A 288358-nucleotide genomic window follows, 5' to 3' on the forward strand; every position below is an offset into this window, starting at 1 on the left:
CACACCCTGATCAGAGTTAAACAGCATTTAGGATCTGGATGTAGGGCTAACTCTTCTGAACCATATCTCTCTGAGTTGCAACTGTTGGCAACTAGTTACAGACACAAAATTACTATAAAATATGCATTTTTTCTGCTGGAATCACACAAAGTGGTTAGGTATAACGCCTTTGTGACACAACGTGAGGCAAGAGATGTATTTCCAATGAACATCTTTCATGCCAGTAGAAGAGCACGCCACACATTATCCAGAGGGACATCGGGTGCTCAGACAGCCCATGGAACATCAAATAAGAAGAGGGTTGGAAGACATAACCTGTCGAAACGTTAGTTCTGTTTGTTTGCACCAGTTAAAGTACTCAGGAACAGGTTGCTCATGCCAATTTTCATGTCACAGTTTAGTGTTTTAATCATTTATTAGTAAGTTTACAATTTACACTTGTCTTATTTACAATTTGGTTCGTAATCTGACACATGGTGACTTAAACAAAGAAAAAGGTAAAGACAAGTTCCAGGCTGGAGTGACGACTTTGCAAGGAAACTTGTAACGTTTTTTAAACATGTTAAAATTTTCAAGGACACAAACATGAAGCCTTGTGACTCATTCAAAGAAGGTGGGAACCCTTGCAAAAATGTTGAGGTCCTATGGAAACACCCTCACACACAAACACTATTATAAACCTGTTGATTTAAGTTACTGGCTTAACTCAGAACAGATTTCAAATTAAATGCAAAAGTACAATTTCTTGCACAAGCAGCATAATGTAAAACAAAAAGCTAAAGAGAGCACACAGAATGAGGAGAAAAGTGTGCAAAGCCGTGTTGGTCAGAGTGTACGTGTGCAGTGTTTGTAGTCTGCTCAGACATTTCAACCATCTGCTTGTCTTCTGTTTCTCACATTATCATCCATTACTCCATCACTCCTCTCCTCCTCCTTATCTACCTCCTTTTCTTTTCAGATAAACCTTTTCACTTTGTGCCACATTATATCTCTGATGTGCAACACTGTTCTGTCACATATTAACCTATACATATAGCTACTTCCCTTTGTCCCTCCAAACTAGGAAACAAGACACAGGAATGGGTGTGAAGGGCGTGGAGTGGTGTAACGTTGCATTCGAGAGATGTCAGGAACTTCCTGTTACACACACACACACACACACACACACACACACACACACACACACACACACACACACACACACACACACACACACACACACACACACAAACACAAACACACACACACACACACACACAGAGATATAGAGGATGTTAGCTGGACAATGGATACGTCTCAGGAGTGTTAGTATGGAAAAAGGGCCCTTCCTTACCTTCCCCTAAACCTCCCTACACCCTGCTCTGTGCATGAAGCATATCTTTTTTTCCAAACTGAAAAAACTGTACAAATATTAATAAAACATCTGGGGTCATTCTATCATCTGATTTCACTTGGTTGCATTTTAAGATCCCTAAATGTCCGTCTTGGTCTCCCCTACGGCAGCAGAGACGCAGACCTCTTCTGGTCAATCCTATTAAAGAGTGAGCGACTGAATACGAAGGCAGGTGTAGGAGTGTGTCAATGAGTCATTGTGTGATTTGCGTGGGGGAGCCAAGCAGAGTTAGAGTCAAAAGTGCAACTATGAGGTGAACAGTTCAAAGTAAAAGAGGAAGAAAAAAAGAGAGTGAGGGGGATAAAAGCAGGATCTTAGGATCTTAACAAAATGCTGCTGTGTTTTGCTGGCTGGTGTCAAATTACAAATGCCGGTGCTGCAGCGCTGAGTCGACTCGGTGCAAACTTGGCAACCATGCAGGCTCAGAGATTGTAAACAGTAACTATGTCCCTCTTTGGCCTTTTTGAAAGGAGAAAATCTGACAACACCCCAGCCAGCTGAGAGGGAAATCTGTTTCAATGTAACCATCTTTCCAACACCATTCAGACATTTGACTTGTTTTGTGATGATTTCATTGAAAAAAATTCTTACAACTACATAAAAATCTGTTTTATTTTATTATGTAAATATATCACAATCCAGTTGTCATGAAAAAATAAAATTGGCACTTGCCCTCTGTAGATTATCCAGCAGTGGACATAAGACATAAACAGATTTTTGATGAAACCACTAAAACTAGGACTTCAACTCACTGCAGAAGTGGTTTGAAGCAGTAACGTCACGAAATGGCCTGATTTCGAGACCCACAGGTCAAATCCACAGCCAGGTCAACTTACCCAGCTACAATATTTTCCATCACAGGAGACTGAAAGCCTCCAGATCAGAGCCTGAGGGTGTGTTTCTGAGTTGTCTTGGTTAAACGTCTCCAAACTTGTCAGCCTCTGATTGGCTGTGCAAAGCATAACATTGAATCTTTAAAACTAAACCACTTTGAGTGATTTGCCAGTTCGAGAGCAAGCTTCAGACTGGCCATCTGTAGCAAAAACCTCTTTAACCATCAAAGATTTTGACACATCGTCAAAACCTTTTTGCACCTTCAAAGCTGATGAGCAAACAGTTCCTGCAGAATAAGCTGATATTGTTTAGACTCCTTAAGAGTCCCAGACGCTCGGTTCCATCCGTCTGTCGTGACCCGAGACATCTCTGGACTGAAGAGTCGGTGCCACGGTGTTCTACAGCCCTCCGGTGCCAGAGGTCATCCGACCTCTCTGACTTTTGGATCCACCAAGAGGGTCTCTGAATACGGGTAATGTAGACGCACAGATAGCGTCTGATGTGGGTTTTTGATAACAATCAACCTCATAGTTTAACACAGACCAAATTCTTTTACATCCAGAACTCAGCTCTCTGAGATACGGAGATTCTGACTATATAATATTCACACATAGGTTCCAGACATCACCTTTTAGTCCCATCCACTCACAGTAAACAATAAATGAACCAATTTGTCAAGTTTTAATTGTTTGTAAAATAAATTCTTACTTTTATAAACCTGACTGTTTCTTGAATCAAAACAAAGTGTGTACAATGCCCTAATGAATAAAGAATACTAGAATCTTCTGACTAAAACAAATAAAGGCCAGGCAAGGGATATTCTATATTTAAATAGAGTATCACAGCTTATTGGTCTCAAGTGGTGTTAATAATATACTGTAAATAGCTCTTAAAGCAATTTACATAACCCAACATACTATTTATTAACATTACAAAGCAAATTTGCAAAATGCATCAAAAATATTCCAAGAAGTTCACGGTGGAGACCTAAGATGTGGCAAACTCTTTTAAAATATTCTCCCTTGTCTTTGGCTCAATCCCAATACTCACACTTCCACCCATGTGCCCTTCAATTGTGTGTTCCAGTTCAGAGGTGCAAGTGCATAGGGTGTCCCATCCTTAAGTGCGGAAGTTGACCACGCTCCTTTTGCACCCTTGATCCGCACTTTGTCCAAGTCTGCATCAATGCGGACGTAGGCGAAGTGTATTACCCACAATCCATTGCCGTGTGGAAATTTTGAGAAGAAGGTGGAACAATTACTGAAGTGCCTTTTTGGAAAGTATGTATTTTCAAATGAAAGAAATTCATTTAAAGATGATTAATGATATTTATTCATGTTTTAGACTAAGATTAAATGTGGACAGCAATGAATGTAAATGTTGTCAATTGTTTGTTTGAAAGTTCTTTATAAACTCTTTTTTTTTTTGTAGCACAAACAGCAACCGGCATCCCGGCATGCGTTGTGGTCGATGACACTTGTGTACTATACACTCGAAGCCTTACTGCACACTTCCTCCAAGTGCACTTCACAGAAGACCGTAGGGCACAGTGCGAGTATTGGGATTGGGCCTTAGTCTTCATTAGTGAAGTGTCGGTCGCGAACGGACTGGCTCTAAGAGCCGGCTCTTTGAAGTGAACGACGGGAGCCGGCTCGTCATTGGGAGCCATCCCCTCCCCCTCCCCTCTTGCTTTGGTGAAAGCTACAGGCGATTGGTCAACATGTGTAACTGCGTGTCCAGACTGTCCACACACAGAGCAGTAGGGGCAGGGAAGAGGGAGGATCAGACTCAGACACACAGCAGAGCACATGCAGGTGGAGGGAGACGAGAGGGAATGAGGAGGAGGAAAAAGGCGAGCGAGAGACAGGAGAGTGCGACGAAGGCGGTGAGAAAATGAGCGCCAGCAGTCAGAAAGTGGAGATTTCTTAAAGTGTTCAGTTATTAAATCCATAGAAATTGTAAATATTTAATATATTTCATTTGTTTACATTAGTAAATCATTTTACATATAGTTTAGCATTATTTTGGTTATAAATGTACTCTACGCAACAGAAAATCTGAGGAGCCACTCGGGAGCCGAAAGAAAGCTTTTTGGTGAGCTGAGCCAAAAGAACCGACTCTCTAAAAAGAGCTGGAATTCCCATCACTAGTCTTCATGCCAACTCTTGACTCCCATCAAGTTAATCAAGGCCAATCACCTTTTAGAAGGTGCATTCACTGCCACAGGACATCCCAGATGCATTATAATATATTTTCACCAATGACTGTTTCATAGTAAAAGCACTTAGAAAAAGAGAAGAACACAAAGAGCTGGGGCCTCATTTATCAAGCTTGCTTACGCACAAAACAGGGTCGGAAAACTGCGTAAGCAACTTTCCACGCAAACTTTATGAAAGAAAACGTAGCAGAAAAATGTGCGCAACTTTAAGTTGACTAAGGACCTGGCTTACGCACATTTTGGACATGGAGAGCACCTGTAGTGCTGCTGCTGAGAAGGATAAAATTATGAAATCCTGCAGCATTATCACTTGTACTGCTTTGTTTTCCCACAGAACAAGACCCCCCACATGTGCACACGTACACACACAAACACATGCACATGCGCGCGCGCACGCACACACACACACACACACACACACACACGAACACACACACACAGAGCCTGAAGCGCAGAATACGGAATGCAGAATATCAGCAGGGGGACAGATTGAGACAGAATGCCATGCGTCTGTGACAGTGTGTGTGTGTGTCCTGTCACTGTGACCCGATTGATCAAGCACCCTGGCTACTTGTACAGGGGAGATCTCCGTTTGGCTGACTGGTCATTGTGTGTGACTTTTACCTGGGAGTCTGGGGATTGAATTCTGAATGGACCCTTTTTTTATATCCGCCACAGATCTCTCTGAAGAATTCACAACATTGACGGCTTCAGCAACGCTGTGCAACTCCGTGGATTTTCTCTTATTGGTTTTGCAAAAGCACTTCCTTTCATTTCTCCTCCTCACCCACAGGTACCTCAATTTCTGCTTCTGTGAAATAGCACTTCCTTGATCTGCCTTGATCTACGGTCGCCATGTCATTGGCGGAGCGTTGCAACAGTCGGCTTATGTGTATGCATGAGATCCAAAAGGCACTTTGCATTGACTATTTATGGCAGTAAGTGGGCGTGGTGAGGGCGGGATGTGACTAAAATGCAGCTGAGAAACATTCTCGTTAGTCTCCGATTCATGCAGCTGTGCGTACTCCATGTTTGATACATCACAAACCTACACGGCGTAAGTACATTTTTTTGCTGAGCTTAAGTACGGTTTTAGTAAGGATTCTGCGCGATGTCTGATAAATGAGACCCCTGTAGTGACACCTGTTGTACATTATACATTCTCAGTTATTCGGGGTCTTTGCTCATGCCTGTTCTGCATCTGTAATCAGCACATCTGTTTTCATTCAGTAATCATCCTCCACAGTTCTGATACTTCTGTGTTTTTTCTGTTTAATTTCTGATGCTTACCTTATGCTTCCTTCTGGTTACTCATCTATGTGCCTTGAGTTCATTGATGTCCTTTTTTTGGATCTGTTCTACCAAAACTTTAGATCAACTGTGATTTTTGTATAAACAGCGGTCAGTGTAAATTTTTCACACGTTTTCATTTGAAGTGCCATGACATTTTTGAAGTGTTTGTAAATCTGAAATCAAAAATGAGATAAAATTGGCTCTAGTGTGATGAGCCTTATTAGCTTTATGTCCCTGAAATAATTCCTGCCTGATTCTCCAAACTGATATCAACCTGGCTACTGATAATAAAAATAAAAAAAAAATCACAGAATCAAACTACAAAAGCCCAATTTTTTCTAATTCAAAACTTGTTACTTGCAGTGCTACTTTCTTGTATTTGGAGATGCAATGCACAAACCAGTTTCAATTTAAAAACATTCACATCATATAGAGAAACCTTCGGTTTGCCTTCCCTAAGTAGATTATTTCTTTATGTCTCATCGCTTCAAAGACCTTTTTTCAGTCCTATGGCTCTTCTTTTTCCTGAAGCACCAAGATAAGAGTGGCAGGAACTTGGGGTGAGAGTCCTCCAAACACATTCTTGTGAGGTTTGGTTGCATTTAATTAAAACTCCCTACGTATAGGACAGTACATCACAGAGATGAATGGAGCCGCGGAGAGAGAGAGAGAAGCGGAGAATGTGGTTTTGTGAGGGGAGGAGCGATACACAGAGAGAGAAGGAGCAGTGCCCGGTGCTATTGTGCCGTCTGTCAGTCGCTGGAGGAGGAGAACAAAGGAAGCTGGTGGGCTGTGGAGTATCACATGTCAGTCTCACTCTTTCTGACTCTCTGCACTCTTATTCACTTACACACTCAGCACATTCAGTCCAAGAGATGCATCAGTCTTGTCTCCCCCACCCCCCACCTTCAGTCCTCCTAGTCTCTTTTCTCACTACCCCCTGTCTTGGAGCCTCCCTTATTTACTCTCTCCAGATCTAAACTCTTCTCTGAGACAGGTGGAGCTTGTAGCAGGTGGAAGGCAAGCCTACAGGTAAGTGCTGGAACAAAGAAATGAGACCCCTCGAAAGGAAAGGAGGTCACCGTAAGGCCAGTATATCTCACACCTGTCCCCTGGCGCCAGGGAGGGGTGGGTAGAGGAAGCAGTGGAAGGACACACCTGTCCCCAGGGGAAGCCACTGTTGGATAAATGAGAGTGCAGCAGAAAAAGAAGGATGGATTGTAAACAAATAAACTTGTCCCCTGACCTAATGGGCTTGTGTGATTTAACTGAATGTAAAGAAATAAAGATCAAAGGAATCATGCAACAAAAAAACTTAAACTGTGATATTATTGGCGTGCTGTTTACCTGCAGCGTCAGATTCCAAGATGGCCAACCAAGCAGCACTTCTTCATGGAAAACTTTACACGATGAAATGTTTACCTGAATGAGCTCATGGTTATGGTAACAAACCAGAAACACAGCTCTGCTGCTCATTTCCATGACATGATTAGGGAACATCCAGTGGAAGCTTTTTGAAATGACACTCACACATGCATGCATGGACAAGCACACACACACACACACACACACACACACACACGCACACGCACACGCGCACGCGCACGCACACGCACGCACACACACACACACACACACACACACACACACGAAAGGGTTTATAATAAATTGTAATGGAAACCCTCATTATTTTAAGCCTTTTGCCTACTTGTTCAGGGCCTTGCTTTGCTTATTCTGGGCTACAGACTAAAAGATCTGTGTGGGAGAGTTGTTTTTCCTTCCCTGTAAATGTGAGCGAACATTCAGTGCTTCCAGTCACAGTCCAATAAAAACAGGTCCGTGCATTACTCTCAGTCATCGCCTACTTTTGCTTCACCCTTTCCTTTTTATGACCATATATAGCATTAAAAAAAGAACTTTCCAGTATTTTCTATGACATATTTCTAATTCAGCACTACCCAAAGATCTAGACTGACAGCTGGCCTCTAGAAAGATGGTTCAGGCAAACTAAAATCTGTCTCCTCACTGATTTGATTTTAATGTGATACAAAAGAAAGAAGCCAAAATAACAAATCTTAATTATTTTTAAACATCTTTTGCATTATTATGATAAAATAATCATAAACATGCAATGCCATAGAATAACTGCTCGTGTGTCATTGTGTTTCTAATCTGCTTTTCAATCAAGTTTCCCGATAAGTACATTTAGAATATGATTCACAAAAAATTGGCAAAATCAATATAAATTCTCTTTAAAATTAATCAATTTAATTTTCCCTTCTTTGTTTATTCTTTGCTTGGTTGTCCTACACTTAAAACATATAATCTTGCATGTATTTTATGTATAAAGACAAAATTTTATGCTTAAAGAGCAAGTCACCCCCAAATAAACTTTTTTTTTGCTGATAAACTAAATAAACGAGTGTCTAATCGTGCTGCAGACACATGTCGTCAATAATTTGGCACTTCAGTGCATCTTAGTTAAAATTTAAATATTCTGCCTAAAACTGACAATGTTGTGCCGTTGTCAGGTAAAAACTTTGCACTGTATTTTAATTTAAATCTGCCACCGCTATTGGCTAAGAGGTATGCTATGATGTAAACTGGTACATTATGATGTCACAATGCTGTTGTGAGCCTGTGTGTGTGTATTTGTTAGCAGCTCCGCCTTCTCGGTCTGCCAGGCAACAGCATCTGTTGCATTTTTCAAACATGAAGTGGGAGTGGAGTTAGACTCTGGTAGGGGTTGTTTACTTGCTCTTTAAATTCAAATGACAATTTTGCAGCGATGGTGACGATGCGAAGCATCCTAGTGTTTAATGCATTTCCACAACTGATGAACGTGTGAACGCTCAGATATCAGCACTTAACCCTGAATGGTTGCAGGTGCATTAGTCACAGAAACTTGACAGCTTTTCTAAGAAATCTCAGCAGGTTGCATGGAGTCACTGACTTGTGTCAGAGACTTAACAGCAATCCTCATACTAAGCAAGCATGTAGCGACAGTGGAGAGGAAATTTCCCTTTTAACAGGAAAAAACTAAATCAGAACCTGGATCAGAACCTGGATCAGTGCACGCAGTGACCGACCTGGGGTTTGACAACAGTGAAACCTTTGAGTGGTTGTAATTTTTATTCATAGAAAACAATGGATATATTTATTCATCCAACACATCCTCCTTATGTTTCACATTTCATTGGAATAGTGAATCTGAAGACCTACGTCTTCACCTGATCTAATGTTCTGCCAGTTCTGTCATCCATCCATCCATCCATCCATCCATCCATCTGCCCATGCATGCATGTGTAGCGTACCAAATGGCCATGTTTTTCATCAAAAATGACCAGAAGTTGACTTTTAACTCACAGGCCAAACTTCTTCTTACAGGTCAATCTGACACCATGGTGCCGATATGAAGAAATGAACTTGAGCCAATATTATTAACTAATCCTGTGTACGTCACAAGTCCTCAGGGCTGCAAGACGCAGGACTTCTTATCTATCCTCTTTGAATAAAGTTGAATAAAGCTTTTCTTCCCTGGCTCATAAATTACTTTATTTTTATTCATTTTTATAAACTATATCCTTGACTCTGTCTGAATTGATAGGAAGTGTGTGTTTCCCTGAACAGGCCAAAGAACCTAAGGTAATAATACATCAAATATTCAAAGACCAATCGGATTGATAAAGCATATTGATATGAAATATCACATATTTTTGATAATTTAATAATATGTAACAACAATCCAAAATGTTACACATGCATGCATCCAACCATCCGTGTATCCATCCACCCATGCATCAATCCATCCATCCACCCATGCACCCATGCACCCATGCATCCATCCATCCATCCATCCATCCATCCATGCATGCATCCGTCCATCCGTCCATGCATCCATCCATCCATCCATCCACCCATGCACCCATGCATCCATCCATCCATCCATCCATCCGTCCATCCGTCCATGCATGCATCCACCCATGAATTCATCTGCCCAAGCATGCATACATGCATCCATCCATTCATCCACCCATGCGTCCATCTGCGTCCAGTCTTTCAGCTCCCAAGGCATTTCAATACCAAAACAGATCTATAGTCCCTCCAAAAAGTGTACTGTACCCCGGGGTCTCAGTAGCACATACCAGCAAAACCATCTATGAAAAGCATCCTGAATCAGTCCTAATAATTTGTTCAAACCATTTGAGTGGACACATTTGGTATGAGCAATGGCTGTTTCACAAACTTTCCTGTTGGTCTTGGTCCATATCCTTTAACTAATGAGAGCTCCATATCTACACAGATCAAAGAAGCAGGGTCAAATTGATAGTGATTAATGAAAACTGCACCTTGCATCAGTTATGAAGAAAATACGTCCTTGTAGCGAGAAAAATGTGGACACATGGGAGACCAGCTACCTTTACCTCATACGCAGCACCTCCAGATACAGCCTCTGTAGGGATGGAGGTTTTTTTCCTTTTTTTTATTGTTGTCACCCGTCTGTACACTGTATTTTTTTTTTTTTTTTAAGAAACATGAGCTGCTTCAGGATCACTACTGTCCTATCAGGGCTTTCTTTGGGGATCTCAGCAGGTCTTTATCTTGTTAATCCAGTAAGGCTTGCCACTCTTTTTAACAGAGCTGGATCAGAGCACGCACACAGAAGGAGACCTGCCTCGGTGCTCGTTTGACTGGTTTTTGCAGCTGACAGGTCTAATAACTGACGAGGAAATATTTATATAATGAAATTCAAACATTCTGCTACAATTCAAAACAAAGATCACATTATTTTAGAAATGAACACTAAGTTGACATTTTACATTATTTGTATTCATATTTACAGTTTTATAAGGCTTGCAACCACATTTAATTTTCCTCTTCATATTTTCATCTGTTGTACCAGTTATTTATCAGGAATAACGATAAACTTGAACCACCCTGTTTGTCAGAAACTATAATGTTGTCATTATCCTGCTGCAATGTAATTGTTTAGATTTGATTCTTTGCTTATTTTGTTGCATTTTTAAAACAGGTTGAAATGACAACAAGACATATTGTTTGTCCTTCTTTTCCTCCACTGTAAACCTCAAGTTCCCTCAGCTTTATGTGCACACCCACACACCCACACACACACACACACACACACACACACACACACACCCACCCACACACACACACACACACACACACACACACACACACACACACACACACACACACACACACACACACACACACACACACACACACACACACACACATGCACACGTGCACTCACTTAATGCAGACCCCTTTCCTCATTTGTCCTGCTGTTAATCAGATTCTCTTGCTGGTTTGTAGTGTCAGCTCCTTGTCCCATGGTGGTTCAGTTGTAGGAGATTAATAGCTGTTTGACACACAAATCTTGTAATGGTGTCAACAACCATAAAACACTGGGAAGTTTCTGTAAATAAAGTGTGACCTCCACATGTGCAGATGTTCCTGCAGCACAAATGAATTCGTTTTCTATTCTTCATGGTTCTCTGCGTCGACCTCATCGCTCTTTCTTGTCTCATTCGAAGGAGAACATAAGATGTTTGATTCCATCTTTTAGTTCTTTTTAAAACACCGAAAGGTTTTATTTACCTGCAACATTTCGTTCGCGGCTGCAAACTTTGTCATGCTGACGCTGATGGTGGCGTCACTTCCTTCTCCGTTTATCCGCGGGCAGCAGAGGACCCTCTCCCCTCTCCGACGATACACTCCCATGCGCGATCCAACGAGTAAAGACCCAACAGAAAGCATTAAGAAAAATATGAAAAAATTACTGAAGCCACTACAAGAAAATGACAAAATAACAGAAAAAATGTACAAACGCTGGATTCCTACAGTGAGCATAACACCAAGAACCTGTGAAACGCCAAAAATACAAAAACAAAACACCCCACTTAGACCAATAGTTGACAGCATAGGTACACCAACATACAACATGGCAAGAGATATCAGCAGAATCATCAGCCCGTTATTAGGTAACACAGATCAACACTGCAAAAATAGCATAGAACTGGCAAAAGAACTAAAGGAAATTACAATAGAAGACAACGACATACTCATCTCACATGACGTCACATCTCTGTTCACAAAAACACCAACCCAAAAAACCATAGACATAGTAGTTAACAGAATCAGACAAGACAAGACTTTACACAAAAGAGCAAACCTCACAGCAGATGACATAGCACAACTAATAGGACTGGTAGCTAACTCCACTTACTTCACATACGACAACACAATATACAAACAACTGGAAGGCTTTGCCATGGGTAACCCGTTATCAGCCACCCTGTGCGAGTTTTTCATGGAAGACCTGGAACAAAAAGCCATAGCCACTGACCCCCCGCCCCCCAAACTGCAAAATACAATTATGGAAACACTACGTAGATGACATACCAAAAGGACAAACAGAAACACTAACACAACACTTTAATAACATTGACGACACGGGCAACATAAAATTCACTTATGAGTCAGAAACAGAAGGCAGCATAGCTTTTATGGACATGAAAATCACCAGGCAGACCGACGGGACCCTAAACATAAACACATACAGGAAACCAACACACAGACCAATATCTGTTATGGACATCAGAACACCTCACCTTACACAAAATGTCAGTAATCAGAACATTATATCACCGAGCAAACATAATAACAGAAGAGAGAGACCGTAAACAAGAGGACAAACACATACAACACGCTTTAAACACCTGCGGATACCCGACATGGGCAATAAGCAAAGGAAAACAACAAACAAAAACAGAAAGAAAAGAACAACCTAAGCAAAGAACCAGAAACCCAGAAAGACAAGAACCAAAACCAGTGATAACCCTACCATACATCAGAGGCATAACAGAAAAAATAAGAGCAACAATGAAAAAACACAACATAAACACACCATCAAAACCATACACAACAGTTAGAAACAGACTAGGACACCCAAAAGACAAAATATCAGCTGGACAAAAATGTGGAGTCATCTACGAAATCCCATGCATACTCTCCAATAAAACATACATGGGAGAAACCGGACGCCGAGTCAACACACAAACAATAGAACATAGAAAGGAGTGCGAGAAAGAGGCATGTCGAAAACACACAAGAGCAGCAAAAGAAGAAGCAGAAAGCACAATAAAGAAGTCAGCCGTAACAGATCACTTTATACGAGAAAACCATGTAATGGACTGGGACAACACAAGGATCATAAACACCAAACAACAGAAATACAAAAGAGGGATAAAAGAAGCAATAGAGATAAGGAGACGTGGATGTGGGACCATGAACAGAGACGATGGAGTTTACTCGTTGGATTGCGCATGGGACTGCATCGTCGGAGAGGGGAGAGCGGGCAGCAGAGGGCGACAACGTCCTCTGCTGCCCGCGGATTAACGGAGAAGGAAGTGACACCACCATCGGCGTCAGCCTGAGGAAGTTTGCAGCCGCAAACGAAACGTTGCAGGTAAATAAAACCTTTCTGTGTTTTAAAAAGAACTAAAAGATGGAATTAGAATTTCAACACAGCAAGAACACACCAAAGATATAAGATGTTTGAATTTACCACAACATGAAATTTCCACAGCATTTATTTTGGATTGTGAGAAAAAAATGATGGAAAACCCACCTGTTCCTCCCAAGTGTGCAGAATTAGTCTGTCCTTATTTTTACAGCACATGTGTGCATGCATGTAAACCACAGGAGGAATCTGATGCATGAAAGTGGGAGTCGAAGCTCCCATGAAAAGCAGTAATGTATATCGTGGAGCTGAAACAGCTCACTTGGGAATAATGTGTCCACATGTTTTCATGCAGGGGTGCATTAGCGTTCCAATTGTTTCTGCTGGGAGTGATTAGGCTGCTAGTTAGGCTGCAGGAATCCAGGGGTCATATAAGTCACCACTCCGTACTCCCTCACATGCAAACACACACACATGCTTATACAAACATTCCTTTCTCCAACAACTCCTGAGTTTTTTTTATTACAAAGTTGGACTCTTTAGATTTAGGAAAAACAAAAGCACAAAGACAAAGCTAGCTACTGTTACCTTAGTAACTAATCCCCCGTCGTTGCTGCAAGGTGTGTTTGTGTAGGGGTGGAGGGAGGGGGGGGGGGGGGGGGTAGGTCAGCAGGTCCTGGTTCTGTTTGGAGTGGGAGAAGATGATTGAAGCTTCAACATGAGATAGTGGAAGGTCTCTTTGTTTCTAACGAGGAGAAAGAAAGCCTTGTAAAAGCCTTTCACAACGACCTGGAAACAAATAAAAGAAAAACTGTAGGTCACCCAACCTTTCTATACACACAATGTCCGGTGTGTTTTTCCCGCTTTTAGAAGATGGTCTCTTTGGACTTTGGCTCCATTCTTGTTTCCATTTGTTGTCTCTGACCATGAGAACATCTTAGCAAATGTGTGTTTAAAAGCTGATGAGATGGAAAAAATAAAATAGAACAAAAACGTTGTTTCAGCTTTAAAAATTGTCTCCAGCAGACAAACAGTACCTCAAAATCACACACACACACACACACACACACATATATATATAAATATATATATATATATATATATATATATATATATATATATATATATATATATATATATATATATATATCGTGGACGGAAAAGATGTGAAACGTGAGTTTAGAGGTGCCGATTGCATAGAGGTGGAGGGGAATAAGAAACAAATTTGTCCGTGTTAAAACATTTCTGAAATACATTGAAACAATATAAACCTGATAGTAAATACACTATCGTGGACCAGGTACGGGATTGTGACGGTGGCAGGATACCATAGAAAAGCACTACGCCCTCTGTTGTCCTGGCTGGGATTTGTTTTGCAACACTTCCCAGCAGACGGAAAAGTCTAAGAGCAAAACGTCTGTGCTGACATCTGAGCTGACAAAGATGTAGAGGGCCTGAAGGGTGTAGAATCCTTTAGGTACATTTTAAACTAAAAGCTCTTTGACTCATTCTGTGTGTTTCATCCAACTGCATTACGGTTCATTTTTTAACACAGCTAAATTGTTATTATTACCTGGTTTCTGCTGATGTTTCGATGACCACTGTGTTTAAAAAAGTCTAACCGTATTACAGTTCTTAGACTGTTTTGGGAACAAACACACTGTTTTATGTGAAACTGTTTTTTTTTTATTCAACTTTTTTTAATCTTTGTGACAGCCTAAAAACCAGATATAAAATCAGTTATTTGTTAACCTACTTGTTTAATGTTTACAGAACAGTTGTTGACTTCAGTAGCCTTTTCAAGCCTCAGTGATTCAAAGATCACACGGAAATAGTAGGACCAAAAAAAGTCTTGGCGTGTGATCTGTGCTACGTTGCTATGTCAAATATTTAGCATCTTATTACTCTGTTTAACTTTTGGAGTTTCCAGCATGAAGTCATGATGATGATGATGGTAAATGGCCTGTGTTTGTGTAGCACCTTCTTAGGGTTCTACAACCCCCCAAGGCGCTTTACATCACAATCAGTTATCCACACATTTACACGCTGGTGGTGATAAGCTACTTTGTAGCCACAGCTGCCCTGGGGCGCAATAATGGAAGCAAGACAAACAAACACTGGTGCCACGGTCCCTCCGATCACCACCATCAGGCAAGGTGGTTTAAGTGTCTTGCCCTAGGACAGAACATCAGCATCCTCTGACAAAATTCAGAATTGAACCTTCAACCTTTTGATTACTGGAAAACCCACTCTACTTCCTGAGCTGCTGCCTATGATGATGATGATGATGATGATGATGATGATGATAGTATTTGGAAGTAGACGTGTTAACATGTTTAGCCTCACATCAGTGGTCAGATTCAAAGGCAGAAGGCTGGAAAACAACCTGGCTTGTTTGGTACACTTGCTAGGATCAACATGCATATGAACACACACACACACACACACACACACACACATACATTTTTAGTCAAAGCTGTATACCATCAGAACCAAAAGAATTAAAAAAACTAAAATTGAATCACTTAAATTAAAATTTCTGGAATCAAAACATGAATTTTGGAATGAAAATGATTTCCTGTAGATGTAAATCTTCCCCCAGAGGCTTTAAAGCTTATTTAATCCTTCAGAAATAAACAGCTTCACTCCAACGCGGTGCTGCAGTCGGGGTTTAGTGCCATATTAAGTCAAAAAGAGTGCTTTTGGAACACACTGAGAATACAGATGCATAACACAGACAACGATACATCATCTGCAAAGAAACGGCTTCCATCCCAGAGATGTTCACAGCGATTTCTGGAAAAGTTTCAGCACATTTTCTGCTGGAAAATAGCCTAGTGAACTAGACCAAATTCTTGCTTTGCAAAGTTTGCAAAGTAAATAATACATTTATTTAGTCTGGCTTGCCAGGCTACTGTGAAAAGGGATCAAGCTTAAAATCTATCAAAACCACAAAAACAGCTCCTCATTTTGTCTAATTCCTAGTAAACAACCTCCGTTTCAGAGGTACTTCAGGCCTGCAATGATTTCTGGTTATTTTCCAGAAATCAGCTTGAATAATTAGAGTTTGTTTCTTAATCTTGAGAAGGAATGCAGTTAAATTGTTAAATATTTAGAGCTTTATTAACAGTTGATGCAAGGTAAATGGCTTTACTGGCTGATTAATGCTGCATAGGATCCGTTGGGAATTAGCAGCTTTTAAAAGGTTCACATACCTCCAGAGGAATGTCAGAAATTATTTACACCACCAGAGATAAACAGAACATAATAAAAGTTGTGCACACCCACTCAAAGTGCTTCCTTGAAGCCTGAGAGAGAAACATAGAGGAAGAAAAGACAAGAGTCCTACAGGTAAACCCCACCCTCTATTTCTGCCTCGTGGCTGAGAGCTGCTGTCACTCCTGTCACATTAGAAAGGAAAAGAGGCTGGACAAGTAATCCAATACATGAAAGTTAATACAGGTTTAGGTCATGGTGGTTTATTATGAGTCTGTCATGCTGAACACAGGCTGCAAAAGAAAGAGAACTTGTTCTCATACCTAATAAAAACTTCTCAAAACTCACTGAGTTTCTTTTTGAACTGGTGTCTTTTATGGGATAGAAATGCATATAATAGAATCATAGAAAATGAATGCATCTGATTTGTTAAAATTCAGAAACCAGATGTTTCCAGGCTGATTCTTATTCCAATTACAGAACTTTGACCTGCTCGTTCCAATTTTAGCTTTTAGTTAGAATTTGTGCAAATAGAACTTATTTTAAACATTCTTATCTTCTTTCAAACTCTTCATAAGGGGGAGCTGGGCTCCCCTGAGAGGGTGATAGGCTCCCTCGGAATTATTCGCATTCATGGATTTACCCATCTTGGTTTGTGACAGGGAAGGATGCTGTTGGTTTAGCCTCTAGGAGAGAGTAGAGCGCATCTCAAATAGCAGAAGCTAGCTGTTTGCATTAGCAACTCCACCACACAGCAGAACTTCTTCGGGCTTGTTTTATGTGATGAGATAAAGCATCAACATTGTAGAGCGAATTAAGGCAGGAAGTCTCATCACTGTTAGCCAATTAGAGGTGAGATGTCCAACTATTAGGGATAATAATCAGTATTAATCCAAATTCTGCTGTTTTTCAAGTTTTTAGAGTTCGCGAGGTATTCTTCAAGCTGCTCCGTGTCTGCCGCTAGTTATCCTCGGCTCTCTTTATGTTTTTGAAGGCGCAATGGCGGCGGTGTAGACGACGACGGTGCCCTGACCAATCACAAGCTTGCGTTCTCCGTCTCGACCGACGGATGTTTAGAAAAGAGAGCTCGACTCCGTTCGTACTTGCGGGGCTCTCCAGCAGGCCCGCAAGGACGGATAATGGCATTGCGTGTCTCCGCATTGCCGCAGACGCAGAAGCATGGATCAGGCTTAACTTCTACTTTCTGAAACAGGAGCTCCAGAGCTTTTCCCCCATAGAGCACAACTCACAAGGCATTCTTTTATACTAGAGACCACAGCAAATGTACTGAAAAGATGAGTGAAAAAGCGCTTGTCTCAAAATGCAATAATCAACTGTTGAAGTCAATCAACTTATTTCTAAGTTAATTTGTTGTCATTTAGACACGTTGAAGAAAGGTTAAAATACTCTGAGAGCTGCTTCAGGCCCTCAGGTTGGTGTACGAGTAAAGTGTGATATTAAATTCCTCCTTATCTCCATCTTCACCTCCAAATAAGTACAATTTGAAATTTACCAGAAAATGTGAGTCTATTGTACCCATTCTATTTGATCAGGTATAAGTTTTAAATCAAAGTGCTGTGATTTAAGTGTTTAAACCTCCTGAACTGCCATTCCAAAATGTCAATCACCCCAATATAATTGTAACCATGTCAGCAAAGCCCCCTCTGCCTGAAACCTAATATCTACTTAATTATGGCATCGATTTCTAAATAGACCACCAACAAACTCAAGATCTTTGCTAATTCTGGTAAAAAGAAACATTTTTAACAATCTTCCTGAGGAGGTCGATTTCTTCTGACAACTATAATTTTAGGTTAAACTTTGCATATACCAGAAGGTCGGATTGTCTGACTGCTTGTATTTCTTGGCCCATCTTACCTTCTCCTAGTTTAATGCTGAATTGCCAAATCTAAGCAAATGGTCTAAGAATTATTACCATTTATTTGTTTTGTGTTAAAAAATGATCTAATAAGGTCCAATCTGGAATCCGACATCTGGATTTAATCTCAAAAGAGGCTGAAAAAAGTGACAAGCAGAAATGGGGAGAAGAAGCTTCTGTAGTTAGCCACTTGTTTGATCACACAAGGGAACAGAAATGAGAAAGATAGAAAGGGCAAAAGAGAAATCGAGGAGGGAAACGAAATAAACTGTTGCAGAAAGAGGAGAGGAGCGAGAGATTTCCCATAGTGTGGAGAATGAGCTGCTTGTCCACACATGGTTTCACGAGTGTGTGTGAGTGAGTGAGTGAGTGAGTGAGTGTGTGTGTGTGTGTGTGTGTGTGTGTGTGTGTGTGTGTGTGTGTGTGTGTGTGTGTGTGTGTGTGTGTGTGTGTGTGTGTGTGTGTGTGTGTGTGTGTGTGTCATTAGAGACCTCCAGAGCGCTGAGACCAAAGGGGTCTCACTGTGACACCTATTATCCCCAGAAACATGACACACCACCAGGGAGAGATGCAGAGAAAGAGAGCGAGAGACCTGCTGACTACATTTACCGGGTGTCTGTATGAGCCTAAGCATGTGTGCATGCATGAGTGTGTGTGTGCATTTGTGTGTTTCTGCATTAACCACCTTCCGCTGTGTGTGTGTGTGTGTGTGTGTGTGTGTGTGTGTGTGTGTGTGTGTGTGTGTGTGTGTGTGTGTGTGTGTGTGTGTGTGTGTGTGTGTGTGTGTGTGTGTGTGTGTGTGTGTTAATGTGCGTACACTGGCTGAAACTGAGACTTCAGTGTATTATGAGGGTTGTGTTGGTGCATATGAACTCCCTGTGTGCACATTTCAGTGCTTGAAGGTGAAATGTAGCAAATCAATGTGCTCTGCCAGGTGTTTGCTTTGGCCTTACTTCTGAAGCCATGACACAGATTTTACAACATCCGCGGGGAAACGGCGTTGGGTTTTGGGGGCCTTATGAGGAGTAAGAGCAGTTTAACAGCAGAGCAGGGGTAATTTCTCCCTTGCATGCATTACACTCACGCCATTCTTCTAGAGTCATCAAAGTATTGTGAGTATGCCAGGTCCCAGCTTTGTCTGTGATTCACAGCCATTAAGTGTAATTTTGAAAAAAATATATATATATCAAATGCAGTACAATTTGACTCTGCATCACAGACGCATTCACACCAATGCTTTACTTCTATCAGCACATAAAGTAATACGTCAAATTGTACTACAGAAACTTAGTGTAGCTGTGATCACATTCCATCCCATAATAACATTTAACTGTATCAGTTCTTTATACATCAACATCCACTAATATGTGTTCTACTTTATTTAAAACACATTTGTAGGAAATGGTGAAACAACAAAAAAGCCCTTCATCACCTTCAGTTGGTCCAGAACTGTGCAGCAAGGCTCCTAACTGGAGATAATCGAAGAGCTCACATCACTCCTATTCTAAAGCCGGGGGCACACCGGACGCGAATGCGCAGCGCAGCAGAAGCCATTATAGTTACTGAGAGTGGGCACACGGGGAGCGCCGCACTGCGTTCCAGAAGCTCTGCGCTTAGGCGCTGAAGATAGACACCAGTTCTGTCTCAAGTGGCTGTTTACGATGTTGTAGAGCACTTTACAACAGACATTATGACACGGAATGGCTTTATGGCACAAACCCAGCCGCAGTTTTGATAACTTTAAAGTACTATTGAACTTTCAAATGAATAGCATACACACCCATTTTTATTGAATTTAAGTCTCACAAAAATGATGGCAAGTCTGATCACGGATAGACAATAGAGTCACTTTCCGCTTTCTCTTCCCAAGTACCGTTTGATGTTGTGACTATCACCCAACTTTCCAAGACGCGCTCAGCGGTGCAACGTGGTGCGTCTTGTGTGACCAATTGACTTCTCAAACTCTAGGGCTTATTATTTATTTATTTATTTATTTATTTATTTATTTATTTATTTATTTATTTATTTATTTATCTATCGATGTGCGGCTCGTCTACCTCCAGTGTGCCCCAGACCTAATGAATACCCATTAACTTCAGTTCATTTTAGAATCCTGACTATAACTTTCATGGCTCAGTCCTGGTCAAGCTCCTCCCTGTATTAATGAACTGTTAAAGCCTTATGCTCCAACCCGAGCCCTCAGGTCCACACACCAGAACCTTCTAGAAATTCCAAACACCAGATATTAAAGTCGAGGTGATTGCTCCTTCCAGACTTAGGAATGGTCTACCTTTATCCCGACTTAGTATTGACAGTTTGGATACTTTAAAGACCCTTTTATTTAAAGCTGCTTTTACGTAAATATTTTGTTTTCTTGTTTTTAATTCAAATTTGTAATAATCTTTCATTAGTTTTACGATATTATACGTAGCTTTTCTGGTTTTAATTTATTTCTGTTTTAAGATCATCATGATTTTATGACTTTATGATTTGTTTTTGATCTATGTGAAGCACTTTGTGATTCTCGATGATGAGTGTTTTATGAATAAAATGTACTTCCTCCATCTGGGGTTGTTCCACGTTTGGCTAAATCCAACCCTCTGTGAATCTTCCTTCCATGATTTTGAGCAGCGGTTCTCTTCAGATGAGCTCATCAGCCAGCTTCATATTTGCCCATCCATCCACTCAGTCATCCTCAGTAATAAACCTGTTGAACTCATGTTTCTGTGGCCTGGCCCCTAAAATATGATGGATCGGTGAACCGAGCATCACTTCTACATGTAAAATCTTGAAATATGAACTGTGTGTGTGTGTGTATTTAGGTGGGGTCGATGTCTAAACAGAGGCTGTTCAGAGCGGGTGAGAGTTGGGGGCGTGGGCGACTTGAGATGTTTTAAGCGCTGGCTTCTTTCTTTCTCTGGGCCTTATCGGATTTCCAAAAAGGCTGCCAGCAACAAAGCAACAGAGAGTCAAAAAGAGATGGTGCACCAGTTGGGTGTATGTGTGGGTGGGGGTGGAGAGTGGCTGCAGGGGAAAGAGTAAAGGGGGTCGAAGAAGGGAGACGAAGAAAAAGACATGTTGGAGTCTGGAGGAGGAGGGAACAGAGGTGGTGTGGAGGAATAGGTGTAGACAATAGAGCTCTAATTGGGAGTAGACTGAACAATCAATGGTTAAAAATGTAAGAAACAAATAAAATGGACAGACTTAAAAAATGATGGTAGTGAGCATAAATCTGAAAGTCAGACTATTTTTCCTGTCTCACTCTTTCCCTGGGAGCCGTCAAAATAATTGATTGTCACACTAAATGGCCGGATACAAGAGGGCAAAGGGGTGGCAGGGTGGGAGGGAGGTAATTGTAGGAGGCAAGGAGGAGGGAAGTTTGGATAGACATGGAGGGAGGGCAGACAGACTGACGAGACGGGTATGTTTCCAAACCCATTTATTCCCCATTAGGGAGTAGAGCCAAAATCATCATAGATGACCCATATTAATTATGATTCAGAGATTCTTTAGGGATTATTAAATACATGAGAAAAACACGGTGGTAGTCCTCAGAAACCACACGCTACATCTGTGAGTTTAGAAAAACCTGCTTTGTTTTTGTTTCATCCTCTGATTGATGATTGCTTTGAATATTTGTAGTTGACTCAGATCTACATGCAGGAATGCTATGAGTGGGTCAGACGCCTGAGGTGTGCAAGCTTTTGTTTCACCCTCTCAGGCTCAAAATAAGTTTTGATCAAACTAAGTCCTTCAGGGGTACTTAAAAAATGCTCATGATATACGTATGTGGAGTAACCAGGTAGGTAGGTTTTTCATCCATCCATCGATTTTCATCCGCTTATCCGGAGTCGGGTCGCGGGGGCCTGGCTCCTCTCGATGTGGAGGAGCAGCGGGTCTTCTCCGAGCCCCTCCCAAATGACCAAGCTTCTCACCCTATCTCTAAGGGAGAGCCCAGCCAGTGGCGGTTCTACATCGAATTACTCCCCGGGCGAGGCCCCCTTTGAGCGCCCCCCCCCCCAACCGCCCCCCCCCACCACCACCACCACCACCACACCACCCCACCTGCATGAACACACGCATGTTTTCTACAAACAGGCATGTTTTATTAGAACGACTATTGAACATTCATTTTTCTAAGTTGCACATATTTACATTAATTACTATGAAGTTGTCAGAATATAAAGCAATATACATTATTTACAGTATCAAAATATATAGAATCAAATATACAAAAACAAACAATAACTAAATATTAAGAATATATGAACATAATAGATAATAAATATTGTAAATAGCAAAAATATTTCACACATAACAAACTAAAGATAATCACTACAGCATTGCACTTAGAAAACACAAACTAAAATTAAAACCTAACCTTGATGCAATGTCATCAATAATGTCATCACATGAAATCTGCTCCCCTACTGAGTGATTGATACTAATCAGAGCCAGGTTAGTGAGCCGCCCCTGAAACATAGGTGACCTCAGGTATGACTTGATCAAGTTTTGAAAAGCTCCTCTCAGCTTGAGCCACAGTGACTGGCAGAGCAGTCCAAAAGTTGGGGTAGATCTCCAATAGATCTTTATCATGATCCATAATATTTTAGAATTGCCTCTGAAATTGTAATTTAAACTGACATAAAAAATTGTAGACTACCAAAAATGCCAAACTTTTACAGAACAAATCATGTAAAAATAATCAGTGCAGCCATCTGCAATAAATAAACAGTTAGTGGTGACTAGGGAGTTTCCTTCTGCTTGTAGAATTGTTTTATTTATTATTATGTGAACATGATCAACATGTGTTTGTTGTTGTTCAGGCAGGCCACAGGCTGCAGTGAGCATTTAACAAATCCTAGTTTGAATCAGTAAAAAACGATTCAAGGACTTTTTTCGAACCATTTGAATATTCGTTTCAATATTTCAGCCCTATTAGCTCTGTTAGCAATTAGTTGACCGCATTTAACCGTTAAAATCCCAGTTAACTGGTTCAAAAAATTGAAAACATGCATCATGAGAGCTACATACCTTTATCTTTTTTTTCCCCCTGAATCGAACACCTGGTGGTTTTAGCCTTTTTATGTTCATCTCTTCTGTTTGGCTCTTAACTCAGTAAGTTTCCTTTAGTCAGGACTAAACAATTTGACCTTGATGGGGGGGTGACCACAAAATCGTTTTGTTTTTCCTTTTTTTATTCGACCATTTCACACAATTCAGAGAAACCTGAAAGAATGATAGGCCTGTGTTTATGATATTATGAATGAAATATGGAAGAAAGTTAAGATGTGATTGACTTTAGCCATGTTAATACAGTTGATTCAGCCCCTGCACGCTCATTTCATTTGGGAAAGACGCAGAGGTGAATTCCCCCGCCGCACCCCTCCCCTTCCTGTTCTTCATAGACACACGGTGCACGTGAACGTTCTCAGTCAGCATGAGCGCCTGCAGCTGCAGGGGGCGCCAACTTGCTGTTTCCAATCCAGACACTGTCATATGACAGATAATAGAAAACCTCGGTGCGGCGCAGATTTCCTTTTTTTTTTTTTTTTACTCAGCGCTTGTGCGCCCCTTTTGTGTCATGAAAAAATGCCGCCCCGGGCAACTGCCCTGTCTGCCCGTGCCTAAAACCGCTACTGAGCCCAGCCACTCTTCAGAGAAAACTCATTTTAGCCTCTTGTGTGGATCTCGTTCTTTTGGTCACTACCCAAAGTTCATGACCATAGGTGAGGGTAGGAACGTAGCTTGACCAGTAAATCGAGAGCTTCGCCTTCTGACTCAGCTCTCGCTTCGCCACGACAGACTGGTACAACGCCCACATCACTGCAGATGCAGCATCAACCCGCCTATTGATCTCACACTCCAGTTTTCCCTCACTCGTGAACAAGAGCCCGAGATACTTAAACTCCTTCACTTGGGGCAGGACCTCATCCCTGACCTGGAGAAGGCATTCTACCCTTTTCCAAATCAAGACCATGGTCTCAGATTTTGAGGAGCTGATTCTCATCCCAGCTGCTTTACACTCGGCTGTGAACCACTCTAGCGAAAGCTGAAGATCACGTTCTGATGAAGCCAACAGGACCACATCATCTGCAAAAAGCAGAGACCTGATCCTCAGGCCACCAAAACGGATGCCCTCCACACCTCGGCTGCACCTAGAAATCCTGTCCATAAAGGTTATGAACAGAATCGGTGACAAAGGGCAGCCTTGGCGGGTCCAACTCTTACTGGGAACGAACGAGCCCGACTTACTGCCGGCAATGCGGACCAAGCTCTGACACCGGTCATACAGGGACCTAACAGCCCGTATCAGAGGGCCTGGTACCCCATACTCCCGGAGTACCCTCCACAGGGCCCCCCAAGGGACGCGGTCAAACGCCTTCTCCAAATCCACAAACACATATTGACTGGTTGGGCAAATTTCCACGCACCCTCCAGGATCCCCCTAAGGGTATAGAGCTGGTCCAGTGTTCCACGGCCAGGACGAAAACCACATTGCTCCTCCTAAATCTGAGGTTCAACAATCCGATGGACCCTCCTCTCCAGAACCCCTGAATAGACCTTACCAGGAAGGCTCAGGAGTGTGATCCCCCTGTAGTTGGAACACACCCTGCGGTCCCCCTTTTTAAATAAGAGTACCACCACCCCCGTCTGCCAGTCCAGTGGGACTGCCCCCGATGTCCACGCGATATTGCAGAGCCGCGTCAGCCAACACAGCCCCACAACATCCAGAGCCTTAAGGAACTCCGGGCAGATCTCATTCACCCCCGGAGCCTTGCCACAGAGGAGCTTTTTAACCACCTCAGTGGCCTCAGCACGAGAGATTTGAGAGACCAACCCAAAGTCCCCAGACTCTGCTTCCTCACTGGAAGATGATTCGGTGGGATTGAGGAGGTCTTCGAAGTATTCTGCCCACCGATCCACAACGTCCTGAGTAGAGGTCAGCAGCACACCGTCCCCACTATAGATAGTGTTGGTAGTGCACTGCTTTCCCCCCCTGAGGTGCCGGATGGTGGAACAGAATCTCCTCAAAGCCGTACAGAAGTCTTGCTCCATGGTCTCACCGAGCTCCTCCCATGCCCGGGTTTTTGCCTTGGCGACCACCCAAGCCGCATTCCGCTTGGACTGCCAGTACCCATCAACTGCCTCTAGAGTCCCACAGGCCAAAAAGACCTGATAGGACTCTTTCTTCAGCTTGACAACATCCCTAACCGCCGGTGTCCACCAGCGGGTTCGGAGGTTGCAACCACGACAGGCACCGACGATCCTGCGACCACAGCTCTGTTCGGCCGCCTCAACAATGGAGGCACGGAACAGGGTCTATTCAGACTCAATGTCCCCCACCTCTCCTGGAAAATTTTGGAAGTTCTGTCTGAGGTGGGAATTGAAGCTCCTTCAGACAGGAGACTCTGCCAGACGTTCCCAGCAGACCCTCACGATACGTTTGGGCCTGCCTGGTCTGACCGGCATCCTCCACCACCATCTGAGCCAACTCACCACCAGGTAGTGGTCAGTTGACAGCTCAGCCCCTCTCTTCACCCGAGTGTCCAAGACATGCGGCCGCAGGTCAGATGAAACAACAACAAAGTCGATCATCGAGCTGCGGCCTAAGGTATCCTGGTGCCAAGAGCACATATGGACACCTTTATGTCTGAACATGGTGTTCATTGTGGACAATCCATGACTGGCACAGAAGTCCAATAACAAAACACCACTCAAATTCAGATCAGGGGTCCGTTCCTCCCAACCACACCTCTCCAGGTCTCACTGTCTTTGCCCACGTGAGCGTTAAAGTCTCCCAGCAGAACGAGGGAGTCACCGGAAGGAGTGCTTTCCAGCGCCCCTCCAAGGTCTCCAAAAATGGTGGGTAGTCTGAACTGTAGTTTGGTGCATAAGCACAGACCACAGTCAGAACCTGACCCCCACACGTAGGCGGAGGGAGGCTACCCTCTTATTCACTGGGGTAAAACCCAATGTACAGGCACCAAGATGGGGGCAACTAGTATGCCCACCCCTGCTCAGCGCCTCTCAGTGGGAGCAACTCCAGCGTGGTAAAAAGTACAACCCCTCTCAAGGAAACTGGTTTCAGAGCCAGAGCCATGCATTGAGGTGAGTCCGACTACATCTAGTCGGAACCTCTCAACCTCACACACCAACTCAGGCTCCTTCCCCACCAGAGAGGTGACATTCCATGTGCCAAGAGCCAGCTTCTGTAGCCAAGGATCAGACCGCCAAGGTTTCTGCCCTCGACTACCACCCGTCACACACAGCACCTGACCCCTTTGGCCCCTCCCACAAGTGGTGAGCCCATGGGAAGGGGGACCCACGTTTCCTCTTCAGGCTGTGCCCCGCCGGGCTCCATGGGTGAAAGCCCGGCCATCAGGTGCTGGCCAACGTGCCCCACCTCCAGGCCTGGCTACAGAGGGGGGCCCCGGTGACCCACGTGCGGGCAAGGGAGCACGGTTTCCATTTATATAATTCATCATAAGAGGTCTTCGGGCTGCTTTTTGTCTGATCCCTCGCCTAGGACCTGTTTGCCATGGGTGACCCTACCAGAGGCAGAAAGCCTCAGACAACTTAGCTCCTAGGATCATTGAGACACTCAAACCCCTCCACCACGGTAAGGTGGCAGCCCAGGGTTTACTGTAGGTAGGTTTTAACTGTTGCAAATCTGCAATGCCTGCCTCCAGAGGGTTAACCATCTAAACAGCTGCTGCATTCTTAGAAGTATTATTTTCAACAATTGTCTAATATTTTTGAACACGTGAAGTCGTGCTGCGGCTGGGATAGATACATCTGTATGTCTCTGGTATTATGCTGTTTATATTCGTTCGTCTTTATGGTTGTTTAATGCTTGTCACTTTGGATTGCCTTTGCAGGAATGGAAGGCACTTTATAAATAAACTTGATGTTCATGTTTTAAGATTTAAGAAAAAAGAACAAAACAACTTTTCAAATGCATTCCATCTTCATGAGAAAAGAGTATTATTCTAATAATGGGCTTACACGTATTAATATTATCAAATATTTATGAATGTGTGAGTTGACGACCAAGTCTTGCAACAATAAGGTTTGTTTTGATAGAAGATATTTATTTTTCATGTGATTCACCCTGAAGAATTATTCTTTTTTTATTCCATCTCTTTCTCAAAACTTCCAATCAATGTGCAGCTTTGATAAATATTTAATGCATGTCCACATACTGTGCATGTGTGTGTGTGTGTGTGTGTGTGTGTGTGTGTGTGTGTGTGTGTGTGTGTGTGTGTGTGTGTGTGTGTATGTGTGTGTGTGTGTGTGTGTGTGTGTGTGCGTGTGTATGTGTGTGTGTGTGTGTGTGTGTGTGTGTGTGTGTGTGTGTGTGTGTGCGTGCGTACATGTGTGTATGTGTGTGTGTATATGTGTGTGTGTGTGTGTGTGTGTGTATTTGTTAGCGGCTCCACCCTCTCGGTCTGCCAGGCAATGGCATTTGTTGCATTTTTCAAACATGAAGTGGGAGTGGAGTTAGACTTTGGTAGGGGGCGACTTGCTCTTTAATGATGAATGTCAAAAATTAGAATATGGTGCAAAATTTCATTTACATATTTCAGTAAAAATTAACCAAACTGTAATCATTTTAGGTATTTTGGATTCATTATCTGATTAGTGTAGCACTTTGAGCCTAGATCATTGAACCTTTTCCACAACCCTTTTCACCTCCCCAGGGCAGCTGTGGCTTCATCATGGCTCATCACCATCAGTGTATGAATGTGTGTGTGAATGGGTAACGAGTAATGTTCCTGGCTCCTGTCTCCCAGCTGGTCAGGGAACACCTTGGCATTCCCCTGGAGAAGCTGGCCCAGCTGGGGGGATAGAAGTCTGGGATCTCTGCTTAGGCTGGTGCCCCTCTGACCCAGCCCCGGATAAGTGGCCAAAAATGGATGGATGGATGGGTTTTCATAAGCTGTAAGCTATCACCATACCAGTTATAACAAATTAAATTTTGACATTTCTGGCTGTGCATGTAATTAGTCGCATATTAGTTTAACCTTTTAGGTTCAATTACAGAAATAAATAATTTTTTGCACCATATTCTATTTTTCAACTGTATTTGGTACTTAGTGTATTTGCTTGTTAACACTTCTTGTTTTAGATTTTCATCTATAAGGATCGGTAACTGGATTAAAGCACATAAACTTTAATTATTTAATTTCCTGATATTAGTGAAAAGCTTGGAACGGAGCCGCTGCTCCTCCCCAGCAAAAACAGTAAACCGAGGTGGTCCAGTGCTGGTTGACTCCCTCTCGAGGTTTCTCTGGAAACCCCGAGGGCGAACTAGAACTCACTGGAAGACTTTTATATCCATTTGGCCTGAGAACAGTCAGGAACAGCTGAAGAGTTGCTCAGCAGAGGGATGATCTGATGCTGCACAGATCCGACTTTGGATAAATGGAGGAAAGTTGTTTCAAAGGTTTATGATGGTCGCCAAAAAAAACACAAAAAAAAACCAAGATGTTCCTCAAACAATTTGATAATCTGCTTTGTAATGGAAGTTCTGTTTTATTGCACCTTAGTGAGCAGTTTTACACACCTTTCCTCCAAAGCTTCATGTTTCATGTGATTGAGGCAGTTGTGGAAATTAAAAACTGGGAGCTGAATACTTTTCCACCAAATCAGAGGTTCTGGGGCCTGGGCTATAATTCTGGAAAAGCAAAAGGATTTTTAAAATTATGTACATTCTTATATGAAGTCAGAGATTATTTTTCTTGGCAAAAAAAAACCTTTTTTCATTTGTTCGGTGTCTCTTTGTAGCGCATTGCCACTTCTTGAATTCCTCTTTCGCCATTTCTTACTTCCACTAGCATTCTGACACACACACACACACACACACACACACACACACACACACACACACACACACACACACACACACACACACACACACACACACACACACACACACACAGAGACCCACAACAGCATTGTGACATCATAATGTACCAGTTTGCATCATAGCATACCTCTTAGCCAGAAGCGGTGCAGATTTAAATTCAAATACAGTGCAGAGTTTTTACCTGACAACGCCACAACACGGACAGTTTTAGGCAGAATATTTAAATTTTAACTAAGATGAACTGAAGTGCCAAATTATTGATGAAACGTGTCTGCAGCACGATAAGACACTCGTTTATTTAGTTTATCAGCAAAAAAAAGTTCATTTGGCGGTGACTTGCTCTTTAAGTGTGGGTTTTCCATATTGTGGTGTGGGGTTTGTACCAACAGTAAGATCCCAGGTTCAAAGTACTGGATAATTTGACATTTACTGGTTAATGTTATTCATGAAATCTGCATGTTTGCTTTATATAAAAAACAAACAAACAAACAAACAAACAAATTTTAAACTAACTCAGCACATCTTTTCATATTTTTTAATAGCGGAACACACGTTCGACTCTAATAGACCTCTCAGGTTGCCATATTGAACTGAATGCCTACAGTGTTATCAACAAGCTTTCATCAGTTATTTATATATTTATGTATCATTAATAGCTGTCTGTTGTAACTAGGTGTTTGTGTACCTGCACCATGAGTTTGGTTTTGTAGTTCACCCCATTGACCCCTGTTCCCAGGCGCTGTGGGAATGTCTTGCAGGAACAATGAAAATTTCACTTTTTCAGTAAAGACGGATTATCAATATTCCCCGCTCTCTCATTATAAATTCTCTCACAATCTTCCTCCTCATCCTTGGGGCTTCTGATTTCCCGGGGTCTGTTTGCATGCAACATGCTTTTGATTTACACCCAGTCCCCCGTGGACGTGAGCGAGTGTTCAGTGTTTGTTTTTCCTCCGGCCTCGGAGTCAAAGCCTTCATGTCTGGGTGTGTGTTTTTCTCTCTGTGAATGTCCATTTCTCATGTATTTTTCTGGATTGTGAAACAGGAAGGTGAGTCTGACAACATCTCATTGTGACATGCTTTAACAATGTCTGCTCTGCTTCCAGACGTTCACCTCACTGGAACTGCGGGGAGAGTTGGCCAAACAAGCTGTGCATCCTGTCCCGATGGGCCGTCCTGCTCTGCTCTCAGAAGGATGAGATGCTGCGTTACCATCACAGCTGACTGATGTGGCCCGTGGGCCTTTATGCAGTTTTAAATGCAAACCAAACGGGATCCATGTGCAGAGGTTTACAACGAAGACAGTTATTTATTTCTAGACTTTTATTCAAACTTTTCTATAGAAGGCTCCAAAGCAGACCGAACTCCAAAGATAGTGCTGAAACTCTGCTCAGCTCCAATCAAAGAAGACTCATTCCAATAAAGTCTTAGCAGAGGAGTCTTTCACCTTGCCTTGAAGCTCTTTTCTAATTTAACACCTGCTCTGTGTTTGCTTTACAGAATTTACTGCTGTTGCTCAGTGCAGACGAGGAACCTGCTGGGCTTTATTTTAGAAGGGAGATTTTTATGTCTGCGATGGACTGGCTGTCTGTTTAGGGTGAACCCCGCCTGATTGCCCATTGACCGCTGGAGATAGGCACCAGCCCCCCAGCCCCCCCCCCCCCCCCCCCCCCCCCCCCCAATGGCAAGCGGGTTCATAAAATGGATGGATGGATGGATTTTTATGTATGCACTTAAACACATTTTGTTGCTTTAAAGGTCCATGTATGCATGCCAGTGACAACATGGAGGTAACTGGAGCTGTGTGTTGCATTTGGTTTGAACTTTATTTGTAATTCATTCTGATATTTATGTCATGAGAGATGAGTTTAGATGTTTTTACGACAAGCATAATGATTGCAGATGAACCAAACAAACAACGTTAATAACATAGGCCCCCAAAAATGTGAAAATGGTCCAGTTTGACTTACTTTTTTCTGTCATTTGCACTTTATCTGCATTATTTTTGCTTCAACAATGAACAGCTTTAGCATATTTTAAAGGTGCATTATGTAGAAATGAAGTAAACAATCACATCCTGTGGTAAAATTAGGTTACTGCAACCACTTTAAAAATCTGGAGCTTTTTGCCGGCCATTGTGTAATAGCAATTGTCGGCACTGCGGTATTAGCTCGCAGGAGACATGGCAACCCCACACTCACTGATGGTAAACCGACAATCCCCGCAGCCAGCTGGATGTGAATTATGTTTCAGTATAACCTTCCTTCCAAAATGACTGAAACATTACTCTTTTGAGATTGTCTCACTGTAAAATGCTCACTATATTCTTACATACTACACCTTTAATAGATTTTGTAAAAAAAAAAAAAAGTCTTAGTTTGGAAAAATACTGAAAAGGTTCTGAGTGGGTATGTGACCTCAGCAGGCCTAATCAAAAAACTGATTTATTTCATTTTAATAACATATGAAATGTAAGAAAGTAAGAGAAAAATGATGCGAATGCTGAACTTTTACACTTCCACTGCGTTTGCATTGCAGAAATCTCTGTTAGTTGAAGCCAAAAATGTTATAGACAGCTAGTTTCAAGACACTGCAAATTTTAACTATAAACAAAACCCTGAGAACTCTATTTTAATAACCATGTACACTCAAAGGTACTGTAGTATAAAGGCATATGAAATAATATTTACATTAATTTCTTTTATAAATATTTTAAATAAGAAAAATCTTTGATATTTGTAAACTGTAGTTTGGTTTTGACTTTGCTGTTGCTAGCTGTTAGCTCATCAATCCTGTTACAACAAATCTGTTTCCACAAACTGAGGTCGTTCTAAGACCAGAGATTATTACTGCACTAACCCTATTCTATTGATCTGAACCATTACTTTAATCCACCTACGACTGAAAGTGCTGTCAGCTAAAGGTAGCATTATTTTGTGTATTTTTTTTAAATAATACATTTGTATTTCTAAAGTGAGAGGTAAATTCAGTGATGCACTGAGTATTTTTAAAGAAATTCAGGAATTTTTCACAAAAATTATCTTTCAAGCGGTGAGTCATGTATTTTGCTTAGATGGTGCAACTTGACTCTAAACAACAGAGCATTTTGTCTGTCTGTGACATCTACTGCTTCTTCTTGTAAAATTGTTGTCCATACAGCTGTGGTAAAGTGAAGATCACACCTTCCATAAACAGCCATGGGCAAACAGAATAAAAACCCGATAAAGACCTTTGACACAAATGATTTCAAACTTGTTAGAATCAGTGACAAGTGGTATGTTTTTGGTCATTTAGGAAGATTATTGTGTCTTGCAACTCACATTATTATGTTAAAATCTTGCAAAAATGTATAATTTTAACAACATAAATGGTTTTAATTAAAACATGAGATTAAATGCATACACAGACACACATGTACATTCTCTGGCATCTAACATTTGCAGTAGCTGTATGAACAAGTGAACAAAAGCATGTGTGCAAATGCATTAGTGCAGTCATGCAAACAGGCTTGTGCATTGCAAACAAGTAAAGATTCCCCACTGGTCTGTTGGGATGGCACTCTCCCTTAATCTATCTACAGGACACACACACACCTACACACACATGTGTGCAGGGAGAGTGTTTGTGCAGAAATCTGTCCTCCTTGGTCTATTTCTGAGGCGACGAGAAAATGATCAAAGCTGTGCGACCAGACTGTAGGATTGACTTTCTAACTGTCTCAGGTGTCTCCTGTTACACACAAGCAAACACACACACACACACACACACACACACACACACACACACACACACACACACACACACACAACTGTATATATATATATATATATATATATATATATATAAACATGCAACTCTCATGGGAACAAAATACAGATCATTGATCTCTGATAAACACACCTAAAATACAAAAAGGAAATCTCTTGTGTGTCTGCATTTCGTCCACATCAGCATCTGTACACCGTGTCCTTCCATATCCCTCACTGTGTCTGTGAAGGAGAGAGAAATTCAAGTGGAGATCACCGTAGGGACCTGTCAGTGTCAAGTATCCCCTGCTTGCGCAACATGTCAGTGTTTTTTCACATTTTCTCCAACTGTCAGCTGCTAACTGTGCCTCCTTCAGCCGGAGGGCTACTACTGAAGAAAACACACTCTCAAACTTAGCATTATAGACAAAAAAATGCACATTTGTAACCGTGATTATGTGAAATTAGAAATGAAAACATCTGAGTTTGCAAAAATATGTGTGATGAATACTGTACGCTAATATTAGACGGTTCAAATTTTAGAGCCACTTTACTTGTTCCTTATTTTAATGTCTATGATTGTTGTATTTGTATGATGATAACATAAAAACAACAAATATTCACCAAAAACAGTACACTGTTAAATTAAAGGGTTGTTTAGTCTATAGTGAAGCGTGCAAAAGTTATAAATGATCACCATCTGCTGTCTTTGTTTGAGAAAATTGTGTTTAAATACAAATCCATCTGCAGCCAGAAGCAACTTCTTGAACAGCTGCAATCGTCACATTTTCACTGCAGTTCATGTGAAGTTTTGTAAACCTTTATACTGCCATCAAAATTTGCAGTGCATGGCAATTTACAACTATAAATACCACCAGCAGCAAACGTAGAGCACTTCCTATGCAGTCAAGGTCAAGTCCAACAGGAATATTTTTTCCTAAATACTTTCTGTGAAGCTGCTGATGGTATAAGAGGTTATGAATGCATTGCAATTGCATGAGCTGCTGTGAAATGTTGAGGGTTTTGTTTTAGGACAGCTACAAGCCACTCTAACCCCGGGTTTCCACAGGAGCCGTCAGCAGCACGTTACTGCAGCAGCACGTCTTGCTCGCGTATGCTGCTGCTTGGCCCTTCCCACGAGACGCGAAGCAGCAGGGGAGCAGCTGTCACCGACCGAGCACGAAGTCACACGAGTGACTTCGTCAGTAAACACAACAACAAGCAGGAGAAAACTACAACATGGTTTGTGTTTTATGTTCTGTCCGTTTTATAATCGCCAATACGGACCTGAAATCAAAGGAGACCGCTAGCTAGGTGATAACTTCTCACGGGGACGCACAGTTAGTAACCTTTTTTAAAAGTAAAGCAACCGGAAGGCAGTACGTTCTTTATTCTGAAAATCTCGGGAGCTTCTCTCCATTTCCGCGTCCGATTTCCTGTCTTTCCTTCCCCAAAAATGTCAAACTTGACCCGTTTCAGAGGCGTCGCGCGTAGAAAATAGAACCGGCGCGTAAAGGCCGCGACATGCTGCTCCTGAGACGCGGCCGACTCGCGCTGCTGACGGCTGCTGACGGCTCTAGTGGAAAAGGTTCTGTTGACCACAGCGGTTCCTATCAGCAGCTATGACGTGCTGCTGCAGTAACGTTCTGCTGACGGCTCCCGTGGAAAGCCGGGGTAATGGGCTCGACACACGGGAGGCGACAAACGACCGCGATCAGCGAAATTTGTCGCTTTTATTACCTGTCACACGGGAGGCGATCCGCGGCAGCGGCCAGCGGCAAAGCCGTCTATGCGTTCTGTTCCATGGCGAAATCGAAACTTCCGTTGTTTTGCTTGGCTGTGTCAGGTTGGAGGGAATTAAGGTTATTTAGGTGGTTCAGAGTTAAAAAAAAGCGGTAGATATGATGTTTCACAAGTTGCTGCTAGAGTTATGCGAAGTCTTACTTCTGATTTTACTATATGAAACATAATAATAATCAACTTCTTCTTCATGTTTGCTCGGAGATGTGCAGAGCATCCTGTCCGCTCATTGGTCAGTGAATGAAACCTCCGTTGATTGGTCCTCGCCCGAGCGACAGCGATGAAAAGTTGAAAATGTTTCAACTTTCTGGGATCGCGTCGCTGGGTTGTACGTGCATGACACGTGCATGAGTGCAAACTTTCACACGCACGTTTTTCGCGTTTCGCTTAGTAGGAGGGAGACCCGCGATTATCGCTTTGTCGCGCATGTCTCATTGAAAATGAATGGAGGAGAGGCGATGTCGCCTCCCATGTGTCGAGCCCATAATGATCTCAAATTCACAACAATTACTGTAAACAGTATTTTTAGTATTTTTAAAGCCTTGTCTTGGTGTTTATTTTGCATTGCATTGGCTCTGTCCTTCCGAAAGCTATGGGTAAAATGATGATTAGTTGCAACTTTTAAAGTCTCATTAGTTATTTTCACACACTGGTGAAATTACATCTCCGCATTTGACACATCCCTGTGGAGAGGGGTGAGCTGCAGTAGTGGCTGTGCTCGAGAACCATTTGGTGGTTTAAGCTCCCAATCCAAACCCTTAATGCTGAGTGTTGAGCAGGGAGGCATTGGGTTCCATTTTTGAAGTCTTTGGTATGAACCGAGCGTGGATTTGAGCCCTGATCTCCCAGTCCCGGGGCAGAAACTGGTACCACTAAGAGAAGGAGAAAAATGCAGTAACGCACAATAAAATGGCTAATGTGTTTTTATATCAAACAATAGCCCCTAAAGTAAAAAGTGAAAGAACACCATCTATTGGTTTTTATTCTTTAAATTTGTTGAATGGAACAAAATCATAAGGGGCATAACTTTGAGTTTTGTTCATAAAGTTTGCTCTCACTTCTGCTGCCTTAGATATCTGTTGTAAGGACATAGTAGAAATATTTTGTCATTCGTGTTAGAGCTTATACTCCTAAACACACCTTTACCCCTACATTTACTCTGATTACTCTGCTGTGCAGAGGAGTTTAGTCTCCGAAGGCTGCAGGTTCAAGCCCTGTCTGTTGTAGTTGTTGTGTCCTTGGGAAAGACACTTAACCCCTCTTGGTGATGGTCGGAGGGACCGGTGGCACCAGCGTTCCGCAGCCTCTGTCAGTGCACCCCAGGGCAGCCAAGGCTCATCCCCACAGAGGTGTGTGTGTGTGTGTGTGTGTGTGTGTGTGTGTGTGTGTGTGTGTGTGTGTGTGTGTGTGTGTGTGTGTGTGTGTGTGTGTGTGTGTGTGTGTGTGTGTGTGTGTGTGTGTGTGTGTGTGTGTGTGTGTGTGTGTGTGTGTGTGTGTGTGTTGGAAAGAACCTTGGGGGGTTGGAGAACTCTAGAAAGTGCTATATAAAATACAATCCATTTACCATTTGCTATAATCTGACTTCTTTGTGAAGGGTCAGCAGAAGAACCAATGTGTCTGATTATCTAGAGATCTGGTGAAATTGTGGACCAAAGTACTCCACATCCTTATTGTGCTTTTTGTACCAGATATTAAATATTGTTCTGACCACGTCTACACTACATGAAAAATTGGATAATTCATCTGAAAACACTTGCTCATCCAAGGTTAACAGTGCTGAGATTCTGAACTGCTGCACATTCCCATACAAACATCACAGAACCGCCTTCAAGCTTCACGGCTGATGTCAGGCAATCAGGATGAAAAGTTTCTTAGGCTCTTCTCCGTGTACAAATTAGTCCTAAGTAAAGGAAAAAAGGATTATAAAAGACTTAAAGTCTTCTTTTGGTTTATGGTTCACTTTTTGGGAAACATGTCCAACATGAATAGAAAATAGAGAAAGTTTGACAATTGCAGGCCTTGCAGTTTTCCCAGAACTGACTATTTAGAGTGGGTTGGTGAGATGTTGGTCTGTAGTGAGTTTGGTACAATAATGTTCTAACATCACTGTTGCAGAATTTTACCTGCTATTCTTAGTCGCTGTACACATGTAGCCGTGTATCCCACCAACGGTTTTAACGATATGACCCATCATCTGCACGAAAGGGAAGATAAACAGCACCAATGAATTCTTTCAAAACTGATTAAGGTGGTCATTTGCAAATTCTCAGTTGTTAGCAGCTGCTTGTGGGCATAAATGTTTTAGGTGTTAGGTGTCACGTCACTGCCAGAGACAAAAATGCTCTGATGTCACATGTGCAACTTGTGTTTTCACCCTACATCTTCTAAAAGCTCCATTGCTGCTTTATAGAAAATCACAGGCAAAGGACGACTTTAAAGACAGTTATTGTCCACCTAGTTATTCCACGTCTATGGAATTTTTTCAGCATAGATGCATAGATGTAAACTATTTGGGGAACTACTGCCACCTACAGGCTTGCTTTGTCTATGAATGTGCTTCAGGTCGTGTGGACCCAAGTTAGATGGGTGGGAGAGGGTATTCGGTTTTACAAATCCCCGGCTACATATGTACACGGCCTCAGATACACTTTGATTATTTTTGTTTGTTTGTTTTTGACATCCATCACCATTACATTAGTTTATTACCACCTCATAATTCAATAGTTTTTGTTTCAATTGAGGATCGGCAGTAGACATTTTTGCTGCAGCAATTTTCTTCTTTATGAAATCAGAAACTTACTGATGCATGAGTGATATAATCAAATGGATGTCTGAAAAACAGACAAACTATTGACAAGAACTGTATTTATTTTATTTTCATTTTTATGTCTAATTTACATAAATACTTGCATGATGGTTCAACACTAATATTTTTGTCATTTGTTGTACATTAGTTTTGTTCCTACAATCTGTTTCAGTGTTCTTTTCTCATTTTTATACTTTTACTTTTGTTTCTGAGATCATCGTTTATTATTTTAGTTATTAAAGAGCAAGTCACCCCCTACAAAAAACTTACCCCACTCCCACTTCTTGTTTGTGTGGCAAGGTGGATAAACGAGGGCCCGGGCAGGATTCGATCCCCAGACTCCCGGGTGAGAGTCATACGCTCTAACCCAGGGGTGTCAAACTCATTTCAGCTCAGGGGCCACATTGAGGGAAATCTAGTCCCAAGTGGGCCAGACCGGTAAATAAAAAACAACTTCAGATTGTTTTCTTTGTTTTAATTCAATCAATATAAAACAAGGCTGGAGCCTGAGGACAGTGTATCCAAAATAGTACAAGTACAACACCTGAAGTGTACTTGAAAATTTGAAAAAAATAAAAAAATCAATAAATAAAAAAACATTCCTTAGTGATTCAAAGAGCTTACAGATCACATGGCAAGATCAGTTTCATGCAGCACTTAAAGTATATTTGACTCATTTTACTTTACATCTTTCAGCTTTCACCAGCACATCAATATCAGAAGTCACATCCTGAGTGGCAGCCAACTTCAGGATGTGATTCAAGTTCATGTGTGAGCCTTGAGCGCAGCTTTGTTTTATTTATACTCATTACAGAGAAAACTTGCTCACAAAGATAAGTTTATTTTCACTCTACATTGTAAAGTATGAAAATAAAGTTTACACAACCATCTCGTGGGCCGGATTAAACCCGCTTGCGGGCCGGATCCGGCCCGCGGGCCGCATCTTTGACACCCCTGCTCTAACCAGTCAGCCAAAGGGACATCCCCTTGGCCAAGTTGCCAGGGCGCATGATCAATCGGGACATTGTGACAGGACACTCACACTGTCACATTTGCAACAAATGCTGTTGCCTAGCAGACCGAGAGGGCGGAGCCGTTAACAAATACACACACACATGCTCTCAATAACAGTGATATCATAATGTACCAGCTAACGTCATAGTGTACCTCGTAGCTAATAGCGGTGGCAGATTTAAATTCAAATGCAGTGCAGAGTTTTTACCTGGCGACGGCGTAACACTGACAGTTTTAGGCAGATTATTTAAATTTTAACTAAAATGCACTAAAGTGCCAAATTATTGACTACACATGTCTACAGCACAGTTAGAAACTCAGTTGTATAGTTTATCAGCAAAAAAAACTTGGTTTGGAGGTGAATTGCTTTTTAATAGGTATAACTTGTTTTGTCTTCCTCAACACTTTTCAAATTCATCTGAAGGTGTTTGATGTCCAGCTTTTGCAGAATCATGAAGCTGCTAAGTATCTGCAGCCAGCTGGGAATCCTGCCCTCCAGTCTTTTTTTCTGATCTTGGTTTCTCTCACCGGTTCCCATCATTCAATCCTCCCCTGGGACAGTCCGCTGTGATCACCTGTTTGAGTGTTTCAGGCAGCAAAGTGACGGTGACACTCCGGGTCCAATGTGTGCAAATGTAAAGGTCAAATCTTAAGCAGTTCTAAAAATATTCAAAGGAGATGAGGGTCTTGTTGGTGTCTGCTCAGGTTTCGCTCATCTTCACATGCATGCACATCTTTCCATACTGGGCCACTCAAGGGCCTGACTGCTGGCATCTGTGGTGGATCTCCATGACAGGGAGGTGTTAATAGTTTAAATGGGCTCAGAGCCAACTAACGGCTCTGTCTCTCTCACTCATGAAATGGTTCAAGGTTTTTCAACTGTCTGCTAATAGCTAATAGGCTGGTTAATCCAAGACCACACATTTGCACCAGCAGTCTTTTTATTGTCTGACCAAAGTCTGGACATACGCTCACAATCCAGCAGCTGCTGAAATCTTTTAGGGAATTTTTCTCTTACATTTGCAGAAAGTTGTCTAATTTTAGACCATTTGGCCAAGAATTAACTGCTTATAGGTTGTACTTGTTAGACTCAACTGCTAAGAGAATGAAGTTGTCATTGTGAAAAAAATCTGCATCAGTCAGATTAAGTATTGTGTTTACAGAGACTTGGGGAGCTCTTTAGACAAGTATTAAGACAACAGTGTCCACTCCATTATGTGGGTTAGGATTAAGGTTAGGGTCGGTGAAAGAGTGTGAAAGCTCATCAGCTATGTTGAGCATACATACAACTTCTACAGCAAGTTAACAATGTCTTAGGGACCTTAGTTGAAGTGAAATAGCATGGAGGCAACGACATGGGGTCCATGCCACACTGGTCTCATGCTTTGGCTGCAACTCCATCACTCCATCAGACACAAAATTGTGGTCCTCTGACAATATCATTGCCACAAGTCTCTGCGTGCATCTGACATGTAACACCATCAAACAGTACAGTGCGCACCCAAAACATAGTGGTACAATGTTATTGTCATCCATTCCTTTGGCCACTGTGCATATCCTGCTTTTTCTCCATCTACTTCATTCCCGCTAGCATATTTTTACTAGCCAACGCTGTTGGCCAACAGGAAGAATACTGATAAGAAAGGGTAGCCTAGTGAACTAGACCAAATTCTTGCTTTGCAAAGTTTGTAAATAATACATTTATTTAGTCTGGCTTGCCAGGCTAAAGAAAGGGCTCACATCTGCAGCTACCACCATGGGGTCAAATGCACCTCATGCAATAATTTGATTTTTAACGAACATGTAAACTGTGAAGGCTCTCATTCTGGTTAAGATGCTAGCTCGATTATTGCGGCTGCTCAATTTAGATGCACATGTACAGCACTGAGTGTCATGTTAGCATGGCATGTTCTTCTAGCAGGTCACATTCTTCAAGCGTATAGCTGCATCTTGTCATAGCTTATCGAATAAAGAGCGCTCACACATATCTGTATTCCAGTCGGTCAACTGTATTCCTGAAGATAGTTTATCAAAAAGGTTAGAGTAGGGGAAGTCCATCCTGGTTCTCAACTATCCAGCATGTTTTAGTTGTTTCCTTGTTCCAACACACCTGACTTTAATCAGTTGGTGATTAACAGGCTTTTGCAGAGCTTGAACATCTGGTGAACTCTGATTCAGATGTGTTGGAGAAAGGAAGCAACTAAAACTAGTTGGACAGCGGCACTCAAGGACCAGGATTGCCAATCACTGGGTTAGAGCATCAGTTTCAGGAATAAAAACAAACCTTGTGATCGGTGTTGATAACCTCTCCCTATGCTGTGATCATCTACAGGAACTCAGAATACAATAGAATGATGATCAACTATTAATTGGAAGCAACATTTCAAGTGATGTAATTGGAGTCAGAGTTAGCTGGATAGCCAAACCAGTTCATGGCTATTTTTGGAGAACCAGTTAAAAACCAACTATGACTGCTCTAGCACTGTCACTTCTAAACTTCTATCAAAGTTGTTGTTTTCGTTGAATAAACCAGAATTTACTGCAATCCACCTACAGGTCATGTAAGTTGAAGAGAATGTTACAGGGTCTTAATCTGGTGTGAAGCCAGCCTATATTTCTGTCTTTATCTCCCACCTTCACCCCTTTTCCCCTCTGACATATTTGTACTAACTTTCCTATCTTGGGTAAGGGGTCAGGGGTCAGAAGACAGGAGGTGATAAATGCTTCCAGGTCACCTCTCCTGTCTCTGGAGGTCAGGCAGAGGGGTTTCTGCAGTGACAGCAACAACGTAATCATTCAGCTGCAGCAACACCAGAGCTCAACCTCCTGACCTGATTGGTTCATCACTGTCTTCCCTCCACTGGCCTGATTTTGTTTCTCCATAAAGCTCTAATTACAAATCACATCTGCAAGTATCTGAACTAATCGGCTGCAGGCTGCATTTTTTTAAACAAGATTAATCTTATATAGTTGTAAGATGTTTGCCTGTATCAGGGGCGTGGCAATGGGTGGGCCCAGGTCCACCCACTTTTTACCCGGACCCACCCAATTAAATGGCTTTCTTAAAAATGTATGTGTACATTTATTTTATTTTGAAGGGGTGTCTTTTCAAGCCATCATACAATCAAGTGAAACAGAACAAAATGTAAATAAAAAATATTTTAGATACTTATTAGCTAGTATATATATATATATATATATATATATATATATATATATATATATATATATATATATATATATATATATATATATATATATATATTCATCTACTGCATTGGCTCTGGAACCCGAGACCTGGAGAGGGGTTGGACACTCTACTTTGCTGGAGTTGCTCCGGGTGAGAGGCGGAGGGCTGGGGTTGGCTTTTTGTTAGCCCCGAGACTCTCTGCCTGTGTGTTGGGGTTTACCCCGGGGGACAAGAGGGTAGCTTCCTTGCGCCTTCGGGTCGGGGAACGGGTCCTGACTGTTGTTTGTGCTTATGGGCCAAATATCAGTTCAGAGTACCCACCCTTTTTGGAGTCCCTGGGACGAGTGCTAGATAGTGCTCCATCAGGTGACTCCATTGTCCTGCTGGGGGACTTCAATGCTCACGTGGGCAATGACAGCTTGACCTGGAGGGGTGTGATTGGGAGGAACGGCCCACCTAATCTGAACTCGAGCGGTGTTTTGTTATTGGACTTCTGTGCAAGCCGCAGTTTGGCCATAACGAACACCATGTTCGAACATAAGGATGCCCACCGGTACACTTGGTACCAGGGCAGCCTAGGTCACAGGTCGATGATAGATTTTGTAGTCGTATCATCTGACCTGCGGCCGTATGTTTTGGACACCCGAGTGAAGAGAGGGGCGGAGCTGTCAACTGATCACCACCTGGTGGTGAGTTGGATCAGACGGCAAGGGAACATGCCGCGTAGACCTGGCAGACCCAAACGCATAGTGAGGGTCTGCTGGGAACGCCTGGCAGAAGAACCTGTCATGACGGTCTTCAACTCCCACCTCCGGCAGAGCTTTGACCACGTCCCGAGAGCAGTGGGGGACATTGAGTCCGAGTGGGCCTTGTTCCACTCTGCGATTGTCGATGCGGCTGTTGCTAGCTGTGGTCGTAAGGTGGCCGGTGCCAGTCGTGGTGGCAACCCCCGTACCCGCTGGTGGACACCAGAGGTTCGGGGAGCCGTCAGGCTGAAGAAGGAGGCCTACAGAGAGTGGCTGGTCTGTGGGTCTCCGGAGGCAGCAGACAAGTACCGGATAGCCAAGCGGAGTGCAGCAGTGGCAGTTGCCAAGGCAAAATCTCGGGCGTGGGAGGAGTTTGGTGAGGCCATGGAGAAAGACTATCGATCGGCTCCAAAGAGGTTCTGGCAAACTGTCCGGCGCCTCAGGAGAGGAAGGCAGCAACTCGCTCACACTGTTTAAAGTGGGGATGGGGAGCTGCTGACGTCAACTGAGGCTATAGTCGGACGGTGGAAGGAATACTTTGAGGAGCTCCTCAATCCCACCAATGCGCATTCCGAGGAGGAACCAGAGCTGGGAGGCCTGGAGATGGACTGTCCGATCTCGGGGGCAGAAGTTGCTGAGGTAGTCAAACAACTACACAGCGGCGGAGCCCCGGGGGCGGATGAGGTTCGTCCTGGGTATCTCAAGGCTATGGATGTTGTAGGGCTGTCATGGTTGACACGTCTCTACAACATTGCGTGGTCATCGGGGGCAGTTCCTAGGGAGTGGCAGACCGGGGTGGTGGTCCCCATCTTTAAGAAGGGTGACCTGAGGGTGTGTTCCAACTATAGGGGGATCACACTCCTCAGCCTCCCTGGAAAGGTCTACTCCAAGGTACTGGAGAGGAGGGTCCGATCGATAGTTGAATCTCAGATAGAGGAGGAGCAATGTGGTTTTCATCCTGGCCGTGGAACTGTGGACCAGCTCTATACCCTTGCAAGGGTGATGGAGGGGGCATGGGAGTTTGCCCAACCAATCCACATGTGCTTTGTGGATTTGGAGAAGGCTTATGACCGTGTCCCCAGGGGCACCCTGTGGGGGACGCTCCAGGAGTATGGGGTGGGTGGCTTTCTGTTAAGGGCCATTCAGTCCCTTTACCAGAGGAGCGTGAGTTTGGTCCGCATAGCCGGTAGTAAGTCGGACCTGTTCCCAGTGAGGGTTGGACTCCGCCAGGGCTGCCCTTTGTCACCGGTTCTGTTCATAACCTTTATGGACAGAATTTCTAGACGCAGCCGTGGTGTGGAGTGTGTCGAGTTTGGTGGCAGGAGAATCTCGTCTCTGCTTTTTGCGGATGATGTGGTCCTCCTAGCTTCATCCAGCTCTGACCTTCAGCTCTTGCTGGGTAGGTTCGCGGCCGAATGTGAAGCGGCTGGGATGAGGATCAGCACCTCCAAATCTGAGACCATGGTTCTCGACCGGAAAAGGGTGGCTTGCCACCTCCGGGTCGGGGGAGAGGTCCTACCTCAAGTGGAGGAGTTTAAGTATCTCAGGGTCTTGTTCACGAGTGAGGGTAGGAGGGATCGGGAGATCGACAGGCGGATTGGTTCGGCGTCTGCAGTGATGCGGACGCTGAGCCGATCTGTCGTGGGGAAGAGGGAGCTGAGCCAGAAAGCCAGGCTCTCGATCTACCGGTCGATCTACGTCCCAATCCTCACCTATGGTCATGAGCTTTGGGTAATGACCGAAAGAACGAGATCGCGGATACAAGCGGCCGAAATGAGTTTCCTCCGTAGGGTGGCCGGGTTCAGCCTTAGAGATAGGGTGAGGAGCTCGGACATTCGGGAGGGACTCGGAGTAGAACCGCTGCTCCTCCGGATCGAAAGGAGCCAGTTGAGGTGGTTTGGGCATCTGGTCAGGATGCCTCCTGGACGCCTCCCCGGGGAGGTGTTTCGGGCATGTCCTGCCGGCAGAAGGCCCCCGGGTCGACCCAGGACACGGTGGAGAGGTTACATCTCCAATCTGGTCCGGGAACGCCTTGGGGTCCTGCCAGAGGAGCTGGTGGACAAGGCCGGGGAGAGGACGGCCTGGAGCTCCCTAGTTGGGATGCTGCCCCCGCGACCCGGACCCGGATAAGCGGAGGAAGACGAAGACGAATACTTTATTGGGTCCACCCATTTTTTATTAGGCCATGTTATGGTCCTAGTGGGAAAAAAACTATAATAAAAATAAATTCCTTTAAGTTTCACGCATTGTTTCATCTTATTGTTTTTCACAGTACTGGGGACAGCAGCTGCTCAGGAGGCCGAGCGGGTTGTCCAGTAATCGGAAGGTTGCAGGTTCAATCATGGCTCTGACCAGAAAATTCTGCCATTGTGTCCTTGGGCAAGACACTTAATCCTCCTTGCCAGCTGGTGGTGGTGAGAGGGACCGGTGGCACCAGCGTCTGGCAGGCCTTGCCCCCATCAGTGCACCCCAGGGCAGCTGTGGCCACATCGTAGCTCATCTCCACCAGCGTGTGAATGTGTGAATACCTGGTTGTGTTGTAACGCACCTTGGGGGGTTGTAGAACCCTAAGAAGGAACTACACAAATACAGACCATTTACTATTGATGCATCTTATTGTTTCTCACTGTCCATGATTACAGGGCGGCTTGCAAATGTCCCCGTTCCAGTCTTTGTGAAACAGATCAGCTCCTATTGTGAATCGGTTCTTTGTGCTGAACTTGTCTGCACTAAAACTAATCTAGCTGACTTTCATAACTAGTTTAATCTGATTATAAATCCCGCACAGATTAGCGTGGCAGAGATCAGAAACCTCTTGCTGAGAAATACCACTGTTCTGACTGGAAACATTCTCCCAGTAAGGAGGAGATTATACACTCTGCTGCGCCAACGGAAAACACAACAGTCTGTGAGGATTATTGCTAATTACCAAGCCCCCTTTTCCTCTGCTTTACACTTTATTCATTATTTCTCATCTAAATCTTTTCTCCAGTATGTTTGAGTGTAAAGGTTTCCTCACAATAGCCTCATTTTACATTAAACCTTAAGTGCCTCATATCCTAGTTTGAGTCTCTTAAATTGACTAATGTTTATGTTTCAGCCAATTCTGGCATGTGGTGTGTTTCTCCTGTAGCCACTGCAGAGGAAGGTCCTCGCTGGTTTGTTTGGGTTACACAGCACAGGAATGAGAGGCGGGAGGACACCGGGAGGTGAGTGCATGATGACAGAGGAAAGGGGGGTGTGAGGGTGCTTGGACAATGCTCTTTGAATTTTAAAAGGGGAATAGAAAAAGAGCAAAGGGGGGAGGGGGAGGTGAGCAGGGAGCTGGAGGAGAGAAAGCAGAAAAGAGAAAAAGACTTGGACAGGAGGAGGAAGGGGGGTGATGGATAATTAGAGCAGAGATGGAGAATGACCGCAGAGGAGGGTAAGGAGAAGGGAATGAGAAGGACATATAGAGAGGTGCAAAGAGGAGGAGGATGGCAGGGACCCCGGGGTTAAATTCCTGAAGTGCAACCAGCCTGGTGCTGCTTTGCTGCACAAACGTAAACACCAAGCAGAGACGTGGAGTGACAGGCTGTCACAGAGATTCGCGGGACAAAGACAAACATGGAGCTGGGTTTCATAACAATAACAGGGCTGAGGAAAGATCTCTGGAACCAGAAAGATTACTGAGAGAAACATTACAGCTGAGCAACATATGAATCCAAACACTGTGCTGTGATTTATCCTGTTAATGTTGCTTTATGGTTACTTTTCTGCACCTATTAGTATTTTGTTGGCAGGAAACAACAAGTCCTTTTTATTCGATATACTGTATACAACATGTTCTCTTAGTATTCTTCAGACCCCAAGGACACTTTCACAAATATCATCTCATCTCTGGAAACAGAAACTCCTGAGAGCCACCAGGGTTCTGCAGCCCGTCCAGCAATGGGAGGCATCTTCATAACTGAGGCACAAAAGTTACGGTTAGCTTTAAGTCTGTGACCTTATGGAGCTTTTCTCATTCATGTCTGAGAGTTAAACGAATAGACAACAAATAAAGGAAAAACTATGAACGATTGTATGAAGAAAACATTTTCTTGTTCAACGCCTGGGTTGTTTCTACTTCCTTTGTTTTCTAGAGCCACCTCTGCTGTCATTTCCTGATGCCTTAAGATTTTGTGAATTTCAAGAATTCTAGATTTTGTTGGTTTTCTGGTGGATTTATGCAGCAAATGCAAGTTGATGTACTACAAGTTCTGGTTCTGAAATTATGGGAAACAACCTAATTGTGGTGGAAAAACTGCTGAAAATACTCTTTACTATAGAGACATTGCTTAAGGTTCAGGTCATTTCTGCGCAAAGTCTCATTTCAAAGGCAAGAGCCAATGACTGCGGGCCTTTGGTCTATACTTTGTGGTGCTTGTCCACCATCTAGTGGAAGTTAACAATCATTACACCTGAAAAGATCACAGGTATGCAACACTACTGAGAAAAGTGTGTGTGTGTGTGTGTGTGTGTGTGTGTGTGTGTGTGTGTGTGTGTTGGGGCGGGGGGGGGGGGTTGACGCCATTTTACAGTTTTGAACTAAATCATGAAGAGAGAAAAAGCTAAAACAAATGACTTATTAGCTACTGAAATACATTTGTAAAACTATAAAGCCTCACCGTGAAAAACAATAACAAGATTTATTTACATACGGATACATATACAATTGTTTATGTTTCGTTTCAGTGAAATGGTACAGATCAGAAGTTTTCAACATGAAAAAACAAACTTTTACTCTGAAAACAGTTCAGTTCAGTGTGTATTTTTCAGGTTTTAGTGCAGCATTAAAAATACAAACAGGATTGAAAATGTCAAATCAATAAGAGCAATAAACAACAAGGGAAAACTGTTTCATAGGGTTTCAGGAAATGAAACTCAGTTGGGGAGGCTACATCTGAGGAGAAATATCAAAATGTTCCCCCAAAATAGTGTAAACAGTTGAACTTCTTTCTTTATTAGAAAGTCACAAACTTTATTTCACACATTTAATAATGAAACCAACACTGTTTTCATCTTAAACAGACGTTTCTGTTGTACTTTATATAATAAAAATCTTGTGCATAGTTAAAGCAAACATAACCAAAATTTAAAAATGAGACTAAGATCCACATTTTCTTTATTCACATTGCAAACATGTTGTAACTAATTATTTAAAAACTTTAACTTAAACAAAGACATGATAGATAAATAAATAATATTAATAATAACAAGCTCTCACTTTACCGCCCTCAGTGCCCTGTCATGGTGGCTATGATATGTAGAAATGTTCCATGCTAAATAACGCCATGACAGAATGTTTACATGTTGCACTGGACGAGCAGTGATAAATATAAAACTATAAAGTTTCACAGACAGCTTTAACTTCTTTTTCTCGAAACTAGCGTCCGTCAGCTGATCAGAGGAGTTCCCCTTGGAGGCATTTTCCGTTATACATCCACCTTCTCAACACAAACCACCAGGAAAGTCCTTTCCATGGAAGATTTAACCACCCTGAGTTCAGTGACGTGTTGAACTTCACCAACAAAATACTTTCTTAAACACTCAGAAGTGTAGCAGGCATGTCGTCCACAACTCTGCTGATCAACCCTGACCAGTACGTCACTCATGTAATATACATCTAAGTGACAAATGTTAGATATCCTGGATTCAAGGATGTCTGTTCAAGTAGCAATTTTTATAAGTGTTTGGTATTCATAGTGTCGACACAGTCTCCTTGCTTTCAGTGAGACGAATTTCCTCCCTTAAAGAAAGAAAAGTGAAGTATGGAGTAACGTTGAACAACGAAGGTTTACCTTGCCATTTTTTGTTCAGCAGAAACACTCACATAAGATCTTCCTGTGCCCCCTTGTTTTTCACCGCTGCTCCTAGAAGTAAACAAACTTACAATGGGGTTTTCTTTTTCCACATTATCGTACACGTTTATTTTTTACTTTAACGAATAAATGTTAAGCTGTTGTGTCTTTAGTGCATCACATTTGTCCTTACCTTGCTTTTGTCTCTTGCAGCCCCAGCACCTTTTTGTCGCAATTACAGTCACTAATATACCTGTTGCTGCTGAAATAGTAATGATAATAATAATCATAATATTACTGAGAGGGCCAGCCTGGGAACCACCTTCAAATAAAAACAAAAACAAAACAGAATCAGAAACAGGTTAAGGGAAGAGATGAGCTCAAATCAAACAGTCATAAAAACCAAAAATGAAAGTTCTCAATACCATTCGATTTTCTAAAGTTTTCCGTTCTCTCTCAGTGGTTTAGAAATAAACCGCAACTGTGGACAATATACAAAAATATCTCCAAATTTGACAAGGACTAATAAAGATGAAAAAGGTCATTGGGTGAATGTGTATCCTTATTTTTAGAGCAATAGATTAGGCAGCAAGCAGCACAAAATAAAACGCAATACGTTTGTGTTTTCAGCGACAGGTCTGCATGTTCCTAAAAAAAAAGAGGAACAAACTTAGACTTTAAAAGGGATGCAATGTTTTAAATTTTTTTAAGAGATGTTTTCTTTTCTTTTTTTAGAACTGATTCTTAGGAAAGCATAAATGTTGAGATGATTGTTTTTGTGTTTTTCATGACATTCTATCAAAATCTATTTGTGGTTCAGGGGTTAGGCGTTGGCACTGTAATTGTTGGGTTGCCAGTACGATCTTAGGCTCTGTCCATGTAAGTTGTGTCCTTGAGCAAGACACTTTCCTTGCCTGCTGGTGATGGTCAGAGGAACATTGGCGCCTGTGTATGGTAGCCTTCTTGGTCTGAGCAGCTGTGGTTACAATGTAGATAGACACATTTGTAGTCCAAAGTGAATTAATCTAATGAACTTTGGTCATCTTCACAATTCCCCACTTGATTTGTGATCAGTAAAAAATAATAATAATAATAATACATTTAGCTCAGAGACAACTACCTGTAAGGTTTGATTAGGTCTGTAGGTGGCAGTAGCTCCCCAAATTGTCTGCATCATAGAGGATGCAAAGTTTGTAAAATCTCCTACCCTGGCTTATTCTGTAAAATTCAGAAAAATGTTCTAATCTGTTATGTATAAATGATAAAAAATAAGGTGTAAATATCATGGTCAGAGAGACGATCAGCCGGATCCAACAACAGCCAAACACAGAGAAAGTTTTAAAGAGTTTAAGGACTTGTTAAAGCGATCGGGACCAGCTGGAGTCAGTTCCAGGTGGCGTGGCCTTCTGAAAACAGCAGCGGTGAGGGATGTCGATGAAGGTGAGTACTCAGATTCAGGCTGGAACTGAGGCAAAAGACGAGTTCCGTGGTCAGACAGACTGAGGTCGGGTAACAGGCAGGCAGACAGGCTCCGTGGTCAGGCAGGCAGAGGTCAGTAACAAACAGGCAGGCAGACAGGTTCAAACGCTCGAAGGACTGTGACAGGGCAGCAGACGATCTCGCACTGAGCAGCAGGAGCCAGGTGCTTAAATAGGGAGCAGCACAGGTGGAATTAATCAGCGAGATTACTGCTGCTGCAGGGAGACAGGAAAACACAGAGATCAGGGCATGATCATGACATGCCAAAAAACAGAGCCCACCGAGCTTGTCGAGGGTTTAGTCTCTTAGCCCCCTTAAGGTACTCCAGGTTCTTGTGGTCAGTCCATACCACAAATGGTTGAGGTGACCCCTCCAACCAATGTCTCCACTGCTCCAGTGCTGATTTAATAGTGAGCAGTTCTCTGTCTCCCACATCATAATTCTTTTCAGACACTGAGAGTCATCGAGAGAAGAAGGCGCAGGGATGCAAGAGATCATCCTCGAACCTTTGCGACAGGATGGCCCCCCACTCCGGTGTTGGAAGCGTCCACCTCCACTAAAAAGGCATTGTTGGGGTTAGGGATGTGAAGAATGGGGCAGATGTAAACAGTGCTTTAAGCTTGCAAAAGGCCTCTTTGGCCTCAGTTGTCCAAATAAATTGATTTTTGCCTGAGGTCAACCGGTGGAGGGGAACTGCAACAGAGCTATAGTTCCTGATAAAACGACGGTAAAAGTTGGCGAACCCCAGGAACCGTTGGAGGTCCTTGAAATTGGTTGGGTCGGTCCAATTCGACAGCACTGACCTTAGCGGGGTCCATTCCGATCTTTCCAGGGGAAATGACTGGCCCCAGGAAGGTCACTGTAGTCTGGTGGAATACACATTTCTCTGCCTTGACACAGTTGATTCTGGAGTAGACAGATGAGTACCTCTCTGACAAGCTTGACATGGCTCGACAGATCCTTAGAAAAAAAATCAAAATGTCATCCAGGTAGACGAAGACCGACCTGTTGAGGAAGTCCCGAAGGACCTCGTTGACCAAGGCTTGAAAAACCGCTGGAGCGTTGCAGAGCCCAAATGGCATGACGAGGTACTCATAATGGCCAGATGGGGTGTTAAAAGCCATCTTCCACTCGTCCCCCTCCTTCATCCGAACGAGGTGATAGGCATTACGAAGGTCTAGTTTAGTGAACACAGAAGTCCCCTGTAGAAGGTTTTGACACAGTACTCATGAGGTAAGGGATAACGGTTCTTAATCATGATGTCATTTAAACTTTGGTAGTCAATACAAGGTCTCACTGATCCATCTTTCTTCCCCACGAAAAAAAACCCTGCCCCTGCTGGAAATGATGACTCACAAATGAGGCCTGCATCTAGAGCAGCTGCCAGGTATTTGTCCATCGCCTCCCGCTCCGGTTTGGAGAGGGCAAACAGGCCCCCCTGCGAGGGGGAGGTGCCCGGACGAAGTTCGATGGAATGATCAAAACTGCGCTGGGGGGCAGAGAGGTGGCCTTGGCCTTGCTGAACACCTCAGCCAGGTCGTGATATACCTCTGGCACTCGGGACAGATCAGGATACATAGTCTCATTCATGGGGCTCCCCTGGGTCTCCGATGGCTCAGCTAAACAAGTCCTCAGACACGCTGTCCCCCAGGGCAGGACTTCTCCAGTGGTCTACTTGATGATAGGCTGGTGCTTGATGAGCCACGGCCGACCCAGAATGAGTGGAACCTCTGAGGATCGAACCACCAGAAACTGGTTCTGTTCTCTATGAATGTCTGCGGTGAGAACAGATGTAGACTCTGTCTGGTGAGTAATAGTCTCTTTGACATGGCCATTGATGGCCAAGATCTTACGTGGTTTAGGAAGGGTCTCAACCTCAAGTTTAACTTCTTGGCTAGACAGATGCCAGTGAAGATCATATCAGAACATGATATAGGACTCAGTAAAGCCCCTACCTCCCTTACTGAGTCTGGCCTTTTAACGGGCACCCAGCTGCATGATGACCAACCTCCCCACAATAAAAACACAGGCCGTTACTGAGACGACGTTGTCTCTCCTGAACCAACAGTCTGGTCCGCCCAATCTGCATGGGCTCCTCCCTCAGTGTGAGTGGTTTGGTTCCTACCAGGGGACCCGTGGTCTTGGGGGTGGTTTCACAGAGGAGAACATAACAGTCTCGCTCTCCTCCGTTCCCTGAGTCGTAGGTCAATGCGAGTAGCCAGTTGTTCGAGGCTTGGAGCGACCTAGGCGAATCTCTGGCCGCCTACTCATCCTTGATTCGTTCAGACAGTCATTGATAAAATGCATCAAATAAAGCATCGTCATACCAGCGACTACTGGACATTAGAGCATGAATATCTATAATATATTCCGTTACTGGTCTCACCCCCTGTTTGAGGGAGAACAAACCCCGAGCTGCCTCTCGTTCAGGGTGAACTGGATCAAGGACTCTTTTCAATTCTTTTAAGAATTCTTGAAATGACCCGCAGATGGCAGCATCGCTCTCCTAGACAGCTGTTCCCCACTGCCTGACTCGACCTGACAGGAGAGAGATATGGGCCATTCCTATCTGTACCTGATCGGTCCTGCCCGGATAGCTCCAGTCGACCCCAGCCTGGCCCAGTTGATTCCACACATCCTTGCTTAGGTATGCAAGGAATGCAGTCAGAAAAATTTTCAGCTTCTAGGTAATCAGCATGATAATGAATGATAATGAATTGAGCATGTCTCAAGCCCATGTGGGCTGATTCTACCCACCAGAGGCTTGCTCTAATGGAAGGTGTGAATTTGCTGACTGATAAGCCGGTTTATTAGTCAGCAGTGGGTGTGTTGGCCCTGGTCAGCCTGAAGCAGACCGCCTCAGAAAAAGGGCTGAAAAACAGTCTCGTTGCACCCTGAAAAAAGGCAGGCCACTAAGATATGTAAGCAAGCTATGCTATCTGGGCCAGGCCAACCAGCTCAGTGGCCTAGTGGTAGAGTGTCCACCCTGAAACTGGGAGATCAGGGTTCAATTCCTGGTCGGGTCATACCAAAGACTTTGAAAAAATGGGACCCAATGCCTCCCTGCTTGACACTCAGCATTAAGGGGTTGGATTGGGAGGTTAAACCACCAAATGGTTCCCGAGCGCAGCTGTGTCTGCAGCTCACCGCTCCCCCAGGGGATGGGTTAAATGCGGAGAACAAATTTCGCACACACACACCTGTGTGTGTGACAACTGATGGGACTTTAACTTTAACTTTAACCAGGTACAAATGGAAATGGCCCAATAGTGTAGGCTACTTTGGCCCGCTCGAAATATATGGTAGGTAGCACTGAGTCAAAAAGGGGCATTGTTCCAGTTCTCAGGCAAACTGCTCAGGAGGAGGCAACTTGGGCTCCCAGATAGGGTCAACCGGAAGTCTTCTGGGAGAAGAAGTGGTGGCGCTGCTGGTGGAGTGAGTAGATTTAAGGTTAGCCATTCCCTGAACAATTTCATGAATGCTGCCCTCCAGATAGAACCCTCTACCTTAGTACACCATTCGGTGCTTGGCTGCAGATCCATGTTAAATGGCGAGATCGTACTGTCACGGTCAGACCTAATGACGATCAGTCGTATCCAATAACAGCCCAACACAGAGAAAGTTTTAAAGAGTTTAAGGACTTGTTAAAGCGATCGGGACCAGCTGGAGTCAGTTCCGGGTGGCGTGGCCTTCTGAAAACAGCAGCGGTGTTCAGCGGTGAGGGATGCAGATGAAGGTGAGAACTCAGATTCAGGCTGGAACTGAGGCAATAGACGGGTTCCGTGGTCAGACAGACTGAGGTTGGGCAACAGGCAGGCAGACAGGCTCCGTGGTCAGGCAGACAGAGGTCAGTAACAAACAGACAGGCAGACAGGTTCCGTGGTCAGGCAGGCAGAGGTCAGTAACGAACAGGCAGGCAGACAGGTTCCATGGTCAGGCAGGCAGAGATCAGTAATAAACAGGCAGGCAGAAAGACAGGTTCAAACGCTCAAAGGACTGTGACAGGGCACCAGGAGACAGGTGCTTAAATAGAGGGCAGCACAGGTAAAATTAATCAGCTAGATTACTGCTGCTGCAGGGAGACAGGAAAACACAGAGATCAGGGCATGATCATGACAGTAAAAATGTCGAGCAATAAAATTATTTAGCGGGCAGTGACTGTTTTTAAAGTCGTACTTCGTCTCTACTCAAAGAAGTAACCTAAAACCCCGGTTATTTACAACCACAAACAAATGCTGACAAAGGAGAATTCACCAATCTACACTTTGTTCAGAGTTTCTGAAAGAATAATTTTTTGTTGTCGTTTATCTTCATTTTTGTGTGGATGACAGGCCAAACCATAGAAACTTATCTTTATTTTGTGGGGTACTTGGCTACGTGTGTACAGAATCATAAAAATTTATTTGGAAAAACCAAGAAGATGTAAATTAGTGCAAAATTTCACCACACTCCATGAAAATGTATTGAATATGCTGAGGAATTTCCGTTAGTTATCACGCTTCCTTAAACCCAATCAGTGTCTGAAAACAAAAAGCAGAAACCAGGAAAGAAACCGTTATCTTTTCTGGGTTTAAAACTCACACAGGGTGATGGTATCCGAGATGTTGTTGCCCACAGAGCAGCTGACATTCACTTCTCCACCAGAACAGTTGGTGTAAAAAGTGCTGGAGATGTTAAACATCTTTGTAGTTGGACACTGTTTCTCATTGTCCACATGATTCCACACATTACTGCTAGTCTGCCATGTTATGGTTTGGCGTGGGTACCCATTATGCGATGCACATGTGATGTTGCAGTCGACGTCCTTCTTTCCACATGTTTTTGTCACTGAAGGCTTACTGAAGGGAGCTGCAAGCAGGAAAGACAAAAGGTAATCAAAATGATGTTTACCATAGACATGAATATATAGACGCCCCATTGGGTGCTGGAGAGCGTGACAACATCTGTGCCATATTGGGTGGGCCTCCTCATTCTCCAAACACAACTGGAGTCAACGCAGAGTGAGCAACTATGCTTGCTTTTTTGTGCAGCCTATGGTTGCAACAGTCAGTGCACTGTTGGAAACAGATCATTTAGAACTTTTCTGGACATTTCTTGCTTACATATTGGGATTTAATATTTTAATTTATTTATTTTATGTAATTATATTTATATTTTAATGTGCCAAAAAAAGTGTTTTGTTTTTTTAATGTTGGGTAAGCAGTCTCAATAGAAATAAATGCACTGAGGGCAAAAGGAGACCCATCCAAGATGGCGACCGGCCACTATGGCAGCTCCAATAGGCAGTGCCAGTGACATCTACATCTACGTGTATGATTGTAATGTTTACAACATTATCAAGGAAAAATGAATAATCCTGTAACTTGTATTTGTTTAGAATATCCCAAATCCCTCAATCAAATAAAAAGCTGATCAATTATTTAGAAACAGTGACAAATCTGAAGGAACTAGTTTTGAAACTGTCATAGGTTATCTTGGGCCCATGGTTCTGTAAAAGCAGAAAAATCCACAATAGCAAAGAACAGAAACGTTACAGGTTTCTTTGCACAGAAGTCACAAGAAAACTGTCTCCGCCACAAGAAGTATGAATTAGATTGATGATTCAGTGACAGATCATGTGACCACTGCCTATCGAAATTTCTAAGATCATTTGTTTGCAATTTCAGCATTTAGCAGGCATTTTCAGTGGTTAGCCAACATAAACATCCTCCTGCTGTTAACTTGGCTTTGGCTAGAAACTACAGTGGGTACAGAAAGTATTCATACCCCCGTCAATTGTTCACTCTTTGTTATATTGCAGCCGTTTGCTAAAATCAATCAAATTCATTTTTGGAATAATCCAATTATTCATTGGACATTAATGTACACACAGTACCCCATATTGACAGAAAACTACAGAATTTTAGACTTCTGCAGAATTGTTAAAAAGAAAAACTGAAATATCACATGGCCCTAGTATTCAGTGCCTTTGCTCAGACTATTTAGTAGAATCACCCTTTTGAGCTAATGCAGCCACAAGTCTTCTTGGTAAAGATGAAATAAGTTTCTTACACCTGGATTTGGGTATCTTCTGCCATTCCCTCTTGCAGATCCTCACCAGCTCTGTCAGGTTAGATGGTGAACGTTGGTGGACAGACATTTTTAGGTCCTTCCAGAGATACTCAAATGGGTTTAAGTCAAGGCTCTGGCTGGGCCATTCAAGAACAGCCACAGAGTTGCTGTGAAGCCACTCCTTTGTTATTTCAGATGTGTGCTTAGGGCCGTTGTCATGCTGGAAGGTAAACCTTTGGCCCAGTCTGAGGTCCTGAGCACTCTGGAGAAGGTTCTTGTCCAGGATATCCCTGTACTTGTCCATGTTCATCAATCCCTTGATTGCAACCAGTCGTCCTGTCCCTGCAGCTGAAAGACACCCCCACAGCATGATGCTGCCACCGCCATGCTTCACTGTGGCTACTGCATTGGAAAAGCAATGAGCAGTACCTGGTGTTGTCCACACACACTGCTTAGAATGAAGTTCTATTTTGGTGTCATCGGACCAGAGAATCTAATTTATCACCATCTCAGGGTCTTCCAGGTGTCTTTTAGCAAACTTCATGCAGGCTTTCGTGTGTCTTGCACTGAGGACAGGCTTCCAACGGGCCAATCTGCCAATCTGCCAATCTGTAGGCTGCAGTGCTACAACTTTCTCCCATCTCCTGACTGCATCTCTGGAGCTCAGCCACATTGATCTTTGGGTTCTTCTTTACCTCTCACCAAGGCTCTTCTCCCCTGGTAGCTAAGTTTGGCTGGACAGCCTGCTCTAGGAAGGGTTCTTGTCGTCCCAAATGTCTTCCATTTAAGGAATATGGAGGCCACTGTGCTCTTAGGAACTTTAAATACAGCAAAGATTTTTTGTAACCTTTTCCAGATCTGTGCTTTGCCACAATTCTGTTTCTGAGCTCTTCAGGTAGTTCCTTTGACCTCATGATTCTCATTTGCTCTGACGTGCATTGTGAGCTGTAAGGTCTTATATAGACAGGTGTGTGGCTTTCCTAATCAAGTCCAGTCAGTATAATCAAACACAGCTGGACTCCAATGAAGGTGTAGGACCATCTCAATGATGATGAGAAGTAGGGATGAGCGAGTACACCACTATCTGTATCTGTATCTGTATCTGTTCAACCATCTAAATTATCTGTATCTGTATCTGTACTCGGAGTGGGCGTGGCCTAACCATGAAGTGGGTGCGATTGACGTCAATACATTATTTTAAGTATAAAATTGATATGGATTGATCAGAAGTTGCTATGTGTATTGTTTATTTGAAAACTATTTACAGAGCAGCCTCAAAGTTGAGATTAAATATTTTTGATCACAATAGTAAAGGAACTATTACAGAACAAGTTTTTCAATAAAATCAGAACATTAATATTTAGGTGCATGAATTAATATAGCTGAACTCATGCAGTAGGAACTAGTAAATCTGAAATACTAGAACCAGACACAACTTTTTTTCTTTTAATTTGATTATTTAGAGAGAGAGACACAGCACGAGCCGTTTTACCTAAGTTAAAGATGAGTTACACAGCAAAGAGTCTGAATACTTAGGACCATGTGATATTTCAGTTTGTCCTTTTTCACAAACATGCAGAAGTTTTTAAAATTCTGTGTTTTTCTGTAAGTGTGGGGTGCTGTGCGTACATTAGTGAGGAAAAAAATAAATTTAATTGATTTTAGCAAATTGCTGCAATATAATAAAGAGTGAAAAATGCACTTTCCACACCCACTGTATAACACTAAAATACATCCAAACATGGGCTGCATCTACGAGGGGGAATGATGCTCTTCTGGGTAGAGATAAAGCATAACAGTCTGCCCTGGAAACCTAGACAGACCGTAGTTGAAGTAAAATGATTTTGCTTTGCAGATCAGTCTAGCCACGCTCCATTTGAACCTTGGCAGGCCTGAACAGTCTTGTGCATTGCCAATCACAGCGCTCTATCCATTTGGTGGGCAAGATGTTACCACTACTGAGTGAAAAAACAACGATAGCAACAGCTTGAAGGAAATGACTTTGGCATCAACTTTTGAACATTTACACTTGGGCTTTTCTTTGAATCAATGGCAGATAGACGTACTCAAGTCCTTATTTTGAAAATGTATGTATTTGTGTCTTCTTTGACAGCGTATAGTGGACTGCCCCATTGACTGACATCTGTTGCAGTGAGTACATCACATTGTTTGCTGTGCAATAGCATGAAGAGACAGTTTTAAAGACAACCGCAGATTTTGCCCCATGACTGAGCTCTATGGCTAATATACAGCCAGACTGTATATTTGCATATTTGGCTAATAACAGTTAGCATGATATGGTCAAGTCAAACTTACCACACCAGGGGAAATATCTTTTATGCTAATATGTTCTGTATTCTAAGTAAATGCAAATTGGGTAATTGAGGGTCAGCAAATTTCAAGAGTTTGCCATTTCTCCATTTGTCCAAAACTTTAGTGTTCTACTGACTAGTAATCAAGTAAAGGAAATAATAAAAAAATACTGTTATTAAAGGGAGGACAAAAGCAATAAAAGCATAGCAAAAGTTAAAAACTAAAATTGGTCAACTGCATAATTGTAACAAACTGAAATGTGTAAATGCAATGTGCAAAATATAACACTTAAATAAAAATGAATAAATGGGTTTTTGGTGCATATTACATACCTGTGATTGTAAGTTGTAGCTGAAAAGACATCTGGTCTGTAGTATCGTTGTATCTATAATAGCAATAATACTCCCCTTCATGTGAGACGTTCAGCCCAGACATGATGATTTCTTTGTTTGTTGTCGTTTTTGTGTTTGGCCATGTTGATGTCACAGATTTTGAAGCATGAAATCCATTGACAAACGTTTCTGTACCATGTAATGTCCTTTGTAGATATAGAAACTCAATTTTTGGCCAATAAACTTTGAAACAAAAGGTTACATTTCCACCAACAACACCTTCAAATTCTGTAGGACATCTTTCTGGAGAACGAAAACAGAAAGCACCAGTAAGAGGACAATTCACAAACATTTGAAAACCAAAACTTCAGTAGACAACAAAAAGTAAGAAGGTAAGCTCGTCTCACTTGTATTTGGCTCTTGGCACATGGAATGTCACCTCTCTGGTGGGGAAGGAGCCTGAGTTGGTGTGTGAGGTTGAGAGGTTCCGAATAGATATACAGGTGCTGGCCAGTAAATTAGAATATCATCAAAAGGTTGAAAATATTTCAGTAATTCCATTCAAAACGTGAAACTTGTACATTATATTCATGCAATGCACACAGACCAATGTATTTCCGATGTTTATTACGTTTAAATTTGATATTCATAAGTGACAACTAATGAAAACTCCAAATTTGGTATCTCAAAAAATTAGAATATTCTGAAAAGGCTGAATATAGAAGACACCTGCTGCCACTCTAATCAGCTGATTTACTCAAAACACCTGCAAAGGCCTTTAAAAGGTCCCTCAGTCTTGTTTTGAAGGCACCACAATCATGGGGAAGACTTCTGACTTAACAGCTGTCCAAAAGACAATCATTGACACCTTGCACAAGGAGGGCAAGACACAAAAGGTGATTGCTAAAGAAGCTGGCTGTTCGCAGAGCTCTGTGTCCAAGCACATTAACAGACAGGCGAAGGGACGGAAAAAATGTGGTAGAAAAAAGTGTACAAGCTCTAGGGATAACCGCACCCTGCAGAGAATTGTGACGACAAACCCATTCAAAAATGTGGGGGAGATCCACAAAGAGTGGACTGCAGCTGGAGTCAGCGCTTCAAGAACCACCACGAGGAGACTCATGAAAGACATGGGATTCAGGTGTCGCATTCCGTGTGTCAAGCCACTCTTGAACATGAAACAGCGCAAGAAGCGTCTCGCCTGGGCCAAGGACAAAAAGGACTGGACTGATGCTGAGTGGTCCAAAGTTATGTTTTCTGATGAAAGCAAGTTCTGCATTTCCTTTGGAAATCAAGGACCCAGAGTCTGGAGGAAGAGCGGAGAAGCACAGAATCCACGTTGCATGAGGTCCAGTGTAAAGTTTCCACCGTCAGTGATGGTGTGGGGTGCCATGTCATCTGCCGGTGTTGGCCCACTCTGTTTCCTGAGGTCCAGGGTCAATGCAGCCGTCTACCAGGAAGTTTTAGAGCACTTCATGCTTCCTGCTGCTGACCAACTTTATGGGGATGCAGACTTCACCTTTCAACAGGACTTGGCACCTGCACACAGTGCCAAAACCACCAGCACCTGGTTCAAGGACCATGGTATCCCTGTCCTTGATTGGCCAGCAAACTCGCCTGACCTTAACCCCATAGAAAATCTATGGGGTATTGTGAAGCGGAGGATGCAATACGCTAGACCCAACAATGCAGAGGAGCTGAAGACGACTATCAGAGCAACCTGGGCTCTCATAACACCTGAGCAGTGCCACAGACTGATCGAGTCCATGCCACGCCGCATTACTGCAGTTATTGAGGCAAAAGGAGCCCCGACTAAGTATTGAGTGCTATACATGCACATTCTTTTCATGTTCATTCTTTTCAGTTGGCCAACATTAGAGAAACAAACATTTTTTCATTGGCCTTTAGAATATTCTAATTTTCTGAGATACCAGATTTGATGTTTTCATTGGTTGTCACCTATAAATATCAAAATTAAACGTAATAAACATCGGAAATACATTGGTCTGTGTGCATTGCATGAATATAATGTACAAGTTTCACGTTTTGAATGGAATTACTGAAATATTTTCAACCTTTTGATGATATTCTAATTTACTGGCCAGCACCTGTAGTCGGACTCACAACGCATGGCTCTGGCTCTGGAACCAGTTTCCTTGAGAGGGGTTGAACTTTCTACTACACTGGAGTTGTTCCCAGTGATAGGCGCAGAGCAGGGGTGGGCATACTAGTTGCCCCCCATCTTGGTGTCTGTACGTTGGGGTTTACCCCAGTGAATGAGAGGGTAGCCTCCCTCTGCCTACGTGTGGGGGGACAGGTTCTGACTGTGGTCTGTGCTTATGCACCAAACTACCATTCAGACTACCCACCCTTTTTGGAGACCTTGGAGGGGGGGCTGGAAAGCGCTCCTTCTAGTGACTCCCTCGTTCTGCTGGGGGACTTTAACGCTCACGTGGGCAAAGACAGTGAGACCTGGAGAGGTGTGGTTGGGAAGAACGGACCCCTGATCTGAATTCGAGTGGTGTTTTGTTATTGGACTCCTGTGCTAGTCATGGATTGTCCATAATGAACACCATTTTCAGACATAAAGGTGTCCGTATGTGCTCTTGGCACCAGGATACCTTAGGCCGTAGCTCGATGATTGACTTTGTTGTTTCATCTGACCTGCGGCCGCATGTCTTGCACACTCGGGTGAAGAGAGGGGCGGAGCTGTAAATTGACCACTACCTGGTGGTGAGTTGGCTCAGATGGTGGGGGAGTATGCCGGTCAGACCAGGCAGGCCCAAACATATCGCGAGGGTCTGCTGGGAACATCTGGCAGTCTCCTGTCAGAAGGAGCTTCAATTCCCACCTCCGACAGAACTTCCAAAATGTTCCGGGGGAGGCGGGGGACACTGAGTCTAAATGGACCCTGTTCCGTGCCTCCATTGTTGAGGCGGCCGACCGGAGCTGTGGTGGCAGGATCGTCAACTCAGTGGGAGTTGAGTAAGAATCTGGTAGGGAGTGACTTGCTCTTTAAACTGATTGACTTCCATTACATCACTTGTTTTTTTCACTGTCTGTGACAAAGGTGTGCCCCATACTTCCTGGTGGCATCACTCACCTTCAGCTGTAATGACGTTGATGAGAATCAAAATAAGAATTGGATGTGTTGGTTTTCTGAACACACAGAAGAAAAAAAAACATTACAAAGAGGTGTAGCAAAAATAAAGAGACCAAAAAAGCTACAAAAGATCAACGAGCACCATGGTACAGGAGAATGTATGAACTTTTTTATCACTGATCCTATTGCTAAACACACACATACACACATACACACACACACACACACACACACACACACACACACACACACGTCTTTAAAAGGACCAGAAACAGAAGTTCACGCTCAGCAGTGTAGCCTGATAGTCTACTACAGTAGTGGTACCATTGACATGTGTGTGTGTGTGTGTGTGTGTGTGTGTGTGTGTGTGTGTGTGTGTGTGTGTGTGTGTGTGTGTGTGTGTGTGTGTGTGTGTGTGTGTGTGTGTGTGTGTGTGTGTGTGTGTGTGTGTTTGCAGAAGTGCTTGCAAGCATGAAGGATAAATTAAACCTCTTGTTTTAATACAAAGGTGCCTTTACTCAAAGCAAAAATTCCCAGATAACCCTTCAGATCTGTCAGGAAGTTTAGATTGTACTTGAACATCCACTTTTCTAGCTTTCAAGGTATTTTTACAAACATTGATTTTATTTCTTGAAGCATTTAAGTTAATATTCACAATCTGAGAGTAGAATATTGTTGACCAGTGGTGTGTGCTAGTATGTAAACCTTTCATTTTGAGTTCTTTTGACCCAATTTGAGAACATCTATTTATGATGCTTCAAAAATCAGCAGAGTTTTCTCAGGTTATGAGTAATATGATAACCTTTGATCTAAGGGGTGTTTAACATAGTTATGTAATAAGTTGGATGTGCAATGTTCCATTAGGAATTTATTTAATGACCTTTGGCTGATGTTTGAATTTACTACTTTGATGGTTGTTATGTGCAGACTTTTTCTAGCTAGCCCTGTCTGCTACTAGAGCAGCTCAGCAGATGACTTTAGCAAAACTAAGAGTCAAACTTCTATGAAGGAAGTGGTTCCTTTTGACATAATAAAAACCATTTCTCTCATGTTTCATATTCAACTCAATCACGGCTTTAGAGAAATACTTATTTCCTCAGCTTGGAGGGAAAAGTATTTCTGTTTTATTTCCTGGTTATCACTGCGGGCTGATTTACCGTAAACCCACACTGTTAGATAGTTTTAGTATATTGTTTAGGTGTGTTTGCTTGAATGTGTTACTATGGAAACATCCTTGAGAAGCGTTTTAGTATATTGTTTAGGTGTGTTTGCTTGAATGTGTTACTATGGAAACATCCTTGAGAAGCGTTTTAATATATTGTTTAGGTGTGTTTGCTTGAATATGTTACTATGGAAACATCCTTGAGAAGCACTGAGTGTTTATGACTGCTGAGCTGTCTGCTGCTAACATTTTAAATTCTCACTGACATAATGGAGGGTAACTTACAGAAGACGAAGACTTGATGCCTGTTGAAAAAACAAAAGCAGAATTATTATTTCCTGATTTCACTGAACAACAGGCTAAGTCAAGCATGAGTGATTACATTTAGAGTAACTTTTCAAAAAGAAAACTTCAGAATTATCAGGAAAATGACAATTAAAATATTGTATTAATGATAAGAAGGATGAAAAATGAGTTTTAGTGAAGCTGCATTTGAAATCTAGATCATTCGTTATTCCCTCCTGATCATACAAGAATAATTAACCAGTCCTCTTTGTAACGCTTCTTTTACCTGAGTTAGATCTTGAAAGATCACATGAAGGCATAAGAAATTACTTATTTGAAATGTCTGACGTCTTTCTCAGTATCATCCTGAAAGATGAAGAAGGATTTCTCATCTGAAAATGACACACCCAAAGTTTTCCCAGAAACCACAACACTAAAGCAAATTCCCATCAGATTGAACAGACTCTCTTTATCTTCGGGTTGTGTTGTTGACGAACCTCTACAGGTGAATGCTGACGAACCTGTACAGGCGAATGCTGACATTTAGTTCTCCTTTTTTCATTTTGGAAGCAAAATAATGCCAAATACTGACATTTAGTTAAGTATATGTTTACTTTTAGTTTCTGTGCTGTGTATTATTCTCCAAACAGCTGTTTACTTCAGGTGTAATCATTTAAAACAACAACATTCCCTTTCTGTCTGTCTTTTCTTCTCTTCCATCACATCTCAGGAAATTCCCACACAGATTAAAAACATCCCCTCTTTTCTCTAAAGCGTTTACTTTATGTACAACACTCAGGAATGAGGAGAGAGATAATCAACATTTTTTTATTATGTTGGTTATAAGATTTTTTTTAAATCAGAGGAAATGTTTAAAACAATATTTGCAGCTTGAAATGTGTCGGATGCCTACAGAGATGTAGGCTATTTGAAGCCTACATGATAATTCTTTATCATTCAGGTTTTATTCTAGACATCATAAAGTAACAACACTCAGGAAGAAGCAGCAACACAATGATACATATATGGATGTTTCTTTGACATATGACAACGATGTGTCAAAAGAGAAACATAGACAGGCGATTCCCAGGGGGCTGCACTACGGTCGAAGGGCAGCACAAATTAGTTTTAGTGTCAGGTGAGATGCCACTAGAAATATGAAACAGATAAAAAGTAGGTAATAAAATGTTTAGGCCTGAATTTGAAGAGCAGGTAAGATTTTATGTGAAACCAAAGAATCGTTGTTCTGACTCATAACACCTGAGGCTTCTGATTACCATCAAACTCATGCATGAACACACACCCAAGTCGGCTGTGTGTAGTTTTTTGTGCTCGTGGACTGATTTATTACTAAATTCGACAGATTTTTACATCACATAAATTACAAGGTTTCCTTGAAAACAGTCCATGTTAAATACAGCCTTTTGAATTTTTGGACGATTTACTGTTAAAAACTGAGTAATAACCATTTTGATGAAATTCTTAAGTGCAACATCTTTTGCAAGTTAGAACTCAATATTTGCACTCTAAGAAATGCAATGCTGAATTATCTCAAAGAAGGAGGATGGAACACGAACACCAAAGCGACATCTAGTGTGTGGAGGTTGTAGCTGCAACAATAGAATGAGGTTTCCAACCGTCAGGATACCAGGTTCGCTGCCGACATGTAAACATTTTTGTTTGGGATCATCTATTGTAGGCTTCACCTAAACTCACTCTGGCTCTAGATCTTTTATGGTCGCTCCTCTTCTGAGAAGGATAACAACATCTTCTGGGCTCAGAAGTAGCTGCTTGACTTGCTGAGTCCGCCATTTTCCAGCCTCGCTGTTTCGAGCAGACTGTTTGGTAACCTGCAATGGTGCCCTCTAGTGGCTTGTAGATGTAAACATAAACTTAGTGGTGTGCCCGTTAAAATAAATATTTGATCATTTTTAAACTAAAACATCGATTTGAAAGGAAATACTGTACCTTCATTCTGCACACTTCTAAACACCCTGTGGAGGTGTTATTTGAAAAAAAAAGCTTTTTATTAAATTGTTCCACATTCAACATTTAATGACCCGCACCCGCACTTGTGTAGCACCTCTCAGAGTAAGGACTCCAAAGCGCTTTACACTACAGACTATCATTCATCCATTCACACACACATTCACACGCTGGTGGTGATGAGCTACGTTGTAGCCACAGCTGCTCTGGGGCGCACTGACAGAAACCAAGTTATGTCAACTGATTCCAATAAACATTTGCTTAAATGTAAAGAGTAATATACATTTACTTTTAACAAACCAACATACAAATGAATATTATTCTTTATATTTAAGCAAATAGCTTTAGTGGAACCAGTTGACACGACTTGGTCAAGTAAATTCAACATTTTGTTTCTTACAGTGTATCTGACCATTACCAACAGCCTGTTTCTACCAGTCAATTTATAAATAACAACAATGACCTCTAAATTAAGGTGACAGTGGCTGAGAGTCATCACCCAACAGGCCAGGTCAGTGAACAAGACCAGACTAATCCTGTCAGATTCAGCTCAAACTCTTGCATGGTCAGTTCAGGTTGCTGCCATCCACTTTTTTTTGGGGGGGGGGGGCTGTAACCACAACTGGGAAATCCTTATGGGACAAGGTTATCTAAGGTCAGCTGTCTGTAATTGGGATAGTCCCTACAAACAGTCAGCATCACATGGCTGTGCAGATCATGTCTGTATCGAGTCTGTCAGTCCAGACAACGTCTGTAGGATGTCTTTGCACAGTGGGGTCGGTTGTAGGTGTGCGCAGCAATTAAAAATACATTTCACTGCTGATTAAGAACAAGTAAAACGGAAGCCACAGCCTGCAATTGGCCTCATATAATTAGTAATTGTGTGCATTTTGTTGGAAAAGTACACATTTGTATAATTTTTATGTATATAAGTATCCAATGATTTTCTTTACTAGAGGATAAAACAGCTGTGTTAACTATCAATTCATACTCATATTTATTAATAGTGTGTTATGTTAGAATAATCACATAATCGCATCATAACTATATTAACTATATTAATAATATTTTTTGTATATACACATTGTTTTGGTTTACTTGCTAAGTATATAGAGCTATTTTTGTGTCTTCTTTATCTATAGTCCTTTTGTTATAAGGGCTGTGTAACACTTCAATTTCTCATTCATGGAATAATAAAGGCTTATTCTAATCTAGTATGATGATGTTAGATAGTAAACATATCCCAGTAGAACAAAGACCACGTGTCTGATCAGATAGTGTTTTATGAGTGAATCTGTTAGAAAAACAGAGGAAACTCAAAAACTTGGAATATGATTTCATGTAATATTTTAAGGTTTCTGAGATTTTAAATGGTCTGTATTTGTACACCGCCTTCTTAGGGTTCTACAACCCCCCGAGGTGCTTCCCAACACCCATTCAAACACATTCACTCTCTGGTGGGGGATGAGTTACAGTGTAGCCACAGCTGTCCTGGGGTTCACTGACAGAGCTGAGGCCTGCCAAACACTGGCACCGCTAGTCCCTACAACCAGAGGTGGAAAGACTACTAAAATTTCCTACTTAAGTACAAGTACCAATACTTTGATAATTTTTTACTCAATTACAAGAAAAAGTACTTGCCTAAATTTTTACTTAAGTAAAAGTAAAAAGTATCGTAAACAAAATGTACTCAAAGTGAAAGTTACTTAGTTACATTTTTGTCAGCGTAAGGATGGCTACATCTAAGTAGTGCTAAATCACAACGCCAGTTCACAATTCGCTCGTGTGTGTGTGCACACACATACACACACACTCAGCTTGAAGGAGGGATTTCTATCCAATTAGTGAGAACAGGACGTGCACATTGCTTGGACTAGGTTTTTCTAGGATGGTAAGTTTCAATTGTGGTTAAAATTATTCTTTATTTTGAGAAAAAATAATTTTTTAAGATGCCATCAGTGTGTGAGGTATCTCAATGTTTTCATGACAAAACTCTAACATGAGACTGTGCTCTAACCTGTCACATAATATAACAAGCCAAATGAAGTCAAACATTTCAGATGGACCGTATGACAGCTGCTAACGTTGGCCCTGCCCTACTTTACCTCTACATTACAGTTCCTTTATTCATGTCCATCCTAGAGCTCCTCTCTGACCTTCATGCTTATTTAGAGCAGCTGATTTTTAAAGTTAGCAGAGTTCATCCTTGATGGTGGGTTCACTCACTCATTTAACCCTTCGCCACTGAAATCAGTTTGTTCATTCCCATCCTCCTAAATAATCCTCCAATCGTCCAACTGGAATCCTTAAGGGTCCAGTAACATCCATCCTGTCAGAACAGGCCTTGGGAGCCCAGGTGTTACTAGAACTAATGGTGTCTCCTCACCAGCGTGAGCTTCCAAACAGTGAAGGTTGGTCTCCAAACATGAACTTCAAATTCATGCATTTAGCTCCTCTTGTAACACTTTAACATGTTTTAAAAGGCTTGTATCATGATAAGTTACACCTCCCAGACCAAAGATAAAATATTATCATAAACACTGCAGAGACGTCATTATGTATGAAATATGTTATTTTCCTGAGCCGTTACTTCAGCCAAGATATAGGACTGCATGGATTTGATGAAACCACGCTGTCTCATGCAGTCCTATATGTGTAACACACACACACACACACACACACACACACACACACACACACACACACACACACACACACACACACACACACACACACACGCACACACACATACACACACACACACACACACACACACACACACACACACACACACGCACGCACGCACACACGCACGCACACACACACACACACGCACACACACACACACACACACGCACACACACACACGCACACACACGCGCGCACACACACACACACACACTGCAGCATGTTAGAATCATTTGAATGACTAGCTATATTGAACTGCTTTAGTAATAATTTAATCTCTTATTCTGGAGTAAAATAAAGAAACAAGATAAATGATCACAAATCTGTGGCATCAAGAAGCAACTTCTGAGTTCAAACACAGGGATGGAGCACAATGTTTACACCTGAAACAGTATCAGGATGTTTTAACTCACGGAGGCCTGCAGGTCTTCTGTTTTATGAGCAGAGCGCTGAGAATCCACTTGTTATGAGCGCTAAACGTTATTTTGCCGCTGCCGTGCGGAGCAGTAGAGAAACACAATTCAAACACGGAACCGAGTCCGGCTACCGAACCAAGCAGATTTCTGATGACGTCACACCGGTGCACGAAGGTGCGGGATCCAACCCACAGGAGAGGAGGGAGAGAGGAGGTAAACAGCGAGTTGAGGAACTGAACTGACGTCTTTGAGCTAAAGTGTACACCCACACCCCCCACGATTTAGACGCGGCGCTCATGCAGGTGTCTCTTTCCGTTCCAACGCTGCTACACGTAATATTTTTTATTTATTAAGCCTATAATTTATTTTTACTCAGTAACGAATATGATTTAAAATGTAGCGAATTACAATTCTTTTTTAAAAACTTTCTCAAGTAAAAGTAAAAGTACAGCTTTTGAAAACGACTTAAAAAGTATAAATTTACAAAAAAGCTACTCAATTACAGTAACATGAGTAAATGTAATTTGTTACTTTCCATCTCTGCCTACAACCAGCACCTGTAGGCGGGTTAAGTGTCTTGCCCACAGACACAACAGCAGCATTCTCTGGTCAGAGCCGGGATCAAACCTGCAACCTTCAGATTACCGGACAACCTGAGCTACTGCTGTCTCACAATGTGGGGTTTTCATAAGCTGTAAGCCATAACCATTACAATGATAGCAAATAAAAGGCTTTAAACGTCTCAGTTGGCATGGAACAAGTCTATCTCATATGTTACGGCTGGAGCCTTTTGGTGTTGTGTTTTCATTTTCTGTGCATTTTTGTGTTCTCATTAATGCTGCATCTGAGGAGCATGCCTGCAGACTACGGCCTGGTTGCTCACCCTTGCTCCTCCCTGCACCAGCTGAGCCGGGTTTCATCAGCCACGGATTGCTTAAAGGACCTGCTGGAGCTCCTCACCAATGGGGACGATTGTGCAGAGCTGCCTTTCCTCTGGTCTGTTGTCTCCCACTTAGGGCTTTGATGTTGATTAGCAAAAAGAAATGAGCTTTAGGGGTAATCTGTTACCTTTTTGAGATTTGTTATGTTACATTTTAGTGCTTGAGCCTGTTTTGGTTAAATGGGTTGTTTCACTGTGGTTTCTTTTCTAGAGTAAGACAAAAAAAGCAGAAAAGTAAATAAAATCTTTGTTAATTTTCCTTTGTGTCATGTGTCCTCCATGTTACCCCAGGCCCCCTAGACACCTGGGTTGTAACACATATATTAGTTTCACCTTTTAGGTTTAATTACTAAAAAAAAGAAAAAACCTCTGCACCATATTTATAATTTTCAGTTTTCACCTGTAGTTATTATGGTGTCATAACAAAATGTCAGAAATGGGAAGTCGCGCAGTAGTTATTAAAACTTAAACATGCTTTCAGATATGAAACACCACCTCCAGTCTATTATTTTCTATCGTTTAAACACTCAAAAGTAACTTCACGCCTGAGTGAGACTACAGCCAGAAGAACGTAAGCAGGTTTAGTTGATACTGGCTGCATATGCCAGATGATTAGGCAGAAGAGGTTTGTTTATTTATCCTCTCTATGGCTACACAGCACAAGATGGAATGTCATTTTTTTTATCAAAAGGAGACACTGAAGGAATTTTCTTTAGATTTTCTCTCTTATTCATCAATCCAAACTGAGATTCAGTTGAATGAATGACTAGATCTAATAAGTTCAGTTAGTTTGTTAAACAGGCAGTGTAAAGCCTCAAACACTCACACAGACATGCAGTTATAGATTACAGGTTTATACTTGGCATCCGTGAGAAATCAGTACACCCACATGTTCTGTTTGTTCAGCAACAAAAGCTGTCACAGATTAAAACACATTTCATATCTCACATCAAACTTATAAGAAGGATTAGTCCTTGTCATGAGCCATAATAATAGCAAAAGCTGTTTTAGTTCAGACAGAAGAGTGATCTTACCTCCATTGTGACTGGCCAGAGATTGAAAATACAAGGAAGTTGTTGGTTTGTTATAGACACTCTGGAGGGAGGAGTCATGAGTCACGCTAGGAAGATCATTTAAACGCTCCGCTCAGGAGCTGGCTCTTGTAAAAGGAGCACATTAGACTTAATCCTTTTTCATTTGGTGAACGAGAAGTCAAAACATTGTGTGTGTGTGTGTGTGAGTGTGTGTGTGTGTGTGCGCGTGCGCGCGCATTCCTCTAATGATGTGTCATCAGCATCAACAGCTTGATTGTGCAATGGCGCTACAACTGTTGTGTTGGTGCTCTAGTCTCAGTTTTGAAACACCACAGTACTTGAAGAGACTCAAGACACAAACAATGTAAATAAAAGTTTAAAATGAAACTAGAGATCAGAGTAAATCCCTGCTCAATGACTCATTTAACCACCAAACATTCGGTTCTATTTGAGCATGACTTAAATTTTCATTGAAACATGCAAGAAAATACTACTTATATGCGTTCAGTAGATTGTGTTTATTGTGCAAAATAAACCTTTACTTGGAGCAGTTATTAGCAAAAGAAAACTGCCTTTGAACACACACAAGCAAAAGTTTATAGTCTTTGATGACAATAATCTTTACATTTTATTTAAGATGCTGACATAACCTCTTGAACTTGTCACAGCACTCATGGATCTGCTCTTCTCAGACCCCCTCAGCAGCAGGTGGCGCTCCTCAGAATTTCACTTCAAAGCCATTTCCTAATACCGGAGAGGAATCATCTGTTAACAGTAAATCCTAAAACGTTACGGTGTTTTTCTACTACGTGGGTGTGACTGAAACTTTTTATCAAAGTGGTTAACCTTTGACATTTTGCTCCCACTGAGAGAACAGGTCCTCCATTTTTGTTCTTGGTCATTGCTTCATATTTTCACTTCTCTGTTTCTGTATGTTTTTCAATCTGTCCAGACTGATTTATTTAACCACTTTCATTGTGGTTAAGATTACAGGAGTTTGACACAAAATTATGTTTAGAACATGCAGTTCTAGCACAAATAGAACCTCTTTGCTTTTTGTCTGAATTTTGTTTGTAACTCCAGTCAATGGCTGAATTGATAGTCTGGGGAATGCCTCTGATAGGTCAACACTTTCTCGCAGAACCCGTCTGTGACACTTTCACCGACACTTTCCTCTTGACCAGGGATTCCCAAAGTGTTGTGCGCTGCCGCTAGGGGGTGCGCAAGGTGAAAAGTGTAATGGCTGCGGAGCTCAGAGAAGTCTGTCATATGTCACCATTAGCGTAGCCAGAAACTCATTTGTGGGTGGGCCTAAGAAAAAGTAAGTGGGCACAATAAATGTAATTGAAAACAAGTATATTTTTGCGCGCGTGTCCTCCACATGTGCCCTAGCTTCATAATAACAATGCGCCGAGCTTCAGCACTCTGGCCTGCGCACGCCGATATGTTCCGTATTTGATCATTTTTAACGGTGTTGGAGGAATCTGAAGGTGGTGAGTCATTCTGGCAGATTGTAATTAACACCTGTCTCATGCAGGTGTTCTGACGTTGTAAACCTCACACACAGAACATTGTGATGTAACAAAATAAATCAAGAAATGATTCCCATTCAGACTATTAACAGCGCGCTGAAGATCTGAAGTTCAGAGTGTGTCTGTCAGAGGTCAGACGCGTTCCAGCAGAACCACGGCTCCCGGGTGCACAAGTGAGCACATCGGTGCTGGGCAGAAGTAATTTTACAACACTGGTTTAAATAGCGCCAATAACGAGACGCTGTGACTTAAACGCTGCAAGTTGTAAAGCGCGTTCCACGAGCCGCATCACCAAACGGAAAGTGAATGCGTCAAGCATAAACCAAGCTTCATGGAGCTGTGCCGCGCGCGTGCACACACGCACACACACACACACACACACAGATTCAATAAGCGCGCACGCTGCGCAAACTCCGGCGCGCCGTCAGACTGAAGGCAGAAATGAGCGCTGCCTCCTCTGTGATAAAAACTTTTAAGAGGTTTTATAACAACATTTTTAATTCAAGGTCAAATTAAGATATTAGCTTCTATTTTGGGATGACGTATTAAAGTCGGGTCCGCTCCAGTCAGTGACTCCGAACCTGACAACTCAGGTTACTGCATCATTTGTTATTCCAGTCTGCGTGGCAGCGGATCGCAGATTCAGCCACACCATAAAACAGCAATAAGTCGGTCAGAGGCAAAAGTGAACCTCATGGCTATATCGTTTCCATCTTTTCCCCTATAGACATTTGATTACGCACAAGTAGGTGACCAGCTCAGGTTTACGCAGAGCAGAAGGAAGGAGAGCGCTCTGGCCGCACAGGTTAAACGTTCCTACTTTAAGAAAACCGTAAAATTGCATTTTTTATGTGCTACCTGGGCACTCTAGATATTTATTTAAAATTAAATCAAATGAAATTGTAATGGCATCGAATGTTTATTAATTACTATTTAAAAAATGAAAGTGATGGGGAAAAGTTCGATAATATTTTTTTTAACCCTGTCTGTTTAGCTTGACGTCTGATATATATATATATATATATATATATATATATATATATATATATAAATATATATATATATATATATATATATATATATATATATATATACATATATACATATATATATATATGTATATATATATATGTATAGCCATGCCCTGATGTGGGGGCTGAGGGGTGCGTCGACATGGTCGGGACATAGAAGGGGGTGCGTGGCTAAATAAGTTTGGGAACCACTCCTCTAGACTCTGGCTGAGTATAAGTCTGGAAAATTAGGGAACACCTCAGATGAACCAACACTGCTTCCCAGAACTGACAAGATTCAGGTAAAATTTGTCACCTGGCCAGTTTATCTTAACTTTGTAACAATAACAAAAGAGAAAAGAAAAAAAAACTGAGCAGCCTAACAAGGATTTTTGGGGGATTTCCCATGTGTAGAAATGGTAAAATACCAGCACTTATTAATAAAGTCCACAAATCTTTAAGTATCTTTGGTGCTACACTGTAAATCTCTGTGTATTTAGTTTAAGCATTATTGACCTGGTGTTTGAGAATAAGAGCTGATAGACCTCAAATACAGTGAGGGAAAAAATATCACTTACACGTTTCCTAAAAACAAGTTTGACAGTAAGTATGCAAGTAATTGCCTTTCTTGTTATCACCTTAGAGATCTGTTTAATTTGATTACACCTATTTTTGCAGCCGTTTCTACAGTTTCTGTTTCTGGTTCTCCTAAAAATACGAATAAGAGGCTAATGTAAGTTAATGCTAAACACGATCAGGTTGCAGCTTTCTGTTTCCACCCTAAAACTCTCCAAAGGAGTTTTTAGTGCAGGGAACATTTGCATTCCTTAGTTATTTTTAAGTTGATCTGTTTCCTTTCAAAGTGGCACACTAAATGTTATTGATTACTTAATAAAAAGCTTTATCTCCTGGATAGTTTAGGGAATTTCAGCAGTTTGAACTTAGAAAAGTGTTTGACCCAATTTCATCTCACTAACAACAGTTTAGTGACAGAATTATAACTGTAAACTTTACAACAGCAAACTCATAAAAAAGCATTTGATCTAATATTGATATAAGGATGACTCATGTCATAATGGAGCCCGTATCTGAAATTTGACACAATAAATTTCATAATTTGTGGTTGTTTATATTCTTGTGCAATACTGGAAATTGTTTTCAGAGTCCAACTTAAAACTTAAAACAACAATTTCATTTAAATAATGGTCAGTTTAATTTTATGCAAGATTACAAAGCTAATGAGGTGGTGGTAATGGTGCTCTTTTGGTGCCTTGTGTATAGCAGATAGGGGAAAACCATTGGGATTTCAGAACGTGTCGCAACTTGATGGCAGCTAAAACAATGAACTTTTATTAGCTCTTGTTTTTCTTGCAACTTTTTCTTCAACCTTACTCGACAAAACAACTAAAATCAATAAGATCCATGTGTAAATTATAAAAATGCAACATACAATTGTATATTACAGACTTAAAATGAATTCATGTTCAAAACAAGGTGCTTCTGTAAAGTGATTGGTTCAAACTTATTTGTATAATGTCTACAGGCTTTGCACCTTGTGGTTTAAATTCTACCAAAACAAGCTACAACTTAACACCACTTTCCCTATATGGCTTTCACATTCATTCACATTCACAGTTTCATTTCACATTTAAGATAATGCAAGAACAAGACTAACATAATGTGTGTATTCATTTAGAAAAGAAACTGAAAATAATAGCTTAGATGTCTTTTGAGTCATGATTTAAATAGATCTTCATTTCTTTCTTTAAATATTAAAGGTGTGAGGATTTGGCTTCTTCTGACATACATTTGTAGTGATGCTAATGCAACTTAAACCATTTCACAGAGAGGGAGTAAAATGATACTCTACCCAAACAAACAGAGAATTTAGATTTTAATTTTAAGCTTTTTTGTTTTAGTTTTTATTGTGTTTGTGAAGCTCTTTGTGGTTTTATCTTAAAAGGCGATTAAAAAAAACTCTTTTTGACGAGGACCCTTTAAACTGCGCACCTGGTTACGTAAACGCACCTCCTTTACGTATTGTGCGTTTCACGGTAAAACTACGCTAATGACGTTCCGTAGTTGCTGCTTAGTAACCACGTTAGAAAAGGGAAGCTAAATGCACGCTTGGTTTCTTCAAACCGTGGATCAACCTGTGACAAACTTCACGAATTCCACATTTGATCTCAAAAAGGTCTGTAAACCGTTAGCGCTTGTAGCGTGCTTGCGTAAAGCATGCTCGCCTCTACCCCCAAACAGCGATTCGCTAGAGGAGCTAACGTTAGCTAAACATGCTAATGTGGTCATTGTTTTCGATGGCAAAGCTAGCTCCGCTAAGGCGATGTGAAAATAGATGCAGCAGCGTAAATAACAACTCGTGGTTGAATTAAACTTCATGAAATAAAATGGTAAAGTTTGGTTGCATACTCGTTGCAAGCGTGTATGTAGCATTATAATATTTTACTGTCGGCTAGAAAATGTAAGACAAAACACACTTATTAGAGGATTTAAACTGGGGATATAAAAACATACTTTTCTGATTATTTTTTTATAATATTCAGTGTTAGCACAGATTTATATAAAAAAACAGTAAATTTTTATATTACTGTTATGCTTTCCTCACTGTCAGCACTTTACGCCAAGCTGAAAGATGGCTCACAGCTTAGAAGATGCTCGCAAGAAGTTTATTCTGGCCACAGCTGGAAACTTCTACGGCTCCGTACCTCCATCATCTCTGGCTGACAGATCAGAGATGAATAACTTCTTGGATGACGGAAATGAATTTATCTTGTCATTCTCCAGACATGATGGTGACCTTCAGTTGTCAAACAAGGTAAAAACATCATTACAAAGGAAAACTTAGAATAGAATAAGAAATAATTTACCTGCTTGTTTTATCTCTTTTTAAATTGTCTTTTAAATCTTGCCAATCAATAGGTTGAATCTTGGAGAGATGGTAAAGAGAAGGTGCTAGTCTTCTTCAAACTGTATCCCACAGTCATCACAAATGAAAACCTTCACCAAAGCCTCCTGGTGTCATCAATGCTTGAGTCGCCCATCAACACCCTCTATCAGGCTGTCAAACAGGTTTTTGCCCCTGTACTGCTGCAGGTGAGACTGACTGCATGTTGCTGTTAACAGGCAAACAGCATTAACATATCTTTTTATTCTCCAAGGATGAGCACTGGCGCTCAGCATTTGACCCTAAGTTGGCAAACCTGCTGACTGAATTGGAAGTAGGCCTGGGATCTGTGGTTCGCCATTCTGGAGCAAAGTCCTTCAAGAAAGGCTTTGTGGAAGGCGATGTCCTGGGTAAGTCCTTATGTTGGCCGTGGGTTATAGGCAGTGCTTCGGTCAGTATTTTATACTGAAGCAGTATTTTGGTTGTTTTAGGGGTAATTTTTCCACAAATGCAAACTTTCTATCTTATTTTTTTTATTATCATTGCTATTTAAAAATATCATGGCTCAAAGCACTTTGGAGGTTGAATATAGTGATGCCATTATATTAACAAAAAGCTATTTAATGACATGAGGAAATACGTCTTTTTAGAGAGCATCATAACACAAGAAGAATAAATATATTAGATGAATTGTTAATGATAGGTGGTTTGTATTAAGATGTTCTTCTAGTATATATGTTTGGACACCTGCTGCAGGTATCTTGACCCCCAGTGATGAGTTCCAGTTCTGGGCGGATCTGTCTGAGCGTGCAGAGAGGAGCAGCATGAGAGAAAGGGCATTGTTTTTCACAGAGCAATTCAAACCCCTACAAAAGGTATGAAAATGTTACATTTGTAATAAACATTGATTTCACTGATAAGATGACCAATCCAAACCATTTACTGTTTGTTAAATTCAGCTATTAAAAAATGTGGTTTTTACTTATTAAATACACTGGGAGCTATTATAATACATATTTTTGTGAGCAGTAAGAATACTAAAGCAGAACTTAATTAAGACAGCAACGTGTGTGTGTGTGTGTGTGTGTGTGTGTGTGTGTGTGTGTGTGTGTGTGTGTGTGTGTGTGTGTGTGTCCTATAGGAGTTTGCTGGTCTGGATGGCTTGTCCATGTCAGATGTTGTTGATCTGGTGGAACAAAGCAAAGACACTCTGGATGATGTCTGGAGACAGACAGATTTTGAGCCTTATCCAGAAACCAGAATGGTCCGACTTATGGATGTAATCGGTGGGCATCTCTCAGATTTACATCAACCAAAATAAATATATGCTGATGATGCTTGAAATACACATTTAAACGTCTAGTTTGCCACTATCACAGATAAAAAGAACATATTTTGAGAAGTGAAACTGAGTTTATTTCTCTGAAACTGCTTAGTGTACATTATTGAGGTTACATGCTTATCATAGGTTTTTTTAATATTTGAAAATGTCAGTGATTAAAATGTTTAGACATAGAGTTATGCATAATAATAATAATGAACATGCATATAAAACTTATCTTTTTTTGTACTTTTGTGAAAGGTGGGGCCTTGGGACGTTATGTTCAGAAGAAACTGAGTGGTCTTCAGATCTTTGTGGAGCCTTTTGGGTTGGTGAGAGAAAACCTGAGAACAGGAATCTCCATCTGTGAGCAGTGGGTGGATGCCTGCAAGCTTTTGACTGGACAGGTAAGGAGAAGGCAAACTGGATCAAATGTACTGTATGCACCAATCAGTTGCATCTAAGGGGCATGGCTATGGCCCACCCAGGTACACCCACTTACCAGGGCCCACCCACTCAAAAGGCATCCCTAAAATAAGTGTATGTAAAAAAAAATTTATTTTAGTAATTTAAATTAATAGTATTTCTTTATATATATATATATATATATATATATATATATATATATATATATATATATATATATATATATATCAGTGCCTGGTGTTCCACACACACACACACACACACACACACACACACACACACACACACACACACACACACACACACACACACACACACACACACACACACACACACGCGCACACACACACACTTATACATACTTCTTTTCAATGACATTTATTGGACCCTCCCACTAATTAGTTTCTGGATACGCCTCTGTTACATCTTAGCAAAAAAGGTTTCATTTAAAAACAAACTTGACTAAAAATGAGTGTTCAAGTTAAAAAAAACTAAACAAAATAATGACATTATCTGTGTTTTCTTCAGCTATGGAAAAGAAACGCTCCACATGCCTGGAAGGGAGGTGAACACTGTCCAGAGATTCTTCACAGTCTCACAAAACGGCTGAATGAGGTAGCATGAGGTTCTGATTTGGTTCTAATTTAGGAGCAGGAACTTTATTTGAGAAGAATTCTGACATTTATGTTAAAAGTCACGTCTTCTTATAAAACAATCAAAGACATTGGTTAAAACGATAGTTTTTAGTTGTTCATTAGTGAAAAAGTGTTGATGTCTGACCTGTTTCTTTAAAGGGCCTGGATCATGCTATTTTACACCTTCCAGGCACAATATACAGTGGGTACAAAAAGTATTCAGACCCTCTTTTTCACTCTTTGCTATACTGCAGCCATTTGGAAAAATCTATTAAAATAATTTTTCCTCATTAATGTACACACAGCACCCCATATTGACAGGGAAACAGAATTTTAGAAGATTCTGCAGAATTATTAGAAAAGAACTACTGAACTATCACATGGTCTTAAGTATTTAGGCCCCTTGCTCAGTCTTTAGTAGAATCATCTTTCTAACACAGCCACGAGGCTTCTTGGTAAAGTCGCAACAAGTTTCTCACTCCTGGATTTGGGGATCTTCTGCCATTCGTTCTTGCAGATCCTCTCCCGTTCTGTCAGGATGGTGAATGTTGGTGGACAGACATTTTTAGGTATTTCCAGAGATGCTCGATTGGGTTTAAGTCAGGGCTCTGGCTGGGCCACTCCTTCATCGTTTTAGCTGTGTGCTTAGGGCCGTTGTCATGTTGGAAGTCATCCTTTGGCCCAGTCTGAGGTCCTGAGCACTCTGGAGAAGGTTCTTGTCCAGGATATCCCTGTACTTGTCCATATTCATCGACCCCTTTATTGCAACCAGTCATCCTGTCCCTGCAGCTGAAAAACACCCCCACAGCATGATGCTGCCACCGCCTTGCTTCAATGTGGGGGCTGTATTGGACAAGTGATGAGCAGTGCCTGGCTTTCTCCACACATACCGCTTAGAATGAGGCCAAAAAGTTGTATCTTGGTCTCATCGGACCAGAGAGTCTTATTTATCACCATCTCAGGGGCCTTCAGTTGTTTTTAAGCAAACTCCATGCAGGCTTTTGTGTGTCTGGCACTGAGGAGAGACTTCCGACGGGCCACTCTGCCATAAAGCCCTGACTGGTGGAGGGCTGCAGTGCTACAACTTTCTCCCATCTTCTGACTGCATCTCTGGAGCTCAGCCACATTGATCTTTGGGTTCTTCTTTACCTCTCACCAAGGCTCTTCTCCCCTGGTAGCTCAGTTTGGCTGGACGGCCTGCTCTAGGAAGGGTTCTGGTCGTCCCAAACATCTTCCGTTTAAGGAATATGGACGCCACTGAGCTCTTAGGAACTTTAAGTACAGCAGAGATTTTTTTCTGTAACCTTTTCCAGATCTGTGTCTTGCCACAATTCTGTCTCTGAGCTCTTCAGCCAGTTCCTTTGACCCCACGATTCACATTTGCTCTGACGTGCATTGTGAGCTGTAAGGTCTTATATAGACAGGTCAGGTGTGTGGCTTTCCTAATCAAGTCCAGTCAGTAGATTCAAACACAGCTGGACTCCAGTGAAGGTGTAGGACCATCTCAAGGAGGATCAGAAGAAATGGAAAGCACCTGAGTTAAATATGAGTGTCACAGCAAACGGTCTGAATACTTAGGACCGTGTGATGTTTCAGTTTGTCCTTTTTAATAAATCTGCAGACGTTTCTAAAATTCTGTGTTTTTCTGTAATTATGGGGTGCTGTGTGTACATTAATGAGGAAAAAAAGAATTTAATTGATTTTAGCAAATGACTGAAGTATAACAAAGAGTGAAAAACTGACAGGGGTTTGAATACTTTCCATACCACTGTAATATAAAATATTGTCGTTGGCACTGTTGAAAACATAATTTTTCATGAAATCGTAAGACTTTCCTTCAACCTGGAAATAAGATGCCTGGGTTAGATGAAACCCTGCCCCGCTGTATGAATTTGACATAGTACATAGCTGCAGACTCAGAGATTGCTGATTCAAACTGACATTTACCACTGAGTGCAGCCCCCCCCCACCCCCCACCCACACACACACACACCACGAACAACGAAAAGGCAGCTGAGACGGTAACAGATTCTCTGCCTGAATCTGTCCCAGTCTGTCCCATTGCTAGTGGTTAGCATTTTGGTAGTTCTGTCTCTGAGTGGTTGTACGGTTGAAATGAGGCCGGTTTGAAGAACCCGTCTGAAAACCCACTCTGGTGCTGGTGGAGGTTTAACAAGTTGTCTGTGAAATCACAGTCACATTTTTGCTCAGTTTTGAGAGCTCCTAAAGATAAAATCCAGACATTTCTTTACATTCTTTAGGAAGACTGGACAGGGATCCCATTCCCTGTGCATGTGTAAAGCCCAAAAGAGCTCTGGGGGTGTTTTTTCATCAGGACAAAGCTCATCATCATGGTCAAAAGCTCCAAAAGCGGATTTAGCATGATATATGACCTTTAAAGAAGTGCCACAGTTATAGTTTGATCAGCAGATTTGTGATTTATTATTTTACCTTCTTCAGAATATTGTTTTTAACTGAAATTTAAATGTTAAACTTCTTCACATTTTATTAAATAAGTGCTTTTGTGGTGATGGATTGAATGACCTCACAACATTACATTTATAAATCTTTTTCTGTCTACATTCAGCTCAGATTTTTGTTTATGTTTTACACTTTGAGTTTTCACAAAACAAGAACTAATCAACCTTCTCTGACATATGTAGTTGTCAGTTTTTAATCAAGAAGGCATTGGGACCTCGTCAGTCTTGTTATCTGTACTAATGCCCTCAAAATGCTTTTGCACCACATATGTTTAATGCTACATATATTTGACACTAATAAATGGTCTTTTCTAATAGGCTGTTTTGATTTAAATATGTCTAGCATGACTATTCTGATGGCTTGTGCCTCATTTTTAATGGATTGTATCATTTCCTTTTTTTAGAGAAAATAATTGCCTTGTTGACACTTTCCAATGAATTTCGAAAGTCCTTGTGAAAGTGCATTGTCTTCGTAAACGCCGCTGTTTTGCACAGTTCAATGTTTTTTGCTGTCATGGAAAATGAATACTTTAAGAACGGATTACCTGTTCATGTTTCACTAGGTGGTGACGCTCCGTACGGTTCACGAAAAACTGCTGAGGTTACGATCAGGAGGGAAGCAGCAGGCTCTGACTTCAGAACGTGTGTTCGAGCCTTTTTCTGGACTCAACCCTGTGCACTACAACCCTTACACTGAGGTTTGTTATAGATGACCGTTAGTATGAAACATGATATCAAGTGAACTCTGCTTCAGACGCCCTCTTTGTTGTTCATGAGAAAGTGAGCATGGCGGTCTGTGGCATATGCTACTCAGGGCTGATTGGGTTGGTTAGAATTCTCAGGGGGTGTTTTTTTTAATGGGATCATTCCCATAAGGAAGCATTGGCATGGCTGGCCATGCTATAAAAACCCATACTAGTAATTACTATATTACATTTCAATGTCAACATCTGCCAATACTAATGTTAGGCTGATAATATCAGGTATCCCTAGTTATGTATGAACAGTGTGTTCTGGTAAAAAGGTAGTGTAGGCCAGTCTAAATTCATTTAGGAATCTATTGAAATTTAACATAAATGAAACTCTAAAACATTTTATCTTGACCACAAACTCCAGCTAGCAGGACAGTTCCTTTTATTAATGACATTCAAAAGTTCTAGGGAGTCGGTGACATTGCATTAATGACGCAAATGAAGTAGGACACACATCCTCCTCTCTATAATGAAATTCAGAGATTGGTGAAAGCACACTACATAAATTAGTTAAGCATAATTCATACTGTGGGTGATGCATAATCAAGCTGATAAGGTGTAGCTGTGACCAATAAAAGGATGTGTAAACATAATGGGAACGAGTTAATAAGTTACAGAGAAAGAGGGTGCTCTCATTTTTTGGACTAGCTGATGATTTTGGTCAGATTGTCTTTGTTTTTCATCTTGCTTTATTCATTGACTGTGTGTGTGTGTGTGTGCGTGCGCGTGTGTGTGTGTGTGTGTGTGCGTGACACTAAAATGCGACTGCTTTCTCGTAGTTTGGTCTCATTTCCTCTCTGAATGCAAATAAACAAAACATACGTCACACTTTCACTGTTTGTTATTGAAACTTCTCAAACTATGGGTCAGTTGTCAGTACGTAAATCAGGGCTTGTGGTGTGAAAAGCAGCAGGAAAGTTCCTCAAAGTTTGTTTCAGAGGAATGATCACAGTCTAAAACAGAAAGTTACCAAAGGGGGATGAAACATGCATCATAAGCATCTTCATTATATGTCATCACTCACATTGAAACTCCATCTGCCATAAACCATATTTTGTTGCTAAGGGATCTCAAAATGATCACCGTTTATAGGAATGTAACAAAATGTTGATACACTGAAATATTGCAATATTTTGTGTTATGATACTGAACTGGTATTGATTTTCAATTGAGAATTTACATGCAAATGTTTACTGTATGTCTTTCATCTGGTGCAACTCAAACTCCGACTGCTAGGTGGCAGCAGTTTTTACCGCCTGCATTCTGACGGAACCACAAGATCTTGTGCTAACAATGAATGTGTCTTGGAAGCGTCTGACCTGAGTTTCCCAATAAAATTCAGCCTCAAAAATTGTAAATATCATTGTATGTTTTATATTGTGATACATTGTGTCATCATATCTTTTAGTATTGCAATACATCTTGTCGTCATATATATTTTAGTATCGCGATACGTCGTATCATCATATCTTTTAGTATCGCGATACATCATGTCGTCATATCTTTTAGTATCGCGATACATCATGTCGTCATATCTTTTAGTATCGCGATACATCATGTCGTCATATCTTTTAGTATTGCGATACATCGTATGGTCATATCTTTTAGTATCGCGATACATCATGTCGTCATATCTTTTAGTATCGCGATACATCATGTCGTCATATCTTTTAGTATTGCGATACATCGTATGGTCATATCTTTTAGTATCGCGATACATCATGTCGTCATATCTTTTAGTATCGAGATACGCCGTATCGTCTTATCCTTTAGTATTGTGATACATCATATTATCATATCTTTTAGTATCGCGATACATCATGTTGTCATATTTTTTAGTATCGCGATACATCGTATCGTCATATCTTTTAGTATCAACATACATCATATCATCATATCTTTTAGTGTCGCAACCCATCGTATCATCATATCTTTTAGTATCGTGTTACATCGCATAGTATATATTGTATCGCCAGATTATTGCTGATACATACCCTACTGTTTAAAAACTTTATTAGTAAAAAAAGAGGTTACAAATATATAAACCCAACATTTAACCACTTCAGATGTGATGTTTTGATTTCGGAGTTGACAGCTGTTAATTCTATACCAACTTCTACTTGAAATGATTCTAAAATACTAAAAGGTTTCATCACTTTTATTTGAGTCCTTTATGCTGCTTGTGCAGCTGGATAAGTTATAACGTCAGGAAAAAACTTATATGTCTTTCAGCCTCTTTGGGGAGCAGCTGTGGCTCAGTTTGAGCGTTTAATCTCTCCATCAGAGAAGGAGGCTGCTGGTATACTGAGGAGCTACATTTCTGATGTGCAGGACAACCCACCACAGGTAGGAAAACGCACCTTGTCAACTCTTGTTGAAATATTGAGGGGTAGAGGAACACAGTATATGACACACCTGTGTGTGTTTGTTGTGTAGCTTCTGCAGGTGTTCCAGAAACATAAGGAGCTGATCAAACGCCCCAAAATCAGCAAGGAGCTGCAGTCAGAGAGAGAGACACTACTAGCCAAACTCCTAGACTACAACAAGGGTATACAGCTCTGCCACTAAGGCATTATGTTGGTTTTTGTGTTTGTATCATATTTATCAATAGGACTGTTGTAATAATGTGCTAACTGAAATGTGGTATTTGAGTTAGATTAGATTTAACATTTCTTTGTTGGTGTATTTTATTTAATGTTTTTTCATTTAGGCTTGAAAAATGACTTTGAGAATCGTTGCCATGGACGCCCCGGTGATGAATCTGGACCACTTGTTGGCAGGAACCTCCCTGAGGTGGTCAACAAAATAGTTTGGTTGCGTCACCTTTTACACAAGGTCAGTTAGTGTTTTCTATGTGTGGCCTCTGATACTGACTTAAGAGTTTTCCTTTGTTAGATACGTTGTGATGACCTGAATTTACAGTATTTCAAAGCAAAATGATTGAAAACATTTTCTGATTTTTGTTTTTTTGCGTTGTTGTACTAGGTGGAGGACTCTGTACGTATAGCTGAGGCTTTGCTTCCAGATCTTTCAGGGTTCAAAGGCTTCCTGAGTTTCTCTGATGACCTGCTGGAAGTTCTGAGAGCGTACGAACAGGAGCAGTTTGACAACTGGTCGAGGGACATTCTGTCTGGACTGGCTGACCCAAAATCAGGGATCAGGTTAGATTAAACACAACCTCCGTGCTATTATTTAGTCGTTTGGAGTAATTAAGCATGATTTTGAACACTTTAGGGTTTGGGAAATTGAGTGCTTTAAGAGCTCAATATATATTATCTCTACTTATGACCAATAAGCTGTGATACTCTATCTAAATATAGAATATCAACCCTGCTTGGGCTTTGTGTGTTTATCAGAAGATTCTAGGATTCTTTATTTATTAAGGGATTGTACACACTTCGTTTTGATTCAGAAAGGAGTCAGGTTTATAAAAGTAAGAATTTATTTTACCAACACTTAGAACATGACAAGTTAACTAACATTTTACTGTGATGGATGGAACTAGATATGATGTATGAAACCTATGTGTGAATGCGGTGTTATCAGAACTTCCAGATCTAGGAGAGCTGAGTTCTGGATGTAAAAGAATTTGGGTTGCTTTAAGCTATGAAGTTGATTATTATCAAAAGCACATCAGACGCTATCTGTGTGTCTACTTCACCCATTCTGGAAACCCTCTTAGTGGATCCGTAGGTCGGAGAGGTCGGATGACCTCTGGCACCGAAGGTCCAGTAGATTGACCACAGCACCGACTTCTCCAGTCCAGAGATGTCTCGGGTCAGCACAGATGGATGGAACTGCGCGTCTGGGGCTCTTAAGGAGTCTAAACAATATCAGCTTGTTCTGCAGGAACTGTATGCTGTATCAGCTTCGCAGGTGCAAAAAGATTTTTAAGACGTGTCAAAAGCTTTGATGGGTTAGAGAGGGTTTTGCTTCAGATGGCCGGTCTGAAACTTTCTCTAGAACTGATGAATCACCAGAGTAATCTGGTTTTAATGTTCTCATGTTATGATTTGTGTAGCCAACCAGAGGTTGACAATTTTGAGGAATATTACCAAGAGTCTCAGAAACACGCCTTCTTTGATACCGGATGCTCTGACTGGGGTAAAGGACTATTTATGTGTCATGAGTTTAACTTAACCTTACTTTGTCCTTGTGTGAGTGCAAATGGTGATGACCTTGTCATATAAACATGCTGAAACATTTATCAATCACTGTAATCATAACATAACATTCATTTCCAACTTCACTCATTGAGCACAGATTATTGAAACATTTCATTATATTATAATTATTATAAGTAGCAGTAAACAAGCGTTTATTTAATGATTATCTAGCTTATAAGTTGTAGAAGTTCATATTTAATTTAGAAAATCATTCTTTGATTTAGCAACTGATCCGAGCTGCGAGTGTTAAGCATGAAGAATCCTGTAGGGCGATAAGGATGGACCTTGAGGAGAGAACATTATTGTTGACAATCTGTTATCTGTGTTCAGAGCTGCTGAGGCTCTGAGCTCTAGCTGATGGGATGAAGGCAGGCCGATTTAAAGGGAACACATGCAGTCTCGTGTCTGTTTTTGACCAGATGTTGAATGATCAAACTGTATCTAAAAACTGACCATTGCTGGACGTTACAACAAATTATTTTGTATTTTTTCATGCATAATTCTAATTAATAAAAATAGATCAAATATAAATGATAAAATACACTTTATCTTGAACTAAACTCTTTATTAGTAATTATGTAAAACTGTTACTACCCAGAGTGCATTGCAGTGTAAGACTCCGTTCTGAAGAGGTTCACTCTCTTCCAAGTCTGGTTCTGATTCTTTCTGTAGCCTTCAGACAAGTAACCGCGTCATGGAACTGGACCATGTGGACGGCAGGCTGAAGATCCAGTACTCAGACAGGCTGGTCAGTCTGCTCAGGGAGGTCCGGCAGCTCTCAGCTCTGGGTTTTCCCATCCCAGCGAAGATCCAGCAGGCGGCAAACACAGCAGACAAATTCTACAGGCAAGCTGTGGTCCTGAAACAGGTGGGACACAATCAGTTCTTTGTGTCTCGGTTTATTAATGTTGTTTATTTGCCAGATTGTATTGTACCAAAGTCTTCTTGTGTTTCAGGTGGCCCATTTTTACAACACTATCGACCAGCAGATGATTCCCTCTCAGAGGCCCATGATGCTCAGTCTTGCACTAGACTTTGAGCAGGTTATCAAGGTATTGCTTCCAGAAATGTCTGGATACACCTGCTATACCAGCTATTGATTTAGCTGCTCTAAATAAAAGCAAATAACATTTTCTACCTATTCATTCATTTTAAAATGTATTCTCAATTTAAATGCTTAAAAACAAAAGCTTGTGACGTTCTCAAACGCTGTTAAGAAGAGGGAGTTTGCTTGTCACCTTTAAATTGAACCTGATGAGGATTTTCTGTCATAGACAATAAATGATTTATCTGTATTTTGTACATTTTTATTGTTAGAATCCTCGTTCCCAGTCCAAGGAATCTGGAGGTAAACTGCAGATCACCTGGGATAATCCCAGCGATTTAGAGGTTTATATCACCAAGCTGCAGTCTGCTGCGGAGAAGCTCTCCGTTGAGAACAGAAAGTTCCGAAAATGGCACACAGACTTCATAGAAAAGGTTGAAGTTGTTGTTCAGAGCCACTTAGAGCTACATGATTTCCCTCTTCAATAAAACTTTATTAACTTGAGTGTTGTGTGTACTTGTGCCCAAACCTCTGGGTGCATTTCTCAGGTGGTTACGCTCATGAACGTAGACCTACTGAGACATCAGCAGCGATGGAAGGAAGGCCTTCAGGAGCTCCGTACTGGCTTTGCTACTCTGGAGGCTCAGGTGTGTCTTTTCTGCTGGCCTTTATAAAATCCTTTTTTAACACGTTTTTACTGAAACAGATTGTGTTTAAAGTATCTGAGTGAACTTGAACTTAAAGTAGAATATTACCTATCAGTTTTTCTCAAGAATTTTGGTAGCCTGGCAACTCATCCTGTATATGATCTGGCCACGACCCGTAGACGGAACTCAGTCATGGGGCGGAATCTACAGTTATCTTTAAAACGGTCTCCGCACGCAACTGGACAGCGCTAGGACCAATCAGAGCAACAAACAATGTGACATATTCATTGCTACGGAAATCCGTCAATGGTGTAGTCTGCCCCACATGATCGAAGAAGAAGCAAATATTTCAAATTTTCTAAGTAAAGGACTAAAGTACGTCGATCTGCTCATGTCATACGAAAAGCCTTTTTTAGAAAACAATGCTGCCAATTGGCTGCAACGCCGAGCCAGCATCAGGGAGCTTTAGGTCATTTATAAGTGGTCCGACCGCCCCCGTTTATCTTGGATATAACTTGCTTTTTATTGCGATCCAAGCCTCACTCATTATGTTTTTTTTTAACTAGCAGCCCCTTAAGGTGTGTGCCCTCCACCATCCCTGTGCAGTCTCTGGTGATCTGACCTCCGGCTCTAACGGGGAGAAGCTCCTGGAGTTCACTCTAGTTTATCATCTCAGCTGATTCTGTTTCCAAAACGTAAACCTACGGCCCACTTTACTTTCATTTTTAATGCCGGAGCTCAGCAGTATCTTCCCACATGATTGTGACACCACCCTCTGTGGTGCCAAGGTGTAAAATGCATTCGCAAGTCAGATGTTGTGATAATATTACTACCAAGTGTGACAGCACAAATCCTGCAAAATACCTGCAGCGTCATGCCACCACGGCGCGTTGGTAAGGCACACCGTGCAGCAGTATTACGCTGCATGGTGTGCCTTTTAAAAGGGCTAAAGAAAAGCCCGAGTCTAAATCGTCCAAAGCTGATGCCAAAGCCGATTCAAACGAGTGACGTCCCTTGGCCGACGCCATCTCTGCAGGTTTTTGTCATCATAGGGCACTGTGATTGGCTGGACCTGAAACTGTTCAGGCCAATGGTAGATCTGCTGATCGTGGCTATACTGACCTGCAGAGCAAAACCTTTCACTACTGCTACGGTTTGACTAGATTTCTAGTCTAGAATTTTGGTACTTTTGAGAAAATAATTATGTTGGCAATTCCCACAAATCCACTGATATAGTTCAGTGCTTACAGCAAAGCCCTAATAACTGCACATTAGCCCTCCTTAGGAAGCAGTCAACTGGTAGAACCTCGGGTCAGAACCAAACAGGGTGAAGCTGCATTTAGCTACTATGCTGCTCACGGATGGATTCAGCTTCCTCATGACCTCAAATGGTTCCCATCTCTAGTAACTTTTAAATCAAAATTGAAAACCTTTTTGTATTTATTAGCCTTTGAATGAATGTTTATATGTTGAACCGCTAACCCTTTAACTTAGTTTCTTTTAAATTAGTAACTTGTTTTTTCTGTCATGTTGATTTTAATGTTCTTGTTATTCTTGCTAATGGAATTGAACTGCCTCTGTGTATGAAATGTGCTAAATAAATAAAGCTGCCTCGCCTTTATGGGGTCCTTATATACTTTTACATGGACCATTTTACAAAAATGTAAAAAATTTTTGGGGATAGCTAATACACGTGTGTGTGTGTGTGTGTGTGTGTGTGTGTGTGTGTGTGTGTGTGTGCGTGTGTGTGTGTGTGTGTGTGTGTGTGTGTGTGTGTGTGTGTGTGTGTGCGTGCGTGCGTGCGTGTGTGCGTGCTTGTGTGTGTGTTTAGGGCCTGAGGAGTGATGACATGAGGGCGTGGCGTCAGCATTGGAACCACCAGCTTTACAAAGCCCTAGAACACCAGTACCAGACTGGACTGGAGGCCCTAAATAAGAACTTGCCTGAAATAAATATTGACCTCATTTTCAGGTCAGTGCACAACTTTCAGTTTCTGTAACGTATATATATATATATATATATATATATATATATATATATATATATATATATATATATATATTTAGTTTAGTCTTTCTTCACATTCATTTCCCAGGTATCACAAAGCACTTAAATGGACTTTTTATTATCTTGGGTCTCCATTTCCGCTTTCCTCTTTGCCAGTCGGGCGTTTACATTTCTGTTTAAACTTTTTTTATTTGCTCTGATGAAAAGGTCTGATGTGATTTGTATTTGTTTAACATGTCTTTACCTCAACAGGCAGGGCCGTTTACAGTTCCGTCCACCATTTGAGGAGGTGCGAGCGAGATATTTCCGTGAGATGAAGCGTTTTATCTCAATCCCAAACCAGTTCAAGGGGGTCAGCGTCCAGGGGGAGGAGCTTATCTTCAACACCATGATTGATAGGAACGCCTTAGGGTTCCTTACCATTTTCAGCAAGGCTGAGGAGCTCTTCAGCGGCCTGCAGGCTGTACAACACAAGTTCAAGGTGCTTCAGCAGTGAATAATTCTAAAATTATTGATGGCTGTGGCAGAAATGAACATTAGAAATGATGCTGGTTCTTCTGCAGAACAACAGGCGTCTTCAGCAGTGGGACACATCTTGACTGAAACTGTCATTCTTTTTTTTGAAGTTCTGACATTTTTTTATTTATAACTATGAAAAGTAAAAGTTGTCGCCTTCTGCTTTGTGAACCTTCGCTTTGACACGTAGCTGATTTGGTATTTTGGAAAGAATGACACTTTGATCAGTCATGGTTTGTTCTTAGCTTTCCCCTTTTTAGTACCCTGGGTGAACAGTGAGACACACTCTTTATCTTTTCACTTTTGTCTCTGTCCATGCATATCTAAAACACCCGGGGAAGCCCGCAGCTAAATTCATAATTCCTGTTTTTCCTGCTTTAGTTCTGTTTTTGTGACATCATCGTGCATTTTGTTGAGACATGCAGTTTCTGTCACCTTTCATCACATTTAAAAATAGGAAACTGTAATGTTCTCTCTCTCTCTCTCTGTGTGTGTGTGTGTGTGTGTGTGTGTGTGTGTGTGTGTGTGTGTGTGTGTGTGTGTGTGTGTGTGTGTGTGTGTGTGTGTGTGTGTGTGTGTGTGTGTGTGTAGGAGTGGGTGGTTCTAGGTCAGGTGGATTTGGAGAAGTTGGTGGAGAAACATCTCAGTTCCGTGCAGGATTGGGAGAGAAACTTTAAGGCACTAAAGGTCAAAGGGAAGGAATCTGAACGTCTACCCAGGTACGCATCACACACTAGGAATGAATTCAAATTAAAGTCCAATTGAAAAGTTACCACAATAAAAGCATTGATATATTTAATGTCGGAGGACAAGGTTTTACTTGTTTGGTACAATTTTCAGTTAACAATAATAATGTTCACCAGGGCCGTTCAATTCCGAGCCTGTAGGGCCGGTATCCAGCCCGTTTTAGTTTTAACCCTGCTTCAACACACCTGATTTCAGTCAGCAGGTGTTTAACAGACTTCTGCAGAGCCTGATGAGCTGCTGCACAGGTGATTCATCCAGTGAATTTAGTGTGTTGGAGCAGAGAAACCACTAAAACGTGCTGGACACTGACCCTCTGTGCTCGGAATTGATTAGCCCCGATGTACACCAGCAGAGTTTCTGGAAATCCTTTTATTTTTCTGTCAGTCAGGAGAAAGTTGACTGTATTACAGTCAACTGTGAGCCTGTTAAAGCCACCATTGATGAAATGATCCAGAGGCTGTTTGACATCCTGTTATTATCCCTCAGGAAGTCTATACAAGGTGAACACACACACACGCACGCATGCACGCACGCACGCACGCACACACACACACACACACACAGCTAACTTGTTTTAGTTTGATTCCATTGGCATTTAGAACGTATCATATAACAAACCCAATGTATTTCCCTGGTTATTTTGTTGTATTTTCTTTTTCAATCTGTTCTTTTGGTACTAATTTCAATTTCTCTTTCATTTTCCCTTTTCTTTGTTGTAACTCTGTTTTTCTCTCCTGCTTTTAGGCCACACACAAACCATAGACAGTTTTGTGTCTGAGTCAGTGGAGGCTCTGGCCATGAGACCAGAAAGCATGGAGGAGATTGGTGCAGCTAATGGCAAATATAACCAGATAAAAGCCTGCAAGGCAGACGTAAGACACATACAGTCCCAAATCTGGACTAATTACGTCCCTCAAAAACAACAATTATAATATAGAAAATGTAAATCTGTCAAAACGATGTTTACCTTATGCATGCATGTCAAATGGAGTTGCACATAAATGACCCCAGTTGTATATGCATAGATCTTGCCTCAGTTCCAGTTTGCTGAGGAGAAGAACCGCCTGCTGCGAGCTGTGGCCGGGGCAGGAGTGGACTCTCTGTCTTCACTGAGAGCCAAGTGGGACAAACTGGAACTTGTCATGGAGAGCCACCAGCTCATGATCAAAGAACAGGTGATGCGAGCACAACCACATTCAGCTTTCACTCTGAAGGTTTAGTCATTTCAATTCATGCATTTTCAGGTGGAGGTGATGCGAAGTCATGCAGCAGACCGCGCAAGTGCCTACAAGGCTGATCTGGAGCGCTTTAAGGCTCGCTGGGATCAGCTGAAACCTAAAGATGAGATGCTGGAGACTGATGATCATGCTGCCCTGCTTGCATGTCTTCAGACCATCAAGGACAAGCAGCAGGAGTTTGAGGAGATGGAGCTTGTACGAACTAAGCTGCTGTAAGTCTGAAGATGTTTTTAGAATTTAAAGTCATTCACTTTGTGTTATTCAGGATAGCTAATGTACCAAGCTAAGGTTGAAGAAATTACAAAGCACCAACATGTGTGTCGTGGTGACAGTGCTGTTCATTAACAGGATTAAAACTCCCCTCTCCCCTCTGCAGTGAAGATAGTGCTTACTTTGGTGTGGAGCCTCCAGATTTGTCTCTGGCACAAGAAATAAAAGCAGACATGGAGGAGACCAGTCAGATGTGGGGTCTGTATGAGGAGTGGCAGCAAGGCTTCTCTGAGAAGGCCCAGCAGGACTGGATCACCTTCAGGTCTGAGTGCCAAGACACATGAGAGATCTCTAAAGTCCTCTGGAGTTGTTTAATTCATTTTTGTGCTATTTGTTTTCCACTGACAAGTCATTTTTTCTGTTTTTGTTGTAAATCGTAGAAGCAAGACGTATGTTTTTGAGGAGTTTCTGTTCACGTGGCAAGAAAATTTAAGGAAATTACAGCCACCGACCGCCATGTCTGTTAAACTCCAGGGAGAGGTGGACAAATACAAGGTCTTTATTTTATACACGTGTTTTTGGTTCTTCCTGTTTTATAAAACACTATTTTTTGTACTTCTCGCTCACAACAAAGTCAACTATCTCTAGACACTTTATCTTTTGATATAAATTTAGTATTTTTTCATTCATATTTTCTCTCCTACATATCTAGAACATGGCACCTGTGCTGAAGTACGTACGAGGGGAGCACCTCTCACAGGACCACTGGCTGGACATGTTCCGCCTGCTGGGTCTTCCACGAGGGACAACGTTGGAGAGACTTACCTTTAATGACCTCCTCAGTGTGGCAAATACTATCATAGAGAAGGCCAAGGAGCTTAAGGTCAGTACAGATACAAAGCAGCAAGTTGATTCACTTTATACGGCCACTTTCAGTAGGTGATCAGTGTTTAAAGTGAAGAGGCTCAGTTTTCTGTTCCAGGATTCATCGAACGATTCTGATAGAATACTTAGGTCTGGACAGGGTGTCTGAACATTTTGAGATGAGGGACAAAATAATCAAGTTTAAAGGTGTGAAACACTGCAAAACATCTTTTTCAAATCTTATTGATGATTATAATCAGAGTTTTTCGTGTAGGCTGAACATGAAAACAGTCTCCTACATTTATCTCCTGCATTAGCTTCTGATAAAAAACATAAATAAACGGTGAAACTAGGATTTGAAGAGCCTTACAGATCTACGTCACCCTGTCACTTAACATTCACCCATCTTGACTCGCGACGGGGAAGGCGTTGGTTTAGCTTCCAAGAATCATATTACATACTACTAATTCAACTAGTAGAAGCTAATCTTTACCATTAGCAACTTTATACTTTGTGGAGACAAAACATCCATGTTGCAAGTCAGTGGCAGAGTCACGTTGCTGCTATCCAATCCACAGCGAAATTTCCAAATATCAGGAAAAAAGACTCCAAAAGCAGCCATCAGAAGCTCAGCTGTGATGCGGGTCACTTCTAGGTCCTAGAAATGGTGCACCGGTGTTTTTTCCCCCTGAGAACAACTTAAAGGCATTATTTCTAACCAGAGACCACTGCAAATGTATTGATTAAATGGGACTACCAATCCTTTAATTTAAAAGATGAAAACATTATTTTGTGGTAATTTTATTCATTTGTACTTCTCAAAACAGGTCAGATATAGGCATATAAGTAAAAATCTGCACATAAAAATAAAAATGTCGATTAATGTCATCAGCCTACTTGGGAGACAAAATTCATCATTTTAGAAATTCAAGTCGGGACCGCACAAAATCACTCAGAGGGACGCAGATGGCCCCCGGGCCACACTTTGCCTGTCTGGTGCAGAAATAACCGATTGTGATGGTGTTTTTGAAACAGTGCTTGTTTACACCTGGTGTAGAGCTAAGAGTATTCACACGTTAGCCAAAAGAAGGGATGCAGGTGTGAATGTTTATGTTCCTGCTAGGATCTAAACAGTCGTGCTCAGGCGGAGGTGACCATCAGAGAGGCTCTGAGGGAGCTGGATTTATGGGGAGCCGCTACTACATTCACCCTCACGGAGTACACAGACAGCAGCGGGCGCACGCTAACCCTCATCAAGGACTGGAAGGACGTAGTCAACCAGGTGAAAATGACTCAAACGTTACCGTTGTGATCAATTTATTACAAATGCTTAACGGTTTTTGATAACTCTGCACCAGAAGTGTAAACCACTATGTTTCTGGGATGCTTCTGGGACATGAATCTGCATTGACCTTTATGTAAAACTATATGAAAGGCACCAACATTTCTTAAGGGAAATGTTGGAAATCATCTTTCTTTGCACGTACAGGTGGGAGATAACCGCTGTCTGCTGCAGTCTCTGAAAGACTCTCCCTACTATCGCAGCTTCCAGGACAAGGTCAGATCAACGGCTTCGAATTAACGAAGAAAAATGTCATTTTGTTTGTATTTACGGCGATGCAAGATGTATCCTCTATTGTGATGAAATGACAGTTTCAAGGATTTAGCTTCATTGAAACGGCCCAAACCTTTTCCTCTATATGTATTCAGGTTGGTCTGTGGGAGGTCCGCCTATCAGACCTGGACGAGCACCTGCTCAATCTGAATGCCATCCAGAGGCGCTGGGTTTATCTGGAGCCTATTTTTGGTCGAGGAGCGCTACCTCGAGAGGAGACCCGTTTCAAACGTGTAGATGAAGATTTTAGGTGATAGTCACTGTTTATATTTATTCAACAGCTTTAGGAAATGTGCTGCGTTTTAGGCACATTGACAAAACACTTGTCTATATGCATGATAGGTCGATAATGTCAGACATCCAGAGGGACAACAGGGTTGTTTCTCTGAGTTCACGAGCTGGCATCAGAACCTCCCTGGTCACCATTCTGGATCAGATGCAGCGCTGCCAAAAATCACTCAATGAGTTTCTGGAGGTACACACACCCATTTTTTGTGCTAAAAAATCCTGTTTCAACAATTTAGACCTGTTGCCATTGAATTTGTGTGCTGTTACTGCAGGAAAAGCGTTCTGCCTTCCCACGGTTCTATTTCATAGGAGATGATGATCTTTTAGAAATTCTGGGACAAGCGACCAACCCGAGTGTCATCCAGTCACACCTCAAGAAACTCTTTGCAGGCTAGCACCCTTTATTTTTGTTCTTTTCATGCTTATATATGTAGCTTTTTGCTTCATTGTGCTGTTTTTCAACGAAAAAAAAGATGAATAATCTTTCGGATGTTGACATAACTCTAAGTGTTGTGTGAGCAGGCGTAACTCTGCATGTGTGTGGTGTGTGTGTGCAGGCATCCACAGCGTTATGTTCGATGAGCAGTGCCAGAACATTGTGGCTATGTGTTCTTTGGAAGGAGAAGTAGTTCAACTCAGAAATGTTGTTCACACCTCCAGCCTTGTTGAGGTAACAACTTAATATTCTCACCAAATTTGTTTTCCTTATAGATGTTAATATTTTACCATTATTTCAGCGTTTTAATATGGCAGCACGTTCATTTTTCTCCTGTTTCTAGGCTTGGCTTAGTGAGCTGTCCGAGGAAATGGTGGCAACTCTGAAGAATCTGCTGAATGAATGTCTGTCTGCTGGGAGGAAAGGAGAGGTGGATCCCTCTCGCTATCCATCGCAGGTACACAAACATTTAAAGTTACATTTAAGTAAAGTTTTTCTTCTACGTGTCCTGAAAATGACTTTTTTTCAGGCCGAACGACTTCTCTCCTTATAAACTTTTTAAGAAGTGATGTTCTGATGTTTTCCAAAATCACACGGCCCAGGATCTTGAGTTCTTTCATGTTTGATGCAGATTCTGTGTCTGGCTGAGCAAATCCAATTTACAGAAGATGTGGAAAAAGCTATAAAAGAGCAAAATCTGCAGCAGCTGGAGGTGGAGCTTAATAGCAAGTTAGAGCACTACACCGCTGTGGACACAAGTTCAGATGACCATTCTAACACAGGTAGGGTGTGTGTGGCTACTTAAATATGTGTGTAACGTCTCTTAGGCCTACAACGGTCTCATTTGCAGCTGCAGAACTCAGGTTCCAATCATATTATAATGATAAACAGATTTGAAAAACTACAAGAAACTAATAAATCTATGTTTTTTGTTGTTGTTGAAACATGTTTAATACGTGTGACACTGATAAACTCAACCAGAGATTGAAGAAATGAACTGAATCATATATTTCTAATGATTTTATTGTAGCATGCAGTTTATGTCAACAACCGCCGGGAACAAATGCAAACAAACATGTACTAGATGGAGACGATGATACTAGAAACCAGAGGTGAGGGATTGTGGCATCAACAAGTCGTCTCCATACCAGGTTTTTCTTCAGCTCAGCAACTAAAACAGGAGATTTCAATCAGCACAGTGAATGAATTAGGTTCAGTTGCTGAACAGAACAAAAACACGGCATGGAGATGACTTGTTGATGCCACAATTCCCATCTCTGCTAGAAACTCTGACGTTCCTTTGACCACCAGTCACTAGAAATGAGCATCCATCCATCCATCCATCCATCCATCCATCCATCCATCCATCCATCAATTTTTGGCCGCTTATTCAGGGTCGGGCCATGGGGGAGGCCCAGACTTCCCTCTCCCCAGCCGCTTGGTCCAGTTCCACCGGGGGAATCCCAAGGCGTTCCCTGGCCAGCCAAGAGACCTATAGTCTCTCCAGCTTGTCCTGGGTCTTCCGTTAGGTCTCCTCCTGGTTGGACGTGCCCAGAAAACCTCGCCAGGGAGGCGTCCTAACCAGATGCCCAAGCCACCTCAACTGGCTCCTCTCTCAGTGTGGAGGAGCAACAGGTTTACTTTGAGCCTCTCCTGGATAACCGAGCTTCTCACTCTCTTTAGCTTTAATTATGTTCTTCACCTTACCGAATTTCATTTTCTGTTCTCTGTTCTAATTCCTGGAGTTCATCCTTCTGCTTTATTTTGCTAAACTCATAATTAAACTCATAAACTCATCTGGGATTCCCCCCAATATTCAAAATGAATACATTGCCTGATATTTGATCTGCACAGACAGAGGAGACTGACTTATATGGTCTCTGTGAAAGGTTTGTTTCTTTTAAAAAGGTTTAAACATATTCATGTTGCTTCACTTTGTGCTGCTAGTGCTGCACTCTGAGGGATTTTTACAGAGAACCTGGAGAACCGTTCCAGCTAACTGATCTTCTCTTAGGGGCATTACCTTTTAAAGTTGTGCAGAATGTAGCTGAACCAGCGCAGTTTATTTTAATTTATGCATGAGATGGAAATCTGAACACTGGTAGGGACACTGTTTAATGGGACAAACATGCATGTTTGTTTCTTCTTTTGTAAAACAAAAAGACTTAAGAGTAAATTATTTTTTCAGCTATATCTGAACAGGACTTTAACATGTCCAGAGAAACACGGTCCGTTTTGTGTCCATATGCCATTTAAATCTCAGCGTTTTCTATCTAAAACAACAGCAGATACCGTCTCATTACATTATTGGCTCCCTTAAGTATAAAGCAGTACCTGATGAGGCTGAGGAGTATTCACACTAATTAAAACAACTGAAGTAATGCCACAGGGGGTAATCTAATTTCCTAATTTACATAAAAGAGCCATAAACTAAGATGGAAGAAGAGGACCCCCCTCCCCTCCCCTTGGCACACAGATGAGACAGCTTGACATGCATTTATATAGCTTCAAGATATGCTTTCCTTCAAAGCAAATATTAAAGGGATACTTAGAAACTTTTTCATATTTTTAAATCATCTTCTTGAGCCATTAAGTGAGCCACCGCTCTCTGTGGCCAGAATATCCCACTTGCTGAGTGATTTTTCATAAAGGGTCATTTTAGCACTTACTGGCTCAAGAAAATGATTTAAAAAACTTGAAAAATGTGCACAGAATGCCTTTAAACCACCTAAAGTGATGTTTATATTTAATATATTGTCAAAAAGATTGCATGAACATCCCAAAGTACACCTTCCTCTGTGTTTGACAGATTGTGTGGTCCTGATATCCATGCATGTCTTCATCAGAGTCCAGCGTGCTGCAGCTGAAGCTGAAAGCTTTGATTCTGGATATCATCCACAACATCAGTGTGGTGAAGCAGCTGAACCAGGCAGGCGTTACCCGCCCTGATGACTGGGCCTGGAAGAAACAGCTCCGCTTTTACATGGGAACTGACAAATGCTGCCACATCCAGATGGTGGATGCACAGTTCCACTATACTTATGAGTACCAGGTGGGTTCGTTTTCATTACAAGTTCAGCATGCTCAAACTATTATTTCCTTCAAAATAATAATAATCCTTCAAAATGACAGTAGAACTGGCACAAATATGATCTAGGACTTAAATGTACTAACTTTTAACACCAGAGCAGGCATGGCATATTCTGAGAATGATCAGGAACACTAACTGGTTCCAGTTGGATCACTGGAGGATGATGGGATGATAAAAGATCATGGCGAGGAAATAATGATCTGACGAACTGGTGAGCGGACCTTCCTTACATGGGAAGTCCTGATGTCACGTTAATAAGGCGATGCTGCAGACCCGCAGATTCACGCCTGCAGCAGCGAATCTGGTGTGATCTCCAGCCTGATCACAACTTCCTCGTTCCTCGCTGCCCCTGATACATTTGAGCATCCGCCCCTTAGCTGATGACAGCTTCATCACACCTCGCTGCTGCATGTGATGTTTAGACAGAGACTCGTCTCAGAAACATATAATTCCCCCACAGAATTGTTTAGAACATCATCAGAAAAGTTTCAGAGTGTTTCTGTTTTAACTTAAACTTCTGTTTTCAACTTTAACACACGTTGTTTGTGATTGAGTAGTGAGAACACGGAGCGTTCTCCCAGCGGCATCCAGGTGCCTCTCGTTTGTCTGACAACTTTCATAAACTACTGTTAGGGCACAGAATTATTCTGTCTGGTGCTTTCAGCGCTGCACAGATGTTACGTAAATGTTAAAAATATAGCTTACCGCTACTTTTGTAAAGTTCCCGTTGCCACTGGGCAGCCGCAGCAGAGACGATCTCTGAAAACTGTCCGCGACACGGACTCCGTTGTTGTCTGGAAGTTTTTTTTTCCAAGTTAAGAAAAGAGGCGGACGTGTTTCCTAAATCCTGCATCAGTCCAAACAAGGCAGCTTCTTTCTGTTTTTATTCCGTTTTAGTAGCCATTAGCACTGTGCATTGTTGTGTGCGTCAGTGATATTCAGTCTACGAGGAAATCGTGCAATGACAAAGGTTCCGCCGTGCTTGAAATGCAAGCTGCGATTAAATGCGTTAATTTTTTTAACGCGTTATTTTTTTCGAATTAATTAATCGTAATTAACGCGTTAAAGTCCCGGCCCTAGTTTTTACTACATTATGAGTAGAAATGCTAATAAAAACTCCCAATTATACAAAAAAGTGAAACTGGAAAAATGAATCTGGTGCAAAGTCAAATTTATTTGTCATTCAACTTGACAGAGAGACTATTTAAAGGCTCAGGAACCCTTTGCAGGTGTTTTCTATTTGTAATTATAAATTTTAGTTGATTTGGGTTTTGTTTCATATCACACAGTGACATTTGAATAATTAAAATGCATTTTTTATTAAAAGCTTTAGTTTACAGTAATAACCATGTCTAATGTTTGATTCTCTATCTCATAATTTTAATTAAAAGTTTTACTTTGAGAGCACATTTTCCTGAACGATTAAAATGCGATTAATTGAGATTAATTAATTAATTATTATATATAATAAATCTTTCAGAATACATTCTGCTTCTCTTCCTCCACAGGCTCAGCACAGGGTATACACAGATCACTTGTGTCACCGAGTGTCTCTAATGATGTCATGTGTCTTGTATCTTTTTAAACACATGTATCATTCCATCTAAATGTAAATAGCCTTTTAAAAGTTGTGTTTATTTATTCAGACTTTCACATCCACATTTTTTACAGCTGCAGGATTATGAATTTCTCTTTTTACCTTTTGGGGGCGCTGTTTATGCAGAGATAAGAAGCATCCCTGTCTGCATTTTCATCCTGCTGTTCTCTTCAAATGCATTCTCGACTCACTTTTACCCTTTTTTCCATTTTCCTTGCCTGTCCTTGATGATTTTTATTCATTCTTTAGCCATTGTCTTTTCTGTTTGCCAGTTTCTGACTCCAGTACCCTACTACTAATAGCCCTCCTTCTATTCAATCTTCACTTTACCTTTCCTGTTTTTATCGCTGACTTTTTTCTTTATCTCACCCCTCCTTTGTCCCAGGGGAATGCGGCTAAGCTGGTGCACACTCCTCTGACTGATAAGTGCTACCTGACTCTGACCCAGGCCATGAAGATGGGACTTGGTGGTAACCCCTACGGACCTGCTGGTACAGGCAAGACAGAATCTGTCAAAGCCTTAGGGGGGCTTTTTGGGCGCCAGGTGTTGGTGTTCAACTGTGACGAGGTACCAGGAAACTTCTCATGAGGACAGATTTTGTATTTTATCCAAGGCTAACAATTTCTCTAAGGTTGTACACTATTTTTTGCAGCGAAGACATACAATATGAAGGCAATAGATTAATATTCTAGGTGGATTTTTACTCTTAATTTGAAGCAGATGAGTCTTTTAGATCACTACCTAGAAGTAGTCACATCCATGTAACACACATAGTGTGTGTACAACAGTAGAAAGTCATCAGTTGTATTCTAGATTTATAAACACAACTGCTCCTGTTTCCTATATTTCTAGGGTATCGATGTGAAGTCAATGGGACGCATATTTGTTGGTCTGGTGAAGTGTGGGGCTTGGGGCTGCTTCGATGAGTTCAACCGTTTGGAGGAAGCGGTGCTATCAGCTGTTTCCATGCAGATTCAGGCCATACAGGATTCCCTCAAACATCACAAAAACACGTGCGAACTGCTGGGGAAGGAGGTCAGAAAGTACAAACATAAGTTACAAACAAATGCATCATTCATTTTAGTTGAACTTTAAACGTGTATAAAATCCATTCTCTTAACGAGTTCAGCTGTTTTCCTCATGTTTTCACCCTTCAGGTGCAGCTCGATCCAAACTCTGGCGTGTTCATCACGTTGAACCCCGCAGGAAAAGGCTATGGAGGCAGACAGAAGCTCCCTGACAACCTAAAGCAGCTGTTCAGGCCTGTGGCCATGAGCCGGCCCGACAACGAGCTCATCGCTGAAGTCATCCTCTACTCTGAGGGCTTCAAAGATGGAGAAATACTGGGACGCAAATTGGTCGCGATCTTTAACCTGGCCAGGTAGACTTTATGACACCAATGCGTTGTCTACAAACTCACCACCAGAACAATAAACAGTTCCTGTATCACAGTTATGTGGTATTTTCATGGTGATGATCACTAAAAATTAAAACCACTTCATCCATTGAGCTTCATAAACTTTCTGAATACATTTCCCTCTGCTGCCTAACCCTGAGTGCTACAGCCTGTGAGACAGTTGTGTGGCTATATGAAAATGAGCTGGTATTTGTCTGTGCAGGGAGCTGTTGACACCCCAGCAGCACTATGACTGGGGTCTACGCGCTCTGAAGACCGTGCTGAAGGCCTGTGGCAGTCTCCTGCAGCAGCAGAGGAGAAGTCATGAGATGGACAAGAGTAAGGCTCCCTCTGGCATTTTTTTAAAATGTTATTTTTTTTTTTTTTCAATTATTGAGTGTGACAAGAAAGTTATAAGGAAGCAAATGAAGCCATACTCTCAAAGTGTAAACACACCTTTGGTGCAAACGTTTACATTTACACTAGAAAAATGTTGCACATAAATATTTATTCATCCGGAGTCGGGTCGCGGGGGCAGTAGCCTGAGGCGAGAGGCCCAGACTTCCCTTTCCCCAGTCACTTGGGCCAGCTCCTCCGGGGGAATCCCAAGGCGTTCCCTGGCCAGGTGAGAGACATATGGGCCATTCCCATCTGTACCGGGTCGGCCCAGGCCGGGTAGCGTAGGTTGTTTACATATCTGGGTGGCCTGGTATTTTTCCGGGCCAACCAAGGCTCATTCTCAGCCCTCTTCTCGAGGGGGTCTGCTTCAGGTCGACCAGGGCCAACACACCCACTGCTGACAGCAAATTCACACCTTCCATTAGAGCAAGCCTCTGATTGGTGGGTAGAATCAGCCCACATGGGCTTAAGACAAGGATGTGTGGAATCAACCGGGCCAGGCTGGGGCTGACTGGGGCTACCCGGCCCGGGCCGACCCGGTACAGATGGGAATGGCCCAATAGACCCTCCACCGTGTCCTGGGTCTACCTTTAGGTCTCCTCCCAGTTGGACGTGCCCGGAAAACCTCACCAGGTAGGCGTCCAGGAGGCATCCTGACCAGATGCCCGAGCCACCTCAACTGGCTCCTCTTGATGTGGAGGAGCAGCGGGTCTACTCCGAGCCCCTCCCAAATGACCGAGCTTCTCACCCTATCTCTAAGGGAGAGCCCAGCCACTCTTCAGAGAAAACTCATTTTGGCCGCTTGTATCCGGAATTTTGTTCTTTCGGTCACTACCCAAAGCTCATGACCATAGGTGAGGGTAGGAACGTAGATCAACCGGTAAACCGAGAGCTTCGCCTTCTGACTCAACTCTCTCTTCACCACGACAGACCGGTACAACGCATGCATCACTGCAGATGCAGCATCAACCCGCCTATCAATCTCACGCTCCAGTTTTCCCTCACTCGTGAACAAGACCCCGAGATACTTAAACTCCTCCACTTGGGGCAGGACCTCATCCCTGACCCGGAGAAGACATTCTACTCTTTTCCGAATCAAGACCATGGTCTCAGATTTAGAGGAGCTGATTCTCATCCCAGCTGCTTCACACTCGGCTGCGAACCGCTCCAGCGAGAGCCGGAGATCACGTTCTGATGAAGCCAACAGGACCACATCATCTGCAAAAAGCAGAAACCTGATCCTCAGGCCACCAAACGGATGCCCTCCACACCTTGGCTGCGCCCAGAAATCCTGTCCATAAAGGTTATGAACAGAATCGGTGACAAAGGGCACGAGCCCGACTTACGGCCGGCAATGCGGACCAAGCTCTGATACCGGTCATACAGGGACCTAACAGCCCATATCAGAGGGCCTGGTACCCCATACTCCTGGAGTACCCCCCACAGGGCCCCCCGAGGGATGCGGTCAAAGGCCATCTCCAAATCCACAAAACACATGTAGACTGGTTGGGCAAATTCCCACGCACCCTCCAGGATCCCCCTAAGGGTAAGGAGCTGGTCCAGTGTTCCACGGCCAGGACGAAAACCACATTGCTTCTCCTGAATCTGAGGTTCATCAATCCAACTGACCCTCCTCTCCAGAGTATCTCTGAAGAATTCACCATTTAAAACTCTTCATGTTTTATATGTGCATATTAAATAATACCTTAGATCTCCTTTCTGCTTCTTAAATGTTGTGAATATTAAATTTATAGTAGTTTTTAGTTAAATATGAATTTCTGTGTTTATGTGGTCAATTGTCTTCAATAAGGTCCTCAGGAGGCTTCTGACTTGTATTTACTTAACCCTCCCACTGTCCTAATGGGTGACCCCGCGAGGAAGTTGACTATTGAGCAGGGCTGATGGTTTATCCTTTGGGTCCACGTGGCAGGGGTGAGGAGTGAGCACCACCTCACCCCTGCCACGTGGACCTCAAGGGATAACCCATCAATCCTGCTCAATGGTCAACTTCCTCGCAGGGTCACCCATTAGGACAGTGGGAGGGTTAAGGCAACCTTTGACCTGTTGTTGTAAACAAATGTTGTTTAGGGTAATTATTTGTGTGTGACTAAGATGCTTGTGTTGCTTCTACACAGGCAAAAACGATCCTATCCTATCATAAAACCACACCTTGAATTGACGTGAACTCAGAAAACCTCTCCTCTCTGAGGTTTATCTCGTCTGTACTTTTGTCCTTCCAGTTGCCTGGTTCCAAAATACTTAGCCAGATTTCTACCAGAAGTACACCTCTCCCCAGCTCTTTTCTCCTCCTTCTAACCTCTTGTTAGCTGTTTCCGCCTGGTGCCTGTCTTTCAATGCTACTTGTGTCCTACTCATTCTCACCTGCTCCATCCTTTCTTACCCCATCTTTCTTTTATCCTTATCCCTCCTCTGTTTCCCCTCCTATTTTCTCATGTGTTTTCCTTAATTCCCTCTTTCACAGCCTTTCAAATCCTATGGGGTCCTCTACTCCACACACTTGGTTTCCAACTTGCTAACAGATACCACACACACACGCACACACACACTGTCTGTTGATGAGTCCCCAAGGTTGTCTGGTGTTTGTCTCTGAATGCTGTGATAAAATGCCACCTTCATGCCCACAGGGACGTCCAGCGTCGCTTGAATTAAGAACAAAAGTGCAGACAAGACAAATGATCAGATCATGACAAGCTTTGGTAATTAGCAGAGTTTCAAGAGGAAACACACGAGAGAGCAAGTTCACTTTCACAGAGCTTTTTTTCTTTGCGCTGGTTTTAGAAGAAAATAATGGTACAAAGAAATATTTTTTTCATGATAATTATTTAGGTTTTACTTGCTTGTTAACCCTCTGATGCATGAATTATGAAATCTTCAACCATGATTTTTTTAAACAATTTTTTTATTCATCTTTTGGTGTGAATGAAACAAATTTCAACAAATATTTTTTGTAACATTTTGTTAATTTACAAATAATTTATTACATGTCCATCTCAGTGGACATCGTGCGTTCTGAACATGAAATATGTTGGCTTGACTTACTGAAGTCCAAATGGAGGGGCTCACATGCAATAAAGTCTTCAACAGCTGCACTTAATAGCAAAAATAAATAAATAAATAAATAACAATTTTGAGTACCTGTCCACTGTAGTGACCATTATGCACCAAAGGGTTAATTCTGAATTGTACACATTTCTTTCTACCTCCATCCAGTCCAGGAGAGTAATCTGGTGGTGCAAGCCCTACGGCTGAACACCATGTCCAAGCTGACATTTGCAGACAGCTCTCGGTTTGATGCGCTGGTCAGAGATGTCTTCTCTGGAGTTGATTTTACCGATATGGAGGACTGGATATTAATGGACGCCTTAAACCAAGTCTTCAAGGAGGCCCAGCTTGAACTGATACCCAGCCAGGTGTGTGTACCAATACGAACACTTCTAAACACTCATTTCTCTTGTAATATGTGGTGAAAATAGAAGTTGGGTGGACAAAAATGCACTGCTATGAGGAATTTGAAGTCACACATGAGGAATTTATTTGAGGATTGTTTAGAAGTAACAAAAAAACTGGATTGATTGTTTACTTTTCCAGCTGAAGAAGGCAATGGAGCTAAATGAACAGCTCCGACAACGAATGGGTGTAGTTATTGTAGGGCCCAGCGGAGCAGGAAAGTCCACACTCTGGAGGATGCTCAGGGCTGCTCTGAACAGGTCAGGAAAAGTGGTAAGTAAAAAAATATCCAGGTAACTTTACAGAATGCACCTTTAGATTCTGAGCATTATTTAATGGTAAATGGCCTGTATTTACATAGCGCCTTCTCAATCAATCAATCAGTCAATCAATCATCAATCAATCAATCAGTCAATCAATCAATCAACCAATCCATCAATCAATCTAACTAACTAACTAACTAACTAACTAACTATTTATAATGCACTCTTCCTACAAAAGTGCAACTCAAAGTGCTTTACAGATTAAAATGACCCTACATAACCCCCATTCCTATCCTTCCCACACACATTAAAAGCATTGGCACACTCATACTATACCCCTATGGTTCTAGGGTTCTACAGCCCCCCAAGGCACTTTACAACACAACCAATCAATTCAATTCAAATTCAAAGATACTTTATTAATCCCAGAGGGTAATCATCCCCCTCCCCTGGGCTCTGGGCTCAGAAGCAGCTGCTTCCGGGTCCACCATTTTCCACAGTACCAGCTTCGCTGTGCCGAGCAGACTGCTTGGCAACATGCAGTGGTGCCCTCTATTGGCTGGTAGATGTAAACATAAACCCAGTGTCGTGCCCTTCAAAATAAAAATTAGATTTTTTTAAAATTAAAAAATAACCTTTAAATAAAATACCGTACATTCATTCTGCACACTTCTAAACATCTGTGGAGGTTTTATTTGTTTTAAATATAGCTTTTTATTAAATAGTTCCTCTGCCACCGTCGCCCCTAAAGTTACAGGATAGTTGAATTAAGTGTTATTTTGCTAATTTTCTTTTGTAGGTGAAGCAGTACACCATGAATCCCAAGGCCATGCCCAGACAGCAGCTTTTGGGACACATAGACATGGACACCAGGGAGTGGGCTGATGGCGTTCTCACTCATAGCGCCAGATCTGTCGTCAGAGAACCACAGGGTAAGATGGCAACATCTACCGTTAGCTGAAAAACATCGTCTTTTGCTCACAGGGATTTAGTGACTTTAGCCCAAATAGTTTATTTAATCATCCTTGTGCGTTTTCTGTGCGGAGGACATGGATATGTATTGTTGTATTTTTCAGAAGTGAACTCCTGGATAGTATGTGATGGGGACATCGACCCAGAGTGGGTGGAAAGTCTAAATTCTGTCCTGGATGACAATCGATTGCTGACCATGCCCAGTGGAGAGCGCATCCAGTTTGGCCCCAATGTCAACTTTCTGTTTGAGACTCATGACCTCAGCTGCGCCTCACCAGCAACAATATCACGCATGGGCATGATCTTTCTCAGGTCAGTCAGCACTGGAGGAGAGCTGAAGTACTGTCAGTAGTTCTCTCTGTGCTTTTCTTCACTCGTGTATTTTTTCTTTCTTACATCTGAAGCGATGAGGACATTGATTTGGGGGCTTTGGTGAAGTCTTGGTTGAGAAATCAGCCAGACAGTTGCAGAAGCAATCTGGAAAGCTGGCTGGGAGACTACTTCCAGAAAAGTCTTGACTGGGTACTCAAACGGGTGTGTGTGTGTTTTTTAATTCCACCAATAAAACCATACATTTTGTACTTTTCCATTTCATAAATCTTTATAAATTGGACTCAGTGGACAGATCTATATGTCATCTTCCGGGTTACTGATGTTTATTTTGACCTTTACACTATAACTTTGGTGTGTTGTTATGTCCGTTCTCTGTTCCCTAGAATGACTTTGTGGTTGAAACAAGTCTGGTTGGAGCAGTGATGAATTCACTATCGCACCTTAATGCTGTTAATGAAAGGGGACAGTTTGTCGTGGGCCTTCTGAGAGGCTTGGGTGGAAATCTCAATCTCAAAACTCGACAAGAGTTTGCTAAAGAGGTGGGAAATCTCTCATTCTTCTAAGTAAAGTCAACAACAGGTATTCATTCATGATTTTTGATCTTATTCCCTTCGCTTCTTCAGCTGATGAACTGGGCGAGAGAAAGTCCCCCAGATGCCCGAAAACCACTCGACACTTTCTTTGATAGTGACAGCGGCCGTCTGGCGGCGTATACGTTCCAGCGGCCTGAGAATCTGGCACTGGAGCAGTTCTTCCACACTCACAGGATGCCTGTTATAGAGACGCCCGGCATGCAGAGAGGGCTGCATGGCTTCTCACCGTGGCTCACTGCTGAGCACAGGCAGCCCTTCATGGTGGTTGGGCCTGAGGGCTGTGGAAAAGGGTAATTACACATGTATTATACAAGTGTGCACACACAAGGACTGTAGCATACTCAGACAGTAGCAGCACTTTATGTTCAGACACATACAGAAACTTATTTAACTTTTGTTACTAAACCTTTATCGTACTTAAATATCACACTCTTCTTTTCCTAGATGAGAGGTTAGAAAGGTTTTTGTTATGATGTGTGAGTTGTTCACTAAAGACAGATACGCTGCTATACAGACCCTTAAAATGACAGTAAAATCAAATCTACTTTAATTTAAAACTTGACCTTTATTGTAAATGCAGTGACAGCTCAGACAGACCTGTGGGCGCATAGATGTGTGTATCTTGCACTCGGGCTTGTGTGTGTGTGTGTGTGTGTGTGTGTGTGTGTGCACCAAGAGTTGCTCCTTCAAAAGTAATTGCTTCCCTCCTCAGGGATTTGAAGAACAATGGTCACTCAGTTTGCCTTTTACACTCCAGTTGAATCTCGGCCTTTTTTATTCTCATCCCTCCCTGTCACGTGTCACTTTGTTTAAAAGGTCTCTCTGCCAGCGAGGCCACTAGGTTGTCAGATTATTCCTTACAAAGCAACAGTCAATTTATTTACACACATATAATAGAATGAGTGTACATAAACACCTGTGTTTATTTTTCAGAAAATGTGTGTTTGCCTTTAGGTCTGCCAGAACAAATGTTGTATCTGGAAGTTTTGCAAGAATTGGAGCTTTTAGTATTTTATACAAATAACTTATGTATTTTTGTAACCTTGCTTTGTTTACCCTTTACTGTCTAGCATGCTTCTGCGCCACGCTTTCTCACATCTGCGCTCCACTCAAGTCGCCGTGGTTCACTGCAGTGCCCAGACCTCGTCCCGTCATGTCCTACAGAAGCTGAGCCAGACCTGCCTGTTGCTCAGCTCCAACACTGGCCGCGTGTTCAGACCGAAGGACTGCGAGAACCTGGTCCTCTACTTAAAGGACATCAATCTCCCTAAACCAGACAAATGGGGAAGCAGCAACCTCATCGCTTTCCTGCAACAGGTTAGCATGATACAGCAACAAGAAGACAGATACCCTCTCATAACTTAACAACACAAAATCTTTGCTGCAGGTGTTGACATATAAGGGGTTTTACGACGAGAATCTAGAGTGGGTGAGTCTTGAGAATATTCAGGTCGTGGCCTCCATGTCAACAGGGGGTGCTGTTGGCAGCCATGCCCTCACGTCCCGGTTCTCATCGATTGTGCGGATCTGCACCATCGAGTAAGTATGGAGCAGCTTCCATAAAATCAAACAATAAAGTACGATGCACTTGTAATTCTTATGTTCAACATCCCCCAACAGTCATAAAGGAAACAAAAAAAGTTCTGTTTTTACTCTACCTCTAGTTATCCAGACCGAGAGCAGCTACAGACCATCTACTCGGCTTACCTCCAACCTGTTCTCCAGCATAGCCTGGGTAGCCAGGCAGCTTGGGCAACCACAGGAAAGATACACCAGCTCGCTGGTTCTCTTGTGCAGCTCTATGAACAGGTATTACATGTTATGGTGCATTTATTTATGATTAAATGAGCATTTCTATCAACATTATAGGCTCTGACATGCTAAGCAAATAAACAAAACATAAGTGCTTGATTTTTCCCAAGAAGTAACATGATTTTATCATCAAGGTAAACTATCTGGTTCTCTACTGCAGTATTGTGCTGCACCTGAGTAGTGTCAAGCAGGCTCATGTAAATATTTATTAATAATTGCACAAGTAGAATATTTAGGGAAGCAGAAATATTCTTTTAAATGATTATTTTATTAAATGATTAGTCTTAATTTAATTTGCATTGTGGTTGTTTGATTGCTTTTAGGTTAGAGCAAAGTTTACAGTGGATGACCACAGTCATTACCTGTTCACCCCCTGTATCCTCACTGAATGGGTCCTCAGTCTGTTGAGATACGACCTTACTGCAGGTAATCAACATCCAATGCAAGAATTCACCTCTGCTAACACGTATTTGTGCATTTTGGCAGTTATGTGGTGAGGTTAAAGGGTAAACATGCAAATCAGCCGTTAACTTTTAAACAGTCTTTGTGGATGACCTTATGAAAGTTTCTGTTTGGGAATCGATAAGAGATAATGGTGTGGGCTACATGGGTAAAACATTTTGTATAATAAAACTAAATGTACAAATCATGCACTTAGTAATGGTTTAGAAGGGTGTTGCTGCACATTGGCTGCAAGAGTGGTCGCAGCTAATTTCTGGTTTAGATAAGCAAATCTTTACTGACCTCCTGGTCTCACTTTGTAACTCTGAAGCTAGCAGTTACAAACTTTGGACACAAAAAAAGATTTGTCTCTCGTCTGAGACACATTGTGTAGAAACATAAAGCTTACGATTGCCACCCTGGGAGGTAGTGATTCTTACATGGTTCAGCCCTGTTAAATCCATTCAGTTTTAGTTTAAAAACAGCATTTTGTAGGAATCATTAAAGAAGCACCAGCCTTCTTTACTCTGAGGAAACCCAAACGATTTGATTAATGGTTTGTAAAAGGCTAATTTATAGTCTCAGCTACTGTTAAATAAAACCAGCAAGCTGAATTCAATGACCCGTTGCATTCCCATCAAGCCCGTAGAGAACTCGTCGCGTTAAAATATTTTGCTATTAGGAAGTTTTGGTGCCTGGGGGAAACACCTAAAGTGTGACTGATCTCTTAGTTTGTTTTTTTAACTTTCACGTTTATTCTTCTTTCCGTTGTCTGTTGCCCTTCTTAGTTTCTTTCTGACATTTTTCTTGTCCTCCCTCCCTCTTCTCTCCTTTTATAGTTTCCTCTGTCAGTTTCATGTCCCTGCTGTGATAGAGAATCCACTCGTTTATATTAACTAGACATGTCAAATGGAACAAATTCTCCTTGCCAGTTATTTTCATTCTTTCAAATAACTTTATCGTCTCCCCCTCCTGTTTCCTTGCCTCGCTGCTTACTTCCTTTCTGGTATGTGATCATGTTCTCTTTGGAATCATTTTGACTCCGTTTATTCTTGTGCTTATGATGAGTCTGACGTGTGATTTAACAAGTGTTAGACTACAATTGTTGTGTTTTAGACTCAAATATCTGCCACTTTATTATTACCACTGACAGAAAATGCCTTTGTTCCTCTTGTTCAAATGTCATTCTTGTGTTGGGGAAAACCTGCATCCTGACATTCACATAGATGTTACTGTGGCAACTGCCACACACTTATCATTTTTGCAGACTAGTCATAATCCACTTCCTGTGTTAGCATCCTCTCTTTCTACCAAACTCATGTAACATCTTAATTCCTGTTTCAAAACAATACACATTAACCCACTCTTGTGTTTGTCCCATCCATCTATTTTTTAGCTCAATCAAATTTGACAGACAGCATCATGGAAGTGGTGGCGTACGAGGCCAGGAGGCTGTTTAGAGACAGGCTAGTCTCCTCCAAAGATCTTCACAACTTTGATAATATCCTTTCCTCCATCATCCGAGGAGACTGGGGCTCTGACGTTCTAGACAACATGACCGGTATGAGATAACTCATAATTTGTTTAAATAAAGGTGCAATAAGTAACGATTTTATTGAGACATAATCACAAAACAATCAAATGACTAAATCGTGTTGGAAGGAAGAGACAGATTTCCTTCTCAGCCGGCTGGTTTGGTGCCAGGTTTTTTTTTCTTTTAAAAAGACAGAAGATGGATGTAGTCATTGTTTAGAATCTCTCCCACCTCTTCCTGGTTCCAGAGCCAATCACATGGGAGCCCTGGGGTTGATAAGTCTGTGTCGGCATTTGTAATTTGACCGACTGGCAATCACAGCATACTTTAATATTGGGTAAAGAAGTCTAGAGGCTAATATTGAGCTAACAAGGCTAACAGTGAATTAGAAACAAATAAACTGTTCTAAACACGTCTTAAGCTACTTTTCCAATAACAGACAACTTGATATACAGAGACATGTATTTATCTACTCATCAACTTGCTGTGTGTGACTCATCTTTGCTAGAATCTTCTGGCACTGATCTGTAACTGGCAACAGTTGTTCAGAGCTGACTCTTTTGCTTTGATTCAAGGACTGCAGTACCCATAAGTGACCACAGGATGTCACTCTTACTTCACATACCTTTAATTCATTCCTGCATTTATTGTTGGCAGGGATGACTCTTTTAAACTGAATGTCATGCTGTTGAAGCCAGTACATGTCAGCATTTCCAGAATGCCCCTCACACCTGAAGGAAAATAGTAATAGATTACCTCAGAGCTTCGGTGACATCTCTGCATATGGTCTGTTTACTCTCTGTAAATAAGGATGACATTTATCATTTCATTTTAGGCATGCTTCTTTTCCACTGATAGGATTTCACTGATAAAAGTAGATTTTCTTTACCCCTTATTACAAGTTGAGATGTTGGCAAAATGCCAGTGCTCCATCTGCCTTTCAGTTCTGAGTTAGATATAAGTTATACAAGAATTAAAGATCTTATCTGATGTTTTCTAGATGGTATAAAATGTCTGTGGGACAACGAACGCTGGTCTGTTACTAACAGCATGTATCATTTCCTGGTTTGAAGATGGATTCTACGTGACATGGGGCACCTCTGAAAGATCTGTGATGGCTCCAGGCCAGCTTCTGCCTCCTCATGGTAAACAGCTGGGTCGCCTGGACTCTGCTGATTTAAAACAAGTCATCCAGAAGGTATGCAGGAAAGAAGTGGAGTTTTTTATTGTCTGTCTTGTGTTTGAAGTCGTCTGCATAAATGAAGCATTTTGGTTTTGGAATGTGGAACCGTTTCTAGTCTTTCCCTTTCGTTTGTTGCATTATAAGAATAATACAATTTATAGAGTTTTGGTTTAATTCACCTTCACGTGTGTGGTCTCCTTTTTCCTCCCTCCAGGGAGTAGTGATGTACAGCCGTGACAACAAAGAGCTGGACCTCCTCCTGTTCTGGGAGGTGTGTGAGTTTGTGTCCAGGGTGGATCGGGTCCTTAGTCGCCCTGGCGGCTCTCTGCTTCTGGCGGGTCGGAGTGGAGTAGGCCGACACACCGCGACGTGCCTGGTGTCGCACATGCATGGATTCACAAGATTTACGCCAAAAATCTCACGGGGTTACACCCTCAAACATTTCAGCAATGATCTCAAAGCGGTAAGAAAGATTTGATTCATTTGATGTGACTGGCTGAAGATCTGCAAGCTGTTTTTATGTCCATTAAAAACCAAAATCTGTTTCCAAAGAAAGCAAAGAGCAGAGATGATTGTAAGAGGAAAAGTTTGTATCTGTGTCTGAATATAAAATCTTACTTTTTATGCATCAGACATGTGCGTAATAAATGTGTGTGTGTGCATCCAGGTGATGCAGCTGGCTGGTCTGGAAGGTCAACAGGTGGTTTTACTGTTGGAGGATTACCAGTTTGTTCACCCAGGCTTCTTAGAGATGGTGAACAGCCTGCTGTCATCAGGTGTGTTTGCAGTTTTAAAAGTTAAAATCTGACTTTTTGGAATTTCAAATTTTTGTATGTTTAGATAAAAAGATTTTAAAGGTGTGATTCACTCATTCATCAACACATTTGCAGTGGTCTCTAGTAGGATTGAATTATTTGTAGGTTGTACTCCGGGTGGGTGGGTGGGTGGGTGGGGGGGGGGGGACGAGACGAAAGGATTTATGAGTCTTATTTCCTGATATTTGAACATCTCACCTCGGATTGGATAACAGCAGCATGACTCTACCGCTGACTGTTTACTTTGCAATGTGGATGTTTTATCACCACAAATAACACAAGCTTGGAGGAGTTCTATTGTGTGGTGGAGTTGCTAATGCTAACAGTTAGCTTCCACTAGCCAATACGTTGTCTGCTGTTTCCTGGACGCTACACCAACACCAGCCTTCCCTGTCATGAGTTGACATGGGTGGGTCCATGAATGTTAACTGACTTTGTGATGTAGATCTTTCAAGTTTTTCAAATTCTAGAGTTTCACTGCCTATTTTCTATCAGAAGCTAATGCAGGAGATAGGTGCAGGAGATGTTTGTTCATGCTCAGTCTGCACAAAAACTCAGAGGGACTCATTGTAATCAGAAATAATCATTAAAAAATGTTTTTTTCAGTGTTCCACATCTTTAAAGTTGAGAATTGTGGCAGATTTGATCTTCTCTGTGTAACTCTATGGTAATAAAAATGCTGATCTGTAGATTTATGAAATGCATAACATTTCTTTACATTTACGAATACATTGTTTCTCACTAAGAGTGAAGAAAAGTCAAATTGAAGGGTAGCAGAGATTTCATGTTCACAATGCATTCATATGATTTATAGCTTCTGTGTCGAGAAACGATGTGAAAATAATTCTGAAAGGAAAACAAAAACCCAACTTTGTCATTTGCCAAATTATTAGAAATTTTCTTTGGTTGAAAAAAAGAGTAGAAATTACTTTGATGTCAGCAAAACACTCAAAAGCTAGGAGAGAGGAACATTACTTAAAAAAAAAGAATCATAGTGAATCATCATAAAAAAGAAGAAAAATAGATCACAGTAGATTTACAAATTACTGAAGTATTTACAAAATAAATGATTCAATTCAATATTGTAAAAACAATCAAGGGGTTTGGATACATGTCAGTAGGCCAGTGGTAGAAAGGATGGCTGGTGAGTTATATTGTTGCTTTGCTTCCTAACTTTGTCTGCCCTCGTGGTATTTTGGACGAAAGTGAGATGGTTTTCCCTAAAACACGTGTCCTGAGTTTTGTATCTCTAAATATTTGCTGCCTCTAAGTGAGTATTTATCTCAGGCGAAGTTCCAGGTCTCTACAGCCCAGAAGAACTGGAACCTTTACTTTCATCTCTGAAAGATTCTGCTTCCCAGGATGGATTCACCAGACCCCTTTATGACTACTTTTCCTACAGTGAGTACGGTATAATCATCCCCAGTATTGTCCTTCTGTTTGTCAGTCTTTTTTATTTAGTCTGTCAGCATTTCTCCATCTTTCTGTAAACTGTATATTGTGCTTCGCTTCTCTTTTCTCTGTAAATCTATTAGACAAGTGTAATTTCCTCTCCCAAGTTGTTCTATTTGATTTTATCTGACTATTCTTCTGCTGTGCAGTGGTGTGAGCTGTAGATATGATGCCATGTCTCAGAGGCTGAGGCAAATCAAATCAATAGCTCTATTATTATTGTCACAGTTAACCACCTAAAGAGCCGTCGGCTCACTATCACTGTTCAGCTCTGCTGGGAAAAGAAACATGAAGGCAACAGAAAGTGTCAGAAACACAAAAATAAACAGTGCCTGTCTGCACGTTCTCTTTTCGCAGCCCTTTGTACACCAACGCTAAATGGGTTTTCCACGTTTCCCTCCTACTGGTTAAAAGTGGAATTAAAATTGTTGTCAAAATCCTGCCACAGACTGCTGTGCCTAGCGCTAAAAATGAGCTAATGCTAACATGAGTCAACTGATACTACATGAGTCTAATGAGCTTTGAAAGAAAAGCGTCTGGACTTCGAGTTGCTTGAAGACGTTTCACCTCTCATCCGAGAGGCTTCTTCAGTTCTAAGGTCAAATGGTGGCGAGTCCCAGATTTAAACCCAGTGGGAGTTTCCCCCCCGAAGAGGGAACAAAAGACCCCTGATGATCTACATAAACACATGAGCCAAGGTGTGAGGGTGGGTGTGGGTCCTATTCAGCCAGAGTTTCGGGTGAGCTCATTATGAAGCCTGGCCCCACCCTATCATGTGAATTCCTGAGGTCAGATGGCCCAGGATATGCGTGGGCGTTGAGGCATCTGGGAAGGGATCTCAAAACTGGATTATAGATGGCAGACAGTTGGTGTCGTAAACCACCGCCTCTGTTCAAAGATGGTTGCTCACAGTGGACACAAATGACTTCCTTTACTCCTCTTTCAAACCACCTGTCCTCTCTGTCCAAAATGTGAACGTTTACTACATGAGCCACAAAGTCAAAAGATCCACACTGTTGGACCAAATAATAATATTACCTCCAAGTCCAGCAGCAACAAGTCCAGATCACCATCAGTCTGTGGTTTCGTAGCATCCTTTAGTTCCCTCAGACTAGCGCAGGCCGTGCAGATGTTCACTCTGGCTTTAGCTCTTTGCTTTTACCATCTTAAAATGGTGAAATGCTGACTTTTACCATCTGGCTGTGCCATGATGCCAACAAAAAAAGCAAAAATATTCTTCTTCTTGTGCTTTTTGATTGATGGTCGTTGATCTGAAAAAGCTAACTGCTAGTCTTTGTATTAGCTACCAGCACAATAAACAGCCATTGCCGTAAAGCAGGTAGAGACTTCCCACTAGCGTCGCTACCTGAACCCCAACTGTTAGGTGCAGTTTCTTGTCAGCAGAGGGCTAGAGTGCTGTCCAGTGGGAAGTTGCTCAACTTTATGAATCACTGAAACCATTTTGAAAGCAACAACTTGAAGTGTTAAACACTTTGGGGTTTCCTTAAGTTAAAATATTCCGTTTTGTACTTGTGATCCAGGAATCCAACAGAACCTTCACATCGTCTTGATCATGGACTGCTCTAATTCTAACTTCACTATCAACTGTGAAAGCAACCCAGCCTTTTACCGCAAGTGTTCTGTCCAGTGGATGGAGGGCTGGTCTGAGAGCAGCATGAAGAAGGTCAGTGCAGAACAAATAGGAGTTGGATGTTAAAACCCTCAACATAACTTTAGCAGTCTTTGTTGCTCATCCGTGTCAGATTCCTGAACTACTGCTGGAAAAAACAGGTGGAGGAGGAGAAGGTGAAAAAGAAACGGCCAGCAAAAGGAAAAACTCAGGTAGGAATATATGTGTACAAGCAAAATGTCGCAGAGAGCTATGGATTATTTAAGATTAGCTACTAGTTCATTATAGTTACGTCCCCGACAGGAGATGTTAAAATGTGAAGGAGGGGGTAACAAGAAATACGACAGTGGAGTTAAAATGCTTTTAATTGTTGTAAAAGGTTCTAAAAACAAGAGCAAACAGATGGCGAGCATTATAAAGATAATGCAAAACAAACAAAAACTCAAAAAAGGTTAACATTATACCAATTACCAACTATAAAAACACCTGGTTAAAGCTTATATTAAAATTTCTACCAAACAGGAGGCGTTTTTGAAATCCAGAAGTTGATACGTCTAAAACAATTTACTGACCTAAAACACCTGGTAAAAACTTACTGTAAAAGTTTTACCAACACAGGTGTTTAAAACCTGAGTCAGTAAAATTGCAGCAAACCAAGTTAACCCTTTAATCAACGTAAAACATCAAAAGATCCCCCTGGATAATCCAAGAACTTCACCCTTTAAAAGCTCATAACTCAGAGTTAAAACCTTAAAGTTAACTCATCTCAAAACGCAGGGGTTAAAACCAAAACGATGCCTAGAGTACAGCAGAACCCCTGCACTGCTGCCTGCTGAAGGCACAGCCTTTTTATCCAGGTGTTGGTGATCAGCAGGATTCAGCTCAGCTGTGCTCCTCAGCAGCCTGGGAGAGAGGAGGAGGAGGGGTGGTGTCAGGCTGATCACCATGGCTGGGTGATCTTGGCTCCTTCATCTCACTGGCCAGGCTGGTAGCCATAACAATTATTATAATGTCTCATCTGTTAAAGTCCCACTAGTCATCATCACACACACTGGTGAAATTACATCTCTGCATTTGACCAATAAAAGTGACTTTTAAAATCTAACATTTTTTACTGATGAAAATATTGGAATAACTGTTTAAAAAATTAGCTTAAATTTATAATTTATTATAATAATCATAATGTAGTTTAGAAGCTTATCAGCTTGGCTATTTATTTGTAATTGCTTGTGTTTAATGTAATGAGAGTTTTGATATAGTTTTAAACCAGTTTATGCTCAATAAGCTTTTAACTGCTGGATCTCTGCAGGGCCGGATCATGGAGACCTGGGTCGTTTGTTCCTACTGGTCCATGAGTCATGTCAGGATCGCGGTGCCACGCCGAGCCAGTACTTGTCCTTTCTGCATGTTTATGCAGCTTTACTCAGCCGGAAGCAAAACCAGCTGACTACAAGGCAGCAACACCTGCAGGTAACATGTTACCTGCTGGAATGGGGTGCATACATCAAGGGTTTTCATTACTACCTTCTGTTCTTATATGAGGTTTCTTGACGTAACTTTAGCTTTATCACAGCACCACTTTTTCATTTCCTACAAGAGCTCAATGTTAAATATGGAAAACATTATTTAAAGGGATACTCTGCAACTTTTTCGTTATTTTAAAACATTTTCTTGAGCCACTATGTGCTAAAGTGACCTTTTACAGGGTTAATGAAAGGCCACTCAGCCCCTATCGCCCCTCCGTGACCAGGATACCACAGTTGCAACTTCACAGTTGCCGGTCCGGTCTGATGATAATTGAGCTGGCATACCTGACGCTGCAGTCTGGTTCCAGCCCGCTTCCTGCATGCTTTAGATCATGAGCACAGCTGATTTGTTTAATTTAGTGATGAATCACTCCTGTAGACACTAAGGAATGCTGGGGAGACATTTCAGCTGTTAGATTAAGGCGTCAAAAAAGACAAACGCACAGCGAGGAGATACGTTTTGTTTTTCGTTCTACAAACGGACACTAGGAGGTGTTAAAAGCAAGCCAAAACTGTCTAGTTCCCCTTATGTTTGGAATAAATGTGATAAATTACTGTTTAAAATTTGCTAAAACTAGCTGAAAACTCCAATTTCAGTCACTGACAGAACAATCTTTGCATGCCATTTTGCAACAACGTATAATTTGCCGCACACTTAAACACGGCTTGGTTTTTTTATTGTTGCCTGCCTGCATGTACTTAGATGTGACACCCCAATTGAATGTCTTTGCACAATGTTGCCTGCATATTAGATACATTTCATTTGTCAAATGTCGGGATGGTTTGTGTCTGCAGGCAGGCGTGTCCAAGCTGAATGAGGCTAAAGCTCTGGTTGATGATTTGAAGAGACGGGCTGCAGAGCAGAGTGCCCTGCTGAAAACCAAACAGCAGGAGGCAGATGCTGCCCTGCAGGAAATCACCACCTCCATGCAGGTGTGTGTTTTTGTCTTTGCTGTCTTTGTGCATATGCATGTTTGCTGCAATCAGTAGTGAGGCTAAAGTGTCCTCCTAGAGGGCCTCATGTCTCTTTCAACTACCTCTACTCCTCTACATGAAACTTTCCTCAGATTTCCCCAGGCTGTGTTCTCCCTGCAGTAAATCCTTTGTTTATTTAGTATACAAGCATATATGCACATTTGTTTGTTTTGTGACTTTTGATCCAGAGCTTCCCATCTCCTGACACCCTTGGTTCAATTTTTCTTTTTCTGTTTCTCTTGAGAACAGACAGATGAATGTAAAGACTGATGAAAGTTAGATGAGTTCTGCTGATTATTTATGAAAATGTTCTCTTCTCTACTCTGTGGGGATTTTGTTTTGAGTTAGATAAGGAGGAAAAATGAAAAGAAAGAGCAAAAGCAGAAGGACAAACTGTCAGTGGAGGCAGTTTGCAGAGTGATAATTAACAAGCAAGCTCATCCCCTTGGTCTGTAGCAGCTCCACCACCTGTGGAGATGGAGACAACGGGAAGGGGGAAACGAGGATATCTGGGAAAACAAGATGATGGCTTAAAACAAACCAAGAACTGTGACTGAAGTTTGGTAAAGATGGAAACGTTTAGATTAGAGAACAGTGAAATAGGAAAGAGCGGACGGTTTGTAAAAAAAAAAAAAAAGGGTTTTATACTGCAGAGTGATCTCTTGACTTTGGGAGAGCTTGAGGGATGTAGGGAATGTCAATAAGGAGATTAACTTTGGTTGAGGATATAATGTGGTTTTATGGATAGATATCTTAGAGGGAACGACCACAGACAGCTAGTTTGGGGAAATTGTGTTCTTTACATTATTTCTCCTGTTATTGTGTCTTATTCTGGCTAATTCTAAATTAATTTGGTCACATTTTCTTATTCTAAAATTTAATACTGATGTAGTAACACTTAATGAGTCTGCTGCTTCACCCCCTACTGGTTGAAAGCAGAACCACAACTATCCTAAAAACCCTGCATTGGCTTAGAGTATAGTCGGCACCGATGTTCATTCTGGTGTTGCTCTTTCTTTGTCTAGTTCACTCTTTTTTCTTACTTTCAGGCTCTGCCACACTGTCAACAAAAAGCAAACTTCTTCCACCTCTTGTTTTTCTGCTTGCATATATATATATATATATATATATATATATATATATATATATATATATATATATATATATATATATATATATATATATATAGCCATGAGACATAGTCCCTCCAGCATGTCCTCACCAGGGAGGCATCCAGGAGACATCCTTACCAGAGGCCCGAGCCACCTCAACTGCCTCCTCTTGATGTGGAGGAGCAGCGGCTCTACTACGAGTCTCTCCCAAATGGCTGAGCTCCTCACCCTTTTCCTAAGGCTGAGTCCAGCCACCCCGCAGAGAAAACTCATTTTGACCGCTTGTATCTGCGATCTTGTTCTTTCGGTCTTTACCCAAAGCTCTTGACCGTAGGTGAGGACTGGGCATAGATCGACTGGTAAATCGAGAACCTTGCTTTCCGGCTCAGCTCCTTCCTCACCACAACATAACGGTTCAGCGTCCGCATCACTGCAGACGCTGCCCCAATCCACCTGTCGATCTCACGCTCCCTCCTTCCCTCACTCGTGAACAAGACCCCGAAATACTTGGAACTCCTCCACTTTAGGCTGGACCTCTCTCCCAACCCGGAGTTGGCAAGCCGCCCTTTTCCGGTCGAGAACCACACACGCTAGCGATTATGTGAGCCACCAGCGCTGTAAACTCCACCCTGACTGTTGCCCCACCTCTCACTTGTTTTTACTCAAACCTCAAAGTTGCTTAGTGCAGTTTCTGGTCATCAGAGGGCAACAGAGTGGTGTTCCATGTGAAGTTCTTCTTCTTCAAGAACCACTGAAATCAGTTTGAAAGCAATAGCTGTTAAAACTTTGTTGTTGCTTTAATATGTCATATTTTCAAGTGTTGAGCTGTGTGAGATAGTCTTTGTGTTAGTGTAAAAAAGATTTTTTTTTTAATTTTCTTAAGAATGCCAGTGATCAAAAAACGGAAATGGAAAAGATAAAGGAGAAAATGGCTCAGGAGGTGTCCAAGATTGAGGAGAGAAAAGCCAAAATTGAAGACGAGCTCAAAGAAGTTCAGGCAAGTTCTCTGACTGATTAATAAGAGAGTGCCCTCCACTGTCCTCTAGTCCTATTTGTACTCATCTCTAGCTTCACTCTTGCTGCCTTGTAGCCTTTGGTGGATGAAGCAAAGCGTGCGGTTGGAAACATCAAGCCTGAAGCTCTGTCTGAGATCCGCTCCCTCCGGATGCCCCCTGATGTCATCAGAGATATACTGGAGGGCGTGCTGAGACTGATGGGCATCTTTGACACCACCTGGGTCAGCATGAAGAGGTGAGGAGGGGAAGAGACAGGAAAAATGTGTAAAAGAGGGAAAATGTTCCATTTTAAAGGTTTCAATCGATTTACCTCTAACTGTAGGAGATCCAGTGGTCTCTGTTGCTTATCTCTGCTCTTTCCTGCAGCTTTCTGGCTAAGCGAGGTGTAAGGGAGGACATAGCCACATTTGAAGCCAGGAACATCACTCCTGAGATTCGTCTGAGTGTCGAAGAACTGCTCAACAAGAACAAGGCCTCTTTTGACCCCAAGGTCAGACAGCAGTTGTAGCAGCAAAATGAGCATGTGCATTTTATGACAATCCCTGATAATGAACTTTTTTGTCCTAGCCGGTATTTAAACACAACTTCATGACTTTTATATTCGAGTTGTTTTTAAGGTGCGATCGTGTTTTTTACTGACAGAATGCAAAGCGTGCAAGTGCTGCAGCTGCTCCTCTGGCTGCCTGGGTCAAAGCCAACGTGCAATACTCCTTTGTCCTGGAGAGGATCGGGCCGCTGGAGAAAGAGCAATCTGGATTACTGGAGTAGGATTCACACACATGCACACGTGTGCACACACACACACGTTTGCCTTTCTATACTTGTGGGGACCCATCCATGACTTCTACCGACTTTAGGGACTGTTGTACGCCTAAGCCTAACCTTAAGTTAAAGGTAATTAACACACTGTAGCCCTTAAACCAAATATTAGGAACTGTTTCTTTGTGAGAACTGGACAAATATCCAATTTTGAAATGTCCTCACGCCACAAACGATTGTCCCCACTATGTAGTATATAAACAATACTCACACACACCTTCTCACCACAAGGAAAACGCTTAAAATTACTTTCGACACAAGCACATACTTGACCAGCATGCGTTATATTTCAGTATTTTCTAATTTACCCCAAAGTTATTTCTAAATTGTAAATACTTAAAGCATGACAAAACACTGTTCCAGTCTTAGTAATGGACGCAGTAAACCAATATATAAGTGTTTTGTTTATTTAGAGTGTGTGTTCAGTTATTTTCCCAGCTACCTGCTATAGTGAGAAGATGTCCCCAACTGAAAGGGGTGTCAGGGAGAGTATAACGGGCACAACTCAATCTTGGTCACTCCTTTATTGACGTTCGACAGGACAAGATTCAACATACGCTTCGTCGTAGCGGCCCAAGGTCTCGCTACCTGTTTTTAGCACAACAGTTGCATCCTCAATTCACGTCTCAAATTAGCTTTAGTAGCAATTATTGGAAGCGACTAGTGATTAGGTTGTAAACCTGCAATGAAACGTACAGACACACGGGCACACGTATCAACAAAAGAAATCACTAACTAACAATATAACCAACTATCGTACTCACCGGCGCTGCATCTCAACCCTGACCATCAGACGACTAACCAAACCTAGGCTCTGCACATGCTCACTAAAGTTAGGCAAGCCAATATGAGCAGTAAATATTTACATCATGTACAAACGTATAACACATTTCACCGTACGTTATTAACCTAAACTCAAACGAATGATAAATAATCACTCATAACAAATTTCGGTTTAGCATACAAAATGCTACGAAAGGCACTACCTCGGTAATACACACATATAATTATGATGCTTTCACAGGAGAGCTCTACAGTGTGTGTGTGTGTGTGTGTGTGTGTGTGTGTGTGTGTGTGTGTGTGTGTGTGTGTGTGTGTGTTTACAGAAATTTGAGAAAAACAGAAAGCAGGAAGATTAGACTTGAGGACCAGCTCAACAATGTTGGAGCCAAAGTCAACAAGCTGAAGGAGAAGTAGGTCTTTTCTAATTTTCTGTTAATTCATTTACTCTTTACATCTCTCTCACATTTTGGTGTTTGTTGTATCATATTATAGCATGTCAATTTTTAAAAAAATACATTCCCAACCAGCAGACATTGACACGTTTTATTGAGACTACTCATATTTTTGCTTTATTTGTTGGACTTTATCGTTTACTCCTTTCTATTTTACCTTGCTGTTGTCCAGTGGTTGATTAAAAGCAATCAATAGTGCTGAAAGGTTTGGATACAGTCATTATTTTTAAATAGCTGCACTAGGTGATAAAGAAGTTGGCAGGTGTGATTTATAGATGAAGACATATTTAATTGTGTTGATATTTTAATGAAAAATTTGAAATAATCTTTTCTTGCAAATAAATTTATGCAATTTAATAAAAAGCAGGTAGTAAATAAAAAAAAAATAAAATAAAAAGTGATTTTAAAACTGAATGGGTGGATTCCCTACCAGTTTTCTTTTCTCAGTATGTTAACGCTTCTGCTTCCTCTGCAGCCGTCTCACCTACAGTTGTGGTCAGAAGTTTACATACACTTGTAAAAAATATAATATAATGGCTCTACTGAGTGTCCCGTTATTTCTAAAACTCTGATTTTTCTCTGATAGAGTGATTGGAACAGATACTTCTTTGTCACAAAAAACATTCATGAAGTTTGGTTCTTTAATGTTTTTATTATGGGTTAACAGAGAAAAGTGATCACATTTGCTGGGTCACAAATATACATACAGCAGTGCTAATATTTGGTTACATGTCCCTTAGCCATATTCACTTCAATTAGGTGCTTTTGGTAGCCATCCACAAGCTTCTGGCAAGCTTCTGGTTGAATCTTTGACCACTCCTCTTGACAGAATTGGTGAAATTCAGTTAAATTTGATGGCTTTCTGACATGGACTTGTTTCTTCAGCACTGTCCACATGTTTTCAATGGGGTTTAAGTCAGGACTTTGGGAAGGCCATTCTAAAACCCTTATTCTAGCCTGATTTAGCCATTCCTTTACCACTTTTGATGTGTGTTTGGGGTCATTGTCCTGTTGGAACACCCAACTGCGCCCAAGACCCAACCTTCGTGCTGATGATTTTAGGTTATGTTGAAGAATGTGAAGGTAATCCTCCTTCTTCATTATCCCATTTACTCTCTGTAAAGCACCAGTTCCACTGGCAGCAAAACAGCCCCACAGCATAATATTCCCACCACCATGCTTGACTGTAGGCATGGTGTTCTTGGGGTTAAAGGCCTCACCTTTTCTCCTCCAAACATATTGCTGGGCATTGTGGCCGAAAAGCTCGATTTTTGTTTCGTCTGATCACAGAACTTTCCTCCAGAAGGTCTTATCTTTGTCTGTGTGATCAGCAGCAAACTTCAGTCGAGCCTTAAGGTGCCGCTTTTGGAGCAAGGGCTTCCTTCTTGCATGGCAGCCTCTCAGTCCATGGAGATGCAAAACACGTTTGACTGTGGACAATGACACCTGTGTTCCAGCAGCTTCTAATTCTTGGCAGATCTGCTTTTTGGTGATTCTTGGTTCACTCTTTACCCTCCTGACCAATTTTCTCTCAGCAGCAGGTGATAGCTTGCGTTTTCTTCCTGATCTTGGCAGTGATGAAACAGTGCCATGCACCTTATACTTACAAACAATTGTTTGCACTGTTGCTCTTGGGACCTGCAGCTGCTTTGAAATGGCCCCAAGTGACTTTCCTGACTTGTTCAAGTCAATAATTCGCTTTTTCAGATCCATGCTGAGCTCCTTTGACTTTCCCATTGTAGCGTTTGTGGGCGTTTGTATCCAATGAGCCCTATTTACCTGACCTAAGAGAAGTCACCCGCTGTAGTTACTCATAATCACTCACAAGAAGTTAAACGGCCATGCTATGAAGCTCAGTTCACTGACACATTTCTAAGTCACCAAAAGTGCTAGTTCATGTTGCTGTATGTATATTTGTGACCCAGCAAATGTGATCACTTTTCTCTGTTAACCCATAATAAAGACATTAAAGAACCAAACTTCATGAATGTTTTTTGTGACAAAGAAGTATCTGTTCCAATCACTCTATCAGAGAAAAATCAGAGTTTTAGAAATAACGGGACACTCAGTAGAGCCATTATATTATAATTTTTACAAGTGTATGTAAACTTCTGACCACAACTGTATCTTTACCTCTTCATTGAACCGAGTTTACACAGGCATCTCAAACTGAAAGCTGTTTTAGTAAATGTCAGGTCTAAGTCGTAATTTGACTTTGTTAAAGTTTCTGTTGCACACATTTATGTTTGACTGTCATTTACACAGAGTAAACACATGTTTGCAGTTTGTTAGATTGACAAACTCTTACTTTGTATTACCAACTGTAGTCATGTAGGAAATAAGGAAACATATTGTTGCAGTTTTGCAACAGAGATCTGCATTCATTCCTGCTGAATTCAAGCATGTGGCTGCTTCAAGGTATTGCTTTTTTCCTATTAAGGCAGGCTGCTGTTTGTGAAGCAGCAAAATGGGTGTCTTGTAGAAAAGGAATTTGCGTAGTTTGTTTAAAATAACTACAAAAGACGTTACCTTGGTGGAAGCATTCATGTTTCTAAAATGGTGCGTGCATTATTTGTGTTTTATTTGCAGATCTCTAGATTCAAATTTTCACAAACTCATGTAATATTTTTGGGAAAGAATGATTAGTAGCTGCAAAAGACCTGAGTTGCTTAAACGTTTGATCTGAGAAAGATTTTGGGAACACTGAAGCTGTGGATCTTTATACTCGTATAGTCACTGGTTAATTACTAAAGGTGTTTGAATGCATTTTTGTTGACATTACTTTATTTACATATTAAAATATTGTTTATTAGAAACTTCTGATGATTCCATGTAAAATATGTCATTAGTACCGCTCGTTTTCATCCCCTCTCCCAGGTTCCAGTGTCACACCGCTGAGGCTGCTAAGCTGGAGGCCGAGGTGACTAAAGCTCAGGGCACGATCACTGCAGCGCAGCAGCTCATATCACAACTGGATGGCGAACACACACGTTGGAATGCACAGGTAGTTTGATGTATGGTTGTGTTGATATGTTTACTGGTGTGGGAGGCTTTACAAATGTACTGCAACAGGGGCTCATTTACCACATGAGAGCAACAGGCGGTGTGGGCGTCAATGTGTGTGTGTGTGTGTGTGTGTGTGTGTGTGTGTGTGTGTGTGTGTGTGTGACATAGAGGGATGGATCCCGCTGCCTTGGGTCCCCTTTGGCTGTTTTTAGTCCTCTCCACAGCATCTGTCTGCGCCTTAATTAAAACACTCAATCTCATGCTGACACACTCACTCACACACACTCACACTCACTCAAGGCCTGTGCTAGAGAGCAAGTTCACTTTCTGCTCACATAATTCCACGCACACAAACACACACACACACACACACACACACACACACACACACACACACACACACACACACACACACACACACACACACACACACACACAAGGAGTTTTGCATACTCAACAGTAGCTGTGGATGGCAGTATGTTAATGCATTTAGGCTAGTTAAGGATATGAGAGAGAACGAGAACTGTGCAGAGATAGGTGTGTTTTAGTTGGTGTGTGAAAGGGTTTCTTAACTCGTGATCATGTTGAAATCAATTAGGCTTTGTTATCATCTGGCATGCTGAGGTGGAAGTCACAGCCTCATAGAAGGCTGTTACTGTCATTTACACTTCTGTTTACTCCTCTTTTTTCATCACCTTTCTTTTTAACATCCTTTCTTCTGATTCCTGCCAATTCCCCATTATTCCCGTATCCTAATTTTTTGTGTGTGCATTTGTCTGTCTGTTCAGCAGCCTCATCTGTCTCGGCCGTTTGTCTTTCAGATGTCTGAGATAAAGAGTGAGTTGGACACGCTCCCCATCAGGGCTTTGCTCGCTGCGGCCTTCATCACCTATCTGTCCGCTGCGTCTGAAGACCACCGAAGACACTGTCTGGAGAAGTGGATGTCTCAGTCGGGACTACAGAGTAAAAACACACACTAGTAGTACTTTTAGCACAGTTTAACACATATTGTAGAGTCCTGTACTAGCAGCCAGTACAAACACCTCAACCCCCACACATCACGCTGTCCTCTCGTTAGATACGGTGAATAGTTATTTGTAATGAAACAAAACAATGCTGGTTCTCAGTCGTCCAGATCATGGTAAGCCAAGGAATCAAATGAAGGCAGCTGGACTTCTTTAGTCTCCTGAAGACATTTTGCTTCTCATCTGAGGAACTTTGTCAGTTCTGACTGGAATATGGGAAAGCCACAAATTAGGTTTAGAGCTGCTTTGTAGGTGCATGGAAAGGTGAAAGCTGAGGCCTCCTCCTATGTTCAATGACCTAATTCAAAAATAGTTTCAGTCTAGGTCACACCCTCCTGCATCTAATCAAAACAAGCATTCTAACACAGTAGGTCTTAATTAGAGGTGTGCATCTTCACTTGTCTCCTGATTCGATTTGATTATTGGGTCAACGGTTCAATTCGATATCCCGATGCATCACGATTATTGCATATTAATTTGTTTTCATCAATAAATAGAAGATGACAGATAATGGCTTTTTATTTTTATTTATTTTATTTAGTTATTTATTTATTTTTAATCAAAACCGTAATTGACACAACCTGCCATCCCTCAAAAGCTCTCCATTCACAACAGGTTAGGACAAAACATTGTAAACTTTTAAGAAGATTTAACAAAGTAAAACAATCCGTTTCCTCGTTCAACACCACACTTCAGGCTGAGAAAAACACGCTTTGCAAAAACTCACAAAATCTGAAAGAAAACTGAAAACCTACAGGACACATAATGTAATAATACCATCCATAATGGGTTCATATATGAGTGTTTAATGTCTCTGAGCAGCTTTAGAGTCAAATATTTATGCCGCAGTTGAAGGGTGTCAGAAATAACACCAAATGAAATGTTTGACTTAGTTTGTTATTTTATTTGAACCCAGTGGTTCATTTCTGAAATGTTGGAGAATGAATCAAGTTCTGTTTGATGCAGAAAATAATAAAACATCAAACAAATTCCAATAATATTTAAGATGTGTGTTTTTTTTTCTTTCTGATAATAACGACAGCAGAAGGCTGTGGGCTGGATTAGGATTAAATTACCCAGTTGATGGATCTCCTTTACTTACCAGCTAATTACAAACCTTTCCACTAACCTGTCCTGTGTAACCTTCACCATGTGACCCTCAGGTCCATGCTCTCTCTGGAGGAGAAGACAGGAAACAAGACCTCCTGTAACCTAAAATGAACCAAAGCTTCTTCCCAGTTATTTAAGTTGAATTCAACATCAGTTCATCATCATGAACTGTGAATGTGAGTCATCTAATGTCCAAACACAGAAGTGAACAAGGTTGAAGGTCAGTGCAACACACTTAACAATTTTACAGATGAAAACACAAGTCAGAGAATTCTGCCAAGACAGGAAATCTAGAAACAAAACGAAGCAAAAACTAATAGAAAAATGTTGTTAGGTACGAAAACAGCATGAATCCAAAAAGTACTGAGAGAACAGAAATTGAGCAGATATTAAATAAAGGCAAGGCATCTTTATTTAAATACACAGAGGCAACTCAATGAGCTTTCCACTAGCAAGAATAGCACGAACATTTAAATCAACATGATAACACAACTTAAATACACATAAATTAATTTGAGATTTACGAATGAAAAAAAAAGACTAAATTGAAGGGTGAGCAGTTACAGTGCAGAAGGTGCAGTATAAGAAACAATCACTCAAAAGCTGATGAATACATGGAAGTTTTCAATTTAGATGTAAAACGTACTAGAGTTGGTGCTCATTTGAGGTCATGAGGAAGCTGATTCCATCTGTGTGCAGCATAGTAGCTAAATGCAGCTTCACCCTGTTTTTGTATAAACATCTTTGGTACGTTCTTTCTGTGTTTGGCTTCTAATTCCATTTTTGGTTCTTTTTTAAAACACAGGAAAGGTTTCTCTTTACCTTGCTGACAGTTTTGTTTACGTCCGCAAACGTCCTCAGAGCGGACGCTGATGGTGGCGTCACTTCCTACTCCGTTTATCCACGGGCAGCAGAGGGCGTTGTCGCCCGCTGCTGCCCGCTCTCCCCTCTCCGATGATGCAGTCCCATGCGCGATCCAATGAGTAAACTCCATCGTCTCTGTTCATAGTCCCACATCCATGTCTCCTTATCTCTATAGCTTCCTTTATCCATCTTTTGTATTTCTGTTGTTTGGTGTTTATGATTCTTGTGTTGTCGGAGAGGGGAGAGCAACGTCCTCTGCTGCCCGCGGATAAACGGAGTAGGGAGTGACGCCACCATCAGCGTCAGCTCTGAGGAATTTTGCAGACGCAAACAAAACTGTCAGCAAGGTAAAGAGAAACCTTTCCTGTGTTAAAAAAAAAAAAAGGAATTTGCAGCTTCACCCTGTTTGGTTCTGACCCGAGGTTCTAGCTGACCGTTTCCTAAGGATCTCAGAGCCCTGCTGGGCAGGAAGGAGATTCAACATGTATTTTGGCCCCATGCCATTGAGGGATTTATAAACTAGTAGAAGCATTTTGAAATAGATTCTGTACTTTATCAGTAACCAGTGTATACATTTAAGAACATGAGTGATGTGCTTGGTTCTGTTGGTTCTTGTTAAGACTCTAGCACAGGGGTGCCCAATCCTGGTCCTGGATGGCCAGTATCCAGCACGTTTTGTCGTTTTTCTGCTTCAACAAACTTGATGCAGTGGTTAAATCACCTGTGCGGCAGCTCATCAGGCTCCGCAGAAGCCAGCTAATCATTTGCTGATGGAAACTGGGTGTGTTGAAGCAGAGTTAAGACTAAATCATGCTTGATACTGGCCCTCCAGGACCAAGACTGGGCACCCCTGCTCTAGCAGCAGCATTCTGAATAAGCTGCAGTTGCTTCACAGCTTTTCTGGGAAGACCAGTCAAAAGCCCAATAAATCCCAAAGGCCAAAACAAAGTGTGTGCTTGTTTTGTGTGTTTTCAAAACAGAGTTTGACTTGCGGTCCTTCCTGTGCTCGGAGAGCGAACAACTGATCTGGAAGAGTCAAGGACTGCCATCAGATGACCTCTCCATGGAGAACGCTCTGGTTATACTACAGGTTAGACCCACACTTTACAGCTGGCTAAGATGCTGGTCTAAGAAAAGTCCCACAGAGTCACAACGGGGGAACTGGTTTTCATCGATGGTTTGGTACAGAAACAACGGTTGATGCATGTTTGAGTAACATGATTAAAATTTAAAAAATGCTTCGGTTTCTTTGACTTGGACCAAGAAAGTTAGTCAAGTTTCTGTACTTATCGTGCTACTGATGTCTCAGTGTCTGATTGGACACCATGTTGAGCAGAAATTATGTAACATGTTCAAAAAAGAACAATAGCATTGTGTATTTTTATATGTGCTCTAAATAATTTTGTTACTGCCATTCATCTGTCTTCCATTTGCTTGTATTGTTTCTGTCTGTTGCTTTTACCATTGCTGCCTCAGATAAATACTCTGAAGTTAAAGGTAAGAACCCATCTCATTGCCCATACTCAGTTTGCTGTTCACCATCTTTTTCGGTGTCTCCGTCCCTAGTTTGGTTTTTGTTACTTACTGCATTGATGGGGTATTTTTTTTATCTTGTGAGAAATCAATGAGTAAAATCATTTAAATGTGGTCTCTTCCAAAGATAATCAGTTGTTTGCTTGTTGCATAAAATGTCCAGAAAAGTAAAAGAAGGATGGTGTACAAACCTAAAAATGTGTGAAATTGTTTGGGAAAGAGAATCTACAAGCAGTGGACCGTGAAATAGAAGTGTAGATTCTGATATGAGAGGAGAGGAGTGAACTTTCCTTGCCTGGATTGGACGTGATGGCGGTCGATAAGTACAGCAGCACTGAGATGGGACGTGGATACAAGCTCACATGTTCTCTCTCTAGAGCTCCCAGAACAACTGGACCTAAATATGTTTGGGCTTTTTTCTCATTCAGAGTGTCGCCTGTCCCTTCCTGATTGACCCGTCGTCCCGAGCTACAGAGTGGTTACGCACACATCTGAAAGAACACAGACTAGAGGTTATCAGCCAGCAGGTAAACACCTTGTTTTCACCCTCATTCACATTCAGAGACACACGCTCTGCAAATCAATCAATGCTAATCCTAAACTAATCATGGTGTCAGTAGAAGACTGTTAAGTGAATGTTTCTTTGAATCAATCCAGGAGATTGGGTTGGCTCTTTTTGAGTTTGTCAGGTAGATTTACTCGCGTTTTCCTCGTTAAGATTCATCTTCTCGTCCTCTGATCCAGTTGTTAACTGTAGCAACTGAGTACGATAATTACATCATTCAGTGTTGGAGTCTTTACTTTCTAATTATTTGAAGCAGTATTTTAAAATATAATTAATTACATCCATAAAGTAGTAATTTTGTTTTTCTTGCATGATGATATCGGGGAGAACTCTACTCACCTGCTACAGGATCAAGCTGGGATTTAGTAAAATGCTGTGCTACCTTTTCATCTTTTCTTTTTAGATTTTGGTGGGTCTAGTGGTAGAGTGTCCGCCCTGAGACTGGGAGATCAGGGTTCGATTCCTGGTCGGGTCATACCAAAGACTTTGAAAACATGGGACCCAATGCCTCCCTGCTTGACACTCAGCATTAAGGGGATTGGGGGGTTAAACCACCAAATGATTCCCGAGCGCGGCTGTGTCTGCAGGTCACCGCTCCCCCAGGGGATGGGTCAAATGCGGAGAACAAATTTCGCACACACATCAGTGTGTGTGACAACTAATGGGACTTTAACTTTAACTTTAAAGTGTTGCTCACCAAGGATTGTGACTTCGATCAAGTTGAGGTGTATGTCTGCTTTTCCCTCTTTTTAGGATAACAACTTCATGACAACACTTGAGCTGGCAGTCAGATTTGGCAAAACTCTCATCATCCAAGAAATGGACGGTGTTGAACCTGTGCTGTATCCACTGCTGAGGAAGGACCTCATAGCACAGGGTAATCGCACACACACACACACACACACACACACACACACACACACACACACACACACACACACACACACACACACACACACACACACACACACACACACACACACACACACACACACACACAAAGTCCTTTAGCCTATTTTCTTGTACTTTTCCAGGTGCTTTTCCTGGCAAGTGAACTAGCTTCCGTCATTTTACTGATTTGTGCATGGGGTATTTTCCCTATTTCACACATCATGGAGGACAAAATCAAGATGAGCAGATTATATAAATAATATGATCATTAATGTTTACATTCAGAAACAACCAAATATCCTGGATGAAAATCAGTCAATGCGACTTGGTGCGGTGTCTCTGCTGTGTGCCTAACTCCGTCAGTCGGCAGCTAGCGTGCCACATCCTCTCCGACACAGCTCCTCTGCCTCCTTGCACGCCCCTTTAGCTCACACCTGACCTACTCTGTTTGGATCACCAACTAAACCTTTTTGATCCCTGCTACGCTCTACGAGTGAGACTGACAATGATTCAAGTAGCAAAGTGTTGTTTAACATCTGCAGTTATTTGTTCGTAACTTGGTATGCACTTGTTTTTATACATAGAAAAATACTCAGTCAAAAGCGGTGTGTGTATTTGTCAGTTTTGTCACATAAATGTAAAACATGACTGACTCAATTCTACTGACTATATATATTCAACTAGTTATGATTATTAATGAGGATATTGAAGAAAGCCATACAATACATACAATACTATTCAGTAATGGGAAATAGCGAGAACAGAGTGGATAAATACTATTAATAAAATAAGAAATTAGATGTTTCCTATTACCACTACTATCTTTTATGATTAATTTTGTTCTCATAAAAGTTTTTTTCTCTATTTGAGCCTATTTACATTATTTGTACGCTGGAAAAATGGAGGAAATGTGTCCGTTTCTATGTGGAAGCTTGACATCCCATGGGATATTTGGCCTGTGTTCCTTACCGTAGAAGTTGAGTTAAAAACTTGAAGAATACAACATATTGCCACATTTAGCAGTTATAAAACAATGTACATCCACCCATGTCATAAATAATTCCCTAATTTATATATCTATTTTATGCACCAGTTATTCTTGTAGAACTCAGGATATTTGTAATAACTGGTTTTAAAGGGATAGTTTGCAACTTGTTCATATTTATAAATCATTTTCTTTAGCTAGTATTTGCTCAAATGAGTGTATGTGTGTGTGTGTGTGTGTGTGTGTGTGTGTGTGTGTATGTGTGTGTGTGTGTGTCACTCAGACCCTATTTCCACCGTGACCAGATTATTCCATTTGTAACTTCAGAGGAGCCGGTCCGGTGTGTTTGGGATATAGGAAAAAATGGAGCAGCAGACATACCTGATGCTGCAGTCTGCTTCCAGCATGTTTTAGATCATGAACACAGCTGGTTTATTAAGTTTAGTGATGAATCACTCCTGTAGACACTAAGGAAAGCTGGGAGATTTTTCAGCTGTTAGATGAAGGTGTTAAAACAATGAACGCACAGCGAGGAGATATGTTTTGCTTTCGATTCTACAATCTAACACTAGGGGGTGCCAAAAGCAAGTCAAAACTGCCTGGTCTCCCTTTAAACATACTAAATCTTGTTTATTACAAAAGGGGACAAACAATAAAATCAATAATTAATCAATATATCTGCAGTTTTTTGAAGCACCTGTTATAAGTGGTGATATTTTCATGTTTTGGTTGACTGTAGGTAATTTCAGTGCAATCACAGACATGTTAACAAAGACTTGAATTCTAATCTGTGAAAATGAGCATGATTCATACAACTCTGAATCATGTAGGCAGTGGAGAATGTCAAATTGATGCTGAATTGGAAAGAGCAGAAACAGAAAAACTCTGCAAAGGGCAGGTTATTCACTTAAGTGCTGCTTAGTTACACGAGAAAAACAAAGAGTCAATGTAAAGCCATGGAAATGCTGCACTGCAGACTTACAGAAGGCAGAGAGTAAATGAGAACAGACAGGATTTTAAGTGACCATTTGTCTGAATGGAGCGCTATGTTGTAACTCACCTTCCTAATATTCACACAAACTCACACACACTTCTGCAGGTCCCAGATATGTGGTTCAGATAGGAGACAAGGTTATTGATTACAACGAGGACTTCCGTCTCTTCCTGGCTACTCGGAATCCCAGTCCCTTCATCCCTCCTGATGCTTCTTCTGTGGTGACGGAGGTCAACTTCACTACCACCAGGGCGGGCCTGAGAGGACAGGTATCCCAACGGACACACACATAAAGCTCAGGAAGGATCTCTTCCTGCAGTCCAGACAGCCTTAAAATTGGGAAACTAAAAATAAGTACCTAATGTGACATGATATATGTGACGTGTTTATAGCTTTAGAGTTTACAGTTTGACTCGATGTTTCATCAGAAAAATCCACCATAAAGAAATAATTTTGAATGAAAAAGTACAATATTTTATGGTAATCTTGGTGTTTGTTTGTGTATCAGCTGCTAGCCTTAACCATCCAGCATGAGAAGCCAGAACTTGAGACTGAGAAAACGAGACTGCTGCAAAAAGAGGAGGACAAGAAGATACAGCTGGCTCAGCTGGAGGAATCTCTGTTAGAGGTACCCTTGCTGACACACAACATACTCATGTTATAAAGTTAAAGTGAAAGTCCCATAGGCATCATCACACACTGGTGAAATTCATCTCTGCATTTGACCCATCCCCATGGAGGGGAGTGGTGAGCTGCAGCGGTGGCTGTGCTCGGGAACTATTTTGGTGGTTTAACTCCCCAATCCAACCCCTTAAAGCTGAGTGTCAGTCAGGGAGGCATTGGGTCCCAGTTTTAAAGTTTTTGCTATGACCCGACCGGGAATTGATCCCCGATCTCCAAGTCCCAGGGATTCTGCCACTAGGCCACGGAGCTGGCTATACTTGTCCTGTAAGTTTAGAAATACTGTATTTTATTCAGTCTTTAGTAAAAATACTGTTAAGTCTCTTGTTCTTTTCTGAGCTTGAAATAATTAGCTCCCCCTGCACTGCAGCCCTTGTCGTTGCTAACTCCCACTGCTCTTCAGATGAGGGTGTAGCAGACAGAAAAAGGCAGCGTGTACAGATCGAGCAAGAGCAGTTGCTGGTGCCGCATTCAGTATCCCTTCCAGATAAATAAGCTGGAATTCTCTGCCAAAGCTGGAAGCACCAGGGCTCATTATTGATCCGATGTCCCTACAGTGCTGGAGGAGTGCTTTTCTCCTGCACTGCACATCCACCTTTAATCAGTGGGATGCCTTAGGGGGGCTTAATGAAGTTTAGCTTGGTAGATTTGTGAATATTTCCACCTGAAACACAGGGTTAGGGTTTGATTATGTCGTGGCAAATCAAAACTTATAAAGATTAGTTAGCTTAACAGTAGTTAGCTCAACGATTTCCATGGAAATTCTTGATTTTTGCCAAACCTTTTTCTTCCACCCAATAATACCTTAATAATAATGAGAATATTTGTTCAAAACATGGAACAAATTTTTAGCAGCAACATCATGTGTGGGCTGTGTGTAGGTCCAGGAAAAATCAATCACCAAACAATAGTCTGTGCTTATAATCCACCTTCAGGCCTGTGTTTAGACATTCTGATACGTAGACACTTAACCGAAGGAGCATTTATTTGTGTGGTTAAAGCACACACACACACGCACGCACGCACACACACACACACAGTTAATACCACCAGCCAGAAATACCACCAGCCAGATGTCACAGCTTCAGTAGTGCTAGACATGTAATAATTCTTGAATCGGAGGGACATATTCGACTTGACATTTCCATGCTCTGCTGGTTTCTCATCTATTTTGCTTGAATTCATTTGAATAAATTGTATTACTTCGTTTCAGAGAATAGATTCCAGAGGAAATTAGTGGGAGTGTTGTATCACTCATTGAACACTTATTTTTTTTTATAAAGAAAGAAAGTTCCTCCCCCAGGCTGTTACAGTTCAAACAACATCTCATCCTTTTATATCGGATCACAGACTACCAGCTAAATGACAGAAGCCTGATGACATACTCTTTATTTGAAATTGTTTGAACTGTCCCACTCATTTATTGCAGCCTGTCCATCTGTCTTTTCTTTTTTTTACTACACTAGACTTTGGCTACAGCTCAAGGCAATATTCTTGAGAACAGGGAGCTGATAGACAGTTTAAACCAAACCAAAGCGAGCAGCGCCCTGATCCAGGGGTCACTGGTGGAATCACACAGGCTGCAGGCATCTTTGGACCAGGTACTGTATGCTAGACCACACACACTTTGATTTATGTACTTTTGTTTTAACACGTTTTAACCTTTACATACAAACTAACTATTTTCATTTAAAGACCAAATCACTGAGAAGCCATTTTCTACTTCTTATGTTTTGAAATATGATCGGTTACTCTGTTTCACATGCAGACTGAACATAAAAATAGTCTTCTACTCCTACTTCCTGCATTAGCCACCAATAGAAAATAGACGGAGAAACGCTCTGGTTAGAAAAGCCAGTCAGTGTCTTGGACTCACCCGCCTTGGCTCGTGACGGGGATGGCTGTTGTTGGTTTAGCGTCCAGAAGAGAGCATAGCGCACCTGACTCCACAACACTGCAGAACTCCTCCAGAGTTGAGTTATTTGTGGAGATAAAACATCAACGTTGCAGAGCAAACAGCCAGTGATAGAGTGGCATTGCTTTTAGCCAAACAGAGGCAAGATGCCCAAATATCAGGAAGTAAGACTCCAAACTCTGCTGTTTTCTCCTCACCTCTTATCTGGCTCCCTTCTAGTTCCTGAAACAGGCGTTCCAGAGCTTTTCCCCCCACAGAGATCCACTCACAAGGCATTAATCAGAGACTGCAAATGTGTTGAAAAAAATGAGTGAATTTGATCTTTAAAAAAAGATGAGCAGGTTTACTTTCGGTGCTAATTAATGTTTACCCTCGAGTGTGTCCGTACATGTTTCGACATTAAGAATTAAGACCAAGAGTCTGAGTGGGAGATGATGTTTTGCTCCTAACTGATCAACGTTTGAACCGTGGTCAGAAGACACATGAGACGCTATCTGTGCCGTTCTACTTTACCCGTCAGTGAGACCCCCGTCTTAGATCAGGCTGCCAGGTCCGTGAACTTCCAACGGTACTGGAGCCGATGAAACAGCGTTCTCAGCACGACAAGCCAGTCTTTGGATAGTCTCCAGGTAAAAAGCGGCAGGTGTTTCACAGCGTCAAACCCCTTTGGGTCAGCGAGTTCAGCTTTTATTCTGAAGGAACCGTTGTTTTGTTGATAACAACGACAGGATTTCCCAGCTTGGCAGTTCTCAGCTTAAAAGTAAAAAGTACAGATGGCCGGTCCGTACTCCACTTAGCAATGATGAACTTCAGAGGATCTAGAGAGCTGGCTGAATACTGAACTCAAAATGGCGTTGTTCTGACTTATTAATCTTGATGTTTACTGATTCTGGACGAATCACAGCTGACAGATTAAATAAACACCACAGAGACTCTGCCACGCTTCAGAGTGGAGGTTCTGATTGGATTTGCAACTGGAATGTGTCATGATTGTTTATCTTGTGTATCAGGTGACTAGTGGCTACAATACGTCATTTCCTTATTAAACATTAATCATAACATTGTGATTTCACAGATCGGTCACATGGTTATTATTGACTAACAGTTGTTTTGATTAGCTTTATTAAAATAGAGTTCTTTGATTAATTAAAAGAAAAGAGTTCATTCTTCATTCTTCTGTCTTCACTGCTGGAATGTAAACATTAGAAGTGAATGCATGACCTTGAGCCTGTTTCATGCACACTGACACTGTGTCAAACAGAACAGCTGTTAGAGGGGAGAAATGGTTCCTTCATCACGTTACATACCCTTAAATTGATCTGATGAAGAACTACAAGTCCAGGCTTTATTGAGCTTTCTGTTCACATTGCTTCATAGAAGTAACTGCTGTTTAAAAGACAATCAATACTAAACCATGAATTACTGAAGTGCAATAGCTAGGTTATGTTGAACTAGAAATTTGGACCCATACATTTGTTTACTGACATAAGATCTTCTTCACTCCCTTCTGCAAACCACTGATGCCACTGATAAATCAATGTATGGAGGATGTTATAGTGCCATCCTCTAGGGTGCAATGTTAGACCAGAGCTAATTCACGTTTAGCTATCTTTTTATTTATTCATTATCTTTTTTTCTATCTTTCTCTTTGCCGTCTTCTGTTTTTACCTCACAAATCTTTTCTCATCACGTCTTTTGCTACCTATCCTTTTTCCTTGCATGCTCCTTCCATCATTTTTTAAAAGACTATGTTCTGTTTTGCTTCTCTGCTAATTATATCTATATCAGTGCTTTTTATCCATCTGTTGTATATTGTGAAACTTTCATACTGCCTCTTGGTTAAAAATTTCTCACGTTCTCTCTGTCACATTAAAAAAAATCCTCTTTTCCTTTCTCCTAGGAGCGAGATGCCTTCCTGCCCTTTGCAGAAAGTGCTAGCAAGATGTATTTTGTCATCACAGACCTGTCAAAGATCAACAACATGTACTGCTTCAGCCTTGCTTCTTTTTTGCGCCTGTTTCAACGAGCTCTTCATGCCAAGAAGGTAACTGGATATGGTTTTAAAATATCGTTATATTAACTAATCATTAAACAAACCATTTAATGGACATCACAGCTTAAACATGCGACAGCTTGATCACAATGAAACTAAGGAGCTTAAAGCCGCGCCTCATACCACACACACGCACACAGCCACAGCCTCTACATGTTAATAGGCAAGTAATGTTATTGATATGTCCCTGCTCAGACACACTTGATACCAACTGCAGGATTATCTCCTAAGCCCTCATCGGGTTCTGCCAGAGCTGCTAATCACGTGTTTTAATTAAATCTGCAGTCTTCAATTTGGGAAATGTCTAAAACTGGCAGGAATCCGGCTCTCTCGAACGTAGCACACCCCTGCTAATGCTACAATAGGCTAAAACAATGGTCTGATGTAGCGTAAGGTTGTACGTTACGCTAATCACTTAACCCCAATTCAAAAAAAGATAAATCCCTTTTCATTGCCCTTCCTCCTCTTCCACAGTTTAGCTTGAAGTTTACAGACCGACATTAAATCCAAATAGCATTCAAGCTAGGTTTGTGTGCTGACGCATGTCCACATCACCCTGTAGTGCATGCTGGGAACTGAGGCACATTGTTGTTAAGAGAGCTCCTCTTAGTGGATACATGATTGTATTGGTCAACGCACCAGTCTCTCATAAATAATTATTTTTCCTATAGAGGCCAGAGGAGGGACTTAGAGGAAATGTAACCTATCCATCGTTTATACCATAGAACAGGGTCAGATAGTCACATTTAAGCATTTCTAAGTTATTTTCAAAAATCTTAACTCCACACCCCAGCTTTAATGCTAGTTCATATTTGTTAAATTATGAAAAATTTTGTTCTTTCCTAACATTTTCTGAAAATGTAAAACTTCTGATACACTAATATGATATTTCCTATCTAGTTATTTGGCTAAGATTCGTTGGAAAAGCAGCTGAATAACACTGAGGCTGGCAAATTGTTTGATGTTTCAGATGAAATGGGTCACGGTGTGTGTGCGCGTGTGTGTGTGTGTGTGTGTGTGTGTGTGTGTGTGTGTGTGTGTGTGTGTGTGTGTGCATGCGTGTGTGTGCATGCGTGTGTGTGTGTGTGTGTGCGTGTGTGTGTGTGTGTGTGTGTGTGTGTGTGTGTGTGTGTGTGTGTGTGTGTGTGTGTGGCAATAATAGAGGATGTGCTGCTTCTTTAGAGCATTTGACATTTAGAAAAATGTATTTACTACCTGCAGAATGGCAGACGAAAAGAAGAGCAATAAATATAAATAGTTTCACTTTTGTTCACTGGAACCAAAATCAGTAGAGCTTTAAAAATTTGGCGATTCAAACCCATTTTATTTTTTACTTTACAAAACGTATCCCAGTGTGAACCGCACATCTGCGGAGCACAAGACTTTTTGTCTCACTGCTGTTGTCCATCTGAGTCCTGAACATTGCCTGATAACCAAAGTCTGCTTACACACACATGTGCAGGTACAAACACACACACACAGCGTTGACACTGAGCACTAATGTCTGAAATCCTGCGTGGGTTGTTGTTGGAGCCAGTGCTGTCATCCAGCAGCGTCACCTGATGGCAGCAGCATGTCACCACTGTTACGTGTGTGTGTGTGTGTGTGTGTGTGTGTGTGTGTGTGTGTGTGTGTGTGTGTGTGTGTGTGTGTGTGTGTGTGTGTGTGTGTGTGTGTGTGTGTGTGTGTGTGAGAGAGAGAGAGTGTGAGTGAAATGGAGCACTGATTCATGAACTCCACCTCTCTTTGTAATTTTTGTGTGTTTGTTGCATTGGGTGAACACGTTGCGTCAGCCATGAGCTGCAGATGGTTTCGGAGATCTGGAAGAGGACATAACCGTGTCATAGCTGACCTAGCACACTCTTGTTTGCTTACATATGCAGATACACATCACACACACTCACATGAGGAAGCACACTCACTGAACAGCCTATGATCACTGACTACACAAAATAAATAACGCACTCACTAAGGAAACCTTTAAGGAAGACTTTTGTTTTTGTTAAACCAAACTGAGAAGAAGTACACATCTGAGTACATGACAGCTGATTGAATGAAGCTCAACCTGAACTAGAATGAATCCGTTTAGAACTTTGTGTTCATGTGCGTTTAGGAGGAAGAGAATACCGAAGCCAGGATTGCTGCTTTGGAGAACAACCTAAAGGTGATGGTCTATGAGTACGTCTGCAGGTCGCTTTTCAAGGTAACTTTTACTGAGATGCTAATGTGATTTTCAGGATCTGTTCAACTTTATCTCCTCTCATAGGAGGTTTGTTCAGGTGATGAGTGGGTGGCGGTGAATTCTACTGACTGCAGAATGTGAACAGCACGTTCTTCAACACATTCCTTTTAAATCAAGGCTCTCTCACATCAATGGGCAAGTTTGTCCAAAACACTTTTTTCATGCCAAAGACATGTATGAGTTTGTCCTACTAACACCTGCAGAATAGTTCTTTAAGAATAATACTTTAAGAGCTTGTGTCCATCTTTACCTAGTTTTCTGTGTTTTTGTAAGTTTAGAGCTGAAACATGCAGAAAAATTATAATATAAACCCTTTGCTTTAAATCATTTTCATTAGATCAAAATGTGTCATTTTAGAATAAAATGCTAAAATGTAAAGATATCTTTGCTGGGTCGATCTAGTTGTTCCTACATTCTACAAGTGCAGTTAAAATGTCCTCTTTAATATCACACATCAGTTTATTCTTACACATCATTTGAGGTAAAACACATTCTTTTCTCTTGAATGTGACCTTTGTATCAAACAGACTAACGAAGTGTCAAAAATGGAACAACACAACAAATGATCATGTGGTAAATGTTGATAGTTACATTTTTGTTTGTTGTGTGTGTTTGCATGTTTGTGTATTTCCTGCTCACTAATGTGAATTTTAAGCGTTCAGGGGGTCGTCTAATGTCTTATCAGACTGTTGGTATACTTAAAACCACGCACGCACGCACACACACACACACACACACACACACACACACACACACACACACACACACACACACACACACACACACACACACACACACACACACACACACACACACACCAGCTGCCTTGCGATTAACAACAGGAAACACTGGTGTTATTTATCAACACTTCTGTCACCAACTGCACGCAGGCTGCATAAAAGATGAATATGAAGAAAGGATGGGAGATCAGGTCCCAGTGAACCGAACAGATAACAGTGGATAACAAATGAGAGAGGACAAAAATGAAGGAGAAAACCCAGAGGCTCTGTCTGTAACCACTTGGTCTGGCTACACCAACTGTTTTAAAGTGGATCAGAAAAAAGGCAAGATAGTCAATAAGACAAGTAATACCATTTTTATTTTAGAGGGTAACAATAATTGATGTGAAGCTTTGGAGTAGCTAACCCAAAATGTATCATGATTCAAACCAAATCTGTCAGCTAGGGTTCATTAAACAGTAGAGATCAGATAACAGGTTGACTGGCTGAGACTCTTTATTAATATAGTTATAATTTTCATTTTCACTGTTTTGATTTTACAGTCATTCATGACTAATTTATCACTTGTTGAATACAGTTACAAAGCTCAGCCTTTTTTATATTAGCTTTAATGGAGGTAAAAATAAAGAAGCAAAAGTTGCTTCTTCATACAATAAGCTAAAAAGCAGACTGAATGAAGGTTAGAAAAGTACTTTAAAGGTGCGGTTCACTGAAAAACCTTTTTTTTTTATTAATATCTGATTATAATCGGTCACTCTTAGTTTTCCATGCAGACTAAACATGAAAACAGTCTCCTACACCTATCTCCTGCGTTAGCTTCTGATAGAAAACAGTGAAACTCTAGGATTTGAAAAGCCTGACAGGTCTATGTCACACTGTCACAGAACATTCATGGAATTGTAACCGGATTACAGGATACAATAAGATAATTAAAAGAAAAAATAAACAAATGGGCCAATAATTAGGTTCGGGGAGAATTGGAGGTTGTTTAAGAATGACTGGAGTCACGGGTATAGCATGAAACGGTTTATATACTAAATTTTAATAATAATGGGAAATATAACACATAAAGATAACACACAAAAACAGATGAAAACAATCGACAATAGTAAAATGCTCGGTATGAGATTTGATCATATGAGTCACAAGTCAGCCGGCGTCAAGTCAAATCCCCACGCTTGGGGTGAAAGTCAGAGTCCGGTGGTGCGATTTTTTCCTACCGCACCGTTGAGATTGTTCACAGAAGAGAGCAGTCTGCTCTTCAGTTACTTGAGATGTCCTGGTTCGTTCAGTGGTTAAGGCTCGCCATCTCCCTCGTCAGGAAGAAATCCAGTTCTCGTTCCAAGTGAGTGATCATAGGAGTCGGGATCAAACCCAAGGAAAAAAAAAAAACCCAGCCTGTAAACAACAGGACTGTTAGCGAGTTGGCATCGACCCTTCTCGTCACATCACAGCATAAAGTCTTACAGACTTAAACAAATGCTTCACTCTATTGGCATAGCCAATCATGTTTGGGTTCACAGTTCAACTAACATAACATCAATTTGATTGTCTATTAAAATAATTCTCAGTAGCTCTGGAAATATAATTACATATGACAACAATTGTTCAGCTCAATAGGCTCAGTTAGATTCTATTACTCTACACTATTCAACAAGAAATACATTCATGACAACAAGGATACATTTAGTTGTGTTTCTATACAGCATTGTGACACCTTGTATATCTGTAACACAATAAATAAATAAATAAATAAATAAATAAATAAATAAATAAATAAATAAAATGTTCTATAACAAAATTCAACAAAATATAAATTCTGGTCCTTTGGTCCACCTTTGTAAAATAATTCCTCCCTAATCAGTTAGCTTTTATTTATTTTTATTTATCTATTTTTTTTTATTATTAAATGTTTGGTTAAGGGACGCATTGCTAATTCTATGGCGTTAGCTATAACGCCCCTGAGGACCTTGTACATCTAGGCCGTACCACCATTAACTGGCGGTTTGAGCCGTTAACTCCTGGGAATCCCATATGCCCTACCGCCGTTAACTGGCGGTTTGAGCCGTTAACTCCTATATGCCCTACCACCGTTAACTGGTAGTTTGAGATGTTAACTCCTGGGATCTAACGTCTAGCAGCCCACTGCTGTCACCTCGGTTGCTGTAATTAGCTTTTTGAATTTAATAATTTACTGAATTTAATCTCATTCACTCACCAACGCGCTCCAACGGTTCCCTCCTACAGAGGATTGGTTCACTCTGTCGTCTCCACACAAATCTATAAGAATGGAATTAATTTGATAAGCTATTTAAGTTTCCTTTTTTTTTTAAGTTGCATCGTTAGCTTTTTCTCTTCTTTTTTCTTTACTCACCGCGTTGGTTCCAAGTTCCTAGCTCTTATTAGAAGGAGTCAAGTCCGCCTCTCCCTCTATCTATGCGGCACCCAAATCGGGGTTCTTCACGGCCTCGACCGTTGTTTTTCTCTCTCTCTCTCTCTCTCTCTCTAACCGCTCAGTCTTTGCTTTCTGTATCTGCGTGCTGCACAGCCGTTTGTCTCTCCTCTCGCTCAGCTGCGTCGCACGGTTTTATTTCGCGGAGGCGGGACTTATTTCTCTCAGCCAATGAAATTTCAGATTCCCACCTGGACCAATAGTATACAGCTTTCCTCTTCTGTTTCTGTTAGTGATGTTCAAGATTCTTGTTTTAACCGATGTTTAATATTAAACTCGTTATTTTAGTTATTCACCCTTCCAATAATTCATTATGAAATTATCTATTAGTTAATTAGATATCTATTAATTAGTATTGTTAATTTCCTTAATTTATATTTTATATTTTATCTAAATTGAGGATGGATCATATTAGTAAGCCAATTAGTTAATACCTCATTAAGGTTCTAGCTTCTGGGTTACATCCTCCCCCATTAAATATCATGCACGTCCCTGTGCATTGTTTCTACGGGGTACACAACTTCTTGAGTAAGAGAGTCAATAAAAGCTTTATTAAGTCCTTGGAAAAGGGACCTAACTACGGTCACTAGTGGATTGCCCAATTGAGAGTAAGTTAGTCTTTGAGGAGGCTGACTACTTCGTTCAGATCTCCTGACATACATCTCTGGTTGCACAGTGTCATGCTCATCCGTTTCGGTTTGATTCTCAACTGAGACAGGACGAAGTGAGCTCTCTGTTTCCGACAGAGCTGATGAGCTATTCTCTAAGACTTTGGTCTTTTCAGATGTATGTGTCTGATCGTGTATGATGGGTTCAAAACTTACATCACGTTGCTGCGACTTTAGGACACCATCCAATTGAGGTAGGTTTGTGTTAGTTTCATCCCCCGTTTCTACGTCAGGTAAGTATACTTCGTTTTTTTTCGTTTTTTCAGGTAAGTATGTTGCTGCTTCTTTCACTCTTTCAGGTAAGAATGTTTCGGTGTTGATGCCTTTGTCAAGTAAGGACAATTCAGCATTTTCATTACCAGCTAAGGTTGGTTCCTTGCGATCCCCTGTGTGTAAGGATAGTGTGTTTTGTTGTTGAATATTATTTACCGGTCCTGAATCTGCTATGAGTTCCCTATTTGGCAAGGTGACCGCTATTTGATAGGATGGTCGGTTTAGCACTTGTGGAAGATCAGAGTAATAAAACTCATCTACCTCTTCGTCAAGTGGCTCATCTGGGTCAGGTTCTAAGGCTGAACTCTGTCTTGTATGAGGTCTGCTAGGTTTCGTAACGCGTTCTGTTTCATTTTCTAATGAAGAGAGAAAACCACAAGGCAGTAAAAGATCTCTGTGGAGTGTTCTGTTGGGTCCTTCTCCGTTCTCTGGTTTTACAGTGTATACTGGCAAGTTTTCCATCTGTTTGAGAACTATATACACTGTTTGCTCCCATTTGTCTGCTAATTTATGCTTTTCTCTTAAGCGAAGATTTCGGACTAAAACACGATCTCCCACACCTAGTGTGGACTCACGAATGTTTCTGTCGAACCGTTCTTTGTTCTTCCTCGCTGTTTTTTGAGAGTTTTTTATGACAATGTCATAACTCTGTTCCAGATGACTCTTCAGTTCTTTAACATACTGAGAATGAGTTATAGAGGGCTTGTTCAAATGCGGTAACCCAAAGGCAATATCTATAGGCAACCGAGGCTGCCTACCGAACATTAGCTCGTAGGGAGAGTATCCCGTCACGTCATTTTTTGTACAATTGTACGAGTGAGTAAGTGGTTTTACAAAATCGCGCCAGTGATGTTTCTCAGTGGCTTGTAAAGTTCCCAACATGCTGAGTAATGTACGATTGTACCGTTCAACGGGGTTGCCACGAGGGTGATAAGGGCTCGTTCTGACTTTACGGATACCAAGTAAAGAACAAAGTTCCTTGATTGTACGTGATTCGAAATCCCGTCCCTGATCACTATGAAGACGCTCAGGAAACCCGTAGTGGACTAAAAAATGTTCCCACAGGTTCTTCGCGACGGTGGTGGCTTTCTGATCTTTGGTTGGGATGGACACTGCATACTTTGTAAAATGGTCTGTAATCACTAAGACATCTTTAGTGTTCTTACTGTCTGGTTCTATGGAGAGAAAATCCATGCAAACTAACTCCATAGGTCTGGTGGTGGTAATACTCACCATTGGAGCAGCTTTGTCAGGGAGGGCCTTCCGACGGATACATCTTTCGCAAGTTTTAACTTTGATTTCGATATCACTAGCCATTCTTGGCCAGTAAAAACGGGACCGAATGAGATCTGTCGTACGTTCAACCCCAAGATGCCCCATATCATCATGTAGGCTTTGCATGACTGTTGAACGTAATGAATCAGGCAAGACTAACTGCAATGATGTCTCTGGTCCTAATTGGCGTCTCCGGTACAGTAAATCATTTTGAAACTCAAACCGTTTCCACTCTCTCAAAAGGTTAAGAACCACCGGGGGTTCTGCAATAGTATCAGTTGGCGGTTTATTGTCAGTCATAAGCAGCTGAATGACTCGGCCAATGGTTGGATCTTTCCTCTGCAAGGAGACAAGGTCAGCATGGTTATACTTGGGCACAGCAAAGAAACTGTCACTATTGTCTTCCAACTGGAATAGGTCTGGAATGGCCGCTGCAGACATGGCAAGTGACTGAACTAAACCACAAGGAGAATCAGTCTCATCCAAGACCATGTGCTTTTGGCATGTTGCCTTCACTGCTTCGGCTTGAAGTTGAAGCTCGACTTCTTTGACAGAGGATAAAAGATGAGATCGGAACTCATCTAGTCGTTGGCATTCCTCAGTGAATTTTGAGTTGTCTTCAGGTTTATCATGCAGCCTCCTAGACAGGCCATCCGCGTCAACGTTCTGTGTACCTGCACGGTATCTGATGTCAAAATTATAGGTGGACAACGCAGCTAGCCAACGATAGCTCGTTGCATCGAGTTTTGCCGTTGTTAAGAGGTAAGTTAACGGATTATTATCAGTAATGACAGTGAATGTGTTCCCATACAAATAGTCATGAAACTTATCTGTTATGGCCCACTTTAAGGCTAGAAACTCCAACTTGTGCGCAGGGTACCTAGTTTCACTAGAGCTTAAACCGCGACTTGCATAAGCGATTACCTGTGTGACACCGTTTTGCACTTGGTATAGCGCTGCACCGAGTCCGGTCGTACTAGCATCTGTGTGTACTAGATATGGGAGTTTTGCGTCAGCGTAGCCAAGAACTGGCGAAGTGGTAAGTTTTTCAATAATAGTTTGAAAGGACTTCTCACAGTCTTGGCTCCAACGATTCCCAAAGGGTTCTTTGGGGTTCAAGTACTTTGATCTACATGGTGGTGTTTTAAAGTTTTTCCGGTTGGGTGGATAACCAGCCGTGAGAGATGTTAGTGGCTTGACAATATTTGAGTAATCTTTAACGAAGCGTCGGTAATAACCGGTAAATCCTAAGAAAGATTGGAGTTCCTTCAAAGTCTGAGGCTTCGGCCATGTTTTGAGTGCTTCCACCTTATCTGGATCGGTTTTTATGCCATCTCGAGATACTATATGTCCAAGATAACGCACAGATGTCTGGAAAAAACGACACTTATCTGGTGATAGCTTGAGTCCGTATTCTCTAAGCCGTTCAAGAACGTGAGAAAGTCTGGTTTCGTGTTCTTCCAAGGAGTTGGAAAAGACGATCAAGTCGTCTAGGAAAACTAACACTTCCTTCAGATTAATGTCCTTCATACACTTTTCCATAACCCGTTGGAAAGTGCTTGGAGCATTTGTTATTCCTTGTGGCATACGGTTAAATTCATAAAACCCAAACGGGCAAACAAAAGCAGTTTTAGGTTTATCCTTTTCACACATCTCTATTTGATAGTAACCTGACTTGAGGTCCATCACAGAAAACCACTGTGATCCAGCGAGAGCAGAAAAGGACTCCTCCAAGTTAGGCAGGGCATATGCGTCGCGAATGGTTTGCAGATTAAGCTTTCTATAGTCTATACATAGACGTACCTCACCATTCTTTTTCCGAACTACCACTATTGGTGAGGCAAATGGAGACTCCGACTCTCTTATTATACCGGTTTCCAAGAGGGCTTCCAAATGTTTTCTCACGGCTTCATAATCATGTGGATGGATCGGCCGAGATTTCTGTTTGAATGGGGTCTCGTCTTTTAAGTTGATGTGATGTCTTATCTGTTGTGTATGACCAAAATCAAGATCGTGGTGCGAAAACACATCGGAGTAAGTGTTAAGTTTGTTGGTGATCCTCCCTTTCCATTCTTCGGACAAGGGCGAAGTACCGAAGTCAAAACTGAGAGGAGGGTTTGAAGGTGAAGTCTGTTGCTGCGAACTACACGCCACAAGTACTTTCTGATCACTTTTGTCAGGTTCTGGATATGGCATAACACGATCGGCTTTAACTAACTCAGCGATCACACAGTTAGTGGGTAATGTGATGTCATGGTTAGTTTTGTTTCTTAGTACAACAGGTACTTTGTATGGACCATGTGAAGGTAAGGAAATGAGGCAACAGTCTACAATTATACCCCCTGGTAGAGAACCATTGGTGGGTTGTTCAATGAGTGCATAAGGCTCATGCTTGTTTTGGCTGGGTTGCATAAACCCTTCTAGTAACAGTTTTTTATTTGCAGGGAGAACTTCTTGGGTTCTCCCTCGAAGCTTCACCACACCAACTCGTCCATCTTTGCTTTGTTTTTTTCTGACTGCTAAGGCTTTTAGCACGTGTTGGTACCCATAAGAGAGTGCCTTGGAATCAGGTAAGTTATTGGCAGACAATTGCTCATACAAAGGATCGAGTGTGTTTGTGCCAATGAGTAGTGGTGTATCAGAGTTTGAGCTTATATCCGGAACCACTAACGCAAGGGTAGGTAACTCAAGTCCAGACTGATCGAGCTCTTTTGGAAATGTGACACTTATCTCTATGTATCCTAAATAAGGAACTGCTTGACCGTTTGCGCCCTCGACTTCTAACAGATTACTGATGGGTTTAATTGAGAGGTCAGGTAAGTGTTCTTGGTAAAAAGAATTGGCAATGGTGGTTACCTGGGACCCTGAATCCAGTAAACAATTACATTCAACACTGTTAACTGAGACTGTAGCTGTGCATCGCCCACCCACTAATCTTTTGGGAAGTTTTGGCACTGAATGAGCATGAACTGGCTTGCAAAAAAGTCTCTCTGTCCTTTCCTTAGAGGGACTTGGTTCTACTTTAGCACCTATCTGTCCCACGATAGGAGCTTCTACCGGTTTAAAGGAGGAGACTGAGCAATTGGCTTTGACATCTCCCACTCGCGCTGCTTCTGTCTAAGAGCAAGTCTTTTAGTTGCAACTAGTGCTGGATTTGGCTCGTTGCTACAGCTAGAAGCTATGTGCCCATCTTCTCCGCACTTAAAACAGTATCCAGGCTTTGGTCTGGGCACCACTGCTGTTATCTGCTGAATCTGTTTGGGCTCATCTGGAATTTTAGTCCCCACACGGGGTTTTGACTCTTTTTGAGTTTTCTTTGCCTTTTTATCTGTGTTGTTAACCTTAAGCTGTGCAATTTGGCTCCTGAGCTCAGCGATTTGTTTGCGTAAGTCATCACAGTTATCATCTATTTCCAGTTCACAAGTGTTTTTACTCTGAGAGCATGTTGTTTGCACATTTGAATACACTCTAGTTCGTTGTGCCCCTAAGTGTTGTTTCATGCGTGCTGCTTTAGTAGCCTGTTTGTCTTCTTCAGTGCGCAGTTTGAGGAGAAGTGCTGTAAAATGAGGCGGGTTGTCTTTCTTTTGTTCGAGTTGCAGGTTTGAAATCAGCGAGCTGTCCCAACAGCCTCTGCAAAACTGCTTGAGCAGCTGCTGGTCGGCGTCACTGGAGGAAATTCCATTCCTCTGAATAACTAGGTTTAACAAGGTGTATAACCTCTGAAAGTAATCGGAAGGTTTTTCACCACTGTCCTGGTTTGTGTTTAAGAAGCGAGCAAAGAGCTCGTCGCCGTCTTCGACAGCTGCGTAAGCTGAATCGAGATGTTCAAGGTACGTTTCCGGGTCGGATTTTGGACTAAGAGCTTTAACGATGCTCGCTGCTGGGGCTGACAGACTCTCCACGATTCTTCGTACAATTTGGGACTTGGTGAGTGAAGGATCATTTATGCATAACACTACACTACTACGCCAAGTATCATAGTCAGTTTCAAAAGAAGGGTGTGGAACTCGCCCTGAGAACGGTTTTAGTCTGTATTGTGAAGTAGGCGGAGGGATAACCTCACTGCTTTTAACAATGTGTTCCACAATAACTCGCTGAACCTCAGGTGTGTTTAAAAGATTTGGTGGAATGCAAGGGTTTTGTTTTCCAGTCTCTGTAGGTGGACAATTGTCCTTTGAGTTGTTCATATAGTTAACTTCTGGTGTTAAAGGCAGGGAATATGTAACTTGGTCACTATGGAGCATTGGCTCTGGTTCAGTGACTGGTTCAGATGCATGGGTATCCCTTCCTAAAGATTCCCCAATTTTTGCCAGTTCCTCCATTAGAAGGTCTTTAAATGATTGATTGCTACGCGCAGCTATGTCCCTGAGCTCTGACAGATAGGCATCAGTGGCAGATGTGCTAGTTTCTAGACTGTACGCGCTGGCTAGGTCTTGAATATGAAAGAAAACATCTGGGTTCCTAGTACAAGGTTTGTCATAGGGTAAACATTGTTTCTTTAATTCCTTAACAGTGGCTTCATGTTGAAACTCCACAATAATCTGATCACAGTTTGGTAACTTAATGCGCCTGTTAACTGGTCCGAATCCTTCCATAAACCCAAAGACTTCGTTATCAAGGTCTGTATCAGTTAACCCACTGATTAAAACAGCATTTGAAACTTTGACCTTTTCTGTTTTCACAACTTCCATTTTAAAACACTCAAAAGTACCAATAATGCCAAAATGGCAAACCACTGTGACCTCCAGGCACTCTTATGATGTCAGTCAATGGTTAGCTAAGGTAACAACTCTACAATTCTCCTGGCTGGCTCGCCAAGTTTTATGTAACCGGATTACAGGATACAATAAGATAATTAAAAGAAAAAATAAACAAATGGGCCAATAATTAGGTTCGGGGAGAATTGGAGGTTGTTTAAGAATGACTGGAGTCACGGGTATAGCATGAAACGGTTTATATACTAAATTTTAATAATAATGGGAAATATAACACATAAAGATAACACACAAAAACAGATGAAAACAATCGACAATAGTAAAATGCTCGGTATGAGATTTGATCATATGAGTCACAAGTCAGCCGGCGTCAAGTCAAATCCCCACGCTTGGGGTGAAAGTCAGAGTCCGGTGGTGCGATTTTTTCCTACCGCACCGTTGAGATTGTTCACAGAAGAGAGCAGTCTGCTCTTCAGTTACTTGAGATGTCCTGGTTCGTTCAGTGGTTAAGGCTCGCCATCTCCCTCGTCAGGAAGAAATCCAGTTCTCGTTCCAAGTGAGTGATCATAGGAGTCGGGATCAAACCCAAGGAAAAAAAAAAAACCCAGCCTGTAAACAACAGGACTGTTAGCGAGTTGGCATCGACCCTTCTCGTCACATCACAGCATAAAGTCTTACAGACTTAAACAAATGCTTCACTCTATTGGCATAGCCAATCATGTTTGGGTTCACAGTTCAACTAACATAACATCAATTTGATTGTCTATTAAAATAATTCTCAGTAGCTCTGGAAATATAATTACATATGACAACAATTGTTCAGCTCAATAGGCTCAGTTAGATTCTATTACTCTACACTATTCAACAAGAAATACATTCATGACAACAAGGATACATTTAGTTGTGTTTCTATACAGCATTGTGACACCTTGTATATCTGTAACACAATAAATAAATAAATAAATAAATAAATAAATAAAATGTTCTATAACAAAATTCAACAAAATATAAATTCTGGTCCTTTGGTCCACCTTTGTAAAATAATTCCTCCCTAATCAGTTAGCTTTTATTTATTTTTATTTATCTATTTTTTTTTATTATTAAATGTTTGGTTAAGGGACGCATTGCTAATTCTATGGCGTTAGCTATAACGCCCCTGAGGACCTTGTACATCTAGGCCGTACCACCATTAACTGGCGGTTTGAGCCGTTAACTCCTGGGAATCCCATATGCCCTACCGCCGTTAACTGGCGGTTTGAGCCGTTAACTCCTATATGCCCTACCACCGTTAACTGGTAGTTTGAGATGTTAACTCCTGGGATCTAACGTCTAGCAGCCCACTGCTGTCACCTCGGTTGCTGTAATTAGCTTTTTGAATTTAATAATTTACTGAATTTAATCTCATTCACTCACCAACGCGCTCCAACGGTTCCCTCCTACAGAGGATTGGTTCACTCTGTCGTCTCCACACAAATCTATAAGAATGGAATTAATTTGATAAGCTATTTAAGTTTCCTTTTTTTTTAAGTTGCATCGTTAGCTTTTTCTCTTCTTTTTTCTTTACTCACCGCGTTGGTTCCAAGTTCCTAGCTCTTATTAGAAGGAGTCAAGTCCGCCTCTCCCTCTATCTATGCGGCACCCAAATCGGGGTTCTTCACGGCCTCGACCGTTGTTTTTTTCTCTCTCTCTCTCTCTCTCTAACCGCTCAGTCTTTGCTTTCTGTATCTGCGTGCTGCACAGCCGTTTGTCTCTCCTCTCGCTCAGCTGCGTCGCACGGTTTTATTTCGCGGAGGCGGGACTTATTTCTCTCAGCCAATGAAATTTCAGATTCCCACCTGGACCAATAGTATACAGCTTTCCTCTTCTGTTTCTGTTAGTGATGTTCAAGATTCTTGTTTTAACCGATGTTTAATATTAAACTCGTTATTTTAGTTATTCACCCTTCCAATAATTCATTATGAAATTATCTATTAGTTAATTAGATATCTATTAATTAGTATTGTTAATTTCTTTAATTTATATTTTATATTTTATCTAAATTGAGGATGGATCATATTAGTAAGCCAATTAGTTAATACCTCATTAAGGTTCTAGCTTCTGGGTTACATCATCACCCATCTTCACTCATGACGGGGAAGGCTGTTGTTGTTCTAGCATCCAGGAATCAGCAGACAAGGTCCTCACTAGCATAAACTAACTGTTAGCATTAGCAACTTCACCACATGGCAGAAATCCTCCAGGCTCATGTTATTTGTGGGGATAAAACATTCATGTTGCAAGTCAGTTACTCAATCTGGAGCGAGATTGTCAGACATCAGGAAATAAGACTCCAAGTTCAACTGTGATGTGGGTAACTGGTAGTTCCTGGAAATGGTGCACCCGTGTCACCATCTGTAATACACCCCCCCCCCCCCCCCAATGACTTACAAATCATTCATCTATCACAGGAGTCTACCACACCTTTACATCATGTGTTTTCAGGTTAAAAACCTTTAAATGCACGGCACATATGATTTATCTGCCAAAACTCAAAGTGTTGTAAATGCAAACATTTGCTTTATGGAAATTTATATCATTTTGTCCTTATTTTCTTAAAAAAAACCTTATTAACAAGTTACTTGTTGTTTTTTGTGTACTTATTGCGCTGTGAAGTGATTTTCACTGCTTTTACCAAAGACCCAGTTTCCTTCCACACACCTAGAGCAACTGTTTAACATAATTCTCACTTTAAGTGAAAGTACCGTCCGTATCTTTTGCTTACAGCAAAAACACAAAGCTCTAACTGCAGGGTGCCAAAAGAATGGAAAAGCTTCCCCTGCCCCTCAGGCCAAAGAGAGGCTGAAACCCACAATTTTCCAAGTGAAGGACAAAAATAGATGTTTCAGTTTGGCGATATGTGATTGTAGCCGTGTGCTCAGCGGTTGTTTAAACGCAAGGTTAGACGTCCATGTTTACTCCATGACCTGCCCTTACCACACTGCGGGCTGAAAATACAACTCTGTTGTCTAAAAGCAACATTTGTCAGGCGAGTTAGACAGCAGCCAATTAGACAGTGATGCTCTTCATATTTGTCATGTGACACATAAAGAAAGAACTGATTGGATTAGCAAGTTTATTTCATTTTTGACACTTTTCAAAGCACAGCATTGAAGACAACATTACTCACTCGCCTGCTATTCTAATCCATGTGTCCCTGCCAATCAGTTGTTAAGTGCACACAATTAGATTTACATAAATTAGCATGACAACCACTGAAGGAGTGTGGCTGCATTTCATTGCAAGTGTAAAAATGTGAACTGTTTGTGGGTTCTGGGGCATTGTTATCCAGGAATAAATGAATATTGTGACTGTGAAGACCAGAGAGTCAATAATAGTTTGATATTTGAATAATGCACTTTGACTATTCTTTCCTAAGAGGCGCGACTGTCCAATATCACAAACAAAATGTGTCTGTGTTTACTGTTTCAGCTGAAATCTCTTGGTCGCTGTCTCTTTGTTTCTGTGTGGGAGTGAGATAAGCATCCTGATTAATGGCTGTATCTGTTATCGCATTTCAAATTCAGCAGCAGATGTGAAAGACATTAGGGTAGGCACACCGAGGGGGTGTTTGGGATGATGCAGCAGACTGTGCACAGCTCCTAGCCCAAGGGGCGAATTCTGCAGGGTTCTTTTGTTTGGAAGGCATGCAAATGATTTATTTTCCTTCACTTTGGTTTTGAACAGAACAAAATATCTTCTTTTATGGGATTTAGTGATGACTTGTGGAGATTGATTGACACGCTCCAAATCTTTTTATGTCCTTCTTAGGTTGACCAGTTGATGTTTGCAATGCATTTTGTAAAAGGCATGCACCCAGAGCTCTTCCAGGATAACGTAAGTGATTTAGTTTCAGCATTTTAGAGTTTGTATTACTAAACTCAGAGGCTATAAGTTGTAGAGGTTTTAGTGTGAAGCTTGGCAGATTTAACAATTCGGGCGCATCTGTTTGTTGTAGGAATGGGATGTCTTGATTGGATCCATAGTTGGAGAAATGTTTAAGAAAGAGGTGAGGCGTCTTCCTTTTGTTAAAGTTCTTTTTTATTGATTTATTAACATTTTTGAGCAGAATGAAGAGCTGTGTCTTATTTTACTAACTCGTGTTCTGCTGTTCTAGGAGTTTCCTTCTTGGATTGATCAGGAGAGGCATGGAGCAATGGCCATTTTGAAAGTAAACACACTGAAATACAGACTGATAATGTGTTTAATCTCTAATACTGATATTTGTATTAGTACACTGACATTTAAAATATAATAACTTGCCCATAAATAATAGGAAACAGGTGGATACACTGTAAAAAATAAAATGTTGAATTAACTAAACCAACTTATGCCAATTGGTTCCACTAAAGTTGCTTGTATTTAAAGAGTAAATGACATTGTTATATGTTGTTATGTTAAAAATACATTTATATTACTCCTTACATTCAAGCAACCAGGTTTAGTGAAACCAGTTGACATTACTTGGTTGAGTAAAATCAACATTTCATTTCTTAATGTGCAATGTTAAATAAAATAAGCTGTTTGTATTTTTTTTCTTTAACTGCAAACATCAAATATCAAAATGGTTAAAGCAACAGCGCAATTTCTCTAACTAAAGCCTGAATTCGTTGTGAAGCATTTCATGCTTTAATTGTTTTTCCTTCACGTTTGTGCAGACTACTTTCCCCGCTTTCTACCAGACCCTGTGTCTGAGTGACTCGGGCCTTTGGCTGGCCTTCATGCAAAGCTCACAGTGCGAGCAGGAATTCCCAGCCGTCATTTCCAAGAAGACCAGTCTCTTTCAACAGGTCAGATTCAGTCTATTTCTCAACAGTGAAATGTAAAAAAAAATCTTATTTATATATGTATTTTTTGCCATTGTTTATGATTAATGGTTACTTTGTGCAATAAATAAAATGGAAATTAGTCAGTTCAAAAATACAAAATATAGAATAGACACATTTCCTTCTTACATCTACCCTCCCACTGTCACCTAATTCTTGGAGCCAAGTAGAGCCATAAACCTATGAATTATTTATGAAGTTGCTGTCCTCTGGTACCAATTTGAACGTATAGTCAATAAGACACAAACATATTGTGATGCTGGCGTCAAAGGAAGAGGTTGTATAAAGTGTTGTGATTGCAGCCGTATTTTGGGCGAAGGGGGCAGAACCTAATCAAGCTGTCTTGTGTTTGAAAACACTGGACAGTGTAAAACAGTTGACTTACTAATGTGTCTTGTACATGAATAAAGAACAATCACATCAAGGCACTAGCAGTTTGAAGATGAGTCTATGAAACAGAACATCTCTGAAAGGGAAATAGTTGGAGTGTGTAAGGTAAAACAAACTTTTACTCTCACAAGTTTTATTGTCATATTTGTTCTGAGTTTATACTTCTTCTCCTTTTTATTCAGCTGTTACTGGTTCAGGCCGTCAGACCCGATCGGCTGCAGAGTGCCATGACCGCCTTTGCCTCCCAGGCTCTTGGTAAGTGGTTCATATCAGTAGTTATTCTTTTTGACTTAGTAATCCCTAAATAGGTATAAACTTTTTTTTTATAAACACTTAAATTTTACAATGATTATGCACAAATGTTTCAAACAAAAGACCAAAACATTGACATGGATGATAAAACTAAGTAAAAAAGAATGCCATGAATGAGAAGCTGTTGACATTGTCCAGCTGCTTTTCTAAACCTAAAACTAAACAAGTGACAAAAAATGATTGCAACAGCAAAACACACATTTCATTTAAAATCTTTGAAAAAGTAACACCCAGCAGTGATTCATTCAAGAAGTCTGACTAAACTTCTTAGTCTCAGCTGATCAGCAGCAGGGCACCAAAGCAGCCACTGTGCATCTAATGGCCCGCGGTAACGCGGACACTTTTTGATGAGAAAGTCGAGACAAACTGACAAATTTGTGAAAATGCACCACTATTTAAAACCTTGACTTGCTGTGAGTCTTTATTTCATGAAAAAAAGTCTATTTCTTTGGCCCAGTTTTGAGTAGATTAGTTTAGCCTGTATATCAGGAGATCACGCTGATATCCGTCAACCCGATTAATCTGCTTTCCAACTTAAAGTGACAGCGTGTGTTTTTCCTGGTGATAGGGGGCAGTAGATACCTGAAATGTTGCAAGCAAGCTGTATTTTTGTGTTGGAGTAAGACCTAATTTATACTTCTCCGTCAGCTCCACCGGGCAGAGACACGCACATACGAAGACCTTTTGCTCTCATACTTCTCCGTCTCCTGGGGAGTGTTGCAAAGCAATTCCCCACCAGGACAACAGAGGGCGTAGCGCTGTTCTGTGGTATCCTGTCATGTATCCGGTCCAAGATATTGTGTTTATATTGTGTCTTTTGTATTTAAGAGACTTTTTAAACACGGACAAATTTGTCCCTCATTCTCCTCCACCTCTTCATGCACTTGCCACCGCAAAACCCACGTTTCCCGTCATTTCCGTCCACGAATAAAACACTTGCTGCGTATCTTTTCACTCCTCCAGTCACGGGTGAATAAAACCGTTCATATTTTTATAGTTTTTCCACAAGGTATTCAAGCTTCTCCGTGTCTTCTGCTAGATATCCTCGGCTCCATTTTTGTTTTTGAAAGTGCAGTGGCGGCACTGTAGACAACAGCGGCGTGCTGACCAATCACAAGCTTGCATTCTCCGTCTCGATGATCGGCTGTTTAGAGAAGAGACCTGGACTTTGTCCGTCCTTGTGAGGGCTCTCCAGCAGGCTCGCAAGGACAGATATTGCCATTGCGTGCATCCGTCCCAACGCAGACGGAGAAGTATAAATTAGGCTTAAGACCTTACCAACGGATGTCCATTAGGGTCACAAAACCCTGGGGAGTGCAAACTTCTGCAAAAAAACAAGCACATCAGACTTCCTTCCATCAGTGGCAATGAGTAAAGAGGTAATTGTGTAAAACAATGTTTATGAATGGTGAAAGTTTAATAACTGCGTGTTACAAATCAGTAAATGCATCAGTGCAGTGAGAATGCCGCTGTCCTCATGTAAACGCACAAAACAAACACGCGTGTCCATTTGCCTGTTATTTTATCTTCTGTCTCCTCAGACTGACACAAACACAATATTTGCTTTTTTCAACTGCAGTCTTCATCATGTTCTGGGTTCATAGTTGCACATAGGTCTCATGATTTATGTGCAAAACAAGTTTGCAGGCAAAAACAAACTATTCATACTGAATTAAGTACTTTAATGCATATGACCCTATGTGTGTCACGGTGTCAGAAGAAATATATAGATGCACTTATTCTGCAGCCATCGTGCACAGAATGTAAGATTTGAGTGACAACTCTAGTGCTCATTTAGAATTCATAGGATTTTAATTGCATTCACAGCTCTTGTTTTATTTAATCTTTCTGGACCATGAGGTTTGGTATGTAATACCCCAATGACTCATCCCATCAGCAGTAAAAAATGTGCCAGCCTTCACTGAGCCCCAGCAGCGAGCCTAAATTGTCATAGTTTTCGTGTTGAATCATGTAAAGATTGAGACCATGTGGACAATTTTTTAGAGCCAAAAGTTCATCTCCTGTCTCTTCGGTTTGTTGGAACTACTATTGGTTTTCAACCTGCAGGGTGCTTAGTACAGACATCCCCAAAGGACGTGAAGTCAGCTAAAGCAATGACAGAGTCTTACATGAATTTGCAACTATAGAAGCCTTTTCTGTCAGTTCCTGTCTGGGGTATTGTGGTATCATGGCTCTCTTCTTGGTCAAAGTAGGTGAGGAGCATCACACAAACCTAAAAACAAAGCTTTATGTACTGAGTAATGACGCTCCAATTCACCTTCTCAGTGGGTCCACCCTGGGTCTGGCACATCGGGGTTCAAATCCCAGTTGGGTCATACCAAAGACTTTAAAAATGGGACCCATTGCTTGATACTTGGCTTTAACGGGTTGGATTGGGGGATTAAACCACCAAATAGATCCTGAACACAGTTGCAGCTCACCGCTCCTCAGGGGATGGGTCAAATGTGGGATGATTTTCACCAGTGTGAGATGACTAATGGGACTTTAACTTTGACTTTAATATTATAGTTCCTTAATTTGTTGAAGAATGTAGCCAAAACTGGCGTTTTTACCCGAACACGTAAAACGAATATGTTGATCATAACAATCTAACAAATAAAGATGCTATTTACCCGACACAATACTTTAACTCTGGCCATCTTTCTGACATAGACTGTAGTTTTGTTGCATTACTGGTAAAACATCCTGAAAAGCTGTTGATAAAAAAACACATAAAGCTGCACAATGGTGACAAGATAAAAGTCCTTTTATCTGGCTGCAGCAACCAACTTATGTGAATATTCTGTCTCAACCTGCATATAAATTTGATGCATAATCATTGATAATTTTTTTTAATGCTTTTAGAGTTGGAGGCAGCTGGAGCCTGCTTTAGCTATCAGATGAAAGGAGGCGCTGGTAGATGAACTTCACTCGTAAAGCTGCAGCGACTCAAACTCATGACCTTCGTGTTAACAAGCCTCCCACTCTGAACAAACTCTGCAAGCCTTTACATTCATAAAAAAGGTGTGAAGTAATGATTTTACAGTCTGCCTACAGCCCCATTGAGACTCGGAGTTTATGCATGTTGGTTCAGAGAGGATGCTGTTGTAGAAGTTAATGTGAAAATACTTGACTTTTTTATTTCTGAACTGAAGTCAGCGATTTAAGGCCAGATTCCCTAAAGCCCCTGGAGGGGGAACTCTTCGAAAGGCCTGAAATGTGAGCCATCGAATAACCTGTAATTTGGTTGAAATTAATAAACTTAGAGAAAGTGATAAAGTGGACTCAAAGCTCAGTTGTTTCATCAAATAAACATTTAATCTCTGCATTACTAAATGTTCTTGCAACATTTTCAGCCTCTTTGGTAGCTGTAATACCCACTCTGTCTTCAGCCTGATCCCTGTTTAACAGCACCTGTGTGGATTCCATCATGATGAATAAAACTCAATCCAGAATTAGAGCCACCACATCTTCCTGGATTATTTTGGATCCCCCAAATAAAAAACTGTAGCTTTTGGTATTATTCAGTTCTTATCTGTGTTGTCAGAAAAGCAACATTTGGTCATTTTTACAATTGCCTGATCCTTTTAATCAACCACATTAGGATTTATTAAACCAGGGATTCCCAAAGTGTGGTGCGCGCACCCCCGGGGGTGCGCGAGCTGCCGCTAGGGGGTGCGCGAGGTGAAAAGTGTAATGGCTGCGGAGCTCAGAGAAGTCTGTCAGATGTCACCATTAGCGTAGCCAGAAACCCATTTGTGGGTGGGCCAAAGAAAAAGTAAGTGGGCACAATAAATGTAATTGAAAACAAGTATATTTTTGCGCGCGTGTCCTCCGCATGTGCCCTAACTTCATAATAACAATGCGCCGAGCTTCAGCACTCTGGCCTGCGCACGCCGATATGTTCCGTATTTGATCATTTTTAACGATGTTGGAGAAATCTGAAGGTGGTGAGTCATTCTGGCAGATTGTAATTAACACCTGTCTCATGCAGGTGTTCTAACATTGTAAACCTCACACACAGAACATTGTGGATGTAACAAAATAACAAGAAATGATTCCCATTCAGGCTATTAACAGCGCGCTGAAGATCTGAAGTTCTGAGTGCGTCTGTCAGAGGTCAGACGCGTTCCAGCGGAACCACGGCTCACGGGTGCACATGTGAGCACATCTGGGCTGGGCAGAAGTAACACGGTTTAAATAGCGCCAATAACGAGACGCGGTGACTGGAGCGGCTCATGGAGCTGTGCCACGCGCGCGCGCGCGCACACACACACACACACACACAGATTCAATAAGCAAAAACAAACTCCGGCGCGCCGTCAGACTGAAGGCAGAAATTAGCGCTGCCTCCACTGTGATAAAAACTTTTAAGAGGTTTTATAACATTTTTCATTCAAGGTCAAATTAAGATATTGGCTTCTATTTTGGGATGACGTATTAAAGTCGGGTCCGCTCCAGCCAGTGACTCCGAACCTGAACTCATGTTACTGCATCATTTGTTATTCCAGTCCGCACTGCAGCGGATCGCAGATTCAGCCACACCATAAAACAGCAATAAGTCGGTCTGAGGCAAAATATCTTTTCCATATTTTCCCCTATAGACATTTGATTACGCACAAGTAGGTGACCAGCTCAGGTTTACGCAGAGCAGAAGGGAGGAGAGCGCTCTGGCCGCACAGGTTAAACGTTCCTACTTTAAGAAAACCGTTAAACTGCACTGTTTATGTGCTACCTGGGCACTCTAAATATTTATTTAAAATTAAATCAAAGGAAATTGTAATGGTATCGAATGTTTATTAATTACTATTTAAAAAATGAAAGTGATGGGGAAAAAGGTCAATCATATTTTTTTAACCCTGTCTGTTTAGCTTGACGTCTGATCTATATATATATATATATATATATATATATATATATATATATATATATATATATATATACATATATATATATATATATATATATATATATATATATATATATATATATATATATATATATATATATATATATATATATATATATATATATATAGCCATGCCTTGATGTGGGGGCTGGGGGGTGCGTCGTCATGGTCGGGACATAGAAGGGGATGCGCGGCTAAATAAGTTTGGGAACCACTGTATTAAACCATCTGTAGCTTTAACTCCAGATTGAGAAGAGCAGTGGAACGTTTCCCTGCTATGAAGTGCTTTAAAGTGATTATTATAGATTGCTTTGTCTTTATTGACACACTGTTACAGTTACAGGCTTAGGCTTGAGTAAATGAGATTTAACATGCAGCCAGATTGTGTTTTACTACCTACACCTGACCTCTTGTCTAAGTAGTAAAAACATTTTGAAATTATTATTAATAATAGAAAAATATTAGTTACTAATTATCAGCAGCTTTCATTATTTGTGACATGAATTGTATCTAAAACTGCTCAGTATATAGGATAAAATCAAACGTCACACATTCAATACGTTAGTTTAGTTCAATTGAAAGAAATGTTTCCGTTGAATATCTACCTTTTTTATTTTTTGATGTGACTGAATCATCCATACAGAATCAGACAATAAGAGGATAGCAGCCGTAGTTTAAAGGTCTCGTTTTATTTTAACATTTTTAAAAACTTATTGTGTCTCATAAATTCACTTCCACGGTTCCCTGATTTTAAAGTAGTTACGAGTGAGGGAAAACTGGAGCGTGAGATCGATAGGCGGATTGGTGCTGCATCTGCAGTGATGCGGGCGTTGTATGTTCTGTCGTGGTGAAGAGAGAGCTGAGTCAGAAGGCGAAGCTCTCGAATTTACCTGTGGATCTACATTCCTACCCTCACCTATGGTCATCAGCTTTGGGTAGTGACCGAAAGAACGAGATCGCGGATACAAGCGGCCGAAATGAGTTTTCTCCGAAGAGTGGCTGGGCTCTCCCTTAGAGATAGGATGAGAAGCTCGGTCATTCGGGAGGGGCTTGGAGTAGACCCGCTGCTCCTCCACATCGAGAGGAGCCAGTTGAGTTGGCTCAGGCATGTGGTCGGGATGCCTCCTGGACTCCTCCCTGGTGAGGTTTTCCGGGCACGTCCAACCGGGAGGAGACATAAAGGTAGGCCCAGGACACGGTGGAGGGACTATGTCTCTCACCTGGCCAGGGAACACCTTGGGATTCCCCCGGAGGAGCTGGCCCAAGTGGCTGGGGAGAGGGAAGTCTGGGCCTCTCGCCTTAGGCTACTGCCCCCACGACCCGACTCCGGATAAGCGGATGAAAATGGATGGATGGACAATAGATTGTATATCCTTTTCAAAAACGAGTTGTAATCAAACATTTAACTTAAAACAAATGTTCTATCTAATGCCGCACGTTCACTCTCAATATGCTGGTAGAGGATGCAAAGTAAACTTTCTGGACCATCTGGATTCCTGAGATTTTTTATTTATAATAATAAATGGCACCATCTAAGCCATTTTGAGCACTTCCGCATTTACGGCCAGAAGCAACGCCTCTCGCTTATGAACGCACATCTCTAGCTGGCCAACAGAGCTAAATTATAGTGTTTTACAATTACAATTCTTATGTTTTGATTTTTATTCATCCACACACACACACACACACACACACACACACACACACACACACACACACACACACACACACACACGTGTATATATATATATATATATATATATATATATATATATATATATATATATATATATATATATATATATATATAATCCCAGAGGGAAATTAGAGTTTCAGTACACACAATTCAGAGATCAGACATACATGGGCAAGACACATGACAAGAATTGGTGACTGTGGTCATTCGCAACCCTGAGTCGCGCTACCTTAATAGAGATAAGAGGGTTACATGAGGATTGGTTCAGGTGGAGGGAAAAAAAGGCACTTCAGAGTTACCCTACTCCTGGAGGGCAGCTTTGCTCTGCAAAAAAAAAAAACCCACCTCAAACAGATATGCAACAGACTTCAGACAACATAAGTGTCCACTAGGTGGGGTAGTGGGTTGGGACTATCCCCACTTCAGTTCCTGCAGCCACGATAAGCAGCGCATGTCACCTCAGTGTGGATAGGGGGAGGAGCATTGAGGGTTGGAGGGATGCAGTGACCCTGGAACGATTCAGCGGCCTTCCCGCAGCCCCGCCCAGGCTGGGATAGGAGACAGAGTTGAGTTGCCATAGCGACAGCACATTCGGGGGGAGTTTTCGTTGGGGCGCCATATTCCGATTAGAAATTGTTTTGGGGCCAGACAGAGATAATTTCCTCTCTGTCTTACAGTTTGTTGGTCCTCAAAATCCCAATAATGGACATTAAACTATCCCAATCCGTGCTGATTCATCCACTCTCTCCTTGATGGCGTCCATCTTTTGTGCCAATGAATGAATCTCGGCCAAAGTTCCAAGCTTACGATTCATCTCGACAATTATGTGAGTCTGTGGATTCACAGTGCGGTGCAAACCATCTCTGAGCTCCGGGATCAGGCCAATATTCCTCAACAGTTCGTTAATTTCCCGGTAAACCAGGTAGCCTCCAGAGGTGAAAAGTAAGAAATTACATTTACTCATGTTACTGTAATTGAGTAGCTTTTTTGTATATTTATACATTTTAAGTAGTTTTTAAAAGCTGTACTTTTACTTTTACTTGAGTAAGTTTTTATAAAGAATTGTAATTCGCTACATTTTAAATCGTATCCATTACTGAGTAAAAATAAATTATAGGCTTAATAAATTAAAAATACTACGTGTAGCAGCGTCAGAACAGAAAGAGACACTTGCATGAGCGCCGCCTCTAAACCGTGGGGGGTGTGGGTGTACACTTTTGCTCAAAAACATCAGTTCAGTACCTGTGATCCACTCGCTGTTCACCTCCTCTCTCCCTACTCTCATGGGTTGGAACCCGCACCTTTGCGCACCGGTGTGACGTCATCAGAATTCTTCTCGGTTCCGTGTTTAAAATGTGCTTCCCCACCGCTCCGCACGGCAGTGGCAAAATAACGTTTAGCGCTCATAACAAGCGGATTCTCAGCGCTTTGCTCATAAAACAGAAGACCTGCAGGCCTCTGGAGTTAAAACATCCTGATACTGTTTCAGGTGTAAACATTGTGCTCCATCCCTGTGTTTGAACTCAGAAGTTGCTTCTTGATGCCACAGATTTGTGATGATTTAGCTTGTTTCTTTATTTTACTCCAGAATAAGAGATTAAATTATTACAAAAGCAGTCCAGTGTAGTTAAATTAGTCATTCAAATGATTCTAACATGCTACAGTGTGTGTGTGTGTGTGTGTGTGTGTGTGTGTGTGTGTGTGTGTGTTTGTGTGTGTGTTACACATATAGGACTGCATGAGACAGCGTGGTTTCCTCAAATCCATGCATCTTATTTCTTGATTAAAGTAATGGTGCACAAAAATAACTTCTATTTCATAAATGATGTCTCTGCAGTGTCTATGATAATATTTTATCATATATTGGACCTATCTTTGGTCTGGGAGGCGTAACATATCATGATACAAGCCTTTTAAAACATGTTAAAGTGTTACAAGAGGAGATAAATGCATGAATTTAAAGTTCATGTTTGGAGACCAACCTTCACAGATTGGAGGCTCACGCTGGTGAGGAGACACCATTAGTTCTAGTAACACCTGGGCTCCCAAGGCCTATTCTGACAGGATGGATGTTACTGGACCCCTAAGGATTTTAGTTGGATGATTGGAGGATTATTTAGGAGGATTGGAATGAACAAATTGATTTCAGTGGTGAAGGGTTAAATGAGTGAGTGAACCCACCACCAAGGATGAACTTTGCTAACTTTAAAAATCAGCTGCTCTAAATAAGCATGAAGGTCAGAGAGGAGCTCTAGGATGGACACGAATAAAGGAACTGTAATGTAGAGGTAAAGTAGGGCAGAGCCAATGATAGCAGCTGTCATACATCTGAAATGTTTGACTTCATTTGGCTTGTTATGTGACAGGTTAGAGCAGTCTCATGTTTTGTCATGAGAACATTGAGATACTCACATACTGATGGCATCTAAAAATTAACTTTTTTTCACAATAAAGAATCATTTTAATCACAATTGAAACGTACAATCCTAGAAAAACCTCCAATCAATGTGCACGTCCTGTTTTCACTGATTGGATAGAAATCCCTCCATTCAAAATTCAATTCAGTTCAATTCAAATTCAAAGATACTTTATTAATCCCAAAGGGAAATTAGAGTTTCAGTACACACAATTCTGAGATCAGACATACATACATTGGCATAGACAAATCAAATCACTTTTATTGTCATGTCACATGTGCAGTACACTGGTACAGTACATGGGAGTGAATTTCTTGTGTGCGAGCTTCACAGCAACAGAGTTGTGCAAAAATACTGTAATGTAAAAACAAGCAAAATATAAAAATGTCTAATCTAAGTAATAATATGTATAAGTTGTAATGTATATACATTAGTAAATGTTTATGCAAGTATATTATTTTTTTATTGTTATTTTTATTTTTTTTTAAATATATTGTTCTACGTGTGTGCGTGTGAGTGTGTTTGTGTGTGTATAGTGTGTATATACGTGTTTTACAAATGAATAAAGTAAACAATAAGATAAGAGATATAAATCGTACAGAGGCTGGTATGTGCAAAACAGTGGCATTAATGTACAGTATGGAGTGTGTAATGTTGGAGTTTCAGTAGTGAGGGTGAGGTGTCTGTGAAGTGTTCAGCAGTCTGATGGCCTGATGGAAAAAGCTGTCTCTCAGTCTGCTGGTTCTGGACCGGATGCTGCAGAACCTCCTTCCTGATGGAAGTAGTCTGAACAGTTTATGGCTGGGGTGACTTGAGTCCTTGATGATCCTCCCCGCTTTCCTCAGGCACCGCTTCCTGTAGATGTCCTGGAGGGAGGGAAGCTCACCTCCAATAATCCTTTCTGCACACCGCACTACTCTCTGGAGAGCTTTGCGGTTGTAAGCGGTGCTGTTGCCATACCAGGTGGAGATGCATCCAGTGAGGATGCTCTCAATGGCACAGCGATAGAAGGTCCTGAGGATGCGGTGGCTCATGCCAAATCTTTTCAGTCTCCTGAGAAAGAAGAGGCGCTGCTGTGCCTTCTTCACTGTATTTTCCGTGTGCACTGACCACGTAAGATCCTCTGCCAGATGAACTCCAAGGAAACGGAAGCTGCTCACCCTCTCCACAGCGTCGCCGTTGATGGTGATGGGGGGGGGGGGGGGTGTATTCCTCTGCTCCTCCGGAAGTCCACTATCATCTCCTTTGTCTTTGTGACGCTGAGGGTGAGATGACAAGAATTGGTGACTGTGGTCCTTCGCAACCCGAGTCGCGCTACCTTAATAGAGATCAGAGGGTTTATATGAGGATTGGGTCAGGTGGAGGAAAAAAAGACACTTCAGAGTTACCCTCCACAGGGAGGGCAGCTTTGCTATGCAAAAAACACTTCAGACAGAAATGCAACAGACTTCAGACATTACACAACATAAGTGTCCACTAGGTGGGGAGGTAGGGTTGGGACTCCTCACATCAGTGCATGCAGCCGCAATGAGCAGCGCTCGTCACCTCCGTTTGGACAGGGGAGGGAGGTAATTGGGTTAGAAAGCACAGTAACTCCCGGAAATGGTTCCACGGCCTTCACCGGTCACAGTCCCGCCCAGGCTGGGATAGGGAGACAGATTTGCCATGGCGACGGCAGCATTCTACATTTCTTCTGAGGGGGAGTAATCACTTCAGCCTCACAGGCTCAAGGGCACCAGATTCAGATAAGAACTTGTTTTGGGGCCAGACAGAGATAATTTCCTCTCTGTCTTGGAGTTCTGTTGGTCTTCAACCCCTCTAAATCCAATAATGGTGTCAATTAATCTATCCCAATCCGTGCTGATCCATCCACTCGCTCCTTGATCAAATGAACCTTCTGTGCCAGAGCCTGAATCTCAGCCAAAGTTCCAAGCTTACGACTCATCTCGACAATTATATGAGTTTGTGCCTTCACAGCATGGTGTAATCCATCCCTGATCTCCGGGATTGAGCCAATATTCCTCGAAACTCATTCATTTTCCAGTAAGCCAGGTAACTGCTCAGGCCAAACAGCAGGAATCCCGACACCAACACCACGAATATCCAGACGTCTTCAGAATCCTCTACAGACAGTTGAGATAGGCAGATCAGGTTCCACTGTTTCCAGGAGTCCATGATATACCCAGCTGGTTCTGTCCCAGAGGGGCAACCGGGAGCCCCTTCTCCCGTTCTCATCGTTGAAAAAACCTTTTCAATCGTGTTGAGAGACCAACTGACCAGATCCATTTTTAATCATTTCCAGTTTCCAGAAAAAATGCAGAAGGGCGGTACACCCAAAGACAGACAAAGAGCCTTCAGATAAGATAGGGAGGAGAGGAGGAAAAAAGCGTCTGTACTCTCCAAGAGCTGGAAGAAACAAAAGTGTGTGTGTGTGTGCATGTGTGTGTGTGTGTGCGCGTGCACTGATGTAGCCATCTTTACGCTGACAAAAATGTAACTAAGTATCTTTTACTTAGAGAACATTTAATTTATCATACTTTTAACTTTTACTTGAGTAAAAATTTAGGCAATTACTTTTACTTATACTTGAGTAAAAAATTATCAAAGTATTGGTACTCTTACTTAAGTAGGAAATTGTTGTACTCTTTTCACCTCTGGTAGCCTCCAATGCCAATCAGCAGGAAACCTGACACCAACACTACGAATATCCACACATCTTCAGAGTCCTCCACAGACAGCTGAGATAAACAAATCAAGTCCCACTGTTTCCAGGAGTCCATGATGTGTCTAACTGGGTCTGTCCCAGAGGGGCATCCAAGAGCCTCTTCTCCCGTTCTCATCGTTGAAAACATTTTGTTGATCGCGTTAAGTGACCAACTGACGAGGTCCATTTTAGTGATTTCAGTTTCCAGTCTCCAGAAAAAATGCAGAAGCAGCCGTGCACCCAGCACACAGAGACAGACAAAGGGCCTTGAGGATAAGATATGGAGGACAGGAGGAAAAAAGCTTCTGCACCCTCCAAGAGCCGGAAGCCATCTCACCGTCTACGGGTGGTCTCATCCTTCCAATCTTGGGTTCTCTACCAGGGTTCTTGAGGGTTCTGTGCAGTATCTTAGCTGTTCCTAGAACAACACTTGTCTGGACTGAGATGTCTGATGTATTTCCTGGGATCTGCAGGATTCCACAGTGCTCACAGGAACATTCAGCATGCTAGAAATGCTCCTGTAACCTTTCCATCAGAATGCTTTTCAACGGTAAGATTACAACTGTTTTGGGAGAATTCTTTGCTTTGACCCATAATGAAGTATTTCCTGTGTGCCTTCTGGGTGATGAGAAGCCTTTTTAGGCCATCAATTAGGACTGAAGCAGGTGATATCAATTAGTACTGATAGGGGGCGGGTTTCTCTCTCAATACTGACAGATTACAGGTGATCTCCCAGCTTTTTATGCCATTTTGCACCTTGTTATTTTTATGTTTTTAATACCTTTTCCCTATCTTTTCACTTTTATCGCACATAACTCAGTTTATGGACTAAATGTTTCGATGTCTTTGCATGAATTAAATACATAAGTTGGTATTGATGTGGTGGAAATTTTGTTGGAATAGCCCACTTAGAAAACCCCTTTTTGATGGAAATGCTGATGTGTCAAAAACGTTTTTTACCCGCTGTAAATAAGAGGCAAAAATAAGGTAAAAAGAACTTAGTACACCATGTGAACATGAGTTCTAGCTGTTTTAAATCAGAAAAATTAGCTTGTCTGATTTTTCTGGCAGCGGACAGGTGTTTTCTTGACTGATTGTGTCCTCAGCAGTTGAAAATGTGCGCTCAGCTGGTTTGGAGGATACTTGAGTGCAGAGGTACATTTTGGCCAAACTGTAGAGTAATGGTCAGTAATGGCAACCTTGTCTTCATTTTACACCACCACTCAGCAGGGTTAACTCTCAACAACAGTGAAGGACGACTCCTGTACGCTCTCAGCTCCGCCTGAACCTGGTCTGTCGTGGAGATTGCAGGAACTGCTTCTATTCTCCCAAAAAAGTTCCTGAAGGGCTGGAAGTCTGGGTTGTTTCAGTTTGTATTATATTTTAAATGCAAGACAGAAATATTAGAAAAATCATATTTTCCACCTTGATATCTTATCAAGAATGAGGTGCATGTAAATACATACACACCTTTGTACCTGGTGCTGTCACGTTTTGGAGGGATGTTAGAACCCAAAGTGCAGAAACCCAGGATGACACGAGGCAGGAGATGATGTAAAGTAAAATCCTTTAATTTTGAAGGATGAAACGAAGAATAATTCCAGGGGCAGGGAGCCAAAGTCCAAAAATGTCCAAAATCCAAAATAAACTAGAGATCCAACTGAGCCACGAGAAACACTAGAGACTAGGAACAAGAGACTGACAGAATTACCACAAACAGCAACAATGGACTGACAAGACACAGGGACAAGACAGGGCTTAAATACACTGGGGCATAATGGGAGGCAGATGAGCTGCAGGTGTGTGGAGTGTGGGGGGAGGACCAGGTGAAAGCAATGACTAATCAGGGAAGAAACTAACATGACTTAAGAGTGAACCTAAAAACAGAAAAGCAACCATATAACTAAAATTCTAAAGGGAAGGAGAACTACAAAAACCGGTGGGACAAAACATATTAAAGAGACTAATAAAAATGAAAAGCTGAAACTATAAACACTGCAGAGGGATGACTGGCTGCAGAGGGGTGACTGGAAAAGACTAAAGCTTGGTTTATGCTTGACGCATTCACTTTCCGCACAGTGATGCGGCTCGCGGATGGAACGTGCTTCACAACTTGCAGTGTTTATGGTTCATGCGGCTCGTCTCTGCGGTGAGCCAATATTCTCCCAAACTGAACGGGGCAGCATGGAGCTCTACGGCATGCATCCAACACTACACCATAGTAGAAGTAGAAATTACTGTTTACAACATGGCATTCCAGCATTTTTAACAGCGTTCTCGTCTTTTCCGAAAGTGCGAGCTATTTCTCTCCAAGAATTATTAACAACATGTTGATCACGGTGATCTTTGAGAGCTGAATCATACAAATGTCTGTATTTACGAACCTCTGCCGTACTAGTTCTTGCCGGTCCGCCATGTTTTTCCGCGTCCGTCCATCCGCGTGGTTAGAAATTTTCCGAGGTGCGCGTTGCGGAAATTCTGGGCCGTGCGGAGGCGCGGTGGAGGGGCGTGGTGGTTAAAATGACGCAAAATGACGCAATTTTTCCGCGCGGAGCCGTGCGGACCTCGCGGACCTCGCGGACGCGTCAAGCATAAACCAACCTTAAAGGAACACAGGAGACACATAAATGAGATGCAGACAAAGGACACATGAGGGCGCTATGAAACACAAAAAGAGATCCTGGAGTGGGAACTGGAGGGGCTGGGGAACAAAGGGACACAGAACATGACAGCTGTTTCATCTTCCTCTGAGGAGTCTTCCTGTTCCAACTTAGCTGCCGGTGTCTTTGTTTGCTGAAATGAAAAATATGTAATAATATATAAAAATGAAGAAAACAACCAAAGGCAAACAACACAAGCACACTTGCCATGATATGTACTTAGGATTGGAACAGTACTTGGACCATCGTTGATGTTTCACAAAGTTGTTCCTGAAAGGAGGAAAACTCTTTAATATGGCTTTAAGTGTGGTCAACTTAATCACCCTTACCGAATATGTAAAAGTTACATAAGAGTGTCCCACCAACCAGACTCCTCAAACATCTAAACCAACACACAACGAGAATTAACATCTTATGTCGTTTAGGTTCAGTTTCTATAAAATAACCTTTCCCTATGAGACGTAAACATGCCCTTCAGAGTGAAGGACAAGCTGGTTGCAAAAAAGGTGTTTGTCAAATACCCAGCAGCTGAAATGAACCAGTTTTGAATGTACCTCCAGCTTTTGTGAGTGGCACACAGCATGTTTTGACTAAGAATATCTATGAGCACTACACGTTTAGTGTCTTTCTGTACTCTATTGGTTTTTGTTGTCTCCTTTTTACATTATTCAATGTGTCAGCTTTTTCCATGAAAGCTTCGTTGCCTCTTTCCTTGTTTGTCTGTGGGCAAATTGTAATAGAACACGCTGTCATATAGCTGTAGTCCTCGCACTCCTTCAGTGGCTGTGAACTGATTCACCAAGTGTGTGTACAATACATGAAATGGGTGAATGTGAATGAAAAAGCACATGAGACAGAAGGATGAGGAGCTGATTTTGTGTGTATGTGTTTTTGGCACTAAATCAGTATGCTAATGAGGCATGGTCTGTAATCCTCTTACAACTAATCTCGCTCAGTCCCTGCAGTCCAAGCCTGGGCACTGCTCACACACACACACACACATACAGGCGTGGCAACACACACATTCAACGCTGCTCAAGAAGTATACTGTTTGCATATAAATGTATTTTGAGGCTGAGCGTGGTGATGTTTTAACATTCACAGCAGGGTTTGTGCTGTAGTGAGAATGGTACCAATATCTTTTATACTCATCTCCTCTCTGGTTCCTGATTGTGCGTTATAAAGGCCAAGGTGAACTTTGCTATTTTCAGGCAGAGGATGCTGGTCCACAGCATGAATACTGATTATCTGACCATGCCAATGTGTATGTGCAACTTAATAAAGCAATAAACAAACACACACACACACACACACCCTGAATTTTTGCTTAACTTTACCTTAAATGTGTAGTTCAGCATACTTCAGCACTTAGAATTTGGCATCGAACAACAAACGCTCCCCCTAACCTGAGAGAACAGCATTGTATGCAAGTGTGTGTGTATGTGTATGTGTGTGCACACACGCGCATGTGTGTGTGTGTGTGTGTGTGTGTGTGTGTGTGTGTGTGTGTGTGTGTGTGTGTGTGTGTGTGTGTGTGTGTGTGTGTGTGTGGACAAAGACTTCAGAATGTGTGACAATTATCCACATCTAGCATCTCACAGGGATTTCTAACACATCCACTGGTTCTGCGTGGGCCTGTGTGTCACACACTGACTCATGCCTGATGTGTAGAATCAGTATATTGCAGTAGCACCGATGTCTCAGTGAAGCAACGTAGACTCTCTCACACACACTTCCTGTCTCTCTCTCTCTCTCTCTCACACACACACACACACACACACACACACACACACACACACACACACACACACACACACACACACACACACACACACAAACACATACATACAAGCCAGTTCTCTTTGAACACCAGGGGGCTGACAAGGTATTCTTCAGCAATGTGTTTAAATTCTGCTGCTGCAAACCTACCACTCAATGTGCATTGCCCCCCCCCCCCCCCCCCCCCCTCAACGCGTCTCCCTCTGTCTTTTCCTATAGCATGTTCCTCTTTTCCATTTGATCTATCAGTGCTTTTTTTCTGTTTTTGTCCTCTCATCTGCTCTTCCTCCCTGTCTATCTGTATTGCACCAAATGCTCCTTTGTAACTTTTTTATTATAATTTTTCTATTTTCTGTGTTTGTTACTGTTTTCTGTATGTTTTATTCCCCTGGGATCTTATTGCATATAGGCAGTAAATCAATTTAGTGTGATTTTCACTCCCGTTCTGTACTGATCTGTTTAGATAAGTGCCACATGCAGCAAGTCTTTAGGAGTAAAGGGACAGATTTGAAGGCGTTTTCACAGATATGTCATCAGTTTCATTTCATTCCTTTCTCCACCTCTCCGCAGGTATGAAAGAGCTCTCCCCCCCTCCGCTGAATTTGCGTCGTCTTTACGCTGAGACCATGGAGTGGGAGCCAGTGTTAATCATCATCTCTCCGGGGGCAGACCCATCCCAGGAGCTTGCAGAACTAGCAGCAGAAAGCATTGGCAGGGACAATTATCACGAGGTAATGAGCAGCATAATATAAATACAGAAGAAACTGGAGATTAACAAGGACAAAATGTTTTTAACAGCCTAGCACAGTCTCATCCACTAACTAATCGAGCTTGCATCTCAAGACAAGGCAGCTTTATTTTTATAGCACATTTCATACACAGAAGCAATTCAATGTGCTTTCCAGGTGCAAAAAGGAAGCTTTAGAGGTGCAAGTCTTATTAATGTTCTGTGATAGAAGTGTGGCAGAACTGTACAGGCTACGTGTGTGTGTGTGTGTGTGTGTGTGTGTGTGTGTGTGTGTGTGTGTGTGTGTGTGTGTGTGTGTGTGTGTGTGTGTGTGTGTGAGTGAGACTCCCACCTGTCACCCGGTGACGGCTGCAGATAAGCTTCAGCTTTCCAGGTAAAGATGATGGAAGGCTGCTGATCACTTCCTCACAGTTAACCCTTAAAAAGTCTGAACTAATAATAATAATAATAATAATAATAATAATGTTTTTAAATAAAAACTGGACTACTGTTAATGATACTGCAGCTATCTCAGTGGCCTAGTGGTAGAGTCCATCCTGGGTCTGGGTGATGGGGTTCAAGTCCCGGTTGGGTCTTTGAAAAATAGGACCTAATAATACTTTTGGGGAATCATCAACACGTTTGACTAAGGGGGTACTTGTGGTATGAGAAAACGATTCATGGAGTCCACGAGTCCAAAAAGTTTGGGAATCACTGATTTAGACTCGCTTTTCACGTGTCTGAGCAGAACCTCCCTGAACCGTCTACAGGTGGTTCAGAATGCCTGTGCTCGGCTTCTGACCAAGTCCTCCAAACACACCCACATCACCCCGCTTCTCCTCCAGCTTCACTGGCTGCCAGTCAACTTCAGGGTTCATTTCAAGATCCTGGTTCTGGTCTATAGGGCCTTACATGGACAAGCACCATCTTACATTGGTGATCTTCTTAGTCCCTACACCCCCAGCAGGTCCCTGAGGTCCAGTGACCAAAGCCTACTGGTTGTGCAGCGCACCAGGCTAAAGACCAAAGGTGACAGATCATTTGCTGCTGTGGCCCCCAGACTCTGGAACTCTCTCCCCCTGAGCCTGACATCAGTGGACTCTGTGGTCTCCTTTAAAAAACAACTGAAGACTCACCTGTTCAGGCAGCTTTGGTGTGACCTTCACCGCCCTCTGCTTATTCTGTTCTGCCTTTCCCAGGATCCACTGATTTCCCTCTTTCCCTTTCCTTGCATTTTTTAATCACAATTCATTATGAATTTATATTTTAATTATAATTTTCTTCTAATATTAACCATTTTTTAATCATAAAAAATATATATTTATTAGTTTTTTGTATTTTGAAATCTTTGTTTTTGTGAAGCGCCTCATGATCTTGAGAGGCACTACATAAAAGATAATTTTCTTTCTCTCTCTATTTTCTTAAACCACCAAATGATTCCCGAGTGCGGCTGTGTCTGCATCTGCCCGCCCCCCCCACGGGGTTGGGTCAAAAGCAGAGAACAAATGTCACACACATCAGTGTGTGGAACAACTAGTGGGACTTTAACTTTACAAAAATCTATTTAGAAATTAAAATTCTCATTGCCAGCAATAGATCCTCCACCTGAGGGCAGAAGACATGTAAACAACCAGATATAGCAGGTTTCATCAAAATACTAATCCTAATACGCCATCTATAAGGCCGGGGTGAGTTTTGATGATACACTACGAGGACTTTATTCAAATAAATCATAGATATGTGTTACAGGTGAAATTCAAAAAATTATAATATGGTGTAAAAGCCCATTTATGCCAGTAATTCAACATAAAAGGTGAAACTAAAACACAAGCGAGATATTTCATTTTTATTTGTTATAACTGCGATGATTGTAGCTTACAGCTGATGAAAACCCCACATTCAAAATATCAGACACTTAGAATATTGTGAAAAGGTTGAATATTCTAAACTCAACTCTAATCAGCTAATGAAGCCAAAACACCAAAGGGTTCCTGACCCTTTAGATGGTCTCTCAGTCTGAGTTGAATTACTGAAGTAAAAGAAGTTTTGCACCATAGTCAAAACTTTAGAGTTTCATCTGTATGTAGGATACATTTCTTTGATCTATTTTAAACTTGTGTGTCGCTAGGTGTTGATTGCATTGGGCATTACATCATTGCTTTCATTAACATTATGTTATCCTCAGTTATAAATGCTGTTACTCATAGACTACGTCCTATAGGTTACACCTGTCTCCCCCCTTTGGGATCCCCAGTGAGAAAACTCTCTTTAGTTTCTGTCACAGAGAGTAGAGGTGATTTAAAATGCTGAATACGATTTTACTTCCCTAACTTTGGAAGTTAGGACTGAATTAGGAGGCGGAATTGAATCTCCCGTCCCTCTGATTCCATTACTCCCTCCATTCTTACTCCCCCTCTGTTTCTTTCTGTCTAGATCTCCATGGGTCAGGGCCAGGCTGATGTGGCCTTAGCCACACTCAGAGAGTGTTCCCGAAACGGAGACTGGCTTTGCCTGAAGAATCTTCACCTTGTCACTGCCTGGCTGCCTCTTCTGGAAAAAGTAGGTGCTCTGCTTGTATCCAAGTGAGTAATATATGTTTGGTGTACTTTTGTTGCTTTGTTGATGCAGTATTATGGTGTAGACAACACATTTAAGAACCAGATGTGCATTTGGAGCTGTTGGTGGAAGAAGCCAAATTATTATAATAAGATTAATAAGATAATTCCACGCCTGCCGTAACTGGCCTCCTGGCTCGTGTCATAGGGAGTCATAGAAAAAAGTCATCTGTAATGTATGAGGGTTCAGTGTTGCACCAAAGGACTGAAGAAGCAGAGAATGAAACCACAGACCAGGCAGCCACACACGTTTCTAGGTCCTCGTTTCTAGGTGGACTTGGGTTTAGGTCGGGAGGTCACCCAGGAGAATGTTGAATACTGCTCATGTGTCTGTAAGTCCTTGTTTCATCCCTGCTCATTAGTGCTTATCTGTAGTATTACACACACTCACACATACACTCAGCAGACTGAATGATCATGTCTGTAATGACCTTCTGTCCTCTGCCTGCTCACACGAACACTCTCTACCTGCTGGGGTTTATTAGAGGCTGTGCTGTTTGTGTGGTCTTCGCCAACCATGTCCCTCTGATCATACATGTTGTAATCTAGTACATTTCTGTGTATTTCACTTGTAATGCTTGCAGCGTCTGTCTGCTGTTGTACATGCGGACCAGAGAGGCGTTTATTTTTCTGTGCCTTGCTCTTTCTTTGAATGTAATTTGTGTTTCTGCTATTTTCCTGGGGCTCTGTTTAGCATTGTGCCAAAAGAGTAGGTCATTTCTCACTGGGAGGCAAAACTGTTGGTCAGAATTGGTCTGAGTGTGTGTGTGTGTGTGTGTGTGTGCCCTTAACTTTAGCAAGCTGTGGAGCTGGCCTGCTATTCACCCTTTTTTCTTACACTCCTTCATCACATTCACCCTTTCTCGCCACCCTTTCCTCTCAGTGTTTCCCTTCTTATCCAATTCTCCTCACTTCTACATTCCTACTTACCAGCTTTTCTTGACAATCTTATTTCTCTCCCCACATTGGATGACTAAAACGCCCTCTCTGTCTCTCTGTCTCTTTCGACCCCCGTTTCTTTGTCTCGCTCTTTTGCGCATCCACCAATGAGTCTGGGGTCTCTGCAGTCGAGCTTGAAATGAAAAGCCGACGCAACAAACGAGGGAGGCAGGGAGCATGGGAGAGAAGGAATGGAAAAACCAGGAGAGTAGAGGGGAAAAAATCAGTGTGCAGGTGGAAACTCTACCAAGAGGAGGCTTTATTTTAGTAGCTAGCATATATCCATCTGCTCAGTCCTACCGTATCTTCTACATTTCCTGTTTCTTTTAACCATCTGTCTCTGCCGTGTTCACCTCCTTTCTCCAAAGCAGTTGGTCAGTCAGGAGACAGAGTCAGAGTGGTGTGTGTTCATAATTTAAGATGACAGTGCAGATGTCATCTCTTCTCTGTCCGCTCACATTCTTCCATTTTTCATGCCCTCTGCATTATTCTGTGATAAAAAATAATATTGACAGATTTAAAGAGATCTGTGTTGTTGTTTTTATTTTTTGATGATTAATAGGAAGTCTTTACAGATGCATTTATTGTTCTACACTTGTTATCAATGTTTATAATATGATGTAAGGATTTTATCAGGAGTTTTTACGTCTAATGATTCTTATCACTTGTATGCAGACACAGAGCCTGTTGAGTTTTGAGTGTCTGCTTATCGGTTTGTGCAAAAGCGGTGCAGCATTTACGCTCTGAACTGCATTAATGTGTTGCAACAAAACTGGGGTTTAAATTTCAATTACCAGAGGGGATTTGTGCTCTGGTCCCACTCTCATCCTCCTTTCTACATCATTTCTCTTCTCTGCCCTGCATCTTTCAGTAATAGAATCACTGCTTCCAGTTGAATTCTGATAAACAAACACACACACACACACACACACACACACGCACACACACACACACACACACGAGAGAGAGACTGAGGAGTTTCCTTTGAGGGTCGTCAGTTCTTGTGTTCCTTGATTATTTTTGATCACATGTGCTTCCACAAGAATGAATTAGGCATCAAATGATGCAGAAACACGTTGATTACAGTTCATTGTGTGTGAGTACCCAATCTGATGACACGACGACCCGAAGCTGCCAGCCTGCTATTTTTAACTCTCTTGGAGTAACATTGGGGAAGATGAAGAGGGAAAGTGGAAGAGGCATGAGTGAGGGAACACAGCAAACTGAGAAACAGACAGAGGCAAAGAGAAAAGCTGGGGGCGGGTCAGTGCTAAATGTAAAAGTTGGGTCAGTGTTTTGTCATTATGAGGAGATTTTTACATACCGGTAGGCTCTACGTTTAAATAGCAATAAAATTAGGGAGAAAGGATGAATGGGAGAGAAGAGACCAGGATGATTAGTTTTTACCCACAGGAAAAGACAATTAGCTCTCCCTCTTTTGTTAATTTTTGTTGAGTTCAGGCAGCCTTGTTAATCTTCATGATTGTCTCATATAAATTTTTGGTTGTTACGATAAAAATGTTCAGTTATATAAAATAGGAGACACACACAGTGAGAAGTGAAACAAAGTTCATAGGATTTACAGAAAGTGTGCAATAATTGTTCAAACAAAATTAGGCAGGTGCATAAATATGGGCACCACAACAAATAAATGATCTCAATATTTAGTAAATCCTCCTTTTGCAAAAATAACAGCCTCTAAATGCTTCCTATAGCTTCCAATGAGAGTCTGGATTCTGGTTGAAGGTGTTTTGGACCATTCTTTACAAACATCTCTAGTTCATTCAGGTTTGATGGCTTCTGAGCATGGACAGCTCTCTTTAACTCACACCACAGATTTTCAATAATATTCAGGTCTGGGGACTGAGATGGTCGTTCCAGAATGTTCTACTTGCTCCTCTGCATGAAGGCCTTAGTAGATCCTGAGAAGTGTTTAGGGTCGTTGTCTTGTTGAAAGATCCAGCCCTGGTGCAGCTTCAGCTGTGTCACTGATTCCTGGACATCGGTCTCCAGAATCTGCTGATATTGAGGGGAACCCATGCATTCCTCAACTTGAACAAGATTCCCAGTCCGTGCACTGGCCACACAGCCCACAGCATGATGAACCACCACCATGCTTTACTGTAGGTAGCAGGTGTTTTTCTTGGAATGCTGTGTTCTTGTTCCTCCGTGCATAACGCTACTTGTTATGCCCAAATAACTGTTTTAGTTTCATCAGTCCACAGCACCTTATTCCAAGATGAAGCTGCTTGTCCAAATGTGCTTTAGCATATCTCAGCCTGCTTTGTTTGTGATGTGGGAGGAGAAAAGACCTCCTCTGTATCACTCTCACATGCAGCATCTCCTTGTGTGACGTGTGCTGAATAGTTGGAAGAAGCGCTGAGACTCCATCTGCAGCAAGATGATGTTGTAGGTCTTTGAGCTGGTCTGTGGGTTGACTCTGACTGTTCTCACCCTTCTTCACTTCTGTCTGTCTGAGAGTTTTCTTGGTCTGCCACTTGGAGCCTTAACTTGAACTGAGCCTGTGCTCTTCATTTAATCACTGACTAACCTAACTGTGGAAACAGAAGCTGAAATCTCTGAGACAGCTTTCGGTATCCTTCCCCTAACCCAGGATGGTGAACAATCTTTGTTTTCAGGTCATGTGACAGTTGTGAGACTCCATGTTGCTGCTCTTCAAAGAATATTTAAAGAGGAGGGAAATTTAACTGGATTCACCTGTGTATGGAGGTCAAGGGTCACTGAGCTTACCAAACCAATTTAGAGTTCCAGTAATTAGTTCTAAAGGTTTTGGAATCAATAAAATGACAACAGCACCTAAATGTATGCACCTGCATAATTTTGTCTAAACAATTATTGCACACTTTCTGTAAACCTTATGAACTTTGTTTTTCACCTCTCTAACATCACTGTGTGTGTGTCTCCTATGATATATTTAACTGGAATTTTTAATCAAAACAGCCAATAATTTAAAATAGAAATTCATGAATAACAGGGCTGGGCAAACTTTTCCATCCTACTGTACTTTTTGTGTCAGATTTTTAATTTCCTTTAGATTAAACCTGGTGTGTGTTAGCAGATCTAGTTTTTTTTTTAGTAAAATTATTTCAGCACCATTCTTTTTCTGTTCACCTCGTATCTACTCTGGTCATATTTCTGCTGATTTTCCTCCACAGGAGCTAAACGCGCTGCGGCCCAAAGCCAGCTTTCGTCTCTGGCTGACAGCAGAAGTGCACCCCCGATTCCCCCCCATCCTGCTGCAGTCCAGCCTTAAGGTCACTTATGAGGTACTACCTACATGAAGGCTCTGTTTCTACTCCAGTATCCATGTGTCTGTGTTCTGCTCTGTATAATCTATAAGGAAATGCAGAAGTTCACAGCTTGTATGTTAGTGATGCATGCTTTAGTGCTCAGTGTGTTCTTGATGGGAGTCGTGCTCATGGGGGTAGTTGCTTCAGCAGCCAAGCATGCTGCACAAACAGCCTCTGTCTGTCTGCCTCTCTCTCTCTCTCTGTGTCTGTAAGCCAGTCTTTTTTTTTCTCCTCAGAGACACCCAGACGCTGTCAGGAACAATCTCACTGACATACTTTACAATATTTTATCTGCACATATCTTCAACGCAGTTCGTTAGTGTAACATATTCTTTCTCAGCTGCAAAGCTGTTGTCACCGCAGGTGTCGGAAACCGAAATCACTAGAATAAATCTGAAAATTAGACATGTAGACAATTTTGATTTAGTCAGTAGAGCTGGCGTTGAAGGGACTCCATTTACAAGATTTGGGCTGTGACTGATTCAGTCTACTAAGTTGGTAACATATGCAAGAGGATCTTGGCAAACTTAGTGAACACGTTCCTGTTTGTGTGTATTATCAAAACCTCCAGATGGAAGCACCAAATGTTCTGTAAAGCTGATAATACATGAAGCAATGCCATTGTATACTCATAACATATTGCTGGCAGAGAGATGAAGCATTTAGTGAAGCGTCCCATTTAAACTATGCGCCTAATCATACGGGGAGTTTATCTTCTGAACTGCAGTGTGGCAGTTAATCATTTCCCCTTTTTATTTATTTATTTTTTTTTTTGTTGCTGTTTTCAGGCTCCTCCAGGACTGAAGAAGAATCTGCTAAGAACATATGAGTCATGGACTCCAGAGCAAATCAGCAAAGGTTGTCGCTTTTCTCTCCTCACATCAACAAACCCTAAATGCTTCAAAGTAGAAGCCAAAGTGCTGCAATGAGCTTAACTCAATCACTGCCAGCTGTTACCTGATCAGAGAGCCCCTGGCTGCCAGCGTTTTTCAGCGGTTTTTTCTGTTTTTTTGAAGAACCAACTTTGCTGGTTTTTTTTAGCAGGGTTGGTAGTGGTTGTTATTTTTTTACATGCATGGTTGATGTTGTAAAATTCCACAATGAATTTTACTGTTACTCAGCTGTCTTTGTTGCTTGCTCTAAATTGTGTGGCACACACATTACAGGAAACTGTTTTGTTCCATCAAAGTGAAGACGAGGTGTCTTTTGTATTATTTTGGGACACTTTTGTGCTAATTGATGTATCTGGTTATAGTCTATAATTTAGAAAACTGTTCAAAATGTTAATAGTTGCAAAGATATAGACCTTCTGAATGTATCAACTGTATTTTGACATAATTTCATAATACCAGAAACAATAAGAATTTTATGGAACACAGACAAAAAAAACCAAGTGTGATAGTGATCGGGCAGTGGTGTTATTTTGGCTGTGGCTTACTGATCATTGTGTGCGTGTGTGTGTGTGTGTGTGTGTGTGTGTGTGTGTGTGTGTGTGTTTGTAGGAGGTGATGTGGTCAGAGCCCAGTCTCTCTTCTGCCTTGCATGGTTCCACGCTGTCTGTCAGGAGAGACGGAACTACATTCCACAGGTAAAATACTTTAAATGACCTGAACTACTGTAATAGCTTTCCTTGTGGCAGTACCCCCTAGGGCAACTGTGGCAGCAGTGTGTGTGTGTGTGTGTGTGTGTGTGTGTGTGTGTGTGTGTGCGTGTGTGTGTTTGTGTGTGAGTGCGAAGCTTGGTTTATGCTTGGCGCATTTACTTTCCACTTGGTGATGCGGCTCGCGGATGGAACGCGCTTCACAACTCGCAGCGTTTATAGTTCATGCGGCTCGTCTCTGCGGTGAGCCAATATTCTCCCAAACTGAACGGGGCAGCATGGAGCTCTACGGCATGCATCCAACACTACACCATAGTAGAAGTAAATATGACTGTTTACAACATGATATTTCAGCATTTTTAACAGCGTCCTCGTCTTTTCCGACAGTGCGAGCTATTTCTCTCCAAGAATTATTAACAACATGTTGATCACGGTGATCTCTGAGAGCTGAATCATACAAATGTCTGTATTTACGAAGCTCTGCCATACTAGTTCTTGCCGGTCCGCCATGTTTTTCCGCGTCCGACCTTCCGCGTGGTTAGAAATTTTCCTAGGTGCACGTTGCGGAAATTTTGGGCCGTGCGGAGACGCGGTGGAGGGGCGTGGTTCTTAAAATGAACCAACCCTGAGTGTGAGTGAGTGAGTGAGTGAGTGAGTGAGTGAGTGAGTGAGTGAGTGAGTGAGTGTGTGTGAGTGAGAGAGAGAGAGAGAGAGAGATTAGGAGTCCTTGGACTTGATAATTCACTATACAAGAGCAGGCTGTTTACAGAAGAAATTTGAGTGCTAACCTCAGACTGAAATCAGTCTCCTTCATAGTTTAACCAATCAGACCCTAATATGTTAGGAAAGACTCACCTATACATGCCATTGACAGTCTGGGATCATTTTGTTCACATCTGTATGCAAATACTTCAATGAAATCCAAGCTTGCTTATCTACACACAGATTTCCTGGAGAGATGGGTTTGTTTGTCCTTACTGACCACAAGAGCAAATTTGCTCTGCATGTGGTGCTCTGCCTTAGGCTTTTGTAAATGTGTGTCCATGCGTGTGTGTCCTTTAGTATGAAAATGTGAATATTAGCCTTTGAAATGAACGTTCCTGCTGGCAAATACACACTACAAATAATTTGGAAAAAAGCACTAATTTTATAAGGTTTTAGAGCAGTGTGGATGTGTCTTATCCTGATGTTTTTAATGCACAGAAAAAAGAATTATTTCCTGTGTTCAAAACATTTGAATTAATCATTTGGTTTACTGGGCTGGCAGACAATGAAAATGTAGGAAATAGAACTTGAATGATGTCATACTTGGTCATGGAAAATTTGGAATAAAGTATATTTAAGTTTTAGCGAAAATAATATTTTTTTCTCATAATCATAATAATTTGTTAAAGTAGCAGTGCATGGCAGTCAGTGGCATCAAGTGGAAAATCATGGACTGCAACCAACAGCTCCCTTCATAAAGCTGTTGGGACAATGTTTGATTGAGCTTGTTCAGATATTATAGAAGCAATGAAATACATGTTCAGAATATCATTCTGCCTTCCTTTCAATGGAGCTCTAAAAGGGTAAAAAAATAAAACATAAAAGTAAAATAAGAAAGATATATTTAACTAACATTATCATATGATATTTAAAACTGAAAAAATTGTTATTCAACACCGGCTAGCATAACGCGGGCTTTTGGAACTGTTAAAAGAGCTGGAGAGCTGGACCTCATGGTTCTGGCAGGGACGTAAGCGGTCATCAGCTCAGAGATGTAAAATTGGGCCAGGCCATGAAGGGATGAGATGTAAAATGGGGCCAGGCCATGAAGGGATGAGATGTAAAATGGGGCCAGGCCATGAAGGGATGAGATGTAAAATGGGGCCAGGCCATGAAGGGATGAGATGTAAAATGGGGCCAGGCCATGAAGGGATGATATTTAAAATGGGGCCAGGCCATGAAGGGATTTAAAAACAAAAAGAAAAAATTTGAAATAGACAGGAAACCAATGGAGAGAGGCCAGAACCGGAGTTATGTGAACCTGCTTGCTGGTGCCAGTCAGCAAGCAGGCCGCTGCATTTTGGACCAGCTGAAGCCGGTGTAGGGAGGACTGGTCCATGCCAGAATACAGGGAGTTGCAGTAGTCCAATCAGCAGGACACAAACAGATGGATGACATGTTCCAGGACATTAGCAGGAAGGCATGGCTTCCCTTTGCTAACTGCCTTAAGTGATAAAAGCCTGGTTGGACCACTGCACTCACCTGTCTGTGAAGATTAAAATAACCATCTAAAACCACACCAAGGTTTTTAACTCAGGGTTTTAGAAAATCAGAACAAGGACCAAGAGGACTAACAACGTCATTTAAAAGATTAGGATTGCGAAATAGTAAAATTTGAGTTTTTTGGTTGTTGAGTTTAACCCTCCCACTGTCCTAATGGGTGTGTGACCCCGCGAGGAATGTTGACCATTGAGCAGGGTTGATGGTTTATCCCTTGGGTCCAAGTGGCAGGGGTGAGGAGTCAGCACCACCTCACTCCTGCCACATGGACCTCAAGGGTTAAACCATCAATCCTGCTCGATGGCCAACTTTCCTCGCGAGGTCACCCATAAAGACAGTGGGAGGGTTAAGAAAATTAATGGACATCCATTGTTTGATGCTTTTTAAGCACTCCAGTAATGAGCCGATTGACCTAGCATCACTAAGTGGCAAATAGATCTGAAGGTCATCAGCGAAACAGTGAAAAATAATTTTATACTTCTCAAAATAGAGCCTAAGGGGAGCATATACAAAGAAAAAAGTGCTGGACCCAAAATGGAGCCCTGAGGCACACCACATGTCAGAGGTGCTGTTTTTGAGGTAAAAGGACCCAGATTAACAGAAAATGACCTCTTGTGAAGGTAGGATTTTAACCACTGGAGAACAGTACCTCAGAGACCAATGCATGACTCTAGGTGGGGCAACAAAATGCCGTGATCGATAGTGTCAAAAGCAGCCGACAGATCAAGTAAAAATGATCGTCTCCGAACAACTTAGCTTGATAGTTTAGCTTCCATTCCTATATTTATCAGCAACAACATTTACCAAGAACAGAGCACTTAATCATTCAAAACATTATTAAACATGCCCACATAGTTTTCCTCCACCACCCACAGGAACAGTGGGCAGATTACAACTGCTGATTGAATTGCAGTGGTGTGCAACAAACACATAGTCACAACCTGAGATGGCCCTTGCACTCAATCACACTTTAACACCTCTGTGATTTCTCTGAGACGATCATTGCTGTGATACTCGATGTGTGGCTGTGTTCCTGTGTTCATGCATGTGCAAAAGTGTTGTCTGATGTTTTTTTTTCAGCTATTGAAATTTACACACTGATAATACTAAAATTCATTTCACTTAACTGAATTAGGCACATAGTATTCAAACATTATTATTATTATTAGTCGTAGTATTATTAGTATTATTATTATTATTATTATAACATTTGGTTCATTCAACCATATGATTATGTAATGATTATTTGACTTATGAGTTGGAAAAGTTCACTTTTCATTCAGAGTGTGAAATCCTGTAGAAGCAATAAGGGGGAAAGCCGAGGCCTTGAAAAGAACAGTTTGTTGACAGTATGTTTATCATGTGTGCCAAGCACTGCAGAATCTTCTGGCTTGTAGAAGATAGAATTTAAAATCTGCTTAGAAAATGGAATTATATCAGCAGATGACCGGTCACTGTGTAGGTCAATATATAAGTGAAAATTGACCCTTTCTGGACGTTACATATAATAATAATAAATCATATTGAAAGGAAGCTTACATTGAAACAGATTTCCTTCTCAGCCAGCTGAAACTCACGGAACGGCAGTGAGATGGTAACTCTGTTTAAAAAAATGGACTGTAATAACCAAATTTGACCACAGGGTGTCATGCTTACCTCCTTCTTACATATTGTACCTTTAAGGTTAAAAATGTCAGGGTAGTTGTTTGTTTTTAAACACACTTTTTTATAGGTAGTTAAAAACATAAGAAGTTAATGTTAGAGTCTTTAATAAGCAACCAGATATGTCATTTTAACTTAGTACTATATATATATATATATATATATATATATATATATATATATATATATATATATATATATATATATGTTTGGAATGGTTTGTCAGTTTTGAGAAACCTTGCTCAAATAAATATTTATTATTGATATTTTTCATTTTCAGGGTTGGACGAAGTTCTATGAGTTTTCTCTCTCGGACCTTCGTGCTGGCTTTGAGATCATTGACAGGCTTTTTGCAGGTAGGATGAACAGATAACAGTTCTATTACTTTGAACAATTGAAGGACCAACACTTAATTAAGTATTACCTGATAAACACTGATATTAAATGCAAAGCTCGGTTTGTCACGGACCAAGCTTTTCTACACTAACCAGCTTCTTTTTCAAAACTGTAAAAAAATGCTCCGGTTTCAGTATTTGATTTACTGAATGAGTGTTTTTCTTAGAAAATAAGTTTAAATTTTAACATTTGAATAAATTTCACATTAAATAAAAACAACAGAAAATGGAATTACAGTGCAAGCATTGCCTTTTGGTTACTCTGGGTCTGATTCTGATATTGTTACTCAGATCCTGAATTTTTGTGGAATGTGATCAATGAATAAATCCCTGAATGTGCATTGTTCCGGCAAGTGAAGAGTTCACTTCATTTACCAAAAGATATGTTCTAGTGAGCAAATTGTTCAGGAAGAACGCATCACTACAGAGTGTTCATTTTCCTTTGAGTGTGCTCACACGTACATTGGTTTTGTTTTAACATTTACATTTATTTCTATCTAAGGTGGTAAAGTTTTCCAGTGGGAGTTTGTCCACGGCCTGCTGGAAAACGCCATCTATGGGGGGCGAATCGATAACCCCTCCGACCTCCGGATCCTGCGCTCCTACCTGGAGCAGTTCTTCTCTGCACGTCTGCTCTCATCCTCAGCTGGGCAGAGGAAGAGTATGGGAGGTGTTCGCATTTTCCCCTCACAGATTAGTCTGCCAACCTCCTGCTCCATATTGGTATGTTGTTAGGATGACACAGTGGGATTAATATTTTTGTGAGTGATGGATTAAGATTCATTCATGCCACTATAGTGTTAAAGCATATAATGATTAGTTTCTTAGAAACTGAAGTTAGTTTCTTGGAAAGTCACTAAGGTATCTTGATAGGATACAAAACTGCTGCATTATTTCACTTTCTCACTCTTTAGAGTTTGATGTGTAAGATGTGATCTATTAGTTTCTGTCCTTCCTCCCAGGACTACCGCAGTGTCATAGAAAACCTCCCAGAGGATGACAGACCGGCATTCTTCGGTCTGCCTGCCAACATAGAAAGGTCCTCCCAGAGAATCATCAGCTCCCAGGTGCTCACGCACACACACACACACACACACACACACACACACACACGCACGCACGCACGCACGCACGCACGCACACACACACACGCACGCACGCACAAACACACACACACACACAAGCAAAATTTACGTGTTTTCAATTACATTTATTGGGCCCACTTACATGTTCTTAGGCCCACCCACAAATGAGTTTCTGGCTACGCTAATGGTGACTTTTGACAGACTTCTCTGAGCTCCGCAGCCATTACACTTTTTACCTTGCGCACCCCTTAGCGGCAGCTCGCGCACCACACTTTGGGAATCCCTGCTCTGGACCATGCAGTCCAAACATATCCTCTGTAACACCTCTGACGTCAAAAGCATGCAACGTGTCATTTAGCAAGAGATTATTATTTAGACCTGATTTTTGCTGATTCAAATTTTTGGTTCCGTATGAAATGATGTCCGGCTATCTACTCATATTGTTGACTCTGAAAGCAATTATTTTTCTAACCTACACTGTGCTTACAGTCAGGTTTTCGTAGAGCTCATTCTACTGAAACAGCTCTTCTTAGGGTCTCTAATGACCTTCTGACTCACAGTGATGCAGGGGACTGTTCTGTTCTGGTCCTGCTGGACCTGACTGCAGCCTTTGACACTGTTGACCATCACCTGCTACTGGAGAGGCTGAGAGACTGAGTAGGCCTATCCGGAACGGCTCTGCAGTGGTTCTCCTCTTATCTCTCTGAGCGCTCCTTTTCTGTGGCCATCTCCAAGTTTAGGTCCTCCACTACCTCTCTTACCCATGGTGTCCCACAAGGTTCTGTGCTGGGACCTCTGCTCTTCCTCCTCTATCTGCTCCCTCTTCAGCACATCCTGAGCTCCTTCAAAGGAATCTCCTACCATCTTTATGCAGATGACATCCAACTGTACATCTCCTTTAAGCCCCATGAGATGTCTAAGCTGCAGCTGTTACACACCTGCTTAGATTCTATCAAAACCTGGATGGTGGGAGCTTTCTACAGCTGAATGAAGACAAGACTGAGATCCTCATCTGTGCCCCAGACAAGCTGGTTCCCAAAGTCAGAGACTCTCTTGGTCAGCTTGGTTCTCACACCAAACCTTCTGTCAGGAATCTTGGCGTGACCTTTGACCCAGCTCTCACCCTGGATTCTCATGTCAGTTCTCTTGTTCGCTCTTCCTTCTTCCATCTCAGGAACATTGCTAAGCTGAGTCCCATTCTGTCCCGCTCTGAACTTGAGACAGTTATCCACACCTTCATCTCCTCACACTTAGACTACTGTAACTCTCTTTTCACGTGTCTGAGCAGAACCTCCCTGAACCGTCTACAGATGGTTCAGAATGCCTGTGCTCGGCTTCTGACCAAGTCCTCCAAATACACCCACATCACCCCGCTTCTCCTCCAACTTCACTGGCTGCCAGTCAACTTAAGGGTTCATTTCAAGATCCTGGTTCTGGTCTATAGGGCCTTACATGGACAAGCACCATCTTACATTGGTGATCTTCTTAGTCCCTACACCCCCAGCAGGTCCCTGAGGTCCAGTGACCAAAGCCTACTGGTTGTGCAGCGCACCAGGCTAAAGACCAAAGGTGACAGATCATCTGCTGCTGTGGCCCCCAGACTCTGGACCTCTCTCCCCCTGAGCCTGAGATCAGTGGACTCAGTGAACTCCTTCAAAAAGCAGCTGAAGACTCACTTGTTCAAGTTGGCTTTTGTATGACCTTCTTCACCACTCTCTCTTTATTCTGCTCTCCCCACCTATTCTACCTTCCTCAGGATCCACTGATTTCCCTCTTTCCTATTCACTCTCTCTTTCTTAAATTATTTTTAATCACAATTGTCTATTTTTTTTAAATATATTTTAACCATTTTCTAAATTCCTTTTTATATTTTTACATTTTTTGTTTTTGTGAAGCGCCTCGTGATTTTTATCTTGAGAGGCGCTATAGAAATGATATTTTCTTCTTCTTAACCAGCTTGAAATGTAAAGAGCAAGTTCACTGAGAACCCATTTTTAACTTCTTCCTTTTGAAATACGGTCAGTCACTCTGACTTTAATATGCAGGCTGAACTTGTCTCCTAGCAGGAAACACTCAAGTCAGAAAAGCCGCACAAATTAATTTCTCACTGAAATTAGCATTTATGGACTTGCTCATCTTGGCTCGTAGAAGAATGTCTCAGCTAGTAGGGGTTGTTTCAACTAGTCGACTTCACTGCTCTGTAGTGACTTTTTATGCCTTTCATCGACTAGTCGCTGTCACGTGATAATGACCGACAAGATGCAGTCCTCGGAAAAGACAGCAGGTGACGAGCCCCTGCGCGTCGGGAGGGGACGTCGGTATCTGATGCCCGCGGTAAACGGACATTTGACCGAATTGTGACCTTTATCCTCTTGCAATTTTACCTCACCCCCATCCTAACCTTAACCAGCTTGCACATGCAAAGCTCTGATCGTTGATGCGCTCCAGGCATCTGTGTCCTGAGCACGGCCACAGTAACATTATCAAATTAGGTGTCGCCACCTCAAAAAAATATTTAACATGCGATCGTCCATGTCGGCTCATTTCCTTTTATGTTTTCTGTCTTTTATTTGTGCCTGATGTGTTTCGCTGCTGTGGACAGGAGCGCGAGACCTTTTTTCTGCAGAGGAGGACTCACTAGGCCTGTATTCCAACTAGAGATCACAGCAGAGATCACTAACCCTAAATGAGAGCTTTAATGTGCAACTATATTTAAAACTTTAGCTGCAAATTCATTTAGATTTTTATCTTTCTTCAAGTGGAATAGATGTTAAAACCAGCAGTAATGTAATAGCAATGTTGGAGATAACTGTCTGCAGGAAGGTCAAATATTATTGAAGGCAGTTTATAATCAAGACCTTCACTTGTATTTTTTTAAAATTGTAGTTAACATTATATATAATTTCATTTACTGCATCATGTTTGTGTAGAGTTCATGTTCAGGACAACACACACGTTCAACACAGCTTCATAGGCCTATTTATAGAATCTTCAAATCAAATGAAATGCTCTGGCAGGGCTGATATAGCATGATCGCTTAATGTTTTTATTATATTTTCAGTAACATGTTTAAACTGGTCAGAACCAGTGTAGCTTGTGAGTGCCCAGTTCCTGTGTGGGTGCTTCTACAGTAAAGCCCATTCATACTGTCACTGTGGTCTGCTGATCCACCAACCCAGTTCAATTCATGCAAGTCCCACAGGGGTGACGTGTGTGTGTGTGTGTGTGTGTGTGTGTGTGTGTGTGTGTGTGTGTGTGTGTGTGTGTGTGTGTGTGTGTTACAGGCTCTTTTTCTCCAGCTTTCTCACACATATGTCACCGTTGTCCTCTCCTGCTGTCACCTGTCTCTGCCACCTTTGTGCTCCCACTTTGTCTCTTTTTCCCCCAAATACATAAGGCACGCACACACACACACACACACACACACACACACACACACACACACACACACACACACACACACACACACACACACACACACACACACACACACACACACACACATCTGCATCTGCAGTGATGCAGGTATTGTAGTGATCTGAGACAGAGAAGCTTGTTCGTCTGGGAGGGACTCGGAGTAGATCCGCTTCTCCTCCACATCGAGAGGAGCCAGTTGAGGTGGCTCAGGCATCTTGTTAGGATGCCTCCCTGGTGAGGTTTTCCGAGCACATCCAACCGGGAAAGGACCTAAAGGAAGACCCAGGACACGCTGGAGGGACTATGTCTCTTGGCTGGCCAGGGAGCATCTTGGGATTCCCCCAAAGGAACTGGCCCAAGTGGCTGGGGAGACAGAAGTCTAGGCCTCCCTGCTTAGGCTGCTGCCCCCACGACCTGACCCCAGATAAGTGGCCGAAATTCGCTGGATGGATGGGTGGATGGATAATGTCTGATGCATTTGTGATTTTTGGGGCAGCAGTAGCTCAGTAGGTAATCGTAAGATTGCACGTTCAATCCCAGCTCTACCAGAGAATTTTGAAGTTGTGTCCTTGGGCAAGACACTTAACTCCCTTGCCTGCGGTAGTCAGGAGACCGGCAGCGCCTGTGCTCGGCAGTCTCGCCTCTGTCAGTGCACCCCAGGGCAGCTGTGGCTACATAGTAGTTCATCATCATCAGTGTGTGACTGTGTGTGTGAATGGATGAATAATACACTGTATTGTATAGCACTTTGGAGTCCTCTGACTTATGTGCAGGTCATTGATCATTAGTCATTTTTGTCAATCGCTTCAAAATTTAAAATGCAGCTTCAAATATAGATGAAATTCATTTTTATAAAGTAAAAAATAATCAAGTCTCCATTTTTATATATGTCCTAAATCATAGGCATGTTACACTTACCAGAAAATAGTTCTTTCTTTAAAAATGCATTAGCGTTTGGATTGGTAGCAGCATGTGTGGTACATTTGTAACAGGTTTGTGTTCACCGAAGAGTCTGCTGGTAATCAGACCATTTGAGTCAATCTGAGTCTAAATCCTATAAGGAACATTTCAGATAAATGTACTCTTGCAACCTTTTACTCCAATCCCTACAAATCACTACGTCTTGAGGACCCACGCTTCTTTTGGTGCACGTTTTGCACCTACTTTATACATTATTCTTTTATTTATACTTGAATTTGACAGAACCTGGAGGCTTATTTGCATTTAAACTCTAATCTTTCTCAAAAACCCATTCTGTCTGCCATTCTTCTGCACACCTTACATAGTAACACATGCTTACAGACACACACACACACACACACACACACACACACACACACACACACACACACACACACACACACAATTGCCCTACTGAACTGTGATGAGGCGGAGTTTCTTCTGGACTAAATGTAAAGCAACTTCTCAGATGCTTTGTCTCCCTGATCACACAGAAGCGCACATAAATGTACAAAACATCACACACACACACACACACACACACACACACACACACACACACACACACACACACACACACACACACACACACACTGATACAAGCAGTGTCTGGAATGCTGAGCCCCAAGCTCTATAATGTGTGTAAACATCAGATGATGAGTTTTAGGGTCTTCCTCTTTCACTTGCATCATTCCTGGAACAGAACAGAATTTTCTGAGTGTAGCATCCAGACATGTGCTTTAGATTCATGAGTGATTTTTATGGACGTCTTGATTTGATGTAGTTGTGTGCATGTGTTAAACCAGTATTTTTAAATGTTGTCAGGTGCCTTGTAAAAGACAGACCCAAAAAAAGGTTTCTGTGTGCTCATCTGGTTTATTGGTTTGTGTTTGGGATTACTCACAGGTCATTTCCCAGCTGCGTATCCTCAGCCGTTCAGCAGCAGCAGGCTCTAAATTTGACAGGGAGCTGTGGTCTAACAGCCTTTCACCCATCCTCAACTTGTGGAAGAAACTCAACCAGGTCAGTTGTTTGGTTTTTAATTTAAAAAGTCTTCTTTCCCAAACCAAAAACAGCTTTCATTTGAACTTTTTAAGAAAGAAAATGTTGTTCGACCAGTTTGAACTTTCTTTTAAAGTTACTAACATTTTAGCATTTTACAGAAGTTTAGCAACAGCTGGTAGTCTCCAGAGATAATTGTAAATTAGTGGCTACCACTGTGCAATAGCCGCTGGTTTGTACAGTTCGTTATCACTGCTGTGTGTGGTTGCTTAGACACTGGCACCTTTTTTTAAATCAAAAGAACATGTACCTACACATTCAATAATTTAGCTAGCATACTGCCGTCCTCCTGGTCTGCTTCTTTCATACTGTAAAACACACATGCTCACTTTCTCCTCTTTGCCTTCTTCTGCCTACCAGCTTGTCCTCCTCTCCCTTTTCACTGCAGCCTGAGTTGTTTTATGCTCACTGGAAGGAGAATGATCGACTGTGTTACTTATTGCTGCTGTCTCATAACAAACCTCCATTAGGTCTCAATCTACCACCGGCTGCTTTCAGTTAACTGTTTTTTTGCCACCAGCTGACCTGTGGTGTTTGACCATCAGAAGAAGTGTGCATCTCTCACTTGTGTTTTTTCCCCCTTTTATTTCACAGACAGTTTAAAGTGAAAGTGTGTAGATTTTACCATTAACCTCTGGAAATATCCACCGAAATGTTATTGAAAATTAATGAAATAATGTCCAATTGTTTACAAATATTGACATCGAACCATAAAAGTCGGGTCTAAAATACATGGAAGTGGGTCTAAGTCTCTGGGCGCCGCCATGTTAGATGTGATGTTTCCTTCTACGTGAGGACAAAATGCATTTACTGATTTGTAACAAGCGGTTACAAAATTTTCGCCATTCATAAACGTTGTTTTACACATTTACCTCTTGGCTCGTTTCCAGTGATGAAAGGGAGTCTGATGTACTTGTCATTTTGCTGGAGTTTGAACGATCTGACTAAGTACTTGTTCAAAAATTGTGCTGTCAGGGATTTTTGACCCTAATGACCATCCGTTGATGACGTTTTACTTGAACACAAAAATATTGCTTGCTTGCAATGATTAAGTATGTGCTGCCCCCTATCGCCAGGTAAAATACACATGGTCACTCAGGGGCGCAACTACCTGCTGTCGGAGGGGTATGCAGACAAGTAATTACCCCCCCCCCCCCCCCCCCCCACACACACACACACACACACACACACACACTGTGCAGCAGCTCATCAGGCTCTGCAGAAGCCTATTAATTACCTGCTGATTGAAATCAGGTGTGTTGAAACAGGGTTAAAACTAAAACGTGCTGGATACTAGCCCTCCAGGCCTGGAATTGAATACCCCTGCGTTATTCTGTATCTGCTGTACACCCATGTGAATGCTGTGTTACATCTACTGGACGTTAGTAATCTGTTAGGCCTATTTTCAAGGATGGAAATCATTCATTGTGGATTTAATTTATATATAATGTGTGTTCTTGTATCTGTTTTTGTCAGGGTTCTGCTTTAGTCCATCAGAAGGTAGATCCGCCCACAGAAAGTCAAAGTTCACCGGTCTTGTCATTTATCGTTTTGGAGCAGTTCAATGCCATCCACTTGGTCCAGGTATGTCTCTGTGGTAAAATGGTTTCTCATACCTCCTGAGTGGGTTATAATCTGTTGCTACTATTCATCAAATAGAACAGGCACCAAAGCATTTAAAGGGAACATATTACACAAAACTCACCTTCTGCATCCTTTTGTGCTGCCATGTGGGTCTCTACTGCCTCTAAACACTCCGAATGTGAAAACAACCCGTCCATCTGTTTTCTGTCAGTGTTTGGTTTTAGGAGTTAGGCTCCAAGAACAAGTCATTTCAAAAAGTCTTCAATTGTGATGTCACAAACAGTGAAATAAAAACAGAACCACCTCTCACGTAAAAGCCCCTCCAGTTATCAGAACTTCTCAGCTTGTAGCAGCCTGAAGCTTGGTTTATGCTTGATGCATTCACTTTCCGCTTGGTGATGCGGCTCGTGGATGGAACACGCTTCACAACTTGCAGCGTTATGGTTCATGCGGCTTGTCTCTGCGGTGAGCCAATATTCTCCCAAACTGAACAGGGCAGCATGGAGCTCTACAGCATGCATCCAACACTACACCATAGTAGAAGTGAAAATTACTGTTGTTTACAACATGGCATTCCAGCATTTTTTAACAGCGTCCTCATCTTTTCCGACAGTTCGAGATATTTCTCTCCAAGAATTATTAACAACGTTGATCACGGTGATCTTTGAGAGCTGAATCATACAAATGTCTGTATTTTGTCTCTGCCATACTAGTTCTTGCCGGTCTGCCATGTTTTTCTGCGTCTGACCGTCCGTGTGGTTAGAAAATTTCCTAGGTGCGTGGTGCGGAAATTTTGGGCCGTGCGGAGGTGCGGTGGAGGGGCGTGGTTCTTAAAATGACGCAATTTCGCTGCGCGGATTCGTGCGAACCTCGCAGACGCGTCAAGCATAAACCAACCTTGAGTGAGGGATGGGTGGGCGTGGCCAGCAACTGCTTGTTTTTTTAAAGTGTTGGAGCCCTGAAACGACTCATTCTGGAAGGTTCTCAAAATGTCAACAATGAAACTGCAGACCACCAGTGTTGATTTGACTAAATATTTTAATTTTTTTTTCACAACAAATGAAATGTTGCAAACGAAGATGAAAAAAAAAGAAAAACTAAACAGACTAAATTATGACAAATATTAATCCAAATTTTCATTGATGAATATAAAACAACAAAAATTGACAGTAAAAAAATTCCTATCAGAAAATGGGGAAGATTGGAGAACAGAAAAAATAACTAATTGGCAACTGGAGCAGGCGGGACTAGACAGATAAAAACTAATCAGTCTGGAGCCGGCCACTGTCTGACTAACTGCGAGCGGAGGAGGTGTTTGGTCCTGAATCAAGCACAGGAAAGTTTGCTCATAACCATTTCAAATATTGTCAGTATTTTCATCATCATAGGGCACAACGAAAGACAATGATATGAAAGTTTAACACTTTCTATTAAATTGTTGCAGTACAATGAAACCGTTTGAAGCAATGCCCCTTTGTTGTTGTTTTTTGTTTTGTTTTACACAACATTAGTTCTGTTTAAACTGTACATGTTTCCATAGAGCATCCACCAGTCTCTGGCTGCTTTGAGCAAAGTCATCAGAGGCACCCAGCTGTTAACTCCAGAGGTCCAAAAACTGGCCACTGCCTTGTTAAATCAAGAGGTGAGTGGAGAGGAATGAATGGGAAATAATTTGATATCCTGAAGTGGAAAAGGTTCATAAAGCCACTAAGTTCAAGGCTTGCAAGCTTTCATTTGAAGGTAGGTGTTTTGTATCCAGATAGACAACAAAGTGTAAAAGAACTGGGATTCAAACAGATTATTAAATTGAGTTTTCCCACTAGTTGTTCAGTAAGGCTTGTTTTATCCAGCTGCAGTTTAATACATTTTCCTTCACTCTGCAGTTCTAGAGCTACAAGATGGAGCTGTTAGTTGGCACACAACTTCACAACAAAAAGGTTGTGGGTTTAACTCCCAAATTATGTCTTTCTGTGTTGGATTTCTCGAAGTTGTTCAGTTTCCTCCTGCTTTCCAAAATCATGCTTTTTAGTTCAGTTGGATGAACCAAAAGCACCAGCCCCTTACCACCCTGAACAAGTTGGTTTAGGAAAGCTGTTCTGTAGGCATTTCAGTGATGGGGTGGGGGAACCGACATGTAGACATCTTACCATCACAATGTGTATTTGTGTATTTCCCCAGGCTGCACTGAGCACAAGAGGGAATAAGATGAGATCTAGAGAAGGAGGCACAGTTTCACTCATTCTATGTTCATAGTCCCCCAAGAGAAGCCCTGGGCAAAATACATTTGAGCTTCATTCTTTCTCTCTTTTTTAAATAATAAGTCGTGCATTCATCTCATCTCCATTCATTCCAGACCAACTTTCCTCAGTTTTCATCTGTTATATTTTAACCTCCGTTTGATCTTTGTTAACTCTTAAAATATGGATTCCAAACTTAATTTGTTGCACCTGAACAAAACGACAAATCATTCTAATGAGGGTAAAGATGCTCTGAGGCAAATTGCTAAATAATGCTTGTCGTATGGCAAAATGAGAGAGCAATAATCGTTTAACTCAATTATCTAATTATCACAATGGCTGGAAGTCTATTTTGTCAATGAGTGTGGAGCCAGTTGATGAGCAGCAGGTAGCAGATGAGCAGGAAACATAAACTTTAATGAATTCAAACTGGAGTGAAAAGACCAAGAGTGCCGATGAAGTGAGGAAGTCAAATAACTCGAAAAGCAACAAGCCCATAGGTGGCAAACGGGAAACAGGAACTCTGAAAATAATAACAATAATAACAAGCTGTGATTAAAGGAGCTGGAAGGTAAACAGAGGTTAACGGGTGAGACCAGATGTTTGTGGACAAACATTAAATTCACCTTAAAATGTTATTTTTAAACAAATAATATTGGTTTTTATTGGAATTTTTTTCAGAGAAGTCTCTTTTTTGGAACTACACTCATAATCCATAACATTACGATCACTTTCAGGTAAAGTGAGTAATCCCTGCATTGCCATGTTCTCACATTTAAATCATGTGCTATCTAGCTAAACACCAGTGTACAGGTAAACATCACTCTCCTACGGCTCATCAGAGGACCTGGAAAAAATGCTTAGGAATGGTTCATAAAAAACAAAGTTGAGTGAGAAGTGTTCACCTGACCTTTAAACCCCCTCGCTCCCAACACACGATTGGACACGACTAGAAAATCAGCCTCTGAAACCACTAGAGAACTCTTGTAGGATGAGAGGGGTGTAAAATGCAGGAGTGCCCAGTTCAAATCCTGTTTGCTGAGGTTTGCACTGTAAAAAAAAAATACTACACATTTGTGTCTAATTTACCATCAATTTAATGCTTTCCTAACACCTTTAAAACAATAAAACATCATAGTGTCCACCTGTTTTCAGCAGCAGACCTTTAAATAAATAAAATGAACCAGTCATGATCACTAGAAAAAGGCTAATCAAAATCTGGCTCTTTCACCGCTCCCTGATTAGAAAAATTCAGGCCCTAGTCCAACATTTGGGTATTTTAGTTCCATACCCCATTTATTCTTTGCCAAAATTTGATCCAACACCTGGCTTCTGTGACCACATTTGGCAGTGTTTACAATGCTGGCACTGCTGGTGCTGCCAGGAGATCAAAGGGGACACATGGTGACAAAATTGAAATGAATTGATCCAATACTAACTGATTAGTAGCTTATTTATTGTTGTTGTTGTTTGTATCACAAAGCAGTGTCACTCTAAAGCATTTTTGTCACAGAATTCCAGTTTAAGTGGGATTTATTAGGCAGTAAATTGTAAGATTTATTCTAAAACAAAGAGTTTAATCAAAGCATGCAATGACAAAAATAAAACATACAAAATATCTATTAAAGAAGCATGACTGCATCAATACCATGTATCAATAAATGGTTATAAATACCAGAAATCTGTGGGAAAACCACAATTGAGATGACGTTTTCAGATTTTTCCAATTATAACTAAGTAAATTAAGTAAAACTGCTGCCCTTCTCTGTGCAGTAAAATATCATGTTAAGCACGGAAACTGCCCCAACTGTGCATCAGAGAGTGATAATCAGTGCTGCAAAACAGAAGTAATACTAGTACTGTCTTAAGACAGAGTACAGCTAATTAATATGAAAATGTGACCCTTAGAAGGATTTTTTTTATTAAAGTAACAATGTGTAGTTTTTACTGTTAATCCCTGTAAATATCGATCAAAATGTTGTTGAAAATGAATTAAGTGATGCCCAGTTGTTGAAAAATATTGGTGACTTCGAAACATATAACCATAAAAATCAGGTCTAAAATACATGGGAGCGGGTCTAAGTCTCTGGGTGACACCATAATAGACACCATGTTTCCTACTATGGGAGCCCTTGAGGACAAAATGCATTTACTCATTTGTAACAAACGATTATAAAATGTCTCCGTTTACAAACATAGTTGTTTTACACATTTACCTCTTCACTTGTTACCAGTGATGAAAGGGAGTCTGATGTGCTTGTCATTTTGCTGAAGTTTGGACTACCCGGGTCCATTGGTAAGGTCTTACTCCAACAAAAATACAGCTTGCTTGCAACAATTTAGGTATCTACTGCCCCCCATTGCCAGCAAAAATACACACTGTCACTTTAAAGGATAAAGTCTGAAACATTTGTGATTTTCTTTAAGGCAGTATTTTTCCATTCAGGCCAAAAAGTTGTGTTTATTAGAGATCAGATTTACGATGAAACCATGTTTAACTTTTTATTCTTGAAAACGATCAGAGCATACTGGCTGAATGTGAAAATAGTCTTCTGCCCCTATTTCCTGCATTAGGTTCTGATAGAAAACAGACAGAACAATGCTCTGTTTGGAAAAGCTGCAAAGATCTACGCCACCGTCTTTTAACATTCATGGACTCATCCCGAGTGCCGGTGCCCACTTCCAATTTTCAACTGCACTTAGACACCGAGGGCTGTGGGTGCAAGTGGGGTGGGGCGGTGGCATCCGCTGGCATAGGCCAGACAATGCCTGCACTGCCCGCTCACCACAGCCATGGAATACACCTCATCAACACACGACACTATAATGGAGCAGGTGGAGGGGGTCTTAGCACACCTCTGTTGTTGCTTGGCTTCCTGGGGCTGGAGACTAGGAGGGGGATCTGGCCGTCTGGTTGGGGTCTGGGGTGGTGGGTTGCTGTGCTCAGCATTGGGCGGGGGAGCCTGCTCATCAGTACCCCAGCAGAAAGGGTCAAACTCTGGTAACCGGTGATAGTTGTACCCAGTGTGCAGCAGTACTGAGACCAGAGTTAATAGGGTGTGTATGGGGAGCATGAGTGGGTGTCCGGCGTGCATTTTTGTAAGTCTTTGGTTGTATGTGCATGTGTGAGCATGAGGGAGGGAGTATGTGACTGTGTTTGTGTATGACTGTATATGTCAGGTGGGGCCTTTGACTCATCCCCTCTCCTGGGACCTCCTTTGATGATATAGATCTTCGTCTCCCCTCCCCCTGCCACACCTGGTGAGGGGTGTGGTGCCTTGGTCTGCCTGAGTGTTCATGGCTCCCGGGTCAGGGGGTTTAAGATTTGGCATCTGCTTGATCAATCCCGGTGGCTGCCTGGTGGGGTCTGGGTCCCTGGGCTCTGCTGGGTCCCCGGCGGGGGTGGTCACCCCTGGGTCCCAGGTCGCTGGGTCCCGGGCTCAGCCGGCTAGGGGGTGGGAGGCTACGGGCGGGCCTGTGGGCTTGCCGCTGATATCTCCCGGGACTCTGCCGGCTGCTGGTTTGTGGCCCCCCGGGGCGATCCTCTGCGCCTCTCGAAGGGGGCGGGGGGCCTTTCTGGTTGCAGTCCCCTTGGGGTTCCTGTGTTCTGGGGCAGCGCCTGGATCTCTGGGACTTGGAGCTACCCCCGTCTCTTACACATCTTTGGGGTGCAGATCTGTGGTCCCTCACACTCTCTATTGAACGGTTTTATAGAGAAACCTTACATAAACAAGCACGTGAACACACACAGGTGCTCACATGGTGCTCTCAAAAGTATGGGCTTGGGCACGTTCAACACATGTCTTAAGGCTGTCGTTGCTACTAAATGCACTATGATTTATTATCATGTGATTGTTCAGTTAAACAATGTTGATTTTATATTTCATCATCACGTTGACGCAGTGATAGCTTGCTCCTGATGTATTGTTGTGTGTCCCAGTTTTTTTCTGCTCTTCTCTTTCTGCAGGTTTAGAAGCAGACTCTTGTTCATTATTGTTTATTTTTGTGGACCCCCCCCCCCCCCCCCCCCCCCCTCCCACCATTTGTATTTTCCTTTCTCTTTCACCTCTGCCTCCGTGTCTGGTCGGAATTACAAAGCATTCAAGAACAATAACAATAAAATTTGAAGTATCAGGCGTGACATTTAAAGCAGACGCTTTGATGCTCCACCTGAGAATAAATCTGCAAGGCTTGTTACCAGCATTCAGACATCAATTCTGTTTGCTTCACAGCCAGACAGGACACGGTTAAAAAAAAACATTCATGGACTCACCCATCATAGCTCGCGACAGCAAAGACTGTTTTAGGTTTAACATCCAGCAGAAAGCAGAGAGCGTCTTAGCTAGTAGAAGCTAACTGTTAGCATTAGCAACTCCACCACACAGCAGATCTCCTTCAGGCTTGTGTTATTCATGGAGATAAAACATCAACCTTACAAAGTAAATGGAGTCAGTGGTATAGTAAGTGGTAGAGTCACTGTTAGCCAATCAGAGGAGATATTTCCAAATATCAGAAAATAAGACTCAAATTCTTGCCGTTTAAAGCTGACTTCTACATCCTCAAACAGGTGCATCAGAGTTTTTTTTCCCCATAGAATGACTTATAAGGATGCAATACTAGAGACCACTGCAAATGTATTAAAAACATGAGTAAAGTTGACCTTTAAACACATTAGAACAATTGAATAATATAATAACTGTGAGAGTTCACCAGGTGTGTTTTCCTTCTTCCATTATCAAATTGTTAAACCTTTAGACGTGTGCTTGTACCTTGGCAGTGGCAGCGATTTAACTCCAGCCTGCATGTATATAGCCAAACACTCAGCAGGGGACCACCTGAATGATTTATTTGCAGTTGAGAATACTTTTTGAATTTTATTATGACTGTCATGCTAGAGTTACACCAGATTCATAGTCTGCATCTTTCTACTGTGCACATATTTGTACATGGCCTTGTTTGGCAATCTATGACCTCTATTTAGGAGTTTTAGGCAGAGTCTTATTTCACTGCTTTTGTCACATTCATGCATCACTGGCAGAGGCGGAAAGAGTACTAAAATTTCCTACTTAAGTACGAGTACCAATACTTTGATAATTTTTTACTCAAGTACAAGTAAAAGTACTTGCCTAAATTTTTTACTCAAGTAAAAGTTAAAAGTATCATAAATTAAATGTACTCTAAGTAAAAGTTACTTAGTTACATTTTTTCAGTGTAAAGATGGCTACATCAGTGCACGCACACACACACACACTTTTGTTTCTTCCGGCTCTTGGCGAGTACAGACGCTTTTTTTCCTCCTCTCCTTCCTATCTTATCCTAAGGCTCTTTGTCTGTCTTTGGGCGTACGGTGCTTCAGCATTTTTTCTGGAAACTGGAAATTATTGAAAATGGACCTGGTCAGTTGGTCTCTCAATGCGATTGACAAGATTTTATCAACGATGAGAACGGGAGAAGGGGATCCGGGTTGCCCCTCTGGGACAGAGCCAGCTGGGCATATCATGGAGTCCTGGAAACAGTGGAACCTGATGTGCCTCTCTCAACTGTCTGTAGAGGATTCTTTTTTTTTTTTTTTCCGTGTCCTGTCTGGCTGTGAAGCAAACAGAATTGATGTCTGAATGCTGGTGACAAGCCTTACAGATTTACTCTCAGGTGGAGCATCAAAGCGTTGACCTTTAATGTCACGCCTGATACTTAAAACTTTATTGTTATTGTTTTTGAATGCTTTGTAATTCCGACCAGACACAGAGTGAGGTGAAAGAGAAAGGAAAAGATAAAAGGTGGGGAGAGAGGGGGAAGAGGGGGGTTCCACAAAAACAAACAATAATGAACAAGAGTCTGCTTCTAGACCTGCAGAAAGAGAAAGAGTAGAAAAAAATGGGACACACAACAATACATCAGGAGCAAGCTATCACTGCGTCAACCTGATGATGAAATATAAAATCAACATTGTTTAACTGAACAATCACACAATGATAAATCATAGTGCATTTAGTAGCAACGACAGCTTTAAGACATGTGTTGAACGTGCCCAAGCCCATACTTTTGAGAGCACCATGTGAGCACCTGTGTGTGTACACGTGCTTGTTTATGTAAGGTTTCTCTATAAAACCGTCCAATAGAGAGTGTAAGGGACCACAGATCTGCCCCCAAATATGTGTAGGAGACGGGGGGAGCTCCAAGTCCCAGAGATCCAGGCGCTGCCCCAGAACACAGGAACTCCAAGGAGACTGCAACCAGAAAGGCCCCCGCCCCCCTCGAGAAGCACAGAGGGTCGCCCAGAGGGGCCACAACCAGCAGCCGGCAGAGTCCCGGGAGATATCAGCGGCAAGCCCGCAGGCCTGCCCGCAGCCTCCCACCCCCTAGCCGGCCGAGCCCGGGACCCAGGGACCCAGCGACCCGGGACCCAGGGGCGACCACCCCCACCGGGGACCCAGGAGAGCCCAGGGACCCAGACCCCACCAGACAGCCACCGGGATTGATCAGGCAGATGCCAAAAATCTTAAACCCCCTGAACCGGGAGCCACAAACACTCAGGCAGACCAAGGCACCACACTCCACACCAGGTGTGGCAGGGGGAGGGGAGATGAAGATCTATATCATCAAAAGAAGTCCCAGGAGAAGAGAGGAGTCAAAGGGCCCACCTTACATATACAGTCATACACAAACACAGTCACACACTCCCTCCCTCATGCTCACACATGCACATACAACCAAAGACTTACAAAAATGCACGCCAGACACCCAGTCATGCTCCCCATACACACCCTATTCACTCTGGTCCCGTTACTGCTGCACATTGGGTACAACCATTACCAGTTACCAGAGTTTGACCCTTTCTGCTGGGGTGCTGATGAGCAGGCTCCCCCGCCCAACGCTGAGCACAGCAGCCTACTACCCCAGACCCCAACCAGATGGCCAGATCTCCCTCCTAGCCTCCAGCCCCAGGAAGCCGAGCAACAACAGAGGTGTGCTAAGACCCCCTAGTCTCCCTCCGCCTGCTCCAATATAGTGTCGTGTGTTGATGAGGTGTATTCCATGGCTGTGGTGAGCGGGCAGTGCAGGCATTGTCTGGCCTATGCCAGCGGATGTCACCGCACCACCCCACTTGCACCCACAGCCTTCGGTGTCTAAGTGCAGTTTAAAATTGGAAGTGGGCACCGGCACTCGGGATGAGGCTGAGAAATCCCCCTGCCAAGTGCTGTTGGACGTGCTCACTCCCAAGGCCCTAAGTGTGTGTTTGCATGGAATGTCGTCGGTGGAAGTGTATAAGGGTCAAATAAAATTGGGGGGCAGGTTGTCACAGGAATGCGGAAATGGGGTCCATACCCGCACTCTCTGACTTGTCCACCCTCCAAGGTCCTATGTGCATGTTTGTGTGATGATGTGAGGGAGCAGGAGGAGAGAAATATGCAGGAATGGGGAGGAATGGCTGGTTGGGCTTAGCCCTCCAGGGAGCCAGCTCCCCCACTGGCCCCAATAGACACCTCTGTTGTCAAAATGCCACCCAGGGCATGGAGACCCCAGCCCATCTTGCTCGTCTTGCTCCTTTGATTGGTCTGTAGAGGATTCCGAAGACGTCTGGATATTTGTGGTGTTGATGTTGGGATTCCTGCTGTTTGGCCTGAGCGGTTACCTGGCTTACCGGAAAATTAATGAGTTTCGAGGAATATTGGCTCAATCCTGGAGCTCAGGGATGGATTACACCGCACTGTGAACATACAAACTCATATAATTGTCTAGATGAGTCGTAAGCTTGGAACTTTGGCTGAGATTCAGGCTCTGGCACAGAAGGTTGATTCGATCAAGGAGTGAGTTGGCGGGACAGCACGGTTGGGAATAGATTAATTCACGCCATTATTGGATCTAGAAGGGTTGAAGACTAACAGAACTTTAAGACAGAGAGGAAATTGTCTCTGTCTGGCCCCTAAACAAGTTCTTATCTGAATCTGGTGCCCTTGAGCCTGTGAGGCTGAAGTGATTACTCCCCCTCAAAAGAAATGTGGAATGCTTTCGTCGCCATGGCAACTCTGTCTCCCTATCCCAGCCTGGGCGAGACTGTGACCGGTGAAGGCCGTGGAACCATTTCCGGGAGTCACTGTGCCCTCTAACCCAATTACCTCCGTCCCCTGTCCAAACGGAGGTGACGGGCGCTGCTCATTGCGGCTGCAGGCACTGATGTGAGAGTCCCCAACCCTACCTCCCCACCTAGTGGACACTTATGTTGTGTAATGTCTGAAGTCTGTTGCATTTCTGTCTGAGGTGTTTTTTGCATAGCAAAGCTGCCCTCTCTGTGGAGGGTAACTCTGAAGGGCCTTTTTTTCCTCCACCTGACTCAGTCCTCATGTAAACCCCTCTGATCTCTATTAAGGTAGCGCGACTCGGGTTGCGAATGACCACAGTCACCAATTCTTGTCATGTGTCTATGCCTATATATGTATGTCTGATCCCAGAATTGTGTGTACTGAAACTCTAATTTCCCTCTGGGATTAATAAAGTGTATTTGAATTTGAATTTGAATTGAACTGAATTGAATTTTGAATGGAGGGATTTCTATCCAATCAGTGAAAACGGGACGTGCACATTGATTGGGTGAGGTTTTTCTATGATTGTACATTTCAATTGTGATTAAAATGATTCTTTATTGTGGAAAAAATTTTTAATTTTTGGATGCCATCAATATGTGAGTATCTCAATGTTCTCATGACAAAACTCTGACATGAGACTGTGCTGTAACCTGTCACATAACAAGCCAAATGAAGTCAAACATTTCAGATGTATGACAGCTGCTATCATTGGCTCTGCCCTACTTTACCGGTACATTACAGTTCCTTTTTTCGTGTCCATCCTAGAGCTCCTCTCTGACCTTCATGCTTATTTAGAGCAGCTGATTTTTAAAGTTAGAGTTCTTCCTTGGTAGTGGGTTCACTCACTCATTTAACCCTTCACCACTGAAATCAGTTTGTTCATTCCCATCTTCCTAAATAATCCTCCAATCATCCAACTAAAATCCTTAGGGGTCCAGTAACATCCATCCTGTCAGAACAGGCCTTGGGAGCCCAGGTGTTACTAGAACTAATGGTGTCTCCTCACCAGCGTGAGCTTCCGAACTGTGAAGGTTGGTCTCCAAACTTGAACTCTGAGCTTTAACTCACAGAGGCCTGCAGGTCTTCTGTTTTTTTGAACTTCATGCATTTATCTCCTCTTGTAACACTTCAACATGTTTTAAAAGGCTTGTATCATGATATGTTACGCCCCCCAGACCAAAGATAGGTCCAATATATGATAAAATATTATCATAGACACTGCAGAGACGTCATTTATGAAATAGAAGTTATTTTTGTGCACCATTACTTTAACCAAGATATAAGATGCATGGATTTGAGGAAACCACGCTGTCTCATATATGTGTAACACACACACACACACACACACACACACACACTGCAGCATGTTAGAATCATTTGAATGACTAACTATATTGAACTGTTTTAGTAATAATTTAATCTCTTATTCTGGAGTAAAATAAAGAAACTGGCTAAATCATCACAAATCTGTGGCATCAAGAAGCAACTTCTGAGTTCAAACACAGGGATGGAGCACAATGTTTACACCTGAAACAGTATCAGGATGCTTTAACTCACAGAGGCATGCAGGTCTTCTGTTTTTTGAGCAAAGCGCTGAGAATCCGCTTATTATGAGCATTAAACGTTATTTTGCCGCTTCCGTGCGGAGCGGTAGGGAAACACATTTTAATCACGGAACCGAGTCCGGCTACTGAACCGAGCAGAATTCTGATGATGTCACACCGGTCCGCAAAGGTGCAGGTTCCAACCCATGAGAGGAAGGAGAGAGAAGGTGAACAGCGAGTGGATCACAGGGACTGAACTGATGTTTTTGAGCAAAAGTGTACACCCACACCCCCCACGGTTTAGAGGCTGCGCTCATGCAAGTGTCTCTTTCCGTTCCAACGCTGCTACACATAGTATTTTTAATTTATTATGCCTGTCATTTATTTTTACTCAGTAACGGATATGATTTAAAATGTAGTGAATTACAATTCTTTCTCAAGTAAAAGTAAAAGTACAGCTTTTACAAACGACTTAAAATGTATAAATATACAAAAAAGCTACTCAATTACACTAACGTGAGTAAATGTAATTTGTTACTTTCCACCTCTGATCATTGATGAGTTTTATTTCACCATTCATACAAAACACACAAAAATGCAACATGTTAAAAATAAAACTAGTTAGCCCACATTACAGAAGGAAGTGTGATAAGTCTTTGCATTTTTATTTATCATCGGAAGCTCCTAACCATGCATGGGGGTTTTGTCCTTAACTGCCAGCCATTTCCTGATCAGTAACAGCCTTCGCTGCCAGCGTTTTTCAGCGTTTTCACTGTTTTTTTAAGAGTCACAGAACGTTGCGCACCAGGAGGATGTCAGCACCCTAAGACTGCCACTGTCTAGGATGAAACATCCAAGATCCATAAGTACATCAAAGATAAGGCCCCAACAGATGACGCGCTCAGTGAATGTCTCGGACAATGGTGAATAGAGGATGAGATTCTGGAAATACAATCATGGGAGGACAAACCCCTACATGGGATGTACCACTGACAGTACAATGAAGTAGCTAATATCAAGAAATCCTACGGCTAGCTGGTCTGAAGGACAGCATAGAAGCACAGGCCTCTGATAGAGGACCCGAGCTTGGAAGGATGAGACCACCCATGGAGGGTGAGATGGGAACTTTTATAAAAATCACTGCAAAAGCAAAGCAGATGGCATGAAAACCCTCGGTCAGCTGTTGAGGAACTGTATTATGCATGTATCATATGATGAGCAAGACAATCATATTTGAGTGCTCAAGTACATCTGGTTGTACCAGCACTTTATGCTTTTATTCAGTTTGATGTTTTTGGTGGTTGTGCTGCTGGATCGTTGTTCTGTTGCATAACCCACTGTGGGCCAAGCTTCGGATGTTAGACAGATGGCCGCATGTTTGACTCCAGAATACTTTGGTATACTATTTAATGATGCAAGCTGCCCACATTCTGTGGCAGCTTAAATCATCACGCACCCTTAGATCAGCAAACTGCACAAACATTGGTCTTTACATATGATTGGTTAATAGCTACATTTTATTGGCAACTTCGAACAGCAGTTGAGTAAGTCCTAGAGATACAGCTTCAAAACTCTGACTTGCATAACACTTTTACTTTGTGATTTCTTCATCTTGGTTTCCAAATGTTCTTAATTCATTTGTTTTCTTTGTGGTGTCTCCTGCATCAGTGTCCTCTAACATGGCAGAATAAATGGGAAGGACCCGAGGAGCCGATGCAGTACCTCAGAGCTGTAGTAACACGATCTCTAGCCATACAGGTAACACACTGTCCTGTTTTTATTCATGCCTGTGTGTTCTTCTGTATCTACAGCAACGACATATATACTGGACAAATAATGTCCCTAGGCTTGAATTATGAGTTTTTGACATAAAATCGGAGGTTCCCATCACTGCCATTTTGACCATGTCACACATCTGATCACGCCCAGACAATCCAAAAATGGGAAAAGAGGTGGAGTGAGGGTGGGGCTTTTACAGTTGGAACCAATTAACCAAATGTAGCTACTAGCTAACTTAGCTACCCAAGAAGCAGCTGTTCCCGGCCGAGAGAAGGAGAAGCCAGGTACCCACCTCACTCTGCTAGGATGAAGCGGCAGATTCACGTATCTCTGATTGCAGGACTGCCACTGTTAGAGGTGGGGGCATGTTACTGAAACTTGGCAAACGTCTCTGCAGCAGCGTTCTCGCAAATCTTTGACCATAGTGGACCAGCAAAGTCCCGAAGCCTTAGGAGTTTTGGTACCCAGTCAGCCAGCTCCGCCATTATGTTATATTTCAACCCATCTTTAACCAAGCAGTGTTATGTTAAATTCACAGCATTTTCCCCCATTCAACCAGCAAGATAAAGTACAGAAATATAATTGTACTTAATGATAACATTTAAGAAGGTAGATTGTAGAAGGTACAGTGTGTGATATTTTTACCTGTTTACTATCAAATCCTGTGTTTCCAGTTCACAAACTTGTCCTTTTTCACTAATATTTATCACCAACATCAATCCTAAATATTCCTCTCAACTTGAAAGTATGCATTTTTTATATACATAAACTGTGGTCGAGGCTCCATGGTCATCCACCATCTTAAAATACAGTAGCTGTTTAGGGACATACGAGCTCCACGTTACCGTTCGAACTATGACACAGGATCGTCGGCTAGCAGTGCCTACACCACGCTCAGGACAATCCAGACTCTTCTCATGCATCGTTCCACAAATGTAGAATGACCTACCAAGCACTACCAGAACTGGGGCTTCCTTTTCAATTTTCAAGAAACTCCTGAAGACCCTGCTCTTCAGAGAGCATCTTCTAAACTAGCACCCTCCCTGCACCCATCCCTTCCTCTACTGTCCACTCCTTGTTCCCTCCTCTCCATGATTGATGTCAAGTTGTTGTTGTTATTGTTGTTGTTAGCCTCAAGGGCAATATGCCGATTATCACTTGTAAGTCGCTTTGGACAAAAGCGTCTGCTAAATACATAAACATGACTGTAACCTGAAAGATCCAGCAGAGGGCAGCAGTGCGCCCTGGAAGCATGGAGTCTGATAATGCAACTAAGAAATTGAAAAGAATAGCTACATCGTTGCTGCACTTGTTAGTTTGAATAAAAAAACAATTAAATCAAAAGACACATAAAATTTGTCCGTTCCTCATCATGTTCAACACAAGGAAGCTGCATATGTTCAGACCCCTGCCCGCTATTATCTGGACGCCAGTCTCCGATTAGTGTCTCTGACTCTCAAACTCACCTCAAGTTGTTCATCCATCTTTTCCTAGTACCAGAACTCCCGATCTGGTCCCAATGTGTCCGTTCCAAAGTCCTTCTACTCAAGTATCCCCTCTCTCTGCAGCCTGCCATCTTGCCCAACACGCTCCTGTGCTAGCCAGTGGCTAATCAGCGTTGTTTACTTTATCTCCACAGCACTTTACTAATGGCGAAGTAGTTCTCCACGCGTTACTGAGACGCTCCGACTCAGAGGGCTTCTTCTCAAACGTTACCTTTAGACTTGGGTCTCCTTTTGCTGGTAATCTGTGGGAGTTTATGCACAGCGTCTCCCTGGCTCTAGCCATGGCTAACTAGTAGCTCAGTAGCTCTTGACACCCATCTCCACCACACCAGCCGTGAGCCACGATTAGCTGGTGGATAAGTCAGCATTGTTTACTTGATTTCCAGTAGGGCTGCAACAACGAATCGATAAATTCGATGAAAATCGATTACTAAAAGCGTTGGCAACGAATTGCGTCATCGATTCGTTGTGTCGCACAACTCTTCCAAAAGCGCCCCCCCCCCCTCCTTCCCGAATCCCGCCCGCCGTTGCGCGCAGACCAGAGCAAGTCAGATCAGCGCGAGGGAGAGCCGCAGATCAGCGCGAGGGAGAGCCGCAGATCAGCGCGAGTGAGAGCCGGCAGATCAGCGCGAGGGAGAGCAGCAGATCAGCGCGAGGGAGAGCCGCAGATCAGCGCGAGGGAGAGCCGGCAGATCAGCGCGAGGGAGAGCCGCAGATCAGCGCGAGGGAGAGCCGGCAGACTTGCGCTGCTGCGAACCGGTTCCGCATTGTTGCACAGCGATCCAGGCAGCTGCTTCCAGCGCACGGTCCATTCTCAAAGTGGCGCAACCAAAAAACTATAATTAGCACACGATCGTTCAAGTCCGCACATGTTCTCTACTTTCTGTCTTATTTGTGCCTGAAGCTCGCTACTGCGGAGCTCATCACCTGTGCTGTGGTGATGTCACCTCACGCAGCATCGAAAACGCGCTCTGCGCTTTTCGGTCAGGAGATCCCTTTGATCTGCTCAAAAGTAACTGATGAGGTGAAAAGGTAAGAATCCAGGCAACAGATTTTCTGGAGAATTAAGAGGAGATGCAGGAAGATGAGAGACAGACAGGACAGGAAAATAGTTCAATAAAAACAAAAAAACAATCAATCAATCAATCAATCAATCAAAGCTTTATTTATAAAGCGCCTTCCGCAACCCTGTCAGGAAGCCCAAAGCGCTGAAAGTGAAACAAAGCGCTGAAAACAAAGTGTTGAAAAGTAAAATGTAGGTAGATTTATCTCCACTACACGTTTTTACCTATAAAAAACAATAAGTTATACACATGTCATATTTATACATCTGATACAATTCAGATCACCTTCAAAACTCAGTCACACACCCAGGGCCGTTTCAAGACATTTTGGGGGCCAAGGCAAAATGCCCCCCCCCCCCCCCCCCCCCAATAACTGGGCTCCCCAGAAGCCTCTGTGTAATTCATGCCCTCTCCAGTAGTGTTAGTTATATGGTGTTTATAAAAGCCCCTCAGACATTACTGACATGTTCTAATATTATCAGATGAAAAACTAAATTATCAGACATGCTGTCTCATCTGCTTCTTTTATAAACTTGCAAAAAGTAACAAAACCATTTGAAAGCCACTATTTGTGGATTCTCTGAAAGTTTCCAGTGTGTGACTAGTTATTTTTTCATTGATCCTATCGTCTAATCTCACAGCTGAAACAAGCATCCTTAATAATCTGTGCACAGGAAGCGTACCGATGCTGTAGTAAAACAAAAGGTATAATAATTTATTATTAATAAAACCTTGTTGCAGCACTAAAGCAGAAAAATTGGATTTTGCATTAAATATGCTAAATATTTATATATGAAATGTTTTAGAGCCCTTTAATTGGCAGAATCTGATATTAATTTAGTTCTTACAAAAAATGGGTCCCAACATGGTTTGTGTGGCGTTGCCATAGTGTGACGTCATAGGCACAGATCCCCTGTCCTCTTGTTTGGAAATGGAAATATGGTCACCCTACATTAAACAAACTGTCCACCCGGGCTTTTGCACTGCACAGAGAAGCTTCGCTGCCTACGACTGAACGTCAGTTGAGAGTCAGTCTCATGCAGAATGACCAATGAAGAGAGGGCCTCAAGTTAAGACCCTCTCCTCATTGGTCAGTCCACACGAGGTGGGTCAAAGGTTACTCTGGGCGGGTTACGTGTTGTCAGGCATTCAAGTATTGAGTATATTTACTGCATATTACAGTAAAATATTCTGTATGTGACCACATTATGGTGATCCTTGGGTCGTGATGATGGAGCCCTTGAATATTGTTGCCCAGGGTACAACAAAGTGTTAATCTGGCCCTGGTTCCGCCGTCACATTCCCGCAGAAACTGGTTGATCACACCGGGGCCAGACTACTAGCGTGTGGTTTTACAACCACAATGTCCTCAGAAGCAAAAACGCTTTTAAAAGGGAGGGAGGAGTCCTAACTGTTGCTGCAGGCGTGTTGTGTGAGAGTGCAGTTATATACTGGTTAATATATTTTTGGGTTCAGTTGCTTTCATGTGGCCTAATGTGAGTCTATGTGGGATCATTGGAATGATCAGCAGCATTTCTTGATGTGACTTTATGGCAGTTGCCCAGGGCATCATCGCAAGGAGGATGGCATTCATTTACTTTTGTTTTATTTGGTATTTTTTCAGTCATTTTTGGAAATAGTGATCAATTTTGATTAATTCACAGCCTATGTTTAATTACATTTAAAATATATGTCAACAGATGAGATCAAACAAAACAGATGAGAATTGCCCTTAAGCTGTTTAACTTGGACCAAGCATTTTAGGTCACAGATAGATGTAGCTTAGGGTCTCTGTCTATACACCTTATAAGACAATTTAGGTGATGGCATGTTGTTTTTCTGCTATTGAACTGTTTTCTAATAATGTTGTGTTAAATAAAGTGAAGGAAGGAGAGAAATAACGTTTCCCTAGCAGTTTTTAAAAATTTCCCCATGTAATCCGATTAATCGTGTCGAGACCCCATCCGATTAATCGATTATCCAAATAATCGTTTGTTGCAGCCCTAATTTCCAGCATGTCCCCGGCTTACAAACCCTCCTTCACCAGCCGTGGTTAACGATCAGCTAGTGATCGCTCCATATCCATATAAGCTGGTAGCAGCAGCCAGTTTGTTTATATCGAGGCGCCGTGATCCATGTGAAACGGGTGTTGTGGGAAATTATGTTCCCCTGAAATATTCTGTTTCCTTTAGGCAGTCAAGAGCAAATATTACCCAATCCACAGAATTTATTGTCCATTATGAGAACTAAACTATCTCATATAAAAGGCGGTTAAACTGAGTCAGATTACATCTTTCTACATAATTTTCAAAAATGATAAATAAGCTTGCTGCAAAAGAGTGAACACGAATGTTTTACTGCATATTTTTTTTATTGTTTTTAGGAGGAACTACAAATAAAAAATCACAAGCATAACATTATTACATTACATTGCATCATTTTCCCATAACAGTTTGTCACAAATGTTGTGAAAATAGCCAGAAGTGTAATCTCCCAACATGGGGGGACAGAATATTTCAGGGGAACACAATTTCTCACAACTCCTGACCTCCCGGCTGACGTCGCCCCTCCTCCGTGTGTGAATCATGACAGCTTCAAGAACAGAACTAGCTTGCTTCCTTCAGAACTGGTAGGTTGATAAACAGTCATAATTATAAATGATTTTTTAGAAAGTCGAGTAGCTTGTTTTAAGCTTTGTGTGGGTTAGGGTACAGGTTGGAAACTGATTATACAATTAAACTCATAAGTGAGCTGCAATACTTTCTCTGAACTGTATGGCGCTAAAGAGTCACATTTTTTATCATGATTTCAATGGATTTCACACACACGGGGCCTTTAAAGATGTGACTTACAAGGTGATGATGTCATGATGACCTCAGAAGAGTTCTGCCATTGTTTTCTGGATCATTTCTAGGTTGGTGCCAGAAAATAAGAGTTCTAGAGGAAACTCCTCAACCCTGTCTGACTGCACGCCTACCTCAATATGTTCTGGCAGTCTACAACACACACACACACACACACACACACACACACACAGAGAGAGACCGTCAGAAATAATTCATTTCTGTGTGGATGTGTTACTATTATATGAGTGGACGTGAGAGTGGAAACTGTAGTGCCTCAGTCTTTCTCTCGGCTAGCCTGCCTGCCCATCTGTTTGCATGTCTGATACTTCTCTCTCTCTTTAATTTTTTCCCTCTATCCCAGTCTCCCTGACTACCTACACTCTATTTGTCTTCATGTGAGTCTGTCTAGAGGCCACCGTGCCCTTCACTGTCTCCTCCCGCTCATCAGTGCTGAGTGATAACTGTGTTAGCCGCCTGCCTGTATTCTGTTAGCTAATCAGTCTAATGAAGGTGGAGTCGTGCAGAGCTGCTGCTGACAAATGGGGATCAAGCTGCACAGGGCTGTATCCAAATGCAGTGGGCAGCCTTCACCATTGTTACACTCCCACATCCGTTCAATGAGGCTCATTGTTAGAAATCCCTAAAAGTGATGGTCTTACCCTGTTCTGTGATGTAACGTAGGCTATGCATCATTTTGTTTTGCAATTAGAATTGAGCGCTGCTCAGTAATTGCCAATAGTGTTAAATCAAAGCTGGTTGATTCATTGAATTTTAATCACAATTATGATCTGAGTTTTGAACGATTATAAAAACAAAATAAGGTGATTATTTGCTCCTCCCTCAGTTTATTTTCACGCTGCTCAGAGTAGTAAATTGAGTGTGCCCCCCACACAGTGTTGCCAATTTATCCCCTTGGTCGTGATTTCAGAACCCCTTCATGATTTTTTCCAAAAGTTTTTAGCGAACAACCTAGCAACAGTTCTGATGACCTTTAGCTATGTTCTGTAGAGCTTTGTAGTCGATGTAATACCAGTTCATCTTTCGGAGCTACACGTTGTGCCACACTTCTGTACACACTCCCCCACAGCACAGCTGGACAGGACCACATGATTATTAGCAGGTTTTGGAAGTTCACTACAGCATAGATGTTTATATATTTCTCTTCATTTTTATATTGCAAATGTTTGCACTCTTTTGTTATCAGTATTTGGAATATTTTTGTCATCAACGTCAATTAAAGATTGTGTTAAATAATCGAGATCTCAATTTCAATCAACCTAATCGGGATTATCATTTCTGCCATAATGGTGACGCCCTAGCGTTAGACGTCCGCTAACTTACAGAGCACGGACACGTGTTTGTGCATGTACCTAAACCAATGTAGAATTGGTGACATTTCTTATATACAAGTCATCTGGTCAAATGGTAAATGGCCTGTATTTGTAAAGTGCCTTGTTAGGGTTCTACAACCCCCCAAGGTGCTTTACAACACAATCAGTCATTCACCCATTCACACACACACATCCACTCACTGTTGGGGATGAGCTACAATGTAGCAACAGCTGCACTGGGGCACACTGCTGGAGGTCTGTCTGGTGCCACCGCTCCCTCCAACCACCACCAGCAGATAAGGTGGTTTGGGTGTCTTGCCCAAGGACACAACAGCAGCATTCTCTGGCTGGAGTGGGGATCCAACCTACGACTTTCCGATTACTGGCCAACCCGCTCTACCTTCTGAGCTACTGCTGGCAGGTGAAGGCCGGAGACCAGTAGACCGGGTCAGGTCAGTCAGGGGACTGGTCAGGGTTGCAAAGGTTGGTATGAACCGGCCTACCATACCACACCACACCATACCATACCATATTATACCTTAACATACCATAACATACCATACCATGTCATTTTATTTATAGCACATTTAAACACAGCATATGAGCTGACCAAATTACTGCACAGTCAATCATAAAAAGATCATCTAAAACAGCCTAAAAACAAAATAAAAGAAGGGGAAATAATGAAACCCTGCCAGTCACAAGAACCGCCTGGCCTCTTTTTGTGATTGGCAAGCCACAATCACTGCAGTCTTGTCCATGTGGGGCCGCCCCTGCCACCCCCTAGAACAGGGGTGGGCAATCCTGATCCTCGAGGGCCGATATCCAGCATGTTTTAGTTGCTTTCCTGCTCCAACACACATTCCTGGATGAATCACCTGTTCAGAAGCTAATTAGGCTCTGCGGCAGCCAGTTAATCATTATTAGACTCAAACCAGGTGTGCTTAAGCAGAGAAACAACTAAAACCTGTTGGATAGTGGCCCTCAAGGACCAGGGCTGCCATCCTTGCTGTAGAAGGTACCCCAGGTACTGCACCTCCTGCCGTCCGACCATGCACTTTTTAGGTTTGGCAGTCCACCCAGCCTGCCTCAGCGCCTCCAGTACGAGCACAACCTGCTGACAAAAACTTGAGATTCTTCTTTAAGAACGTAGCACTTTTGCTTCATCGTGCATGCCTGTTTGAATCCGAAATCAAGCTTCACTTCATGTTTATTTCTTTTCATGTATTCTCTGTTGATGTTATCACTAAAGTCAATGTTATGCTAAATAAAAGAATCTCTTTATGATGGAGATTGGATCCGAATTTTTTTTTCATTCTGCTTTTGTCAGCATTTTCTTTCAGCGGAGCTACAAATCAAATACATCTGTGGCGATTTAGAGCTGATGAGCTGCTCAAAAGAAAGGGAGAGATGCAAAAAGGCACCCAGAATAGATCCAGACCTTAATCCTATGCTGACTATCACAGCTTAAAATCTTACTGCCACCACTGCTGCTGCTGCCATCAGAGCTTAAATCAAAAATAAGTTCTGCGACATGGCCCCAAAACCATAAAGGGAAGCCTGAGAAATAAGAACAGATACCTGCTGTTGACAAAGCTGCACGGGTTTTCTTCCTGCAGTGACACGGAAGGAAACTGCTTATCTAATCACAGCAGATGTCAGATCTGATGACCTACATCATCATAATGCAGAGGGCTCACCGCGGTCTATCTCTAGCCAAATTCACACACACCAAAACACTCCAGTACACTTAGCTAGTGTTTGTCATCTTTTATGTGTTGGATCAAATCATTTTCTTTTGACTTTATGTGTAAACACACTTTAATAGGATGCTGCATGATTATGTGCTTGTATTGTGTTTTTGTCTGCAGGTAATTGGGGTTGTGTTATCATCAGCTTGTAGATTCGGCGATAAAACGCCAAGGACGCATTAAATAGCTTTTTAACCGACACACGCTTTTAATATTTTTTCCCATTTTCAAACTAACTCGCAGACGAGTCACAGATATTAAGGTTATTGTGAAAATTTGAGACGCTGCTTAAAACATAACGATAAAGATGATATGTTTTTGTGTTCTGTGTTTAAAATCTCTGATGAAAAATGGGCGTTATTCCTTATTTACATCCTAATCTTTGACTTGTGTTTACAGAGTTGGGTTGAGCGTGCGAGTAGACAAGCTCTTCTTTCAGACCTCCTTGATTTATCGGAACTTTTCCACCCAGATACCTTCCTTAACGCTTTGAGACAAGAAACTGCCAGGTAACGATGAAGTGTGAGCTCATTTGAGACGATATAGGAAGTAATAAGATTTTTCTTTTTTTTGCCAGGTCTATGGGTTGTTCGATGGATAGTTTGGTGTTTGTCTCCTCATGGAAGACTTTGATTGCCCAAGCCAAGCTACAAGTCAAGGTGGAATCACAGCAGATGTACATTAAGCTGCACATCATGCATGCAAACAGCAACACACTCCCATCCAGCTGCAGGAAACTGCTGCTGTAAACAAAGCAGGCAATAGCGGAGTGATAATTGGAGAATGATTTGTGGAAAAGAGCAAGGGGAGATTACAGATGCAGATAAGGAGAGTGGAGCTTAAAGACAGAAGAATGCAGATTTTAACCAAAACAAAGACTCATTTGCATATTGGTTAAAGACATGTCTTTTGTCTTTCTGTCTTCCTCTGAGTGATTTTTAAGATTAAAGATCTGGAATCATCCAGACGGTAAAGATCCAACACCATCTCTCTTTCATGCTCTGACCTATGGCTAATAGAACTGGATTGTCTTTATTTTAATAATTTAAGGCAACAGTTTTACTTCTAGTTATGCCAATAAAACCTTGGCACAAATTTACATTCACTCAGTTAAATAGACACAGACAAAAAGGGAAGGGTGTGGGCGCTCAGAACAAGGCTGCAGCTGCAGGGAGGGAAAGGAATCAGGCATCAGACAGAAAGGATAATTATTGTGATGTAAAGCACACACTCTCTCTCACACACACACACACACACACCGCACACACAATAGGACCGTTTCTAGATTCATCTCACACTCATTCTCTGGCCTATTCTTGCCCTGATTATATTGATTTAGGAGTTGTCTGACTTGGTGCCAGAGTTCCTTTTATTGTCTGGCCTGTTGTGGAAAATCCCCGGGTCAGTGGACCAAACTCACACAATATACTTATAATATGGTTAAGACAGTGTAGTCACCTTTAAACCACGTGCAGCTCGATCGATATTGACCATTAAGAAGCCATTTATTTTTAATGTTTTCACATATTTCAGTGTTTTTAGAACAATACATTAAACCATACCTCCAGTCTCCTGCTTTTAAAAAGCTATTTTAGTAAGAAAGTAAATTTAATTCATATATTTTTATATTTTTGTCTTTGTTAACTTTGTAGGTTGGAGGTCTTCAGCTGGAGGGTTGTCGGTTTGACGGTGTTCATCTCAGTGAGAACCAACACGACTCTCCCACCGTCTCAGCTGTCCCACCGTGCTGCATGGCTTGGGTTCCTCAGGTACATCTATTTGTTATATGTCTGTGTTCTAAACAGAGCAAGTTCTGCAATAAAGGGGTGGTTCTGTGGAAAGGTTATTGGCAATGTCTTACAGTTACAGGTGAAATGCAAAAAATGTGAATATGGTGCAAAAGTTAATTTATTTCAGTTATTCAACTTAAAAGGTGAAACTAATATGTGAGATAGACTCATTACAAGCTCCAAGCCTTTATTTGTTATAAATGTGATGATTATGGCTAACATCTTATAAAAAAAAAACAAATTCAAAATCTCAGACAATTAGAATATTGCATAAAATCAATAAAACAAGGATTTTAATCAGAGGAATGTCAGAGCTCTGAAAAAGTATAACCATCAGTGGCAGCTCATCCATAGGGAGCACTGGGGCGCCGCCCTAGCAGTCTCACAGGAAAAGAAAGAAGATGGGAATCACAAAATATAAAAAACACATCATATATACATCATACATACTTTAAGTGCTGTGTATAACACTTTTACCACGCTATACCTGGAGCATGTGCTCTGGATCTCCCTCCAATACAAAGAATAGGAGAGCCTTGGGCACAAAGGTTTGCGATCGAAGCATGTGCAGAAAATCGGAGTCTCAGATCAGGATGTTCACCCGGACTTCTGAGCCAATAGAACTGCTTGTTGAGTTGTTTTGGCTGGCATTTGTATTAACCAATCACAGAAAGAGAAACACATTAACCGGAAAATGATGGGATTTGTAAACACTCTCCTGCAGGTAAAAAAAGGGCCAAAACAGTCCAGAATCAGCTCAGTGTGACGTTGGCACATTGTATTACAAGAAACGAGTGTTTTTTTTTACTATAATGTTTTTTTTACTATAATGTGGATTATTATGACCGTAAACCAGCAAAAGTAAGACTGAATTTATGCTTTTGACTTCATGAAACGAGTTGTTTTGCTGCTGCATTTTTCCGTGAGTTTTGCAGGTAGAGTATTGATACTTATATTGTTGTAAAAGAGACTCTGGGCTTTAATTGATAGGATCATATAGCATTGTTGCTACTTTGTGTTTTTCTCTATGTGTATTTAGCGTCTTTTTACATCCTTTTCAAGTTAGCAGCTTACTGTCATTGGGTGTTGTTGAGGTAGAAGACATGGATTCTGTTGTTTAGATGAGCCTCTTCTCATTAAGTACGAATACAGTTAGAATTTGTTGGTGAATATATCGGTCGGCCTCTAGCTAGCAGCCACTCTAAGAAAAGAATTGTTGAGTAAACTTAACCAAGTTATGTGAACTGGGTCAACTAACCCTAGTTTCTGAGATGTAAAGACACATTGTTATGTTAAAAGTAAATGTAAATTACTCTTTACATTTAAACAAATTACATAATTAGGTCAAGTAAATTCAACATTTCCTTTTTAGAGTGTAGTTTCAGTGAGGCTTGTTACAAAAACATTTCTAAACTTTAAAAATTGTAATATTTAATGCAAATCATATTTTATAACTTTTACATTGTCATGAATTTCACATTTTAGGGTTTTTCCAGCTAAATTCTAGCCTAGAGTGTTAAAGTAGCTAATAATAATATATAATGTAGTAATATATCCACTGCAAATAACTGTATAACATAATGCTAAACAACATGTAATGTGAACGTCATTGTTATATAAAAGCTTACAAAATTAACTATTGTATGAATTGCTATTTTTGAGATGTAGTCAACGTGTCTGTAATGTATGATAGCAGGACTTCTGATGTGTTTTACAATGAACACAAAGATGGAACTTGTGCTGATGAAAAACAGTAATTCATATGTCCACTCCCGGTCCTGTGTTAAAGAGTTCAAATGTCTTTCTGGTGCAACTCAAAACTCTACAAATAAACTCAATCATGTATGCCAAAAGGCCGACATCATGACAAAAGAAAAAGTCAAAAACCTTCAAGGACAAGAATTTACATCTAAATGCAAAACTGGAAACGACATGTCAGCTTCACTCCGGCCAAATGTTTCCAACATGTTCAGTGTGAACCCAGCGCTGCTCAGTGCAGATGTCTGATGATGATGATGATGATGATGATGATGATGATGATGATGTCACCTTTGTTAGAAGAAGATAAGACTTTCTCTGTCCTCCAGAACTTCAGTCATCCTGCAGAGATGTGAGCAGCAGCATACTGTAATCCCAGCTCTGGGATCAGTTAGCAAACCCTTAAAGCTCTGCTGCTTGGACTCAGCTGAAGACACAAAACATGCTGAAATGTATGAACGTGTGTGTGTGTGTGTGTGTGTGTGTGTGTGTGTGTGTGTGTGTGTGTGTAAATACATGTAATAAACCACGTTTATCTGTCGTCCCAGGCGTCTGCTGCTGGATCAGAGGGGAGCATCTTGCTGCCGTTGTACTCCAGCTCTGAGAGGGTGAAGGTGGTCACCCACATCTCCCTGCCCTGTGGAGCTAACTCCAACCAGTGGATCCAGACTGGAGCTGCCCTCTTTCTCAAACAGCAGTGAAAGGATGTGGTTTTGGTGCAGCAGAGACTACAGAAGAAACTTTAATTACAGAAAAGCCAGAGACTTTAGTAGATACACAGTACAAACTAGTTTCATTACATAAGTTCGTTAGGGATGCCAGTGCCTTAACTTTTAGAGCAGAAACTAAAAAATGTAGTGATCTATATACATCAGGGTCATTTGCATAATGCGATTCAAGGAAAAGAGCCAAAAGAGGAAGAGGATTTGAATAAATACACAAATAAAAACGTGTTCCTCTTTTTGTTTGGCGTAATAGATCGGCCGGCAAACTGGAACAGCCTCTTTAATAAATGATGAGTGTAGTATTATTCAGTTTGGAGGCTGAATAAAATCTTTACAGGTTTTAACATTCTGCTCATCCCATAAACCTCCACATGAATTGTGTTTCATAGAAACTGTGTAAAAATGCGTTTTATTTACTGAAGAACGTTAAAACTGCCCTGATGTCACGCTGTTTTAAAGTGAAGTTTAAGTTTAAGTGTTTGCTGTGCAGCAAGTCTGCTGTTTATTTATTCACTCTTCTGTTTCCTACGTGTTCAAAATAAGCATTAAATTATTTTGTCTACTAGTTTTTATTGGTAGTGTTAATTTCAAAAGGTTCTTCCATTTAGTTAACTCAAACTTCAGTACAGTGTGTGTGTGTGTGCGCGCGCATGCATGCACGTGCGTATGTGTTTGATTTGAAGTCATCCTTCGTGCCTGACCATCAGTGTTCAGAATCTTTCAACGGTAAACTATACAGATCTGCTCGAAAAGCAAGCAGATGGTGATACACACACACACACACACACACGCCGGTCCCTAACCTCTGTATGATTGGTTCGAGTTGAGGTTCAGTGGAGTCAGTGAAGCTGTGATGGATGGCCACAGAGCAACATAATTTGTGTGTGAGTGTGTGTGCGCATTTGATTGATGGATTAATTAAGTCCTCTTCTTTCTGTACCGGCACACTGTTTCGGCTGTGTTAATGCAGTTGTACAAATGTTTGTAAATTTGATTGTGTGTGGGTGTGTGTGTTTGACTGAGTGTGTCAGTGGAGACTGAGAAAAGAGCAGAAATGAGGGAGGAGCAGGCATTGTGCGTGCACTGCAGTGTGACAAAATGGGAGCGAAATGGAACAGCAGGTTTAAAAAAGTGAGAGGATTGGATCTGTGTGAAACGGGGCCCTCTGGGTGAGATGGGTGAGACAGGGTTGGAGGCAGAAAGAGAATCGGATGATGTAGGAAACGGGGAAAAAGTGATAAAAGACCACAAAATCACAGTGAAAATATTGTAGAGAAAAAGAAAAATAAGGGCGTTTCAGTTGACAGGATTTGGGAGGAGGAGACGGGTTAAAGGTAAAGATGAACTGTAGGGGTGAGGACGAGTGATTTATGGAGGAAAGGAAAGGATAGTCATTTTTATTCTAGGGATACTGCAGTGAAAATTCACTTGTATGGACTACATGAATGCTAATGTAAAAAAATAGTTTGCTATGAAGGACACGGAAATATTATTTTTGCCACTCATTATATTTATTTCAGTGCTTCCAATCATCACATTTCAAAAAAAATATTTTTCAAATGTTTGAGTGGAATTGACAATTGTCCATTTACAAGGTATGTTTGCAATAGGCTAGCGTTCATCTCAGGTAAATAACAGAGGAACACCTAAAATCCTTTTCAGTCACAAACTGTAATGTGTCGTTCACACACACTTTTACACATTTATTACACTGAGCTGTAAAAAGTACAGGTCACATGTTGAACCCTAAAATCCCACAATAAGAAAATTCAGTTTTAGTCTAAACCTTGGTTTAATCTGAGATTCAGATTTAACTTTCTAAGACTTTCCCACAAAAGTTTAGTTTTGAAAAGATTTTATGTCACTTTCTGAATTAGGACGGTGTCTGCTAACAAATCCACTGATGTGTGGATAAATGTTCGTCCACGAGACTGATCTTACTTTTCCCTGCTCAAATATTAAAATGCTCAAAAGAAAAACCACTAGATTCATTGTAATTTTCATTTTCTTGGGCGCTTTTTTTTTACACTCCCTCAATCCTTCTTGAACTTTCTCTGCTCATTCTGCTATGACATCCATCATTTATTGTGTTCAAGAGTTTTTGTTTTATTTAGGCAACATTACAATCCTAATCCAAACCGATAATGGCTCGTGGATGTAAGACATAAATATTTCCCTTTTTTTTTGCCAGACATCTAAATTCATCCTTTAGATCTAATAAATAATAAAAATGGACATAAACAAAAAAGAACCAGATCTTTTAGTTTGTTTTTCTACTCTGTAGAACGGTAATCAGTCCTCCTGAGATAGAAGTCCAGCTCATGCACTCGCTTTCATTTTTCATGAAATTTGTGTGGAATTTGATCTTTTTAATCCCAACAAACCAACTGATCCAGGTTTGGAGCCAAGCTTTGAACATGTCTAGCCTCCTTTAAGTTAGAGGATCCACAGATGAGCCAACTGCGTGAAACATCAAAGTGCTGCTGACTTCCCTCACACACAATTTCCACTCAGAGCATCGTAGCATTTGTCAAAATTAGTTTAAACGTATTTGAGTGACTTTTGACTTTTCCATTTCACACCATCTGCGCTGTCGGAGTCCAGGGCTGGAGACCTGTCCCTGGGGCACGGGGCGATGACACCTCTGGTCTATCTCACTGCCTTCATCATCTTCACTGTGCACACCGTGTGATCCACACATCTCACTGAGCAGCTTCAAATGTAAATGCTCTGGATTACAGGAGAAGCCGCTGTGTGTCCCATATCAGATGGTTTCAGGAATGGGAAGTGACAAAGCTAAGTCTGCAGGAATGATGGGTAAATCCTATGCAGGATAGCAGAGCGAAGAAGAAACCTCACTGGTGCAAGAGGACATGACTGGTGTTAGCATTTAGCAAGTAGCACACGTGACATATTTTTAAAGACCCACTCCAATCATCTTTTTAGTGGTCTTTAACCCTCCCACTGTCCTAATGGGTGTGACCCCGCAAGGAAAGTTGACCATTGAGCAGGGTTGATGGTTTATCCCTTGGGTCCATGTGGCAGGGGTGAGGAGTGAGCACCACCTCACCCCTGCCACATGGACCTCAAGGAATAAACCATCAACCCTGCTCAATGGTCAACTTTCCTCGTGGGGTCACCCATAAAGACAGTGGGAGGGTTAAACTATAATTATGCCCTTTTTAGCCAAAATCACAAGACCTGTGCCATTTTCTAGTATTTAGTTCAGGGGCGGAGCTATTGGTGACAGTTTGACAGAGTGCCCACCCACCAGGGGCAAGGCCAGGCAGATGTGGCCAAGCAAGCAACTGCTTAGCAACTCCAGTTATGTTGTAACAATTACAATATAAAATTATTACTTTAATGAATGTGCACTTTTTCACTGTGTAATAAAAATTGTTTAACTTTTTTATCTGGTATTAATTTTAATCATATTATGAATATGTTTTCCAGTTTGCTTGTTGGAGTTGTAATTTGGTCTTTTATATATATAAAAAAAGCAAATTGGCACCTGCTTACTGACTCTAAGCAACTATTAACCTACTGCAGAGAAAATATTCTGATGCCATCCCTGCCACCCAGTGAGGTTCATGATTAATTTTTTCCCAGAAGTGTCCTCCTGACCTGGACTTCTCACAACTGAACCGGGCATCTCCCGGAGTCAGCGGATGACATCCTTGATATTGTCAGCGGTGTAAACTGAGAAAGGACTGGGTGTGAGGGGGGGACAGATGCGCAGCACGCAGTGGACACGCAAGAACCTTATCTGATGCTTTTCCTCGTACTTACGTTAATCCGGTAAAGGAAACAAATTGTATCTCGTTGGGTCTGCTTTAGTCCTCTAAGGCCATTTTATTTGGTTCTGTTCATTTTATTGTTGTTATCTGGACCGGGGGTTCGGGTGGAAGATCCCAGAGGTGATGAGTCGTCCCAAATCGTGTTGGCGCGTCGCTGTCCGTGGTCCTGAATGAGACAGAGCCCTTGAGAACTGGTGAGGAGAGGGGGTGTGGTCGGAGGTGTATGCTGCTTAGTCAAGGTGTGTGTGTGTGTGTGTGCGCGCACGCTTGGATCGTGCTTGCTGATTATTCCCTGGTGGAGGGTGCGGTTGCTGAGAATCATCTGATCTGATCTCTGGTTTTGCACCACCTCCTGCTGCATATTGAGCTATCTGGAGCTGAGCATGAAGAACAGTCAAAAATCCAGATTTTTGAATCATGCGGTCTATTGGATCTTCAGCTCTTAGCTGATAGCCTGCAGCTAGGACGCTGAGACGAGCACGGCAGCATGCCTGGCTGAGATTAAAACCTGTCCAAGGTCCTGGGAGTCCAGCATCAGTAACAGTCCTTAAAATTTAAATTTAACAGAGATCCATGGAATAAGTATATAATATATAATCTTCTATCATAGGATTTTTTTGTGGCTTGAGATATTTTATTAAAACAGGTAATTTTGATGTGCACGCGCATGGCACACATCTCATATGAGCTTTGAAATTAATTAGGCCCATCCAGATTTTTCGAGGCCCACCAAGCCCCCACAATGCGGTTGAAAAATTGAGTCCAACCCGCCAGTACCAAAAATTGCAGTTCCACCCACATCCGCTGGGGGCTGGTGTCAGAAGCGAGCAAATCCTCATTGACTCACATGTTAAAAATGCCAATTTCACAGCAGAAATAAACATGTTTACAGCCTGGTTCCAAAACATGTTTTTTGTTTAAATTATCTAGTTTACACTCATGACAACTCTGAGGGGGGTGAATTTTTTCCCTACTCTTCTGTTTAAGTGTATTAAAAGCCTAAAATTCTGCATAATTAATGAGCATCAGACCTACGTGACTACAGAGCTAGCTCCGTGGAAAGGCCTCAGTAGAGCCTCGGTCTGGCTTGGAAACTGTTCCGGCATTTTGAGTCTCTGTGTTTGTGTATTTATTTTGGATATTTTCTGTGCAATTGTTGGACAAAATGACTTGATGTGGCATTAATTGCACTAACAGAGAGTCCAAGGAGTCTCCACTTCATTTTTTCGGTAAGTAAAATTATATTTATGTATTTTAGGTCACTGCCGAGCTGAGCTTAGATTTTAACATGTACTGTTTAACCATGAAATTTAGATGTAATAGGGTAAAACCCAGTGCATTTAACATAATGCTGCACTTTAGAAAATGGGCTGAAATATAACATGTTGGTGGAGATGGGTTCCGACTATCGGCTTGTGGAGCTCTCGGGAGACCGATGTTTTCCACCCGGTTCTCCCCGTAGCTCGGCGCATCTCTGTCTGATCGTGGCTTCTGTCTGCTACGCAGGCTGCTGGCTTGTGGAGCTCTGGGATGGAAACCTTTCCACCCGGTTCTCCCCAGCAGCAGCTCTGCGCATCTCAGATCGCAGTGGCGCTTGTCTGCTGTGCGGCTGCCGGCTTGTGGAGCTCTCAGGAGACCTCTGTGTTCCTCCCGGTTTTACCCAGCGGTCAGCCCGGCGTATCTGTGACTCAGAAGCTCTGGTGTTGCGCACAGTAAACTCCGGTTGTAGCTAGGTTGCTACCTCCATTAGCTTAGCTCCCACCTCCACGTTAGCTTTGGGTTAGCTTCAGGTTAGCTTGTAGCTAGTTCGACCGGGTGTCGTCAGTTGATCCCATCCTTACAGCCCCACCCTCAGCTCCTCCTCTCTTCCCTTTTGTGGAATTGTCTGGGCTTGATGGAACCTGTGACACGGTCAAAATGGCGGTGGTGGCCACCTCCCATTTTAGCTCAAAAACTTATTATTGGAGCCTATGGAAACCCATTGTCCAATATTTAAATGTTGATGAGGCCCACCCATTTGCTACATTCTGGCTCCGCCACTGATTTAGTTTCTACATAGTGACAGGAGCTCATATGGGCGGAGCCATTGGCACATAGGACCCTATAGTCTATTTTTCACCCAGAATGATGATGATCTCAGTGGTCCAGATTGTTGCTTAGAAGTCATCCACCTGCTTTGTCTGCAGCTCTGAGCTCCTCCTTCACTCCACCTGCTGCACAGCGCTGCTTTGTCCTCTCTGACCGGCTTGTGTGTGAGCAAGCTCGGTCTAACTTCCTAAACTAATGTCAAGAAATCTGTCAGCTTTATGTTTTGGAGTTGTGTGCTGGCGGCCTGTATACAGCAGCAGCAGAATCTTCCTGGAGCTGCATGATAATTGTGCAGCATAAAGCGAAATCTGGGTTCTGGTGGATGTGTGACCTATTCGGAGCCCGGCTGCACCCGCAGGACCAAGTCCCGAACAACACATGGTGCCCAGCAAACATTTAGACGTTTGATGAACGTTGAAACGACTTCAGTCCGAGACATCCCATCGTAGTTGAAAAATATTTCCAAAATGAAAGTTGAACTGACGTCTTTTGTGGCCGTGAAATCCACGTCTTTTGGCACATCTCATTTGAACAAGATAAGAATCCGCACACGTCAATCTGCAATGTGAGAGCTTTATTAGTCGCGCTTTCGGTCAGAGACCTTCATCAGGAGTTGTCAGTCTCTGACCGAAAGCTCGACTAATAAACCTCTCACATCGCAGATTGACGTGTGCGGATTCTTATCTTGTTCATTCCACTTTTGATCCAGCACCTTACCCAGATGAGCGGTTACTCCTTCTACTCTTATGGTGCATCTCATTTGGACATGTAATAATTGAAATTTGGGCATATTTTGACTGTATTACTGTAAAAAAAAGTATACCAATTGATATCTGAGCCAAAATCTCATATGCCCTAGCCTGGAGTCAAATCCAGGTCCCCTAAGTCTAAGTCAGGTGCCTTACTAGTTGAGCTATTCATTTTACATTTGAAAACCGATAAATATGTATTTTCTGACAGCGAATTCCACACCTGTCACAACCTTGATCAAGATGTACAAAGGGCGTCGGTGGACAACTACTTCTTAAGAACTTGATGATTTTAATAAGTTATTGCAGCATTAACCATACAAGGACCAAGTGCAGCTTTATCACAGTTGATTCCATAGAGGGTCATGAATCTGTTTCCACTGTGATTTGAACATTAGACTATTTTGTAATTATTTCACTGTATATTTCTTACATATTGCTCCTTTAAATAGTGTGGGTTTATTTAAATTTGTGTGTAAATATGCTCTATTCTGTGGTTTAGCCTCACAAACATGTCCGCCTATTTCCTGTTTTCTATTTGACATCTCCACTTTCAGCTACTTTTGCTGAATACTGACTTGCTAAACCTATCTTTGCCTGAGATTTTTTTTCTTGGCAGGGACTTCATCTTTCTGTCATGCAGGGCGCGCTCAGCAGCATCCTAACTGGAAAGATAATAAACTGGCATGTGGGATGTGTGCAGCCTGGGATTGGACATGGCTGTCAGTAATAGTGACGTGAGGTGTCTGCACAGAGCCTGCAGGACATTAAAGGACAAACCGGCCACAGCCTGTTCACCCTGCTGCCCTCTGGCCAAGCAGACAGAAGAATCTACTGCTGCACCAGCAGACTTCAGAGCTGTTTATTTCCTCCAGCTGGTAGACAACTGATCTCATCCCCTGCACTCTATCACAATAGCCATTTTATTTTTTACACTTGAAAATACATTCACAACTAATTATAATGTGTGGGGAGGATTTTTGATATAATCTCTGAAAATTTTTAAACTCCATAAGAAAGTGTGGATGTGTAAAACCAAAGATTTGTATAGCCCAGCCTCAACCCAGTGGCCAGTCATAGGAGTGGGATCTAGGGTTGTCTTTCAAACTAGTGCTAGAATCAATCAACCAATGAGCACTAGCTGTGTTTCCACCAAAGGAATTCCAGGAAATTTGTGCTAGCAGCACACATCAAATTCAAATAGTTAACACTAGCATACAAAGTCCGAGACGGTACGGCTCCCATCTACCTGAATCCTCTTGCAAAGGCTTACGTCTCTGTTGGGTAATTAAATGTTGGGTAAATTTTACTTCTCCATAACCCTGGAACCTGAAATGAACACGCACACAAAAGAGGATTTCATTGTACCCCGAGTCCCCAAAATAATGGAGAGTCGACGCAGGGGAAACCCCCTCCGAGGCTGGCCCCACGTCACTCCCCCGAGTCCTCAGTTTCCCAGGGGTTTTATTGACCAACAGGACAGAGAAGGCGGGCCTTCTCAAGTTACATACAGGTACACCCATCTCCTAGGGTTACCATGGTTACCACATTCCAGAGATCTGGCCTCAGGCCTTACAAAGAAAGATTCACAGACCAACCAACATGAACATTTAATAAAAATACCTAACAGTCTCGGCCCGGCCGCTCCGGTCATCACAGGATTGTCTGCTAGCAGTGCCTACACCACGCTCAGGACAATGCGGACTCTTCTCATGCACAAATGTGGAATGACCTTCCAAGCACTGCCAAAACTGCGGCTTCCTTTTCAATTTTCAAGAAACTCCTGAAGACCCTGCTCTTCAGTGAGCATCTTCTTAACTAGCACCTGCCTGCACCCGTCTCCCCTCTCTACTGTCCACTCCTTGTTCCCTCCTCTCCATGACCGATGTCAAGTTGTTGTTGTTATTGTTGTTGTTAGCCTCAAGGGCAAAATGCTGATTATCACTTGTAAGTCGCATTGGACAAAAATGCTAAATACATAAACATAAACATTTATATGTATAGCAAGAGGCAGACTTTTGTGACTTCAAAGGGGTGGCCTCAAAAGCTGGTTCATTACACTAAAGGTGATGTTAACTCCACACACTGTGGATTAAATAGTGAGTCTAAAGAGTTAAGTAGATTCAGCCTTTATTGCTGCTGGAGAATCATTCAGAGATCAACTGGAAGGTCAGAAACATTGCTCAAGGGCACCTTAACCACAAATTGTACAGTGAGACAGCTCTGATCAGTCAGTATTTACATAAGGCTAAAATAAGTATTGACTTAACTGCGTAAAACATTTTAGCTGATTAAAATCATGTTGGTTTGTCTTGTGGGACTCGCTTTTGCGAGGCAATCGGTTCACTGATGGGAAAAAGAGACGGTGAAACAAGTAACACCACATCTTCAACAGTAGTTAGGCATACTGTGGTTAGTTCATCAATTTAGCTGCTGGGCTTGTTTACTGCCACTGGAGTCTACTGAATGATCTATCCCAGTGTCCGGTAAGTGAATTGTTCATTCTTGTTTCTTGCTGCTAAAAACACAGTTTGGGATGTTTTATTCATCTGTACCAAAACATCTGAGATGAACTGAAGGGCTATTTCAGATTCTGCAAGTTGTTGCTACTTATTAATGCATCCGATTTTAATTGACTTGGCATACTAAAACAAATGAGTCTTAAATGAAACAAGGAACCAAGAATGTTTCTTTTTGATTAGATTTGTGAATTTCTGAAATCTTTTCAGGAACTTTACTCACTGTGGTGTTTGCACTTTTCAACATGCCATTTGCTTCTGAAATTAACATATTTCATATTTATTAAGTGATCAAGAGTTAACCGCTGAACTAATACATGAAAAAGAGGAAAGTTATTCTAATATATATATATATATATATATATATATATATATATATATATATATATATATATATATATATATATATATATATATATATAAAGGTTTCACACTATTTTAACTTTTTAGGGTTCGACTTCTCTGTCTTGCAACCAGTTCTATTTTAAAAGCATTGTTCTTTTTTTTTTTATGAACGAGTCCATGAACACAACTCCAACTACCTTCTGTCATGAGATGATCGGTTTAGGCATTTGGTACGTCTGAAAGTGATGATTTGACACTTATCTCACCTGCTGGGTGGGTGGGTGGAGAACTGGATGCAGATAAGGGAGCAGACTCTAATTTTTAATAAATGAACCCAGGCACACCAACAAACAGCAAGATCAAGGATGGAAATAGAGAGAGTCTGACAAAAAACTGGCAACATTTCAGAAAGCTACCACACAGGGTGATTACTGGATGGAAACAGTTGTTTGATGGTCCTGAAAAAAGTTTCCTAGCTTGTCTTTGTCTGTCTGTGTGGAGGTGTGAACAAGATCGGGGGAGCACACACACGTTCTCCTCGGATGATTGTGCACTCAGTGTGTGTGTGTGTGTGTGTATTTCTTTTTTCCTTTAGAGAAATATCCTGCTTCCAGCAGAGTCAGAGGGGCTGACAGATGACCACAAAGTCACTCGTCTCTCAAATCTAGGATCCTCTCCAGAGACACAAACACACTTCTGGGGAATTTCTGACTTCTCCTCGCCGATTGCGCTGACTCCTCTCCTCTTTGCATGCTGTCTTTTTTTATCGTCTCCTCTTTGAGTCGTAGGTTTTGTTCTCACCTTGTCTACTGTCTTTCCCTGTTCCTGGTGATGCTGCCTCTATTACAATTGTCCTTTTTTGCTACATAAATCCAGGTAGACAAAGACCACCACTGCTGTACATGCCTTGGACAATGTCTGTCCTCTTTATCTTTGGGGACAAAGTAGAAGCTTTATTCATATATATTTAGTTTTGTCTTTCCTTCAAACCCTCCTTTTGTGTGAAAGCAATCATGATGATCTTCTGAACAGAAGAGTTTCTCTTTGTTATTTTCCGTGTCTCTGAGATGTTCTCTTGTGCCTTCACCCTGTCTCATCCATCAGCAGCAAGTGTCCCCAGATATACCACCAATGACAGTATCATGCCCCAGGCACAACTCTCAGACCACTTTAGGATGCAGCTACATGCTAGCAGGTCACTCCGCCAGCGTAAAGCTTACACCACCTGTATCACTTCTGCATCTATAGTGAATGCTCTGACTGACTAATGAGGGATTTTTGAGCTTGTCTGGATTTGTGCCTCAGATTTATTAAATGTGTCAAAATTCCCTGGCTGGTAGACACTCTGAGGCTAGACGACAGTCACTGGGGTACGATACTAATTTACTCATCGTGGAACAGGATTGTATTCATTTTACTAAATGTAAACACGTTCAGAAATTAAACGTTGCATTCCCGGCCTTAACCAAGGTAAGTCAACTGGTTCCACTAAACCCATTTGCTTAAAGATCAAGTTCACAGAAAAACAGTTTTTTTTTTTTTTTTTTTACTTGATATTTTTCAAATACGGTCACTCTGAGTTTAACATGCAGGCTGAACGTGGAAATTATTTACTACCCCATTGCCCCCCGGACGCCTCCCTGGTGAGGTTTTCCGGGCACTGGGAGAAGACCTAACGGAGGAGCCAGGACACGCCGGAGGGACTATGTCTCTTGGCTGTCCTGGGAACACCGTAGGATTCCTCCGAAGGAGCTGGCCCAAGTAGCTGGGGAGAGAGAAGTCTGGGCCTCTCTGCTTAGACTGCTGCCCCTGTGACCCAAAGCGACCTGAAAATGGATGGATGGACCCCTATTTCCTGTATTAACTGCTGATAGAAAAATTGTCGAGAAAACGCTCGGATTGGAAAAGCCACATAGAGTCATGTCATACTAAAAATTAGCATCCATGGACTCACCCATCTTAGCTCACGACGAGGAAGGCTGTTGTTGGTTTATCATGCAGAAGGGAAAGAAGACCATATCTCAGCAAGGTGAAGCTAACTGTTGGCATTAACTACTCCACCACGGCAAAACTCTTTCAGACTTGTGTTATCTGTGAAGATAAAACATCAAAGCAACTATAGCAAACAGAGTCAGCGGTAGAGTTGCGCTGCTGTTAGCCAATCAGAGGTGAGATGTCTGAATATCAGGAAATAATGAGTAAGATTCCAAATCCTTCCTTCCTCCCTCTCCTCCTGCTAACTTCTACTTCCTGAAACAGGAGCGCAAGAGCTTTTTTACCCACAAAGAAAGACCCACAAGGCATTTGTTTATACTGGAGACCACTGCAAATGTATTAAAAAAGAGTGAACTTGGTTTATAAGAGTAACATACACTGTTTTGTGTTAAAAGTAAAGAAGTAAATGTATATTACTCCTTTTACATTTAAGTAACTAGGTTTAGCAGAACCAGTTTACAAAACTTGTTAAATGCATCATTTTCTAAATGGTCCATCAGCTCAGCCACTGAAAAACTGCTTGAACCTGTTTAAATTCATGATGAACAGAGTTCTTCCTACAGATCAGCACTTCAGGAATCTGTCCATGGATGCAGTGATAATTTCATTTATCCAATTAAAACATCATCCAACCATCCCGGCCCTATGTGAAAAAATGATTGACCCCTAAATTTAATAACTGGATTCAACACTCTTGGCACCATCTCATGCAGTCAAGCGTTTTTGATATCTGATAACGAGTCTCTCACGTCGCTGCAGAGGATTTTTAGCCTACACTTATTTTCAGATTTGTTTTAATTTTTTTTGCATGAATTGCTGTTGAGTATTATGAGTCAGACATTCTTCAGTATTATCTGGTAGAGAGTAGATTTCATAGTTCTTTTAATTACAGCAAGTCTTTTAGGTCCTGAAGCAGAAAGGCAGCCCAAGGCCACCACAAAACCACCAGTGTGGCTTTTCTTCCCAATTTCTTTATGGCAGGACAAGATTTATTGCTTTTTTAGAAGTTTTAGCTTATTTGATGATGTCAGACAGGTTCTATTGAATTGATTCCTCAATTTTAAGGGTTTTCTAAATAACGTGGTTAATCACTAGCGTAGGAGTCTAGACAGACAGCAGCCAAAGCAAAATGATCTCGCTCTGCATGTTGGTCTAGCCACACTCCATTGGAGCCTCAGGAGGTCTACCATTGGCCCGATCAGTTTTGTCATTCCAGCCACAGCGCTCAGTTTGGTTAGCCAATCACAGCTCTCCATCAGATTAGTGGGCCAATTACAGTACTCTCTATCAGATTAGTGGGGCGGGGTGATGCGATGGAGCGGAACATCTAAGATGGTGGCAGCTTGTTCGAAATGGCTTTGGCATCAACTTTGGACAATTTAGAGTTGGGATTTTCTTTGATTCAAGAGCAGATAGAGGTACGTAAGTTCTTAATTTAGAAAAATTATTTATTTTTGTCTTCTTTAACTGTATAAGGCGGATTGCACCATTGACTGACAGCTGTAGCAGTGGATATGTCACATTCATTGTCCAGTAGCATGTGGAGACAGTTTGAAAGACAACCATAGAGTCTGCCCCACGACTGAGAGCCATCTATGGGCTTTATCCAGACTATATATTCATATATGGCTTACCAGGCTAGTTTATCACACTTAATCCATTATTTAGCAATGAGGGAAATTACTTGTTTATATGACGCCAGAATGATTTGATTCATTTGTTTCCCTTATCAATAGAAGCATAATGTGAAAACAAAATTTTGTTTTTACTCATGTTTGGGTTGAACATTTAAGTTTACAAAAATGCCAAACTGATGGAATCTGCACATTCTGCATAGTATTTGATGAAACTCATTGTGTTATGACAGTTTTACAGACTATAAAACTCGGCTTTTGCAGGATCCAGTCATTGATCTGTTGCCGTCTAGTGTTCCCAAGACCACCCTAGTGGACTCAGTGCCATGTTTTACAGAGGTGGCACATTTATTCCGGGATATAAAATGAAAAGGTACGATTCGGAAGATAAAAGCTGACATTTTTCTCTCTTTTGTGAGTGGTGCATATTTATGACCTTTTAACACAATGAAGTAGGTCATTGTGTTTATCTTTTTTCTAGCAAATTTGTTGCCCTTTTGTTTATTAGAAATGACACAGAACATGACACCCTTTAAAATCACTGTAAGAAACATGTATTTGATGAAGACACTGGCTTTTCTAATAGTCCTATTGAAGGCAGACACTTTGGTTAGAAATAGTAGGAAGAGTAGGTGATTTAACACTTCTTGCTCTGATTTTTGGTTGTTGTAAAACTGCTAAAAAGTAAAAAAAAAAATCTTCTCAAATGTTCATATGTGTCACACCCTGTCATGTCTCCCCATTCTGTTCAGTCATGTGTCTCTGTTAACTGCTCCGACCTGCCTCTCGTTTTCCAATCACCCAAGCTCCCAGCCCTCATGTATTCAAACCCTCTCAGTTCTGTGTCTTTTGTCGGTTCATTGTTTCAGTTGTCCAGTGTGTTTTTATATTAAAACACTTGTAAACCATTCCTGCCTGCCTGCCTTTTCACCCGCGTTTGGATCCTTGCCTCCCCTTCACTCACCAGCATGCATGACAGAATGAACCGACCTCCTAAAGCACATATGTCAGACTCAAGGCTCGCGGGCCAAATGCGGCCCGCGGAGCATTTTTATGTGGCCCGCGAGATAAATATCAAAAATATATTAAAACTGGCCCGCTGGCCGATTTTACCGCAAATACTTCAACTCCCATGATGCTTTGCGGCGTCAGCGCGGAGCCGAAGCGCCCCCTCCTTTGTGTTTTTTCAGCGCCTGCTGCCGGTCTCTGCAGCTCCGCTGTCTCGGACAAACTACACTCCTCTCACTCAGCGCCGAGTTCACTCAGCTGTTTTCTGACGTTGAAGCCCAGAAACGGAGATTCTAGCCGCTCAGTAATGTGTTCACGACTGAAAGAGAAAGTTTTCCAACTAACTTCCAGACAGAGCTGATATAACTCCAGCGAACAGCGACACGCTCAAACCAGCATGGCGCTGTCGTTGTGTTTCCTCCTCGACACACAACAACGTGGTCAAGCTGCTCAGACATGTTCAGCAGCACAAACCTATGTGAGCACCTGTTGTCATCTAATGTTGTCATTATTATGATGAAGATGAACAGTAGCGGTTTTAGGCACGGGCAGACAGGGCAGTTGCCCGGGGCGGCATTTTTTCATGACACAAAAGGGGCGCACAAGCGCTGAGTAAAAAAAAAAAAAAAAAAAAAAGGAAATCTGCGCCGCACCGAGGTTTTCTATTATCTGTCATATGACAGTGTCTGGATTGGAAACAGCAAGTTGGCGCCCCCTGCAGCTGCAGGCGTTCATGCTGACTGAGAACGTTCACGTGCACCGTGTGTATATGAAGAAGAGGAAGGGGAGGGGTGCGGCGGGGGAATTCACCTCTGGGTGGGTCCAAATGAAATGAGCTGGTAGGGGCTGAATCAACTATCAACATGGCTAAAGTCGATCACATCTTGATGTTCTTCCAAATTTCATTCATAATATCATAAACACAGGCCTATCATTCTTTCAGGTGTTTCTGAATTGTGTGAAATGGCCGAATAAAAAAAGGAGAAACAAAATGATTTTGTGGTCACCCCCCCATCAAGGTCAAATTGTTTAGTCCTGACTAAAGGAAACTTATTGAGTCAAGAGCCAAACAGAAGAGATGAACATAAAAAGGCTAAAACCACCAGGTGCCCGATTCAGGAATAAAAAAAGAAAAAAAGAGGAGAAAAATAAAGGTATGTTCGCTCTCATGATGAATGTTTTCAATTTTTTGAACCAGTTAACTGGGATTTTAACGGTTAAATCCGGTCAACTAGTTGCTTACAGAGCTAATAGGGCTGAAATATTGAAACGAATATTCAAATGGTTCGAATAAATTCCTTGAATCGTTTTTTATTGATTCAAACTAGGATTTGTTAAATGCTCGCTGCAGCCTGTGGCCTGCCTGAACAACAACAAACACATGTTGATCAAGTTCACATGATAATAAATAAAACAACTCTACAAGCAGAAGAAAACACCCCAGTCACCACTAACTATCCTGTTTATTTATTGCAGATGGCTGCACTGATTATTTTTTACATGATTTGCTCTGTAAAAGTTGGCATTTTTGTTAGTCTACAGTTTTTTATGTCAGTTTAAATTACAATTTCAGAGGCAATTGTAAAATATTATGGATCATGAGATCTATTGGAGATCTACCCCAACTTTTGGACTGCTCTGCCAGTCACTGTGGCTCAAGCTGAGAGGAGCTTTTCAAAACTTGATCAAGTCATACCTGAGGTCACCTATGTTTCAGGGGCAGCTCACTAACCTGTCTCTGATTAGTATCAATCACTCAGTAGGGGAGCAGATTTCATATGATGACATTATTGATGACTTTGCATCAAGGTTAGGTTTTAATTTTAGTTTGTGTTTTCTGTTCTAAGTGCAGTGCTGTAGTGATTATCTTTAGTTTGTTATGTGTGAAATATTTTTGCTATTTAGAATATTTATTATATATTATGTGCATATATTCTTAATATTTAGTTAGTTTAGTTGTTTTTGTATATTTGATTCTATATATTTTGATACAGTGTATAATGTATATTGCTTTACATTCTGACAACTTCATAGTAATTAATGTAAATATGTGCAACTTAGAAAAATGAATGTTCAATAGTCGTTCTAATAAAACATGCCTGTTTATAGAAAACGTGTGTGTTCGTGCAGGTGGGGTGGTGTGGTGGTGGTGGTGGGGGCGGTTGGGGGGGCGCTCAAAGGGGGCCTCGCCCGGGGAGTACTTCCATGTAGAACCGCCACTGAAGATGAACAAAACAACAGGAGTCTCCTCCTCAGCTCAGATCAGCCCCATGATGCAGGTATCTGGCTGGAACAGGTGAGCATCACAGTAAACCAGTGGAACAAACTGAGCTTTAAAAATGTTGGTTTTATGCTCGTTTTCTGCTCCAAAACATGAAAGTTAACAGGTGAGATGTTGCATTTTCATTTAAGATGAAATGATATTTTTATTTTGTTGTTGGCCCGTGAGAAAATATTTAAAAGATTTAAAAGAATTTAAAAATGCTGATTATACCACAAGTAATGAATACCACTGATGCCTTTTATTTAAAACTGACTTGCTCGTGTGTAATTTGGTTATTCCACATTCAGAGTTAATGCAGAAATATGTTTGTTTCCAAATTTAAAGGTTCAAAATTGTATATATGTTGATAAAGAAAATGTGCTAATTTGCCGTCACTTTTTCAAAAAATATTAAGTTTTGGCCTCGACTCCGTCCCAGAGTTTCATTTCGGCCCCTTGTGAGTTTGAGTTTGACACCTCTGATCTAGGTGGATTTTCTATTCTATCTTCTAACACCCAGAAGGTTCTGCAGTGCTTGTTGACAGCCCTTGAAGACAAGATGGTCAAACTTATCTGAGACTGCTGGATTCCACACTCTGAATGAAAAGTGAACTTTTACAACTCGTAAGTTAAATAATCATTTTATAAACATATGGTTGAATGAACCAGATGTTATATGAAATGTTTGAATAATCTGTGCCTAATTCAGTGAAGTTGAAATGAATATTGTCTTACAATGATCCATTTATATGATATTATCAGTAATGTTTGATTTAACAAGTTAATCATTATCTACACTCATACACAATGTTCATTAGATGCAAATTAAGGTTAAGGTCATCTCACATAAAATTTAAAGATTCTTTATCCACAGAACTAGAACAGCTTGTATCTGGAAGGTGTGGTTTTCTGAGGGATGTTTTGGTAACGCCTACATGTCAAATTCTGATTCGCCAAAAATCATAACAAGGGAGTTATTAAAACTAGAATGACATCCCGAGTTATTCAGTTTCGAGTAGAACTCCGAAGTGGCCAATTTGGAACCAGCCTCCTTGAGACATCTTTCTCTTTGACACACAGTCAAACCTGTTGGCACACTGCCAGCTGACACAGCCGTACGACTCCTTAAGACGCAACAAATCTTCCTGCCTGTTGTGACCTGGAGACAACTCGAGACCGGTCTGGCCGTACTGCTGTTATTCTACAAACTTCGCTGCCTTGAGGTCCACATGACTTCCTGACATTCCGGATCTGACCGGGGGTCTCCGATCAGCATTTGTAGACACGACAGATTGACCTATTTTGACTTGCACTAGGGACGGCTGTTGTTGGTTTAGCGTCCAGGAAACAGCAGAGAATGTCTTGGCTAGTAGACGCTAACCGCTAGCATTAGCAACTCCACCACACAGCAGAACTCCAAGCTTGTGTTATTTATGGAGATAAAGCATTAGCGGTGCAGGGAAAAAAAGAATCAGTGGTAGAGTTGTATCACTGTTATCCAGTCAGAGACATCCAGCGATGTCCAGAAAGAAATCTGTGGTGCCTTCTGGTATTCATGGCAGCCCCACCTCTGTCAGTTAGCTCCAGGGTCGTTTTAGGATTCTAGAGCTGTTGTATAAATACAAACCATTCACTGTATCACCATGGATTTACATATAGTGATGTATAATAAAATACTCAATATCTAATGTCAATTTTCTACTTGATCTTCATCAAAGTCCTGCCATATGGTCATGAGATTTAGACAAGGACCTGACCAAAAGAGCAAACTTGCAAATCCAAGTCTTTGAAGGGGTTTTGTCCTTCGGTGGCCGGGCTCGGCCCTAGATAAAGGATGCGGAGCTGGGACATTCAGGAGAGACTCAGAGTAGAGCCTCTGCTCCTCCGTGTTGAGAGGAGCCAGCTAAGGTCGTTCCAGCATTTATCCAGAATGTCTCCTGAACACACCCCATGGGAGGAGTATGCACATATTCTGCCAGTAGGAGAGCACTGGGTTGACCCATGACATGCTAGAGGGATTAAATGTCTAGGGTGGCCAGAAAATACACTGGAATGCCACTGGTGGAGCTGCTGGAGGTTACTGGGGACAGAACGATTTGAGCCTCTCTACTGAGGCTGAGGTCCCCATGACCCATACCTGGAGAAAAGGATGGAAATGGTTGGATGGATGGATTAATTTCAGTGTGGATGGGGTCTGAAAGATAGGGCAGGTCTAATGAAGAAATACTTTACAATTTAAATAATTTTCCTCTTTAAGTAACACATTTTGAACAAAGACATTAAGGCAGGGCAGATAAATTCAGCTGTCCATCCAGTTTGGTCGCTCCATCTGATATCACCCTCCATCTAATTCTGAAGAATGTTCCAGATTAGCAAGCTGACAGCAGCTAACTGACCAGCTGCACCAACACCTCCCCTCTGCCGTCACAACCAATAGACCGCCATAGATTAATCAACTCCTCAGAATGTTGGCCAATTACAAAACTGTGCTCTCATCTCCAGTGAGGGATGCCCTTGAAGAAACTCATACACACACGTCCAAGCGGTAATACACGCAAAGTTGTACACTCACCACTTAATTCGGCCCTGTGAGGGCAGCGGGCCGCTCACTGCAGAAGTTTATGGTTTCTTTGAAAGTGTAAATCACCGTGGTTACAGCTGGGCAGATTTACGATCACAGCCTGTCCACTGGCCCTTAGACAAACTGGAGCACATGCTCACACAGTTGGACACCCTAAAGTGGAGATGAGACAGCAAAAGAGCCTAGTGTGGTGCTTTGTGACTGGCCATCACTTCAAAGAGAGCCAGCATGCTTGTGGGCAGCATTGCACTAAAGATTTCCTGTTTAAAGTGCAACTTTGCAGCTATTTTATAAAACGTTTTTTAAATGCTTCCAGATTTTTTTTTATTGTATCAGGAATGCAGAGAGAAAAGGGTTTAAAATAGTGCAACACAAAGTTAAATATTTCAGCACAACTTGGAATTTGTTTACCAATTACAAGTTTTTGACGATGCATGGAGTGGAGGTGGGCATTTGTGCAAAAAAATCAGCATCTTCATCACCTTTTTCTTCCTCTCTCACCTGTTTCCACTCCATGTTTTGATGTGTCATCATGACCTTGGTTATGTGAGCAGGGGAGTGCAGTCGGGGAAGTGACATTACAGATCAAGCGGTGAATACCTGCAGATTCTGAGCGTTTGTGTCACAGATCAAGCTGTGAATACCTGCAGATTCTGAGCGTGTGTGTGCTGACACCGGACAATTTGATTCTATGGGGAGAAGTGCATAGTCGTTTTACCTCATTTAATTGCTGTTTGTTACTTAGTGGGGCTATCAGTACTCAGCACAATAGAGAGTGTTTACAGTAGGCCTTCAAAATAGCCAGGGACAGCAGTAGCTCAGGAGGTAGAGTCCAGTAAATCTGAATGCTGCTGGTTCAATCCCAGCTCTGACCAGCTAATGCTGCTGTTGTGTCCTTGGGCAAGACACTTAACCCTGCTGGTGATGGTTTGAGCTGCTGGTGTTCAGCCTCTGTCAGGGCACCCCAGGGAAACTGTGGCTACATATCTCATCACCACCAGCGAGTCAACGAGTGAATGACTGATTGTGTTTTGAAGTGCCTTGGGGGGTTGTAGAACTCTAAGAAGGCGCCATACAAATACAGGCCATTTACCATTATGATCAGCTGACTTTTATACACAGTTGATTTTCAGCACATTTCACCAAGTCCACAAAATATGAGCTATTTTGCTTGATAATTTTATAGGGATGTGTTAAATTTACCTGCTGTAATGTGTGATTCTTCTGTCTCCTCAACTTAAGTGGTTGAATTTCCTTTCAACCAAAAGAGTCACCCTGGGCTCTTATTTGTGCAAACAAGTGAAAATAGAAATCCTCCAAAAGATGAGTTGAACAAATAAAAACTAACAAGTCAATGATGTGAACGTGCCGTTCTAGCACAACCCAAAAGGTTCTGGATTAAACTGAGACAGGAGTGACACTTGGTGTGGTCTCCTGCTTCTGTTTGTTGATATTTTCTCTTTTACAAGCCATTTTCTGTGACTCGATCATGGTTGTTGGTGAATATCTCAATAGATTATCTATTTCTGGCACCAACAACAATAAACACTCATTCTTCACCATTCTGAGGCTCAATTTAAGCTTCAGAAAATCACCTTCTCCACGATTAGTTGCCTTAATTAATTAAGTATTTTTGAATTTGAATTAATGCAGTGGTTCTCAGACTGGGGTCCCGGACCCCCACCAGATTGCAGGGAGTCCCCACAATTTTGTCTGTGTTGAGGTTGTGAGGTCAGGAAATTTTATTAGTAAAAATTACATTTATGAAATCTCAATAACACACCATACAGTATAATCAGTACCCCATATAAAAGTGATAACTCTGTCTGTCTGTATAAAATTAATCACGTTCAATGAGGAGGTGGGGGTCCTGGTTTGTCTTGGACAATGACAAGGGGGTCCTCGAGGGAACCACTGCCTTGATGGAATGAGTTGTTGCCCTGTGATTGACAGATATTTGTGTCAGTCAGAGCTTGGCCTTAGTGGACGTATTAACTGGTTGTTAGGGTCGGTGGTTGCAGGATAGTTGTTCAGTAACAGAGCAGCTGATTAAAAAAGACAACCAGCAAAAGATTCCAAACTTTTACAAACTAGACAAAAAAACTGTAACCTGGACAGAAACAAAACATGAAACAGTAGAAAAGTTTAACCCACTCCTCACAGAAACACAATAATTAAGTTTGCATTGTTTTAGTCAGTAAAACACTTAAAGTTGTAGTTGTGGGGCTTGTTTTATACATGCAATTCTTTATCACTGTGTGTGTGTGTGTGTGTGTGTGTGTGTGTGTGTGTGTGTGTGTGTGTGTGTCCATGAAGCAGAGTTATCTTTCTCTTTTATCATCAGCATTGCATCAGCTGAGTGTTACTAAAACTCGTCTCACAGCAGATCTTCTCAACACTGTTTTTAGAAGCACGAAGCCCACAACCCATAAAAACCTTTGGTTTATCTGAAAGCACATCAAAATTCTCAGACATAATTAAATGTTTGCTACAAAGATCGGTTTTGCATTAGAATGGTGGTGTAGGTGCATAAACGTCTCTTTTCCCTAGATCTAATGTTCTGGTTCGTCACACAACTTTCTCCAAATTCCAACCAATTGTCTTGCAACAAGTTGCCTAACAAACAAGTGCTTTTTCTCTTGTGTTTGTACACGCGTCTCCTTGTCTGCCTGTTTTGTTTGTGTGATTCTGCAGTGAGCTGCAGCCAGTGACAGATTAGCTCATTGTCTCTGCTGCTAACATGCTTCATTAGTAACGATAGATGCATCCAAGACGGCAGACAGGTGTAGTCTGACTAAACAGCTGAACCGTTGGAGAGTGTCCAGCAAAGACGCCGGTGGTGACAGGTGTTGTATTTAGGGTTTCATAAGGTTGGCATCTTTGGCCAAATTAGGTTAACACAGTTCTAAAATAGTAAACGCAACAATTTCAAGATTTAATAGATGCTCTTTTCATTTGGAATTCCAAGTAAGGAGACCACGTAGACAAAGAGAAAAGAAATGTAGCATTAAAACGGTAAATGGTCTGTATTTCATATAGTGCTCTCTAGTGTCCTGGAACTCCCCAAGGCACACACACACACATTCACACACAGGAGGTAGAGCAGGTGGTCCAGTAATCAGAAGGTAGCAGGTTCGATCCAGGCTCCAACCAGAGAATGCTGCTGTTGTGTCCTTGAGCAAGACACTTAACCTGCCTTGCCTGCTGGTGGTGGTCAGAGAGGCCGGTGGCACCAGTGTTTGGCAGGCCTCGCCTCTGTCAGTGCACCCCAGGGCAGCTGTGGCTACATCATAGCTCATCCCCACCAGCGTGTGAATGGGTGAATGACCGATTGTGTTGTGAAGCGCCTTGGGGGGTTGTAGAACCCTAAAAAGACTATACAGGCCAATTACCTTGTACATTGTAGCCACAGCTGCCCTAGGCTACAATGACAAAGGTGAGTCTGCTGCACACAGGCGCTACCGGTCCTTCCGAACACCATCAGTGGGCAAGGTTGGTTAAGTGTCTTCCCCAAGGACACAATGAGAGTGACAGACTGAGCAGGGCTCGAACCTCCAACCTTCCTATTAATTCCTGTGCCACCGTCACTCTAAAAGAGCAAAATGTAAGAACTTTACAGTGAAATAATCACAAAACAGTCTAATGTCTCAATTGTGCTGGAAGGAAGGTTACACAGAAACTGATTTCATTCTCAGTCAACTTTGGGGTTGACAGTTTTTCTCCTTTCAGAAAAAAAACTACAGAGGGAAATAATCACAGCTGTGTGATTTTTGTGTTTGCCATCTGCACCAAGCTAACATTGAAGTGCCAGAATGTCTATTTTGCCCTGTCAGGCAAAAAGCTTCAGAGTTGTTTAGAGAATTGAAGCCAGTAAACAGCAGCGGCCCAAAGATTTCTTGTACCCCTAGGAAGACACAGCATTATTTTGCTTTAATCTAATTTTGGGAAAAGAAGGAGGCTAATGTTGAGCTAACAATGCTAACAGTAAAGTAGAAGCAAATAGTCACCTCTAAAAATATCTTAAGCTACTTTTTAAATGACCAACAATTCAATATGACAGTAAAATGTTTCTGCAAAGTGAATAATGAGTCAGTCATGGAGTTTTACTTTCTTTAATGAATCAGTATGTCAGTCTATTTAGGGCATTAGTTTGGCTTTCTGATGCAAATGTAAACGCACTGAGTGCAGCACATGCTCCCTACCGTAAAACACCTAAGAGTGCTAACACCAGATATAACACCATTTGGGGGCACTTAACCCACCTTGCCTGCTGGTGGTGATTGGAGGGACCGGCGGCGCCTGTGCTCGGCAGCCTCACCTCTGTCAGTGTGCCTCAGGGCAGCTGTGGCTACATCGTAGCTCATCACCATCAGTGTGTGAATGGATGAATGATACACTGTAGTGTAAAGCGCTTTGGAGTCCTTACTCTGAGAGGCGCTATACAAGTGTGGGTCATTTTTCATTTATAACAGTACTATAGAGCTCCAGACCCCACTTGACTCTCAGTTAGTAGACGCCATATTGGCAGGAAAAAAAGGTAAACAAACACGGATCGTAAACATGAACATGAATGGGATCTGCTTGGATTTTACTTCGTCTGAGTTTACTTCACACTTTAAAACCGAAGAAATCGTTTTATATAGTCAGAAATTAAATAGACTAAACATCTCCGACCCTTACCGTGCCCCTGGGATACTTTTTAAAAATGCCAGAAGCTGTCGGAGCGGATTTCTTACCGGATCTGGCCGGGGAACCCCTTGGGATTTCCCTGGAGGATGCTTGCCCAAGTGGCTGGGAAGAGGGAAGTCTGGGCCTCTCGACGCTACTGCCCCCGTAACCCGACTCCGGATAAGCGGATGAAAATGGATGGACAAATAACAGATTTACACGTAAGTAGTTTAAATAGAGTGCTGTGCTGTTTGAATGTATAAACTGAACGCCAAGAGAAATCACTAGTCTGATTTTTTTTCTGTGAATAAAATAAAAATGTCAGACAGGAGCGTCTCAGGATCTGTCTGAGATCTGTCTCGGTGAGACAGAAAATAGCAATCCAAAGTGCTTTTTAAGTGTGATCTGACAAATGATCAACCATTGCTTAAAAAAAAAATACAGTTTAGCCGGTTAATTGCTGTGATCATAAAACATGTAAACGGCAGCACGCAGAAACACGAGGCAAAGTTTTACGTGATGTTTACTTGTTGCTATGAGTAATGAGACAGAAAAAGCCACGCCAAAATAAGTTTAGGAAGCCCACTAAGAATCGTAATAAAAGCATTTAAAATAAATACCATACACAGTTAAGGAAACGTTGGTTTAAGTACCTGATATGAAGCGGTCGCTGCATAAGCAAAAACCTTTACTCTCGGGGTCCCACAGTTTCATTTCAGCCCGGTCACTAGTGCGTTTTATTACAATGATCCAACGTTTGTGGCGCTCCGGATCTTGGGGAATCCTGTAGATGGCTCATTCCCTATGTCGTCCCCGTCTGTTCTGCATCCTGGGGCACAACAGGAATGTACCATATTTCCTGTCTGATTGAGTTTTCTGACAATAACAAATAGTCCAGCTGCCGGCTTCTGCATGCCAATATGGCGCCGTTTCGATTTGAACTGTTGCATGCCGGGAGAAGTGACGTCAACTCCCGGAGCTTTATTTACTGTGTATGACTCATCTTCGCTTGTCATCTAGAACCTTCTGGTGATCTGCTGATCTGTAACTGGCAACAGCTGTGAAACTCATAAAATAGTAGTGAGAAAGTGACTTTTGCTTAGAAAAATAGGCTGCAATAACCTAATTTGACCGCAAGATGTCATTCTTACTTAATTCTTACATATTGCACCTTTAAAAGAAAAGGTTTTATTTAGATTATATAGATAAAATTGTAAAATGAAAAATGTTTGTTTCTGCCTTACTGTAGAGAAGAATAATGGATGGGAGGGGCTGGAAAACACGGAGAGGAACAGACTGAAGGAAATGACAACTTCTTTAAGGGAGGAGTGTGAAGTTGACTCATCCACATCTAACATGGTTTCACACTTTCTTCAGAAGGCATATATGCAGTTACATTACACATCACCAAGACAGATACCATGTCAGGCTGCATTGCTTTTAAAAATGCGGCGGCAGGAGACAAAATGGTGCAAATGGGTCCAAAATGCTTTTAACACTCTTCCCCACACAAGTCAGCCTCCTACCGTCGCTATTATGATTTTGCTGCTTGAAATTTAAAACGACGCAAAAACAGTTGCCTCTGAGTTATTCGCTGCTGCTTGTGGTGATGCATAATGTGAGATGTCATGGAGGAAAAGAAAAGAGAGAGTTGGTTACAAACTTTTCAAGTGATTTTACTTTCTTCTTGAGGGCATTAAGTGCATAGCCTCGTGTGCAAGCCAAGCACATTTTGTAACATTAACAGATCAAGCTCAGAAAGGCTGGAGTAAAAGACAAAGGACACCATAAATTCTGTTATAACAGATTGTATTGCCTGATAGTGTTAAGTGCTTAAAATCTGCAGCACTTACTCACTACAATGGCCTTCGGCTCTGGGTCGAGTGTTCTGACCCGTCTGTTTTGTAACATATTTGGAGAAAACACTTTTCTTTAGCTGAGCCTCAGTGTCTATTTGTATCTGTTGTTTTACATCCTTTTGTACAATCCAATCGTCCAGACTTAGCCAAAGGAATTTTTTTTTAATTTCCACATTGTAAAACAGTCTGAAGTCAGTTTAGTCGCTTTCACAAAACACTTTATTCCAGGCCTGATATGTCTTCCAGCCACCTCAGAGGGACTTCTGATGGTATATGAGGTTGCTGCTGTCATGTGATGTTACCCACCTTTTGGGATTTTTAAAACATTAAATCCCAACAGGTAGGCTAGAAAAATCAATAGTAATCCCACGTGATCTGTTTTTCAACAGTGCGCCACTTGTTGTAACCATTGTCTGTACAAAAAACAGGCACAGTTGTTCACTCAGCGTTGAGTTTGGAGAGTGAGGAACCCATCCATTATGGCGGTGATGCTGTTACGCTCTCCAGGGCTCAGTGGGGCATCTAAGTGTTCTTGTCTGTGTTGGTATGACCCAACTGTAGATTTAAACCCACAAGCTCCCAGTCTTAGGGCGGACACATACCACTAGGCCACTGAGCTGACATAAAATTGTTCAAATGTTTTCCCTTCCTTGCTGTATTGTTCCTAACAGGTGGCTTGCAACCATCAACATAGATACTGGACAATTCATTTCCATAGACTCCAATATCACGTTTTTGAAGCTAAATGGGAGGTGGCCACCACCGCCATTTTGACCGTGTCACAGGTTTCTTCAAGCCCAGACAATTCCACAAAAGGGAAGAGAGGTGGAGCTGAGGGTGGGGCTGTGAGGCTGGGATCAACTGATGACACCCGGTCGAACTGAGTAGGACCAGGCTGCAGACATCAGCTGGCGTGTCACCGGAAGAACTTTCTAGCGAGAACAAGATGGTGCGTCATTGCTTTTACCGTAAGATCGACGAGCGAAAGACCTCGGCCGGAAGTTGGTCTTTTTTGGCAGCTGCTTTTGTTTCAACAATACTTGGCGGGTTTCAAAGAGGAAAGGTAAGGATGAAATTAGCTAATTGTTGCAACCGTTCTTAGTTCTTAAATGTAGGCACTATAGCATTTAAAGCTTTACCAGAGAATTATTACAAAGGCACCGTGTTTCATAGCTAATTATATCAATATTAACACGCAGTCTTAAAACTAATGCAGGGAGTTCACAAGCTAACACAAAAGCTACATAAATAAAGCAATCAGCAGTTGTAGCTTAGCTTTAACTTAGCTATTTGATTTTTCTGGTCTCCCTGTTTGTTAAAACAGTTAAAGTAATTTTACATAATTTAGATATGATATAAAGACCACAATTTCTAATACTGACTTGACTGAAACGTTATTAATACCCTTTTTTTATTAAAAAGTGTAGATTTTCAGAAATGTGTAAGTGGTTTCAATCACTAGTTTTCATACGAGGCTAAAGTTAGCTTCCGATTCGGGAAATGGCTAAAGGGCCAATACACCCAATTTTTCCTCTACTCTGACAATTTTTAATCTGCTCTAGCTCAAAAACTACAACACATACACTCTTCAAATCTATTTTAGATTATTCTAGGCTCGTAGCAGAATGCATAAAACATAGTTTGATTTGTGAAACCTTTCTCTCATTTGTGAAACTATAAAAAAATAATTTATTTTTCAGCATCTGGCCCACACTGGAACTGGTCCTGTGCACCCAAAAAATAATTGTTTTTTCTGGACAAGCTTAGCTTTCAATATCTCTAAATATGTTTAAGTTACTGTGTGTGGAATTGTGCTGGGTCATTCAGCTGTGGTGCACAAATCAGGTGTCCTGCAACAGGTACAATAACTTTGAAATAGTTGCCGCTTCTATAATTATTGCCTCCCTCCTTCTGATTCTGTTTCAGAATAATCCTAACCTTATAAAAAATAGATATTTTTGTCGACTGACTGCTTTGATCGGGTATGGTTTATGTTAATATTACCAGATTTAAGCACATTTAGGTGCAAATCATTCAGGAGTTAGAGGCCTTTAAATATAGATCCAAAATGAATATCGGACTTCTTCAAGTGACACTGACAAAACTCCTTTCATGTGCTTGTATTCATCATTTGCTAATAAGATCTATTTTTATCTAAATTACAGGACAATCGAGGCTTTGAAAAATGGATCCCAGGCAGTGATTTCAGATGGTGAAATCAAGGTAATGTTTAGTTATAATAAGTATAGTCTCTAAAATTGGACATAGGATAATGCAATCCCTTGTTATCTGTGGTAATGTTGCTTATTTGTAACTCCTGTCTTTACTCAGACTGTGTATAAGGATCTCTGCAGCGGTAGAGTGAAGTCTGGCCGCATGTATCTGTGGCACAATCCAGGTGTCTCGCTTAAATTATAGCAAGGACTAAAGCCACTGACGTTCCACTTTGCTGATGCACAGGTAAATGTATACTGACTTACAATAAGCTGCATCACATTTATTTATCTCGATGCGTGGTCAGTGGGCCACCTGGGTCCGTTGTCTAATGCTGAGAGAAACGTTTAGTTCATTTTTATGTGAACGTGTTTTATAGGTTGACGAGCTGACAGAGCGGATTAGTTCATGCTCAGGAATAGATAAACTAACAAAGAAGGGAGAGTTCCAGTTTCTGGACTTGTTGTTTGATGTCCTTGTTCCAGAGGTACAACGCAGTCTTCAGCAGTGATTGGTATAAAAGTTACTTTTCGAAAACATTTGACAGTGTATGAAGTAATCCTTAACAGAGTTTGGTGGCAGGAGAATCTCGTCTCTGCTTTTTGCGGATGATGTGGTCCTCCTAGCTTCATCCAGCTCTGACCTTCAGCTCTTGCTGGGTAGGTTCGCGGTCGAGTGTGAAGCGGCTGGGATGAGGATCAGCACCTCCAAATCTGAGACCATGGTTCTCGACCGGAAAAGGGTGGCTTGCCAACTCCGGGTCTGGGGAGAGGTCCTACCTCAAGTGGAGGAGTTTAAGCATCTCGGGGTCTTGTTCACGAGTGAGGGTAGGAGGGATCGGGAGAGTGACAGGTGGATTGGTTCGGCGTCTGCAGTGATGCGGACACTGAGCCGATCTGTCATGGTGAAGAGGGAGCTGAGCCAGAAAGCCAGGCTCTCGATTTACCAGTCGATCTGCGTCCCAATCCTCACCTATGGTCATGAGCTTTGGGTAATGACCGAAAGAACGAGATCGCGGATACAAGCGGCCGAAATAAGTTTCCTCCATAGGGTGGCCGGGCTCAGCCTTAGAGATAGGGTGAGGAGCTCGGACATTCGGGAGGGACTCGGAGTAGAACCGCTGCTCCTCCGGATAAAAAGGAGTCAGTTGAGGTGGTCTGGGCATCTGGTCAGGATGCCTCCTGGACGCCTCCCTGGGGAGGTGTTTCAGGCATGTCCTGCCGGCAGGAGGCCCCCGGGTCGACCCAGGACACGTTGGAGAGGTTACATCTCCAATCTGGTCCGGGAACGCCTTGGGGTCCTGCCGAAGGAGCTGGTGGAGGTGGCCGGGGAGAGGATGGTCTGGAGCTCCCTAGTTGGGATGCTGCCCCCGCGACCCGGACCCGGATAAGTGGAGGAAGACGACGACGAATTTTAGGCTTTTAATACACTTAAACAGAAGAGTGAGAAAAAAATTCCCCCCCCCCTCAGAGTTGTCATGAGTGTAAACTAGATCATTTAAACAAAAAACATGTTTTGGTACCAGGCTGAAAACATGTTTATTTCTGCTGTGAATTTGGTATTTTTAACATGCGAGTCAGGGAGGATTTGCTCGCTTCTGACACCAGCCCCCAGCGGATGAGGGCGGAACTTCAATTTTTAGTACTTCCGGGTTGGACTCAATTTTTGAGCCTTATTGTGGGGGCTTGCGTACAACAGACAATTCTGTTCAACTCAGCAACTTTCTCATGAAACCTAAGTGACCCTTTTAGCATCTTTCTTTGAAAAAATGATGATGAAAAAATTCTTTGACTTTTATGCTTTATTGAAGACATTTGGAGATCAACATGATGTGCATATTGTTCTCATTCTTCTCAGCAAGCAGCAGTTGATGTTGTGGGTCCCTCTCATATCTCAAAGCACTCACAGACAGCCCAATTAAAGTCAAAGCAGGAAACATTAGCTGTGTTTCTACTAGTTCTGGGAATCTGCTGGAGGGGGAAGGTGACAAGAAAAATATGATGGCTCGGTCCTCTCAGCTGTATACACAAAATCGTCTATTTTGGGACTTTGCTCGACGTCAGCATATCACTATCATTTTTGCAATGATCAGCGCCAAAATCTTCTATGGAACATTAATAAGATTAAGAGTTTTATTGTCATAGTATGCCGTAATTTAGTCGGTTTGGGTGAGGGGATAGTAGCTACAGTATGTGATGTAAACAGCGACGTTCAATCACCAGAAGACACGTCGTTTTTCACTGCGATCTGCAGGAGACCACACAACTGTGTAAATTACGACGTTGTAGGATTTCTGCAGCATTTTCCAACATTGGGAGTTTAGGAATTGGGATTTTAAGGCAACTTTAAAAGAGCTTCTCTCACTTTCTCATGTGAGCATTGAAGGAAACGTTGGTGCCATGAAGGTGATACGAGAGGAGAGAGTGCATATGCACGATTGTTCAGTAGGCATGTCTCATTATTCTAATGCTTTACTGTGTGACATCAGTGTGTGTCACACCCAGCAAGTCCCATCCAGCAACTTTACCTGGCCATTTCCAAGTTCAGGTACTTGGTTGGTTAGTGGAATTACCTGGAAAATGGCTTCTCTGGGCCTGATGAAACGGAGACCCTCTCATGTCACAAATTTCTCGAAAAATTTCCCCGAGGTTCCAATAGTGGACACGGGTCTTTTAAAGTAACACTAAATAGTTTTTTAACTTTAAGTTTGAGCTTTAACATTGATCTCAGTGACTGCTGTGTTAGAAATGTGACCACTTTCATATTTGACACCTCTCTGCAGCCCTCTGCTGGCCAGTAACTGCAATAAACAGTTTTTTTGGAGTGGGTAGGTGATAGCAGGTAGATAGCTTTTTCAGTTTGCTGACTGATCATAAAAAGCACAAGAAGAAGAAAAAGTTTGCTTTTCTGTTAGCATCATGGCAGATCCTGGAAGTGAAAGTAAGAGAGTAATGTTTTTAGAGGTGAAGCAAAGAGGTAAAACTGGCATGGCCTACACTAGTCTGAGGGAAGCGAAAAAGGCTATGAAATCATGGACTGATGGTAATCTGGCTTTGATGCTACTGGACTTGTAAGCAGTGATGGGAATAATGCTGTTTAAAATAACGGCGTTACTAACGGCGTTCTTTTTTTGGGTAACTGAATAATCTAATTAATTACTTTTCCCACTGTTGCAAAGCCGTTACCGTTACTGGGGATGGAAGGTTGTGCGTTACTATGTCCTTGTCAAACGTTGAGCAACGGTGTGAGGCTTTCTGGCCGCCACACTTCAGCTGCAGCCAGGGAGAGAGAGGTGTCGGTAACGCACTTACAAACACGATGGTGATTTGCCGGGTGGGCGGAGACCCTCAGTGTTCTCACTGTCTCAGTCACTGCATGCTGTAGACACAACAGAGCTGTGATGGGAATAACGCCGTTTAAAACATTTTTTCAGTAATGAGCAGTCTAATTAATTATCGTCTTCTTTTATCAAAACGATCGTTTCCGTTACTGATAAGGAAATGCATGCTTTTTATTTCTTCTGGCTCTTGGAGAGTACAGAACTTTTTTCTCCTCTCCCTCCCTTGTCAAATAAAAGCAAGTTCGTTTTTGTACCTGGTAGTTGCAACAAACAGACACCTTCGAAGGTAATCAGAAGTAAGGAACAGAAAATGAAACAATTTTTTTCTTTTGGCTCTTGGAGAGTACAGACACTTTTTTTTCCTCCTCTCCCTCCCTCCTCATCCCAAGGCTCTTTGTCCTGTCTTTGTGTGCTCGGCGCTTTCTGCATTTTTTTCTGGAAACTGGAAATGATTAAAAATGGATCTGGTCAGTTGGTCTCTCAACGCGATTGACAAAATTTTTTCAATGATGAGAACGGGAGAAGGGTCTCCCGGATGCCCCTCTGGGACAGAGCCAGCTGGGCATATCATGGACTCCTGGAAACAGTGGAACCTGATATTCCTCTCTCAACTGTCTGTAGAGGATTCTGAAGATGTCTGGATATTCGTCGTTTTGGTGTCGGGATTCCTGCTGTTTGGCCTGAGCGGTTACCTGACTTACTGGAAAAATTAACGAGCTTTCGAGGAATATTGGCTCAATCCCGGAGCTCAGGGATGGAATGCATCTCGCTGTGAACGCACAAACTCATATAATTGTCGAGATGCGTCGTAAGCTTGGAACTTTGGCTGAGATTCAGGCTCTGGCACAGAAGGTGGATTCCATCAAGAAGAGAGTTGATGGATCAGCATGGATTGGGATAGATTAATTACGCCATTGTTGGATCTAGAGAGGTTCAAGACCAACAGAACTCTAAGGCAGAGAGGAAATTATCTCTGTCAGTCCCCAAAGCAATTCTTATCTGAATCTGGTGCCCTTGAGCCTGTGAGGCTGAAGTGAAAACTCCCCTCTCAGAAGAAATGTGGAATTCTGCCGTTGCGGAAACTCTTTCTCCCTATCCCAGCCTGGGCGGGACTGTGACCGGTGAAGGCCGTGGAACCGTATCTAGGAGTCAATGCGCCCTCTAACCCATTATCTCCCTCCCCAGTCCAAACGGAGGCGATGAACGCTGCTCCATGCGGCTGCAGGCACTGAAGTGAGGAGAGTCCCAACCCTACCTCCCCACCTAGTGGACACTTATGTTGTGTAATGTCGGAAGTCTGTGTGCATTTCTGTCTGAGGTGTTTTTTGCATAGCAAAGCTGCCCTCTCTGTAGGAGGTAACTCTGAAGTGCCTTTTTTTCCCTGCCCCTGACTCTTTCCTCATATAAACCCTCTTGATCTATTAAGGTAGCGCGACTCAGGTTGCGAATGACCACAGTCACCAATTCTTGTCATGTGTCTATGCCTATGTATGTATGTATGTATGTCTGATCTCAGAATTGTGTGTACTGAAACTCTAATTTCCCTCTAGGATTAATAAAGTATTTTTGAATTGAATTAAATTGAATTAAGCAGTGCGGTGTGTTGAAGCTGTCATCAGTTGATCAGGAGCTAAAGAGGCAGATGTTTTCATCGAAGCGCATCACGGCCCGTGAAGAACGAGGAAGACGTGATGAATTGTCTAGATCCACACCTGCAGCCGTGCCCTTCTTAGCGTGACAGCGGGACGTCCCGAAGGTCCACTCACCTGTTCACCGCTCAGACGTCATGATCTTCTACCTTGCTAGATCATCCAACTGTAACCTGTTTCTGATCATGTCTTTAGTCCTGCTGTAACACTGATGCATCAGTCTCAAACGTCATGGAGCTCAGGTGTTATCAGAACTACCTGTGTGTGTTTACCACCCAGCTTCAGCTCTTCTGTGTTTGGGTCTGACCTAAGTTAGTAAATGTAAGTCCTCCATCAGGCTTGTGCATCTTCTAGTGTCATTTTAAAGGATTTCATTTATTTATTTAACCGTTACTAGATTACCAGCAATAGAAATGCTACTAAAACACACAATTATGTGAAGCTGGAAAAATGAAAATACTGTGCAAATTTACATTTATTTATGTAATTTAGCTAGATTGAGAGACCATTTAAAGGCTCGGGAACCTTTACATGTGTTTCTATTTGCAATTTTAAATGTTAGCTGATTGGACACAGTGACCCTTTAATAGTCTAGATTAGTGTAATGTTCCTGTTAGTAGTTCCTTCTGTTAAGTGCTTATTTATTTAAATTATTCAGGTTTATAAAAAACATTTGGACATTTTATTATGTTCCAGTCATTAGTCATTTATATTTCACTATTGTAGTAATTTACAGTAAATTAAGTAAGTTTAATTACGAGGGTAACCCATTTTCTTGCATTCTTTAATGAAAAATAACTAAGTAGTCATTTTTCTTGGTAATTCGTTACTTTTATAATCTCGTAACTCGGTAAGTAACTGAGTTACTTTTTTGACAAAGTAATTAATAACTATAACTAATAACTTTTTAAAAGTAACATTCCCAACACTGCTTGTAAGTAATAATATTTTTAGCCCAACAGTGTGGATCTTTTTGATTTGTGGCTTATTTAGTCAATAGCAAAAACTTGACTCATGTTGGTGTTAGCTCGTTGGTAGCGCTACCAACAGCAGGCTGCTGAAGGGTGGTTTATGACAGTTGTAATTCCAATATCAACCAGTAGGGCGGATGAGCAGGAAACTGCTCTGTGTTACATTAACCCCTCTGCATTCAGCCTTCAGAAGACTCACACATGCCTGAAACCACCAATGGTGGATCCTATCCTGGCTTTCAGTTGAAAGATGTCCGCTAAAATTAGACGTTAATGAAAGTATTTGTAATTTGTGTGAACCCTCCATGAATACTAAAGAAACTGACAGATGATTAGTTACGGTTAAGTAAGTGGTGCTTCAGGCTGCATGCTTTTGAAGTTTCATGTTCGTCTCTTTGAGTAATAGGCCTTAAACTCTCCTCCTGAGTTTACCAGTTGGCACGCAGAGTTGTTGACTTGTCTTCTTTCCACTCTTGCTTCCAGCTTTGTTGATTTGAGATGAGCTTCAAATGAGATGAACCGAGGCACGCTGCAGCTTTGGGTTGCCGTCAGGCTAAAGACTGGCATATTTATCAAAAAAACGACGAGTCAAACACAAACCAGATGCTTATTATCTACATAGTAAATAAATTGACAGTGCATTTGGGATGTTCTTTTTCATCCACTCTCATCGACTATATAACCACCCCTCTGAGAATTAACGGATGAGTGTGCAGCTCAGTTTATCAGTCTATATGACTCCAAGCATTGCAGAATAAAGCTGTTATTATCTCAGAAAAAACATCAGATGGATCAAAGGCTGCAAATAAGGTGCCAAAAGCCAAACAAAGCTAAATGTTGTTTTTTTTTTCATTCTTTTGCACATTGAATTGCTCTGATAGGAAGAGAAAAGTGTGTGTGGATCAGGATTAGGCACAGACATGGAAAATGCTCCAGAAGTTTCCACCAACATCATCAGAAAAAGGGCAGACACTCATGGTGAATTATTTATCTGAGTGGCGCAGAGGGCACCTGGGTTGGGTTTTATTTAGTGGGCTGGTGTGTGTCCCTGATAGTGTAGGAGTGTGTTCAGGTGCATCAATATTTCTGTGTGTGTGTGTGTGTGTGTGTGTGTGTGTGTGTGTGTGTGTGTGTGTGTGTGTGTGTGTGTGTGTGTGTGTTCAATGGCTGCAGAGAGGATTGAGTTATGGTCGTCACACTGAAGTGTCAGAGAGCAGACTTCCTTTCACACAGCTGGTAACCTTCCTAGAGAGTGTGTATTCACACACAGACACACACACACACACACACACACACACACACACACACACACACACACATTCAGTGACTGTCATATGTGTGTAAATGTAAAATTTCGAACACTTTCTAAGCAAATTGATTGTTTGCTACTTTATTTTTGTCTCTTTTATAAATGTAAAATGAATTTTCTGTGATGCCTTCATAACTTTTGCTCTCCGTGACTCCACTTGAGTTCCCGCCTGTCCTTCACAGCGACTTTGTTCTCGATAGCTAATGACCTGTTTACCAGCTCAGCACTGGATGAGGGTTGTCATTGAAACAGACCACAGCACTAAGTCCTAAAAGTATTTAGCCATTTTGTCCTTCCTCGTCCTCTCTCATCTTTTCCAATAAATGTTTTAATCAACCACAACCAAACATTAGTATTTCTGCGACTTTAATAAAAAGTTGATGGCTTCCTTGGGAGAGGAGTTAGCGTAACTCAAAGGGTTCTAGTTCATTTCTTTGTATTTATTCAATTTTTGTTTTATATATAAATAATAATAATAATAATAATAATAATAATAATAATAATAAATAAACATGTTGGAACATTGCTCCAGAGACTCAAGACGCTTCCACAGGGTAGCTTTGTTTTTTTTGTTTTTTTGTCTGGGAAAAAAACATTTTTTAGAACGTAACTTAAAATGTTCTTATACTTGTTTCTAATAAGAAAATGTGTAAAATGTTAATTTACAGAATTCTGAGCTTACCACAACTATCACTCTTGCTCTGATTGTGTCACTGAACTGGTATTCTAAAAAGATGAATGTTTTTATTCAGTTTTATTTTAACAAACTTATTTGCTTACTAGAGTCCAGGCATCCACTCAGGACAACAGTTAGTAACAATAGGCCGTCTATCCATTAGGGCTGTGTGTGGAATAACGAACTCATTACATCATTATCAAGGTATTTTCCAGTTAATACAAGATACAAGACAACTTAAGCAATATAAAATGAAACCTAAACCAATTCTATTTTCACATGGCCTGAAAGGCTTGAATGCATTTTGCACAGCAGCTGTTTACTTTCCAGGCAGAGTAAAGTAAACGCTTTTTGCAGATTGGTCACCATTTCCATAACATTAAGTGGGAATGTGTTTATTCAGCAGGGCGGGAACACAACGCTGGAATGCTAAGATTTTATAAGGTTGTCCAGGATAAAGTGTAGAGTATTTACTTCAGCTAAAACCACAGGAATGTCTCTCCAGCTGCAGTTTTTATTAGTATTTTTGTTGTTTCGGGAATTATCAGGAAAAACGTTATCTCCATCTGCCTACTGACTAAACGTGTTCCAAAGGAGAAGCCTTGGATTCAAGCTACTTTTCGTTTGACTTGTGCTGTCGTTCATACTTACTCTCACCAGAACATCAGTTTTTATCAAAAGGAAATAAATAACACTTTATGAGGGGAGTTATACTGAAAGCATGTAGTATTTTTGGTTTGTTTTGTGCAAAAGGATAATGATTACATTTTTATTTACATTATCAAGCAAGGCTGATCAAGGTTGGGGGTTTTAATGCAAACCTTTCACTGAGATTTTAATATTATAGCTGCATATTAATCTGAACACCTGTTAACAGTTTGGGCTTAGAGGTTACATACTAACACGGCCTTAAAAATGGTCAATTTCTATAAACATTCAGAGAAAAATCAGTTGCTTGCTAATTTCCTTGTCAAGGGAAATATTTCAGCGTTGCTGTGTGAAATCAGAACCAGGTGATTTTAGTCACAAATTTTTCTAGTTTGTAAATCACGCTATGTGGTTCATCATCATCATCATCATCATCATCATCATCATCATCATCATCATCATCATCAGAAACAGACTCACTGGCTTTAAGGGATAATTAGCAATTTTTTCATATTTTTATATAATTTTCTTGAGCCAGTGTGTGCTAAAATGACCCTTTACAGGGTTAATGAAATGTCTGTTGCCAGAATACTGCACTTGCAACTTCAGAGTGCCAGTCAGGTCTGTTGGACTTAGAAAAAAGTAGCGCTGACATACCTGGCGCTGCAGGCTGTTTCCAGCATGTTTCCTGCATGTTTTAGATCATGAACACAGTTGATTTGTTCAATTTAAAAAATGAATCACTTCTGTAGACACTAATGAAGGCTGGGGAGACGGGCTGACGAATGCACAGTGAGGAGATATGTTTTGCTTTCGGTTGTACTAAATGGACACTAGGGGGTGCTAAAAGCAAGCCACAACAGCCTTGTCTCTGAACGGTTACATTTGGAGAAAACATACATCTGCATTCTACTAAATCTTTACTCTTTAAAACATGGCGGTGATGGTATTATGGTTTGGATTTGTTTAACACCATTCATAGCAGTACCTCTTCTCATGATGGATCAACAGCTTGTGCATAGCATCTTTATGTTTTGATCACATTCTAAACTTTGTGACCGAATGCTGAAGGCTGGAATGGAGATGGACCTTCTGGCGTTATCTTTTTTCAGCTTCTTCTTATTCACGACGGATTTCGTCTCCACAGATGGAATTCAGATCTGTTGGTTTAGCTGTTGGAACCACAGCTTCAGATCTGCTGAACACTCAGCTGAGACCCCACCCTGGTGCATTGCTGAAGGTCACAGCTAAAAGATGGAGACCAAGCGGTTGGGGCGGTTACTAAACCAAGCATTCTCCCCCTCTATGTTAAAATTCTGTTTTTCTCGCCTTTGTGTTGACTCAAGGTACAGAGTCTGAGAAACAATGACATAATGGAGAAAATTATAAGCAAATATAATTTTGTTTTTTATTTCTTTCTTGCTTTAACTTCATTCTGTCGTCATTAAATTTGAATAGTTCAAAATCTACTGCAAATAGGTTTTTTTAACTGTTAAAAACAACCTAATAACTGTTAGCATTAGAATATTATCTGTATTTATGTAGAAATGTTGATAATATCTGGAATAGTTTTGTGCATTTTTCCTTTTGTGCTTTTGCCTGAACAAATTGTCTAGAGAGGTTCACCACATCCAAGGAAAATACTCTAAATCATGAACAATTTAGGGACATACCACTAAACCACAAACTCATCTAATCTGAGTGGTTTTTAAATAAAACCATCCAAGTGTGAGACTTCTCTTAGAAAAGCCGTTATCCACATGGATCGTGTTTTTCAGCCCTTTCTTGACAGATTTAATATGACCACCCTAAAGTGGTCCACACAAACCCTACACCTCCTGGTACAAAGCACAGGGAACAGAGACAGGGCAACATTGCCAATTGTGAATTAAACATGCAGACTGTGCCAACCCTTGCCATCCTGTGGACAGAGCTGACCACCAGTTGTCTGCTCAGATACACGACGAGTGTCTCATCCGTGCATGTTGCATCACTGAGACAGGCGTCCTGACCAACCTGAAGGAGTCATACGGTGAACAAGGCATTACTGGAAGTATTCCTCTCTGATTCCACGACCAGCTCTGCTTGCCATCCAAGCATCCAACAGGGCCTAGAACCTCAGCTCCATTTTCCTCACAGTGTGACAGAACCGAGGCATAATTCTCTCCGGGGTTTCTCTGTGACTAAGATGTCCATGTTTTGGTTTATGAGTCAAACTGCAGGTATGAGAGGAGCTGTTAAGGTTTAGACAAGAGAAGGAATGTCTGAGTAGATGTGAATGTTTCAAATGGCTCTTTACCTTATGGGTGGATGTTCAAACTAGTGTGTGTGAGAGAGAGGAAGCTGTCAGTCATTTTCTGTAGTGCACAGTCCTCCGCTGTCTTGATGTGAGGTTTCAGTGTCCTCTTTCCGAGTCATAACATCATCACTTGTCACTTGGTTTTTTACCGTGTGAAAAAATGAAAGTGCAGCTTTTAAAGGTGTCAGAAGTGTGAGTCTTTGGCTCGATGCGTGAAAGCTGGCAGCCTTACTTCTCACATTGCTTGTATCTTAGTAGCACTTGGACACTAAGTAGGACTCAGGGTCTATGCCTGGGTAGGGGGACAACTCTTCAATAAAAAGGCAAGACAGGAGAGATAAATACATAAAACAATACATACATTGCTTGTTTGTTTGTTGATAACCCGTCTTTCATAATTTACCTTTCCTCTAAGTCCCTCTCCTGGCCTCTGGAGCAAACGGAATAATTTACGCAAACCTGGAGTGTTGACCAATAGAGTAACATATCCACAAGAGGAGCTGTCACTCATCACAAATGCACCCCAGTCCCCAACATGCACTGGGGGTGATATACAGTTAGCTTAGCCCATCAACTTAGCTTGAATGCTAACTCAACCTCCATTGATGCAGTATTTCTCAACTAGTCCTGCTGGTTTTCTGTGTTTCCTGCTCTACCTCACCTGAATGGAGTCATCTAACCCTCTCCTAACTATGTTTAACTCTGCACAGGCCTGTTAATTACTCATTCATTTGAATCAATATTGCACCTGCAACTTCAGTGTGGCAGTTGGACTTTAGTTGACATATCTGGCGCTGCAGTCTGCTTCCAACACATTTCCTGCATGCTTTAGATCATGAACACAGCTGATTTATTTCATTTATTGATGAATCACTCTTGTAGACACTAAAGGAGGCTGAGGAGATATTTCAGCTGTTATATTAAGGTGTTTAAAAGACAAACGCACAGCGAGGAGATACGTTTCATCTTCAGTTTAAACACAGAAAATTAATAACCAGTTGTAGCTCGTCCACAGGGGGCGCTAGGGCACCACCTTACCAGTCTCACAGGAAGAGGAATCACAAAATGTAAAAACATCATGAAAACGAAGCTAAACAATCAATACATCATAGAGACTATAGGTGCTGTGTATAATCGGCATTTAATTGTTGTTCAAAAATAGTATTTTACACGGCCGAATCATCCTGTTGTAGTGGAAGGCCAGGACACAAGGGGCGCTAGGGAGCGCTGCATGTAGAAGGAGAGAGAATAAGAAATAAATAGCAACAGTCGTGTTAAACTTCATGCTGTATATCATGTCATCCTTTATTAGCTAAACAGCACTAAACATTATCATCCTTGGTGTCTGAAGTTGGCGAGAAGACTCCGAAGTTGACGCTGCAGCGCGACTGAATGGGAAAAGCTCAACTCGACAGCGGACCAGACATAAAGCAAAGGGCCTGCTAGCACGCAGCTTCCCCACTGGAGAAAATATGGACCAGGTATTTACGATACCACTGCAAGGAAGTTTTAACTTTGATGAGCTGAGAGGTTGGACTCAGTGGCTTTGATGCTTTGAGCGGTTTAGAGTAGCATCAGGATAATCCAAGAAGTCGGACGAATATCAAGTCAACTCACTGCTGTACCTGATGGGGAGAAAAGTGACGACATTCTGAACACGTTGACACTGGATGACAATGAAAGGAAGAAATATGCAGACGTGTGCAGAGCTCTGGGTGAGCATTTTATTGGCAAACATAATGTCATTTATGAAAGGGCCAGATTTAATAGCAGATACCAGCAGCCAGGTGAAACGGTGAAAAACTTCATCACAGATGTTCATAAGCTTGCTGAACACTGTCAGTACGGCATCCTACTGGAAGAAATGATCAGAGATAGGATTGTAGTTGGGATCAGAGAATCTAAATTGTCCGAAAGACTACAATTAGAACCAAATCTCACCCTAGCAAAGACAATAACTATGACACGACAAAATGAAGATGTGAAGAAGCAACAGCCGTTAATCAGACGGGAAAAGACTGAGGCCAAAGAACATAACTTGGATGCTATAACGGCAAGGAAACAAGGCAGAGCCAAAATAACAATGCAAACACAGAAAAATAATGCAACACAGAGAGCAGAAACATGCAGGAGATGTGGGAGGAGCCCTCAGCATGCATGGAAACAGTGTCCTGCCAGAGAAGCTGGGTGTAGAAAATGCAAAAAGAGAGGACATTTTGCTGCAATGTGTAGAACAGGACAAAGAGTGGAGACTATCAAAGAAACATATCAGATTGAGGAAAGTGCCTTCATGGGTGCTATCGACAGTGGGAAACGGGAAGTGTGGAGGCAGGAGATACAGATGAATGGAAAAGTTGTTGACTTCAAGTTAGACACAGGGGCAGCAGTCACAGGCATACTAGAGTCCATTTATTCAAAAGCCAGAGACGGCAAATGACAGAAAACACAAAAGAAAATCAGTGGGCCCAACAACCAGCCACTGACAGTGCTAGGCACATTAAGAGCATGTTTTAAAAGGGACAGAAGGATGTCAGAGCAAGATATATTTGTCCTTAAAGACAGTAACACCACTACTGGGCCTTCCAGCCATCCAGACCTCACAGTTTTTACAACAAGTAGCAGCAGTTCAAGCAGTAGAAAATAAATTTAAAGAGATGTTTCCAAAGGTTTTTTCAGGCTTGGGTAAACTACAGGACAGCTATAAAATAGAGCTAGCTGAGGGAGCCACGCCATATGCCCTGCCAGCACCAAGACGTGTGGCCTTACCACTTAAGGATAAAGTGAAAACAGAGCTCCTGATGATGGAAGAGATGGGTGTGATCCGACAAATTCATGAACCAACTGAGTGGTACGTGGGGTCGGTAGTGGTAACAAAACCTAACGGAAACATTAGGATCTGTGTAGATCTAACAAAACTCAATGAGAGTGTTTGGCGTGAGAGACACGTACTCCCAGCTGTGGATGACACGCTTGCAAAACTAGATGAAGCAGTGGCGTTCTCAAAGCTGGATGCCTCATCAGGATTTTGGCAAATCCCTTTACATGAAGACTCGGAGCGCTTAACAACATTCATAACCCCTTTTGGAAGATATTGTTTCAGACGACTCCCATTCGGAATCTCATCAGCACCCGAACATTTTCAACGGAGAATTTCTCAAATCGTTACCTCCATACCAGGAACACTTTGTCACGCGGACAACATCCTGGTGTTTGGGAAGAACCAAACCGAACACGATGACAGACTGTGTGCAGTTCTCACGAAGTTTGAGAGGGTGGAGCTTACCCCAAATGAAAAATGTGTGTTTGGGGTGACCGAAGTGAAGTTCCTGGGACATAAAATCAGTGCTCAGGGACTCGAAGTGGACCCAGACAAAATTAAAGCGATTCATGACATGCCAGCGCCACAGAATGTTGAAGGAGTGAGATGATTTATGGGGATGATGAACTACATTGGCAAATTCTCCCCTCACCTGCCCAACATCACAAAACCATTGAGAGATCTGCTGAAAAACGACAGTGCATGGACATGGGACGAGCAGCAAAAGACGGCTTTTGAAGCAGTAAAGAAATAACTGAGTTCCCCGACCGTTCTACCTCAGTATAACTCAAAGAGAGAGACTCTTGTTTCAGCGCATGCATCGTTGTACAGTCTAGAAGTACTGATGCAGCGACAGCCAGATGGAGAATTCAGACCAGTGGTGTACGTATCCAGAAGTCTAACCACCACAGAAAGTCGATACGCACAGATCGAGAAAGAAGCTCTGGCTGTAACCTGGGCATGCGAGCGGCTCAGTGCATCTCTCCTGGGGTTGGACTTCACTGTACGCACTGATCACTAACCCTTGATCTCTCTGTTGGGCACCTGTTCACTGGATGACTTGCCACCAAGAATACTCAGGTTCAGACTAAGGATGATGAGATTCAAGTACAACATCATACATGTGCCTGGAAAACAGCTGGTGGCTGCTGATGCTTTGTTGCGGGCACCAATAGGACTGGAAAAAGAGACTGAGGTCCAGGGGCGGCGTTAGGCCCGGCTACTTGGGCTGAAGCCCCGGATGTTTCATGAAAACCCCCGGATCTAAATCGCGGAAGTAACATGCAGTACCAAAGTCCAACAGAGAGGGAGCAGCTGGCAGTAGTTTGTATACAGTCTGCCTGAGCCTCCACCACTGAAGAAGAAGCCCTTCAGCAGCCGGCTTCTTCTACACTCTCTGCCTGAAACGCATGAGTGAAGATGGACATAAGGACGTTTTTTTAGACAAAAAGTACCGCGACAGAACCCCAGCTTTGATGAGACTGGTGTTGACTCAGGTTTGTGAGTCTTTTTGAAAATATTAGTTGTGCTGCTGGTTTGCCTAAAGTTAGCTTACTATCAGGTAAAGTTGATGGAGAAAGAACGGGAATATTTACTATCATCTCACACTAACAGGAACAATACTCTGCCCTGAAAATGCTTAATATGTAGTTGCAGATTAAAAATTATGTGGTACAAGACAAATATATATGATGTTGACTAGTGCGTGTCACATGTGTGTGCGCGTGCGTATGTGCGTGTGTGTGCGTGCGTGTGTGTGTGTGTGTTAAGCCCCGGATCTTCTTCAGTCCTAAATCCGCCCCTGCTGAGGACAACACACTGAAAAGGGAATGTCAAGTGTACATTGACTATACTATGGAACACGTACCTGCTACAAAACCAAAACTGGATCAGATTAAAGATATGAACAGAGATGGCACGACGAGACAACTCAGGACATACACAGACAAAGGATGGTCATCGCATAGATCAGCAGTTCCAGAAAGTCTGCAGCAGTATTGACCATACAGGACTGACATACATGTCACTGATGGGATGCTCCTCAAGGGGGAAAGAATCTTTATTTCAGCGCCGATGCAGAGAGTGATGTTAAACCGAATCCACCATGGAATCAAGGCATAAACTAGTGCTTTGCAAGAGCACAGCAGTCCATGTGGTGGCCAGGATTAACAAGAGACATCAAAGAGTTAGTGGAGAGATGTGAGGTGTGCAGCCAGCATTCCAACTACCACACAGAGCCACTGCTCACAACCCCTTTACCATTATGACCGTGGCAAAGAGTGGCAGCAGACCTATTTCAATGGGAGAAAAGTCACTACCTAGTAGTGATAGACTACATCTCGAGATATTTTGACATAGCTAACCTACCAGCGTTGAACACTGCCACCACGGTTGAAAGACTGAAAGTCATCTTCGCCAGATTCGGCATTCCTGAAATACTTGTGACTGACAACGGGCCACAATTAGCCTCCTCTGAGTTTGCAGCGTTTGTTCAGGAGTATGATTTTCAACACGTCACTAGTAGCCCCAGGTACCCACAGAACAAAGGGGAGGACAAGAGGGCAGTAAGAACAGTACAACAGATACTGGGAAAGAACCAAGATCATCAAAGAGCCCTGTTGGCTTACAGGATAACCCTTTTAGCTCATGGGTTTTCATCAGCAGAACTTCTTATGGGGAGAAGGCTAAGATCTACAGTTCCAGTTTCTCCTCACACACTTAGACCTAAGTGGCCGGACCTCAAAGCTTTTAAAAGAAAAGACACATAACTGAAAGAGAAACAAAAGTAAGCTTATGGAGCAAGACACAGAGCGAGAGAGCTGCCGACACTAAAAACAGGTAAGAGAGTTTGGATCCGATCGGCAAAAACTACTGGAACCGTCCAAGTGCCTGTGCTGACTCCAAGATCCTACGAGGTGGAAACGGAGCTGGGGACCCTCAGAAGAAACCGGGCTCAGCTCATCACTCTTCCCTTGCCAGAGAGATCTGACCCTATGCCAGAGGGGCCTGACCCAGATCCGACACAGCCTGACACAAAAGTGACTGTGACCAGGTCGGGAAGAATCTCCCGTCCACCGAAAAGATTGTAATATTTAGTTCAGTGACCTGTTGAAAAAAGGGCACAATAATCCCTACAGCAGAGTCTGAAGGTTCAGGTAGTCTACCATGTCCTTCAAGGTAGGAAAATGTGTTTATAATTGTTGTTCAGAAAAGAAAAAATAATAATAAGGAGGTTCACCTTATTGAAAGTTGGTTTATTCTTGGATTATATTACATTCCTGTTGAACTGTAATGAAAAAGTTCTAAAGAGATGATAGAAGGGGGGATGTAGTGGACTGCCAGGAAACAAAGGGCGCTAGGGAGTGCGGCATATAGAAGGAGAGAGAATAAGAAATAAAGAGCAACAGCCGTGTTAAACTTCATGCTGTATATCATGTCATCCTTTGTTAGCTAAACGCCACTAAACATTATCATACACCTGGGATGTATTTCCTGTTTCTTTTGGGCGCAGTGATCTTTATCATAGACTTACACTGTGTGGCGCATGCGTGTTGGATCCCCCTTCAGTACAAAAGAATAGGAGAGCCTTTGGGCGCAGAAGTATTGAAACCATGAAAACGTGCAGAATAGTGACAGGGTGGAGTCTCAGCTCCGGTCAGGAAAGAACTAGAAATTCTCCACAGTTCACCATCTTTGTTGTTGTAGAGCAGCTGAGTACCACATTATGAAGAACCAGATAATGATGGAATGTGGCATCAGAGACTTATAAACACTGTAGCGTAGATAATCTACATACTAGAATTAATGCTGTTTGCTATCATCTTTGTTAGATTCTGAGAAAGATCAAACAAATTAGCAAATTAAGCTTATATCATATATAAATATCCAGGATATTTATATAATCGATAGAAGTTCATACACCAATGGGCTTGGTCTATATTTAATCCAAAGATTAATATTTAATTTAAGAGATTTAAATTAATAGCAAAGTTTATTTATTAAACCAGAAGACTTAATGGAATCTTTGCTTGTTCAATAACCAAATGTACACCATTCTGTGTTTCATTTCAAAGAAGAGTCAGGTTTAAAAGTTAAGAATTTATTACAAACAATTTAAATATGACAATTTATAACAGCTTTGATATTAAAACTTGGTATTAAAAGCATCCCGTGTCTGAATGGAAGCTAAAATGAAATGCGTGTGTTTGGATGCGTGGATGGAATCTCAGAAGGTTCCTATCAGAGAGAGAAACACATTCTGGGTGAAAGAGTTGTTTTGCAGCTAACTAAGTTGTTTCTTAGAGATAACAGCATACAGACACAATCTGTCAGAAGTGTCTACCTCACCCAGTTAGGAGACCCCCTTCTGGATCCGAGATGTCAGGTGGGATGACGAACCCCAAGCACAAGGTGGATAGAAGAACCTTTGTGCGACCAAATCGGTCCTGAGATGTCTCCGGGTCACAACGACTGATGAAACTGGTTGAGTCTCAAAAAATCAATAACTCTGAAGGAGTTTTGCGTCAGCTGGTGGCAGGTGGCGTTTATTCGGAGCGATTCTATCGGCATCACAGAACAGCTTAGGTGAAGGCTTCGGGCGGCCGACCCTTGTCCTCTGGGACTCTCGTGCCACGGAGGGCTTTTGGTTGGTTCAGAACTGTGAGCTTGAACTGAGGAGTTTGGTTTTAACAAAACTCAGGACACGCCCTCTCAGAGATAGAAAGCTTTGATTATGGAGCAAAGACATGTGAGGTGCAGTTACCTTTACCCTGAATTCAGTGTCCTCTGCATGGTGTGTATAAGTGAACATGACCTTCTGGTTACTCTTAAACATTACTGATTATCATAAATCATAATTATTATTAACCAAAAGAATTATGTCATTTCAGTAATTAAATACATTTATAATGAACCATGATGATTATTTATGATAATTATTTATGAACCTTGTAATAAACAGTGAAAAGAGTTTATTAAAAATGATTATTTTAAATCTTGAAGTGTCCTTCATCTTGGGACGGAACAGCAGATGGATAAAAGGCAATCAGATTAAAGATGGTTTTAGCAGACTACGTCTCCTGTGATGGATAATCTGTGGACAGAAGTACAGCTTGACCCAGCTCGACCTAGCTGGGGAAGTGTGGCCTTTGGTCACAAATGAGGCCATTCATGTCGCTACAACACTCTCCAACAGGTAAAAAAAGGAATTTTTGTACAATAACAGATTATTAAGATCATAAATCAACAAAGCTAAGACTGAATTTACACTTTTGACTTCATGAAATTAGCTTTGTTCGTTTTGCTCCTGCGATTGCATATATTGGTGAATGTTAAGCATGTTTTGGAAACAACTTTGTAGCTTGCAGTTCGTTGTGTAGCCCAGTGTGAGTAGCTGGTTTTCAGTTGTTTTATATTTTGGTACTAGGGATGTGTTGGTTGTTGTTAGTCTCTTGTTTAATGTTCTGATGGTGATATTTTTGGTTGATATTAATTTAGCACCATGAGTAGCTGTTCTGTTTCCATGAATGGGACTACGGTGCCGTTCAGCTAATTGGTTTCAAAGTTCACTGTGATTTCTACAGTGTCCTTGCTCTTGCTGGCTGGTATCCAGCATGTTTTGGTTTTAACTCTGCTTCAACACACCTGATTTCAATCAGCAAGTGATTAACAGGCTTATGGAGAGCCTGATGAGCTGCTGCGCAGGTGATTCAACCACTAAATCTAGTGTGTTGGACTAGAGAAACCATTAAAACGTGCTAGATGCTGTTCCTCGAGACCCAAAACAGTGGGGTGCTAAAAGCAAGCAAAACTGCCAAGTGTGCCTTTAAAATCACAGCTACAAAGAAAACATGTTACACTTAGTCTCTGGAAACTTTAAACCCTTTTACGTGTAACTGTAACCTTGTTTGGGCTTTGGTAAACAATTTGAATTAAGCTGCAATCCTTATTACCTCAGATTAGGAAACTGAAACAAGAGCATATATTTATAGTTTGAAGAACTATAATCAGAATTTACAGTATTTTATATGCTTTGCTCTTTCCACATGTATGGGTCATAAAGTACATGAAATGCACTTCATTCAGTAAAATTTTATTTTTTTTAATAAAATTTTCAGTTTGTTGTATGCTCTTTATGCATATCTACACTGCCAAACAATCCTCAGCAATCCTGCTGCTTAGGCTAAGAGGACAACAGGACATGTCCCCATTGTTTGTCAGAAATTGAGTGCAGAAGACTTGTGATGCAGCAATAACACAAGGTTTTGTGTGTGTGTGTGTGTGTGTGTGTGTGTGTGTGTGTGTGTGTGTGTGTGTGTGTGTGTGTGGTGTGTGTGTGTGTGTGTGTGTGTGTGTGTGTGCGCGTGCATGTGTGTGTGTGTGTGTGTGTGCGTGTGTGTGTGTGAGTAGCTCTTCAGGCTTGTGCACCAGGTAATTGAACAGTCTTTAGGAATAAACAGTGCCACAAGGTTTCTGGTAGAATGAAGTCTTTTTATAAGTAACACTTGGGCACACGCGCTGAATCACTTTCATCAAATTAAAGTGACTCTGGCGCCTCGGGGCTTCGGTTATTTGTTTCCTCCTGTACCCTTCTCTTTATTTCCTCTCACAGATCTCTTTGCCCCGCTCTCTTTTCCAATAAGACGCTGCTATAAATTTTGTTTCTGACGCCCTAACTTTCAGGGAAGACTTGAAAAAAAAAAACAAAAAAAAACATATTTGTGTTGCTTGTTTTGTATATCATAAATTTACAAAGTATGAAATAGTTCAATCGAGATAATAATTTTTTATGCTCCAATAAGCTGTATTTATTATCACTCCAAATATCCACTATTATAAAAGCCTGTGGTGTATCAGTGTGACTGAAAAGAGGAAGAGGCTTTCAGCTCCATGTTCCCAGAAGCAGATCCCACCTCTTTACTTGCACTTTAGATTAATCATTTATTTAATGGAACAGTTTTAATCTGAAAATGTCTTTTTATTGGACTGTTTTGAATGTGTGACTGAAGACGGAGAAGTGCGACGGCCCTTTTTACTCCCTGTGTCTGCAGATTTCTCATATCCGGCCATTCTCTATTATTCAACAGAAATATCTAATATTCATACCTAAATGAAAGCTGTTCTATAATGTAGTGTGAAAGACAAGGCGGGATGGGAGTGAGGGACGAGGACGATAGACCCGAGGTTGGGGCAGACACAGGGATGATGGTGTGAGTGGTGCTATGAATGGGTGTCTGCTTACATCTGTGTGTGTTTTAGTGGTTTTCTTGTGTGAATTAGAGGAGAGAAAGTGCTGAGAAAAGAGCTGAAGGGAATAAAAAGTGACAGAAGTGAGACCAAAGTGGTGAAAGTTAAATCTGCATCCATACAGAATCCCCCCCCCCCACCCACACACACACACACACACACACACACACACACACACACACACAAAGACGTCACAACAGAAGTATTCATGTAGCTGTTAGTATTTGTGTGGTGAAAATGGGTGCGACATTAAACTGTCACATTCAGACATGTTATTCCTCATGTTGGAAATCAGATTTAAAAACACAAAAAGGAGAAAAACAGGACAGATTGACAGCAGCCCTCCACTTCATCTCCGCTACGTGTCACTTCCGAGTGTTTGTGATGTAGGGGCATCTCTGTCTCGCTACATCGTGTCTCAGCTAAGGGTCATATTATCACCACTCTTTTCCACACGCTTCAGTGACTTCATCAGCCCTCCTCCACCTCCTCATCATCTGTCCATGTGCTGCTGCTGCTTCTCCGTGTGTCTAAAACACTCATCTTCATCTGCAGGGCCTTTTTATCTGTGTATTTCTTCCCACTTATCTTTGTTTTACTTAACTTTTTTAGTACTTTCTTAACAAAACCAACGAAACCATTCAGTCTCCACCACAAGTTTAAGTGATCTGGAGGGTTCTAGTCAGCGATCACAACAAGAAAGCAAAGGTAATGCAACATTGCTAATGCACCATCACTGCATGGCCACTGAGGATGGAAAGGGGTGTACCATTCCCCCTCAGGGAAGACCAGTGGTTGGTAAATTATCTGATTATTGTTAATACATTTATTTTCTTTAATCAAGACATTGTGGTATAGCCTACATGATTTGGTATATAAATCACTCCAGAGCATAAGTTGCAGGACCGGCCAGACTATGAAAAAAGTGCGACTTATAGTCCGGAAAATACGGTATATATTTGGTGCTGATCACCATTTTCAAAACAAAAGTTTCAATGTCCAGAGTTTTTGTTGATTTATTGACACCGGTGTCGGTACAAGATCTGCTCGGGTGCAAGATCGGCTCGGGGTCCGTCGACTGCCGATGACGTCAAAGTAGTTGATTGGCTGAACATGAACCTTACGGAATTACGTAGTCACGTTACGTTGTTATCACGTTACGTTGGTCCAGGCAAATTTTTCTGTTGGAAAGATGGACAACTTTTACAAAGAAATCCATCATTACCTCTTTGAAAATACACTTTTAGCGTAGAGCTGCATGTATATTAGGGCTGAACGATTAACTGCATGTGCAATTAAATTGCGATGTGACAAAAGGAGATTTTCTAATCGCAAAGGCTGCAATTTGGCAGCGAGTGGTTAGCGCAATGCTAATATACGTGGAAAAACCCATAGGAATGCTAATGCTAATATCACCGATTACATTCTTACAAATTATGAATTAGAAACGTGCCAAATGATTACATTTGGAGTCTAATAGATAGTAAAACTACCATCAATCAATTAAGTACAGACAGGTATTTTAGTAAAGCCAGAAAACTTTTAACTCCAGAGTTTTGGCTAGCAGCTATGAGCGTACCTGAACTATGCATGGACAAGACGTCAAAAACTCTAAACACAAAATACTTCAATAAACGGGACACACTTCTTTCCTGCAAATAAAATTTCACAGGTGTTGCTCATACCTATGATCCTTCAAGTGATGTGCTCAAGAGGAGTTCAACATTATGAATACAATATAGTGTTTTTTTTTTTACAATTACCATTATAAACACAAACTTACGTCTTAAGAAACATTGATTTAATAACGAAACTGCTAATTTCTTTCCAACAGTATAAAGATGTGTAGTGTATTTTGTCCGAGTGGGTTTGCCGTACTTTTGATGTCATCGGCAGTCGAAGGACCCCGAGCCGATCTTGCACCCGAGCAGATCCTGTACCAACACCGTCTGTCTCTGACACCTGTGTCTGCCCCGACTCTGGCTCTGACTCCTGCTTCACTCAGCCAGCCTGTCTAACTCCCTGAGGGGAGGGGCTGTGTCGGAGAGAAGGTTGCAGTGTTTTTCAAAATAAAAGCTCGCGAGTCAAATATTTCAAAATCAATCTTTTTCTTCTCCATGTTATTGGGGGGGGGGGGGGGGGGGGGGATGCGCATTTGTCCAATATTGGAGGGGACACGTCCCACCCGTCCCCCCCAGTTCCTACGCCCTTGCACCCAATATGGCAAACATTGTCCATTTCAAGAGGCTAAAAGATTCGCATGAAAAAGTACATTTGTTTTCTTGTTGCACAACTTTTCTTTATCCCATTAAGCCATAAAAGTGATGTATGTCAACATGCTGCCATTTATTAACTACAGCACAAATACCATTTTGGTCTACTGCATATTATAGACACTGCTGCTGAGGCTGGACAAGCACAAGTAAGAGACAACACAATGGTTTTTACTTCTTTGCACTAGCTTAAAACCAGCTGCAGCCCTGGTGACCTTATAAAAGGCATTAGATGGTTTGATTTCATACAGATAAATAACTAATGAATAATGACTGAAAATAAAAACACCAGTAAATGCACCTCTATACTCGTTTGTTCCCTCCTGTGAAACTCCCCTGATGCTGTTGCGTTGAGATGAGATGAGAGTTAACGTCCACAGTGGTTTGGCCAAACTAACAGAACCCAAGTGTGTGTCTATCTTATATGTTAGTTTCACCTTTTATGTAGAATTACTGAAATAAATTAACTTTGGTACCATATTCAGATTTTTTTTTTCACTTGTAGCGATTTAAAGTCAGCAAAAGGTTATTGGGGAAAGAGAAATAGAGTAATTAATATAAGAGGGGTTGATACGCCAAGGTTTGAAAAAGGAAAGTCCTAAGATGTCACTCCTCCTTTGTTTTATTTTCATTTCCTTGTTTCCCAGGTAACCAAAGTCTATTTTTTTTGCCAATTTGGAAAAAAAGAAGAAAAACTGGAATGAGAACATGAGAGAAGGAAAGTAAGTTTCAAAATGTGAAACCTGGCGAATACAAAATAACAGTAAGACACTAAAAAGGAGTCCTGGAAGGATTGTGTGGGTGAGTTCCAGCTGAAGAAGCATTAACGGTAAAAACAAGGACGTGTTAGTGATGTTGCTGCACTGTAGTCTTTTAAATGTGTACAAATGTAATGAACCATTTAGAAAACCTAGTCTGAAGGTGGCCCAATCTGTAAGACAAAGTGAGCTGACATTTGGCTCGCACCTGTTTGAAAACAAGGAGAAGAGAAGCTGCTGCTGGCAGACAGAAAAACAGGCGTGTGGATGTGATGGGCTCAAACAAACAGCACGCCCTGTCTCTTTCTGACCTTTTATCTGATTGATCTGCCTTTCCCTACCACTACCACTCTCTGTTTACTTCACTTATATTTTTCCCCTCTTAATTTGAATTCTGGTCAGTCCTTGTTTGTCTGACTGTATGTTTTGTATTCAGTCTTGCTCACACCCACTGGGACCGAAGAGTCCACTCCGCTTTGTTGAATTTCCCTTCTGAAGAATCTACTCGGTGATGGGTGTCAGATGGACAAATGTCTGGCTTGTTGGTAGACTGTGGGATGTGACTGTCTGGCTGTACGGGGTGGGGGAGGGGTTGCTGTGTAACGATAACGGCACAGGAAAGGTTGCCACAGCAACAAGTGAGGCAGGAAGCAGCCTTCTAAGATCCATAAAAAGACCAGTGAAATGCTAAGAGTAGCAGCGTTGACATTTAAACAAATGTGAGCCCTGTTTTTGTTGTAGTCACCACATTATTGATAAGTCTGTAACTCTTACTGCACGACATGTTTTAGGAAGAGTTAAGTCTAGTTCATGCTTGTTCGTCAGCTCCACAAAGGAGAGACAAACTGACATTTTGCTCTCTCACTTCTCCGTCTCCTGGGGAGTGTTGCAAAGCAATTCCCCGTCAGGATAACAGAGGGCGTAGCGCTGCTCTGGGGCAGGGATTCCCAAAGTGTGGTGCACCCCCGGGGGTGCGCGAGCTGCCGCTAGGGGGTGCGAGAGGTGAAAAGTGTAATGGCTGCAGAGCTCAGAGAAGTCTGTCATATGTCACCATTAGCATAGCTAGAAACTCATTTGTGAGTGGGCCTGAGAAAAAGTAAGTGGGCCCAATAAATGTAATTGGAAACAAGTATATTTTTGCGCGTGTGTGTGTGTGTGTCCTCCGCATGTGCCCTAGCTTCATAATAACAATGTGCCGAGCTTCAGCACTCTGGCCTGCGCACGCCGATATGTTCCGTATTTGATCATTTTTAACGGTGTTGGAGAAATCTGAAGGTGGTGAGTCATTCTGGCAGATTGTAATTAACACCCTGTCCCATGCAGGTGTTCTGACATCGTAAACCTCACACACAGAACATTGTGGATGTAGCTAAATAAATCAAGAAATGATTCCCATTCAGGCTATTAGCGCACTCTGAAGTTCTGAGTGCGTCTGTCAGAGGTCAGATGCGTTCCAGTGGTGTAGGAGCTAAAATCAGTGTTCTGTGTACGTGCTCAACATGTTGTTTACTCAGCCCAGCTTCTGCGTACGTGCAATCTGACATCCTGTTGTTTAGTCCAACTTATGTAACCTCCAGTAAGTCTTAACTTCCTTGACCATAACGGGAAGTGAAAATAGCGCCCCATCCTTCCCAGAATCAAAGGAATGTGGGAGTGAACGCAGCAACACGAGTATAACTGATGCTGCGTGTTTGAGGAGAGAGGGCTTTGCAGAAGGTTTCCAGTCGAGGTCACTTAGTACCAGACTACAGGCTGTCCCACGAGGTGTTGGTAATGTATGGATGAGTTGTGTAAATAAACGCCCCATGCTGTGTTTGGACAAAACTTATCTCTCTCTTGTGTTTTGATAAGGCAAAAGAACCACATTTTGGCGACCACGAAGGGACTCGAACCCTCAATCTTCTGAACCACGGCTCACGGGTGCACAAGTGAGCACATCTGGGCTGGGCAGAAGTAATTTTACAACACTGGTTTAAATAGCGTAATTAACGAGACGCGGTGACTTAAGCGGCTCATGGAGCTGTGCCACGCACACACACACACACACACACATTCAATAAGCTCGCACGCTGCGCAAACTCCGGCGCGCAGTCAGACTGAAGGCAGAAATGAGCGCTGCCTCCTCTGTGATAAAAACTTTTAAGAGGTTTTATAACATTTTTCATTCCATGTCAAATTAAGATATTAGCTTCTATTTTGGGGTGACATATTAAAGTCGGGTCCGCTCCAGCCAGTGACTCCGAACCTGACTACAACTCATGTTACTGCAGCATTTGTTATTCCAGTCTGCGTGGCAGCGGATCGCAGATTCAGCCACACCATAAAACAGCAAAAAGTCGGTCTGAGGCAAAAGTGAACCTCATGGCTATATCGTTTCCATCTTTTCCCCTATAGACATTTGATTACGCACAAGTAGGTGACCAGCTCAGGTTTACACAGAGCAGAAGGAGAGCGCTCTGGCCGCACAGGTTAAACATTCCTAAGATTTAGAGGAGCTGATTCTCATCCCAGCTGCTTCACACAGCTGCGAACTGCTCCAGCGAAAGCTGAAGATCACGTTCTGATGAAGCCAACAGGACCATATCATCTGCAAAAAGCAGAGACCTGATCCTCAGGCCACCAAAACGGATGCCCTCCACACCTTGGCTGCACCTAGAAATCCTGTCTATAAAGGTTATGAACAGAATCGGTGACAAAGGGCAGCCTTGGCAGAGTCAAACTCTCACTGGGAACGAGCCCGACTTACTGCCGGCAATGCGGACCAAGCTCTGACACCAGTCACACAGGGACCTAACAGCCTGTATCAGAGGGCCTGGTACCCCATACCCCCAGAGTACCCCCCCCCCCCCCCGAGGGATGCGGTAAAACTTCTTCTCCAAATCCATGAAACATATGTAGACTGGTTGGGCCAATTCCCACACACCCTCCAGGATCCCCCCTAAGGGTATAGAGCTGGTCCAGTGTTCCACGGCTAGGACGAAAACCACATTGCTCCTCCTGAATCTGAGGTTCAACAATCCGACAGACCCTTCTCTCCAGAACCCCTGAATAGACCTTACCAGGAAGGATGAGAAGTGTGATCCCCCTGTAGTTGGAACACACCCTGCGGCCCCCCTTTTTAAATAAGTGAACCACCACCCCAGTCTGCCAGTCCAGTGGGACTGCCCCGATGTCCACGCGATATTGCAGAGCCGCGTCAGCCTACCCTAGTGAACTAGACCAAATTCTTGCTTTGCAAAGAATGGTCTAGGCATGCTCCATAGAGCTCCGGACCCCACGTGACTCTCAGTTAGTGGACGCCATTTTGGCATTCAAAAAAGGTAAACAAACACGGATGTAACCATGAACGTGAACGGGATCCGCTTGGATTTTACTTCGTCGGAGTTTACTTCACACTTTAAAACTGAAGAAATCTTTTTATATAGTCAGAAATTAAATAGACTAAACATCTCCGACCCTTACCGTGCCCTGGGATACTTTTTTAAAACGCCAGAAGCTGTCGGAGCGGACTACACCGGACCTGGCCGGGGAACCCCTTGGGATTCCCCTGGCCGGAGGAGCTGGGGAGAGGTCTGGGACTCTCGACACTACTGCCTGCTCCGACGCCAAAAGCTGTCGGAGCGGACTTCTTACTGGGCCTGGCCGGGGAACCCCTTGGGATTTACCCGGAGGAGCTGGCTCCGGCGGCTTGGGAGAGGGAAGTCAGGGCCTCTCGGCTACTGCCCCCGTAACCCGACTCCGGATAAGCGGCTGAAAATGGATGGATGGATGGACAAATAACAGATTTACACGTAAGTAGTTTAAATAGAGTGCTGTGCTGTTTGAATGTATAAACTGAACGCCAAGAGAAATCACTACTTTGATTTTTTTTTCGTGAATAAAATAAATGTGTCAGGCTGGAGCGTCTCAGGATCTGTCTGAGATCTGTCTCGGTGAGACAGAAAATAGCAATCCAAAGTGCTTTTTATGTGTGATCTGACAATTGATCAACCATTGCTTAAAAATTAAATACAGCTTAGCCGGTTAATTGCTGTGATCATAAAACACAGAAACGGCAGCACGCAGAACTCACGAGGCAACGTTTTACGTGATGTTTACTTGTTGCTATAAGTAATAAGACAGAAAAAGCCACGCCAAAATAAGTTTAGGAAGCCCACTAAGAATCGTAATGAAAGCATTTAAAAAAAATACCATACACAGTTGAGGAAACGTTGGTTTAAGTACCTGATATGAAGTGGTCGCTGCATAAGCGAAAACCTTTACTCTCGGGATCCCACAGTTTCATTTTAGCCCGGTCACTAGCGCGTTTTATTACAATGATCCAATGTTTGCGGTGCTCCAGATCTTGGGGAATCCTGTAGATGGCTCATTCCTTATGTCGACCGTGTCTGTTCTGCATCCTGGGGCACAACAGGAATGTACCATATTTCCCGTTTGATTGAGTTTTCTGACAATAACAAATAGTCCAGCTGCCGGCTTCTGCCTGCCAAATGGCGCCGTTTCGATTTGAACTGTTGCATGCCGGGAGAAGTGACGTCAACTCCCGGAGCTCTATAGAGCTCCGGACCCCACGTGACTCTCAGTTAGTGGATGCCATTTTGGCATGCAAAAAAGGTAAACAAACACGGATGTAACCATGAACATGAACGGGATCCGCTTGGATTTTACTTCGTCTGAGTTTACTTCACACTTTAAAACAGAAGAAATCGTTTTATATAGTCAGAAATTAAATAGACTGAACATCTCCGACCCTTACCGTGCCCCTGGGATACTTTTTAAAAACGCCAGAAGCTGTCGGAGCAGACTTCTTACCGGCACAACACCGGACCTGGCCGGGGGAACCCCTTGGGATTCCCCCGGCCGGAGGAGCTGGGGAGAGGTCTGGGACTCTCGACTCTACTGCCCGCTCCGACGCCAGAAGCTGTCAGAGCGGGCTTCTTACCGGCACAACACCGGACCTGGCCGGGGAACCCCTTGGGATTTACCCGGAGGAGCTGGCTCCGGCGGCTGGGGAGAGGGAAGTCACGCTACTGCCCCCGCAACCCGACTCCGGATACGCGGATGAAAATGGATGGATGGACGGACAAATAACAGATTTACACGTAAGTAGTCTCGGTGAGACAGATAATAGCAATCCAAAGTGCTTTTTAAGTGTGATCTGACAAATGATCAACCATTGCTTAAAAAAAAATACAGTTTAGCCGGTTAATTGCTGTGATCATAAAACACGGAAACGGCAGCACGCAGAACTCACGAGGCAACGTTTTACGTGATGTTTACTTGCTGCTATGAGTAATAAGACAGAAAAAGCCACGCCAAAATAAGTTTAGGAAGCCCACTAAGAATCATAATAAAAGCATTTAAAATAAACACCATACACAGTTGAGGAAACGTTGGTTTAAGTACCTGATATGAAGCGGTCGCTGCATAAGCGAAAACCTTTACTCTCGGGATCCCACAGCTTCATTTTCGCCCGGTCACTAGCGCGTTTTATTACAATGATCCAACGTTTGCGGCGCTCCGGATCTTGGGGAATCCTGTAGATGGCTCATTCCTTATGTTGACCGCGTCTGTTCTGCATCCTGGGGCACAACAGAAATCTACCATATTTCCCATTTGATTGAGTTTTCTGACAATAACAAATAGTCCAGCGGCCAGCTTCTGCATGCCAATATGGCGCCGTTTCGATTTGAACTGTTGCATGCCGGGAGAAGTGACGTCAACTCCCGGAGCTCTATAGAGCTCCGGACCCCACGTGACTCTCAGTTAGTGGACGCCATTTTGGCATGCAAAAAAGGTAAACAAACACGGATGTAACCATGAACATGAACGGGATCCGCTTGGATTTTACTTCGTCGGAGTTTACTTCACACTTTAAAACAGAAGAAATCGTTTTATATAGTCAGAAATTAAATAGACTAAACATCTCCGACCCTTACCGTGCCCCTGGGATACTTTTTAAAAACGCCAGAAGTCGTAGCGGACTTCTTACCGGCACAACACCGGACCTGGCCGGGGAAACCCCTTGGGATTCCCCCGGCCGGAGGAGCTGGGGAGAAGGTCTGGGACTCTCAACTCTACTGCCCGCTCCGACGCCAGAAGCTGTCGGAGCGGACCGGCACAGCACCGGACCTGACCGGGGAACCCCTTGGGATTTACCCGGAGGAGCTGGCTCCGGCGGCTGGGGAGAGGGAAGTCACGCTACTGCCCCAGCAACCCGACTCCGGATACGCGGATGAAAATGGATGGATGGACGGACAAATAACAGATTTACATGTAAGTAGTCTCGGTGACACAGATAATAGCAATCCAAAGTGCTTTTTATGTGTGATCTGATCAACCATTGCTTAAAAATTAAATACGGCTTAGCCGGTTAATTGCTGTGATCATAAAACACGTAAACGGCAGCACGCAGAACTCACGAGGCAACGTTTTACGTGATGTTTACTTGTTGCTATGAGTAATGACAGAAAAAGCCACGCCAAAATAAGTTTAGGAAGCCCACTAAGAATCATAATAAAAGCATTTAAAATAAATACCATACACAGTTGAGGAAACGTTGGTTTAAGTACCTGATATGAAGCGGTCGCTGCATAAGCGAAAACCTTTACTCTCGGGATCCCACAGCTTCATTTTAACCCGGTCACTAGCGCGTTTTATTACAATGCTCCAACGTTTGCGGCGCTCCGGATCTTGGGGAATCCTGTAGATGACTCATTCCTTACGTTGTCCGCGTCTGTTCTGCATCCTGGGGCACAACAGGAATCTACCATATTTCCCGTTTGATTGAGTTTTCTGACAATAGTAAATAGTCCAGCTGCCGGCTTCTGCATGCCAATATGGCGCCGTTTCGATTTGAACTGTTGCATGCCGGGAGAAGTGACGTCAACTCCCGGAGCTCTATAGGAACCTCAGCAGCTCCTACCAGGACTCTGGCTGGCCAGTCACAGCTCTCTAGAGGGGTTTCAAACACATAAAGAGCTGTGATTGGTCCATAATGGTGGGCCAATCATAGTGCTCTATCTGCTTAGTGAACAAATCACAGAGCTGTATCTGCTTTGTGGGCTACTCAGGGCACTCTATATGCCTGGTGGGTGGGATGATGCAACAGAGTGAAACAAGAGGATGTCACATTCATTGTCCAGTGGAATGCGGAGATCATTTGAAAGACAACGGTAGAACCCGCCCCACAACCGAGAGCCGTCAATGGAGCATGGCCAGACTAAATAATTATTTAGACTAGCGTCAGCCAGCACTGCCCCACAACATCCAGAGCCTTAAGGAACTCCGGGCGGATCTCATCCACCCCCGAAGCCTTGCCACAGAGGAGCTTTTTAACCACCTCAGTGACCTCAGCACCAGAGATTTGAGGCCACTCCCTCACTGGAAGACGTGTTGGTGGGATTGAGGAGGTCTTCGAAGTATTCTGCCCACCGATCCACAACATCCTGAGTAGAGGTCAGCAGCACACCATCCCCACTATAGATAGTGTTGGTAGCGCACTGCTCTCTCCCCCCCCCCCGAGGCGCCGGATGGTGGACCAGAATCTCCTCGAAGCCGTATGGAAGTCTTGCTCCATGGTCTCACCGAACTCCTCCCATGCCCGGGTTTTTGCCTCGGCGACCACCCGAGCCGCGTTCCGCTTGGACTGCCAGTACCCGTCAGCTGCCTCTGGAGTCCCACAGGCCAAGAAGACCTGACAGGACTCTTTCTTCAGCTTGACAGCATCCCTAACTGCCGGTGTCCACCAGGGGGTTCGGGGGTTGCCACCAAGACAGGTGCCGACGATCCTGCGACCACAGCTCCAGTCGACAGCCTCAACAGTGGAGGCACGGAACAGGGTCCATTCAGACTCAATGTCCCCCGCCTTCCCCGGAACATTTTGGAAGTTCTGTCGGAGGTGGGCATTGGTAAGAAAATAAGTAATAAATAAAATCATAAAGACTGTAAAATAATAATGTTATTAAATAATGAAACAATGCTAAAATATAATCATATAAAACATGCAAAGCCAGTAATAAAATATAATCATGTAAAACATGCAAAGCCAGTAATAAAATATAATCATGTAAAATAACAAATAAAACTATAGTAAATAGCATTCATGGACTCACTGATCTTGGCAAATGACACAGAAGGCTGTTGTTAATTTAGCATCCAGGTGAGAGCAGAGTACGTCTCAGCTAGTAGAAGCTAAATGTTAGCATTTGCACAACATGTCAGAAGTCATTGAGGCTTGTGCTATTTGTTGAGATAAAACAGATTCAGTGGTAGAGTCACATTGCTGTTAGCCAATTAGAGGCGAGATAACCAAATATGAGGAAGTAAGCCGTCTTCTGCCTACCACTCAACCGGCCAACTCTAAGTTCCAAGAACGGGAGCGCCAGAGGTTTTTTCCAACAGAGATCGGCTTACAAGGCATTCATAGAGATCACTTCAAATGTAGTGATTAAATGAGTGAACTTGGTCCTTAATTACCATTCTCTCAATTAAAAATGGGCCATATTATTACTGATGATGCAACAGGAAACAAGCAGTTAATCAATTTGTCCTTTTAATATTTTTCACCATTTTGCACTAACACCAGCTGAAATAACTTTTATGTGTTCGAGTACTATTAAACGAGTTTACGAAAATGCGAATGTTTTGCAGATTTTATATCTTTAAGTTAGATTTGCTCGTGTAGGCCTCCTGGAGAAGGTGTTTCAGGCATGTCCTGGTGGGAGGAGACTTTGAGCGCTTAACCAGGAGTCAGGATACATAGCAGTGTTTTATTATTATTTTTGTGTCCAATATCTCATCCATCCAATTATCCATGGATTTATCCATCCACCTTTTCCCGGAGAGCTGTTTCTCATGTCCAGAGATAGGGTCACACCTGGACAGGTCAGCCATTCGCCACTGGGTCACATAGATCAACAAACATTCACACCTAGAGCCATTCTCTACACACTAATTATTCCTACAAGCACGGTTGTGGACGGCTGAGGGACTTCTGAGCATTTTCAGAGGGCGAAACGGAAAAACCCATCATAAAGGATGAACTTGGAACCTTTTAGTTTTGAGGCAACAGCCCCAACAAATAGCTTTGTCAAGGTCAGACTGCATCTAAATCTGGCTAATGCATAAATGCTAAATATTTAAATATAATCTCGTTATTAAAAAATATTTTTAATAAATTAAAAGAGTATTTTCATTAACTATCAAGTGGTACATCTGGAGTCTAATCTTAACCCTTTAATTTAACGAGTAAATAAAATAATTGAAAATGTGTCTGAAAGTGTATTTTTGACAATATTAATATTTCTTACTTTTTGTGCAAGCTTCACTGTAATATAAGGACCAAATTGTGCTTTAAATGCTTTCCAGTTTGCCAAAGGGTTAATCATTTTAACTCATTCACTGCCATTGACGACTAAAGTCGTCATTTTAAATCCAGCCGTTCACTGCCAATGACGACTAAAAAGTATAAGGAACCCAGCAGATTGCATCAAGTCACTGACTAGTGTCAGTGTCTTTACAGCAATCCTCATACTAAGCAAGCATGCAGCGACAGTGGAGAGGAAAACTCCCTTTTAACAGGAAGAAATAATCCATCCATCCACCCATCCAAAGATGGAGATCACAGTGTGATGAAGCCACCAGGACCACATCAGCAGTAAAAAGCAGAGACCTGGTCCTTGGATCACTATGCCCAACTTACTGATGGCAATGTGGACCAAGTTCTTTTACCAGTCATACAAGGACCTAGCAGCATTTATCAAGGGGCCTGCACCCTGTGCTTCCCAGAGTACCCCCCACAGGGCCCCCTGAGAGATGCGATTGAACGCCATCTGGGCTGCATGGTGGCGCAGTGGTTAGCACTGTTGCCTCGCAGTGCGAAGGTTGCAGGTTCGAAACTCGGCTGCGGCCTTTCTGCGTGGAGTTGCGTATTCTCCCCGTGCATGCGTGGGTTTCCTCCGGGTACTCCGGTTTCCCCCACAGATCACAACATGCCCTATAGGTTATAAATTGTAAGTCGCTTTGGATAAAAGCGTCTGCCAAATAAATAAACATAAAAAATTAACCTTCTCCAAATCCACAAAACACATTAAGATTGGTTGGGCACACTTCCACGCACTCCCTTGGACCCCCTTAAGGGTATAGAGCTGATCCAGTGTTTCATGGCCAGGACAAAACCACATTGTTCCTTCTGGATCTGAGGTTCAACTACCCAATTGACCTTCCTCTCCTGAATTCCTGAATAGACCTTACCAGGGATACTCAGGAGTGCGAACCGCTGTAGGAACACACCCTATGGTATTTGAAGTTTACATTGATGTTGAACTCTGGGGCAACAGTGGTTGCGGCCAAACAAAAAACAATAAAACAAATGAATAAAATCAACCTTATGTTTTTGTGACCTTCCTGCATCAATGACTGATGCTTCCCGATACGTTCTAGGCTCTCCTAGCAACATGTAATGAAACTATTAATGACTAATCTGCTCTTAAGCCTAAAACCATTCACAGAAAACTCAAACTGATGGCAAAGTGAAACTAAACCAACATTACAGTCTAGTGAGTGGAAACGTTGCCATGTGTCTGGACTTGTGCTGACTCACAGGATCCAGATCGATCAAAGCACTTCCAAAATGACAAATAAAGCATCTTTAATGTGTCATTAGTCCATGAGACATTTCCTTTAAAAGCACATTAGTGGTTTACATGGTGGCCTGTGACCTTTATCCTGAATCCTTCCCTTTTGTTTGCTCTTATATTCAAACTCATAATTACTTACTTTTCTTGCATCCAGTAAAACAAATAGCCCATTTCATAAATAGCTTCTAAAAGCTTCAAATGACACCTGCTGCCAGCAGAAACATAAAAAAGAACAAAGGACTGAATGCAGTGATGCTACAAATATTTTATTTATCAAAATGAACCAGCTGATAGTTTAATAAAACAATACAGAAAAACAATAAATTATTTATGTGAAGCAGAAGGTTTTGTCATGAATATTTTTCTCAATGCAGCAAATCAGGTTGACTTTTTGCTTGTTAAAACAGAAAAACCGTAAACTTTCTCTGAGCTGGGAACAGCACAGATGTTTAAATACACAAGAATGGATAAACAATGTTTGACAGATGACAGGAAATGTTTAAATGGTTCAGTGACTGATTTTGTTGCTCTAACTTGCCAAAGTAAGTTAGTTAAATGTGGGACCTGCTTTTCTTTTACTAAAGAAAGAGTTCAACCTTTACATGGAAGCAGAATGAAACTTAGGATTTTACATTAAAACAAACATGTATGCATTAACACACATGCGTGCACAAACACACACAGATGTACAGTATATAAATTGGCTTAAATTAGGTCATTCTCTGGTCTTTGAAAAGGTGAAAAAATATCTAATTATTGGTAATGAAAGAAAATAGAAAAATAAATCTGACACCTTCATTAGTTCCGATGATGAATTATTGAGTTATAAAGTTTAAAATTAGGGATGTAAGAAAATACCAGTAGACTTAAATATTGGGATATTTTGTAATAATGAATTGGAGTTTAAAAGCAGTGAGTCATTTTTTATTTGAGAAATTCCATGCAAAAATCTGTTGTGGGCTACTTCTTTTGTGTGGTGTAATTCAAACTCCGACCACTAGGTGGCAGCAGATTTTCTGATGGAAAAACAGGATCTCGCGATAACAATGGATGCGTCTCCAAATCATCTAGGAGAGTTTTCCAATTGAACTAGTCTAAAAAATTACAAATATCTGATTTCATTTTTATCAAAAACATATGCTGAGTTTCTACTGGAATAAAGACACATATAACATGCCACATGATGCAACCTCACCTAGTAGCTGTACTTTAAAACACATTTAGAGCAACTTATGTTGGAATGACAACAGAAGAGGCAGGATATGTCTACAGCCAGTTTACGCTAGTGTGTGTGTGTGCGTGTGTGTGTGTGTGTGTGTGTGTGTGTGTGAGAACAATATCCATCATAGATGATCTCAAATATGAAAGTAAATGTGGGTATTTAAGTACCCCCCCCCCCCCCCCGGTGAACAATAGCCGTGACTCCACATTCATGTCTAAATGCTGCTCTGATTAGGTTTCACTGATGAATTGCTTCCATGTCTACTTTTTTCCACCTTCCTTGTCCTTTTGAACAAAAGCAGTGAGTAAAATCCCATTTCCTCAGCCTAAATTCTGCTTGATTGTTTGGACGGTTGGATTGAGGGGTTGATGAAGGAGAGATGATGGATGCACAGCTGGATCATTTGTGAGGATATTAGAATTTCTGCCCCATTGCTAGGGAATCCCCGACAAAGTTACCTTCAAACGCACAAACCAACCTGCATCTGCTGCCAGCTTTCACAGACTGGTAGGAAACACTCCACCCCCTAAACAAAAGAACCGCTTCCTGAGTTGTTGGATGGTGACTAGGACACACACACACATTGAAAGTCACTTTCCAGCAGAGACATACAGCACTGCTCTAAAACGTGTTTCTCATCCTTGAGTTCTGGGAGTCTACAAATAGACACGTGGCTTGTTAGACACCTTTCCTAAAAACTTCCTCTTAGCCTCTCTACCTGAGGGTCTGAGGTTCACGGTTTTATCCGCTGCAGCAGAATTCCGCTCAGCCACTGGAATGCCAGGAACGCTCTGAAAACCGGGCACATTGCTTCAGCCAGATCTGGCTTTTCGCTTTGATGTGTAACAGGCTGAGTGATGAAGTCTGTGAGCTACAAGAGTGTGTGTTACAGACTGAGGGCATGTCAAAGAAATCAGGTGTGTGGTTGGACAAATGCACAAGAAGGAGCATGCATGTCTGGATGGAAATTTGGGAAAAAAGCAATACTTTTGCAGACACGATTAAAGAATTTGACTTTATATTGCTGTGTGTGTGTGTGTGGGGGGGGGTGTATTTTAGATCTGATCAATTTTAATAAGCCTAATTTTGCATCTAAAAATGTGTTATTTTGGATTCCTCCATCCTTCTGTCTATCACTTACTCATCTCGGCCTCCTCCTCCTGCCTAAAGTTTCTAGAAACTGTCTCTGAATTCAAAAGAAAACAGTTTATATGGCTGATGATCAACTAAGCCCACCTGGTACACTATAAAATCCTCAAACATAATTTTAACTGTACTTATGGAGTCCAATATACAGATTTGAAAGGAAAACCAATTTTTGACTCGATATCTGATTGCGTTGCAGATGCTCCATTACTAGTTTAGCACCTCATGTGTTTACATGTGCAAATATCTTTGGCTGGAAGCGTTTCCTCATTCATAAAGAGTGGCATGGCCCACGCACAGAAATAAAGTTAAACGGTTTTCTAATATTTAATGTCTTTGAGTGGAATACAAGCTCGGTCAGTCATCGACCTCTTCTTTGCTGCATTTTTGTCAGCAGTGCTCTTTGATACATTCAGTTTTTTCAAAAACAGGTCAATTGCGATCCATCTGTTCCAGACGTGAAAACTCCCAAAAAAGTGTCCTAGCGAGGAGACTGGAAGGGACAGGAACACTCGCATGTTTCATGATGGGAAAGGAAGATTTCATCGATGACCCAGCGCAACCGCTGCCTCAGCGGGTTCTTGTACAGACTCGTCTGCGGGGCGTACTTCAGCACCTAGAGGAGACGGAGATAAAGACGAGGACTAAAATAATAAGACTCAAACTCTTTGTGCTGGTTTTTGGACTGATTTTCAACAAAAGCAGAAGTTTGTTTCAAAAACTTGTGAATCATTCAGTCAGAACCTTGTGTAGATGGGATCCTGGATATTTATGGGAGTCCTCAGCCCCTCTGCTGGGCTCACCTGTACCTCATTCCTGTGCTGAAGGGGCTTGTAGCTGTTGAGCCCATCCTCTCTTTCTGCTTCAGTCTCCACTCGCTACCTCAAGTGGCGCCTCCCTGCAGTCCTCTCACTTCTTTATAGACGGGACCTAGGGGTACTGTTTTACTATGAAACTGTCAAATGCTTTCTGCGTTCTGATGGCCTTCATGCTTCTGACCAAGCGTTAGTAGAGGAAACATCTTCACTCCTGAGGAGAGGAGTGATGCTGACATCCCCTCATATTTAAAACATTCTTCTCCTATTAGACAAAAATGTGTGTATTTCTCATTATGTAGATCTTGAATCTTATGTCACAAGGGGAACATGGTTTAATGCATCCATTCCCAGGGTTGATCTACAACCTCAGTTTGGTAAAAATAGCATCAGTACTGTTAACAGGTGCAAGAAATTGAAAGTACAGATTTTTCTGCAAAAGACACATTTTAGTTGGTTTCACTAAGCTTGATGCAAGTGTTGTACGAGTGATTAATGTCAGGACTTCCCATCAGTAGGGCAGTAGAGTCGGTAATGCTACGATTTTTTAGAAGCTTAGTCTTCTTGCAGTAAAAAGGTTGCAGGTCCAGTCCAGGGTGTCCCCGCCTCTTGTTCAAAGACTACTGAAGATGTGTGTGCACCAGATAACCACAACCCTACTGAGGAATCAGATGATCAGATGATGGATGGATGGATGGATGGATGGATGGAAGGATGGAAGTCAAGCCATTGAAGTAAGCAGTAAACGTCAGGAATCTTTTCAAGGAAACTGGAAAAAAGCTAAAAATTCCTTATAGAAAAACAAAACCAATCGACATAGACCTAGATTCTACACACACACACACACACACACACACACACACACACACACACACACACACACACACACACACACACACACACACACACATGCACTCCCACTCAGAACTGCACAATTACAACCCAAATCCCACTTTTGTTTAATTCCTATTGTGTGACTTTTGACAGTGAGTAGAACAGAGACAGAAAAAAGCCCTGTGGACCGTGTTTCAATAATGAAGCTATACATGAACAAAGACACAAAGGAATGGAGGGAAGTGAGAGAGTGATGGGCTTAAAGAATGAGAATGGTGCATCGCAAAGGAACAAACTAAAACTGGGAATTGGGAAGAATGAAAGGATGAGGAGAGAAAGGGAAGGGAAGGACAAACACTAGACAGAGATGTATAGGAAAAACAACTTGGAAGAAACGAGAAGGAGTGAAAAGATGGAGGGTTGCTGGAGCTCTGTTGATGCAGCCACAGCTCCTGCACTCGGTTTCTTCTACCTCCTCCTCGGTTCAGTGTCCGAATTGTATTTTCTTTCCCTCACACACCATCTCTTTTAGTCACTTTGAAAACCCATTCAGGTGTAAAGGAAATTCTAAACTAAATCATGTTTGGCAATCCACAGAAGCTTCCTCCATTACAAGTCTGAGATTGCACTAGACGGTTTAGATGCACACACATTATAATGTACAATTTAGTAATTTCTTGTCAATATCTTAAAGATCTGAGCTCCTAAAAACATTACATATCCTCATAGTTCATCCCAGATGACAGCTTTCGGAACACTACTCTTTAGGAACGATTAAACGTATTTAATTTCAATTTAGATTTTGAATGGAATCACATCCAGGGCATGCCCCACCCGCTGTCTTATGCCGAGCTCCAGGGCTTCCTCCAAATGAGTTGTGTCCTCTCAGAGAGAATTTCAGAAGTGTTTCTTGAGCTCCAGCTGCTGTTTTCACTAGAGTCCTGTTTTCTTTAGACAAAGGCTCACAGATCACAAACACTCATCAGTGTTTAGTTTTCGCCCAGAATTTTCTTGACTTTTTTGTGATACTTTACAGATATATTTGTAGTATTTAAGCAACATGTGTTTTAAGTTTTTCAAAATGTTAATATTATATTATGCTTGTTCTTTCGTAGAGCAATAGTGTGTCCTCTGTATAAAAGTAGTCAGACCTTCCTGAGATTCTATTTTGTCCTCATTCTGAAAACTTTTAGAGAAATGTTTGATACTGTACAAAAAATAAATAAATAAACAAAAAAATACATATTGATTAAAAAATTCTCAAAACAAACCTTTAATTATTTAAAAAAAATATTTCTCTAGCATTTTTTTTAGAAATTAGGTTGTAAGTCTGAAAAGTGTCAGACTGGTGAAAATAGTTTGTTTTCCTTGAATTCTGCTTTTGTTTATGCTCACACCCTAGGATCATGTGAAGAATATTTAAAAATCAGAAGTGATAAACCGGATAAACTGATCTCCTCTTGCTGGTATGACAGTTCAAACATTATTCTGACTTACAGTTAAACACAAATGATCTCATGAAAAGATGGATGCCAGGTAGGTAAAGGAAATGTTTGTTCAGTAACTTTAATATAACAAAACAAACCTCGTGTAGCTTGGTTGATGTTTTCGAGGGCCGACATGTGCAGCCAGTATT

The 288358-nt window shown here is 41.9% G+C and overlaps 3 protein-coding genes across 4 annotated transcripts in view; 1 reads left to right on the top strand and 2 right to left on the bottom strand.

The window, feature by feature from the left end:
• Positions 1–47148: 47148 nt before the first annotated feature.
• On the bottom strand, positions 47149–70232 carry LOC107380448 (CD276 antigen). Its single transcript, XM_015951702.3, has 8 exons — positions 70109–70232; positions 63045–63064; positions 61598–61653; positions 58495–58797; positions 54380–54646; positions 48513–48641; positions 48352–48391; positions 47149–48267 (listed from the first exon to the last, which is right to left on the bottom strand). The coding sequence occupies exons 1-8, from the start codon at positions 70184–70186 to the stop codon at positions 48219–48221; spliced, it is 942 nt and encodes a 313-aa protein (XP_015807188.2). The 5' UTR covers positions 70187–70232; the 3' UTR covers positions 47149–48218.
• A 4476-nt stretch (positions 70233–74708) lies between these two features.
• On the top strand, positions 74709–220928 carry dync2h1 (dynein cytoplasmic 2 heavy chain 1). 2 transcript variants are annotated; one of them, XM_054742744.2, is made up of 96 exons: positions 74709–74844; positions 75280–75483; positions 75588–75761; positions 75827–75962; positions 76309–76427; positions 76694–76838; positions 77135–77280; positions 77828–77914; positions 80978–81112; positions 83399–83512; positions 83603–83714; positions 83877–84001; positions 84152–84327; positions 86005–86200; positions 86289–86384; positions 86650–86811; positions 86926–87024; positions 88856–88995; positions 89284–89512; positions 90139–90266; positions 90679–90794; positions 91039–91166; positions 91320–91469; positions 91539–91744; positions 91909–92064; positions 92183–92297; positions 92455–92625; positions 93730–93888; positions 94096–94164; positions 94317–94471; positions 94564–94696; positions 94782–94899; positions 95067–95179; positions 95289–95402; positions 95577–95727; positions 97792–97997; positions 100019–100201; positions 100487–100669; positions 100792–101015; positions 101254–101369; positions 104661–104860; positions 105039–105170; positions 105960–106092; positions 106237–106444; positions 106537–106666; positions 106849–107004; positions 107089–107348; positions 108129–108375; positions 108446–108597; positions 108723–108867; positions 109194–109296; positions 110708–110872; positions 111919–112043; positions 112243–112491; positions 112696–112804; positions 114131–114244; positions 115837–115979; positions 116059–116137; positions 117235–117395; positions 118247–118384; positions 120422–120535; positions 120629–120789; positions 120921–121044; positions 121197–121318; positions 122480–122566; positions 125486–125612; positions 126436–126577; positions 129594–129703; positions 130575–130673; positions 131465–131588; positions 133687–133850; positions 134090–134209; positions 135729–135863; positions 138078–138221; positions 140344–140433; positions 154403–154468; positions 154590–154640; positions 154749–154802; positions 155290–155421; positions 156030–156102; positions 172895–173055; positions 175485–175610; positions 179782–179892; positions 180705–180774; positions 181419–181504; positions 185724–185799; positions 186341–186561; positions 186801–186905; positions 192207–192323; positions 193839–193946; positions 195487–195588; positions 207480–207569; positions 216487–216596; positions 216665–216746; positions 217740–217856; positions 220184–220928. In XM_054742744.2, exons 2-96 carry the CDS (start codon positions 75301–75303, stop codon positions 220334–220336), a joined length of 12891 nt encoding a protein of 4296 aa, XP_054598719.1. In that variant the 5' UTR covers positions 74709–74844; positions 75280–75300; the 3' UTR covers positions 220337–220928. The 2 variants fall into 2 exon arrangements, with proteins under 2 accessions (XP_054598719.1, XP_054598720.1); XM_054742745.2 differs by having other exon boundaries at positions 110726–110872.
• Positions 220929–282955: 62027 nt separating this feature from the next.
• pdgfd (platelet derived growth factor d) overlaps positions 282956–288358 on the bottom strand; it is an 89479-nt gene continuing 84076 nt past the window's right edge. Inside the window, exons 6-7 of the mRNA XM_015951700.3 lie at positions 288308–288358; positions 282956–285689 (exon numbers count right to left, since the gene is read on the bottom strand). The exon at positions 288308–288358 is cut by the window's right edge and continues 167 nt beyond it. Of these exons, the coding sequence (XP_015807186.1) occupies positions 285555–285689; positions 288308–288358 (186 nt within the window). The 3' untranslated portion in view covers positions 282956–285554. The remainder of the gene's footprint in view (positions 285690–288307) is intronic.

Source organism: Nothobranchius furzeri, chromosome 13 (genome assembly GCF_043380555.1).
Source record: "Nothobranchius furzeri strain GRZ-AD chromosome 13, NfurGRZ-RIMD1, whole genome shotgun sequence".
Taxonomy (NCBI): domain Eukaryota; kingdom Metazoa; phylum Chordata; class Actinopteri; order Cyprinodontiformes; family Nothobranchiidae; genus Nothobranchius; species Nothobranchius furzeri.

Coding starts and splice junctions, on each gene's coding strand:
- dync2h1 (XM_054742744.2), top strand. CDS start 75,301: ATGGCTCACAGCTTAGAAGATGCTCGCAAGAAGTTTATTCTGGCCACA. Junction 92,626..93,729: donor AGAAGGCCAAGGAGCTTAAG/GTCAGTACAGAT, acceptor TGTTCCTGCTAG/GATCTAAACAGTCGTGCTCA. Junction 100,670..100,791: donor GCGAACTGCTGGGGAAGGAG/GTCAGAAAGTAC, acceptor TTCACCCTTCAG/GTGCAGCTCGATCCAAACTC.
- LOC107380448 (XM_015951702.3), bottom strand. CDS start 70,186: ATGACTCCTCCCTCCAGAGTGTCTATAACAAACCAACAACTTCCTTGT. Junction 63,065..70,108: donor TCTGGCCAGTCACAATGGAG/GTAAGATCACTC, acceptor TTTTTTCAACAG/GCATCAAGTCTTCGTCTTCT. Junction 48,642..54,379: donor CTCGGATACCATCACCCTGT/GTGAGTTTTAAA, acceptor TTTTATTTGAAG/GTGGTTCCCAGGCTGGCCCT.